At 37.4% G+C, this 288,358-nt stretch overlaps 6 protein-coding genes across 15 annotated transcripts in view; 1 reads left to right on the top strand and 5 right to left on the bottom strand.

Annotated features, from left to right (window-relative positions):
• The window catches only part of LOC127428831 (CREB3 regulatory factor-like), a 21,622-nt gene extending 14,860 nt beyond the window's left edge, over nucleotides 1–6,762 (bottom strand). The window contains exon 1 of one of the 3 annotated variants that reach the window (XM_051677457.1): nucleotides 6,641–6,762. The gene's annotated coding sequence lies outside the window, so the exon portion shown is untranslated. The remainder of the gene's footprint in view (nucleotides 1–6,640) is intronic. The other 2 variants (XM_051677455.1, XM_051677456.1) reach the window with 2 other exon arrangements.
• Nucleotides 6,763–7,270: 508 nt separating this feature from the next.
• Nucleotides 7,271–22,382, bottom strand: LOC127428843 (V-type proton ATPase subunit e 1-like). The gene is made up of 3 exons (XM_051677481.1): nucleotides 21,887–22,382; nucleotides 19,480–19,527; nucleotides 7,271–10,201 (listed from the first exon to the last, which is right to left on the bottom strand). The coding sequence occupies exons 1-3, from the start codon at nucleotides 21,988–21,990 to the stop codon at nucleotides 10,108–10,110; spliced, it is 246 nt and encodes an 81-aa protein (XP_051533441.1). The 5' UTR covers nucleotides 21,991–22,382; the 3' UTR covers nucleotides 7,271–10,107.
• A 7,716-nt stretch (nucleotides 22,383–30,098) lies between these two features.
• LOC127428837 (prenylcysteine oxidase-like) lies at nucleotides 30,099–44,757 on the bottom strand. 2 transcript variants are annotated; one of them, XM_051677470.1, is made up of 6 exons: nucleotides 44,317–44,745; nucleotides 43,780–43,986; nucleotides 43,438–43,612; nucleotides 37,310–37,521; nucleotides 31,423–31,563; nucleotides 30,104–31,005 (listed from the first exon to the last, which is right to left on the bottom strand). In XM_051677470.1, exons 1-6 carry the CDS (start codon nucleotides 44,408–44,410, stop codon nucleotides 30,344–30,346), a joined length of 1,491 nt encoding a protein of 496 aa, XP_051533430.1. In that variant the 5' UTR covers nucleotides 44,411–44,745; the 3' UTR covers nucleotides 30,104–30,343. The 2 variants fall into 2 exon arrangements, with proteins under 2 accessions (XP_051533431.1, XP_051533430.1); XM_051677471.1 differs by lacking the exon at nucleotides 31,423–31,563 and having other exon boundaries at nucleotides 30,099–31,005; nucleotides 44,317–44,757.
• Nucleotides 44,758–55,687: 10,930 nt separating this feature from the next.
• Nucleotides 55,688–188,436, top strand: LOC127428838 (serine/threonine-protein phosphatase 2A 55 kDa regulatory subunit B beta isoform-like). 4 transcript variants are annotated; one of them, XM_051677473.1, is made up of 9 exons: nucleotides 55,688–55,972; nucleotides 155,844–155,941; nucleotides 159,094–159,259; nucleotides 162,257–162,369; nucleotides 175,996–176,173; nucleotides 183,677–183,841; nucleotides 184,672–184,841; nucleotides 186,829–186,920; nucleotides 187,028–188,436. In XM_051677473.1, exons 1-9 carry the CDS (start codon nucleotides 55,894–55,896, stop codon nucleotides 187,305–187,307), a joined length of 1,341 nt encoding a protein of 446 aa, XP_051533433.1. In that variant the 5' UTR covers nucleotides 55,688–55,893; the 3' UTR covers nucleotides 187,308–188,436. The 4 variants fall into 4 exon arrangements, with proteins under 4 accessions (XP_051533433.1, XP_051533434.1, XP_051533432.1 ...); XM_051677474.1 differs by lacking the exon at nucleotides 55,688–55,972 and adding an exon at nucleotides 101,635–102,123 and having other exon boundaries at nucleotides 187,028–188,435; XM_051677472.1 differs by lacking the exon at nucleotides 55,688–55,972 and adding an exon at nucleotides 103,671–103,900.
• A 44-nt stretch (nucleotides 188,437–188,480) lies between these two features.
• On the bottom strand, nucleotides 188,481–220,998 carry LOC127428827 (transcription elongation regulator 1-like). Of its 3 annotated transcripts, none has more exons than XM_051677444.1 (21): nucleotides 220,864–220,998; nucleotides 219,485–219,713; nucleotides 219,173–219,325; nucleotides 212,103–212,379; nucleotides 211,478–211,729; nucleotides 205,718–205,918; nucleotides 203,843–203,946; nucleotides 202,935–203,000; nucleotides 202,605–202,693; nucleotides 202,350–202,510; nucleotides 201,533–201,608; nucleotides 199,925–200,060; nucleotides 197,330–197,419; nucleotides 197,089–197,207; nucleotides 196,841–196,991; nucleotides 195,947–196,111; nucleotides 194,432–194,614; nucleotides 193,728–193,907; nucleotides 190,750–190,833; nucleotides 190,568–190,668; nucleotides 188,481–189,369 (listed from the first exon to the last, which is right to left on the bottom strand). In XM_051677444.1, exons 1-21 carry the CDS (start codon nucleotides 220,908–220,910, stop codon nucleotides 189,168–189,170), a joined length of 3,066 nt encoding a protein of 1,021 aa, XP_051533404.1. In that variant the 5' UTR covers nucleotides 220,911–220,998; the 3' UTR covers nucleotides 188,481–189,167. The 3 variants fall into 3 exon arrangements, with proteins under 3 accessions (XP_051533404.1, XP_051533405.1, XP_051533406.1); XM_051677445.1 differs by lacking the exon at nucleotides 220,864–220,998 and adding an exon at nucleotides 219,825–220,765; XM_051677446.1 differs by lacking the exon at nucleotides 202,935–203,000.
• A 6,640-nt stretch (nucleotides 220,999–227,638) lies between these two features.
• clint1b (clathrin interactor 1b) lies at nucleotides 227,639–280,237 on the bottom strand. Of its 2 annotated transcripts, XM_051677463.1 has the most exons (12): nucleotides 280,047–280,237; nucleotides 263,102–263,206; nucleotides 261,984–262,080; nucleotides 257,799–257,907; nucleotides 255,949–256,122; nucleotides 250,801–250,981; nucleotides 250,116–250,356; nucleotides 248,860–248,941; nucleotides 243,221–243,298; nucleotides 232,730–232,989; nucleotides 231,331–231,505; nucleotides 227,639–229,573 (listed from the first exon to the last, which is right to left on the bottom strand). In XM_051677463.1, the coding sequence occupies exons 1-12, from the start codon at nucleotides 280,085–280,087 to the stop codon at nucleotides 229,224–229,226; spliced, it is 1,893 nt and encodes a 630-aa protein (XP_051533423.1). In that variant the 5' UTR covers nucleotides 280,088–280,237; the 3' UTR covers nucleotides 227,639–229,223. The 2 variants fall into 2 exon arrangements, with proteins under 2 accessions (XP_051533423.1, XP_051533424.1); XM_051677464.1 differs by lacking the exon at nucleotides 243,221–243,298.
• Between the last annotated feature and the right edge of the window lie 8,121 nt (nucleotides 280,238–288,358).

Below are 288,358 nucleotides of genomic sequence, written 5' to 3'. Positions count from 1 at the left end.
GCTGATTAGATAATTGCATGGATGATTGTTGGTGTCAGATGGGCTGGTTTCAGTATTTATGTAACTGCTGATCTCCTGGGATTTTCACGCACAAGTTTCTAGAATTTACTCCGAATGGTGCAAAAAACAAAAAAACATCCAGTGAGCTGCAATTCTGTGGATGGAAATGCCTTGTTGATGAGAGAGGTCAACAGATAATGGCCAGACTTGTTCGAACTGACAAAGTCTACAGTAACTCCGATCTGTACAATTGTGGTGAGAAGAACAGAATCTCAGAATGCTATTCCGAGATGTGGGTCTGCGCTGTTTTGGCGAAACAAGGGGGACCTACACTATATTAGGCAGGTGGTTTTAATGATGTGGCTGATCGGTGTAAATATCATGTATAGTCTACATGTGATGCGCGCTTCACAATGGATTGGTGCTGTACTTTGTCATCTCATACAACAAAAATAAAAATTCGTATTGTCTGTGGAGTTTCCAGTGTGAGTATGTGCGGTCGGCTTCACACATTCACTTTAAAGCATGCAGCTCATGCATACTAAGATTGCAGCTTTTCGTGGTTTAATAATCATCCTAGGACACGTGAAATGCTCACGTCAAATTTGAATGTGAGCATTTGGATGCAATTGTGTGTTAGTCAGACAACGTGCTGTATCTAATTGAGTCAGTGCTTGGTACTACCAGTACTGCATAAAAATGGTATTGTTTTAATTTATTTTTCAAATCATATCAAATCCCTTTATTGTCACTCAACTATATACACAAGTGCAACAGTGGGAGAAAGTCTTGGGTGCAGTTCCGAACAACACAGCAGTCATGACAGTGATGAGACATACACCAATTTACAATAAACATCAGATTTACACAACACAATTTACAAATAATAATATACAAATGTACATTATACAATACACACAATACAGAACACACATACACAAAAAGAGAATAGTATATATACACAATAAAAATAGTATATATATAAAATATACAGTAGGTTGTATTGTGCTGTGTTGACATTCAGGCTGTCGGTTGATAGTCAGTTGCCAGTGTGTTTTTAAGAGAGAATATTATTTATGACAGTCCAGTGTAAGATTAATAAAGTGCAGTGCTGATGTATTTTGATCGTGAGAGATCAAGAGTTCAAAACTCTGATTGCTTGGAGGAATAAGCTGTTATGGAGTCGGCCAGTGCGGGTCCTGATGCTGCGATACCGCCTGCCTGATGGTAGCAGTGACAGCAGCCCATGGCTCGGGTGGCTGGAGTCTCTGATGATCCTCCGAGCTTTTTTCACACATCGCCTGGTGTATATGTCCTGGAGGGAGGGAAGCTCACCTCCGATGATGTCTGGCAGTTCGCACCACCCTTTGCAGGGCTTTGCGGTTGAGGGCAGTGCTGTTGCCGTACAAGGCAGTGATGCAGCCAGTCAGGATGCTCTCTACAGTGCTGGTGTAGAACCGTGTGAGGATGTGGTGGTTCATTCCAAACTTCCTCAGCCATCTCAGGAAGAAGAGGCGCTGGTGAGCCTTCTTCACAACGGCCTCAGTGTGGATGGACCATGTGAGTTCCTCAGTGATGTGGACACCGAGGAACTTGAAGCTGCTGACTCTCTCCACCAGTGCTCCATTGATGGTGATGGGGCTGTGTTCTCTGTCTTTTCTCCTGAAGTCCACCACAAGCTCCTTGGTCTTGCTAATGTTGAGGGAGAGGTTGTGCTCCTGACACCAGCGTGTCAGAGTGTGCACCTCCTCTCTGTAGGCTGTTTCTTCATTGTCAGTGATCAGACCTACCACCGTCGTATCATCAGCAAACTTAATGATGGCATTGGAGCTATGTGTTGCCACACAGTCATGTGTGTACAGGGAATACAGGAGTGGGCTGAGAACACAGCCCTGTGGGGCTCCAGTGTTGAGGGTCAGTGATGAGGACATGTTGCTGCCCATTCTAACCACCTGGCGTCTGCTTGACAGGAAGTCCAGGATCCAGCTGCACAGTGAGCTGTTTAAGCCCAGAGCCTGGAGGTCACTATGGTGTTGAATGCTGAGAGGGCACTATGGTGTTGAATGCTGAGCTGTAGTCTACAAACAGCATTCTCACATGTGTTCCTTTTTTCCAGGTGGGAGAGATCAGTGTGTAGTGTAGGTGCAATGGCATCATCAGTGGAGCGATTGATGTGATATGCAAACTGCATTGGGTCCAGTGAGGTGGGCAGCACAGAGCAGATGTAATCTCTGATTAGTCTCTCAAAGCATTTGCTGATGATGGGGGTCAGAGCAACAGGACGCCAGTCATTTAAGCAAGTGATTTTGGATTGCTTTGGTACAGGCACAATGGTGGACGTTTTAAAGCATGTGGGGACTACAGACAAAGAGAGGGAAAGGTTGAAAATGTCCATAAAAACACCAGCCAGTTGGTTCGCACACGCTCTGGTGACGCAGCCCAGAATGCCGTCTGGACCCGCGGCTTTACGGATATTCACCCGTCAGAAGGATCGGGTTACATCCGCTACAGAGATGGAGAGTGAACTAACCTCTGTAGCTTCGGCCGCAAGAGCTCTCTCCGCGAGGGCGGTGTTATTTCCCTCAAAATGAGCATAAAAAAGTATTAAGCTCATCCGGGAGAGAGGCAGCGGTGTTCACGGCAGAGTTTTTATTCCCTTTAAAGTCTGTGATGATATTAATTCTCTGCCACATGCTTCTAGAGTCGGTGGTGTTGAACTGTCCTTCAGTCTTGTCCCTGTATTAGCATTTGGCTGCTCTGATAGTTTTGCGGAGGGCATAACTGGCTTGTTTATGCTCCTCCGCATTCCCAGAGTTAAAAGTGGAGGTCTGTGCATTAAGTGCCGCACAAACATCGCTATTAATCCATGGTTTCTGGTTAGGGTAGATCCGTATTGTTTTGATCGGTACAACATCCTCTATGCACTTGCTGATGCAACACGTTATGCTATCAGCGTATACCTCGATGTCGTCATCAGAGGCGGACCGGAACATCTCCCAGTCCACGTGATCAAAACAGTCTCGTAGCATAGAATCTGATTGGTCCGACCAGCACTGGATCGTTCTGAGGGCGGGTGCTTCCTGTTTCAGTTTCTGCCTGTAAGCGGGCAGAAGCAGAACGGAAGAGTGGTCCGATTTGCCAAATGGTGGGCAGGGGAAGGATTTGTAGCCATCCCGGAAGGGAGAGTAGCAATGGTCCAAAAACCGGTCCCGTCGTGTGTTGAAACTGATGTGTTGGTAGTATTTTGGTGCTATTGACTTGAAATTGGCTTTGTTAAAGTCCGCAATCTCAGCTCGCAAAGCTCGTTGTCCAGAGACTGAACATTTGCCAGTAGAATACTGGGTAGCGGGGGTCGATTTGCACAACGTTTTAGTCTGATGAGAACACCGGCTCCCCTTCCCCTTTTCCAGCTGCATTTCCGCGGCCGGGCTGCCCAGACAAAGGGCTCCGCTGTCGTGTTTGTAAACAGCGGGTCGGCATTGAGGTATTTAAAGTCCGGTTTTCGGTGTGCTATTGCAGAACCAATGTCCAAAAGTGTTTGTCTATCATAGACAATAAGGCAGACAACATCCAAGACAAAAAACATAAGAATTGTAGACAAAACAAACAAAAAAACTGCAACACTGAGTCGGAGCTCGCAATGCAGCAGCCATACTCAGCACCATCTTGAGCCTTTTTTTTACCGGTACCTTTGACATCCCTATTTGTAGCATAATGTAGATTACCACAAAAAATTATTATGACTCCCTCATTTATTAAAAAATAAATAAATAAATAAATAAAAAATAAAAAAAAATGGGGCCAGTCCATAAATGCTAAAATACACATAGTTTCAAAAATATAGCCACTAGATGTAAACATTATACATTTTAACACAACTTTAGTGTGATAAAATTGCTTACTAACCTTAGCTGTGTAAAGTTATATCCAACAGGGTTACCTTGTTTTCATGTCAACAAATATGCACTGGATATACCCTTACACAGATAAGGTTAGTAAACAATGTGTGATGAGGAGGAAGGTGTGGACGCTTGGCACTGAATCATCCCAATCAGCCGGGAGAGGGATAAAGAGGAGCCAGAGACGCCAGTTCGAGAGTGAGAGATGCCCGAAGCTGTGTGTGTGTGCGCACGTCAGTGTTTATGTTGTGTTTTATTAAAAGTCTTTTTGACTGTTCATCCATTTCCCGACCTCCTTACTGTAAAACAAAAGACCTTTCTGTTACACTGGTGCCAAAACCCTGGAAGGAGGAAGGACAGCAGCGGGGACCAGGTGAACAATCCACATCAGACATTTAATTAACACTTTTCAGTGTTTAAAAAAAGCTTGCTTTTCAGCAGACACATTCAACATAAAGACACCCACACCAACACAAACACAGGTTTGTGCATCTCCCTCTCTCTCTCGTGCTTACTGGCGTCTCCGTCTCCTCTTTATCCCTCTCCCGGCTGATTGGGATGATTCAGTGCCGGGCGTCCAACCTTACGGCCGGCCACGCCCTCCTCTTCATCACACAATGTTATCACACTAAACTCAAGTTAATACATATAATGTTTACATCTTGTGGCTATACTTTTAAAACAGCCCCATTCGCTTCCATTGTAAGAACCTAGCTTATATATATATATATATATATATATATATATATAAATGATGTACTAGTCTAAATACATTTTGTGGAAAACTAAATTATGCCACATATGCTTTTAATTGATCTTAACTTGTATTGAACCTGCAATATTCCTTTAAATTTGCTACATCACATAATTGTAAACTTATTCAAACTAGGGTAAGATTAGCTAGCTACTTATTATAATGCAAATAATTCAGGAAGTGCATGTCTTCTGTTAATCCTTGAACTTTTCTTAGACAAATATCAGATAGAGTTTATAGCAAGGACAGTCAAATCCACTGCATCCACTATCAGTACAGGCCTATTCAAGTTCCCATTCAAGGCTCCTGTCATAATATTGTTTTCTACATTCATTGTGCTTTCACTGATCGTGTGTGCAGCAAGCAACATGTGCATTCATAATAATCCCGAATGTATAACAAGCTCAAAGCCCTAAAGCTACCAGGTGTAATATGTTCTGCTTCCTGTAGGTGACCACCCCCGCAATGTTTACATGAAGACAGAATGACCTACTAAACATCACGTATCGACTGCTTAAATAGGCACACTTCTGAAGCTTCTCGGATTAACTATATCAGCAGAAAATATATTATATAAATACAATGAATGCTACTTTAAATATTACAGTAACGTGTGAAAAATGGGCGAGACCATATCTGACCTACTAACAGTTTACAACACTCGAACTCAACATGGCCCCCTTCGAAAACAAATCGAGTCAACCAAACATGCTGCGACTTTGCGCCAACGCCCACGCTTTTCCGTTCTGTGATTGACTGTATGCAAATTAATAGCCCGCCTCCGCGTAGAAATGATTGCTCACGCTTGTTGTCAATCAAGCACAATTCTCGCATGAACTAACCGCGTTCGGTTGAAGCGACAAGCAACAAACAACATCGAAGGCCTCCCCACGTTACGTAAACAGATGGAATGCAAAACATTATTCCCTCGTAAACTTTTATATTACTGACAAACACTCAATTATTTACTATTTATGTTGCGACGTGCAAACGGACAATATCTTACGGTAAACTGACTCGATCAAACGGCTCAGAGATTAATTTAAAAAAAAAACACGAAAATCTCATTTTAAAGGTTAAAGTTCCTTTTGCTGCATAATTGAAACACGCTTATTACGAACACTTCGGATGGTTGTTGATGTACCATAAGCATAATGGAAACAGTAGAAACTACCATGTTTGTATCCCACTTCGCATCGTGGTAATGGGGGGCGTGTATCCTTCTAGAATTGATGGGGTTAATTCTAGTCAGACACCGTTAAGTCATTATATATCAGTAAAGATTTTTACAATAAGGCCTTAAATCACTTGACCACTTCGACTGATATATCAATAACACCTTTACTCGTTTGTGTTTATGATAAACGGGTGAATACAACTTTCAATCAGCAGTCCAAGTGCACCATCTGTGCATTTCTGTGACATATGCCTAATTTATTGCTGATAATATCACTTCATACTTTAAATGCATGGTTATGCTGCTTCAAACTGTCTTTTACGAACGCCTTAACTTCCTTTAAAATGAATTTTCCAAGTTCAACCAATGGATTTTGTAGCAGTTCGATAAAGCTCCTGCCTAAAACGTTATGTCCAGTAAATTAATCATTGTTTCAACAGCAAGTAAGCATTCTTCTGTTAGTGTTTTGGTAGGTAATTGAAAGCTAGCGACCAGCATCTGCTCCACTTACTCAGCAACAGTGACTGGCCAGCTAAGCAACAACAGGAAAACATATTAATCTGCTAAAACAAGTGGGCACCTAAAGCATAGGGACCCCAAAATCGCGCAGTCTGTGTAAGAAATAGCTTAGAATAGGTTAGTGCTGAAAGAGGAACTAAAGAGCTGTTTTCACACTATGGCCTCCGCCCCCTCCCCTCTTCTAGCGAAACGTAGCCCGAGAGCTAACTAGAAGAGACAATGTTTTTATCATCCTTAAACAAATATCTTTACACACTTCACAGCGCTGGCATAGTTAAAAAGACAACTCACCTTTAAGTCAGCCATATACTAGTTAAAAAAAAAAAAAGATAGTGACTGCGAGTTTATTCGTCTTTAGGAAAACTTCATGTCATTTCTTCTCTATCCACGCCGTCTTCCTCTCTCTCTGGTTTGTTTTGTTTATCTTCTTCCTGACGGGTTCCTGGAAAGCGCGTGACTCCCCAGTCACATGCTTTTCCGCGGGCCAATCAGGGCGAGCGCTGCGTTCTGACCCAAAACAAGGCCGAACTACAGTATGTTGATTTATAATTTTAATGTTTATCTTAATATTTATGTATTTAAAATGACTAATATGGACACAACAAATATAAGGTACATATATTTTTTAATTCTCATTAACCCTATAAGACACGCATTTTTGATAAGAAAATCAATAACAAGATCAATTTTAATAAAATCAATAACAAGATATAGGTTTTTGAGGAAAAAATAAATAATAATTATAATAAATGTGAAAACACTGTACCAAAATATTAATATTAAATTAATATTTTATAACTAAACTGCAAAACTATTACTCAAACCAATGTGTAGGTTCTTGCTACAGTGTCAAGTAAAAGTATGTGAACCCTTTGGAATTAGCTGGTTTTCTGCATTAATCTGCTCATAAAATGTGATCTCATCTTCATCAAAGTCACAAGGATTGACAAACACAATGTGCTTAAGCTAACAACACACAAACAATTATAATCTTTCATGTCTTTATTAAACACATCCCATTAAACAAAAGTAAGTGAACTGATGGATTTAATAACTGATCGAACCTCCTTTGGCAGCAGTAACCTCAACCAATTGTTTCCAGTAGCTGCGGATTAGACCTGCACAATGTTCAGAAGGAATTTTGGACCATTCTTCCTTACAGAACAGTTTCATCTCAGCCATATTCTTAGGATGTATGGTGAGAACGGCTCTCTTGAGGTCATTCCACAGCATCTCTATTGGGTTAAGGTCTGAGCTTGTTGACATCTTGATAAACTTGGGAATTAATTTTTCCCTCGATGATGGCAAGTGGTCCAGGCCTCGAAACAGCAAAGAAGACCCAAATCATGATGCTCCCTCCACCGTTGGGATGATGTTTTCATGTTGGTATGTGGTGCCCTTTTTACTCCATACCTAGTGCTGCGTGTTCTTTCCAAACAATTTAACCTCAGTTTCATCAGTCCACAAAACATTTTCCCAGTAGCGTTGTGGAGTAACAAGGTGATCTTTGGCAAACTTCAGGCACGCAGCAATGTTTTTGTTGGAAAGCAGCGGCTTCTTTCGTGGTGTCCTGCCATTGACACCATGGCTGTTTACTGTTTTCCGCAGAGCAGACTCATGAACAGAGATGTTAACCAGTTCCAATGATTCCTTCAAGTCTTTAGCTGTCACTCTAGAGTACCTTTTTACCTCACTGACCATTCTGAGGTGTGCCCTTTGAGTCATCTTGGCTGGATGGCCACTTCTAGGGAGAGTAGCCATAGAACTAAATCATCTCCATTTATAGATAATTTGTCTAAGTTTGGACAGATGAATATCTAAGCTCTTCGAGATAACTTTGTAACACTTTCCAGCTTTATGCAGTGCAACAACTCTTGATCGTAGGTCTTCTGAGATCTACTGGTCTTTTTTAATGAAGCATGGTCCACGACAGAAGATGCTTCTTGAGAATAGCATTCATAATAGCTCTTTACATGACTAAAACCTTTTAGATGATCTCAAACTTTTTATAACACTTGATAAAACGGAGAGAGGTTGATGTGCACAGCATGCAAAAAAACAAAGAAAACATTCAATATCCGCTTGGTGCAATTTATGTTAGTATAAACTTAGCTGAAATCCTAATACAAATAATAATTGTATTTAAATATATGTTAATACATAGTATATAATATAATAATATATATTATAACAATGCAAAATGTTAATACAACAAACACAATGCACATCATTCTTTAATATTATCTTTAAGGGCTAATGTGATTGAAAGACTTCCACTGAAGATTATTTTAAAACTAAAATGCAATATTTCTTGTCAAACCAAGCTTTATTTGTTTTTATTATTATGTATTTGTTTCTGGCATTACGGGATGTTATTTTGATGCCATATATTTTACGGTTCATTAACGTTTATATTATTAATTATATAAATGTGGTATACTAACCTTCTGGAACTATACAAATCTGCTTTTTATTTTAAAATGTTTTGTTAATCAATGTAGTAAATACAAAAGGCCACATGATGACTTAAAAGTTCATTAAGAGTGTCCCTTTCCAGAAGCAATAATAAATACACATGTAGAAAGTGCACAGTGTCACTCATACAAACACGAAACACCATCATGACACTAAAATAATGCAATTAACATTAACTAAACATTATAAAATATAACACAAAACACCCTAATGTACATAACTGATATTAAAAATAAGAAGAAACATGATGTGACTGGTCACGCAGGGACTTCTGGGAACTCCTGATTATTGTTTTTCACTGAAATTTTAACAATAGTTTACTGTAAAAAGTACATGTATTCTCTTGTTAAACATTATATAAATTTTTATCGTTAATAATACAGTAAAATTATACTTTTTACATCTAAAAATAATTATTGTACAATATTTTACCATAAATTACATGTATTGTCTTGTTAAATAAATGATAATTTGTTACAGTATATATTAAAGTATAAACTACCCGTTAACCAATTAACTTTTTTAACTGTTGCATTTTTACATTCTCTTACTGATAAATTACTGACATTTTTTTTTTCAGTGTATATACAGGCTGTAACATGGCAAAAAAAAGCAAACAAACTGTGATAGCTTTTTATATGACATCTCAAGCTTTTGCAAACATTGGCAGAGGTTGTTTAGTACAGCTCGCAAAGAAATAATACATACGTTAAATGTCAATATTTGCATGGTAAAATCTTTGCTCTATTTAACATAAACTAGACATATGAATTCATATGAAAATACCTAAAACAAATAAAAAAATAAAAAAAATGTAGTTTGAGAAAATGTCCCAGTGTTCAAAGATAAACATGTACAGGATTCCATGAGAGGGCAGGGCCTGTTTACTTGTTTAGGGCCATGTGCAGGGCCTTGGGTCCGTCAGCAGGAATCTGTATGATGCACTGCTTGTTGGATCTTCCCAAGGTCTGGGCTGCTCGCCAAGCCTTTTAGTAAATAATAGCATCTATTACTCCCAAGAAGGAAACAAAAGTAAAACTTACAAGAAGATGAAAGAAGCTTTGTTTAGCTTGAGCTATTGCTGTTAGTGTGACCTACCGCTCTGGAAGCACAGGACATGCTATGTGGTATATACTACAGTATATACAATATTTCTGATACAAGTCTAAGAATCAGTTCACTTTGATGTGTCCTCTAAATGTTTCTTGCTCTGTTATTATCATAGTCTTCCTTTCTTTTTAATGTAGTTTTGTCATTGTCCTTATCATGGAATGAGCTATCTGTTATGGCCAGTGCTGCTGCAGGTACCAAATGGTGTCGTTGCTCAGTGCTGGTCCGAATAAGGGGTTCAGCTGGGCCAGGATGGCTATTAACCAGCTGTTAGGGAACAAGAACAATGATGTCAGAATAAATCCAAAAAACTCTTCCTCACTTTCTTGCCAAACTCTGCTTTCTTTGGGATTCCAAAAGAGTGAATGGTCCACTTCATCATGGCAACACATTTTACAAAAACAAAAATGAAAGGACAAAATGTACAATGTGACTAGTATGAAGTGTCAATGAGCAAAAAAAAAACAAAAAGCACTCCTTCAGGGCATTCTGGTCAGTCACAAAATAAAAGGAGGCACATCCAAAAAGTATTTGGTCTTTATATGTTACAAATTATATAATGTTATAATTTTTTCATTATATAAATTCTAACCTAACCATGTGCCATTTTTTTTTTTTAATATTATACAGGGATGCAAACTAATGAGAGATGCAAAAGTTGAGAAAGTCATAGCAGGTGTTCCAGGGGTATATTTTCAGTGGTTTGTATGATGTATTTAATGATTGTTTAAGTGTTTAAACTACCAAATGTTATAGGGGGCACTATATCACAAAAAAAGTTTACACTTAAAACTAGGGGTGTGACAATACACTTAGCTCACGAGGCGAGACGATACACGATACTGGGTTCACAAGAACGAGACGAGATGATATTTGAACACTATATACACTACCGGTCAAAAGTTTTGAAACACTTACTCATTCTTTATTAACTATAAATTTTTTTCACATTTTAGAATAATAGTAAAGTCATTAAAACTATGGAATAACATAAATGGAACTATGGGAATTATGTTGTGACTAAACAAAATCCAAAATAAATCAAAACTGTGTTATATTTTAGCATCTTCAAAGTAGTCACCCTTTGCCTAGAATTTGCAGACATGTACTCTTGACATTTTCTCAACCAACTTCTTGAGGTATCACCCTGGGATGCTTTTTAAACAGTATTGAAGGAGTTCCCATATATGTTGGGCACTTATTGGCTGCTTTTCTTTATTATTTGGTCCAAGTCATCAATTTCAAAAACTTTTTTTTTAATCATTACATTTTAGTTTTATAATGAAATAAATGAATATGGTGGCACAATTATATTTTTGTCTACAAAACTAATTTCAAACATTTAAGCATACACCTTCAGATCAAAAGATTTTTAAGATCATGAGAAACATTTCAGTCAAGAGTTTCAAAACTTTTGACCGGTAGTGTATATGACTGGAAAAATAGTCTTTTATTCGACTGAAAGTCACAAAATGCAAAACAATGCAGATGCATTTAGAAATGTTTTAACTAATCATCTTGTAATGAATGTCACTTCAGTTCTACTTTCTGAGTATGAATTGTCATATGCAGTAAAAGACAGAACAATATGCAAGCACTGTAAAAGGTTTTGCCACAAACTCATCTGACTGGCTTCTCTCCTGTATGATTTCACATGAGTCTCTTCAGACCTGGTTGATTTTAGTTGAGAGCTGCGGTGGTTCTGTAGGTGTCTTTGCATAGTGCTTGTGTTAGCCGCGGTGTACGGCACTATTTTCTTACAGTTCTTATATATTGGCTGTGTCTCGTTTGGAAGAATGCGTCCTCTGGAGGTCGCATTTGTCGGCCGCATACATCATCGAGGCTGTCTCGCTATTTTTATTTTTTTTTGAGAATGCAAAAAAGGTTAACAACTGTATAAATGTAAGTGCATATACATAAAAGGCATTGACAATAGATAAAAAATAAGAAAAAGAAAGACAAAAAAAATAAAAATAAAAAAATTAAACAAGACAGCCTCGATGACGTATGTGGCCGGCAAATGCGACCTCCAGAGGACGCAGCCTTCCAAATGAGACACAGCCTTTTTTCATGTCTTGTCTATCACTCTGTCGCCGTTTACTGATTCCACCGGGTACCTAAAATGCTGCCACACAAATGATTTAAAAGTGGCAGGGGCATCTTCTATGCTAATTTCACCCTCACACTCCGTCATGCTGATATCGTGAGACAGCTTTTCACCTCAACGAGAAATATCGTCATGCTTTAATATCTTGTCACACCCCTACTTAAAACGTTAAAGTCTTTGTATATAAAAGACAGGCATATGAGGTATAATTTGAAAGTTTAGAATCTGAACTTTTCAGAGATAACAATCACTTATGTATTTATGTACTTAAAATAACAAAATAAGGCCTAAAAACATTCAAGTTGAAAATTAGTGCCTCCTAGATGTAATGGTTAGAAATATTCATATGAAAATAAAAGTCCTTAACATAGCACATAAATGGACAATTCACATATCAAATAAAAGCTCTCATTTTCAGGAATGTGACCACAGTTTGAAATAATTTCAAAAGAATCACAAAGTGAAATATGATTTCTGTAAGTCATCAAATAAAAATGTCTATTTTATGCTCCAATAACTGCTGCTGTAAACCCCAAATAGCTACTTGTCTGAAGCTTGCTTGGCTAAATAATCCAATGTTATACCTTAGATGTCCAGAACAAATATGCAGTCCAGCAGGAAAAGCATGCTAAACAAATCACCAGAAATATATGTTATCGACTATTGATTAGAATGTTATATATATCACAGCTTTCTAATGATAGTTAGATTGAGCTTCTAGTCCACTCTGAGGCCGAGATATTAGATGAAATAATGAGGATGATGCATGAACTGAAAATTAGACTGAATGTCTATGGATGAGCACATCTTTGACGGCTGAAATGCGTTTGAGCGCCACCTACATTTCAGATCTGTATATTGTGATGGAATGTGATAGAGAAAAAAAAATTTCTAGTGCTTGCTGCCATCTAGAAAATGTAGACCAATTTTTTGCAATTAATCCACAGTATGTGTGAATGGAGAGTTTAAGGGGTTTTAAAGTACCCATTTCAACAAGCGAGTGTAAAAGTTACCATCTTATTTCCCTGATCCAGCCCGATTAAGTTATAACATCTCTTATACATATAGATCAGGTGGGGTTTATTCGGGGCCGCAGCTTTTCTGATAACATTAGACGTTTCATCAATATTATGTGATCAGTCTCCGGTCGCTGCCATCTCACTTGATGCCGAAAAGGTGTTTGATATGGTAGAATGGGATTATCTTTTTAAGATTTTGGAAATATATGGGTTCGGAAATACTTTTATTGGATGGATTAAGTTACTTTATAGACACTCTGTAGCGGAGGAACAAACAAATGGATTAATTTCAGATTATTTTACTCTGGATAGGGGCACCCGGCAGGGTTGCCCTCTTTCCCCATTATTGTTCTGTCTTGCCCTGGAACCATTACCAGCCGCGATAAGGAGGATGATTTTCCAGGGGTGGTGGCGGGAGGTATGGCGCATAAGCTTTTACTTTACACAGATGATATTTTGTTATTCGTTTCTGACCCCACTAGATCTATGTCTAGTCTCCACAGAATTATCAATTCCTTTTCTAAATTTTCGGGATACAGAGTTAATTGGTCTAAATCCGAAGCTTTGGCTCTGACTGCGTACTGCCCAGTAACGGCTTTTCAACCGGGTTCATTTCAATGGCCCAAACAGGGCATTAAGTATTTGGGTATTTTATTCCCAGCAAATTTATGTGATTTAGTTAGAGTTAATTTTGACCCTTTAATAAAAAGTTTTTTGAGCGATGTGGGCAGGTGGGCTTCATTACATTTATCTATGATTGGGAAGGTTAATGTTATTAAAATGATTTGTATTCCAAAATTCAACTACCTACTACAATCTCTCCCTGTAGATGTCCCCCTCTCTTACTTCAAGCAATTTGATACCATAGCGAAGTCCTTCATTTGGAATGCAAAGCGTCCCTGATTACATTTCAGTAAGTTGCATAGGCCGATTGACAAAGGTGGGCTAGGCCTACCTAAGATTTTGTTTTATTATTATGCATTCGGTCTTAGACATTTGGCTCATTGGTCACTTCCACCTGAGAGAGCCCCTCCCTGGTTTTGTACTGAAAAGGAAGTTCTTGATCCTATCTCACCACTGCAAAGCCTTTCTATCAAACTAACTGGAGAAGTTAGTCACACCCCGTTATCTCGCATTTACACTCGATATGGACAAAGGTGTCCAGAGTGTTTAACTCGGATATTTATTTAATGTTGCTTCGAGCATATGGCTGAACCCTAAACTATGTATTAATAAGTCCCCTTTCTGTTGGTCAGATTGGATTGTGAGGGGGGTTACTACACTCGGTGACCTGTATAAGAGTGGTGTGTTGAGATCTTTTGAAAATTTGATTCAGCATTTTGGGATTCCCAGATCTCAATTTTATAACTATTTACAGCTGCGCCACCTGCTCTGCACTGTTTTTGGGAGTAGCACACACCCCCCTAGAGCGGCAGATACTCTGGGAGTGGTGACTGCTGCTTTTGGGAAGGGTCATGAGGCATCAGTGTATTACTCCCTGCTAATTCAGAGTCTGGGGGACAGAGCTTTAAATTCTCTCAAAAGATTGTGGGAGGAAGATTTATATTTGTAATTGGAGGAGGGAGTGTGGGCTAGGATTCTGAAAAACATCAAGTCTGCATCTAGAGATGCAAGGGTTCGCCTTATGCAATTTAAGATTTTACATAGATTTTATTGGACCCCCTCTAGATTGTATAGGCTTGGTCTTAAGGACACACCCATCTGCTGGCGATGCCATTCTGAAGATGGAGACACCACCCATGTTTTTTGGGAGTGTCGTAAGATCCAAGAATATTGGCTGAAGGTGCAAAGTTTTGTGTGTGGTATGCTGGGCACTCAGTTCTCGTTCTACCCCAGACTCTGTATTTTGGGAGATTGGGAGGTCATGGATTTGGAGGATAAGCACGTGAAGGACTGGGTTTTGACCAGTGTGATGATTGGTAGGCAGGTTATTTTGAGGAGTTGGAAGTCGGATGGAGCACCGTCATTCCCGGAGTGGTGTGCGGAGATGGGGAGGGTGGCTGCCTTCGAGAGGGGTCGAGCAGAAGGATGGGAGTTAGGGATTTTTACAATAAGAAATGAGCCAATTACTTAACATTTTTGGGGGAATCTCGAGGAGGGGCAGTGGAGGGAGTAATTTAGAGTTTTTTTAATTATTTTTTTTTAATATATTTTTTTTAATTATTATTATTATACTTGATTATTGTATTTTCTTTTTTTTGTTGTTGTTGTTTTAGTTTTTGTGTGTGTGTGTGTGTGTGTGTGTGTGTGTGTGTGTGTGTGTCTATATTCTATTGACCACAGGGGTGTTCGTGGGGGGGTCAGGGTGGGGTGGGAGTTTGGTAGGGGGAGGGGATATAGTGGGGGTTTAATGTATAAAGTGATTGATTCAATATATATATGTTGTTTTTTTCTTTGTGTTAATTTATGAATCAATAAAAATGTTAATAACAAAAAAAAAAAAGTACCCATTTCAAGTGATTTTAATAAGTAGGTAAAAGTTAGTAAAAATTAAACATTTTACCAAACAATTTGGACAGTTGTGTAATGTTAGTGCAACATTCACGGTTACAGTAAGGCACTTACAATGGAAGTGGGGCTAGTACATAAATATTTAAATACACACTGTTTCAAAAGTGTAGCCAAAAGACATAAACATTATACATGTTAACATAACTCTAGTGTGATAAATTCTCTGTTCTACATTATTTTAGTGATAAATTCGCTTGTAGATTTTACCGGTGTTCCGTCGTCATGGCAACGAAGTTGTAAAATTGAATATAACTTTACACAGATTTTAGCACACTAAAATTATGTTAGCACGTATAATGTTTACATTGGCTTTATTCCATTTAAGCTCAATCCAGGGGCGGATAGAGTTATGTTAACATATTCCATTAAATTCAATCCAGGGGTGGATTTAGTGATTTGGGGGCCCTAGGCAAAGTACAGGAATGGGGCCCTCTTCAATGACACACATTTACATCAGTTTTCTCTTAAAGGTGCTGTAAGCCTTTTTATTATTATTATTATTATTATTATTATTATTATTATTATTATTATTTAGAATGGTATGGAGAAAATATTCCTACGTCCTGAAAGATATCACTGAAATACAGTAAGTGTCCTGAGATACCTCATCGGCCTCTGTGACAGCACTAGACTGTGCAAACAGCAAGCAAAAATGTGTCCGCGGTTGTGTCTTTCCTCCCTGGTTGTGCCAACTTTCTAAAAAGGAGTGAATAATAATGTCTGACAACACATTATAAAAAAAAAAAACACAATCTGGCTACTATGAACTACAATACATACCACTACAGTACCCTTTTTCTTTCTCAATCTCTCTCTTTGCATGTTTCCAGAAGGCTTTGATCAAATTTTAAATGTGAAAACATAAAAAAGTTTGCTAGATTTACGCTGCTAAATAAGGCTCAAACACGTCAACAGTCTGAGAATTTTTTTATTTTTGTTCTTTACAAGTGTCAATGGCCAGATCATAATCATCATCAACACTGTGTATTGGTGACTATAATGAGTGCTCTGCTCATGGAAGCGGTGGCATTGCTGGCTGTGCAGCAATCTGATCTGTTTGGAAAGACAGTGTAACCTTAGGAAGTCTGGATTCCATTTACATTTTTTCTCTCTGCAAATTCAAACCAAACTGAACTAGCAACAATGTAGCTTATCTTGCAACAGAGTATACAGTGATATCACACGAAACTGTCTGAGTGGTTTGACTCACTTTCACCTGTTTACGAACTCATGTAGATGCATAAAAGCCTTGGAATATTCCATTACAGCCTGATCTGAGGGGGAAGGGGGTTGCTTGCATTGATGGTGCTGAAGATAACAGCAACATCAATCATATCAGTGTTGTAATAGTGATATTTAAAATTTCAGCACACGTTATTTAGCATTAATGACAAAGCATATTATTTGTATATTTAGGGGGCCCTTGGATTCTGCTAGGCGGATGCCTACTTTTGCCTAGTGCTAACTCCACCCCTGGGTCAGTCAGCAGCATTTGTCACATAATGCTGATTACCACAAAAAATTATTTCGACTCATCCGTTTGTTTTTCTTTAAAAACAAAACAAAAATGGGAGTTACAATGAAGTACTTACAATGGAAGTGAATGGGGCCAATTTTTGGAGGGTTTAAAAGGCAGAAATGTGAAGCTTATAATTTTATAAAAGCACACATTAATTCCTTTGTTAAAACATCATCATGTGTTACTTGAGCTGTAAAGTTGTTTAAATCGTAATTTTTACAGTTATTTAAGAGGTTTAGGGTTTACAGTACATCGCCATGGCAACTAAGTTGTAAAATTGGCCATAACTTTACACAGAAAGTTAGTTAGTGATTTTATCACACTAAAATCATGTTAACATACATATTCTTTACGACTTTTGGCTATACTTTTGAAACAGTGAGTATTTTAACATTTACAGATTGGCCCCACTGACTTCCATTTGCCTCACTGTAGCTTCGACTTTTTGCTTTTTTTTTTCCACCCAATTTGGAATGCCCAATTCCCAATGCGCTTTTAAGTCCTTGTGGTCACGTAGTGATTCACCTCAGTCTGGGTGGCGGAAGACGAATCCGCGTGTGGAGACATAGTGCGTGTGGAGGCTTCATGCCATCCACTGTGGCATCCATGCTCAACTCACAACGCACCCCACTGAGAACAAACCACATTATAGCGACCACAAGGAGGTTACCCCATGTGACTCTACCCTCCCTAGCAACCAGCCAATTTGGTTGCTTAGGAGACCTGGCTGGAGTCACTCAGCACACCCTGGGATTCGAACTAGCGAACTCCAGGGGTAGTAGCCAGCGTCTTTTACCACTGAGCTACCCAGGCCCGACTTTTGGCTTTTTTTAAAGAAAAGGGGACTAGTCAAAATAATCTTTTTTGGTTATCAATATTATACCACAAATGCTGTCGATTGAGCTTAACTTGTATTAAACAGTGTCTAAATACTTTTTTGGGCCACTGCTTTTCAAAATGATATATCATGAAGGTAAAGATTCAGGTGTAAATTGGCAAGAAAATGAAATAACTTTACATGCTTTGGAAAAGTGCCAAAGAGTTTTCTAGAATGACTGCCTTCCCCTGCACCCAGTATGGCTGCACACTGAACATCTGTTAGAAATCTTCTATTCCTACACCTCTGCTTGCTTTATAAAATAGATGAGGAGATACACGCCTTTCAAACATCAAGTGTGACATATCATTTGGAAAGCCAATTTAACCTGTGCCTATTTATAGAACACATTTACCAAACTTGTTCCTGCATAAAGGATATCTATCTTTTCATGTCTGGACTGACCAAGGAATTTGTGAACACAGTGGCACAATGACAATCAGATATGGTTCTGAAATGGGCTCAATATTTATAAACACGTTGCTATGTAAATAGATTCTGCGCACTACTGAATAGGGAAAAGGGTCCGCTGTGTGTTCATGCCGTTTCCTGGATCTGCTTGTGCAAGATAGACTGTTCTTTAATCAGTTCAGCTGTCAGGGCTGGCAGGATATCTGCTTGCATTTGAAGTTTGATGCATGGGTATCTATCTACCTCAACGCATGCAGAATATCAGCACATGGACAGGACAGAAAATAAAAGAGCAGTGCAGTACAGAAACTGCATGGAACATACTAGAAAACAACAGCATACTGTATTTGGAAATAGTAGAATATTAAATATATTAAATATATACATATTATAATTTCTTATTCAACATACAGAAGCCCATTATGTATCATAGAAAGCATATATTGTTATTATTTTTCCAGTTTAAAAAATAAATAAAAAAGAGAGCACTGTGTGGCATCCTCTGAGTAAAAACACAAGATTTGGTGTATTGTTCACTGTATTCATCTGAAAACTGCTATATCTGTAGACAGAGGTCAAATAGTTCATTCTCCTAAGAAACACCGTAGTTTCTAATAGCGTTTTAACACAAAAGGCCTTTTTGTTTTTCACAAGCTTAGGAAACTAAGTATAGAGAAATCTTTACATTTTAAAACAGCACCCTCTTCTGTTCTTTGTGATATCAAGGAGAGAAAAAAAGAAAGATACAATGGAAATGGAAATGAAAATGAGTTATGTAAGTATCTTATATAAGCAATTTTCATGTACCTAGTGGTCATTCATTTATTTATTTTTTTTACCCTTTAAAGTGTCCAAATTAGAAATATAATCCCTCAAAGTATGAACAGAACCTACTGTAGGTACTATAATTTGGATTGAAGCAGTTGTGAATAAAATAGATCATTTAATGTTGAAAATCTTCAACTTTGATATTAGTGCATTGATAAAACTTTATTCTCTTAAGCAGTTGGACGCAATATCTGGCTTCCTCTATATGCAATATTTGAATTATTTCTGTGAGGAGAAAGACTTCATACTTACAACAAGTAGCAGCAAACTGCTGTAAACACAAGCATGGTTACGATGACACTGTGGGAGACAAACATATTCAGATTATTTTTTTACTCTTTAGAGAGTTCTTGCACATTAATAAATTCATCTATATAATTGTGGTGGACAAAGTATGAATATGAATATATATATATATACACCATGGTCTGTTCAAATATTTGATTCTTATTGGCTGGAATGCATGCTGTTCAACCCGCTGAATTCACAGGTAGTTCCGGTCAGTTTTTTTAATCACCGTTCAATATTAATGCGCTCTTTATAACCCTAACAACATAACTTTACAGAGCAAGCAGAGTGAACTATAGCAATAGAAAACATTTCCTAACCACTTTCATCAGCATAGATAATATAGTGGAATTCAGCTTGTTCTGCACAGAGGGTGAGAGAAGGAAATCAGGACCTATTAAATGCCTCTTTCGCTGTCCGGCAAGGTGATGCAAAATGATTTATACTGTAATGTGTTGTGTATGTTATGTGCTGAAGTGCTGCCTATAGCCACTAGAGCCCCAATGTGCCTTGATTCATGTGTCCTTCACAAAGATGAATCTGCCTGATTCCAGCCTTGCTGAAGCACCCCCAGATCATCACTGATCCTCTGATCCTTAAAACATTATCAGAATCAGCTTTATTGCCAAGTATGCTTGCATTAGTATTGTGTTGTTTAAAAATTAATATGAACTTGTTTTCTTTGCATTATTCAAGGTCTGAAAACACTGCATCTTTTTTGTTATTTTGACCAGTTGTCATTTTCTACAAATAAATGCTCTAAATGACAATATTTTTATTTGGAATTTGGGAGAAATGTTGTCAGTACTTTATAGAATAAAACAAATGTTCATGTTACTCAAACACATACCTATAAACAGTAAATCCAGAGAAACTGATAATTTTGCAGTGGTCTCTTAATTTTCCAGAGCTCTGTGTGTGTGTGTGTGTGTAAATACATTTAAAAAATGAAAAAAGTGTACATTGAAATAAATATATACGTTTTTAATTGTGACATATATGGTTATATTTACACTTTTATTTCCTTATTTATGCATTTATACATTCATTTTCCACATGCATTTATTTCCTTGTGTATTTATTTATACGTTTAGTATTTAAACGTTTATATATACATGTATATATTTTCACATTTATTTATTTACACATTTACAGGTATATTATAATTTCTAAATGCACGTCCATGCCCATCTGTGACTATATTTCAAGTCTGTAGACTCAAAAAGATGTCACTGTTGCCTTTAAGCTTCACTCTGGAGCACTCTGAGCTGGATAGCTATGCCTGAAGTAGAAAACACGCCTCCTCATTACCTTATGGACAACAAATAAATGTGGGAATCAATAAATGTAGAAATAAATAAATGTGGCAATAAATACATTTGAAAATATAGACTTGTATAAATAAATGAGGAAACAAATATACAAATATAAAATAAATGTGAAAATATATAAATGTATAAATACATAAATAAGGAAACAAAAGTATATAACTATTTGTCACATTAAAAAAATATATATATATTTATTTCTATGTACACTTTTGTCATTGTTTACATTGATTTGCAATTACATTTATTCATTTATTTTTAATTTTGTCATATTTGATCCTCTATATCCAGAACATACAACAATGCATGCTGCAATTGACCAATTCTTATACACGTACACAACAGACAATGTATCATTTGCAAATATCACCTATGATGTAGTTTTTATATATTTACTTACATTTACTAAGTAATTTAATATAATTATACATATCTATTAAATAAATTCAGATTTCATACATTAATAATCATTTATATTATAATAATTTGTTATATTATAAATGTTAAATCTGAACCCAAGTCAATTTTCACTAAATATGTATCTCTTTTGTATAGGCGTAGATTCGGCATGTTATTATTTGCATTCAGTATTTCATATTGATCCTCCTTGATATCACAAACAGGAATGTTTATGGAATTTTATGTGATGTCACAGTGACTTTACAATGCCTCAGCCTCAGTTGAAAGTCTGCTTCAAGTCTGAAATCGTCATTACACATCTTTCCTTGGACGTAAACATGATACTACGTTGATATGGACAGGAAATTCAAACTATAGAGTTCGAGTGACTTTATTTTTCCCGGATAACTGTCAATTATCAAATGTGATACAGTAATAGGCTATACTGAATTCCTAATGAATACCATAAAAACAAGATTTCGGGAAATACTTTGTTTGTTACAAACTTTCCTGTTCCTCATCATCTTTCAAAACACTATCACAATTTCAGTAATAATTGTATTGCGTTTAATGCACAGAAAACAAAATAGAGACCACTTTAAAGTGAACAAAACAACTTTCACTTGACATTTAACAACGCATACCCTCTGTTTGGCCCTTTCGGAATAAACCACGGGACAAGTCCACCAACAAATCCCCAAAACAAAGTGACAACAGCCATTGTGATTCCGAAATTATGCTGGTCCATGTCCAGTTGTTCAGTGTTTGCGTAATTTAGAACTTGAGGTATTGTTTCGCGTATATCCGTGAGCTGTGATAATTACAGAAGTATCTCATCAGGAAGAGAGCGTTCATACGCGCCTTTGTGACGTCACCATTAAGTCTGTTCAAACATGTTCAAATAAAATCTTCCTAAACTTGGATTTCCCAATAAAGGTACTCATCATACTAAGACCTTTTGGAGTTTGTCTCGGTCCATGTTTTTCTGTCCAAAATAAAGTATGTTCCCCCTTCTGACACCAATATGAAAATATATGTAATAAAGAGTGACTCTTCCTATTTTCTCAGACTTCATGGAAAACTATGCAAAAACTGTTCTTGCTCCCTTAAAGATATTAATGAAACAAGTTTGTGAGATATATCACCGGTCTCTGTGACAGCTGTACACTTTGTAAACAGCAAACAGAAGTGTGTCGGGGACAGTGACGCTTTTCACCTGTCAATCATTTTGTTCGTTCTCATTTGAAGCGGATCATTGAGGCCATGATTCATAATGTTTGTCAGTTGAGGGCGCTATTGTGCCACTGTTCAATTTGACAACCACAGGAACGAACAATGCTGCTGTTTTGCTCAGTTTGTCTCAAAATTATACTTGGAGGGCGGGGTTTTGTGATTAGGGGCGTGGCTAATTCAACGGCTCAGTCACGTGAGAGCTTCAGAACGCTGAATTCGCTTACAGCACCTTTAAGTTACCTTATGCGCCAGAGAACCTTGCGCGCAGCCATCTTGGAAATTTTGTCTCGGAACTTCTGTTCTAGCGGTTCTATATAGATATTTATGGTGTTGATGTCAAAGTGTAATTAGCTAGTGAAGTGGATTTACAGGATATAGAGTTGTCAAATGTTGAGTATTTTAAAGTGTTCAGGGGATGTCATAAAAACTGGAAGCAGAGTGGGGAGATTTTAAAACATGAGTACTTCATTCATAAACACACAAGATCTTACATTCACTCTGTGGATGTACTGATGTGCCTCTGTGCTCATGAAACTCCAAGAGACAACACAAAGTCATTAAGAATATCTCTGTAAGAAACCTCTGGCCATATTTTCGTGTCATTCACCCATCGTGTTATTGGCTGTCTCGTTTGGAAGGCTGAGTCCTTCGGCGGTCGCGTTTGTCGGCCGCATACGTCATCGAGGCTGTCTTGTTTCAGAAAAGCGAGTAGGACACTTAAAATGCGATCTTCTTTCACGGGAATTCGGAGGACGCATGAGGTGTATCCTTCGTGGGCACTCACAACCCACAATTCTTTGCGTCAACGGAAATGTCTAAAAAAAAAATGTTATATGTAAATATGATGTTCAAACGCAAATAATGTTAATTCCCAAGTTGAAGTACCTCAGTAGATGGGTGCAGACTATATAATATATATATAATTATATTAATATATATTTAAAATAAAGTATTAGACTAAAAGTACACCTGTAAAATCTATTTTCTTTTCTATCTACATCATTATAACTCTCCTAAAATGTACCTCATACATTCCCTTCTAAAGGGACTTTGTTCCCTTCTCATTCAAAGCGCTCGTGCTTGTTAAAGAGTGGCGTGCTGTCATAGCAACCATGTTACGTTCTGTTTCCGTTCGTCCTACGAAGTCCGCCTGGTTTAAACGAGACTTGTTTAAAGGAGGACATCCGGTATACTGCAGCCTTCAAAGGACGCATCCTTCCAAACGAGACAGCCATTGTTAAGGTGGGCAGATTTTTTTTTTTTTTTGTTGTTAAACCAGGACCGAGGAAGGGTGCAACTATATTTATACGCACATATACATATGAAAGTGTATGTTTATTTCATATGCATCAACAACATTTAATCACATTTAAGCCTCTAAAAATGTAGGGTGACAAATTAATTTTAAAAAGTACAATTGTAATTTTGTTTAATGTTATTAACTTGCATGTGTAATAATACGAGCTGTCACTGTTTGAAATTTAATGTCAACTAATATTTTATCACAAATTATTAACAAGTTGAAAACTAAAAAATTAAACAGTTACACGTATAACAATGAAACGCTTATGAAAAAGTGCAGTGTGTCATACCTGTCTGAATGTGATCTGCAGGTCCAATTTACCTTCGTGAGTGTTGTAAAACAAACTTGTACAGTGACAGAAAACTCACGAGCATTTTCAAGTAGTAAAGGGGTGCTGTAGACTCATAACATCAACTCTTGATGAAAAATACTTTCTGTGCTCCCACACATAATCCATTTTGGTCAATACAAACAGGAAGTTAGATGACAAAATTCGGAAGAGTGGAAAGGGGGCGGGCTTAATAAGTTATTAACACAATAATCTGGAAATTACATTTGAGTGGTAACAGACTTAAGATTTGTTGCAGCTTCAACCTACATACCTGTATGAACATGAAATCTCACTCTGAGTGGATAAAGGGTACTAAGAATTGTACTATTTCATAAGTCTGTGTAAGTCTTTGAAAGAATACCATCTAAAACATTCCTAAGTGCTCTTTTAACTGAAGTGCAGACCAATTAATTTGCTTTCAGTTTCTAATTCTTAATTTAACAAAAAGGCACATATTCAGATATCGTTTTTCAATTCATTTCTATAATTGTTTCAGTCGTTTGAATTACTGGAAAAATTAAAAAATGATTTTACAGAGATCGCACTCACGAAGAGCCAATGACATTTTACAGAAAAGCATAACTAAAAAAAAAATAAATAAATAAATAAAAAAATCTATTCACTATAGAGAAATTCCCAAAACTTTTTCTTGACTTTCTAAGATATAACTCATTTTCATGACTTTTTCCCCTGTATTTTATATTTTAATCTCAATTTATGTTCTCTATTCCACTTTCTGCTTCTAATTTAATGCATTCAGTGCACCCGATTATTACGTCATGTCAGAAAAATCGGATGACTTTTGTAGTGCTTTTCTTCCCAAATAATAACAGGCTGTTAAAAGGCACTATTATAAGAACAGAATAATTATTCTACGTTATGTTCATTTTAAGCAAAGGAACTGTAATTACAAAAGACAAGAAATCAGCTGAGATGACCATGAGCCATGATTTATTGAAATGAGACAGTTAAGCAAGCTATCATAATAAATAAATACTTCATTTTAAGAATAATAGTCCAGTGTTGCAAAACACAGAGTTTGATTTGGTGTATAGAGTTTTTTTTTAAAACCAATGACATTAAGAAAATAGCAGGTAAATAATAATAATAATAATAATGTGTGGAATTTTGAAATTAAGACTTTACAGAAAGCATAAGAAAGCCACATTATCCAGTGTAAAAAAGTAATGGAGAATAACTTTCACATCTCTCCACAAGAGTGTTCCCTTCACCTCTCTATGATTTATTTTGTTCTTCATGAGTAGCGAGCTTGCTCAGAGGCATCGAGTCGGTCAATCATGAAGAACAGTCAGGGGCAGGTTTACGACTTATGAGGCTCCAAGCAACCAACCAACCCGGGGCCCCATTTTGAAAAATGTTGCTAAAAAAAATGACAACATTTATTTTAAATCATAATTCTTACTATCAGACGTTGTAGCCAAGTACATTCAAAATGTTTAATGAAATAAAAATCTAGTTAAAGATAATTAATGGATGTTTTCCAGTTTTTCCACAATACAGTGATAAAAAAAAGCTATATTTACCTACGTAAATGTTTACAAAACACTTTGTGTGTGTGTGTGTGTGTGTGTGTGTGTGTGTGTGTGTGTGTGTGTGAGAACAGGGTGTGCAAAACCTATTACTTCACCCAGTAACATTTTGAAATTCAGTTGTTATATTAATATTATCAATATATTAATATTATAACCTAACAATTATTTATTATTGTCCAGACTGTCATTATAATATGATACAGTATTATTATTACTTTGAGGATTTGTTGTATACAATAGAAATGTATTTTATGTAGGCTAAGCATCGTAGACAACATTCGTTACATTATTGTAACAGTGAACATACAAGCCACGGCGGACCCTCAGCACACTAGAGCATAAGAAAAAACAAAACAAAAACATTGCCATTTATCAAGCGCTGAAACTTTGCTTGGTGCAGAATAATGTTAAAAATTGTAACAGTCACCTCTTTGCAGCCTGAACTTGTTCAGAACGTCAAATCTTTGTGACACCTGTGCTAAAAACAGTCTAGATGCAGCGCAATGAATGAAACAGAATGCAGGTGTCTCAACATGCGTTTTTGAAACCTGAAGTTCTTTTTAACTTGACACAGTGTCTAAAAATGAACCTGTCCTGCGTGAGACACTGAAGAAACAGCGAGATGCGGTACAGCAGTCAAGGACGTTCATCTAGCACGTGTTTACATAGAAAAACAATGGAAAAACAGAGGCACGCAAAAACACAATCAGTGTGAACAGCCCCTCATCCGTTTGCGCGTATCTGTGTGAGTGAGCATGTGTGGGTGAAATAAGTTTGGAAGGCCATTTTTTTCATAAATTACAAACCCAAACTCAAAGTCTTACTGACCCAAAACCGGCGGCTTCGTGAACCGCGCGTGTACCCAGAAAACATGTCACCCCCTCAAGCGGTTTTTGCAGAGCTTTCTTACTCAGGCCGGGGGGCCCCCGACGTCCGGGGCCCCACGCAATTGCGTGGTGGTTAAAACAGCTACTGAGAACAGTCCACACAGTACTGCTGCCTGATAGCACATTACCATTTTCCCCACAAACACTTCAACGCTCCAAACATTTAGGTAAACAAGCAGGCATGCAACCTTTTTTTGCAAGAAGGCAATGTCATCACACTGCAAAAAATATTCTTAATGAGTATTCTTACTGGAGAACAAGACAAACATATATAAACATCCTTAAAACCAAATAAATTCACCTTTCAAGCAAAACTGTGTTAGCTATTAAGACTTGTTTTCCAAGAATCTATATGGAAAATAGCCGAGTTGTATTTTGCCTTGTTGCACTGGGAGATTTTTTTCACTTGTTTTAAGAACATAGAAGTGAAAATCAAGTGTGTCAGTGCCACAAGACCAAATACACTTATATTTAAGATACAAAGTTTATTTATTTGGTTTTAAGTATTAGATATCTTACTGGAAAACAAGACTATTTTTAAAGTTTTAAAAAATTAATATTTTTAATGCAAAACCCCAGTGCAAACTGAGGCAAACATTATTTGCACCCCTAATTAAATACTAACATACAGTGTAGGGGCATCCCTGCAGTGTTTGTGTTTATTTAATCCCACAGACACACTACACCAAACCCTACCCTTACTTTATAAAAAATTAACCATGGTTTTTACTGCAGCAACCATAGTATCACCATGGTATTTTGAAGTAGAATCATTGTAACTACAAAATTAAACATGGTTATAATATTTACACCATATTACTTGTAATATGTATACTTGTAACCAGAGGTGGGTAGAGTAGCCAAAAACTGTACTCAAGTAAAAGTACAATTACTTAAAAAATGATTGATGGTGATCATGCATGTGACTTTTCAATTAAATTGGAAATTCAGTGACAATTGCCTGACAACTAAACACACGCGTGTCAAAGAGGGAGCTTATTTTTAATTTTGAGACTGATTACATTGTGATTTTGAGGGGTACATTGATTGTCAGGGACGTCTCATAGCAACCAAACTGATATACGATGCTGCAATGCTATCATTACGATAATCAAAAGAGAGTGAAATTAACTGTTTTGAACATTTGTCTCTGCAAAACATTTGCTAAACATGTTTTATTATCATTTAATGTAAGCACTTTGACTCGTTAATGGATATTATTTAAAATAAGTGAATGTTTGCCACTGACTGTAAACCTCCCTGTCCTGGGTGCCGACATGATTGCATGACGTAACACACCTGCATCTCGACGAAATGGGAGTTGAAGATTTCCGCTAGAGTTTCCAAGTTAGAAGTCCGACATAAGGTGTCATTCCGTTGCACTTTCCCAGATGAAAGGTGGAAATTCCAACTCTCCGAGTTGAATGGAACACTTCATGAATCATCACAGAAACAATGCAGAGCATCGCAGCTTTCCCCACAGGAGCAAACACTTGGACACACACACCTGGTGTGTGGCAGTGGGCTCAATGCGCTGAAGCAGCACATATACAGCAGGCGAGTGTTTCAAACAGCTAGACAGAGCGCAGCTAATTGGAACAGAATGCAGCGACTGAACTTCAAATTAACACACATATTAACACGATGGTTATGGTGTCTAATGTTAAGCCAACTGCAATTTGAAAATGTTTCTCTATATTGTGAAAGTGAATGGTGACTGAGACTGTCAGTCCCTAACATTCTGTCTAACATATTTCGTGTTCCACAGAATACAGAAGGGTCACATGGGTTTGGAACAAAATGAGGGTAGAGAAATGACAGAATATTAAATTATGGCTGAGCTATCACTTTAAAGGGATAGTTCACCCAAAAATGAAAATTCTCTCATCATTTACTCACCCTCATGCCATCCCAGATGTGTATGACTTTCTTTCTTGTGCAAAACACAAATTATGATTTTGAGAAGAATATTTCACCTCTGTAGGTCAGTACAATGCAAATGAATGGGTGCCAAAATGTTGATGCTTCAAAAAGCACATAAAGGAATCATAAAAATAATCCATACAACTCCAATAGTTAAATCCATATCTTCAGAAGTAATATGATAGGTGTGGGAGAGAAACAGATCAATATTTAAGTCATTTTTTGCTAGACTTTTTGTGAATCACCAAAAACACAAGAAAAGTGTAAAAGTGATCTGTTTCTCATCCACACTTATCACAACGCTTCTGAAGATATTGATTTAACCAATGGTGTCTTATGGATTACTTTTATGCTGACTTATGTGATTTTATTTAGCTTTAAAATGTTGGAACCCATTCACTTGCATTATATGGACCAAAAGAGCTGAGAAATTCTTCTAAAAATCTTCATTTGAGTTCAGCAGAATAAAGTCATACACATCTGGCATAAGGGTGAGTAAATGATGAGAGAATTAGCATTTTTGGGTGAACTATCCCTTTAAGGGCTCTTGTCAGATCTGGATGAATTTGTCAATAAGAAGAGAGGTTTGGAAACATTTCTAGTAATTATTACGGTGAAAGTGTGAATAATTGAATGATGTCCCTGTGGGACATTGTACATAATGCTGAAATATAAACCAAAGCAAGATCATGCTTTATTAATGCCTACTTTCACCATTTCATCGTTTTTAGTTGTTAGTTCAGTGTAGATACAGTTTTCAGTGTTGAAAGAATTTAGATCATTAGTTCTGTACAGAAGTACCGCCGCTCCCTAATCGCAGAGTACGCAGCCTGCGTAGGGCACCACACACAGAAATGCTGTCTGTTCGTGCTCCAGTTGTCAATTATACATTCGGCAGAGCAAAAGGCATTTACACTTAACGTGGATGTTTACATGGATTTATACAGTTAATCCGCCCGAAGTAGCTGCAATAGTTTCCAGTACCCCCGCGAGGGTGCGGGGTAAATGCATAAATACTGCTCACGACATGCGCGACAAAGCGCACTGCTATACTGCTGCACTGATTTAAAAATGTACACTTAAAACTGATGTTATAAGAGCCCATATTTACAGAATCACCCTGAAAATGACCATTACCATGTCACAGAAAAGTCAGCGTTATCATTAGAGCCACAACTTACCTCAGCGTGCTGCCTAAAGTTGGAGCTGCAATTTTAATCTGGAAATATCCGTCTTGGTGTAAAATGGTGTTGCATGACGGAACTATTCTTTTTTCACTGTGTAGAGTGAAGAAAGTGTTTCACTTAGTTAGAAGAGTTTGATGCTGCAGCAGTGATGGACTCATCATGAGTGAGTCTGTGACAGCGTGCGCAGCTGTGTGAACTTCCGCTGTCGTAAAAATTCCATTCAATAATCTCTCAATAAATTAAGCATTAATAAAAATTAATGAGTCCATAGCAAGAAAAAAAAACTATGTTCGCATGTGTGAAAAGAAAAATATAGATAGTTAATTTCTCTTACCCCATTGGCAAATAGCTTTTAATATCCTTTTGCTTCAAGTAAATGTGTCATGTATTATGAATGTTTAGAACTTTTTACTGGAAAACAAGACAACAATACTTAAATCAGAAAATTATTTTTGCAGTGTACCAAGTATTTATGTGGAGTGGAATCACAGATGGAGACATGTTTTTGTTTCAAATGGTTTTACTCAATGGACCTAGTGTAGATTGAGAGGTATGTCTGAAGTAACCAGTGGTTGATTAGGTCTCTTTACAATTTGCTACTGTCAGACAGATCCAGAATCAGGCCAGAACATTACATAGATTTGACAATATGTCATGTCCCTATATCATTGTAGAATGGGTCTGTCACAGTTCTGCCTTCACTTTGTGCATGAGATCTTTTTGGTCAATCATTTCCAATTGTCTATTCCAGCGGTGGTAGGCCAACAGCGCTATGTTCTTAGCAGCCACAGAGCTCATCTCCATAGCACTCCCAGCCCATTCAATGCCATTAAGGTAGTACAAGCTTTCATGCAGTACCACTGGTGGCAAACCTTGGGTGCTTCCGTAGTGAGGGTACGCCAACCAGTCTGTGACCTGCACTGAATAGTAGGACTTAAAAAGGGTTTTCAGCTCATTCTTCTCTAGAGGTTTTGGAGAAAAGACCTTGTATACTCCAGCTTCCTGAGGCTGTTTGCGGCGAAAACCAGAGGTTATATTGACCGGACAAACACTAGCAGCACTGTTGAAGAAGAGTCCAGGAGTGTCTGTGGTAAGTATGCTGGCAAATGGAAAAAGCTTAGGGTCGGGGAAGCCAAAGTAAGTGCAATTCAGGTAGCCATGGACGATGGAGGCAACAGTTTGGTGGTAGGAGCCCACCATTTCTGGTAGCTGAGGCTCAAAGCCCTGGAATGAGATGCCCGAATTCACATTATGCTGGAGAGGCGTCGCTACTACTACGATGTCGTAGAGCTCTGATGTCCTTTCATTTTGAGAGGTGTAGGTGAGCTCATATTGGTGGTAATCTCCTGATTAAAAAAAAAAAAAAAAAATTCACATTTACCTATGGTTTCATGCTATTCAATAAGCTTACCACACCTCTTTTAGATTTTAAATGGGTGTTCCCACTGGCAGCGATTTGCAGCAATAAAGCAACTGAACATCATTCATTTTAAATTAAAATCAGCGACATAGGTGGCAATTAATTTATGTAAATGAGCAGTGACATGATGTGGTGACAGCCAATGGGAGTGAAGACAGTGAAGCTCACGTGATCTGCTTTCTGATGCAGTTTGATACTGCAGTCGAGTAGGAATGACTACTTGCAAACTACTTGCTCAACTCCAGTGAGGCTCCATTGGCTTTAGCTCCAAATTATTATTTTTAACAGTGGTTTGAGTAGTTTTCTGAGTATTTGAAATGATAAAATTGGTTATGTGAAATACCTATTGACTGGAGGGCAATGGTTGTAACCTGACTCTGGATGAGATTTGCCTTTGCTAGTTTAAGCAGACCTGAACAAACCAACTTGTTCCCTCCCTCCACAGCCCAAAGATTGGCCTGTGCACCAGCCAGAGACACAGCACCTGTCAAAGGCAAGTACATCAGTACAGACATGAAACCAGATGGTTAGAAGACGACTACCTGGTTAACTGGTTAGTATTTCTTGATTGACTGAATCTGACCACTACACTGTTTTATTGAACAAAATAAAAAGATAATTCAGAATTCTTTCTTCTCTGGTAGCCATCTGACAAGATACAGTGACCCCAAAAAGTATTTAATCACCTTTGGACACTTTAAAGTCTGAATATCATTGCATTAAATACAAAATATGAAAAAAAGATGCCAGACCTTTTCTCAGAACTAACTTACCTTTTTTGAACAATTTTTCAATTACTTTAAACCAACTGGTCTCAACTGGATAAACGAAGTCAGTGACTACAGGTTCAGTTCATCACATTAACTATGGGGCTATTAATGTTAACTATATACAGAGGTTAAATTGGGGCAGAACAGGGGTTTTAGGGTTCCCCCTTCTCAAAAATCCCAATTTAACCCCTCATTATACATGTTCTACCAATTGTTGACAACCAGAAAGTGTCCAAATAAGAACAATATTATCTATCGTTTTATAATTTGAAACCTAATAAACTTCTTTTTGTGCAGTGTTTTGCTTGTGTGCTATATTTCTTTAAAATAATGCCATTGTTTTTAAGCAATGTTTAAAAAAGTTTTCAAATACTTTTTGGGGCACTGCATTGAAGGGGTAATATCATGAAAAATACAATTCTCCTTGATATTTTGAAATAAAATAGTATGAACTTTAATTTTTAGAACTCTAACACTTACCAAGTCAAAAAGTCTATTGATACTAAAGTGGGGTGCACACAGTACGATTTTTACGGTCCTTTACGGTTGCTGTTTGTCAGACTGTACGATATGATACCAGGAAGATCTTGGGTACAAGCCATGGCACACAGCACAGGATTTACATCCTAGCCAAGACTTTGGTCCCAATTGAACCGATTGATAGCGCTGACTGGAAGTTTTATCTGGCCATTGTAGGAGCAGTCACACTGCACGACTGCAACGCAAAGTTTTTGACACTGCCAGAAATTCGTTGGAGGCTAGGACACAAAGGCAGTTAATCAGACATCGGTGAACATGTCACATTAAGAAATGAAAGAAGTCCGATTCTGCCCTACAACAAGAGAAATCTTTTACGATTCCCTTTTGTCTCAGAAGGCAAAATTTGGGCCAAAATCGTACAGTGTGAACCCGGCTTAAGCTGCAAAAATGGCTTGTTCTGAAATCTGTGATTCTGTGACATCACATGGATGGCTACATTAACACATGACCACATATACACAACAACACTTATTTGTGTGTTCAGACACTTTGCTCAACCAGTCACAGTGAAGTAATAAGGAGGTAGTAGGATAGATAAAATTATTCCTAAACACCAGCAGCTCACAAATAGGACGTTACTATGGTTTTATTCTACACAAGAGCAATAAAGCAGACAAAATATTTTACAGTAGAGCATAACTAAAAAAAATGAATATTCAGTACAGAAAGAAAATTTATATTTACTATATGGATTTCCCTCAGTGTAAATGTACACTCACTGAGCACTTTATTAACACTATACTAATACTGGGTATGGCTTCCCCTTGCTCTTGAAACAGCCTCAATTCTTCGTGGCATGGATTCCACCAGATGTTGGAAACATTCCTTTGAGTTTCTGCTCCATGCTGACATGACTGCATCACACAATTCCTGCAAATTTGTCAGCTGCGCATTCAGGCTACGATTCTCCCATTCTACCACATCTCAAAGGTGTTCTATTGGATTCAGAGCCGGTGACTGGGAAGACCACTGAAGAACAGTAGACTCATTGTCATGTTTATGAAACCATTTGAGATGGCTTTTGCTTTTGACATGGTGGCATTATCATGCTGGAAGTTGCCATTAGAAGATGGGTAAATTGTGGCAATGAAGGGATGCACATGGTCAGCAAAAATCCTCAAATAGGCTTTGGCATTCAAGCGATGATTGATTGGTATTAACCGGCACACAGTGTGCCAAGAAAACATTCCCCACACATTACACCACCACCAACAGCCTGGACTGTTGACAAGGCAGTTTGGGACCATGAATTTATGCTGTCGGCACCAAATTCTGACCCCACCATCTGTGTGCAGCAGAAATCCAGATTCATCAGACCAGGCTACATTTTTCCAGTCTTCAACTGTCAAGTTTTGGTGAGCCTGTGCCCACTGCAGCCTCAGCTTTCTGTTCTTGGCTGACAGAAGTGGAACCTGACGTGGTCTTCTGCTGTTGTTGCCCATCTGCCTCAAGGTTCGACATGTTGTGCTCATCTATCTATTGTTTACTTTGCAGCCATTTGCGCATCGTTGGTTGCTTGGTAACAGACATAAAAGTTGATTACCAAACTCGATGGAGCGGTTTAGGATTTCCTAACTAGCGAGAAGATATGATTTTGTAAGACATAAGAATCCTAAATCAAGACAGGAAGTTTTCTGTAATATGCCCCGACCTGTATCTGCATGATTTTAAGTTTGTTTGTTTCTTTCATTTTTTACGCCATGCCAGCTTATATGGCTATATTCATGGCGGGAACCAGGTTTAGTTATTTAAAAATAAGAGTTAAATAAGGTGTTTAAGATTCATTTTTCCTAAAAACCTTAAAACAAAATTTGGATTCACTTGATTAAAAACCTTTTCAAAAGAATCAACTGAATAATACAGGTTCATCAGATGTGTAGAGGTATGACAGTCCAGTAAAATATGTTTAATGGATAGTGGGTTCTGACAAGATGAGCACTTTGGTGAATTTTCTCCTGATAGTAAAAATTGGTGTGCGAGTCTTGTATGTCCTATTCGGCATCGTGTATAAATGAATTGATCCCAGCGATTATTAAAAGGGAACACATATCTTGCTCCAACAACAAGATTTATTTCTTGTAATTTGTTGTTTAAACATTGATCCCTCTCCGACTGCCATTTGTTTTTGATATATACAGGTGCATCTCAATAAATTAGAATGTCGTGGAAAAGTTCATTTATTACAGTAATTCAACTCAAATTGTGAAACTCGTGTATTAAATAAATTCAATGCACACAGACTGAAGTAGTTTAAGTCTTTGGTTCTTTTAATTGTGATGATTTTGGCTCACCAATTCACTATCTCAACAAATTAGAATATGGTGACATGCCAACCAGCTAATCAACTCAAAACACCTGCAAAGGTTTCCTGAGCCTTCAAAATGGTCTCTCAGTTTGGTTCACTAGACTACACAATCATGGGGAAGACTGCTGATCTGACAGTTGTCCAGAAGACAATCATTGACACCCTTCACAAGGACGGTAAACCACAAACATTCATTGCCAAAGAAGCTGGCTGTTCACAGACTGCTGTATCCAAGCATGTTAAAAGAAAGTTGAGTGGAAGGAAAAAGTGTGGAAGAAAAAGATGCACAACCAACCGAGAGAACCGCAGCCTTATGAGGATTGTCAAGCAAAATCGATTCAAGAATTTGGGTGAACTTCACAAGGAATGGACTGAGGCTGGGGTCAAGGCATCAAGAGCCACCACACACAGACGTGTCAAGGAATTTGGCTACAGTTGTCGTATTCCTCTTGTTAAGCCACTCCTGAACCACAGACAACGTCAGAGGCGTCTTACCTGGGCTAAGGAGAAGAAGAACTGGACTGTTGCCCAGTGGTCCAAAGTCCTCTTTTCAGATGAAAGCAAGTTTTGTATTTCATTTGGAAACCAAGGTCCTAGAGTCTGGAGGAAGGGTGGAGAAGCTCATAGCCCAAGTTGCTTGAAGTCCAGTGTTAAGTTTCCACAGTCTGTGATGATTTGGGGTGCAATGTCATCTGCTGGTGTTGGTCCATTGTGTTTTTTGAAAACCAAAGTCACTGAACCCGTTTACCAAGAACTTTTGGAGCACTTCATGCTTCCTTCTGCTGACCAGCTTTTTAAAGGTGCTGATTTCATTTTCCAGCAGGATTTGGCACCTGCCCACACTGCCAAAAGCACCAAAAGTTGGTTAAATGACCATGGTGTTGGTGTGCTTGACTGGCCAGCAAACTCACCAGACCTGAACCCCATAGAGAATCTATGGGGTATTGTCAAGAGGAAAATGAGAAACAAGAGACCAAAAAATTCAGACGAGCTGAAGGCCACTGTCAAAGAAACCTGGGCTTCCATACCACCTCAGCAGTGCCACAAACTGATCACCTCCATGCCACGCCGAATTGAGGCTGTAATTAAAGCAAAAGGAGCCCCTACCAAGTATTGGGTACATATACAGTAAATGAACATACTTTCCAGAAGGCCAACAATTCACTAAAAATGTTTTTTTTATTGGTCTTATGTATTCTAATTTGTTGAGATAGTAAATTGGTGGGTTTTTGTTAAATGTGAGCCAAAATCATCACAATTAAAAGAACCAAAGACTTAAACTACTTCAGTCTGTGTGCACTGAATTTAATACGCGAGTTTCACTATTTGAGTTGAATTACTGAAATAAATGAACTTTTCCACGACATTCTAATTTATTGAGATGCACCTGTACATTCAGAGTTGGTTTCAGATCTAATGGAAGGTATAGGGCATTTTACTGGTTCAGTAGATAGTGCTTCTCTGGCAGCTCTGTCTGCTTGTTCAGTACCAGAGATTCCTGAGTGTCCAGGTACCCAGCAGAAAATAATATTAAAACTCTTTGCTTGAAGAGATGACAGTTTGATTAAAATCTACACGATTGTTGGGTGATCAGTTTTAGTAGCTTCCAATGCTTCAAGACATGATTTTGAATCAGTTATTATTAAGAAAATATTTTGTGGAGCAGTCTCAAACTTCAGCTGCCAGTAGTAGAGCGTTTGCCTCTGCAGTGAAAACTGAACTTTGGTCAGGGATGCGGATACTCTGACACCGTTGGTTTGTTGCAAAAGCTGCTGCCACTTTATTTCCAGATTTAGATCCATCTGTGTATATTGGGATATGTTGTGGGTATACTGCTCTTATGTCCAGAAATTGTTGATGGAAATCATTCGGATGCTTTTTGGATTTTTGGTTCCTTGTTAAATCCAGATGGATTTTAGGCTTTTTGAGATCTTTGGAGGAATTTTGCAGAAATGTGTCTGTTCCAAACTGTTTAGATCCACTTTCAGATTATCCAGATGGGTTTTTATAGGTAGGCCAAATGGACAAATTTTTTTCATATACTGTTTAATGCTGAAGTGGGAAAACTGCTGAATAGGCTGGGTTTTCTTTATTTGTTTTAAGTTTGGTTGCATATTGTAAGGCCAACTTTAGGCATCTGATTTCCAAGGAAGGTTCATTGGCTTCTGCATAGAGACTTTGGATTGCATGATTTTAAGTACTGCACTGCTACCACACGATTGGCTAATTAGATAATCGCATGAATAGGTAGGTGTACAGGTGTTCCTAATAAAGTGCTCAGTGAGTGTACATTCACTTTAGAAATTTCCATGACTTTCAGATTTCATTATTTACTTGAATTTTACAGTCCTGAAAAACACAATTCACGGGTTCACTGGTTCATATAGTCCCGGAGTGTATGAAGGTAAACGGATTTGGTGTGTTGTCCATAACAGAAGGGATTAAGCATGGGACTGTTCTTAAGCTCCAAGATGCTTCCCCGGACAATTTGATAAAAGCAAAGATTAAATAATTTTAAAATACTAATTGATATAGGTGTAAATTTTAAAATTCCCTGATATTTCCAGGTTTTCCATGACATTCTATAGCATATATAAAGAACGCATTGTGCATACCTACAAATGCTGGGATGCTGATGTTCTGGCCATAGTTGACCCTCATGATTGGGGCTATGACTTCATCTATAAAGCGCTGGGAAACGCCCAGTTCTAACAAAGACTCAGAAAGAGAGCGTCGGGTCATGTTGATAAATCCTGAACCCCCCAGAGAGTGCAGCAGCTCCTCTACTGAACTGAAGGCATAGCCATGGGCCTGGTATTTATAGATTCTGGAAAGAAAAGGAGATCAAATGCATTAAAGTGAGAGAGCAAAGAAAGAGAGAGAGAGAGAGAGAGAGAGAGAGAGAGAGAGAGAAAGAGGATGATGGTGAGATACTGATATCTGGGATATCAGATGATAATAAAAGAATAAGATCAAATAAGCATCCTTATATTAAAGGAATAGTTCACCCAAAAAGGAAATTACTTCTGTGGAACACAAAAAAGGAAACACTTAAAAGAATGTACTGGTCCCTTTTTTGCATAAGACCATTTCTAAAACTTTAAAAAGGATGTGTATCATATTCCTAGTCTTCTGAAGTCATACTTTAATGTGGCACTGGTGTAGTGGGTCTCACTCACTAATAAATGTGCACAAATTGCATTTGTGCGCAGAAAAAATTCTCACGTAAAATTCTCTCGCCTGAGAGCACATGCAGCAAAATCTTTGAGTAAAGCCAAGTGCGCCGTTCTCAAAGCCAGTTTAAATGCAAAAACACCTTTCGCAAATTTGTGAGGCAAAACTGAGCAATCTGATGGCAAAGTTGTTGTGGGGACTCGTGTGCGTTCATGGACCTTTTGAGTTTAGAGGAATTGTCACCGGTTGACGCTTTCGTGCGCGGGGTTAATGCACACGTTTTTCTTTTTTCTGTTCAGGGTTTGATTGTTTCACTCATGGGGAATGTGGTCTGTATAATTTTGTTTTTGACACACAATTTAGTTTTTCTACTATATCAAAATGTAAAATGTTAATGAGTGTACTATCTCTCTCCACATAGAATGTAAATGGGTTGGGGCACCCCATAAAAGGAAGGAAGGTTATTACTTTTCTTAAACGTAAGAAATATGATACAGTGTTTCTTCAAGAAACACATCTCTCCCTGCAGGAAGCTGAAAAATTTGGGAAGATATGGGGTGGACATGTTTTCTTTAATTCTGGCACAAGTAAGAGCAAGGGAGTCATTATATTGATTAATAAACATCTACAATTCAAATGTCTCAAACAGACTAAAGATAAATTGGGAAGAGTCATTATTGTTTTAGCTGAAATTCAGGGGCAAAGGTTGATTTTGGCTAATATTTACGCACCTAACGCTGATGATCAGGGCTTTTTTATAGATCTTGAAGGGATGTTGCATGCCGCTGGCACCCCTCATGATATAATATTGGGAGGAGACTTTAATCTTTTGATGGATTCTGTCATTGATCATAGTGAAGCAAAAGGGTGTAAGCCCCCTAGAGCAACAGTGACACTTCACAGGATGTGTAAATATCTTGGTCTTGCAGATATCTGCCGACTTTTGAACCCATCTGGTAGGGACTATACATTTTTTTCGTCAGTTCATAAGATTTATTCTAGAATAGATTTTTTTAATTATATCTAAGTCCCTCATTTCATCTGTTGTTGATTGCTCAATTGGAAATATCTTAGTCTCAGATCATGCCCTGGTGAGTTTAGAGATTTTGCCACATACAGAGAAAAATAAACCGCTTGGCGCTTTAATGTATCCCTTTTGCAAAATTCTGATTTCCAACAAATGTTAAAGACTGAAATACAGATATAATACTATTTTGTTGTGGAAAGTGGAGTTTTGGTTGTTCAGGGCAAGACAGTCATACTTTGAGTCGGGGGACAAAGCAGGGAAGCTTTTGGCTAGATATATAAAACAGAGAGAGTCTTTTTCTACTATTCCTTCAGTGAAATCTGCTGGTGTTGAAATATTTACCTCGGCCATTGAACCAAAACAATGCTTAAAGAATTCTATCTTGATCTCTATAGTTCCACGTCTTCGTCTACTGATGAAGACATTAGAAACTTTGTGGAACCTTTAGAACTCCCTAAATTGACGACTGAGCAAAAAAATGATCTTGATTCTGAGATAACCTTGGAGGAGCTTGATGAGGTAATTAAGGCCTTGCCTACAGGCAAGGCTCCAGGGCCAGACGATTTTGCCGCTGAATTTTTTAGATCTTATGCTACAGAATTGGATCCACTTTTGTTAGAAGTTTATAGTGAATCATTAAAGAATGGAAAACTTCCGCCAACCATTTCACAAGCCCGGATCAGTCTGATCCTTAAAAAGGACAAAGATCCAAGTGAGTGTAAGAGTTACCGTCCAATTTCCCTGATCCAAAACTTTATCAAATATTTTGGCTAACCGATTAAGTTATGACATCTCATATACATATAGATCAGGTGGGGTTTATTCGGGGCCGCAGCTCTTCTGATAACATTAGGCGTCTCATCAATATCATGTGGTCAGTGGTGAATGATCAGACTCCGGTCGCTGCCATCTCACTTGATGCCAAAAAGGCATTTGATATGGTAGAATGGGATTATCTTTAAGGTTTTGGAAATATACGGGTTCGGGAGTACATTTATTGGATGGATTAAGTTACTTTATAGACACCCAGTAGCAGCGGTACAAACAAATGGATTAACTGGCAGGGTTGCCCTCTTTCCCCATTACTGTTCTGTCTTGCCCTGGAACAATTAGCAGCTGCGATAAGAAAGGAGGATGATTTTCCAGGGGTGGTGGCGGGAGGTATGGCGCAAAAACTCTTGCTTTACGTAGATTATATTTTATTATTTGTCTCTGATCCCAGCAGATCTATGCCTTGCCTCCACAGAATTACTAAATCCTTTTCTAAGTTTTCATGATATAGAGTCAATATTATAGCTTCATTACATTTATCTATGATTGGGAAGGTTAATGTTATTAAAATTAATTGTATTCCAAAATTCAATTACTTGCTGCAGTCTCTCCCTGTAGATGTCCCCCTCTCTTATTTCAAGCAATTTGATAGCATAGCGAAGTCCTTCATTTGGAATGGTAAGCGTCCCAAATTACATTTCAATAAGTTACATAGGCCGATTGACAAAGGTGGGCTAGGCCTACCCGAGATTTTATTTTATCAGTATGCATTCGGTCTCAGACATTTGGCTCACTGGTCGCTTCCACCTGAGAGAGCCCCTCCCTGGTTCTGTATAGAACAGGAAGTTCTTGCCCCTATTTCGGCACTGCAGAGCCTTTCTATCAAATTAAACGGAGAAGCTAAGTTACATCCCGTTATCTCGCACTTGAACTCGGTATGGACAAAAGTGTCCAGACTGTTTAATTTGGACATTTTTTTAAATGTTGCCTCGAGCATATGGCATAACCCCAAATTATGCATCAACAAGTCCCCTTTTTGCTGGTCAGAATGGATTGGGAGGGGGGTTACTACACTCAGTGACCTATATGAGAATTGAGTGTTGAGATCCTTGGTTAAACTTTTTGGGATTCCTAGATCTCAGTTCTATAAGTATTTACAGCTGTGCCACCTGCTCTGTACTGTTTTTGGGAGTGGTTTACACCCTCCTAAAGCGGCAGATACTCTGGGAGTGGTGATTACTGCTTTTGGAAAAGGTCAGGAAGTTTAACTCCCTACTAATTCAGAGTCTGGGGGACAGAACTTCAACTTCTCTTAAGAGATTGTGGGAAAAAGATCTAAATTTGGTATTGGTGCAGGGAGAGTGGGCTGGGATTCTAAAAAACATCAAATCTGCATCTAGAGAGGCAAGGGTTCGCCTCATGGAATTTAAGATTTTATATACAGTCTATTGGACCCCCTCTAGATTGCATAGGCTTGGTCTTAAAGACACACCCACCTGCTGGCGATGTCAATCAGAAGATGGAGACACAACCCATGTCTTTTGGGGATGTGTTAAGATGCAAGAATTTTGGATGAGGATTCAGAGTTTTATGTGCAAGGTTTTGGCCTCTCAAATTTTATTTTGCCCCAGACTCTGTATCTTAGGAGATGGGGCAGTCATTAATTTGGAGAATAAGCACGTGAAAAACTGGGTCCTAACTAGTATTATGATCGCCAGACAGATCAATTTGAGGAGTTGGAAGTCGGCTGGAGCGCCCCCATTTCAGGAGTGGTGTTCAGAGTTGGCCAGAGTGGCAGCTCTTGAGGAGGGGGTATCCAGAAGATTAGGGAGTTTAGACATGTTTGTGAAGAAGTGGGGCAGATATCTGTCTTTTTTGGAGGGCTCTCGGGGAGGGACAGTGGAGAAAGAGGTGTAGGGGTTTTATATGTGTGATTAGTTTTATTTATTTATTTTATTGTATTTAATTATTTATTTTTGTTGTGTGTCTATGGTTGTGTGACCACTGGAGTGTTGTTGGGGGTCAGGTGGGGGTTGGATATTGATTCTGTATATGTGTGTTCTGCTATCAATAAAAAAATGTTAATCGCAAAAAAAAAAAAAAGTAAATGAATGTGAAATGTCAGAATAATAGTAGAGAGAATTATATATTTCATCTTTTATTTCTTTCATCACATTCCCAGTGGGTCAGAAGTTTACATACACTTTGTTAATATTTGGTAGCATTGCCTTTAAATTGTTAAACTTGGGTCAAATGTTTTAGGCAGCCTTCCACAAGCTTCTCATAATAAGTTGCTGGAATTTTGTCCCATTCCTCCAGACAGAACTGGTGTAACGAAGTCAGGTTTGCAGGCCTCCTTGCTCGCACATGCTTTTTCAGTTCTGCACACACATTTTCTATTGGATTGAGGTCAGGGCTTTGTGATGGCCACTCCAATACCTTGACTTTGTTGTCCTTAAGCCATTTTGCCACAACTTTGGAGGTATGCTTGGGGTCATTGTCCATTTGGAAGACCCATTTGCGACAAGCTTTAACTTCCTGGCTAATGTCTTGAGATGTTGCTTCAATATATCCACATAATTTTCCTTCCTCATGATGCCATCTATTTTGTGAAGCGCACCAGTCCCTCCTGCAGCAAAGTACCCTCACATCATGATGCTGCCACCCCCATGCTTAACAGTTGGGATGGTGTTCTTCGGCTTGCAAGCCTCACCCTTTTTCCTTCAAACATAATGATGGTCATTATTGCCAAACAGTTACATTTTTGTTTCATCATACCATAGGACATTTCTCCAAAAAGTACGATCTTTGTCCTCATGTGCACTTGCAAACTGTAGTCTGGCTTTTTTATGGCAGTTTTGGAGCAGTGGCTTCTTCCTTGCTGAGCAGCCTTTCAGGTTATGTCGATATAAGACTCATTTAGTGTGAATATAGATACTTGTCTACCTGTTTCCTCCAGCATCTTCACAAGGTCCTTTGCTGTTGTTCTGGGATTGATTTGCACTTTTTGCACCAAACTACACTCCGCTCTAGGAGACAGAATGCGTCTCATTCCTGAGCGGTATGATGGCTGCGTGGTCCCATGGTGTGAATACTTGCATACTATTTTGTACAGATGTACGCGGTACCTTCAAGCGTTGGTAAACTTCTGACCCACTGGAATTGTGATATGGTTATAACATTTTTGTTTTATTCTATAAAGTACTGACAACATTTCTCCCAAATTCAAACTAAAAATATTGTCATTTAAAGCATTTATTTGCAGAAAATGACAACTGGTCAAAATAACAAAAAAGATTCAGTGTTTTTAGACCTCGAATAGTGCAAAGAAAACTAGTTTATATTCATTTTTAAATAACACAATACCAAGAGAAGAATTCAGAAATCAATATTTGGTTGAATAACTCTGATTTTCAATCACAGCTTGCAGGTGTCTTGGCATGGTCTCTACCAGTCTTTCACATTGCTGTTGGGTGACTTTATGCCACTCCTGGCACAAACATTCAAGCAGCTCGGCTTTGTTTGATGGCTTGTGGCCATCTATCTTCCTCTTGATCTCATTCCAGCGGTTTTCAATGGGGTTCAGGTCTGGAGATTGGGCTGGCCATGACAGGGTCTGGATCCAGTGGTCCTCCATCCACTCCTTGATTAATAATATTGATTTCTGAACTCTTCCTAAGTTAAAACATTAGTATTGTACTGTTTAAAAATGAATATGAACTTGTTTTCTTTGCATTATTCAAGGTTACACCCGATGTTTCTCCCCCATACCTCATGAACTTCTCCATGATCTCCTCCACCCACATCTGCAGGCGGATGAAGCTAATCCCATAGCGCCACCACAAGTGAAACAGATCCAGCAGATACCAGTCCGTTTCCTCCAGAACGAACTCCTCTCCACCAAATACTGCCGTTTTCCCAGCCACGCTCTTACGGTATTTCAGACCTGTGAACGGATGTGGGATGTGTTACACCCTTAAGTTTTAGAATTAGGGTCAGGGGTTTGTTCAAATCCTTAACCCTAAGCATGAGCAATAGTAATCATAATAGTGATGCTTGCCTTGGCAATCACCTTTAAAGTCTGAATGATACATGTTTATGCATCCAACTAACCCAGTTGTTGGACAAAGTCCTGCATGTGCAAGTTGAGGGAATGAATGATTGATCCACCGGACTCATAGTCTTGGTGGTTTACAGTGACAGTAGCCAAACGACCACCAACTGACCCCTTCTCAAACACATCAATTCTCACTTCTGGACCAAAATGCTGCCTCAGGAAATGAGCTGTAGCAGTTCCTCCAATTCCAGCCCCCACAACAGCTGAGAACATTGGTATGATGAATACAAAACTTGAGCATACAGTATTAAAGACACAACATGAGTAATCATACTATATTATCATAAACAACATGAGTGATCAACATTATAAATACACAACATGAGTTAGAATACTGTGTCAAGAATACAATACATAAGTGAACATGGACACAGCATGCATGATCACTACACACGACATAAGTGGTCATATCAATGCATAATTCATAGCAATCATATCAATGCAAGTATTTAACGCAATGACAACCTTGCACTCATTGATGCTACACAAAAAATAACAAAGATACTGATTAATATCATGATCATCAGGCCTACCTATTTTAGAAGGAGGGGCACCATCATGTTTTGCAAAATCCGAATCCGCCAATACGTGCACAAAAGCAAGAACAACGTGTAGATACTTATGCATGTTTATAACACCCGAAAGGACATTAAAAAGTAAACACGAGGGTCATTCGATGTGAAAAAAATCACAGATGTTACATGTGCGTTCACGCCAAATGAACGCTTGCTAAGTCTCTACGAATCTCATCTCTTGAAGATTATAAATCACAAATAAAAAATACATCGATAAACATGAATTGGGATGATTTGGAATAATTTTACTGCTGTAAAAGCTTTGCGTATTCATGCTCTCGTGAAGACGGCCACAGTTTGGCAACAAGAGTGCGTGATCATGCACGTGAACGCCGTTGACCAATCAGAGTAAGAGAAACGCTCCTCTAACCAATCAGACTCATAGAAACGCTCTTCTGGCCAATCAGACACAGACATCCATCTTCTAACCAATCAGACTCATATAAACGCATTTCTGACCAATCAAACTCATAGCAACGCTATTCTGACCAGACTCATAAAAAAAAAAAAAACGCTCTTCTGACCAATCAGATTTAGATAAACTTGATGCGAAGTGTGAGCTCATGGATGGAATGGGTGAATGGAAACAAACCGGGGATGTTTAGTGATTGAGGGTTAATTTATGTATTTATGATCACTGTTGTGTTGACTGGAGGTAAAAGGAAAATGTTCGGCCTATAACTGACTCTTCAAAAAAACTGATAATCTCTCATAAATTGTGCACCCACAGAATCAGCATTGCCATAAACAATATTTTACTTCCACTCTCCACAAGTGCCAAAGAGAACAATATTTTAAAATGAAAAAAGAGAGAGGACAAATGAAATATAGATTTGGTAATGAAAGACAAATCAAAAGATCTTTTTAATTTGATTAGACATTTTAAAGACTGTTTTTGAAGTGCAGGGATGCAAACTAGGTGATTTCGAGGCTAATTTGATCAAACTGTTTGGAAAGATTTTCTATATTTTAATTGTTAAAATCACATAAAAGGGGTACTTTAAGGGATATTTCACCCAAAAATGAAAATTCTCTCATAATTTACTCACCCTCATGCCATCCCAGATGTGAATGACTTTCTTTCTTCTGCTGAACACAAATGAAGATTTTTAGAAGAGTATCTCAGTTCTGTAGGTCCGTACAATACAAGTGAATGGTGACCAGAACTTTGAAGGTCTAAAAGCACATAAAGGCAGCATAAAAGTAATCAATGACTCTAGTGGTTTAATCCACATCTTCATAAGCGATATGATAGGTGTGGAAGAGAAACAGATAAATATTTAAATCATTTTTTACATTAAATCTCCACTTTTACTTTCACTTCCACATTTTTCTTCTTTTGTTTTTTGGCTATCTGTATTCTTTGTGCATATCACCACCTACTGGGCAGTGAGGAGAATTTATAGTAAAAAAAAAGGACTTAAATATTGATCTTTTTCTTGTCCACACGTATAATATTGCTTCTGCTGCGGTTATGTGCTTTCTGGACCTTCAAAGAACCATTCAATGGCCATAATTTTCTTGCATTATATGAACCTACTGAGATATTTTTCTAAAAATCTTAATTTGTGTTCAGCAGAAGAAAGAAAGTCATACACATCTGGGTTGGCATAAGGGTGAGTAAATGGTGAGAGAATTTTCATTTTTGGGTGAACTATTCCTTTAAACTTAAACACTTATAAAAGCTTTAAATACAATGAACAAATCAGCAGAAAATATACCCATGTGACACTCTCATGTGTTTGCATCCCTGAAAGTGGTATGTCATGCCAGTGCAATGTAGGTTAAATAGAGTGTTACAAAACTGATCTGGCATTGTGAGTCAGGGGTCCGGGTCAGGCAGAAATTTCCCTTAAGCCACCTGTTTGTGTGGAGGCTATGCATCTTTTTTTGCTTGGTTGATTGTCCAAACACAGATTGTGTCCAAGATTAAAAGGGATTTTCATAGAAAATTACAATTGCCAGTGCCAGGAACAGGCTTGATAAGTGTTAGGGAAACTTATGATGTAGCCATACCCACAAGGGTTTTCAAAGATTTCAAAAAACTAAAGAGGCACTTGAAAGTTTCTTTCTAGGCCTATTTTATAGTTTTAGTGCAGACTCAGAATGAACAGGTAAAACACTAATAACTGTAGGTAGTTACATTTTAAACCCATTTTGATTTTTTTGTACAACTTGTGGCATTTAATAGCTTTAATTATAACACAAAAAATAAAGGGGAAATTGTGTGTGGAAAAATAATGAATACTCATTCCAGTCATTAACTTTTTTAATTTGATGGATAGGGAATAAACACAAAAAATTCCACCTTTTTTCTTTTTAACAACATGCAAGGTTTATGTGGTTATAATAAGTATCACTTTTTTGTACTATTGTTATATTTAAAACACAGTGCCTTAATTGAATGTCAGCATAATTTTTTTTCTGTTGTTTTTGGAATATTAAACTTTAACTTGTGCTTTTGTAAATTCTAAAATATGCAAAAAATCGTACTTATGTTTATGTATGCACTTTTAAAGGCCAATGTTTATTCATAAAAAATGTTCTTGTCATAAGTGGCCTGTGACTTCAGGTCATCTGTTGCCTGTGAGAATCTGACTCACTTCCTCTGTCATGTGAGGAGAGAGAAGACTCTGTGGTGCAAGATAGGGCCACTGACATACACTAAAAAAACAACTTTTTGCCTATTTTTAAGATTTACGCATTTCAATTTCATAACAAAATTCCATCAAATTGAATTGGGTAATGTTTAACTAAATTTAATTAATACAACTTAAAATATTTTGGTTTTTTATGTTATATTATTAAAGATTACTTTACTACAATTTTTTTATGAAATGAAAATGTGTAAATCTTAAAATATATATATTTTTAAGTGTAAGATGTGTGTGAATATTAGGATTGTGCATATATACAGTCAGACACACACAAATCTCATGACGGCCACTGTAAAAATGCAAATTAAACTCATTGCAACTACATTAAAAAAAAAAAAAAAACTCAGTAGTGTTTGACTATCAATGTCTTTTTTATATATATATATATATATATATATATTGCAGTTAAAAGTGCAATGAAGAAAATGTTTTTGAAATTAATAAATTACTGCAAGTAAATTAATTATACAATGCATATGGCTTTCTCACTCTCTTTAAGGTACAAGGGCCTTCACTGGGGTGGTATCCTCATGTGGACATTTTTTGTACATTTTTTGTACCTTCAGTTAAAATGTATAGTTTATTTTGGGTATATAATTGGACCCTAAGGACCTATTGTGTACCTTTAAAGCTACATTTATATGTTTTGTTCCTCTGGGACCCAAAAAGGGTACCACCCCAGTGATAGAATTGTAACTTAAACTGTATTTTTCTGTAGGGTACAACAGAGCTAAAGGCACACCTTATGGAATTTATTTATTTATTTATTTTGTATTTTGTATTTTTTTTCTGGTCACAAAATGTATCAAATTAAAAAAAAAAATAAATACATTTCTTTTTATTGAATAATGATAGAGCAACATAGTTTAAAAAAAATAATAATGAAAGGTTGTTTTGGATTAAAATATCTTTTTTAAAGGTGGCGAGGGGTAAAAGGCCCACACATTGGGGCAAAAGGCTCACAGGGGGGTTATAGTGATAGGGCTTTTAGCCCCTGCAACAGGGGGGCTTTTTACCCCAAATACTATCCTTTCACTCATTAGACAGTTATTAAAAAACTTTTGATTGAATCACCTTGAACAAAACTGAAAATGACAAATAAATATTTTTTTCTAAAAATAAATATGATAATTTCAGGGATTTTCAGTAGCTAGATATATTTGCATAATTGTAAAAATTATTAAATATTAGATCATATTACCTCAAAATCAAACTTTAGACAATGCACAAAATGATCTCATGGATCAGGAATATTTTGCAGTGTATAATGACAAACAGGTGTTTAGGAAAGTACTGTGGTGGTTTTTGTTGCTGTTTAGTGTGTGGGAGAAAAAAAATCAAAAGTGTCATTTACCCCAGGGGTCCTTATGCCATTAGGCTTGGACATAATAAATAATATTATGGAAAATGAATAAATAATGAAAAGGAGGAAAATGAAAAAAATGACATGATTACATATAATAATCACATGTGTCAGGATGCACGCCATGAAAGCCTCAAAACCTTCATTGATCTCCATATATTAGCTAAAACCAGTTGATTGCTCGTGTCTGATCATTTGCACTGTTCTGCAGCTGTAATAGCACTCTTGGAAACTCAAAGCATGAACAAATAAATCTCTCATAAATAAGGAAAATGAAAAGTTTGTCTAATAAAAGCCACATGAGAGTTAGCGAGGACGAGATCTCCCGCTCTTGATTGGCAAACCGAATAGGGTTAGGATTTCCCCGTCTCAACCCACGGACTTTACAGAGCGGAAATGGTGCATCAAATACTTAACCAACATTTCCTCCTCCTCTCGCAGTTGGGGTTTTCTCAACACCAACGTTGCCTACATGTAGTCTAGTCTGCAATAACAGGCTATTAATGGAAAAACAATGTTATTCTATCAATCTTGGTCCATTAAACACGACTGCAACACCGTTTGCTGTTGTTAGTGTGACGTGGGTTCATTATCATGGGTTGTTTGTGTTGTGCAATTAGGTCTATCTTTGCGCTTCGAGCAAAATGGACAGCAGTGGGACTTTCCCATGACTATATGTGTGTAGTGTGGAATGAACGGCCATGCAAATGAGTGCTAATCAATCGGTTTATATAGGGATGCTGCAGTGAGCGAGTAGGCGGCAGTTGTTCTGCATATGTCTTATCATTCACTGCAGGTGCATAAGAGGCATGATTCAGCATTCCTCATCTGGTACTGGTACCGAAATGACTCAGCAGCAACAGATGATATGGACCTGTGGAAGAAAAAAAAAGGACTGGGGGAATAAAGGTAGGTTTAAAGAGGTAAGTGATAAAAAGCAGATAGATTACTGAGAGATGTGCACGTGGGTTGATAGACACAAAGATGTAGAAAAGTGTAATGAATAATTTGGAAGATGCAAGAGCATTTAACTTTTGAGAGCTTTTTCAGCACTAAAGATAATAGTTTTCCAAATTCGGATTTTTTTTAAAATATTATGCGACTTGTAGGCCTTATAATAAAGTTATTTCAAGTTGTATTTAGATCGTAGTTGTAATCAATTAATGTTGACATACATACATAAAATAGCCACATTCTATACAAAGGAAACATTTTATATCACCATCTTTTTTCCTGAGAGCCTACGTATTTTCTTGAACATTGTAAGATATATATTTAAAAGTGAATGTATACCTACAAAATTGTAATTTGAAGTGTGCCATTAATAATAATAGTTAACAACAACAAAGGAATTTATATTACAATTCTTATTTGAATTTTTGTTGTTGTACGTAGTGAGTTTGATGATTTCGTTGTGAAGTTTTAATGAATTTGCTAAATACATGGGTAATAAAAAAGTAAAGTTAAACTTTTAAGTAAAGTAACAATACTTCAGTAAAATAAATAAATAAATAAATAATAATAATAAAACAAAACACCTTAATAAAAATTGTTGTGTTTTATTTTGTTTCATTGTAAAGAAGTTAAATGAACTTGATAAATAATAGGTGGACACACTTGAGTATGCTGTACTTTAAAGAAAACATTACTGGAAGTATAAATTACCTGAATGAGGAACAAGGAAATGAAGACAAAATTCCAACTACCCAGAAAGACAAAGAAGTCTTGTAACTAGTTTTACTAACCAAATTACAGGAATCGCATCACATGAGGGTTCCTTGAGAAAATATAAAATTATCCGATTTTTCATTTTTATTGGCTGATAGAAAATACTCTCTGTTTACTACATTTCCCCAATTTCCATGTCATTTTTTCTTTAATAAGTCATACAGAATCTACCTGATTACTTGATGGATGTACATACGGATTTGAAACTGAGGTCTTGGCTTTGAGAACTGAATTCCAAGGGTATATGCTTAATATTCAGCCCACGGAGTTCAGTTCTTAAGTTTGGATGCTCACGACATCTGCTCTTACCTACGACCTGAACCAAAAATGCCTGCTACAGAATGTTGGCTTACACAGTTGACCCATGAAGAAGGTTGATGCAATTCATTACAATTCTTGACCCAGTTCCCTTCTAATTTTTTTGTGGTTGGAGAAGAGGCAGTCAGATCTCTTTTTCTTTAGGTACTATACAACTGGAGTAGTAGTTGGTACCAACAAACGTAGATATTTTGAATTATTAATGGAATCACTGCACCACCTTTGTGTTAAACATGCGTTGATTTTGTCATGATGTTTTTTATCTGTATGTCTCTACTGCATTTTCCTGTTAAGCGCCCTAAAGTGCTAAAAGTGTGATTATTTATGCCATTAAAAAAGAGAAGTTAGAGAAGTAGTAGTTACACTGCTGGATCACCAAAACTTTGAAGCTGAATTTCTAGCCAGCAATAAGTATCAGTGTTTTCATGACACTATATTTTCTTTCCCTTTTCTTACATTTGATTGCTAAATTGTGCCCAGAGCTGAACATGTATATACATGTTTATACCGGTTCATAATCAACAATGATATTTGGCACATTTATCAGCTTTAAGTATATTATGTAAAGGGACAATTGCTTGGACCAGCACCCCTACGATAAACCCAACAACGTTTTTTGATGTCCAAGATCTTAACACATACAATATACATGACTGAAAATGTATGTATGCAGTATTAAATAAAATAGCAGTGTATAGAGACAGATATTTTATTTGTTGCCATTTAAAAGTATAAAATAACTAAAAATCTACAGCGTATGAGCTACATATTTAACTGGGGCAGACAGCCTCAGTTACCATTCACCTTAATCTTTTTTCCATGAAAGTGAATGATGGCTAAAGGGGCGGTCACACTACCCTTACAAAAATCAAGTGTTTTGGCAAACTTGACGCAAATTCGTCAATTATTTTTTTTCACATGTAAATGAGCATTGTCGCCAAAGGTTCGCCATTTTTTTTGTAAGGGTACATTTTGCGCATCTGAACGAAGAAATTTTGCATTCAGATGTGGACGAAAGTTAATGTTTGGCGAATTCTGACCTATGAATCCATATGACAAGAAGATGAGTGACCAATAGAAGATCGAAACGTCACATGCTGAATCTTGGCTCAATACAAAGTATACATATTTCAAAGTTGTCTGTTTTATTATTGCAGGAAAGTGAGTTGACAATATACAGTATTTTCACATTTTGAAAATAATATTATTTGTTTTTTTGTGATGTATTTTTTACTTACTCCAGAAGCCCTCCTGCCCTCCTATCCTGGTCCGTGTTGTTTTTTTTGTTTTTTTTGTACCACAAGAAAGAAAGTCAAATGGGTTTAGAACAACAACAAGGTGAGTAAATGTTGACAGAATGTATTTTTTAGGTGAACTGTTTCTTCAAGATATTTCTTTCTTCCTCTCTCTCTCTCTCTCTCTCTCTCTCTCTCTCTCTCTCTCTCTCACACACACACACACACACACACACAAATGCTTGGTGGGTGTCCTGTGGAAAAATCAATGTGTGTGTTTTGCTCATTATGTTGTGGTGGCACCAATGGGAGGAACTGGCACTATGAGTATTAGCCATTTCATATGCTGATCCATGAGAGGCACAGATTGCCCCTTTTTCCTCGTACCCAGGGACCCACTACTGATTAAGTTCCTGCTCTAAAAAAGACATAGACAGTCCCAAAGACAGTGAAGGAAACCAGAATGAAGGCTTAGCTATATGCTATCCTTTAAATGCTTCTATCAGTTAACATCATTCAAGATGTGAGTTTTCTGTTTGCTTTTTTATGCTTGCATGGTGAGGTCCCAGACGCCCACATTACATTCTGTCACAAAGAGGAAAAAAGACAAGTGTGAATGGCTGCTTCCTGGCAGTGACCTCATCAAAGGTCATGTTTACATTATTCTTGTGTGCAAGACAAAACTGGTTTGCTGCATAGGGAAGTATATGTCAGAATACATACGGATAAACAGCATGACTTGCTGCCATCTAATCCTTTCAACTTGCTGCACTTTTTGCAAAATGAGCAACAAGAACCTCTCAAGAACCTTTTCTGCCTCAGTTAGGGCTTTCTTGAGTATGCCATCTTATAAATGTATAGATTATTTAGAGACTATGGGCAGTTTAATAATTTATTGTACTGGTAACCTACACATGACATTATATGATATTTTATTTTAGTTATGCTATACATCAGTGTCTACTTTTCAATGGTATTATTACACTTACTGATAGCAATGAACATGTATATAATAGAGAATTATTTTGTGCTTGCTTGCTTGTTCTTTTTGGTAGTATGATAAATTAAATTAACATTTTAATATGTGCAACATGTGGGACACTGTAATAAAAAGTGTTAATTAATATTATATAGAAATGGATACAATAAACCTCCATCATAGTTGCATTTCCAAAAACACTGTAAACTACTGTGTTGATGATTTAATGTTTTTTTCATGTGCATCCATCCACCCTAACCCGAGACACATAAAGACATAGTTCATCCAAATATACATTTTCTGTTCTCATTTTCTCACCCTCATGTCAGTCCAAACCTGTAAAACTTTTTTTCTTCTGTGGAACACAAAAGAAGATATTTCACAGAATGTTCTGGCTACCCTTTTTCATACAAGTCATACTGTCATTTTCTCTTTAACATAATATATATATATATATATATATATATATAAAAGCCCACACTTATATACTGTATGTATGAATCAAAGGGAGGGGATGGGGGCTTTTGAACTCCAAAAAGCAAAATAAAAGTAGTCCGTGCCGACTGCGTACATTCAGTTATGGTGCATCAAGATAAGCCATATTTACGCACCATATATATTTAAACGTAAGTGCAAATAAGATATCAGAGCTCTGATAGATGGAAAACTTTTCATACAATAATGTTTACATTTTGGCCTGTTCCTCACACAAAGCTATTCATGGCTTTACAAGACTTAGGCTACAATAGAGCGCAACAGTGTCCGCCCACTTTTTCAGCTGTCTTGGTTCCGGAATGATTTTTCTCATTAATTATTTCCATAGGGATTTCATAAACTACTTCATAAAAGAGATTTATGCCATGAACCAAACCAACCAGCTCCAAGGTCATCATAACATTACAAATTTTAATTGGAAGCAAAAAAGACAAAAAGAAAAAATGTGTCCCAAATCACACACTTCAGCACTATTTTACACCATTTTGTACTGTAAGTAGTGCGAGTAGCTCATGTTTACACTGAAAATCCAACAAAAAGAAGTGTACTACAAGTACTCCGATGATGTACTTCTCCAATCGAAAAAACAAAAGCCGTTGTCCAAATGACGCACTATACACTATGCACTTACAATATACACAATGCACTCAGCCGTGTAGTGTATGAAAAGTCATCACAAATGGAACACTTAAAGGTGCACTCAGTAATTTTTTCCTCATTAAAAAAAGTTTAATTCTTAAAGAAATTAATAGTAATTTTGAAACATAGGTATAAAATCATGAGCAATCACATGAGATGAAGACTTCAGTCATATCAGTAACCTTATAAAATCTGTTTTATTCTACATAAAGAGGGTCTCCTCCTGGGGGCTGCCATGTTAGAGTCACATGACCAGCCAAATACTACTGGCTTAAACTCAGTAACTGCCTTGATATTGAACACTTTCACTCTTGAATTAAATTAATCATGGCTGACTGGGTATAGTGAATTTCAACAATGGCATCTGTAACTAAAAACTATTGATTTTGAATTATGCTGCATCCACGTTGCTAGGTATCCAAGATGACACAAATACAAAAGTTACTGAGTACACCTTTAACATTTTTTTTTTTTTTTTTTTTACTATATGGAAGCATGCGCTGTTTTTCAGCTGATGGAAGTGACGTTTAAAAGGCATCCAATGTGTTGCCTCCAGCTTTAGCGCATTAGCCAACCTCAGTTGTATTTCAAACAACCTACATATTCACACAGCTTTGAGTGATGGTAAGCATTCAACTTACATTTGTAAAGTGCTATCTTCACTTAAAGTGTCGATGGTTGCTACATTCTCCATTAGTTACAATAGTTTTGCCAGACCAGCAAAGCAGCCAGTAAACTCCGCCCCTTCCGCTACGAACGGCAAGCCGCGAGCGCTGAGTGCAAGAGTCCAACATTCCACACTCTTTTTTGATGGTTGAAAATGCATCATCCAGGTACACATAGTACACTATCTCATAGTGCATTTTCAGTGTTAACACTTGCACTACAAAATGACGTTGAATAGTGCTGAAGTGTGTGGTTTGGGACGCACCTATTGCGTGGCATTCATGTCCTCGCTGCTTGCTCTACATAGCGGAAGGGGCAGATTTACCTGGTCGCGATGCAGCCTGATAAAACAATTGTTAATAATAGTCAATGTGGCAGCTAGCGAAACAACTGTGAAGATAGCACCTTGCAAATCATCACCCCATGCTTTGTGAATACAGTACATTATTTGAGATATGAGTGTTAAAGCGAGTTTGGCTAACATGCTAAAGCTAGCGGCAACACATGTCATGCCTCTGAAATGTCACTTGTCAGCTGATAAATAGCGAATGCTTCCATGTTGTAAAAAATAATTAGCGTTCCATTTGGGACAGCACTACACTTTGAAAGTTTATACACTAGATGGCTTAGTGCATAGTGTATATTGTGTCATTTGGGACACAGCTAAATGTAAAAGACTGTGTACTTACTGTTGATGGAATAAACTACAATCTGATTAATGACAAAAAGTATTGACAGCCTGCACATTTTATTAATTGCTTTCTAAGTACAAATTCGGTGAAGCCTCAGGAACATGACAAAATGCTTGGTATATAAGATATAAACAAGATATTCTTTTATAAGTACTAGATAATATAGCGTATGGGTGGTAATCACTACTTTTATGGTAATTTTGTTTCATTTTTGTCACTTTTTGAGCTTCACATCTCTCATCCCCATTCAGTTTTGTAGAATTTAATAAGTTTGCAAAGAGTGTAAATGATGACAGAAGTTTCATTTTGGATGAAATTCTTTTAACCTCAGGTTAGTCCAGTGGGACTGTGCCTGCAATAAGTGGACTGTAAATCAGTCAGGATAAAAGCATCAGCTAAATTAGACACATTAGAACTGTTTTCTTCAGGTCGTCCTAAAAGTTTACACCATGTGATACGGTAAATTCGAAGCCGGCCAGTAGGCGGACAGATTCGCGGCAGGTGCTCCATTTATACGAACACCCCTCCCGCCAGATTAAGCCAAAACAAGCCATCCGCGCGTCCTCCAGCAGCCAGGCGACGAAGTATGGTTGGTCAACCCGAGCTCCACAACACGGATCTCTCCGATGATGAACGGATATACATGCTTCCGTGAGACAAGACTTTAGTGATGCTGTGAGATCTTATATTATCCACATTCATGTCTCCGTGAGCTGCACTGAGGACCTTAGGAAGGGATGCGCAGACTAAATCCAGTCAAAAGATGAAATGCTTCTCCCGGTACCTGCCTCACATCTTCAGACCTCCGAGTACCATCCTCTCATCCAGCTGTCACACTGAAGGTAAGAGTGCTCAGTTACGAGTTGAAGTATACGAGTGATGATGATGATGATGATGGTGGTGGTGGATCAATATTTTTTATTTATTGAATTTTTTTGAAACACCGGTTGCGGTTCTGTTTGATAATATAGTGAGCTGCCTACCAAGAGAGCATTTTTAGGGATCATATGCGTGCGCTGAGCTCACAAAAACACATCTTAGATGCTCAAAGATGCTCAAATAATGTTAAAGGGTAATTAAATATATATATATTACAGTATATATTAATATATAACTATGATATAAGCATTATATTAATATATAAGTATTATATACTTTTATTTTAAAGTATTTTAAAGATTCAGGTATAGCAAATTAAGTGTAAAATTTTGCAAAATTAGCTGCAGAAATAAAGGACATCTTGTGGACCACTTGCTTCTGTTTGACACATGACAATAAAAGACTGAGCACAAGCTGGTCCTTGAATAAATTATTTAATCAATTACTATAATGGCACCTGTGCATGTGCACAATTTTATTTTTTACTCTGTGCTTGTACATTGTGGGATTTAAATTTATCCAAGTGACTGGAGTGTTTTGACTACATTCAGATCCATTTAATGATTTAGTGACCATTTCTGGTGATGCCACCTGGTGATGTCTTGTGTGAAATGAGTTCCTCACTGAATCAACGATCAAAAGAAAATTTTAATCCTTTAAAATATGTATGTCTACAGACCTACAAAGAGACTTTAGTAGAGGTTTTATGCATTAAAAGAACAAAGTAAATCTATCATTTCCCTACAGTTTGTGAGCTGCTGAGCATGACTTTTATCAAAAGACAACAATAATAGTCTTTTAATAATTATTATGAGTTTCAATAACGTCCGTATGTTTTCAGGTATAAAAAAGCGTGTCTACATACAATTGACATCAGAAGTTTCCATACACGTAGGTTGAAGTCATTAAAACTAATTTTTTAACAACTCCACAGATTTAATATTAGCAAACTATAGTTTTGGCAAGTTGTTTAGGACATCTACTTTGTGCATGACACAAATAATTTTTCCAACAATTGTTTACAGACAGATTGTTTCACTTTTAATTGACTATATCACAATTCCAGTGGGTCAGAAGTTTACATACACTAAGTTAACTGTGCCTTTAAGCAGCTTGGAAAATTCCAGCAAATGATGTCAAGACTTTAGGCAATTAGCCAATTAACTTCTGATAGGAGGTGTACTGAATTGGAGGTGTGCCTGTAGATGTATTTTAAGGCCTACCTTCAAACTTGGTGCCTCTTTGCTTGATATCATAGGAAAATCAATATAAATCAGCCAAGACCTCAGAAAAAAAATTGTGGACCACCACAAGACTGGTTCATCCTTTGGAGCAATTTCCAAACACCTGAAGGTACCACATTCATTTGTACAAACAATAGTATGCAAGTATATACACTATGGGACCACGCAGCAATCATACTGCTCAGGAAGGAGACACATTCTGTCTCCTAGAGATGAACGTAGCTTGGTGCGAAAAGTGCAAATCAATCCCAGAACAACAGCAAAGGACCTTGTGAAGATGCTGGAGGAAACAGGTAGACAAGGATCTATATCCACAGTAAAATGAGTCCTATATCGACATAACCTGAAAGACTGCTCAGCAAGGAAGAAGCCAGTGTTCAAAAACCACCATAAAAATGCCAGACTACAGTTTGCAAATGCACATGGGGATAAAGATCTTACTTTTTGGAGAAATGTCCTCTGGTCTGATGAAACAAAAATTGAACTGTTTGGCCATAATGACCATTGTTATGTTTGGAGGAAAAAGGGTGAGACTTGCAAGCCGAAGAACACCATCCCAACCGTGAAGCATGGGGGTGGCAGCATCATGTTGTGGGGTGCTTTGCTGCAGGAGGGACTGGTGCACTTCACAAAATAGATGGCATCATGTGGAAGGAAAATTATGTGGATATATTGAAGCAAAATCTCAAGATATCATCCAGGAAATTAAAGCTCGGTCTGAAATGAGTCTTCCAAAAAGACAGTGACCCCAAGCATACTTCCAAAGTTGTGGCAAAATGGCTTAAGGACAACAAAGTCAAGGTACTGGAGTGGCCATCACAAAGCCCTGACCTCAAACCAATAGAAAATTTGTGGGCAGAACTGAAAAAGCGTGTGTGAGCAAGGAGGCCTACAAACCTGACTCAGTTACACCAGTTCTGTCTGGAGGAATGGGCCACAATTCCAGCAACTTATTGTGAGAAGCTTGTATGTAAACTTCTGACTTTAACTGTATCTATTGACTTTAGTAAAATGTCTAAGTGTTCTAAGAACACAGCAGATCTGTCTTTTTTCTTTCAGATTGTTGACTGAACACCAACATAGTTGGAGCTGATATTAAAAATAGCTTTACATATTTAACACTATACAAACTAATTATAAAATATAAATATAAACTCCACTTACAACAGAACTGTAGGTGGTGCTCTAATATATTTTAGCTTGATGTGCACCACCCCCATTGTTTCATTGTATATCTCGGCCACTGAGTGGACTAGAAGCTCAATTTAGGTGTCATCAGAAAGCCGAGATCATCCCCTTTGCAATTTATATAAAACATTTTATCACCTATAGTCAATAATATATTTTTCAGATGATTTGTTTAGCATGCTTGTCCTGCTGGAATGCATATTTTGTTCTGGACATCTAAGATATAAGCTCACAGCTCACAGACAAGTAACAAATGGCAATTTTTTTTAGAAAACTGGCTAAGGTAAGAGCAGATAAAGTTTGTGGCTACTTGGGGCTTACAGCAGCAGTGATCTTCGCATAAAATATACGTTTGTATTTGATGTCTTACAGAAATCATATTTCACTTTGTGATTCTTTTGAAAATCAGTAAAACTGTGGTATTAGGGAAACAAAATAAGCTGTACAGTCACATTACTGAGAATGCGAGCTTTCATTTGATATGATTTGTCAATTTGCAGGCACATGCCGTGGGCTTTGAGACTGGGCAAGCATCAACGATTTTAAATGCTGTGCCCAAAACACATTATACGGGTGAGTGTAATGTCGCGGAAATGTTTTAGATGTAAATTGTTGCCTATAACCTACCAGTCTATGGAAACAAATATGTCACAGTGGCAAACTTCATGACAAATTTTTTTTAAATTCAGGACAGTAATATTGCTCATATCACACAAATTAAATATTATCATATATTGAGCCGAGCATTATTATGTCCATAAATCATACAATAAACCATAGTGCCAGAAGAGCTTGTTCTGACATACAACATAAAGAAAAAGAAAATATTGCCAGTTACTAGTTTCAACATTAGGCCTCACACATCACTCCCACAGTTCAGAACCACTGGAATGAACAGCAGCAATTAACTCATCTGACCACCAATGACACCAATCTTAACATGAATGCACAAGGCAAATATAATGTAGACATGGCAGTCTACATTCCTTAATATTTTTTATCAAACAGACACTGTGCCCTAACGTTAGAACTATAAAACAGACAAAACACAAGAAGGACATGATGCCCAGATCACCACTTCATAACCTCAGACAAACCAGAAACAATGACCTAGTATCTATGACCTAGTATCAATAACACAGAATTTTAATAAATATATTAACTTACCTTTACTTGAACACAAAATCCATGCATCTCTCCTTGCGAATGAACATCTCCGTCACTTTGTTGTAAAAGTTTCGATAGCCTCTCTTTCACGATTTTTAATTGAAATTAACTTTGCCAAATCCATGTAGGTCGTCGATGCCTACACTGCAGATATCCATTTTAGCGCTTAATGCATTAGTTACATGAACTTGAATGCATTTACACAAAACTAAAATCTAGCCTATCAGATAGTGTGACTGAAGGAAGGAGCATTCTGATTGGCTTACTCATATGGGTAAGCATGTTTACCTTGGCCATTTGTAGTAGCGGGCATGACTTTGAATGAACGTACAGTGTTGAATGAAAGGGCAGTAAACAATGCTTTGAATGAGAGAAAGCATAACGTAAAGTGCTTATACCTGAGAGTGGCACCAAAGGGAATAAATTAATAACTGTCTGTGCTGCTCAACTGAGATGAAAGATGATGAATTTGAACGAAAATAGTACTTTATATTAACAATTATATATAAATATTTCAAAGTGTCATTTTTCTTTTCACCATTCTGTTAGGTAAGCACAGCTCACCTTGCTTATATGGACAGAATGTCCCTGGTCCATTTAAGTGCTATGTGAAAGACCTTTATATTCATATTAATATTTCTACCACATGACCTCTAGGTGGCGCTTTTATGCGACACGGATGTTTTCACCCCTTATTTTGATATTTTATGTAACATAAATGCAAAAGTGATGGTTTTCTATGAAAAGTTCAGATTCTAATCTTTCAGATGAGACTACACATGCCTGACTTATGTATCCGGAGACTTAAACATTTTAAGCTTAAACTTAGTTTGCGATATAGTTCCCCCCTTGTATTGCCTACAAAAATGCAAATTTCCACCATTGTTGCCCAGGAAAAAAAGATACAGTAAATTTAATACATGTTTACTGTTATGACGTAACCCAATAGGTTGTCATGTTGTCACACTATATGGGTTAAGTTGTCACACTGAAACCTGCCATCAAATAGCCTATAATAGGCTTTTTAGCAAAATGTTAACAGAAAAACAATAATGAAACACAAAACACAAGTAAATAATAAATTGTATAAATCTATAACTTGCACAACACATTTGACAATTTGCCCCAATAAAAATGTGATGTCTTGCTCCAATCTGAGATTTACGAAAAATACACTTCTCTTAAGAACACATTTAAACCTTTCGGTAAAAATCTGCCTCCATAATAGTTGACACTTGCTTGAATGTACATTTGTGTGGTTTTATTATGTTCACTTGCTTACCCCATATCTATAGTTAAAATATGATGATATTTGAATAATTATTCTAATTTAAGAATGTCTTTAACTAGGTGTTTGAAACCAACATTCAAAACCACTGCTAAAGAAAACACCTTTAAGTGTGATTGGACTTTAGACTGAAGTTGTTGTAGTGAATCTGATGCTAAGCTAGGGCAGATCTTCAGTGATGTTTCCTGGGGTCACTGGGTGTTTCGGGTCTTTTGTACATCAGACATCCTCACCCAGGCAACCCAGCTGAGGTTTATCAGGCCTCAGCTTTTGCACTAGCAGCGATTTTCCAAGAATCAGCCCTCTTAATCCATAGCCACCTCGAGGCTGTCTCTTCTGCCTCTGTGCTGTTTCTGATGGCTCTCCTCTCCTGTGATGCCAAGTACAGTATAGGCTCTACAGTGCAAAACCTCTGCACCCAACCTCTACTGGGAAGCACCTTGCCCTCCAACCTTGTCTATGGCAATCACTGACTAGGCTCTCATACTCTTCTCAATATTCTCCTCCCAAGGCACAATGAGCTCCAGCATAACCGTGTTCTTGGTTCCCTCTGACACCAGCACAATGTCAGGCCTGAGAGTGGTTTTGACAACATGCTGTGGGAACTTAAGTTGCCTTCCGAGGTCCACCATCAGCTGCCAGTCCTGAGCTGTGTATGAAAGCCCTGCTGCCGCTTTAGATGTTTTACTCGGCTTCTCTCCATCCTTGATGAAGCTGATTGCTGGTTTTGCTAGATTCTCTTTCCAGCTGCTGGTAATGGCACTGCAGATGGTCTCTGCTATGGTCTTGAGCACCTGGTCATGCCACCACCGATACCTTCCTTCACTGAGTGCCCTTGGGCAACAGCTCAGGATGTGCTCAAGGGTCCCCTTCCTTGGGCAAAGAGGGCACTGCGGTGAATCCATCAGGTTCCACTGGTGCAGATTTGATGGACTTGGGAGGACATCGTAGACTGGCTGGACCAGGAACTTGACACGGTGTGGTTCGGTCCTCCAGATGTCAGACCACATGATCTTTCTCTCCACAACTTCTTCCCATCTCGTCCAGGCGCCTTGCTGTCTCATTCCCACTGCTCTGCTGGACCTCTCCTCTTCAACTGCTGCTCTCACCTCATCCTGGATGAAATTTCGTCTTTCCTTTCCCTGCTTTTTGTCATAATGGGGAGTTACAAAAGTTCCCAGCCCAGCTCTTCCCCTGGTCACTGCCCCCACCAGTAGTCCATGGCATAGTCATGACTCTGCCTGATCGTTATCTCTGCTCTCCACTTCCTGCTGGTCTTGACTGCTATCCCCGCACCAGAGATCTTTGGGTCGGCTGACTCGCTGTATTGCAGCACCTCCCTCATTCGCAAAACCTTGAACTCCTCCTCATTGGACTTCAAGGGGAGTCTAAATTTGCAGGTGTTTCCATACAGGGCAATGCTGCTTAGGCTTCTCAGCAGCCCCAACCATCTCCTTAGGTAGTGGCTGATCCTCCTCTCTAGCTCAGTGATGGTGGAGATTGAAAACTCATATGAGCAGTGGCCACAGGATGCTTGGCAAAATCCCATGCTGGTAAATCCATGCCTTAAATCTTCCTGGGAGGCCTGTCTTGTCCACTTCCCTCAGCCACCCATCCAACTCCTCACATGTGCTCTTGACTGATGTTGCATCTTTAAGGCTAATGTTTTTGATATTGAATAATTATTCTAATTTAAGAATGTCTTTAACTAATGTGTTTGAAACCAACATTCAAAACCACTGCTAAAGAAAACACATTTAAGTGTGATTGGACTTTAGACTGAAAATCTTATAGTTACTGAGATGCAGCTTTTGTGACAACTTCCATGTGACAAGTAGCTCCGGTGACAATCTGAGCTATTTTGATCAGTAAACCTCTGCTAACATGTTATTGCGGTGGGATTAAAATAGGTGTCAAATAAGGGTTAAGATGGTGTAGCGCATGAAAGGTACCGCATAGGCTCTACCTTTCTAATAAATATGTCATTGTCATATGTTGAGTTGGTGTTATCTTACCTTTCTGAACTGATGTTTGTGTATCACATCATTATTAGAGTGTTTCACTGCATACATGCATTATTTAATTTATTTCAAATTGATATCTGGCACATGTATATCGGCTTGAAACCTAGTGCTGCAAACTAGGAGTTTGTAAAAAAATTGCAACCCATTCCAAACAGTAGCTTAATATGTTTTGCTATAGAAGTACTAAATTACAATTGCAAAGATGCAACACTTATAGCTACTGTATATGTTCAATTATCTCATTCTTGTTCTTTCACTTCTTCTTATTTCTTTTCTTTTGATCTAACCTTTTTCCAGAGGATGTAAAAAAGCTAGTTATCATTACATTCTTCACTGCGATTTCTGCCTCTGGTCTGGTGTGGTGAAATATTTCAGTCCGTTGTCTGTCTATGCTACATACATTATTCTGTGTTTCTCTCTTGCTGCTTCCATCTGTGTCTGCTGCCCAGGCTGCATCAATCGGATCTTGAAAGGTTACAGTTCCCTTGCTGCCGACGATACATTCTGATATTACGCAAGCCTATTACCAGTTTATGTTTGTTTTAGGGCCATCTTTGTGCCAGTGAGTTGTCTCCTATGATGTCAATTTACAGTAGTGAAAAATGCGTTTGCATGATAAAACTCATTTGAAAAATGTCTGAGAAGAGTTGAAGCAGAAAATAATGCGACCCAGTTTGTACAAAGCACGGGTGAACTATGTATTCAAAGAAGATCATAAGCATATATTTTAATACGGGGCAGTTACTGAGTAAGGAGCGTTGACAGTGCTTGTGCTGTTTAATGCGCTTGAGAGTAGAGGTAGACCGATATATCGATTTACCGATTAATTGGTGCCGATAGTTGCTATCGGTTATCTGCAAAAATCTATGTCGACAGTTGCCGATAGTTTTTTCATCATTTTGTCATTTTAAAATAAGAGAGAGTAAGAGAGAAAATAAGTGTGTTTCGGCTTTTTTATACTTAAAAGTCCCGCATTATGCATCAAATCTTCATTTTTTTTTATCATTATTATTGAGATTTTGGTTGAACAAACTTTTTGTTCTCTTTGTCTTTGCCTTCCATAGTAAAGAAAGAATAAATTATTTTTTTGACATTCTATAAATAGATAAAAAAAAAACAATTGACCGATTAATCGGTTATTGGACTTTGCCACCACCTTAGTTATCGGTATCGGCAAAATCCACTATCGGTCGACCTCTACTTGAGAGTTGCTTCTCTCCAACACTTAACTTAGACTCACTGATATAAAGTTGTAAGTAAGTTCTTGGAAAGGAGGATGCTGGGGCCGGCTTGACAAACACGTAGACATTTATTGTTGCACTTTTCATTCGCACACAACAAGGCCACTTTTCAGCAGTACACAAAAGGTTTGCTTTTCAGCTTCACTACACACAAACTCTGTTGGCTTTTCAGCTCAACACTACTCATAAACATCTGTTGGCTTTCCAGCACAACACACGAACAGCTTCGATAAGTCTCTCTCTCTCTCCCTGTGTATCTTCCCGACTGCATCTCTCGCCCGTTAACGCTGTAATCAGCCACAGCTGGGCGAGATAATCCACTGCAGGTGTCCAACCCGGTCTCGCTCCGCACAGTCGCCGCTCAGCCCGCCCCGCCCCGCTCTCCACAAATGTATTTTATAAATTAGGGCTGGGAAATTTAACACGTTCATTTCTGTGATTAATAGTTGACTGTTTAACGTGAATAATTGCGTAAATAATTTTATGCAGTATCCCTTTTTTTCACTTCCTGAAACTTTACTAATGTTTCCCCCCCCACTTCCTGTAGCAAAAATTGGCATTAATACATTTCCAAAAGTTACATGCTCGACTTGACTGCACATCTTAGCACAAAAACTGATTGTGTGGAGCAGTGCGCGCTTATTCATTACCGCAATGCATGTCCCAGCATAGTTAACACAGGAGTGGATTTACTGTATGGAGAACGGAGACTTCACTCGCAAGTGGTAAGCCGGGTTTGGGAGAGATACGAGCAACCTGTCGTATCTCTTCGCATTGCCCGACAACTCTAACGCACTGTCATCTGAACAATCTGAAAAGCGAAACCGTGCAAGAGAAATCCAGCATGTGCGTGATAGAGACTTAACGGCAGCCAGAGAAAATAATAGTTTTGAGATTTTAAACTTCAGCAAATTAAACTTCATCATTCAATTTGTTTTATATCTGTATGTATAGTGCCTAATAATGCATTGGTAATGTACACTTAAGTTTATCTTGCTAAAAGTTTGATATGAATTGCATCAGCCTATTTGATCCTATTGCTAAAGAAGTCCACTGGAAAACGGCAAGAGATTTTGCCCAGCTTTTAACTGCAGCATGTCACCTAATTTTATGGCGGTATCAATCAAAGATTTATTCCTGTAAAATGTGTCTAATTAACTTTATCTGTAAAAAACTGAACATTTTAACTTGTTTATTTTTAAATAATTAAACTAAATGAAGACTAACCAATTTCTTGCAAGTATATTTCTCGATGTCGTTCTCAATAAAGCTCATTTGGCATCTTTGAAGTGCAGGGTTTTGGAAAAAGGGGGGCGTGGCTAATCCAATGGCTCAACTTGTGGAAATTCTAGAACAGCCAATATCGCTTACAGCACATTTAATTTGAGTTTTAATGTACCACAAACCACGATTAATCACAAAAAACTGTGCGATGAATTAGTTTAAAAATGTTTAATCGATTCACAGCCTTAGTATAAATGTTATGAATTAAATTTTACACGCATATCTCAATTTTTAAAGGTGATTTTCCACCATCAATTGATTCTGAGCATGTTAAGTAATGGTTCCAGAAGCATTTCAACTTCAGTATTTTTCAATTGCAAACCGTTCGAGGCCCGGATTTCTCAGTATTTGCTCAACCGTGGTGGTGGAACGGCTTTTATGACGTGATGACTCATGATTTCTCAGTTGCCCAGTGTATGAGAGCACACGAGCTTGCACGCATTTGCATCAATCAAGCCAAGCGCAACAGAGAAAGGGAGCACAATCATTTTGATTGAACTATGCAGTTTGATTTGACCATCAAATTTATGTAAAAATATTTTTATCAAATTAATTACATGATATGCCGATTAATTAATAGAATTAATCGCAATTAATCATATATATAAATATTTGTTGAGAAAGGCCCTTAAAATAACATTAATTCAATATATGATGATTAAATATAGTTATATTTAAAGAATTATAAACATAATATATCATAAATATAAGAATTCAGATAATTAAAATGCATTACATTATTGTGGCAGACGAGTAAATCATTGATAAGACAATACAAATATAGGCTTTAGAAGGCAATATATAGTTTATTGCCATATTATTGACCGTAATCCTATTATTGGCCAACAGTTCATAGTAATCCATTTTGCAATTGAATTCGTCAATCTGTCCGAGATAAACTTGTCATAAGAGCTCTTCTATAGACTCGTCAATGTACACAAGCATCAGACGGACGCTTTTGTAGCGCCTTGTCTCACTTTGGTTGCGTGGCGTCATAAAAACAGTGTTTTTAGGTTACCTTGTCAAGTTAAAAATAGTTTGAAACTTGGAAAAACACATCTCGAGATCCCTACATTCGGAATTGCGCTCCGTCCAGCTGTGAATGCAAAAACGTGTTCTCATCTTATGCTGTCACTAGTGTCAAGCAAGGCTAAAGGCCTTTGCACACCAAACACAAATTTTTGGTGCAATTTCTCGCCGCCATTAAAATTTTGAATAGAAACAATGGATTGCTATGGAGCCATTCACACCTAGAACATTCGTGCACCGACAAAGCCAGGTTTTTTTTTTATGTTGAGTGCGTCGATTTTTTTCTTCTTTGCCTGGCGATGAAATGCCCTGACTTATAAAATATGAGCTTTGGGTCAAGTCTCAGGAGCCGCCGCAGTTACCAAAACCAGCGTAAACTGGTGGTGGTAAAGCACAGAAAGCTGTTTTGACCACCGACATTAAACGCTGAAGTAACTTGAGAAAGAAACCCTGAACCAGCAGTGAGGATGTGTATTTAATTAGCATCAAATGCCTTACAAAAACATATAGGTTCTCTTAAAATGTAAATTATATTGTTGTGTCCCCTTTAAAAATAAATACAAAATCTCTGATCTTAAATGGATAATTTTTTATAATTTATTCCATATTGCTGCATTTTTTGCCTTTGCAATTAATTTTATGTGAGTTCTCCTGTATCCTATAACTCCTATGACTTTACGGATCTTAAGTGTTTTTCTTTGGCAAACATAACAATTAATAGTATTGCTGTGACTTGCAGTGCACTCTGTATATATGTCTTTTTAACAAAGTGCCTTTTGTATGCCAAAATCATGGTGATGTTGGCTGGGATTTGTGTTTTATTGTGTGCATTATATACACTCTTGTAGGTAGCATTTAGATGTCGTCACGTTTAATTCGTAACTTGCAGGGTTTTGAACAAATGTATAATACAAAGTAGATGTACTTGGCAATAAGATACAATCAGTATTGTTCCAATGACAACATTTGTTTTAACAGTCTCTTCAAAGAACTCGCTTGCTTGTCTTTCGTTTTATGATTTCTTGGTAGTTATTTTTCTCATCCATGATGGGCGAAGGGCAGACCAGCTGAAAGGTGCTTTGCGACACCTACCGTACCGTAAAATTGCTTGTCGATTAGCGTCAACTATTGTAAAGGCTGAATGTGTGATGTTTCGCATTATCGATTCACCTCTGGTGTGCAAAGGCCTTCGCTGCATCCGAATATCCATACTTCTCTACTATATAGTATGCCAATGGATTTGTATGTCCGAATCCACAGTAGTCATGAAGCAGTAAGCAAGAAATACCCGGATGACCTACTATTTCAAGAAATGACCTAGAGGGGGCCTGGGTAGCTCAGCACGTATTGACGCTGACTACCACCCCTGGAGTCGCAAGTTCGAATCCAGGGCATGCTGAGTGACTCCAGCCAGGTCTCCTAAGCAACCAAATTGGCCAGGTTGGGAGGGTAGAGTCACATGGGGTAACCTCCTCGTGATCGCGATTAGGGGTTCTCGCTCTCAATGGGGTGCGTGGTAATTTGTGTGTGGATCTCGGAGAGTAGCATGAGCCTCCACATGCTGGGAGTCTCCGCAGTGTCATGCACAGTGAGTCATGTGATAAGATGCATGGATTGACGGTCTCAGAAGCGGAGGCATCTGAGACTTGTCCTCCGCCGCCCGGATTGAGGTGAGTAAATGCACCATCACGAGGACCTACTAAGTAATGGAAATTGGGCATTCCAAATTGGGGAGGAAAAAGAAAATGACCTAGATTTTTGAAGTGCGGATCGACTGGACAATTAGTGATCCCATATTCCCTCGGGAGCTGGGGCGACGTCACCTTGAAAACACTGGATTTAAAGGAACAGTGGTGAATCGTGAGGCAGATGCCTCTTCTCAACTGTAAGTGCTATATATACCAGTATAACTGTTCCTTGTGCTTGAATGGTGCTTGTTTAACAAATCCAAAGCAGATTGTTTTCGTGGTTGTTGTTATTACGTCATATATTCGGGTCACGAGACAATGCCAGTGTCCCTGGATGAGGTATGTCCTAAAAGAACGTACTGTTTTGCCAGCAGAGAAGTGTGTCCTTCATCAAATACAATACATACAGTGACAGTATGCAGTTTTGGATGCAGCACTTGAGTGTGGTTTTCTGTATAGCTGCGCATTGTCTATACAGCTGGAGTTTCGCTTACTGCCCCCCACTGAAAACAGGTGGTACTTCAAGCTTGCATTGCTCCAATGGTAAGAATATTCCTTATTGCGGTCTGGGGACGTGATTAATTGCGTAAAAAAATTTTTATGCATTATTTTTTATATAATTAATCACACTGAATTAACACGTTAAATCGACAGCCCTTAAATGTACTTTAAAGTAATTAAAATCCTACATATAATGCAAAAAGTTAGAGTCTCTTATATTTATAGAATAAAGACATTAGGCTTCAAGAAAATGTTTGTGTTCCTGCAGAACATTTTACCTAATACCTGTCAAAAGTGTTTACCTTCTCCTGTGGCGCTAAGATACACGGGTTCTGGTCCAGCGGAAACCAGGAAATCATTACGTTCACATAATCAATGACAAGTGTAATTCGTAATTCGTTTCAATTTCCCTCTATGATTGTATTTTTACTCTACACTGACAGTTAGATTAAGGGTTGGGGTTTGAGTTAGGGGTAAGGTTAATAATATATGCATTGGTGTTGACAGTATTACTCCATTTAAAACTAAAAAACACTCTCTTTATAACTCGCTTTTTGCACCACTATGTGGACATTTCACACTGAAACTAGAGCTCATTCAAATATGTGCCCTTACATTCAACAACACTTCCGGCTTTGGCCATTGGGGGCAGTGATTCTAATTTTGATAAGCCCTGACCGATTTCAGCTGAAGAACTTTCGACCTACTATCCCTGAATTCACGGAGATCAGTTACATTATCGGTCTACTATACCCATTACCCCAGGTTACTCCAGAATGATTGTCTGATATAAGCGTACTGGAAGTTGCTTTGGATAAAAGCTAAATGGCTACTAAATGGCTACTTACTGGTAATGGATGACATCAGATAGTGGTTATCACAAAGTATGTTACAAGTCATGAGTAGAAGCAGAAGAAAGGTTAATAGACACTCTCTCTCATGATTCACTGAAGCGGCTCTGACCACACTGAAATCCTGAAATAGCTCCATAGAAATACATTGTTTTGATTTAAAGACTTGTTCACACCAAATTTTCACTCTTGCTGTAAACAGGCCTTGAGAAGAACAAAAAAGTTTGAAGGTGGAGAATAAAAATGAAGGATGAAGGGGAAGTAATTGCTAAAGAGGAAACAGGCCTTTATTGACAGATTCAGGTAGATAAGCTATAGGGCAAAAAAAAAAAAAAAGACTCTAACAGAGTATCCCCCAGTGTGTGTTGAGAGAACAAATCTGAGAGACAGAGAGAGCAGTGGATATTCATTGACCTGTAGAGTCTGGTACAAGTAGAAAAAAATGTTTAGTTTGTTTAATTGGATAACAAGCATCACAGGAATCTCAGCGCTGGTGTGGTATAGTGGTTCAGCTCAGAGCTGGTAACTGGAAGGCTGCTCATTTGATGGTGACCTGTGACCTATCCAAATTGTACCCTTGTTCAAGGTTCTTAAAGGAATAGATCTCATTTGTGTCTGTGTTACATGGTTGTGAAATGCATAGAAACTTGTGATACGTGAGAAGGGGAAGAAAAGTCATTGTGTGTTCATTTCAGCAGGAAACTGCCCACTTAAAATCATTTCAAATAAATCACAGACTGTTTCAATTGGAGCATGTTAACACTTTCCTGTCTGTGAAAAGTGGATGTAACTGGAGTACAGGGATGTAAGGGAGAACAGGTAAGGAAATCAGATAGGACAAGCAGAACCATCTCTGGGTCTGGGACATGCTTCGGCAGTGTCAGCAACTGTGAGGGAAATCAAGGCAGAGAACAGAAAGAGTTTTTTGGACATTTCCTGTATCACAAATCATTGATTTGTAGGCTGAAGAACATTGATACAACTTTTTTTTTTTTTTTAAGCTATTGAGCTTGAGTTGTCAAATCCAGTTGCTATTTCTCCTACGTATCATACGTCCTGACACATCTTTTTTTTTTTTTTTTTTTTTTTTTGTCCCATCCACCTATTTTACCTCAAGTGCTGAGTTTATTTTCACAGAACATTCTGGAGTATTAGAATCAATCACACACAGATGCACTCCTGGGATCTGTCACATAAATAATTTGTGTGTGTGAGTTTATGTGTTCATTCTTTGACAGTGTTACTGTTTGACAGCCATTCCCTACCATGCTGTGCAGAAGTCAATTTTGGAATCTTTGCAGTTGTAGAGATGAAGTTAGAAATGCTTGATGAAATGTCAGTCATATGATGGAGCTTTCATGATAGTTACCAATGAGTTGTTTTTCTTACTCTCATCTAGGAAAATCTAAAAGTCTATTTCCTACATTAACAGCCTGATGCCATACAGTCACCTTTTTAAGTGTCTCAACAAGGTTTATATTCAGTGGTTCTTGAGAAAACCATTTATACACTGGTGCTTCAAAGAACCCAGAACTAATAAACTGATCTTAAGATCCTAATGCAACACCAAGAACTGTTTAATCTTCAGTGAAACATGTTGTCAACTCAGAAGAGGGTTCTTTGCAAACCCCTAAGAGCTGCAACGAACCATTGAAGAATTGAGTGCATGAATGGCTTCTCAAAACATTACCTCCTGTACTTTGACAAACCTAAAGTAATATCCTACATAAAACCCCAAAACCATAAAATTTAAAATCTTGCTGTGAACAGAATCATAACACAGTTGATCAATATTCTCATAATGAATGGATTTCAAATTCAATTAAATTGGTTTTACTTTCTGTTAGGGCTGCACAGTTAATTGAAATTGTGATATGGGAATTTAGGTGGTATTTACACTTGGTTACTTCATGCATTTTTACTGATTTGATTGCTATCCAATTGAATAAGCAAAAAATCAAATCACTTTTATTGTCACACAACCATATCCACAAGTGCAATAGTGTGTGAAATTCTTGGGTGCGGTTCCGAGCAACATAGCAGTCGTGACAGTGATAAAGCACGTTCCATTTACACTTGGCCACATCAATGTGTCTCCGCCAAAGAGAAATAAATCTGATCTTCAATTCCCGTGCTGTATACAAATAACATTTTCACTTCCATGATTATGCTAATGCAGGGCAGCGAATTTAAAAAAGGTGATTTATTGTTTGATTCAGAGTGACTCTGCCCACTGCGCGTGTGTTTGTGTGCGCACGCTGTGTATTTTTCCCTTTGGGCTTGTCGTAGGTAAGAATCGTCCATGCACATCAGCTGCACTTAATGTCAGTGTTTAGTTTCAGTTTCTTTAGCGATCTGCATCAAATAATTAAAAAGTTCTGTCTCTCCTACAACGTGCATCCGTTTCTTTGCTGTTATTTGTTGGCAGACGCAAGCTGTTGTTTTGCATTTTGAAGTAAAGTTTACATAGGTAGCTTGAACAGCCAGATGCATTTACACTTAACCGAGTTTTGTCTGGAATGTGCCTCAAACTACCACTAATACCTAGTGTTGTTGGCTCATAACCTTAAACATATTTCATAAAAAGTAAAGATAAAACTAATTGAATTAAAAATTCTGGAACTTTTGAGGTCAGCTTCCCTTTACACCAAAAAAAGCTTAGTCAATAAGGGGTGTGTTCACACTTGTAGTTCGGTTCTCTTGGTCCTCTTGGTCCAAACCAAAAAAGAAAATGATACAGTTAGTCCTGGTTCGCTTAGTGTTCACACTGGCATTTTTAACACCGAACCTAAAGATATAAAACAAAAGGCGTCAGGAAAAAAATCACAACCTGATTGGACAGCTTTTATGACGTATTTTTGCGACGGAACTTTCCGAACATCCAAAACAATGCTGGCTGCTGGGTTAAATGTGCTCATTGGATTTATGTATGTATGTATAAAATCATATATATATATATATATATATATATATATATATATATATATATATATATATATATATATATGGTGGTATTTTTACCAGCTGAGAACAAACGAAGAGCTAATAAAATGTGTAAAGGAGTCAAAACAGCGGCAGGAATTTCTCTGTTGCACACACAAACGAAGATATGCTGCAAGGACGGCTGACGGCGGTTCCGACGCCTGTACCGAACTATAATGGGCAACATAGCTCCTATGATGAGAAGAACCAGGTATGCTTGAGGTCAGTATTAGGCAAATTACTTCCTGTTTTTGGTCTGTTTAGATGTCTTTGGTCCATGTTGCGTTCATATATCAATCGAACCACACCAGAGTTCGTTTGGAAGCGGACCGAGACCACCTGAATAGTCCGCTTGTTTGGTGAGCACCAAGGTTCGGATGGCAGCGTTCACACTTGTTCAAATGAACTGCACTAACAGAGCAATCGCACCAGAGTTCGTTTTAATCGAACCAAACCTGCCAAATGTGAACACACCCTAAGAAATCAAAGAATTTAACTCATTACCAGTGACCTTCTGAAAGTAAATTGGTGCAACTATTTGACTGGGAAAAAAATACAGTGACTTGCCTGAGAGAAGTTGCTTTGGGCCATTGGAGAATACTTGCTCTAGATTTAAACAAACTGGTTATGGTATCTTTTTGCACCCTTTCGTGTACAGTTCTAGGATGGGAAAATCCATGGTAGTACTACCACCTAGAGAGGAGTCTCTGTTCAAATTTAAAGCCTGCCCTATTTAGTCCAATACAGTTCATTTATATAGTTTTGACACTTTTTGCTGATAAAGGCAACATATGCTTATGAAGTTATGTAAATTGGTATTGAAGCAGCATCATTAATGATCTAGAATGAAGAACAGATGGGGCCCTGAGTTCACGATAGGCTTGGTGATTAACTCATTATACTTTATAGAACGGAGTATAATCTTTATCACACAGTGGCATACCCATAAGTGGTCTGTTTTGCAAAACTTCATTAAATCCTAATCCTGAATGTGTATATCATTTGACACCAATGTTAAAAAACAAGAACAAAACTAATTTAAATTGGGCAGAACCCTTAGACTTCCTGAGCAGAAACCACACTTGTGCAGCATTAACTTTAACAAGCTTCGGAACAGTTTTTTTTTTTTTTTTTTACCAGGCTATTTATCACATTTTGGTAGACCTCCTCTTTTTGAGGAGAAACTGAAATAAAAATGAAAAAATTGAGAGAGGAAAACCTAAGATAACTTGTTTTGTCGAGTTTAAAAGAAAAATAAAGTCTATAAATGATAATTAGGGCTATTCATTTATCATGTTAGTTTTAAAATTAACACATTCAATCAAGCCCCCCGTCCCATATGTAAATTCCCTAATAAAGGACTTTCCCACCTCATGAGCAATTCAAGCTTCAAGTACCAAACATCAGCGAAGCATGTTTTTGTTGTTCACACAGGACACATTAATGCATTCAAAAACGACTAGATGGAGTGCAGCAGAATCGGACAGAATACATTGATCTTGAGATGTGTTTTTAACAGTAACACACAGTTTATAGGGAACATTGTTCTACACTATACTGTAGAGCACAATAGAAGCCGTCCACTTTTTCAGCGGCCTTGGTTCCGAAAGTATTTTTCATATTAATTTTCTCCATACGGCTTTCAGAAAATTCTTCATAAGAGTTCTTGAACCAAACTAACCAGCTCCAAAATAAGTCACAACATTACATTTGAACATAAACAGTGATCAAATATCGAAGCTGAAAACAAAGACCTTTCAAATATAGGGCCCTATTTTAAGAGTGCTAGCGCTAAGCACAGCGATATGCCGTAAGACATACTCATGAAGTCAGCGGGCATGGCCATGAAGTTTTGTTATTTTCGTGCAAGCATGCGCTAAATCTAGGCGCAAGTGGGTTTGGCAAAATTGTGCATGCAGTGCGCTAATGGGCTGGGTCAAGTGCAATTTAATTCAGAGGTTCTTCTCCGGCACCACTTGCATCCTATTATATAGTCCATTCTCTGTCAAGCACCAGTGATGTAAACAAAGACCTTATATTCATAAGAAGTTGGTTGTATTAATGGACTGTATGCACTAAATTAGAAAAATAGAAATATGGACTTTCTTTTGTGCATTAACTGCATCCTTGTTGAATGTCCGACATATTTCTGACTGTGACAAGCTCTTTTTATACGCATGGAAAATGGTTCACATCAGGATTTGAATTTATGCTCTGTTAAATTATAGAGAATATAAATATTATTAATCATTTACATCTACTGACACACAAATCATGGCTAGTATTAACAGTGACTGTATCGGAGCGCACCACTTCTACTGGTCAATTTTTATTTAGAAAAATGTAATTCATTGATTGAAACACAGAAAAAAAAAATGTAAACAAATTATTTCCAAATTCAAATTACACTTCAAATGAAACAAAAATATAATCAAAATAACGAAGTGGTCAAAAAAATCATACCAAATCCAAACATTTTACTCTCTCCAACTTCCTCCACCGACCCCTTTTGCAGTGACATAAAAATTACTCTGACAACATGTGGAAAAATACCTGTACGAATTAGATCATGAATACAATTGTAAATATAATCATAATAATAAGAATTGAAAAATAAGTCATGAGCTAAAGATAATTTAACACAAATCTCATAAATATTTGTTTCATATAATGGCAACAACAGTGATCTCATGGACATTATTTGATGTTCCACTATATTTTAAGAGTTTGGACATGAACTTTATTACCACCTGCTGGTTGGATCTCCAAACTGCAAATGCAGGAACTATATTTGGACTTTGCGCTGAGTTAAGAGGTGGTATTGAAATATCTTAGCGCAGTGACATATTTCTCAGCAAAATAGCAAATTGCACTTTGCATCACTTCATTTGCATACAGTACATCCACAGTTTGCTCACATAAACCCACAGATAGCGGAAACACTCCCACCCACGCCCACATGCGCTTTGCGCTGGCAAGAAAATTGAGCTTAGAATTAGCGCTCTCATGAAAATTGGATAAGACATTGTGCACTGTCGTAGTGTGTAATGCACACTCATGAAAATAGAGCCCATAGTTTAGTACATTATATAGGAAATATAAACATATGTAAACAAAGTGATGCATTGCCCGTGGGCAGTTAAACATCATTTTTTGAAAATGTTTAAATCACACACACTTCTGTCTTCTACAGAGGCATATATAATTTCTAAATCTCAGAGCTCATAGTAGGTCTTTGTTGAAAGATTTATAATAATAATTATTATTATTATTTCTCTACGTAGAAAATGAATGGGATTTTTACTTCCGGAACCCCACTGTTGCAATCTATTGGACACCTTTTCCTCAATATATAGCTTGATTTGTTTTTGTTTCTTGGAAAAAAAAATATATTTTAGCGACCACAATATCTAGCCAGTGATACTCAGTAGTTACTTTTTGTTTGCTGAGAGCTGCTAGTATGTGACCCAGTGTGAATGATTCAAGCCACAGGTCAGCAAAAAGTTGGTCATTATGTAAGCTGTTGATTCAGCTGAGCTGCAATGGAACAGCTGGGTTATTTAATACAGAGTGGCATTTCCCTTAGCTGGTGTATGAGGCACATTTAACCTCCACAAGCCAAGGATCTCCTTTATTACTTTATAAAGCCTTTTGTGCCAGTGCTGGCTTTCACAAAGTCAATGCACTCAAGGCAAAAATTTGTCTTCTATACTTTATATGGAAATAGAAAGAGTCAGAGGTTGTAAGAAGTGAAAAAAGCAGACAATGAATTTCAATAAATAAGTCAGATTTCATAATGGAATATGTGTACTTTCATAAGCTGATACCCAAAGGTGAACTGCTGTCTAAAAATGAAATTTTAATGAAACTAAAGTCACATTATGCACACGGTGCTTGTCAAGCATGAAGGAGCAAAGTCATAATCGTACTGTTTGCTGGAGTCAGAGTTGGCACCATGCAATTATTAGAATAAATTCAAGCAGCATGCAGTTGTAATAAACTCAGCAAAAAAAGAAACGTCCCTTTTTCAGGACACTGTATTTTAAAGATAATTTTGTAAAAATCCAAATAACTTTACAGATTTTTATTGTGAAGGGTTTAAACAATGTTTTCCGTGCTTGTTCAATGAACCATAAACAATTAATGAACATGCACCTGTGGAGCAGTCGTTAAGACACTAACAGCTTACAGACGGTAGGCAAATAAGGTCACAGTTATAAAAACTTAAAACACTAAAGAGAACTTTCTACTGACTCTGAAAAACACCAAAAGAAAGATGCCCAGGGTCCCTGCTCATCTGCGTGAACGTGCCTTAGGCATGCTGCATGGAGGCATGAGGACTGCAGACGTGGCCAGGGCAATAAATTGCAATGTCCGTACTGTGAGATGCCTAAGACAGCACTACAGGGAGACAGGAAGGACAGCTGATCATCCTCGCAGTGGCAGACCATGTGTAACAACACCTGCACAGGATCAGTACATCCGAATAATCACACAACTTGCCTAGCTTAGCAAGTGTTCAGATTTATATATACATATATATTTATACAGTTGCAATCAAAATTATTCAACCCCCCCAAGACAGTAAGGATTTACAAAGGTAAGCTTTTCTGATGACCCAGACTTTTTAAACTTTACATATATATCAGTTGAGTGACACATTCAAAGTCATAGTGTGAATATATAACCTAATATTTCTAAATATGTCATAATTATTCAACCCCTATTGCATGTAGCTGTTTCTTAAATATGTAAGACTACACAAGTAATTGTTTTAAAACAAAATTAAGTCATCAATCTGCAATGGCACTTATTTAAGTTTTAAAATTTAAGTTTAGTATCATAAGCAAAAATGTATTTCTATGCAAAAAATGCAATTAAAAATAAGCTGTCACAAAAGCTAATAGAGGAGATTGTTTCATTACACAAGAAAGGTCATGGCTAAAAGTACATTTCCAAGGCACTTCAATTTCCAATAGACAAAGTTGGCAGCACCATTCATACATTTTTTAAATATGGTACAGCAGCAACCTTCTTGGGGTGTGGAAGAAAGCAAAACTTCACCAAGGGAAATGTTGACTTGAATATTCAAGAAGTAATTAGGAAAGACCTGTGGAGTCCTGGAAGAAGGTTTTAACAGACATATGACACTAAACTGAAAATGAGTTTTAGACCCATGGGTCAGCAGTACATCTGGAGTAAGATGACAAGGTGATGACAAGAACGACACCATCACCACAGCCAAGCATGGAGGTGGGTCAGTCCTGTTATGGGGGTGTTTTGTGGCTGCAGGAAACAGCTATCCTGACTATGTGACTGACACCATGGATTCTTTCAGGTATCAGGCCATTTTGGCATGAAAAATTTGATGACTTCAGTGTGTAAACTGAAGCTTGGTGATCACTGGACTTTCTAGCAAGACAATAACACCAAGGATACATCCAAGTTGTCCAATGTCTGGTTCAGGGACAGGTCGTGGAATGTCCTTAAATGGCCCTTTCAGTCCATCATTAAAATCCCATTGCAAACCTTTGTTGGGATTTCAAGGAAGCAGTGGCAGCACAGAAACCAAAGAATGTCAATGAGCTGGAAGCTTTTGCTCATGAGAAATGTGTAAAACTTCTAATAGAGAGGTGTCCGAAGCCTGAGAACACTTACCTGAAACATTTATTTGCTGTTATTAAGGATAAAGGATGCTCCACAAATGACTGACTTTGGGGGTTGAATATGTTTGACATGACATTTGTGGAGAGAATTTGTTATTTTTTTTATTTAAACATTTGGGTAAACTGAACTCAAATCACTCACTCAATAAAACTCACTCAAATGTGTATTAAAATCTTATTTTAACTGTTTACTGAGGTTTAGTTATTTTAATTCACATCACCAGAATATATATATATATATATAAGCAATATCACATGAGCAAGAGTGTGATATGGCCCTACATCAGCACTGCTTTGATTCGGCCGTAGGTAATCACAGCAGTGTTGATTTAGGGCCATATAGCACGATTATATATATTCACTAAACCCCTCATCTGGTGAATCTATAGGCTATAAAATTTGGTAAATAGCCTACTTAATATAGATCATTGAGCCAAGTCTCAGTCATTTTAAAATAAGAGTCCCCAGTTTGTTTGTCCTGCTTTATGCACCATATCTTCATTTTTTTTCCTCTCAGTTTTTATTTGGATTTTTGGTTGAACAGTAAACTGCATCTTTTTTTTCTTTCACTTTGGACTTTTGTAGCCTCTATGTCTGTGCTCGTTATAGTAAGGAAAGACTACAAGTTTTTTTACATTTCTATAAGTCGATTTTAAAAACAAATAGCCATTTAATCTGTTATAAACCTTTTTCACCACCTTAGTTATCTGTATCGGCAAAATCCACTGTCTGTCGACCTCTAGTTAGATAAAATTAATTCTTGTTGTTCAGGCATATTTGAAAGTTGCCCAACATCTTATCTTGTGTAGTTAGACTATTAACTAAATTGGGCATAAATTCTGGTCCACTTTGTAGCTTATTCTAGCCAAGAACCGCCCATGGAAGACGCAGTATGACTGACATGTTAAGTGACCAACCACAGTTTTTTTTATGTTACATAGGGGTGGGTTCTTCCTCAGTAGTGCTCATTGTTTCAACTCAGTTTGATGTGTGATATTTTTTCCTGCAAATAATTGCTAAAATGTTCGGAACAGAATACTGCAGATGCTTACGTGACGTTTATGATTGAGAACAAATGTGAATCTGCTGTTTTATTTAAAAATGTCAATTGAAGTGCTTTCAAGAATATGAAGCTGGATTTCATCAGGCAAGGTGCTTTTGTAAAATTTGAAATCTTTTAGAACTTCTTGGCCTAATGGAGCTTCTAGTGGTATAGTAAAAGCAGAACTGTCTAGACAGTCCTATTGGCTTCTAATGTTTCTGCATGCTCTTAATGGTTTGGCTTCAGTTGTTACTGATGGTTCGTGACAGTCAGCACTGATTGTCTGGTTCTGGTCTCTAAAGGATGCTATTGATGCTGGCTCATACTTCAAACTGGAGTTTCATTTACACAGAGACCTGAAGTCACATTTAGAGTGAGAAGTTTTGCAGTGGAGTTGTGGAGGTGCTAAAGGTCTGCAACCCGGCCCAGGCCTGAGAACCCGATGGGTTTCGGGCTGGTTCAGGTCAGTTTTTCAAGTAGGACTTGGGGTTCGGGTTTGTAATTAATGAAAAAATAAACAGGCTACCTGAACTTGTTTCTCACACGCACTCTCACTCACAGACACGTGCGAACAGACGAGTTAGAGGCCATTCACACTGAACATGTTTTACCATTGTTTAAACACATGCTGGACGAATGTCTTTGACATTTGCACCGCATATTGCTTTTTCTTCAGTGTCTCACGCAGAACCGACATATTTTAAACACCATGTCAAGTTAAAAAGAACTTCACATTTTCAGAAACACATTTTGAGATACCTGCGCTCTGTTTCATTCTTTGCACTGCATCTAGATTGTTTTTAGCACAGTTATCACAAAGATTCAACATTCTAAACAAGTTCAGGCTACACAGAGGGGACTGTTGCATTGTTTCATATTATTCCAGATTGTTCTGCACCAAGAGGGGACTGTTGCATTGTTTCATATTATCCCAGATTGTTATGCACCAAGTGAAGTTTCAGCGCATAAATGGTAAGGCAATGCTTTTCCCCCCTTCTGCTCTAGTGTACTAACGGGCTGCTGTGCCTTGTTTAAACTGTGTAAGTTTACAGTTTCAGTACTGTTACTAATGTTGCCTATATGCTTACATAAAATATAGCCTACTGCAAAAGTACTTGCTAGGAGATAGTAAGCGATTTCAGATCGGGTTCGGGTTTAAAATCTGACGGTATCATTCGGGCCGGGTAGGGTTGGGCCACATGGTCTCAGGTACGGTCGGGTTCGGGTTGCGCAGCTGCGTGGTCTGACACTGTTGTGCCATTGCATCAGTTCTAGTGTGTTTGGATCAGCGGTTATGAATCCCTGGATTTATGTAAAAGCTAACAAGTATGACAGTGAAGCAGTGCAAACCCTTGATAAAACAGTGAGATCAGGATTGGGATGTAAATGTGGGTCAAGAGGAGTGGGCAGGGGCAAACCAATGGATTTGGCCTGCATAAAGATGCACATCTGGCTGGCATTATATATGCATGAGGAAGTGGCAACCAATTATAGGCAGACATGTTAAAAACGACTGCAGTCCTACATCAGGCAGAGGTCTATAACAGTAGTTCTCAACTAGTGGATTGCAACCAGCAAAAATGGATAGCAGGGCTTTTCTGTAGGGTTGCGGACAGCAGAGAAAAAACAATATAATTGTGCATATAGTTATCTGTACAATAGCAAACTAAAATGGCTTTTGAACATTTTAAAGGAATATTCTGGGTTCAGTACATGTTAAGCTGAATCGACAGCATGTGTGGCATAATGTTGATTACCACAAGTCACTTTGACTTGTCCTTTTCTTTAAAAAAAGCACAAATCTGGCTTACAGTGAGGCACTTACAATGGAAGTAAATGGGGCCAATCCGTAAACATTAAAATACTCACTGTTTCAAAAGTATAGCCACAAGACATAAACAATATGCATGTTTTCATGATTTTAGTGTGATAAAATCACTTACTAACCTTTTCTGTGTAAGATGATATCCAATTTTAGAACTTTGTTGCCATGACGACGTAACGCTGTAAACCTTAAAATGACCGTAAAATTATAATTGAAACAACTTACACCGGAGAATTAATGTAAGTGCTTTTATAACATTTTTAGCTTCACATTTCTGCCTTTTAAACCTTCTAAATATTGGCTCCATTCACTTCCATTGTAAGTGCCTGTAGCTTAGATTTTTACTTATTTTCAAAGAAAAGGACGGACGAGTTGAAATAATTTTTTGTAATAATCAACATTATGCCACAAATACTGTCGATTGATCTTAACTTGTATTGATTGAATATTCCTTTAAAGGGATCACCCCAAAATAAAAATTGTCATAATTTACTCACAATATTGTGGTTCCAAGCCTGTATGACTTTTTTTCTAAAACAGCAGCAGAGCCCAAAAGTTGATGTTTTAATTAATATTCTTGTCCATCTTTTCAATAAAATTGGCAGGTGATAGTGACTTTTAAAATCCCAAACGTATCATAAAAATAGTCCATACAATTTGTGCATCATTTTCCAAGTGTTCTGAAGGCATACAATAGGTTTTAATGGGAAACAACCCAATCTAGATGTTTGTTGCATGTTCATGAGTGCACTAGAGAAGCTCATTCATAATGGCACTGAAAAATGACATGATTTGTGCCAACCGCAATGTTGGGTCACTACTTGATGCCCAATGTTAAATCTGGGTCCTGAAGCAAAATCAGTTAACTGTATCCCATGCTGTTTTCAGATTCTTTGTTGTAACTGGTGCATTGGTCTTGGATAGTTTTGATAAGTGTTGGCAAGCTAGTTATGAAGCCTTTCTTGGCAGTTCCTACTCCCAACTTACCAGTCGGGATGTCGTAAATACAATATGATGGGCATTCAAGTGATTTTTGGCAGAAACAAATAACACATTAAGCAATTTCATATTTCTTTCTCTCATTTTCACTTACTGATTAAAAACAGGAATCTTTCCATCCAGCCATCCATCCATCCATCCATCAATCCCCGTTTAGATCTGTGCAACATTTGAATGTGGTCCAAAATAATGAATGTAGGGTTTATGCATATTTCTAACAAACAACGGTGAAAGTAAACAAACTTAAAGTCAAATTATTCAAAAGGAATGTCTACTGGAATCACATTGGAATTTCTTAAGTAGTTTGGAATTCTAAAGGGTCCTAATAGAAATGTTCTTATAGGATTCCAAGATGACACCAAATAAAAACAAGATATTTTAGAACACTGCTCCAAAAAATACTATTATGATTATAGATTGGATACAACACCCCAGATCATCTAAAATAATTGAATGGATTATTTTAGGATTTTAAACTCCTAAAGTTTCCCATGTGATATTTTTGTAAAGACATTATTTAAATACAAGTATAGTTCTGATAAAGACGACGCAATATCCAATAGGACTCCAAGAATCCAAAAAGAATAATAAAAAAAAAAAAGCCCAGTTTTAGTTTATCCAGTAGGATCTTATTTGATTCTTGTAGAGGATTCTTATTTGATTCATTTAGGATCATTGTATTGGATGGGAATCCTGTTCAAATTCTTTTAAGAAAACTACATACAGATTAATAAATAGTTCCATTCCTCATCTGTCTTCATAACTGAAATGTTTACAGTGGAAATCTATAAATTATGCTTTTTACACTGTTTTGCATTGTGAGTCATTAAACCTCTTGTTTCCATGTCAGTGGAGTCAGTGCAAACTCTACATCATATTGAGATATATAAAGGCATTCTTTTCTGACAATAGTCAGCTGATCAGTTTCACTGAGCCCAGGCACATCCATCCATCCATCAGTCCAAAGTTTGTTAAAGTTACTGATGCTATAAAGAACTGTCTATTGAAATGTACACTACAAGCTTTTGTTGCTTGAGTAAACGTCAGATTGCTGTTGTAATTGGGTTGTAATTCTACTGCAGTTACTATCCACTGAGATCAGGCAAGGTCTGTTAGTAACTGAACCTCACAGCAGTAGGCCGTCTGACTCGCCTTTGTTCATTTCAAATGCTCATTTCCTATTCGGCTCTGACATGAAAACCACATCTGCGAGTGAGGCATTTACAGTATGCTAATTAAGTGTGCACACATTGAAGTATTCCTGATTCTGTTTGTCTTTGAGATGGTAAGTGTGGATCAAAATGTTTTCTTTTGTGCTAAGTAAGGTTAAGAGTTTAACCAAATAGTTTCTCCTTGGTACATGCACATTGTAGTTATTGGGTGTCATTATTCCAACAGGGTTTTCAGTTAAATACAATTTTTTGTATCTTCCTTCATTTTTTCACTGAGTCAAGCATGTTTATGAATGCACTGTGAAAAATAACATGAATAGGGTAGGGTACGGTTGGACAGGGTTTTGTCACGGATCCTTGTCTGATGGGTCGAGATCTTTTCTGTCATGAGTACAAATTACCAATTAGAAGGACAGAACTGTACATTTGCAATGTTTGGAGCAACAGTGACCTCTATTGTTGATTCGTGTTAATATCTCCAGGTTTATGTAAACAACTGTAAGTAAGAGACCGCATTTCTCTGAGGTTAATTATTAGCTGTTCAATCACAATAATCAGTCAGTAATAATAATAATAATAATAAATTGTATTTATAAGTGCCTTTCAAGACTCTCAAGGACACTTTACATACATAATCAAGTTTACAAGAAGAACATAAAAGATTCAAATCTAAAATCACAAATAAAAATATGCATAATCATAAAAATGAATACATTCATAAATAAAGGTTATTTGAAGTAAGCCAATTTAAAAAGGTGGGTTTTGAGGAGAGACCTGAAAGTGGAAAGACAATCACAATTATGGATATCTGGCGGTAAAGAGTTCCGGAGTCGTGGAGCAGCACTGCTAAAAATCTGGACCCCATAGAAGTCAGACGAACTGAAGGTATCATGAGAGAGAGAGAGAGGAGCAGGATCTAAGAGTATGTGTAGGAGAATATATATGAAGAAGATCTAGAAGATAGGAAGGTGCTAGGGTATGAAGAGCCTTAAAAGTCAGTAACAGAATCTTGTATTCGATACGAAATTTAACAAGAAGCCAGTGAAGTTGTTGAAGAATAGGAGTTATATGGACAGAGTTAGGGGTTTGTGAAATAATCTGTGCAGCTGAGTTTTGTACCAGCTGTAATTTATACTGAAGTTTTTGTAGCAGACCAAATAGAAGGGAATTACAATAATCCAAACAGGACGTGACCAGAGCATGTACGAGAGTGACAGTGCTGTGAGTTGAAAGAGATGAACGAAGATGATTTATGGTGCGCAAGTGGAAATAAGCAGTCCGGGTAATATTATTTACATGTGCTTCAAAGAAAGAGTGCTATCCAGAATGGCACCCAGACTCTTAACTTTCAAACAAGGAAGGACAGCGGAATTGTCAATGGACATAGCAAAACTTTGAATTGACAAGATTATGCTTAGTACCTACAAGAAGTACCTCAGTTTTATTACTATTGAGTTTGAGGAAATTACAAGAAAACCATGATTGTATTTCAAGTAAACAGTTATGAAGGGAAAACGGTGGAAAAGAAGAATCAGTGCGATGAATCGTTCTTTTTGGACAAGGACTCTTTACATAGTGTTATATGTGCTAGCTCCATGCATTACAGTCAAGGGGGTAGATTTGGCTTGAACATTGAGGGGGTTGCAGCATGAAGCATTTACTTGTTTCCATTAATCATGATATAAATATTTGGGGGGGGGGGGGGTGTATTTGTTTTACTTGTTTCGATTATATATATATTTATATTAATTCTAATGCTAAAGTCAACCTTATTGTGAAGTGATACTGAACATTGACTTTTTCTCTAAATATTGTTTTAGTGAATTTGAATATTGTTTTAAATAACTGGGCATTTCAGCAATTTTGTGTATGTCTCATTTGGTATGTATATTCGAATTATATAGGCCATTGGTTGTCCTGTTCTCTGAATAGTGGCATTGGTAGCAGCCATTAAAAATCCCATATCGGGTGATATTTTGACTTCTATAGCCACATTTTGTATTGTCTAAATGCTATACTTTTATCTGCTGCCACAATATATGTATATGATGCAATATATTTAAATTATTTGAATTACAATATTTACTGTATTATATATTACAGTATATTCATAATTATTTGAATTATTATATAGGATACTAAATACTTTTATTTGGGGCCTTTCATTGTAAATATTAATATGTGCGATTATTTGCAATTCATTCAGTTAATTAATTGGTACATCATATAATTCGATCATTTTTAAAAATAGATTTTTATATGAAAATAAATGATGGAAAAAGGGGGTAGTAAAACACTAAAACTTCAACAGCTAGCCAAATGACTCAAGACCTGTCAACTTCCCTATGACCCTTAAATGTAAAAATGATAGGCAGGAGTAATACATTTACTATGTGCATCACTACTATAATATGCTCTAAGAGTAATACATACTACGACCAATCATTTATCCAAATGACAGAAGACGCTAGTCAATATATAACATGCATTAGTGTACCTTAAACAAATAGTGTAATGTCTAAAGCTGCTCAGTAGGGGGCACTAGATGTAAAGTGTTATAATTGTTGAGGAGGCTGGCAGTGGAGCACACAGTATTGATTGACAGCAGTAGGTGAAACCAGGTGGTCTTGTTTCCGCATCACTGCCTCTGTCCTTTACTCCCATCATTTTAGACTGCCAGATCTGTGACAATGAGACTGTACGTGTGTCTGTGTGTGCCCTACTCGCTTTCAAACAGGCTTAGCGTCACTTACTGCATATCAGACAGCACATATGGCCATTGTTGTTCTATCTAAATGACAAAAGCACAAGCTTTTGTTCTTAGCTCAGACCAAAACACTGCTATCAGCTAAACTGTTCTCTGTGATTTGTAGAGACGCATTCATTTGAACCCATAGGAGGAAGACCCAACATCGTTGGGTTGATGCTTCTCACTCTAGAACACATCTAAACCTGACTCTGAAGATTGTGAAGGTCACCTTATTAATATTTAAGCACCATTAGTGCCTTGTTAAATGGATAGTTCACCCATTTATTCACCTTCATGTTGTTCCAAACACATATTACTTCTCTGGAGCACAAAATAGTCTCAGTCACCATTCACTTTCATTGCTTCTTTTATCTATACAATGAAAGTGAATAGTAACTGAGGCTTACATACTGTTAAGCATCTCCTTTTGTGTTCCATGGAAGGATAGGCACATTGGCTTGGAACAACATGAGTCAGAAATTGGAAATTATTTTTATCTAAGGATTATAAACCTAATGTTTTGGACAAATAGAGGAATATTAAGGATATTGTGCTCTGTAATGAATGGTTAAACTGGCTCAGACGCAGTGAGACCAGTGGGGGAGCAGAGTTTCCCGCTAGGAGCCGTCTGCCTGATTTACAGAAAAGCTTTCTCCACATGTAGCGTTACTGCTGTTAAGGACAACAGGTCAGTGTTTAGGAGCAGTGGCTCTGTGGAGAGAAGGCCATATGGTGCTGCTGGTTGGCAGAAAGGCCGTCTGATTCAGTCTAACTGAAAAGACCTGTTCCTGTAGTTTAATTGGTAGTGCAATGCCGAGGTCATGGGTTTGATTCCCAGGGAATACACATCTTAATAAAATGTATCATAAGCAGGGGCTTAATTTTAATTAAGTAGAAAGCAGCAAAAAATAAAATTTTGAATGCGTGGCATCATTGAGGTTTCTACTTGCATTACATTCAGCTTCCTTCCTGGAGGTGAGGGCTGAAGTTTTAAAGGAGACCGCTAAAGTTAAAAAAACATGCTCCACTAATAGGACATAGGATCCCAAATTTCACCCTCATCCTCTTGGATTCCACACTTTGGTGGTGTACTGTTGCATAGAGGTCTGCATCATTGCACACTTGCCAAGGGTTCATCGAGGGTGCAGAGTGGCCAAAAAAGGGGTGCTCCTGAACACCCTTTTGAATCATAAAATGACAAATGGGACACCCTACGGTTTAGTGGACACATGCAAATGAAGCTCTACAGGACCACAAGCTAGGGCTGCTCGATTATGGCAAAAATCATAATCACGATTATTTTGGTCAATATTGAAATCACAATTATTTAACATGATTACTCATTGACTTTGGAAACATCATGCATTTATTGAACTTTAAAAAAAAAACCTTGTCTTTTTAACAGTGGATTTCCTTGAATTTGAAATGTAAACTGCACTGGGTAGAGGATGAGGCTATTGTCATGATAATTATTTTATGTTACGTATGGTTATATTGTAGTCAAATAAAGGAAAGCCTCCATCGCCACCATTAACAGCAGGGGTGCTCACACTTCTATGGAATGAGATCTACTTTTTCATCATGTTATTGCAGCAAGATGTACCATGTACAATAAAGGCTATACATTATAACAATACCAAAATTTCAGTAGTCGGTAGTGAAATTTGACAATTCACAAAACCAGCTTCAAAACCACAACAAATAATAACACTAACTAAACATTCAGAATAAAATTTAACATAAAACTACAACTGGTCTTCACTGTATGATTATAATACATTAATACTTTTTAAAGCTACTGAAGTTGCCCTGTTTTTTCTCGTTTTCTTGTTATGGTTGTTTGATTATTATAATGACACTCTAAACAGCAGCAGGTCTATTAGCTTACATTTATACTTACAAGTCAGACATTTTTAATACAAATCTGCTTTTTTCTCCACTGTTTATGTTCACTTTAAACACTCTCTGTGTTTACATGAATACCTCACCAAGAATTTTGAAATGTATTTGACCGTTCAGGTGCGCATTAGCGCAAGCATTTTTGGAACACACACTTGTTTAATATATGATATATTGTATGTACTTTTTGTTTTTTGTTTTTTAGCTTTTCTGTAACTTGTATTGTCCTTTTTTACATTTTTTTTTTTATTGTATTGTATTATTTTTGTAACATCATCCTGCCCAGGGACTGCAGATGCAAATTAGTTTTTATAGCTAACTCTGGCACAACAATTGTGTTGTGCATGGTCCCTGTTAAATAAACTAAATAATAAAAAAATAAAAAAATAAAAATAAATTAGTTTTTTTTAAAATGTTCAGCACACACATATACACCGCCTGTCAATCAAACAGGGTGCAGCTGTTACTAGATCACTAGCGAATTATAAAATGACATGCTCTTGATTACATTCAATGGCAGAATAAGAATATGAACTTTCTAATAAATGACACAGGCCAAGGCTATCACAAATATAGCTGGTTATTTTTTTGTTATCGATGTTTTAATCAGTCTGCTTGTCCGGTCAGGCAAGTAAAATTCTCTTTCACTTGCCCCTTCAAAAAAATGCACTTGTCCTGGACAAGCTTTAATGTCGAGCCCTGATTAAATGTTGTATTCAACATTCTCTGATAACAATTTTTTCTTCTGCAGTATAGCTTCTAAAGTAAATGTATGTTGTTTTAAAGGAGTTTTAGATGGGGGAAAAAAGACTAATCAAAAACATATTTTGTTCCAGTGTATAATGGTCTAAAACTACACTCTCTCACCTTTATGTTCACTTCGATCCATCTTTAACAAACTTTCTCTTCTTAATAGAGCTGCGTATCGCTGATTTTCTTCATGATAAGATACACACAGTGAACGTGACACATATATTATGATTCACTATGTCGCGAGCCATCACGTTATAATCTAGCTACAGCAAATGCGCCCGAGTGATGAGCATCCCCGGGAGAAGATTCAATCTCTTACCCGGTCACTTCATGCAACTCATAGATGCGGTGCTGAACTGCACAGAGAAATACCAGTTTCGAAGTTTATTTTCATTACCCGCTTCCTTATTATTTGAATTTTAATAAAGGATGCTTTAAAGAAATACCTATGGGGTGTTTCACTGCGAAATGGAATGCGGTACAATAATCGTTTTATCTCGATTATCTTGTTTTCATAATCAATGGAAGCCAAAATCATAATTGAAATAAAATTTGATTTATCGCCGAGCCCCACCACAGGCTTACATCAAGTGTATCATTTTGGACAGTGCCCTTTTTCAGAATGTAGATTAACATCAACACCAACTTGGGCCAGGTGGACAATCAGCAGGGGATCTAAAACAAAACCAACTAGGGCATCCACTTAGACCAAGACCAGTCACTGGAAAAATGTTTGGCATCGGGACCAGGCGTGATGTTTTCCACAGCTCCAGGCAGAGATTCAACACAAGCAGTCAAGATCACTCAGGATAGACATACACTTGCGACCAAAAGTTTGGAATAATGTACAGATTTTGCTGTTTCGGAAGGAAATTGGTACTTTAATTCACCAAAGTGGCATTCAACTGATCACAAAGTATAGTCAGGACATTACTGATGTAAAAAACAGCACCATCACTATTTGAAAAAAGTAATTTTTGATCAAATCTAGACAGGCCCCATTTCCAGCAGCCATCACTCCAACACCTTATCCTTGAGTAATCATGATAAATTGCTAATTTGGTACTAGAAAATCACTTGCCATTATATCAAACACTGCTGAAAGCTATTTGGTTTGTTAAATTAATCTTAACATTGTCTTTGTATTTGTTTATGCAATAGACTGGTATGTCTTAAGGTCAGTATTAGGTCAAAAATGGCAAAAAAAGAAACAGCTTTCTTTAGAAACTCATCAGTCAATCATTGTTTTGAGGAATGACGCCTATACAATGCTTGAAATTGCCAAAAAACTGAAGAGTTCATACAAAGGTGCACATTACAGTCTTCAAAGACAAAAGGACAACAGGCTCTTACAAGGACAGAAAGAGATGTGGAAGGCCCAGATACAACTAAACAAGAGGATAAGTACATCAGAGTCACTAGTTTGAGAAACTGACACCTCACATGTCCTCAGCTGACAGCTTCATTGAATTCTACCCGCTCAACACCAGTTTCATGTACAACAGTAAAGAGAAGACTCAGGGGTGCAGGCCTTATGGGAAGAATTGCAAAGAAAAAGCCACTTTTGAAACAGAAAAACAAAAAGAAAAGGTGGGCAAAGAAACACAGGCATTGGACAACAGATAATTGGAAAAGAGTGTTATGGATCTTAAACCCATTGAGCTTTTGTGGGATCAGCTAGACTGTAAGGTGCGTGAGAAGTGCCCGACAAGACAGTCACATCTATGGCAAGTGCTACAGGAAGTATATGGACAAACTGACAGCTAGAATGCCAAGGATATGCAATGCTGTCATTGCTGCACATGGAGGATTTTTTTGATGAGAACTCTTTGAAGTAGTTTAAGAAGTTTAGTTTTTTTTTTCAAATTGTAATAGTAACTTTTTAACGTTACTAATATCCTGACTATACATTGTGATCAGTTGAATGGCACTTTGGTGAATAAAAGTACCAATTTATTTCCATAAGAGCAAAATCTGTACATTATTCCAAACTTTTAGCTGCCAGTGTAGATGTACTCCAGCAGTTCCATCCTGATAGAACCTTTTTAGCTCCTCCTTCACCTGGTCAGCTGTGTTATTTTAGTTTAGCCAGGGAGATGTCAACACTGCTGGTGCTAATGGGGGAGGTATTACTGAGGAAATGAGTAGTCACTAGGGGCTGTAGCGGCTGGCAGCCAGGGTTGTCAGGAGTTGGAGGTAAAGTAGAATATGCTACTGCTGTTTTCCAGTACTGTAACTGTGTGGCGCTATCCATGGTTCTGAATTAGCAAGCTCAAGGGGCCTGCACACTTCATACGAAATCGAAGAATGAACATGTGTGATGTCATTTAGAACAAAATCTGGCCAAAAAGGAGGTGTTTTTGAGTTTGTTTCGATGGTACGTAACAGCTCGCCACCGCAAACTTTCAGCAAAACTTCTCACCGGCTGCTAAACACTTTCTTACTGCCATTGGTCCATTGGTAGGTGTGACTTGGAGCTCCAGCTACTTTGAGGCCACTAACTAATCCTGTTTATGTTGTTCAGACAGTCAAAATCAGTCAACATGTACACAGCGGCATGCAGAGTTATTAACAAGCAGGTGCAAATTTACCTACATCTGTACGATTGTTCACGTAGAGACATTTTCCAAGACCTTGTCATGCGCTTTTAATTAATTTATTTATTTTTAATTAGTCTACAAAAGGAATCAAATCTACTCAAATACTCTCAAGTGCCCATTCACTCATGTGCCTTCTGCAGTGAAAGCCATTCACACATCTGCCTAAAGTAAGATATGTCTACCGTCATTCTTTTGTCAGTATTCTTCCCATTAACACTCCTATATACACCCATCTTTGCAGTAGTATCAGTGTCATCATAAATTACAATAACAGAGTGTAATCGGCGCTTATTATGGCCATGTATAGCATGTTAGCGCATTAGCGCCATGAATGCAGGGTGTAAACATGACAAATTACTCATTTTCTACTGCGTATATATTACTTAAAATCATCATCAAGTGGTTAAAACAGCTTTTACTGTTCTCGTGTGAATTCTACTAATAGAATGAGGCATAAAGTCATTGATAACACATTTTAATGTCATATTAGCTGATGTTTTACAGTCTTGAGCATCCTCATATTGAAATGTACTTCTAAACGCCTCCCACAGCAGCGAGGCTGATTGTCTGAATGTTCACAAACAGTATGCCATTGCTTACGTGTTTCGAGCTTCTTTTTTGCTCTGAGCAAAGAACATCTACATTTTTGCATTCAGTTCTAGGATCCTTAGTCCTGCAGATCCTTTCTTGTTCTCATCATCTATTTTAGTCCCATTGATTTAGCAGTATTCATTATCTCTTTGTAATGTCTCCCTACATCTTAGGTGTCCTGTATTTTTATAGCACTCTGCTATTTTCTGAGTCCCATCCCTCATTATACCCCCCTAAATACATGAGTTGGCTCACTTCCTAATAGAGTTTTGTGGAGCGTAAGTTGTCAAGGGAGAATTGAAGATGGTTAAGCTAAATCTGGCAAGATCTGGACATGCAGTGCACCATGGTGTAGCTCACTCTGACTACCTCACCCTGCTCTCACCAGTCAATCCCAGCGGATATCATTTGTGCTGTAGTAAAGGCTGCTATGAAGGTCAGCTCAATAGTGCTGCTTGGAGCATATGGTGAGGTGACAGACTCGCATACAGTTCACACCAGTCATGTTTATAGGTACTGAATGTGTGTTACATGCCATGAGGAAAATACATAAATATAAAAGATAAATGTAACTGCTATTATGCTTTTCAATTGCACAGTAATGATAAGTGAACATTTATGCAGTTTTTAAAGGAATAGTTCAGCCATAAATGAAAATTCACCTCCTCAAGTTATTTCAAATTTGTATCCATTCTCTGTGGAACACAAAAGGGTCGATGATGTGAAACACATTTTTTTTCTGGATCTTTTAATTTATTCAGAAATACATTAGAATGCAATTCACACAAAACAATAACTATTCAATGATGAACATGTTTTCATTTTCTGAGTTTGTCATTTTGTTTGTTTTTTCTGGGGCTTAATGTAAAAAAATTTCATGTGGTGTAATCGTACAGTAAAAAAACAAACAAACAAAACAAAAACAAAATCTAAGTTGAAATTCTCAAAAATTAAAATAGTGCAGAATAATCTTTAAAAAATCTTAAAAATATGAATATTTTAAAAACATTTGTCCACCAAAAAGTCAGGTGGTGTTACCAACTTGTAGGTTGCCATTTTGTTGTCATGTGCAAGGAAAGTATTTTAATACCTTTTACTTGATGGTTACCCCACATTACATTTTGCTAAGTCTTTTTTTTAATTATTATTATTTTTTTATTAGCAGAAAATGCTATAAACGTTTTACATAAATGTATTAAAGGGATAGTTCACCCAAAAACTGAATATTTAAGTCATTTTTTACAATAAATTCTCTTCCCTGTCCAGTAGGTGGCAATATGCACAAAGAATGTGAATCACTAAAAACAAAAGAAGTAGAATGTGGAAGTGAAAGTAGAGATTTATCATAAATAAGGACACAAAATATTGATGTGTTTCTCACCCAGATCCATTATATCACTTCTGAAGATATGGATTAAACCACTGGAGTTTTATGGATTACTTTTATGCTGCCTTTATGTGCTTTTTGGACTTTTAAAGTTCTGGCCACCATTCACTTGCATTGTATGGACCTACAGAGCTGAGATATTCTTCTAGAAATCTTCATTCAGCAGTTCAGCAGAGGAAAGAAAGTCATACACATCTGGGATTGCATGAGAGTGAGTAAATGATGAGATAATTCATTTTTGGGTGAACTATCCCTTTAAACCAAATTGGACACCAAGATAACATTCCTATGAATTTGACACATTTATAAGATTTCTAATTGTTTTCACCTCGAACAACCTTATTTATCAGTGACCCAAAAGGAAATGTTTAGCACAATGTTCAGGATGTTTTTTTTTTTTCCATACAGTTAATGTGAACTCCAAAAATGACAAAATAATAAAAAGTAAACAGAAGACTTTTAACTAAAGGTGAACTATTCTTTTAACTATTTCATTATTGAATACTCAAGAAGACTATTGATGCCATTTTAAAAAAGTAGAATTTAACAGATTTATGTGCCCATAAATGATACTGTCGACAGAATGCTCTTCATCTCTCTCTGTCTCTCTCTCCATCTCTTATTTTAATCTCTCCCCACACATGCAGACACACAGAGTCATGATAAAGCTGGCAGACTGCTGCTGGTCTAGCTGTGTGCCCTGAATAGAGGAGTGTTAATTAAAGCAGGAACACTATTGATCTGACCCTCCACCCACCCCCAGTATGAATGTGTGTGCCTGTACGAGAGTGTGACGAGAGAGAAAAAAGGACTGGTATGCAGTGTTTGGGCTATTGCATTGTACACAGATCCAGCAATGTACATTTCCTTAGTAAGTGCACTATGGCAATTATTATTATTTTTTTTTCAATTTGTTTTTACAAACTGAGGGTTGAGTCAAAACTATTTTCTGTGGTAATCGACAGCAGGCCACAAATGCTCTCGAAAAGCTTAAAGTCAGCATATCAAAATTGACACTGTTTACTTTCGTAATAAATGTTCCTGGTCTTATTGTGCATGATTCATCGGTAGATGTTGTTCTCAAGAAAAAAAAAGTAGAAACTTGTTCACCTCTGAAACGTCTTTTCATTTCAGCTGACATCATCAGAATTGTTACCATTGGGTCATGTCGAAATTATTTTCAGGGTGACCCTGTTGAAAAGACCAGCTTAAACAGCATGCAATTCCCATGCTGGTCTAGGCTGCTTATTCTGGTTAGGGCTGGTTTGGTGCAGGTCTAGCTGGTGGACCAGCATAGCCATGCATTTCGCCAGCTAAACCTTGTTGACCAAGATGGTCTTTCTGATGAAGCTGGTAAAGCTAATTTAAAAGCCTGGTGTGGACACCAGCACACCAACATTCCATGCTAGGGAACAAGCACCCAAAACACAACATAAGCTGGTGACCAGCAATGCTGGTCTTTTTAGCAGGGGAAGCTAACCTACAGCCTCCATGTCCTGATCAAAAAGCCTCTTCAAAAGTGGGTAACAACAGTGTTTCAGTGGGAAAGTAGTCATCCACAATTGACTGCAAACGCTCATTCAGGTCAGATTCCAATGTAGTATGGAACGGCCACTTTTCATGATCCAGTTAATTCCAAATGGATAAAATCAAGTCCAACCCTATATTATTTCTCACTAAGTTGTAAAACGGTTTTATTAGGGGGACAATAAAGTATAACGGAGGGGCGTCGACCATGTGTGGGGGAGGGGATGTTTGCGTGTTTGTATTCCGATGGGGGTGGGGGGTGATTGGGGATTGCTTGTGTCTTCAGTTCCAGCGCATTTCGTTAGGGATAGCACCATGATGATAAAATTCAACCTTTTGCTTCACTGGTGCTTGGGATTTGGGGAGAGGGGTGGATAAATGTAAACACCTTTACCAGTGTTCTGACCAGCTTACCCAATGTGCGCAAGTATAAAGGCGGTTTTCTTGCATTGTCAGGTTTTTTGAATAAGCTGATTTTTGGTAGGAGCCTGGGTAGATCAGCATGCAATGACGCTGACTACTACCCCCTGATTTGTGAGTTTGAATCCAAGTTGTGCTGAGTGAATCCAGCCAGACTTCCTAAGCAACCAATTGGCCCGATTGCTATAGGGAGGGAAGTGTCATGTGGATTACCTTCCTCGTGGTTGCAATATGGCGGTTCTCACTGTCAGTGGGGCAAGTGGTGTGTTTTGCGTGAATGCCAGGGTAAATAGCGTGATCCACACATGCAGGTAATGCGATCAGCAAGCCACATGATAAGATGCGTGGGCTTACTGTCTTGGAAGCAGAGGCAACTGAGATTCGTCCTTCACCACCCGAATTGAGGCGAGGAACTGTGTCACTACAGAAATTGGAGAGTATTGGGAATTCGGCATTACAAATTTGGGAGAAAAAGGGGAAAAAATTAGATATACACTCACGATGGTCCTAATAAAGTGCCCAATGTGGTCTTCTGCTGTTGTAGCTCATCCGCCTTAAGGTTCGATGTGTTGTGCATTCTGAGATGCTATTCTGCTCACTACAGTTGGACAGAGTGGTTATCTGAGTTACCGTAGCCTTTCTGTCAGCTTGAACCAGTCTGACCATTCTCTGTTGACCTCTTTAATCATCAAGGAGCTTCCGTCAACAGAATTGCTGCTCACTGGATGTTTTTTGTTTTTGCCACCATTCAGAGTAAACTCTAGAGACTATTGTGTGTGAAAATCCCAGGAGATCAGCAGTTACAGAAATACTCAAACCAGCCCATCTGGCACCAACAATCATGCCACAGTTCAAATCACTGAGATCACATTTTTTCCTATTCTGATGATTGATGTGAACATTAACTGAAGCTCCTGACCCGTATCTGAATGATTTTATGCACTGCACTGCTGCCACATGATTGGCTGATTAATCGCATGAATAAGAAGGTGCACAGATTAGGGCTGGGCGATAGGACGATGCAGTCGGATATCGACGATGCCTTACAAAGATCCCGATGCTGATTGTGAACAGACGACGATTGACAATATCGGGAAATGGCAAAACCATGGATCTGGGAAGTTGCCAAATATATTAAACTGTGGCCAGGGTGTGAAACTAGCACCCACCACCCGCAAAATGGGACGAGGCTGAAGCTCCTTGTCCAAATGCGGGTATTTCATGTGCGGGTAATTTTGCTCATCTACCCGCAACAGTCAGGTGACCTGTAAGACTCTCGGAGTGACACATGACAAGAAATGCTGTTAGTCACAAAGACGTGCTTGAAGAAACACACTTTATTATATTTTTTAAAAACAGACAAAAGAAAAGCCATAAGTGCTCATGTCTGATTTGTGCAGCGCAAGCCTGTCTCATGGAACAAGCACATGTAAAGAGTTTTCACTCTTTTTTTGTTTTTGTTTCATTTATCTGAAAAATGTTTGCAAGAATAATGTCGTCTGTGAAAATGCTGCAAATGATCTCTGATCATCTCAGGAGGTGCTGTGAGTTTAGTTCGCTTTATTTCCACACGGTTAGCATGCATTGTGAACGCAACTCTGTAGGTTCAGTATATCTTTACATTAAAGAAACAAAGACGAAAGTGATTAAATCAAAGTAATACAAGACACATTCACCTTGAACCTAAAATTGAGTTTTCTTTTCTTTAGGCAGCATTAAGTGTATTACCAAAATGCAACACAAACATAAATTCGATAAGAACACACATTTGGCAGCATTATTTTGGGAACACAAGGGAATTTATTAGGCTTATTTATTTAGATTATTATTGTCTTTATATTTATAATTGTCTTTAGTTCTTAATCTGTAGGCTAGTAGTAATTTTCCACCTGTTGTCCTTGATGGATACTTGCGTGATGGCAAATGGAGCCGTTGGAGACGGTAAATGTTTGGATTTGGGGAGGTGGTTAAATAAAAAAAATTTGATCACTTCATTATTTTATTGCTTTTTTTTTTTGTTTAGTTTAAAGTGCAATTTTAATTTAGAGATGTCTTTTGTTCATATTTTTCATGTTTCAATAAATGAATAAAATTTGAAGCAAAATCAATAAAGCAAAAAAATGTCACCGACCCTCGGCAGGGGGGTTGACGATGTAATCGGATATCGCAATATTTTTTTAAGGCTATTATCTTTAAAATATTTTTTACATATCGCCCAACCCTAGTACAGATGTTCCTAATAAATTGTATGTGTGTATATATATATATATATATATATACACACACACACAGGTGCATCTCAATAAATTAGAATGTTGTGGAAAAGTTCACTTATTTCAGTAGTTCAACTCAAATTGTGAAACTCATGTATTAAATAAATTCAATGCACACAGACTGAAGTAGTTTAAGTCTTTGGTTCTTTTAATTGTGATGATTTTGGCTCACATTTAACAAAAACCCACCAATTCACTATCTCAACAAATTAGAATACATCATAAGACCAATAAAAAAAAAAACATTTTTTTTCTTTGACAGTGGCCTTCAGCTCATCTGCATTTTTTGGTCTCTTGTTTCTCATTTTCCTCTTGACAATACCTCATAGATTCTCTATGGGTTTCAGGTCTGGTGAGTTTGCTGGCCAGTCAAGCACACCAACACCATGGTCATTTAACCAACTTTTGGTGCTTTTGGCAGTGTGGGCAGGGGCCAAATCCTGCTGGAAAATGAAATCAGCATCTTTAAAGAGCTGGTCAGCATAAGGAAGCATGAAGTGCTCCAAAATTTCTTGGTAAACGGGTGCAGTGACTTTGGTTTTCAAAAAACACAATGGACCAACACCAGCAGATGACATTGCACCCCAAATCATCACAGACTGTGGAAACTTAACACTGGACTTCAAGCAACTTGGGCTATGAGCTTCTCCACCCTTCCTCCAGACTCTAGGACCTTGGTTTCCAAATGAAATACAAAACTTGCTCTCATCTGAAAAGAGGACTTTGGACCACTGGGCAACAGTCCAGTTCTTCTTCTCCTTAGCCCAGGTAAGACGCCTCTGACGTTGTCTGTGGTTCAGGAGTGGCTTAACAAGAGGAATACAACAACTGTAGCCAAATTCCTTGACACGTCTGTGTGTGGTGGCTCTTGATGCCTTGACCCCAGCCTCAGTCCATTCCTTGTGAAGTTCACCCAAATTCTTGAATCGATTTTGCTTGACAATCATAAGGCTGCGGTTCTCTTGGTTGGTTGTGCATCTTTTTCTTCCACACTTTTTCCTTCCACTCAACTTTCTGTTAACATGCTTGGATACAGCACTCTGTGAACAGCCAGCTTCTTTGGCAATGAATGTTTGTGGCTTACCCTCCTTGTGAAGGGTGTCAATGGTTGTCTTCTGGACAACTGTCAGATCAGCAGTCTTCCCCATGATTGTGTAGGCTAGTGAACCAAACTGAGAGACCATTTTGAAGGCTCAGGAAACCTTTGCAGGTGTTTTGAGTTGATTAGCTGATTGGCATGTCACCATATTCTAATTTGTTGAGATAGTGAATTGGTGGGTTTTTGTTAAATGTGAGCCAAAATCATCACAATTAAAAGAACCAAAGACTTAAACTACTTCAGTCTGTGTGCATTGAATTTATTTAATACACGAGTTTCACAATTTGAGTTGAATTACTGAAATAAATGAACTTTTCCACAACATTCTAATTTATTGAGATGCACCTGTGTGTATATATATATATATATATATATATATATATATATATATACACACACTCACTGAGATTTTTATTAGGAACATTCGCAAGCTGGTTTTTGGTTGTTATTTGCAAATTGGTGTGCATGTACACACACTCAGTGAATATTTGGTTTTACTAAAGAAATATATCACATACCATAGTAAAACGACTTGCAAATGCTGTTTCATGTAGACTTTTAGTTGTATTCAACCCACAATATTTCTTTAATGTTCAATCCTTATCCTCAGGTTTCTTCCCAAAGATTTATGAGTTAAAGCCTCCATTAACTGAGCAGAGAAAAATCTACTGTAATTCCACCAGAGCTGGTATCAAGATTACTTCAGGGGTTTTCCGTGCCCTGTTATCTTCTAATTAAAGGGATTTGAGGCAGAGAGGATTTCATTTGACACATAGTGACACACAATAGGATTTGGGATATGGAGTTCTTGAAGTGGTCAATGGTAAGACAAGAAAGTGCATGCTTCAGAAATCTGTATTATAGAGGAAAAGAGATAATGCATTTGATTCATTTCATGTGCGGTTCAAGGGCAGTGATGCGTCAAATAACCTGTGCAGTCGTTACATTTTTAACATGGAGAAGAGAACAAGACACAGTCAAACAGAAGAATATCTGAGCCATTGTTGTCTGCTTAAAGGAGTATTCCAGGTTCAATACAAGTTCAGCTCAATCGAAAGCATTTGTGGCATAATGTTGATTATCATAACAAATAATAATAAAAAAATAAATAAAAATAGATATTTTGGACATGTACTACCATGATAGTACCTTGGTATTTTTAGAAGTAGATTATAGCCACATATACCAAATGTAATAATATGAGAATCGACTATCGAAAAACCCATAATGGTCGACTACTAATTGACCATTGGAGGGGATTTGTCCCGGCTGTCCCCCTCATTGTCGATGGTTGTCGACCTGTCTTAGGCTATGTTCACACCGCAGCTGAATTTGTACCAAATGCAAATGCAAGCCAGTCAAATCTGTAATAATTACAGATAACAACTATTCTTTCCTTCAATTTTATAATGTTTCGCTTGTAATTAATATTATATTCTTGAGCTCTATGTTAATTAAATTCCAAAGAAAGAAATAGAAATGATAAATAAAATCATTATTTATTAAGATGGTCTTTCTACATCACTTGCTGATATAGGCTATGGTATTATTAGATAAATAGGCATTAAAGGGATAGTTCACCCAAAAATGACAATTCTCTCATCATTTACTCACCCTCATGCCATCCCAGATGTGTATGACTTTCTTTCCTCTGCAGAACACAAATTATGATTTTTAGAAGAATATTTCAGCTCTGTAGGTCCTTACAATGCAAGTGAATGGGTGCCAAAATTTTTATGCTCCAAAAAGCACATAAACGCTGCATAAAAGTAATCCATACGACTTCAGTGGTTAAATCTATATCTTCAGAAATGATATGATAGGTGTGGGTGAGAAACAGCTCAATATTTAAGTCCTTTTTTATTATAAGTCTCCATATTCACTTTCATTTTCTTCTTTTGTTTTTGGCGATTTGCATTCTTTGTGCATATCACCACTTACTGGGAAGGGAGAATTTATAGTAAAAAAGGACTTAAATACTTAAACTGTTTCTCACCCACATCTATCATATCGCTTCTGAAGACATAGATTAAACCACTGGAATCTTATGGATTACTTTTATACTGCATTTATGTGCTTTTCTTAGCTTCACATTTTTGGTACCCATTAACTTATATTGTATGGACCTACAGAGCTGAAATATTCTTCTAAAAATCTTCATTTGTATTCTGCAGAAGAAAAAAAGTCATACACATCTGGGATGGCATGAGGGTGAGTAAATTAGAGTTTTTTTCCTTTTTGGGTGAACTATCCCTTTAAGTGTCTTATCTGTGTAAAAACAAATAACAAATATGGCAAATTACAATTTGAATTATAATTAAATTATATATATATATTATAATTATGAGCATGGCAAGGTTTGTTAAACACATGTTCAGGTAGTGTTTTATGCATGCGAGTCAGTTTAGGAGCGTCAGCTGTTCAGACCAGTATCTGATATGGGCTACATTTAAAATGTCATTTGAATAACTATATATAAAATCAGATTTGAACAGAAAATCAGATTTCGGTCACATTCAGCTGAAGTATAAACATAGCCTTAGTGTACCATGATAAATGGCATGGATGTACAACTGAAAAACATGAATATAGTAATCATTCAGTAGCATGATATACTGTATAGGTAGCTGAGATGTCAAGTAACGACAGCAATGTGAGATACTGTACTGTATCTACAACTGTTGGGAAAAAAAAAAAAATTTGTTGCATAGTTATTTTAAATGTAGTTCTTAAGACCTCATATTAATTGAGAGACAGTATGGAATATTATAATTTTTAACTATTAATCATAATTATAACTATTTTGTCACATTTCAAGAGGACTATCATTGGACTGGAAAAAAAACATTAAAAAATTAATCAGATTTATTAAATAAATGATTAAATGATTAATTTAAATTAATTACAAATAAATAAGCTTTCATTGTTTTTTGTCAATACCCATATATCACTGTACCATGGGATCGCCATGGTACTTTTTTGTAAAAATAAGATGAGCATAATTCAAGTCCTGATAGACCATCACACATCACACCACGAGCCAGAGAGAAGACATCGTAACAAGTGGTCTGACGCAGGCGGACAGAGGCGAGCAGTCGGGGAGGAGTCACATTCACGTCACGCGCCTAGCGAATCGAGCTGCTGTAGCGCATAACCGATGCGGCGTTTTGACAGGAGCGTCCGCGTCAGCACTTTACTGAGCGACAGAGCGGAAAGCGAGCTCTGTATGCCGGTAGTCTGAGGCAGCATCGCCGGTCACATCTGAAACTCCTCAGTCACTGCATGACAGTTGAATGTATGGATATGGACGTGGCTTTTTGTTGTATTTCTGGATGACGTTCGTTCGACTTTAAATGACTGTAGCTTTCTCCCGGGTTTCAGTCATATTATTATTCATTTATTCGAGGATTTAGTGCGACTGCTGTTTCATATCCGTTTACACCATGACGGTGCGCGCGAGTCTCGCGCGGCGGACTCTGAGCTGAACGCACGAGCGCGGATCATGGATTGCGCTTTCTCTTTCTGCGTTTCTCACTGTAATCAGCGACTTTCTCAATGGACGAAGAAATAGACACCCGCAAGATCAACAACAGCTTCCTCCGAGACCACAACTATGCAACTGAAGGTATATGAACATCATATTAAGATGTCATTAAGTCATTAAGATCAGGTGCACATATAGTCAAAAATCCTAAATGATGTGTATGACTCTTGAATGATTTCTTTAATAATTTGGAACCAATTCTGTAGGATAAACTAGAATATTTAATAAAGGACCAACATCACATTTTCAGTTTGACTATAGGGATCCACAGATTTGTGTTCCCTGGTTATAAGCAGGCAAGTGATGCTGGCATCTTGTATCTTTAACACAAAGATGGTCTGATGCGGAATACAGATTGTAGTGTTTCATTGGGGCCAAAAATAGCCGAGCAGTCTGACTAACACCTTAAGAAGCTTTTCTACTGGTGGTTTAGTCTGCCCGGCTCCATCAGTATAAGACCTGACAGTTTAGATCCATCCATCCATCCAGAATCAGAAACAGAATAAGCTTTATTGCCAAATGTACTCACGTACACAAGGACGTTTTTTTTTTTTTTTTTTTTTTTTTGGGTGATAGGAGAAACAAGTGCACACAGAACATTACAATGAGACACAGACTATAAAACAAGGTAAGAGTATAAATAGACATATACAAAAAAATATCACATATAATATAGATTGGCGTATGTACATGTGCAAGTGGTAATATATGTGCAAGGTAGGGGTACGTACAGTTATTGAATTAAATATGTGAATTTACATATGTACATGAGATATGTATTTACATTATTGCACTATGGGGGAGTCCTGAGGCAGTTTAATTGTTCATGTGGAAAATGGCCTGAGGGTAAAAACTGTTCATGTGCCTGGATGTCCTGTTGCTCAGTGCTCTGTAGTGCCGGCCAGAGGGCAACAGTTCAAAGAGGGAGTGGGCAGGGTGTGTTGGGTCCAGAGTGATTCTACCTTTCCTCACTCTGGAGACGTACAGGTCTTGGAGGGTGGGCAGGAGGGCACCAGTAGTCGTCTTGGCAGTCCTAACTGTCCGTTGTAGTTTCCTTCTGTCTGATTTGGTGGCTGAACCAACCAAGGAAGTCCACCCACTATCATCTCCACTATTTTGAGCATGTTCAGCTCAAGGTTGTTGTGACCGCACCAGACAGCTGTCCAACCTCCCATCTGTATGCAGACTCATCACCATCGTTGATGAGGCCAATAACCATGTTGTCATCTGCAAACTTCAGGAGCTTGACAGAGGGGTCCTTTGCAGTGCAGTCATTCATGTACAGGGAGAAGAGCAGTGGAGAGAGAACGCATCCCTGAGGAGCACCAGTGCTAATAGTGATGGTCCCGGATGTGATTTTCCCCAGTCTCACTAGCTGCTGCCTATCTGTCAGAAAGCTCTTGATCCACCAACAGATTGTGGTTGGCATGGAGAGCTGGGTCAGTTTGGTTGAGAGAAGATCATGCATGATGGTGTTGAAGGCTGAACTGAAGTCCACAAATAGGATCCTTGCATAAGTCCCAGGTCTGTCGAGGTGTTGCAGGATATAATGCAATCCCATGTTGACAGCATCATCCACAGACCTGTTTGCTCGGTAAGCAAACTGAAGGGGGTCTAGCAGGGGTCCAGTGATGGCCTTCAGGTAGGCCAAAACCAGTCTGTCAAATGACTTCATAACCACAGACGTGAGAGCGACAGGTCTGTAGTCATTAAGTCCTGTGATTTTGGTTTTTTTTGGGGACCTGAATGATGGTGGAGTGTTTGAAGCAGCAGGGAACTTCACATTGCTCCAGTGATCTATTGAAGGTCTGTGTGAAGATGGGGGCCAGTTGGTCAGCGCAGACTTTCAGACAGGCAGGTGAGACACCTTCTGGGCCTGAAGAATTATCCATCCACCACCCATGCATACATACATCCATATGTACATCCACCCACACATCCATACTTATGTACATCCATCCATCCATGTGTACATCCATCCATCCGTACATCCATCCATCCATCCATACGTACAATACAGTACATCCACCAATCGATACGTACATACATCCACCCATCCGTCTGTCCGTCCATCCATCCATCCCCGTTTAGATCTGTGCAACATTTGAATGTGGTCCAATATAATGAATGTAGGGTTTCTGCACATTTCTAACAAACAACGGTGAAAGGCTGGAATCACATTGTAATTAAGTAGTTTGGAATTCTAAAGGGTTCTAATAGACGTTCTTATAGGATTCCAAGATAACACCAAATAAAAACAAGATATTTTAGAACACTGCTCCAAAAAAATACTATTATGATTATAGATTGGATACAACACCCCAGATCATCTAAAATAATTGAATGGATTTTTTTTTAAGATTTTAAAATCCTAAAGTTTCCCATGTGATATTTTTGTAAAGACATTATTTAAATACAAGTATAGTTCTGATAAAGACGACGCAATATCCAATAGGACTCCAAGAATCCAAAAAGAATAATAAAAAAAAAAAAGCCCAGTTTTAGTTTATCCAGTAGGATCTTATTTGATTCTTGTAGAGGATTCTTATTTGATTCATTTAGGATCATTGTATTGGATGGGAATCCTGTTCACATTCTTTTAAGAAAACTACATACAGATTAATAAATAGTTCCATTCCTCATCTGTCTTCATAACTGAAATGTTTACGGTGGAAATCTATAAATTATGCTTTTTACACTGTTTTGCATTGTGAGTCATTAAACAGTTCCCTCTTGTTTCCATGTCAGTGGAGTCAGTGCAAACTCTACATCATATTGAGATATATAAAGGCATTCTTCTTCTCTGACAATAGTCAGCTGATGAGTTTCACTGAGCCCAGGCACAGACAAGAAACCTTCAACAGGACTGGTGCAATGCATTTGTTATTGAGAGGGGGAGGGGGGATTGGAGATGGAGAGAGAGAAAGGGAGGGAGGGAGAGACAGACAGAGGGAAGGGAATAAATCATAGATTAAAGGCAGAGAACACATATTGACAGATGTGATGTAATTCCAGCTGCAAAAATCCACATTTCAGGCCTTTTCCCACTTCCAGACTCTGCTCAAATCCAGCCCAAGAGAGCGTGCAAAGATGCAAATTATATTTCATCAAAAGTGGTGGAGTTAGGATGGGTTTGGAACCATACAGAAGTTCACATTTTTGGTAAAAAAAAAAAAAAAAAGTGCTTTTACACCTCCCATACAAACCAAACTACGGTGAACACACTTTTATTTTACACCATTCCTTATTGTTGGCACTAAAATGGTAAAATTGTGGCAATTTTATGTTGAAACTTAAATTGCACTACACGGGTTGACATCAATTCAAAACCACTTTGGCAATGTTCTTCCATTTTAGAGCATTCAAAGTGTTTATTTAATCGGTGTGTACTTCACCCACTGACCTGATATGTGCTGCTATCATCTAGAGAATACAATCTATTACACAGCACTTCTCATTTTCCCCGTTAATTCTCTGTGAATTATACAATCACTGCAATTGCTTATCCATCACTACAGGAAACTGCGATCCCTGTAGATCACACTTTGTGTGTGTGCTGGCCTCGCTTATCCTTATCCTTACATAGAAGACAAATAGTTAAATGGAGTATTCAGTGTTTCCAACAGGATTTTATGAGACAGTTGTGGGTGGACCTTGGATCCTCTAGGGGCTTCCCTGTGAGAAAAAATTGTAAATTTTAAAGTTAAATGCATCAATCTGGTGCACTTTGAGAGCAAAATTAAGAGGCTAGATCAATGAAGAACGTTGTGTTCTTTTAAACAATTTTGTGCTCTAGTAGTAATTTTATCATAAACACATTGGTTATATAGATATGAATGGTGATGACACGGCAAAAAAGTCACACCCACAAAGCATAAATGAGACAGCATTTAATGCAGTTCACAAATGGTCAAAACACAAAATCGACTAGAGAATACATTTGACCCAGGGCTTGATATTAAGCATTGTCATGTGCTTGTCCTCCGGACAAGTAAATTGGTCATTCACTGAGTAAAAAAGTTACTTGTCCGGAGAGAAAAAAAGGACATTTAAGTAACATTTCAAAGTTTATGTTGTATATTTTTATAAAATTATGACTGATGCCCAACCTAATAGTGTACCTATGCAATCAACTCAATTCTCTGTGACAGAAATGTAAACTGCACTGGGTAGGGGAGGAGGCTATTGTCATATGATAATTATATGTATGGTACATATGGTAGTCAAATAAAGGAAAGCCTCCATCGCCACCATTAACAGCAGGGGTGCTCACACTTCTATGGAATGAGATCTACTTTTTCATCATGTTATTGCAGCAAGATGTACCATGTACAATAAAGGCTATACATTATCACAATACCAAAATTTCAGTAGTCGGTAGTGAAATTTGACAATTCGGAACTGTTTATGTTCACTTTAGACATCACTCTCTGTGTAAGTATTAACAAATTTAAACTTTCAGACATGCTGTTATCCAGATGAATAAGCAGGTTGGTTTGAAAAAATGTGTAAGAATTACACGTGTATAAATATTAAGTTACCCATTTTCTAGAGTCATTACGGTAGTAATTCTGACTTGCTGCACTGTGAGCACGGATAGGATAAAGAGACTGCAAATGGACATAAAACTAATTAAATGACAAATAAGCATGCACATACGTGATTAACGTGAGTTGTGACAATCAGACGTTGTGTTGAGATATAGAGACTGAGCGATCATGAGCACTTTCAGCTTCACTCCCTTCAATATGCTGACTCACATTGTCAATCAAACATGCGCGTTCTCCAGGTGCCCTCAATAACTCATCAGTCACTCATCTCAGCGCTATTCTGTGAGGATCCCAATTTAAATCAGATTAATATTGGTCACATTACCACTAATCATAGCAATTATATTTTAACCATATCGGCACAGCATCTTCACGCGTTTGCTTAATAATTATTGATTTGTGCAACAGCAAAACACCAAAGACAGTAAACAAATCCTAGATATTAATGATTTCTCACTGGAGCAGTTTTAGAGCTTGTAATGGATATATTTTTCTTATTTTTGAACATATCTCTGCTGTGTGTGATGCTCTCGTGGTTTTTACTGCTTACCAGTATGTCACAATGACCTTTTAAATATTGACAACAGAACTATTCATAACTGTTTCAAAACAAATAAATGTTAGCAATTCACAATTAATGTAATTTTTATGTAATTTTGGTAACTTTATAAAAAGTTTCCATTTGTTAACATTAGTTAATGCTAATTAGTTGTTCATTGTTAGTTCATTAAGTAATGTTAACTAATACAACTTTTGATTTTTTTTAAATGTAATAGTATATGTTGTAACTAACATTAGGCTCATTAGTTCATGTTAACTACAGTAATGTTGTTAAATAATGTTAACAAATGGAACCTTTTTATAAAGTGTTATTGGAATTTAACTATGTGGTGCATAAACATATAACTGCAAAATATAACTTGCAAAAGTGTGGCAAAGGGCACTTTAAAAAAAAAGATCAGTATTGGCCTGAAATTTCCTTGGGACACCACTAATTTTAGCGGCTTATTTTTTAGAGGTTTTTGGCCCAATAATTAGCACCTCTGTTTTGTCGGAATTGAGTAGAAGGAAATTTCTGGCCATCCAATCTTTGATTTCATTGATACAATCTGCTAATTTGGAGAATTGTGAAATTTCATCAGGTTTCAAAGAACTCTAATTGGGTATCGTCGACATAACAATGGAAACTTATTCCACGATTCCTGATAATATCTCCCAGGGGAAGCATAAGGAGAAAAGCAGAGGCCCTAAAACTGATCCCCATGGCACTCCATACTTTTGTTTGATTTGACAATTCTTGTTTACACAGACAAAGTGGTAGCAGTCTGCTAAATAGGACCTAAACCATGCTAATGCAGGTCCACAAATGCCAACATAATTCTCAAGCCTATTCAAGAGAATGTCGTGATGTATGGTGCCATAGGCAGCACTAAGATCTAAAAACACTAGAAGAGAAATGCAGCCACGATCAGATGATAAGAGGAAGTCATTTGTAACTCTGATAAGTGCAGTCTCTGTACTGTGATGGGGCCTAAATCCTGACTGAAATTGTTCATATATACTCTTTCTCTGTAGAAATTAACATAGTTGGGAGGACACTACTTTTTCTAGTATTTTCAACATAAATGGGAGATTTGAAATCAGTCTATAATTAGCCAATTCTCCAGGATCAAGTTGTGGCTTCTTAATAAGTGGTTTGATAACTGCCATTTTAAAGTTTCTTGGGACATGTCCTAAGGATAGCAAGGAGTTAATAATGTTAAGAAGTGGTTCTGGGATTACAGAAAATACCTCTTTTAAGAGTTTTGTTGGTATTGGAGCTAACATACATGTTGTGGCTTTTGATGTTTCGATAAGTTTTGTTAGATCTTCATGACCTATGGCAGCGAATGATTGAAGTTGCTCGTGAGGAAAATTATGAGACACAGTTTTCTGAGGTACTGTGACAGATGATTGCATAATTCCAATTTATTTTTGCTGATTTAAATTTTATCAGTAAAGTCATTACTATTGTTCTGCGATGGAATATCTGGTTCAGTCGAGGCTTTATTCCTAACCAATTTAGCCACAGTACTGAATAAACACCTGGGATCGTTGTAGTTATTTTCTATGAGTTTGCTAAAATATGGTGACCTGGCAGCTTTTAGTGCCTGTCTGAAGCTACAGAAATACCTCTTTTGTTTTCTTCCACTTGTGCTCCATTTTCCGAGCTGCTCTCTTGAGAACATGAGTGTGAACATAGTACCATGGTGCGGGGCTTTTTTCTTGAATTTTCTTTAAACGAAGTGGGGTGACACTATCAAGAGTGTTAGAGAAGTAATAAAATAATAATAATAATAATGAATAAAAAAAATATATATAATAAAAAAAAAAATATATATATATATATATATATATATATATATATATATATATATATATATATATATATATATATATATATATACACACACACATACATACACACCCATACACATATATATGTATATACGCATATACACATACACATATATATACATACACATATAATAAACATACAACTCTAAACTATATTCCTCTCTCCACAGACCTAGAGAGCCCCCCCAAAAACATAAACTATTTACCCCATTACCCATTAAAAGAATCCCATATCCCCAGCCTTCTACACATTAGGAGTGGTGGTGGCGCAGTGGGCTAAAGTACATAACTGGTAATCAGACGGTTGCTGGTTTGATCCCCACAGCCACCACCATTGTGTTCTTGAGCAAGGCACTTAACTCCAGGTGGCTGTAAGTCGCTTTGGATAAAAGCATCTGCCAAATGCATAAATGTAAATGTAAATTACCTCTTCAAAGGCTGCCACCCTTCCAATCTCCTCGCACCACTCCCGAATTGAGGGTGCTCCCACCATCTTCCAACCCCTTAAAACAATCTGCCTGCCTATCATCACACTGGTGAGGACCCAATCTTTTATGTATTTATTGCATACATTGATGACCGCCCCATCACCCAAGACACAGAGTCTGGGGCAAAACGAAATCCGAATGCCCAACACGTCACATACAAAACTCTGTACCTTCAACCAAAATTCCTGAATATCAGCGCACCACCAAAAAACATGCGCCATGTCTCCATCCTCTGATTGGCAATGCCAGCAGGTGGGTGTGTCTTTAAGACCAAGCCTATACAGTCTAGAGGGGGTCCAACAGAATCTATGTAGAATCTTGAATTGTATAAGATGCACCCATGTGTCTCTAGATGCAGTCTTGACATTTTTTAGAATCCCAGCCCACACTCCATCCTCCAATACCAAATTAAAATCTTTCTCCCATAATCTCTTGATAGAGGTTGAAGCTCCGTCCCCCAGACACTGAACTAGCAGGGAGTAATACATTGATGCCTGATGACCTTTTCTAAAAGCAGTAATCACCTCTCCCAAAGTATCTGCCGCTTTAGGGGGTGTATGCTACTCCCAAAAATAGAACAGAGCAGGTGGCGCAACTGTAAATACCTAAAAAACTGAGATCTTGGAATCCCAAAACGTTGAGCCAAATTACCAAAGGATCTCAACACTCCACTCTCATATAGGTCACCGAGTGTATTAACCCCCCTTGCAATCCACTCTGACCAGCAGAAGGGGGAATTATCAATACGTAATTTTGGGTTCAGCCATATGCTCGAGGCATCATTCAGATAAATGTCTGAATTAAACACTCTGGACACTTTTGTCCATACTGAATGCAAATGTGAAATAACAGGGTGCAAATTAGCTTCTATGGTTAGTTTGATAGAAAGGTTTTGTAATGGCAAAATAGGGACAAGGACTTCTTGTTCAATACAAAACAAGGGAGGGGCTCTCTCAGGTGGAAGTGACCAATGAGCCAAATGCCTGAGACTGAACGCATAATAATAAAACAAAATCTTGGGCAGGCCTAGCCCACCTTTGTCAATTGGCCTGGGCCAATTACTGAAATGTAACCTGGGATGCTTTCCATTCCAAATGAAGGACTTCGCTATGCTATCAGATTGCTTGAAATAAGAGAGGGGGACATCTACAGGGAGAGACTGTAGCAGGTAGTTGAATTTTGGAATACAATTCATTTTAATAACATTAACCTTCCCAATCATCGATAAATGTAATGAAGCCCACCTGTCCACATTGCTCAAATCTTTTTATTATAGGGTCAAAATTAACTCCAACTAAATCAGACAAATTTGTTGGGAATAAAATACCCAAATATTTGATGCCCTGTTTGGGCCACTGAATGCGCTTGGCTGGAAGGGCACTACTGGACAGTACGTTGTCAGAGCCTAAGATTCGGATTTAGCCCAACTGACTTTGTATCCTGAGACTTTGGAAAAGGAATGAATAATTCTGTGGAGGCAAGGCATAGATCTAGTAGGGTCAGAGACAAATAATAAAATATCATCTGCGTAAAGCAGAAGCTTACGTGCCATATCTCCCACAATCACCCCTGGAAAATCATCCTCCTTTCTTATCGCGGCTGCTAATGGTTCCAGGGCAAGACAGAACAATAATGGGGAAAGAGGGCAACCCTGCCGAGTGCCTCTATTCAGAGTAAAATAATCTGAAATTAACCCATTTGTTTGTACCGCTGCTACAGGGTGTCTATAAAGTAACCTAATCCAGCCAATAAATGTACTCCCGAACCCGTATATTTCCAAAATCTTAAAAAGAGTATCCCATTCTACCATATCAAATGCCTTTTCGGCATCAAGTGAGATGGCAGTGACCGGAGCACTAACCACATAATATTGATGAAACGACTAATGTTATCAGAAGAGCTGCGGCCCCGAATAAACCCCACCTGATCTATATGTATAAGAGATGTCATAACTTTGTTTTGGCTAACCGATTAAGTAATCTTGCTGGATCAGGGAAATTGGATGGTAACTTTTACACTCGCTTGGATCTTTGTCCTTTTTAAGAATCAGACTGATCTGGGCTTGTGTCATGGTTGGAGGAAGCTTTCCATTCTTCAATGATTCTGTATAAACTTCTAACAAAAGTGGAGCCAATTCTGTAGCATAAGATCTAAAAAATTCAACAGCAAAACCATCTGGCCCCGGAGAGTTGCCTGTAGGCAAGGCCTTATTTACCTCGTCAAACTCCTCCAAGGTTATCTCAGAATCAAGATAATTTTTTTGCTCAGTCGTCAGTTTAGGAAGTTCTAATGGTTCCACAAAGTTTCTAATGTCTTCATCAGTAGACGAAGACGTGGAACTATAAAAATCAGGATAGAATTCTTTAAAGGCATTATTAATAATAGTGGCCGAGATAAAGATTTCACCATCAGCAGATTTCACTGAGCGAATGGTAGAAAAAGACTCTCTCTGTTTTATATATCTTGCCAAAAGCTTCCCTGCTTTGTCCCCCGACTCAAAGTATGACTGTCTTGCCCTGAATAGCCAAAACTCCACTTTCAGCGATAAAATAGTATTATATCTATATTTCAGTCGGGTCAATTCTCTGAGACCATCAGACGACATTCTGCGCTTCAGCTCTGCCTCTGCACTTTTAATATTCCCTTCCAACTCCACGAGTTCTCGTGCTTTGGATTTTTTGGTGAATGAGGCATACTGTATAATCCGACCCCAAAGAACCGCCTTAAGTGCCTCCCAAGCCACGCCCACAGAGGATACTGATGACCAGTTGGTCTCCATATACAGTGCATCCGGAAAGTATTCACAGCGCTTCACTTTTTCCACATTTTGTTATGTTACAACCTTATTCCAAAATGGATTAAATTCATTATTTTCCTCAAAATTCTACAAACAATACCCCATAATGACAATGTGAAAGAAGTTTGTTTGAAATCTTTGCAAATTTATAAAAAATAAAAAAACGAAAAAAATCACATGTACATGAGTATTCACAGCCTTTGCTCAATACTTTGTTGAAGCACCTTTGGCACCAATTACAGCCTCAAGTCTTTGAGTATGATGCTACAAGCTTGGCACACCTATTTTTGGGCAGTTTCTCCCATTCTTCTTTGCAGGACCTCTCAAGCTTCATCAGGTTGGATGGGGAGCGTCGGTGCACAGCCATTTTCAGATCTCTCCAGAGATGTTCAATCGGGTTCAAGTCTGGGCTCTGGCTGGGCCACTCAAGGACATTCACAGAGTTGTCCCGTAGCCACTCCTTTGTTATCTTGGCTGTGTGCTTAGGGTCGTTGTCCTGTTGGAAGATGAACCTTCGCCCAGTCTGAGGTCCAGAGCGCTCTGGAGCAGGTTTTCATCAAGGATGTCTCTGTACATTGCTACATTCACCTGACTAGTCTCCCAGTTCCTGCCACTGAAAAACATCCCCACAGCATGATGCTGCCACCACCATGCTTCACTGTAGGGATGGTATTGGCCAGGTGATGAGCGGTGCCTGGTTTCCTCCAGACATGACGCTTGCCATTCAGGCCAAAGTGTTCAATCTTTGTTTCTCATGGTCTGAGAGTCCTTCAGGTGCCTTTTGGCAAACTCCAGGCAGGCTGTCATGTGCCTTTTACTGAGGAGTGGCTTCCGTCTGGCCACTCTACCATACAGGCCTGATTGGTGGAGTGCTGCAGAGATGGTTGTTCTTCTGGAAGGTTCTCCTCTCTCCACAGAGAAATGCTGGAGCTCTGTCAGAGTGACCATCGGGTTCTTGGTCACTTCCCTGACTAAGGCCCTTCTCCCCCGATCACTCAGTTTGGCTGGGCGGCCAGCTCTAGGAAGAGTCCTGGTGGTTCCAAACATCTTCCATTTACGGATGATGGAGGCCACTGTGCTCATTGGGACCTTCAATGCTGCAGAAATTGTTCTGTACCCTTCCCCAGATCTGTGCCTCGATACAATCCTGTCTCGGAGGTCTACAGACAATTCCTTGGACTTCATGGCTTGGTTTGTGCTCTGACATGCACTGTTAACTGTGGGACCTTATATAGACAGGTGTATGCCTTTCCAAATCATGTCCAATCAACTGAATTTACCACAGGTGGACTCCAATCAGGTTGTAGAAACATCTCAAGGATGATCAGTGGAAACAGGATGCACCTGAGCTCAATTTTGAGTGTCATGGCAAAGGCTGTGAATACTTATGTACATGTGATTTTTGTTTGTTTTTTATTTTTAATAAATTTGCAAAGATTTCAAACAAACTTCTTTCACGTTGTCATTATGGGGTATTGTTTGTAGAATTTTGAGGAAAATAATGAATTTAATCCATTTTGGAATAAGGTTGTAACATAAAATGTGGAAAAAGTGAAGCGCTGTGAATACTTTCCAGATGCACTGTAAACATTTATTTCAGTCTTTAACATTTGTTGGAAATCAGGATTTTGCAAAAGGGATACATTAAAACGGCAACTATATGATTTCTTTTTCTCTATATGTGGCAACACTCAGTGTGATCTGAGACTAAAATGTTTCCAATTGAGCAATCAAGAACAGATGAAATGAGGGACTTAGATATAAAAAAAAAAAAAATCTATTCTAGAATAAATCTTATGGACTTTTTTTCATCAAAGTATAATCCCTACCAGATGGGTTCATAAGTCTCCAAATATCTGTAAGACCAAGATTTTTACACATCCTGTGAAGTGTCACCATTGCTCTAGGGGACTTACACACTTTTGCTTCACGATCATCAAGGACAGAATCCATCAAAAGATTAAAGTCTCCTCCCAATATTATATCATGAGGGGTACCAGCTGCTTGCAACATCCCTTCAAGGTCTATAAAAAGCCCTGATCATCAGCATTAGGTGTGTAAATATTAGCCAAAATCAACCTTTGTCCCTGAATTTCTCCTAAAACAATAATGACTCATCCTAATTTATCTTTAATCTTTTTGAGAAATTGAATTGTAGATGTTTATTTATCAGTATAATGACTCCCCTGCTCTTACTTGAGCCAGTACTAAAGAAAACATGTCCACCCCATATCTTCCCAAATTTTTCAGCTTCCTGCGAGGATAGATGCGTTTCTTGAAGAAAGACTATATCATATTTCTTACGTTTAAGAAAAGAAATAACCTTCTTTCTTTTTATGGGGTGCCCCAACCCATTCACATTCCATGTGGAGAGAGATAACCTACTCATAATAACATTTGACATTTTGATATAATAGAAAAAATAAACTGTGTGTCAAAAATAAGATTATACAGACCACATTTCCCATTAGTACAACAATAAAACCCTGAACTTTCCCCAAACAAAATAAACAGAAAAAAGAAAAACGTGTGCATTAACCCCGTGCATGACAGCGCCAACTGAATCCCTCTAAACTCAAAAGGTCCATGTACGCATACGAGAGCCCCCACGACAACTTTGCCATCGGATTGCTCAAGTCCGGTGCTTCTGCACAAATTTTGTGAGGCAAAATTACATAACAGAAAATACTTTGTATAACAGACCCAGCCAACAGGCAGAATAAACAGAAAGAACATGTAGATTCATTCACAGAACTTAAAGGTGTGTTCCTCCACAAAACAAATTCCAGTTGATATAAAGCCATTCAGTTTCCTCGGACAGACAAACAATTGTTCAGTGAGCCAGCTGTTATGAGTGCAGCAGATAACGAAATCATTCTAATGTCCCTTAAAAATACTCCACAAAAACAAACTCCAGCCAACAGGAGGTGCAAGCACAAAGAACGAACAGAATCATCCACAACACTGTCCCGAAGCAGTGTAATTCCCCAAAACAAACTCCAGCCACTAGGCGGAGCCAGCACTTTAAGAAACAAAACAGGCATCCTGGTTCCTTGGATGATCAAGTGTGTATTGAGCGAGTTAAATTCACTCGGAGGCCGCGTAAAAAAAAAAAAATACACCATGACTTACTCAGTCCATCAACTTTATAAAGGACGTCCTTTATGTGAGCTTGTAGATATATTGTGGTCATCCATAGTGACCATTCTCAATCTGTCCGGGAAGTTCAGTGTAAAAGTGATCTTCCGTCAATGCAAAAGTTTCTTGAAGGAGTCATGCCACAAAACAAACTCCAACCACTAGGCGGAGCCAACTCAAAAAGAAACAAAAATGGCGCCCAGCTTCCTTAGACAGTCGAGTCACTGAACAGCGAGTCAGTCCACTCACATAAGAAACGCCCAATGGTTTTACTCGCCCATAGTTTCTATGTAGGCCAGTGCCTTTTTGGGGCATAAAAATACTTTGCTGCCATCCTTGGTGTCTGTACTCAGTTTGGCCGGAAACATCAGTGCAAAAGCAATCTTCCATGAGTAAGAGTTTCTTACATTCCTTGAACCGATCGCATTTCTCTGTTGTCCAATTCGCAAGAATTCGCTCCTTTGCTCCTCGCCTGGCACAACACGAGATCTTTATCAGATGATCTCAAAAATTTGGCCAGAATTGATCGGGGCCTGTCTCCCTCAGCAGATCTGCGAGCCGGGACTCTGTGAGCTCGCTCAATTTCCAGTTTATGGCCTGTTATGTCGAGCAGACTCGGGATGGAATTTCACCATATCTCTACCCTCTTCATGCTCAGGAATTCCAACAATTCGTATGTTATTCCTTTGGTTCATATTTTCGAGATATTCCAGTTTTTCCAAAATGTGTTGCAAGTCTATTTTGGATGCGGGCGAATTAGCGGATAATTCCTTCTCTGATGATTCCAAATAATCGATTCGTTTTTCAACATCTGTCACTCTTGTGACCAACTCAGAGAATTTTTTTTCCATCGCCTTAATCGATCAACGTATTACAGCGAGATCCTCCAAATCAGCAACAACCTTCATCAGCATCACCGAGATGTTGGACAGTTGACGCTGAATTTCTTCTCCCGAAGTGCCGTCCAAATTGAGTTCCCGGCTCGGAGGCCCATCAGAGGTTTCAGCTAGAGCACGTAAGTGTTTTTTAATGTCTCCAGAGTCTGAGGATTTTGACTTCTTTGCCATGTTTACCTCAAAGAGCAAATATGTAACTGGGTGTATCGAATCTCACCGGATTATAACATGAAATTAATAAAAAAACTAGCAAAGTGCGCAGAGCTAGTTGCTCACATGTCTGCATCTCGCATGGCGTTATGTGACCTCGAGAAGACTGTATTTATATTTTTGTTATTACATCAAGTTCTTCTAGACTTTTTGGCTTACTGAGTATACGAGATAAATCTGGAAGATTACTAGTGAAGCTATCTTTAGTGGTTGAAAGAATAGTTCTACCTGAATGATAGCATGGTGTTAATTAAGTAGCATAAGCTGATCGCAACACACCAGAGACGAGGTAATGATCTGAAATGTCATCGCTCTGCAGCAGAATTTCTATAGGATCAACATCAACTCCATATGACAGAATTAAATCTAGTGTCTGATTATGGTGATAGTAAAATACTATCACTATTAAGACTATGAGCCAAATTACTTGTCTACATTCGCATTTCGCGGTCGAAATGCGAGATGTAGACAAGCAGAAAAAAGAAAAAAGAAAAGAAAATGGGTGCGCTGAGTAATATACATGCAGTTGAAACCGTAAAAGAGCGGAAAAAACTGAAGCACGCGGTAAAATGGCAAAGGATAAAACGATGAATGTACAGGAATAAGCAATGCTAAGCAGGCTAGCAAGCTACAAACAAACACAGACTCGTGCAGCGTGAGATATTCCATAGAGCTGAGATATTCTTCGGCCTCATAGTCTGTAGAGCTCTAGGTCACATCTACCGAAGACGTAGACCAATGGCAGTAAAGAAGGTGTTTAGCAAAAGGTAATCTGTTCCGAACTACTGAAACTAACTCAAAAACACCTTAGTTTTGGCCAGATTTTGTTCTAGATGACATCACACCTGTTTGGTGTTTGATTTCGTCTGATGTGTGCCAGTGCCTTAAGTCTTGCTTGATGATGAGAGAGAAAACACTGCTTTGAATCCCGAAGAGATGTTTTGCAAGGTATTGAATTGTGAATCTGATTCAGAATCTTTGAGCAGTTATCTTACTGATGCCACTGTGGTTTTGACAATCAGATAAATAAATTATGACTTATAAATTTTTAAAGCAGTTTTAATGCACCCATGTTTACTCTTGCTATTAGGGCTGTAACTAACGATTATTTTGATAACTGACTAATCTAACGATTATTAGAATGATTATTCTGGCGATTATTGCAGTGATTAATCATTAGCTCTTAACCGACTATTCAGCCTGTGCCTTGACTTAAATGGTTGTATTAAACATGCTTACTAGCAATAAAGAGGACAAAATCATCTTTTAAAAATATCTCTAAATGACATTCACTGAAGTACATGGAAAACAAATACTTGGATATTTGTTTAATTAAAAAAATTACTGCAAAAAATCCTATTGTTATCAAGTGTTTTTGTCTTGTTTTTCATTTAAAATTATCTAAAAATCCTTAACCTTGAATCGTATCTTGAATATAAGTGTATTTTTTCATTTGTTCATACTTTTGCCAGTGCAGTAAAGACAAAATATACTTATTCAAGATACATTCACTGAAAGGAAGTCTAAATATATTATATGTTGCTTCTCAGGTAAATGTTTCTTGTTTTAAGGATTTTTAGATTTTTTTAAATATTTAAATATTGAATATTATATTCAACATTCACTAATAAAAATGTTTTTTTTTTCTGCAGTATAGCTCCTAAAGTAAATGTACGTAAGGAGTTTTAGATATTTATAATGGAAAAAACCCATTTTTTGGCATTGTATATTGGGCTAAAACTTCACTCTCACCCTTTTGGTCACTTCGATTCATTTTTAACTCACAAAAAAACAAACTATCTTCTTAACAGAGCTTGAATCGATGATTTTCTTCATGATAAGGTACACACCGTGACACACACATTATGATTCACTATGTCGTGAGGCATCACATTATAATCTACCTGCAGCAAATGCGCGCGAGGGATGAGCATCTCCGTGCGAGACAGTATATCAACCGGGAGACGTTTGAAACTCTCTCGCGCTGTTTTTCATGCAACTCATATAAGCGGTTCTGACCGCACAGATAAATGCCAGTTTCTGAGTGTGTGCTTATTAATACAACCTGCTTCCTTATTATTTGAACTTTAAGAAAGGATGCATTAAAGATATAACCCCGGGGTGTTTCCTTTTTAGATGCTCTGACAGGCAAGTTTTGCTCAAGCGGAACGTCAGGTACAGCTCAGTTTTATTTCACGACGACAGTGCTTCTGTATTACTAATTTTGTATTTTTGTATTATGATTCCCTCATACTTTGCGATCTACATCATCTTAATCTGTATGTAAAGTTTGGAGTGTGTCTGGACTGTGAGCTGTTTTCTTCCTCTCCTCAATCAAGCGCGAGCTGAAGTGCTGCTCTCCCGCGTCACCATTAGCGTTTCAAGTAATCTCATGTTGCGTTAAATGAGATCAAACGACTATTTGACAACGGGAATTTTTGTCGACAATATTTTGTCAACATTATCGATAACGTCGACTAATCGTTTCAGCCCTACCTGCTATGCTCTGTTCGCCAACTTTCTGTCAGCATCTTTTTGAAGAGTAGACAACGACAGTATATCAAAAACACACGCACACCAGAAAGATGTTTGAAAAGTGCTGAGTCTAAACAATGTCTAAAATCCAAAAAAGAGAGCTTGCACACTTACTGCTCCAAAAAAATATTTTTATTAATAACCATGTGGTTAACATTTCAACCCACACAAGAGTCTTCTTCAGAACTATGTTTCTTGAGGTTCTGAAGAAGACTCTTGTGTGGGTCAAAAAGTGTGCGAGCTTTTTTGGATTTTAGACAACAACAGACCATATATAAACTATGAAATCAAAACCATCACAAAGAGATAATGGTAAAATTTAAGCACAAGCTGAAAGGTTGACAAACACTTGTTCTTTAACACCTTTTGACCTCAGCACGATGGCAGTCACATAGAAAAATCAAAGGTAATGTTTTCTAAATCATAGCTGAGCAGACAAAACAGCCTGTGAATGTTTTGTCTGTGGTAAAAGCAACCTGGGCTCATAGAATCACTTTGGTATACCAAAATTTTTGCAAAATGATTTTTACATAGATAATTGTATGTATCGTGGCATTGTCCTGGTGAAATGAAAACTAGAGGTGCTACAGCAGCGACTTCTTTCCTTTTACACAAATCACGATTACAATGGCAGATTATCAGTTTAGAAACACTTTTTGACCTGTTCCTCACACAGTGCTATCTTATGACATCTAAACACTGTTACTATAGTGCATGACTTATAAGGCAATGCATTTGAAAATTTGCAGAACATGACCAACTACATTTAAAAGCTAGTATGAATGTGTTTAAATTGATCGGCAGCTCAACTGGGTACGAGTCCTAAAGAGCACACAAGATGAAACTTGAGGTGATAAGCATTAGAGCCTGACCGATATGGGATTTTTGAGATGATACCGATTTTAGAGAGGGAAAATTCACCAATTACAGATGTGGTGGCCGATATATTTAATTTTTGAGCTAGAATGAAAACAGACCTTTTCTATGTGGATTTTTCACCGATTTTGCACCGATATGACTATGCAAAGGTACTCAGAAGGCTGATTCCTTAAATATTTTTATCAAAGAATATTTGACATTATTATTATACATTGTCAACTAATTCTAGAAATGAACACTGAGAAAATAAAGAATAAATAAAAATACAATAAATAGCTTAACATACAGTACTGATGTTTATTTAGTATCAGTCAATTGCTGACCATTAAAGTAAAGAATAAATAAAAATAAAATAAATAGCTAAATAAACATAAGTACTGTTTAGTATGTCAAATGCTGACCATTAAAATAAAGAATAACTAAAATAAATGGCTAAATAAACATCAGTACTGTTTAGTATCAGTCAATGGCTGACCATTAAAATAAAGAATACATAAAATAAATAGCTAAATAAACATCAGTATTACTGTTTAATATCAGTCAAATGCTGACCATTAAAATAAAGAATAAATAAAAATAAAATAAATAGCTAAATAAACATCAGTACTGTTTAGTATCAGTCAAATGCTGACCATTAAAATAAAAAATATATAAAAATAAAATAAATAGCTAAATAAACATAAGTACTGTTTAGTATGTCAAATGCTGACCATTAAAATAAAGAATAACTAAAATAAATAGCTAAATAAACATCAGTACTGTTTAGAATCAGTCAATGGCTGACCATTAAAATAAAGAATAAATAAAAATAAAATAAATAGCTAAATAAACATCAGTACTGTTTAGTATCAGTCAATGGCTGACCATTAAAATAAAGAATACATAAAATAAATAGCTAAATAAACATCAGTATTACTGTTTAATATCAGTCAAATGCTGACCATTAAAATAAAGAATAAATAAAAATAAAATAAATAGCTAAATAAACATCAGTACTGTTTAGAATCAGTCAATGGCTGACCATTAAAATAAAGAATAAATAAAAATAAAATAAATAGCTAAATAAACATCAGTACTGTTTAGTATCAGTCAATGGCTGACCATTAAAATAAAGAATACATAAAATAAATAGCTAAATAAACATCAGTATTACTGTTTAATATCAGTCAAATGCTGACCATTAAAATAAAGAATAAATAAAAATAAAATAAATAGCTAAATAAACATCAGTACTGTTTAGTATCAGTCAAATGCTGACTACATTAATACCGCCGAGACGAGATAAACCACAGCAGCGGTGTTACACAGTACTCTGCTATACAAGTTCAGGGGAACTTTCAACAGTGGAAAACCAGACTTCTAAATATTACATTTTATTAATGCAATGACTGGAATTGTTTGGTTGAAGGGGGTACCAAACTGTGAATCCTGAACAAAACAGTTTGTTGAATACATGTTTACACATTAGCTTCCACTCAGCTGACAACAATGAAAGTAGCTACGTGCTTAGCTAGTTAGCTTTAAGCTCGTTGTCATGGAGAGTAAAAGACGGATGTTGTTTATTTTACTTTCCAGCATTGTGTCTCACCAACTAGGTAACAACATAGCATGAAATCAGCTCTCATCAGACACAATCCACCACCACACCGTTGTCTGCTGAGCTGCAAAAAGATGCTCTGATGTTTACCTTTCAATCTGCTACATTACTGACTGCACTGATAAACTACAGCTGGCTAACAGCAAACAGACATGAGTGACATGGTTGTCAGGGACAAGGTTAATGTTATTTTAGTTATATTGAAAAGGGAAAATGATGGGCTTATTGTTAAGTTTCCAATATGTATTTCACAAACTAGTTAATTCACGAGACACAGCTCAACTCCGCCCTGTCTGCAGAGCCACCATCAGCTCAGAGTCAGCTCTGTAAACAATGGAGTCGGAGCGCGCTCTGAACAAACTACGTAATGACACCAATTCTAAAGCATTGTTTTCTGCATTATATGTTCTGAAAAAAAAAAAAAAAAAAAAAAAAAGTTTACATATCGGCAAAATATACGCCGATACATTGATGAAAGGCTAAGACCGATATATCGGTCGGGCACTAATAAGCATAAGCACCAGAAAATTATGTGTTTGTTATCTCACATTTTCTTTTATGACACTATTGGTTAGGTTTAAGGTAGGGAGGTCGGTTTTGTTGATTTAAAACTCAAAAGAGCATTAACCTCATCTGTTTAGGAGAACATTTACAGGTGCATCTCATTAAATTAGAATGTCGTGGAAAAGTTCATTTATTTCAGTAATTCAACTCAAATTGTGAAACTCGTGTATTAAATAAATTCAGTGCACACAGACTGAAGTAGTTTAAGTCTTTGGTTCTTTTAATTGTGATGATTTTGGCTCACATTTAACAAAAACCCACCAATTCACTATCTCAACAAATTAGAATACATCATAAGACCAATAAAAAAAAAACATTTTTAGTGAATTGTTGGCCTTCTGGAGAGTATGTTCATTTACTGTATATGTACTCAATACTTGGTAGGGGCTCCTATTGCTTTAATTACTGCCTCAATTCGGCGTGGCATGGAGGTGATCCGTTTGTGGCACTGCTGAGGTGGTATGGAAGCCCAGGTTTCTTTGACAGTGGCCTTCAGCTCATCTGCATTTTTTGGTCTCTTGTTTCTCATTTTCCTCTTGACAATACCCCATAGATTCTCTATGGGGTTCAGGTCTGGTGAGTTTGCTGGCCAGTCAAGCACACCAACACCATGGTCATTTAACCAACTTTTGGTGCTTTTGGTGCTCTTGCAGTCCAGTTCTTCTCCTTAGCCCAGGTAAGACACCTCTGACGTTGTCTGTGGTTGAGGAGTGGCTTAACAAGAGGAATACGACAACTGTAGCCAAATTCCTTGACACGTCTGTGTGTGGTGGCCTTGACCCCAGCCTCAGTCCATTCCTTGTGAAGTTCACCCAAATTCTTGAATCGATTTTGCTTGACAATCCTCATAAGGCTGCGGTTCTCTCGGTTGGTTGTGCATCTTTTTCTTCCACACTTTTTCCTTCCACTCACTTTCTGTTAACATGCTTGGATACAGCACTCTGTGAACAGCCAGCTTCTTTGGCAATGAATGTTTGTGGCTTACCTTCCTTGTGAAGGGTGTCAATGATTGTCATCTGGACAACTGTCAGATCAGCAGTCTTCCCCATGATTGTGTAGCCTAGTGAACCAAACTGAGAGACCATTTTGAAGGCTTAGGAAACCTTTGCAGGTGTTTTGAGTTGATTAGCTGATTGGCATGTCACCATATTCTAATTTGTTGAGATAGTGAATTGGTGGGTTTTTGTTAAATGTGAGCCACAATCATCACAATTAAAAGAACCAAAGACTTAAACTACTTCAGTCTGTGTGCATTGAATTTATTTAATACACGAGTTTCACAATTTGAGTTGAATTACTGAAATAAATGAACTTTTCCACGACATTATAATTTATTGAGATGCACCTGTATATTGCCTTTAGCTCCACACAGTGGACATCTCACATTTGGACATTTCACCTAGAAACTGCCGCAATACGTGTCTTGAGCCCCATAATTATTTTTGGGCAAAAAGATTGCCACTGTCATATAATTTCCAGGCTGTATAGAAGAACCCTGCACCCTTCAAAGGGCCTATTTACTGTACGTTTATTCACTTCATGGATCTTCATTGAACAAATTACTATCCAATTGGGTATACATATTATGTTTATACTTGGCCACATAAATGTGTCGCAGCAAAACAGAAATAAATCTGATCTACTATTCCCATGCTATATGCAAATATAACTTCCATATATTTACTTCCGCTATGCTGCTAATGCCAGGCAGTGAAATTTTGTTGTTGAAAGTTTGGAGAGAGTTTCTGTTGAATGATCTTTTTAGCCTATATGGCAATTCACAAGTTTGGCAATCCATGCAGCCTGTTGTGAGTGTAGTGGCATTAAAGGGGCTGAAAAGCATCTTGGTTGTTATTTACTTCAAAACACCATTTACCCAAAGAGACTGGCTCAGAGGTCAGGTATTTTTATTAAAAAAAAATATAATTAAAAGAAGTCAGTGAAAATCTGTAGTATCATGTGGTAATCTGCAGTGAATACAGGTCTAAGTGAAAACTCCAGGAAAATCAGCGGGTGGAAATAAGGCTTGGGCAGGTGCACTCAACATTTGGGTGATTGGGAAAGGCAGGGTCACTTCTCTAATCTGATCTGGGAGTCTTATCTGGCTCATCTCATTCTCTCCAGATGCTTCCTGTCAATTCTCTGGCAAGCCGTGAACTCTAAGATTGTCTCTAGGGCAGGATATTCAGGACAACAAGAGAAAAGTTTTATTAAATGCCCAAGTGATTCTGTGATTTTTGCCAGTCATACGTTTTTATAATATTTAAATGTGTTGCTTTTTGCTGTTTTGTGTTTATTATAATTTTTAAGTAAGATAACTAATAAAGGTCATTTAAATAATAATTAAAATAATTATAAATAGAATAAATAATAAATAATATAATTCAAATATATTACATCATATTGTGGCAGCAGACAAGTAAAGCAATTAGACAATACAATTCTTTAAAAGTCAAAATATTGTTTGTTTTGTTTCCATATCATTGAACATAACCCTGTTATTGGCCTACTTCCCTATGCTCTATTTTTAATTGTTGATCTATATATTTGTGTGTCCGAAGGACACTTTTGGAGTATCTCACTTTGATTGCATCGTGTCTCACTAGTTTTCAGCATCTCTAGTCATAAGTGCAGTTTTAATTTTTAGGATGCTGTGTCAAGTTAAAAGTAGTTTGAAAATAAATGCATCTCAAAATCTTGGTCCAGCTGACTTTGACTGCGTCCGAAAACTGGGAATTGATGCCTTCGGAGACTGAATATGGAGGTAGGAAGGGATCAAGGCACGTCCGAATCCAATGTTCACATCACATCCTGACTACTTTATCTCAATCATGGCCTCCTAATAATCACCATCCATTAATTGGCTCTATAACTCTACTCTCTCCTCTCCACCAATAGCTGGTGTGTGGTGAGTGTACTGGCGCACTATGGCTGCCGTCACATCATCCAGGTGGATGCTGCACACTGGTGGTGGTTGAGGAGAGTCCCCTGTTCACTGTGTAAAGCGCTTTGAATGTAGTGTCAGAAAAGCACTATATAAATGTAACATACATTCATTCATTCATACTGAGATACCTTCATCTGATATATTTCAAAGGCAGCATAGATGTATCCTTAGCTGCCTATGAAATCCCACAATCCTATGCCAAAACTCTCTTGATTTTGTTCTAAATTATTAGACCTCTGTGGTTCGGTTGGACTGAATGAATGCTGGTATCCTAGCAATGATGTGACGTAGTGCTGCCTCGGAAGCCAGTCTGAAACCAGTTTCCAGAGGTACCATCATACGCAAACGCTGTCTGTTAAGCCATTGACTGATAGGTCAGCAAGGCAACAAAGCAGCTACCTTAGGATTCGGATGCAGCCTTTAAGTGCAAAAGTGCTCCTGTCTGTGGAAGGCTAGGCTGCCTGTTGCTCTCATTGGTTTGTTGAGGCATGTTGCCTGTACAGCTGAAGCGCTGAGCTTGTTGCCCTAACGCATCAAGGTGGTACATAAAGTTTGATTTTGTTGCAACATTCCTTATTATGGAATTTGTGTACTGGTTGATTAATTAATTAAAAAACATTATTATTCATATAATTAATTGCACTAAATAAACACATTAAATCGACAGCCCTAATTATGAAATATGAAAAGACATAATTTTTTGGTGCTACTATAACACTTTCAGCTCACATATTGACTCACATGCTCCTTAGGACTCGTACCCTGGTTCTTTACATTGCAAGTGCAACGCTCAATCAGTTGAACTACAGCACAACTTGATTGCACTCAAATAAGCTTGTAAATGTAGTTGATTATGTAATGCAAACGTTAAAATGTATCACTTCACAAGTCATGCACTAGTTCGTTTAGGCATATATGAACATGGCAATCACACTTGGATCCGGACCAATACAATCGGTCCGAGACCTCCTGATCAAGGTTAATGGATAAAAATAACCATGACGTAAACTCATGTCCATCCGAGTGACGGATAATGTGTATTTGCTGCACAACCTCACATTCAGTACCATGCGGTGATGTTTTGCATAAGTGTGACATAAACAATACTCAAACATTTTTAGATGTTGACACATTTTTATCATTTTAACTGGGATATCGATGTATGAGCTAAATCCTGGAACTGCGCACAAACATTCTGACCAATGAGGGGACAGTTTGCTCACATGTGAATTTTATTGACACAGTTTTGGTCTGTTTTAAAATATTAGATAAGAAAGAAAGAACCTAAAGTTCAGAATATGTGAAGATATTTTATAAAGACTGCAGTATACTCCTGCAGCTTCATCAGAGGCCTAAATTAGAGCTGCTTCCTTTGGGACAACACCAGAGTTCAAAGGGAAAAGAGAGATGCTGAAAAACAGAAGGGGTTGTTTGCTACGGAGGGTAAATAAAGTATACGGAGATGTGTTATTAACTGTGGACGTGGCTGGCCTAGAAATTACAGTTGTGCTCAAAAGTTTGCATACTCTTGGAGAATTGGTAATATATGTACCATGAGCAGGCAAAACACATTTCTTTTATTTCTTATGGGATTCATATTCAACTGTAGGTTATAACAGAATGGCACAATCATAAAACAAAACATGGCAACAAAGAAAAAAATGAAATGACCCCTGTTCAAAAGTCTGCAAACCCTTAGTTCTTAATACTGTATATTGCCCCCTTAAACATCAATGACAGTGTGCAGTCTTTTGTAATAGTTGTCTATGAGGCCCCAAAATCTTGCAGGTGGTATAGCTGCCCATTCGTCTTGGCAAAATGCCTCCAGGTCATGCAAAGTCTTTGGTCTTCTTGCATGAACCGCACGATTGAGATCTCCCCAGAGTGGCTCTATGATATTAGGTCAGGAGACTGTGATGGCCACTCCATAACTTTCACCTTTTTCTGCTGTAACCACTGGAGGGCCAACTTGGCCTTGTGCTTAGGGTCATTGTCATGCTGGAAATTCTAAGAGCGTCCCATGCGCAGCTTTCATGCAGAAGAATGCAAATTGTCTGCCTGGATTTTCTGATAACATGCTGCATTCATCTAGCCATCAATTTCACAAGATTCCCCGTGCCTTTAGAGCTCACACACCTCCAAAACATCAGTGAGCCACCACCATGCTTCACAGTGGAGATAGTATTCTTTTCACAATAGGCCTTGTTGACCCCTCTCCAAACATAGCACTTATGGTTGTGACCATAAAGTTCTATTTTGGGCTCGTCACTCCAAATTACAGTGTGCCAGAAGCTGTGAGGCGTGTCAAGGTCGGGTATATTGTAACCGGGCTTTTTTGTGGCATTGGTGCAGTAAAGTCTTCTTTCTGGCAACTCGACCATGCAGCTCAATTTTGTTCAAGTATTGTCGTATTGTGCTCCTTGAAACAACCACACCATCTTTTACCAGGGCAGCCTGTATTTCTCCTGAGGTTACCTGTGGGTTTTTCTTTGTATCCCGAACAATTCTTCTGGCAGTTGTGGCTGAAATCTTTCTTGGTCTACCTGACCTTGGCTTGGTATCAAGGGATCCCTGAATTTTCCACTTCTTAATAAGCGATTGAACAGTACTGACTGGCATTTTCAAGGCTTTGGATATCTTTTTATTTCCTTTTCCATCTTTAAAAAGTTCCATTACCTTGTTATGCAGGTCTTTTGACAGTTCTTTTCTGCTCCTCATGGCTCAGTATCTAGCCTGCTCAGTGCATCCACGTGAGAGCTAACAAACTCATTGACTCTTTATACACAGACACTAATTGCAATTTAAAAAGCCACAGGTGTGGGAAATTAACCTTTAATTGCCATTTAAACCTGTGTGTGTCACCTTGTGTGTCTGTAACAAGGCCAAACATTCAAGGGTATGTAAACTTTTGATCAGGGCCATTTGGGTGATTTCTGTTATCATTATGATTTAAAAAGGAGCCAAACAACTATGTGATTATAAATGGCTTCAAATGATCACTATTCTTAAATAAAAGACTAAATAATAATCACTATTTTTTTTTTTTTTGCATGATCAGTCATATTTTCAAAATCAATGCCAAAATTTCACAATTTCTGCCAGGGTATGCAAACTTTTAAGCACAACTGTAAATGACTGAATTGCCATTTTGGGGTGAACTATCGCTTTAAGAGTGTATGTATGTGTTTGATTGATATAATTAACCCTGCACTTGATGATATGTGTGATGTTGGGCTTTGATTAGCACTAGAATTTCTTAATTGTGCTGTGAATATTTATGTCTTAGGTTATTACGAGTGTATGTACACAGTCTTAGAGCATATGTTTGAGTGTCTGTCTGTCTGTGGCCCCAAGAAACCCCAGCTGAATTAATCTGTGTTAACAAGAAGCTGCAGGCATGTGTGTGCATAGGCGTGGTACTAATTGGATCTTGTGTGTGTCAAGGTGTGTGGATTTTGCGCACGTATGTTGCTGTGCACTAGGTTCCCATCTCAAATCCTCCTTGTAGCCGTCAATTTGCATGTTCCATCTGTCTATCAAGTGGCACCACTGACTTTTTATTTACTTTATGGCTGATACATCCTATAATCCCATTGGCTCATACTGCTGTCCATTTTGGCATCTGCGTCCATGCGATCAATCTGAGGATATTACACACCCCAGGAAACCGCTAATTCTGCAATCAGTGCTTTAGTTTGGCACGCACACAAACCTTGATATTCCAGTCTTTTGATGTAATAAAATTAGGGCTGCCAACTGATTAAATCGATTACATTTTTAATCAAATTACTGACATGATATTTCGATTCATTAATCAAATCAATCACATATGTAAATATTTGCTGAGAAAGGCTATCAAATAACAATAATTCAATATATAATGATTAAATAATTATAAATAGTTTTATCTAAATTATTATAAATATATATAGAATATATTAATTCAGATAATTAAAATGCATTACATTATTTTGGAAGATGAGTAAAGCATTGATAAGACAAAACAAAAAGTGGCTTTAGAAGGCAATATATTGTTTATTTCCATATTATTGAAAATAAGTCTTTCCATTGCATATAGCCTACAGTCAATCTGTCTAAGATAGATTTATGATAAGGGCTTTTCTAAGGATGTCAAATGTATATCTGCCTCAGGCGGACGCTTTTGGAGCATCTCACTTTGGTTGCGTCGTGTCATAAACACCGTTTTTAAGTAGCTATGTGAAGATAAACATAGTTTGAAATCCCTGCATTTGGAATTGCGCTCCATCCATTCATGCCATGATGGAATTACTGTAATTACGAGTTTTTGACTTGTAAATATTGTTTACATCACTCGTAGCACAAGTTGTGAACTTAAATGAAAGCTCTCTGAGGACTATATGGAAGAGTTCTCTTGCTTCTGTGAAGTCCTTGAAAATGAAAAATTGGTGCTGGAAAAAGTACTTTGAAGTCCTTGATTTTCATTTATGATGCCTGTATGAACCCTGAGTTATGTTTGACTATATAAAAAAAGTGCGTTGGTAACACTACAGGACACAAATCTGTCTCATACAGAAATGTGTCTCATACAGCTAGTACCGGTGCCACAGTAGTATCACCTGGACCCTCCTGTTATCAACATCCTTGTTGGTCCTGAAACAACATTCCTGTCAAACAAACACAGTCAATCCCCAACCCTAAGCATAACCATTAACTACCCATAAAATCTTAAGGGAAATGATTGGTTGATAACTACTGTGACGGGGTGAGCAAGAGACAGACACAGTGGGTGTGGCATCAGGCTTTGGAGAGAAATAATAATCAACATAAAATGTTCAAAAAGGGGTAAAATAATGTGTCCATGAGGAAAGTGTCCAAACAAAAGGGGAATCTGATGTCGGGGAAACGGGGCTCTGTGAAGGTAGGGGGAGTGTCGAAAGGATTGGTCCAGGACGTAGACAGGGTCAGGCTTTGTACGGGCTCCCCACAGGCAGCGGCTTCTGTGGTAGCCTGTTTTCCCAGGGGCCATGGCGCGTGAGGGGACGTGCCCGGCATCCTAGCCTGTCGGCCACGATGCATGCTGTAATCCCCGGTGACACATCTCCCCGCTCTGCTCCTGGACTTGCGAGGATGCCAGTGTGCGCACACAAGGTGATAGAAGCTGGTTCTCCAAGGAGAGGTGCACTCTAGTTTTAATGGTAGCGGTGATATGTAAGGTTTTGTTGAGGAAATGGCAGGACTCAAACACAGAGTAGCATAATGGGCTTTTATTGATCTAAAAATATAACAAAAATAAATAAAATCTAACCCGAAGGGGGGGGGAAACAGTCCTGGGTGACAAACAAGTTGACGGACTGTGCTGGAACCAAATGGCAGACACCTAACAGGGAACAAATCCACAACAAACTGGCACAAGTTTAAATAGGAAAGAAAACAAGGAGATAACGAGGAAAAACAGGTGGGAACAATCAACTAATAATCAGAAAGCTAACAAGGCAAACGAGAAGGCATGGTTATCACTGAAGACAGACATGAATGCACAAGGGAATGTGAAAACACAAACCCAAGTGCATTCACACAGCATGAGACAAAACACAAGTGCCTGGACTCAGCCACAGAGTAAATAAACAATTTTTCACTCTTTACCGCATGTCCCGCAGCATTGTAGCACCAGCTACTGAATTTGCTCACATTGTTAACTGCTGTACACTGCAAAAGATCATTTTTCCTTTGTTTTCCAGTAAAAAAAAAAAAAAAAAAAAATCACTAAAACAAGACACATTTACTTGACAAGCTTTCTTTGAGAAATCAAACATTTATTGAGGTTTATGCTTAAAACAGGAAGACATTTTTTTTTTTTTTTTTTGGCAATTGGCTAAGAAAAATAAACATGTTTTCTACTTGAATTAAGTTCATTATTTCTTACCCCTTTGACAAGTTGTTTTCTTGTTTTAGCATAAACCTCATGAAATTTGGTTAGATTTCTCTGAAAACAAGACCTAATGTAATTCAGTTCTGTCATTATTTACTTGCACTATAATGGAAATGAATAGTTACCCTGGTCTGTCAAGCTCAAAAATTACAAAAGGTCACCAAATTTCAAAAACAGTAATCGATACGACTCGTGCACTATATACAGTATCTGCCATTCAGTCATTTTGTTTGACGAACATAATGAAATTTAAGCCGTTACTCTCAAATCACATCAAACCAAATCATTAATAAACTCTGTAAATTAATATGGCGGCTATGTTGACAACATCAAACCTTATTAGTTCTTGTGACCTGACATCATGATGTTTGGTCACGAGACATGATGAGAATCAGTGAGGTTTGACATCACTGACATTTACAAAGTTTATTATTGATTTGATTTGAGAGTGAATAACGTGCTTTTTTGAATATGGTGTTTTCTGCCCTTTTTCAAGCTTACGTCACTATTCACTGTCATTATATGGCAAATAAACCCTGTGAAGACTTTTTAAAAATACATCTTTTGTGTTCTACAGAAGAAAGAAAGCCAGTTGACATTAAGGTGAGTAAATAATGACAGAATTTTACTTTTTGTGTGGACTATTCCTTTAGTATCTTACATCATTTTGCGTTTGAAGTAAATGAATCTTATTTTAAGGATATTTAGATATTTTGACCAGAAAAAAAAGACAATTTTGTTTCACTGTTGTCTCGATTTTCTCTGTCTCTCCTTGTCACCTCCCTCTATGTTTACCCCATTTGCAAGAGGAAAAACCTGTTTCTCCTTTTCCTTTCCTAAGTAACATGCTTTTCTATTTTCATGCTGGGTGAACGACAAGAGGGGTTTCCCAGTACATATTGACAACCAATTAACTGGATCAGTTAGATAACTGATATTTCCAGCACTATATTGGATTGGTAGTCATATCTGTGGAACAGCCGCTGTGTTATTGACAACAAAGTTCTCAAGAAAATTGCTTGGATACCTGTATGGAAATAGGTCAAATTACTGTAGACGCTTCTTCATTTAGTGTCCACAACAAAGCAATCTTCTGCAATGTGATGCAATGGTAATGGGTATTAGAGGTCAACAAGACTGAATTTTCCCCTCAGGATTAAATTGAGAGTGGCTTTAGCCAGGAAAGGTGTAAAATAAAGTGAAAAATATTCAAGGGCTGCTAACAGCTTGTATCTTACCTAGTGCCTTATGGAAAGTATTATACATCAGTAGCATAACATTCCTCAACATAGTGAATAGAGAACAAATGCAGAAAGGAACACTTATTTGTTTCAGATAACAATTGCAAATTGTGATCTTTGAAATTAACAGATATGCACTGGTATCTCAAAAATATTTTCATGTAGCTAGCTAGACTCTCATGCTGTCTCTCCAAGGTTTTTGAGAATTTTCCAGGTAATCTGACACCCTGTCTACACCGGGTGTGAGCAGCGCATCACATCAAAAGCAAAATAATCTCGTTCCGTTTTGTGCTGCACTCGCTTCCAGTTTCCAGTGTAGACAACCTCAAGCCGTTGCGTCACATACCTCAAAGGGCGCACCTGGTGCAGACAGGGTGTTAGGGGTCGTTTACATTGGATTGCAAAAGAACTGAACATACTGTAGATGCATATTAACTCCCATTCACAAAATATAATTGCTCAACATGCTTGTCCATATGTAAATATATGCATATCCCGCTCCCAGATTCATCAAATTGGTCCATTATTTTAAAACATTGATCCACTGTGTGTCAAAATGTAAACTATTTTAAACTTGACACTGCATCTTAAAAACATGGAGCTCATGGCACAAGACACAGAAAAACAGTGAGGTGCACCGTAACGGGAAAATGTCGGCCATATTGTTGGTTTATGTAAATATGCATGTAATATACTTCGGAAACATGTAAAGCTTGTATGACTGTTATTTTCTTAATTTATTTAAAGGGATAGTTCACCCAAAAAATTTTAGGTGCAGTATTCCTTTAACACTTTTTTTAATCCACATACTCAATTTTTGTAATGCAGGTCTTTTCATAATTGTCAAAAGTTAAACAGTAATATTTCTTAACTGTAGTAAGCTACACCAGGTTGTTGCTTATACAAAATCATAGAGATGTGGCAGAGCATTTAAGAATGTAAAGTATTTCTAATGTGACAAGCTCATTTTGTAATTAGAGGTGTGATGAAGTCTTTCAATTCCATGATGACTTTGCCAGCTGTTCTGCTCTGTCGATGTAGTGAAGCAATCGTTCTCTCAGCCAGAGGGGTTAACTTATTCAATTTTACTTGCTAATATCCCCAGTCAAAGATGGCACATTAGCATTTGTGTTCACAGTCGAGACACTAGAGACCAATACATTAAAAACGAGAGAACCCTGTCAGAATACACGTGTATGTATATTTAGCACGAACATTGAAACAATTCCTTTAAGAAAATTGGTTAAAATTGCAAATCAATGTAAATTCTTTCATCATTTACCCTCATGTAACTCCCATAATCGTTTTCTCTTAGGAGTTATTTAACAGAATGTCCAGGCTGCTATGGCAAGCTGAATTTACACTTTTTTTTTTCTCTCCCTTTTCTCCCCAATTTGGAATTCCGAATTGCTCTAAGTCCTTGTGGTGGTGTAGTGACTCACCGGGTGACGGATGACAAATCTCAGTTGCATCCGAGACCGCCAATCCACGCATCTTATGGCTTGTGATGCGTGGCTTGTTGAGCGCGTTACCACGAGACATAGCGTGTGTGGAGGCCCACGCTATTCTCCGCGGCATCCATGCACAACTCACCACGTGCCCCACTGAGAGCGAGAACCACACATTATAGCGAGCACGATGTGACTCTACCCTTCCTAGCAACCGGGCCAATTTGGTTGCTTAGGAGACCTGCTGGAGTCACTCAACACACCCTGGATTCGAACTCGTGACTCCAAGGGTGGTAGTCAGCGTCTAATCGCTAAGCTACACAGGCCCCCACCGAATTGACACTTAATCATGTGCAGGATATTAATTTATGATACCTTTAATTACATTTTCACGAGTTAAAATGCTTATTCTTGACATAAGCAATGGAATTATTACTAATGAAAATCTCATTTTTGAAATCAATAATTAGGTTTTCATTAGTAAAAGCTATAATTAATTTCTTACTAATTGAAATTCCAATTTCACATATCAGCAATGCACTTCTTACTATTATTTTTTTTATTATGTTAATAATTACATTGTTGCCAGTACATAGATCCATTCCTGATGTCAGCGATTGAATTACAACTAGTGAAAATGCAAATACATTTTTTATATCTGTAAATGTATTGCAACATGTTAGATTTTTTATTTCAGATATCTGGAAATGGATCTCAGATATCAGTAAATTGAAGAGTAAATAAATATATCTGAAAAGTTTTTTTTTTTTTTTTTACTTGTTACAATAACATTATAGATATATGAAATTAGCATTGCACTAGTGAAAACCAAATTACCAATATCAAAAATGATAATTTTTACTAGATGTAATTCAGTTGTTGATATCAGGAATGGACATTTACACTAGTGGAAATATAATGCTATAATTGTGGTATCAAAAATGGCAATTTTTACTCGAGTATAGTAATATGATTTGTGTATTTAGAATTTCAAATATTGAAAAAATAATGATAGATGTCTGTTATTGCATTATGAACTTGAGTGAATGACAGATAATTGTGTAATTCTACTAGTGAAAATGCAGTTACAGGTATTAAGAATTATGTTTTGTTTTACAGAATGGGAATTTTCACAAGAATTGATGTCATTTTTTTATATTAAGAATTAACGTTTTTACTAGTGCACACCTAATTTAAAAAATGAGCACTTTTATTAGTAGTAATTCCATTCCTGATATTAAGAATAAGCATTTTATAGTAAACAATTTAACTGAATTGTTGATATCTATAATTAATATCCCCCACATGATTAAAAGTTAATTCGGCTCGCCATGCCAGTCGTTATTAACTAAAAATCTTGCCTTCCGCACTAGGTCTCAAATATTTTTCACACTTCAACATGTATGGCACTTTCACAATATATGTCAAAGCCAGTTAAGTTTGTATGCACTTTCTTCACATTCCTCTTTACTGTTTTGATGTTATGTCTGCTGCTCTATTGGCTGATGCAAACATGATGGTTACATCATGAATGCTCTAGATTTCAATAGGCAGAAGACAAGATTTTCAGTAAAGAACAACTTTCAATTTCAGTCTGTTCCTCACACAAAGCTATTTTATGGCATTAGAAGAGTTGGATTGTAGTACAAAATTTGCAAAAACTACTTTCATGATACCTTTTCTCCCTCCCTGCTGAAAAACACAACTTAAACTAGCCTTAGCTGCTTTGTTGGTATTAGCTGGTCTCCCAGTCTTGTATAACTTGTCTGTTGGCTTGTTTTAAAGGGGATTTGGGCACTTTTTAACAGTTTATGCTGGGTGACCAACTGACCGCCTAACTAAAGCAGCTGAAAACGGGAGACCAGCTTAAACCAGCTACGGTCATCTTAAACATGGTCAAAAAAAGCTTAGCCAGTTTTTGAAGCATGACAGCCACTGGCCACTGTCTAGTTTCGTTGTATGGAAAAGAGCAGACTGGACATTCTGAGATGTTGGCGAGATGTGCAGCATAGCTCAGAAACCTTGGCAATGGAAAAAGAGGGAATTTGTCACACTGATGTGTGTGAGAAATCTGTTTCGCACATTAACAGTTTATATTCGTCTCCGTTTACAGTGTATGAGCACAATAAACCTGTATTAGAGATGCATACGGTTGCAGATGTTGCCAATGTGCAGGGTACCACTGAATGGTGATGTTAAAGCATTTATAAGCAACTGCAGTAGCGATAACAGCCAGACCCATTAATGTGGACCAGATGTCACATTCACAGATGTGCTCTCTCGCTATGGACTGCTTAGTCACACTCAGAGCTGCAGTATGCATATAACTGTAAACCCAAGTCAAGTTAAATTATTTTTAAAGGGATAGTTCACCCAAAAATGACAATTCTGTCATCATTTACTCATCCATAAGTTATTTCAAACCCGCATGAATTTGTTTCTTCTAGGGATGGGCATTTTAAAAAAAAATGTAGTCAAGTACTCTAACCCACAAAAAACTAATATTCGATTAATCGTCAATTAAGTGTATGTAAGTGACACGTACATGAAATTTATATTTTGTTTAATTCACAAACGTTACCAAGAACGGATTCAAAATAAGATAAGAAAACACTGCTTTTCTATTGGGGGAAAAAAATGAAATAAACAATATGCATTAATAAAAAAGAAGAAAAAAAAGTGAAAAAGAAAGAAAAGAACATTTGCACTCACCCAACGCTTAGAAATGTAGATACCAATGCTGACAGCATTAGGGTAATGCACATACAGTATATAAACTCTGAGTCTACATAAAGGCCATCACATTTTTATAATTTCACATTATTATTCATAAAAACAAGTGGTGAAAGTTGGCATTTTATAAAATGCGCTCTGCCCATGTTATTTAATGCACATACCTGTCTGATAAGCTTCCGAGCTTCTCGTACCGCTTCGCAGTTTCTTTCCACCATAAAAGCAGATCCTCGTCTGTTGGTTTGCATGACTCCAACAAAAACCGAATATCAATAGAGTAAAATTAAAAAAGAATAAAAATATTACAAGTATTGCTAGTGTGCAACACTAGGCTTTGCTTTCAAAAGCATATACGGCATCATGTAGGATCTTCTCTCATCCAACACCTTGACGACACACATCCACAGCGCCCCCGAATAGATTCAATTGTAACTGCGAGATTTGGTGAGAGATTCAGAGAGAAAGTATAGGATAAATTAGCACTGTTTATGGCAGGAAAATACGAAAAAACAAAAAACAAAAACAAAAATCAATTTGCGAAATTCAAATTGTGTTTTTAAGAATCGAAAAGTTGATGCAGAACAAGTACTCAATTAGTCCATTACTCGTGCATATCCCTAGTTTCTTCCATGGAACACAAAAGGAGATGTTAGGGCAGAATGCAAAGCACTGACAGCCTCAGTCATGATTCACTTTCATTGTTTGGAAAAAAGATGCAAAGAAAGAGAATGGTGAATGAGGAGAAAATGAAGACAGAATTCTCATTTTTGGGTGAACTGTCCTGTTAACCTAAATAATTTCTGCATTTTGCTTGGCTCTCTGAATCTTTAAGTGCTGGTACACAGTCATAAATCAGGATTGATTTATTTCCTCCAAGCCTGTACATACCTGAGGGGTTATTTATGGATCCTTATGGAGTGGGCCTTATTCCACCTCCGCAGTGGAAGGGTACTGCTGCTTCAGTACCTGAGCTCAGCAAAATGCCTCTTTATTTTTACTGCAATACTCCCAGTCAGCATCAAGCCACCCAATACAAAAGCTTCCTACTGGCCATAGCAGGCAACAATGGAAGGCCAACACTGCAGGGAATTAAAGTCCATATGGGTAAAAGCCTTTAACTGCTGTATAGGGGACCAGGAGAGGCAGTTTATCTGTATATCTGTGCATTTAAAAGGATAGTTCACTAAAAATGAAAAAGGTACTGACTTTATCTCCTCAACCTCATGTTGTTCAAAATTTTCAGAAATGTAAAAATATTCCATTTTCTGAACTCATCCAAATTCATCCACTTTTTTCCATGGAACACAATTGTGATTGACTATGAAAATCATGTGATTAATCGCAATTAAATATTTTAATCGACTGACAGCACTAATGATTAGTAACATAACTGGGCCGATCGAGCTCCAAAAAGTACCATAAAAATAGCCCTTTCAATGCCTTGTCTTCTGCCATAGTTCTCAAAGTTTCTTAAGACTTCTGCACATTTAAACCTGGCACATTCACAATTCATGTGAGAACCAACTAGGTTTGTGTAGTTTCTTCTGCTCCTTATTATTTTTTTGGAGAGTGTTACACCTCTGTTTGAATGAAAACAAAGTTCTTTCATGCATAATGAACACACTTGAACTGGCAGAATGCCAGGTTTGTGGTGAAAACATCTCACACAAAACTATTGTATGTCTTCAAAAGACTTGGAATATAGCACCATACTGTATGTGTAAGTCATATGGACTATTTTCATGTTACTTTTATAGTGCTTTTTTGTCATTTTGGGAGCTTGATCAGCCCGGTTATTTTTCAATTTCATTCATAAAAAAATAAATAAAAAATAAATCCCAAACACTACCATACCTTGCAAAAACAATCTAAATTATATTGTGTGAGGGATGTCTACATGAAAAAGAGCAGCGTGGACATTCTGTTAAATAATGTGTGGTATGGACTGCTTTTCTGATACTTTTTGTAAATTGACGGCCCCAGTTAGGCTACTATTCACTTTCATTGTATTGAAAAGAGCAGCTTGGACAAATATTCAAGAATTATAAATCTCATATATAGCTAATTTTGTGTTGCATAAAAAAAAAAAAAAAAAGGTTTAGAACAACATAAGGGTGAGTAAATGATAACTTTCATGAATTTTCATTTTTGTGTGAACTTTAAATAAAAGTACATGCAGTAGTACTTTTCATAGAGATGAACACTTTGTGAACCCAAAGTATGATTTGACATACAAACATTAGCTTTAAGTACAGGCATAGCTAAACTGTATAATGCAAATTTAAATGAAGTAGACTGCACGCTGCATTTTCATTTTCACATTTAATTTTCACTGGATCAATGGAAAAAAAAAAATTGACACCTATTTATTTATATATGTATGTATATGTATATGTATGTATGTGTGTGTGTGTGTAAGGATAGATCCTGTCAGTATCAAAAACTCCTGTTGATAATTATAATGTATAATAGGCTATGGTTTCAGAGATCTATCAGTTCCATTAATGACGGATGATCCATTTTTTTAAAAAGAATAAAATGATTTGACGTGGCAAGTCTAGCATTTCTTTTCACTAAACATCAGCCAGCAACACAAATATTGAATTTCTATTTATAGTTACTCCATATTTTTGACCTGAACCCTACTGTACTGTACATACAAGTTCCCTTAGGCCTTTGGCCTCTGTCAGAGAGTTGCACTGTGGGTAAGCAGAAAGCAAACTCCAGCGGTCTACTGCTCTATCACAGTTTGCATGCAGTCTCTCTGGATCATTAGATTCAAAGCGGTACCCGTTTGTTATTGACTGGTTCTCTGTAAGTGGTGCTGCCAAGCCAAACACCCCCCGGCAACTCCATTCAATTTATTCATGAAAAGAAATATTTTAGCTTCAGCCCCCAGGGGTACATTCATTATTACCAAAGAAAATCTTCCCATTCAGAAAGTATTCAGACCCCTTCATTTTTTTCACATTTTGTCATGTTGCAGGCCTTATGCTAAAATGCTCTTTTTCTCATATCAATCTACACTCCATACCCCATAATGATAAAGCAAAAAACATATTTTTGATAACTTCTAAATAACAAATTTATTAAAAAGAAAAACTGAAATATCACATTGACATAGATAGTCAGACCCTTAACTCAGCACTTAGTTGAAGCACCTTTGGCAGCGATTACAGCCTCAAGTCTTTTTGGGTATGATGCTACAAGCTTTGCACACCTGGATTTGGGGATTTTCTGCCATTCTTCTCTGCAGATCCTCTCAAGCTCCATCAGGTTGGATGGGGATCATCGGTGGACAGCCATTTACAGGTCTCTCCAGAGATGTTCAATTGGGTTCAAGTCCGGGCTCTGGCTGGGCCACTCAAAGACATTCACAGAGTTGTCCCTAAGCCACTCTTGCGTTGTCTTGGCTGTGTGCTTAGGGTCATTGTCCTGTTGGAAGGTGAACCTTCAGCCCAGTCTGAGGTCCTGAGCACTCTTTACCAGGTTTTCATTAAGGATATCTCTGTATTTTGCTGCGTTCATCTTTCCTTCAACCCTGACCAGTCCCCCAGTCCCTGCCGCTGAAAAACACCCCCACAGCATGATGCTACCACCATCATGCTTCACCATTGGGATGGTACTGTGTGTTAAACACACAGCGGCTTCAAAATTCACGTTTGAGGTATGAAAGTGTGTAATTTATGTTGTAGAACAAAACGCCCACGTATCATCAAGTAATGTTTACCACAGACCTTATTTAACTCATAAGTTCAAAAACCCCATTATAAAAACCCATAGGAAAATCCAGAGGGAACCCTTGGCGAATTAGACTTCTGGGTTCGCCTACAAATTGCTGTCACGGCTGAACAGCTCTATTAAAAGCATTCATTAAATATTACATATTATTGCGGAGTGCAAAATGAGGAGACGTTTGGAAGATGCGCTTTAGGGATATTCACAAATAAAGTGGTGGTCTGCTCTTTACTCCCAAAAGTGATAACGGTGACAGCAATGCAGAATGTGTGAGAGAGCCTTTGGGTGTCAGAGAGGAAGAGGAGATGAGGATAAAGCGTCTGCCAAATAAATGTAGGATGATGATATGGATGATTTTCATGCACGGAAGCAAGTTAATGACTTTTTTTCTTCTCTTTCTATTATTAATTTATACTGTTGTCTGCATCAATCATGCCACCACTTTGTTACCAACTTGTCCAACTAGTCCACAAATAATTTTATTTGTTTATTAATTAATCTATTCATCTATTTAGACTATCTATTTTATGCATTTAATTATTATTATTATAATTGCATATTTGTGATTTATATGTTGCTTCTATCAAAGTACTTTTGAATGGCCATCAATGAAGTAAGACATTTTTTACCCCATACAATAGTAAATAACACCAGCATGGGATAACTGGATCATGCTAACCATCCGAACCCTGACCCCTTGGTTTACACCTGCACATCTGAAATGAAGTGTTAACTGTTCTGTTGATATGCTGACTGGCCTGGCTAATTGAATTCAGGTTTAGATCAGACTGTCCCGACCAATACGTGCCTAAGGTGATCTGTGACATGGCCGCCGGCTAGCGTGGATCATTATTTACAACCCCAGAGAGAATTTTGGATGACCCTGTTTGTTGTTCATTAAAAAAAGATTAGCAACAGTTACCTAAGCCACTTAGTGCAGCAGGTCTAATCAACAGGAAACAATGATAGTCATCTAAACTAATGGTGTTATGGTCCTGTTGACATCTGTTGAGGCAATGAGTGCAAATGACTTATGAGTCTATTAGCATATATTTCCAGAGGTGTATATTAGACAAGAGTTCATTGCCTTTAGCTTGTGGTTTTGAAACGGGGTCAGGGTGCAACCGGTACGATTATCTAGTCAATCCCTGTGACGCACGTAATTTATATACCTCAGAACACTAATCTATCTTCATGCAGTTGTTTAGCATTAAACTCTACATGCTGTCATCCCTATGTCTTTTCTTAACTGTAGTACCTGGAAATCAACTTATGCAATCAGCTTTTGCCTGAATTATAGCATGTTTTTTGAGTAAAAGCATGATACTGTGTTACAGTATGTTACCAGTATGTTATCAGTAAGGATAAAGGAAATAAAATCTATTCAGATTAATTGTAATTCTTTTTCAAACGATTCTGGATCAATCCACAAGAATTTTAGATCATAATTTTAAATGAATTATTATAATACTTCTGTTTAATGCAGCGCAGAGGTGGTATAAGTGTATTTACACAAGAATCACAATCACAGGACACAATGTATAACAAGCTTGAAAGTTGATAATTGTCATCCACAGCTATAGAAAACAAGAGGAAATGTTTAACAATGACAACGTTTAAATGGATAGTCGAACTCCAAAATGATGATGAAAGTTTCATAAAAGTATTCCATACTACTCATGTGTTACATTTTCAAGTCTTCTGAAGTCTTCTGAGGAATAGACAACATTTTTTCACAGGACAAATGCTGCAGAGCCACCTCTGATGGTTTCTTTTTACCTGCTTATATTTCTATTGGCAGGTCAGAGAAGACTTTTATGCAGTATGCTTAGACAGAAGCATGCTTTTAGCCACCTTAGCTTAAGATTTGTGCTTGTATACTGTGGCTGAAAAATTAAGACGCAAAATCGTGAATCTTTTGGTAATTGGATTGTGTTTCCTGAATAAAAATCTGATGCCTGAAGATTTCCACCCCTAGTTACTAGTAGGTAATGCCTGTATGAAATGTATTTCTTTATTCCTACCAGCTCTTATAAGACTCCTTCTCTTCTAAGTTTTATCTAATGACCATATAAACATTTACCATATAAACACATCACTAACAAACATTATCAAACATAATTACCCTAAACCTAACCCTTTAAATATTGTAGTTGAGGCATTTCTCCTAATGCTAGGATAGGGCTTTGCCCCTCCACCAGATCTTATTATATTTTCAGTACCACCAAAAATGATATGGATGCTAACAAATCTAAGCTGGAGAAATGAAGGCATGCCAGCTGTACCTATGTGTCTTTTAAAAAAAAATGATTGTCTGAAACTTGGTGGTTTTGAAGCAGCTTGGAATAAATTCACTCCCTTTTTCATAATGAAACCTCCGTCTCGCCTTTCTACTTTTGTCCTGCTCACCCTCTGCACTTCAATTTCAGCACAGCCTCGAATCCAGCACTATCTGCATCCTCTCTATGCTAATTTTAGCCTTTCATCTTCTGCTGAGACCATCAGCACAGAAAACACCAATGGATCCAATCTCGCCACAATCAGGGAGTCAAAGAACTTGCTTGCTTTATTGCAACCCTGGAGTCATCTGTATGTTATAACGAAAAAGGTTTTCAATTGGGGACAGTCTGGTTTCACACATTATGGTGAACTTTAACCCAGCTGCGTTTGCGCGCTCAACTGGCTTTTTGATTTATTTTCTCACTCCAGATCCACCAGGCAATATAAAGTTGGTAGGTGAATTGATAGATATGTACTTCCATTAGAAAACAAAATGAAATCTCTCTGCAACATATGGCAAAGAATATATTTTTGCATTGGGGGCAGTCCAATCTCAGAGATGACCAAGCACCAAAGGGATAGTTCCCCCAAAATTTTAAATCCTATCATTATTTACTCACCCTCAAGTTGTTTCAAACCTAATTTCTCTTACTTTTGAAACAGACATCGCATCTGGAGCACACCTAGGGTGCCTAAAAATGATGCTTACGTATGTAGCTTACTAGGTTTTGAAACAATGCCAGGGAGACAACATTTCAACATTAAACAAATTGTAATTCACACATATAGAAGATATAGGCCTACAATTTCATGTATTTATTGAAAAGCGAGAAAAAAACATTGAAAAGCCTCTTTGTTACAATAAATATTCTTTACTAATGAATTGACAGCAGTCATTGATAGAGCTTGGGCATAATCACAGGAACAAATCCCTTAGCTCGCACACTCATCTGAGTTGCTCCATTAATTAGCTCTTCTATTCAGTTCCTCGCATTCCTAATGTGTTAATAATGGGTAGATCCAGCTTTCAATAACACTTTGGCTGCCAAGTTACCAGCTAACACACATCAGCTCTCTGTGATTCTGTCCAAACAGCCCTTCCCAAATCTCCACAACTATTATTACACACACTATTACTGTCTATCTCACATCATCTATCTGCTGAATCTGATAACTCTTCCTTACAAAAACACACATTTAACACAACTGGAAATTTGTAGAATAAATACAGAAGAGGAATCAGTTATGTCTCAGCTAATTTTAAACTCAGACAGCATGTCTACAGACTGCCTACATTGTTTTAAAAGGTACTGTGTTGATTTCATTTTGAGGATGAAATAATTACTGGATTTGCCAAGTTTGCCTTTTCAGTGCCATTACATCTTGGAAAGATATTCAGAGTTTTCTGAGCAAAATGGCAAGTAAATTAGATATCCATGAGTTACATTTTTCTTTGTTTTCTTCAATATGTCTGTGAAATAGGCTGTACTTATTTTCTGTACTGTACTCCTAGTATCTACACATTTTACACTTTTCTGTGTGTTTCCTGTGCAATCATTTAAGAAATGATAAATTCTTGGCCAGAATAACCTGCAATGAAGACCAGACTTTGCAAGACTAGTTATGAGCTAATATTAAACTATTTTTAATCACCATTTTATACCAACCTGGTCAGTCTTACTGTGAGTCATGTTACTACTGTATCCTGTATCTACATTTTTGCAAAATTATTTTTCTCCCCAATTTGGAATGCCCAATTCCCAATGCACTCAGTCCTTGTGGTGGCGTAGTGACTCGCCTCAATCCGGGAGGCAGAGGACAAATCTCAGTTGCCTCCATGTCTGAGACGGTCAGTCCGCTCATCTTATCACGTGGCTTGTTGAGCTCGTTACCGCGGAGACCTAGCACATGTGGAGGCTTCACGCTATTCTCTGCGGCATCCATGCACAACGCACTATGTGCCCCACCAAGAGGGTGAACCACATCATAGCGACCACGAGGAGGTTAACCCAATGTGACCCTACCCATCCTAGCAACCGCGCCAATTGGTTGCTTAGGAAGCCTGACTGGAGTCACTCAGCACTCCCTGGATTCGAACTTGCGACTCAAGGTGTGGTAGTCAGCGTCTTCACTTGCTGAGCTACCCAGGCCCTGCAAAATGATTTTTATGTGGATTGTTGTACATATTGCGGCAGTTTCCTGGTGAAATGAACACTAGAGGCGCTACAACAACAATGACTTTTATTCACTTTCACACAAATTACGAGTAAAACGACAGATTATCAGTTCATAAAATTATTTCACCCTGTTCCTCACAAAATGCTATCTTATGACATCTAAACATTTTTACTGTAATGCATGACTTGTAAGGTGATACATTTTAATGTTTGCATTACAAATCCAACTACATTTGCAAGCTTGTTCAAGTTTGATAAAATTGCACAGTATCTCAACTGATAGAGCACTTGTGATGCAAAGAACCGAGGTACAAGTCAGAAGAGCACACGAGTTGATACGTGTGCCGAAAGTGTCATAGAAGCACCACAAAATGGCGTGGTTGCTTTAGCAATTGCGTTTTTTATGTCACGTTTGCTTTTTATGACACTATCGATTACACTATGTAACAGTTTTTGTTCCTGGGTAGTAAGTGTTATTTCCTAATTGCTTATGCCTCAAAAGTATAGAAAATGGCTATTATTCATCACAAACTTTGCTTTTGTGACCAGGACAGTGATATTTTGAAATTTACCTATTTCCAATGAGAAAACGGGTGAATTTGTGTATTTACGTTCACACAAAGTCAGAAAAAAACAACATATGAATCCAAATTAACATGTATTTATACTAAAGTAATACAAAAATGAATAGTTTTTCGAGATTTACGATTATACTGTAAATCACTTCATGAATCAGCCCCCAAATGTAGTCTCCCATCATGTTCTCATTATACTGTGTTCAAAGTCCAGTATATCCTGGTGGAAGCGCTCGCCTTGCTCCTCCGAGTACGCTCCCATGTTCTGCTTGAATTTATCAAGATGAGCATCAAGGATATGGACTCTGAGGGACATCCTACAGCCCATTGTGCCGTAGTTCTTCACCAGAGTCTCAACCAGCTCCATATAATTTTCGGCCTTGTGATTGCCCAGGAAGCCCCGAACCACTGTGACAAAGCTGTTCCAAGCCGCTTTCTCCTTACTAGTGAGCTTCTTGGGGAATTCAATGCACTCCAGGATCTTCTTTATCTGTGGTCCAACGAAGACACAGGCTTTGACCTTTGCCTCAGACAGCTTAGGGAAGAAGTCTTGAAGGTACTTGAAGGCTGCCAACTCCTTATTTAGAGTTCTGACAAATTGTTTCATAAGGCCCAATTTGATGTGCAGTGGTGGCATCAGCACCTTCCGGGGGTCCAACAGTGGCTCCCACTTGACGTTGTTCCTCCCCACAGAGAACTCGGTCCGCTGTGGCCAGTCCCACCTGTGGTAGTGTGCCTTGGTGTCCCTGCTGTCCCAAAGACAAAGATAGCAGGGAAACTTGGTAAAACCGCCTTGGAGACCCATCAGGAATGCCACCATTTTGAAGTCTCCTGTGACCTCCCAGCCTCATCATACTTCAAGGCATCCAGCAAAGGCTATTGCACATGTATCCACTTAGGCAGCTGGAACTAAACTTAACTGGTGGGCTTAAGGCCTCTGTATTTATACTATTTATATTACTGGAAAGTTCTAGAAGTTACTCCAAGTTTACTCAGCACTGAATCTATCTGGAATGTTCTGGAAAATAGGTAAATTTCAAAATATCACTGTCCTGGCCACAAAAGCAAAGTTTGTGGGGAATAATAGCCATTTTCACATAAGCAATTAGGAAATAACACTTACTACCCAGAAACCAAAAAAAATAAAAAAAATAAAAATAATAATAATAATTTGTAACACGGTGTTAGGTTTAAGGTTTAGGGTAGGGAGGTACATTTTGTTGATTTAACACCTATAGAGCATTAACCTTAAAAACCTCTTCGGTTTTAGGTTTAAGTTTTAAGCTAGGGAGGTACATTTTGTTGATTTAACACTCGATAGAGCATTAACATTAAAATCCTCTTCGGTTTTTCATCTCACATTTGCTTTTATGACACTATCGATTAGGTTGAGGTTTAGGGTATGGAGGTAGGTTTTGTTGATTTGTCACACGATAGAGCATTAACCTTAAAAACCTCTTCGGTTTTTCATCTCACATTTGCTTTTATGACACTATCGGTTAGTTTCAGGTTTAAGGTTTTGGGTAGGGAGGTACGTTTTGTTGATTTAGCACTCGATAGAGCATTGTTTTTGGGGGGGGAGGGGGGGATTTTCTCCCCAATTTGGCATGCCCAATTCCCAATGCGCTGGCATAGTGACTCGCCTCAATCCGGGTGGCAGAGGACAAATCTCAGTTGCCTCTGCATCTGAGACAGTCAATCTGCACTTCTCGTCACGTGGCTTGTTGAGCGCGTTACTGCGGAGACCTAGCGCGTGTGCAGGCTCACGCTATTCTCCACAGTGTCCACGCACAGCTCACCACGTGCCCCACCGAGAGCGAGAACCACATTATAACGACCATGAGGAGGTTAACCCAAAGTGACTCTACCCACCCTATCAACCGGGCCAATTGGTTGCTTAGGAAGCCTGACTGGAGTCACTCAGCATGCCCTGGATTCAAACTTGCGACTCCAGGTGTGGAAGTCAGAGTATTTACTTGCTGAGCTACCAGGCCCCCCTTGATAGAGCATTATTCTTAAAAACCTCTTTGGTTTTTCATCTCGCATTCGCTTTTATAACACTATTGGTTAGGTTAGGTTTAAGGTTTTGGTTAGGGAGGTAGGATTTGTTGATTTAGAAACTCGATAGAGCATTAACCTTAAAAATCTCACATGTTTGGGAGAACATTTATCTCTCTTTTAGCGCCACGCAGTAAACCACATAATTTTTGCCAAAAATTTGCCACAGTCATGTAATTTGCATGAGAGCAGGCTGGTTTATACTGTAATTTAATAATATAATGTATCATAGATCCAAACACAATAATGTTTTTACAAATATGATATCAATATGGCCTTCTTTCCATCTTTACCTACCTAGATGTTCAGTTGTTTTCGGGTTTTCTTTGTCGCCAACATTTTCTTGCCAAATTCTCTGCCAAAAAGAATACAGAAATACAGACATAAGTATTGGGTACTCCAGGGGTCTAATTAGGTCAGGGTGTTTTTCATCTCTGAGAAATCATTTGGAATTCTGCTTCTTCAAGGAATCTTAATATAGTTTCTATGTAATTATTTTGTCCCCCAACCCTCACTGCCCCCTATTCACTTTAGCCCTTGATCCTGTGTGCGCTCTTATATGGTTGTTTAACGTATTGTTTTTAAAATGTGGGTGAGTGTGGTTGTCTGGCCTATATTTGTATTTGATGTGTAGAATTAAAAAGTGTTCTAATGAAAGTTCTGTGGCACATCTGTACAAGTAGGTCACAAACACGGTCAAAAATTAACCATGCCACCAAAATTGAAAATTTGGGAACGAAAAATGCCCCCAAACATTCCTTTTTGTTTTGTTTTGTTATAATATCTGTTGTATTTCGTATAATTCTAATCAAGACTGTAAGTGCTGTAAGCAGAGAGCTAGTTTTAACTGGTTTAAGATGGTCTGGTTGGTCTCCCAGCCTGGTCAAGGTAGCATTCAACTGGTTTAAGCTGGTCTGGCTGTTCTCTGAGCCTGGCCAAGATGGTATTCAACTGGTTTGCTGATCTCAGCTGGTTTAAACTGGTCTAGTTGGACTCCTAACCTGGCCAAGCTGTCATTCAACTGGTTTGTTGGTCTTAGCTGGTCTAGTTGGTCTCTCAGCTTGGCCAAGGTAGTATTTAGCTTGTCTTCTGCTCTTCCAACCTAGCTAAACATGGTGTTTAGCTGGTTTAGCTGGACGGCCAAACTGCTCTGCCAGCCTGACCAGATGATAAGTGCCCAAAACCACTTACAGAGTTTTTATTAGGACCAAGACTGAAGGCTCATGAGTGCTGGCTTAAATGTCCATTGACAATCTAAAAAAAAAAAAAAGCCCATTAACTCACTGCACGATGACTCTCATTTTTTCACAGTGGCCGAGTGTTTGCCAAGCTTTTCCACTGTTAGTGCAGCAGCATAAATTTTTTCTTTTATGCAAACAAGTTGTCCTATTTTCAGTGCAACTCACTAAGGAGTGACCACTCTTTATTCTAACTAACTGATGTTGCTGACATGTTGTACAGAACAGGCCAACAGCTTAACTACCTAAGAGCTTTCCCTTTTCTCTGATTAATCCTATTGGATTCAATACAACTAATTTATACGAGCAGTTAAATAAGGTCTGTGGACAAATAGAGAAGCCATCGAGAACATTGTTTTAGCAGTAGATTTTCAGCAAGGTCAAGGACCATATATATGCAAGCACTTTTGCTATTATTTATAGAGCATATTAATGTTTGATCTGTGTACAGACAATCTGGCCATAAGATAATAGCTTGTTAAAATCAAGCAGGGCGTGACTAGGGGAATCTCACGAAAATATGTCCAGGTCACATTTAAATAAAAAGAATAAGAAAAAAAAAAATATAAATTACATTTTGCATAAAGAAAATGAAGCCTATTCCAGGACCATTTAGATTTTTGTTTTGTAATATTATTTTTGTGATAGTTAAGCACTTTTTCCCAACCATATTCTCATTACCGTAATGCACCCAGGTGATTTACTTTTGAGTTTGGTGTAATTCTCATTATTCTCAGTCTCACTAGATTCAGATTAATGTAATTTTACTTTTAGTTTCATTACTTTTGCTTTATTTACTTCAGATATTTTTTTTATTAAAACCAGCATGAAGGCTGTACAATAAATTATACCATGATGTGAAAATAATTTTCAAGTGAAATAATATTATATATTTTCAGCATTTTTTATTTTTATTATATATATATATTTATTTTTGCATTACTGTAATGGGATTTGGGGAGGGGGTTATGCTTAATCGTAAAAAAAATCTTAATGGGTGATTCTCACAAAACCTGTCAAGAAAATGTTCTGGTCATATTTCACCTGAAATCAATACAAAAAAATATGAAATAAATATATATATGTATATATATATATATATATATATATATATATATATATATATATATATATATATATTTCACAAAGATTATTTTCAGGACACTTAAGTCCATTTATTCCCCCAATTCTCATTACCACAACACAATCAGATATTTTAATTTTACTATTTCCATTGTTTCCAATTAGGGCTGCAACTAACGATTATTTTGATTATCAATTAATGTAATGATTATTAGAACGATTATTCGACTATTCGGGCGATTATTGCAATGATTAATCATTAGCTCTTAACCGATTATTCAGCTTGTGCCCCGACATAAAAGGTTGTATTAAACATGCTTACTAATAATTAAGAGGACAAAATCATCTTTTAAAAATACCTCTAAATGACATTCACTGAATTAAAGGAAAAAAATACTTTTTATTAAGTTTAATTCAGTAAAATAAATTGCTGCAAAAAATCATATTGTTATCAAGTGTTTTTGTCTTGTTTTCTATTTAAAATTATCTAAAAATCCTTAAATCAAGATACATTTATCTGAGAAGCAACATATAAGATATTTAGACTTGCTTTAAGAGCATGCATCTTAAATATAAGTGTATTTTGTATATAAGTGTATTTGTTCACTTGGTTATACTTCTGCAAGTGCAGTAAAGACAAAATATACTTATATTCAAGATCTATTCTCTAAAAGCATGTCTAAATATATTATATGCTGCTTCAGGTAAATGTATCTTGTTTTAAGGATTTTTAGATATTTTAAAATATTTAAATATTTAATATTATATTCAACATTCTCAGATAACAATTTTTTCTTCTGCAGTATAGCTCCTTAAGTAAATGTACTTTATTTTAAAGGAGTTTTAGATATTTATATTGGAAAACAAGCCAAAACAAAAACAAATCAAAAACGTATTTTGTTGCAGTGTATAATGGGGCGAAGAGTACCTCTCTCACATTTCTGTTCACTTCAGTCCATCTTTAACTCACAAAAAACAAACTCTCTTCTTAATAGAGCTGCATATCAGCAAATTTTCTTCACGATAAGATACACACCGCAACACATATGTATTATGATTCACTTCGTGGCGAGCCATCACGTTATAATCTAACTGGAGCAAGCATGCGCGAGGGATGAGCGTGCCCATGCCAGAGTGTACATCAGCCGGGTGCAGTTTCAATCTCTCCCCCTTACATCGGGTCACATCACGTGACTCATAGAAGCAGCGCTAACCGCACAGAGAAATGCCGGTTTCGGAGTTTGTACTTATTTACATGGCCTGCTTCCTTATTGAACTTTAATAAAGGATGCATTAAAGATATAACTGCGGGGTGTTTCCTTTAAAGATGCTCTGACATGCAAGTTTTGCTTTAATAGAGCGGCAGCTCCTGCTCCTTTGTATTTCACAACGAGAGTGCTTCTGTATTTAGTTATTTTTTATTTTTGTATAATTTCCTCGTACTTTGCGATCTACATCATCTGAAGCTGTTTGGAAAGTTTTGAGTGCGTCTGGACTGTGAGCTGTGTTTTCTCTCCTGCAGTGCTCCTCTCGCGCGACATCATTTGTTTCATATCTGATCTCATGTTACGTTAAATTAGATCAAACGACTATTCGACAAAGACAATTTTTGTCGACAATTTTTATTGTCGACAACATCGACCAGTCGTTTCAGCCCTATTGTCAATGATGATTCTCATTTCTCTGAAAAGTTTTTTTTTTTTACTGTATTACAATGTTTTTTAAAAATTAAAACAAGCAAAAATAAAAGGCAGTACCAAGAGAATACTAAAATTATGTATAAATACTTGAAAATGTGTGTGTATATATATATATATATATATATATATATATATATATATTGTTTTTTTTTATGTTGTGTTAATGAGAAATTGGATAAAATGTGTGTAATTGACATGAAAATAATTTCACAGTTTAAAAAATCTTAAAGCGAAATTGTATTCTTAAAGAAATAATTTTTTTTCTCTGACCCAGACATGTTCTAGACAAGTTCTGTGAGATTCATACAAGCACTTTTGCTATATTATTTGTAAGGCATATTGGATGTTTGGTCTAGTACAGACAACCTGACTGTACGATAATAACTAGTTAAAACTGAGCTGAGCAGGGCTAAATTCACTCAGTGCGCTGCCAGTTCACACCACAAGAACAAAGTCTTTACAAGACTCGCACACAGCACTTGTTTTAATCCAAAGAAGGGTTGTCATGGAAACGCTGCACTTAAATTCTCCGAGCAGTCGATATAAAATCCCACGGAGGTGTATTGAGGTGAAAAAACAACCCTTTTCAATCCCTGTATCTTTTCTTAGACTCTCTCTCTCTCTCACTTTGTCCCCTCTCTCTCTTTGAATGGATAAAGCTAATATTTAGAAGTCATATCATCTTTATTTGTTTGGGATTTATGCAAATGATTCCAAGCCGACCATTTCGGGGGCTCTGCTGGACTCATTTTAAGATTGTGAGGCGAAAGTGGGCGAAATGTCAGACAATACAGTATCACCAAATAGAGTTACCTGCTCTATTGAGCGAGAGAGAGAGAGAGAGAGAGTGAAAATTGCAGTTAGTGCAGCAGAAACAACCCTTTCTTTTGGCATCAAGGATCGCATAGCAACAGTACATCTCAAAGCCAGAGAAACAGATGCATATCCTTGAAGAAGACCAAGGAAGATGTGTCAAAGGTAGGAATCGATCTGTACTTTACAGATGAGGGAGTTAGTGCATTGTTTGCTAATGCACTTTAACTGTAATGCCTTTTGTCATTCATCCATATCTGAGACTGCATTGATGTGGCAGCCAGAGAGTGTGCATAAGGTGTTAATACTGTTGTTGTGTGCTAGCTGTATCATATAGGGCTCAGATTTGCAGTTTATTTTGTGACTTTGGCATTTATAAGCTGCGGGTAAGGTGAGGAAACCTAGAAATATCCAGAAAATGAACAAAGATACATAGATATCTTGTTCACCTACAAAGAGAGGATGTTAACAATGCAAAACCACTGTTTTTTATTTTTTATTTATTAGCTGAAATTTTTGGATCTTGGATTATGGATGGTTATTATATTTCCCATGGACATATCAAAGTATGAATATCTACAAAATGTTTAACATTTATAGGGTAAGTTCACCCAAAAATGAATATTTTGTCATAATATCAAAAAAGCGGAATGTCATATGAGTTTGAAACAACATTAGGGTAAATCATGACTTTTTGGGTGAACTATCCCTTGAAGTCTTCTGTTGGCACAACAAAGTATTTTTTAGACACAACGCAGACACGTCAAACAAACGCGTAAATGTTTGAGCTTCCAGAGACAATGCTGACAATCCGAAAGGAACCCAATGTGCTCCTTCTCGTGCTTCTCTGTTGTTAGAGGGGCTGTTTTAATTAACCATCCCACCACCGTGGTGGCGGGTTTCCGATTAGACACAGTAACATGTCACAATGGGAACCATCCAGCTATGAAGCTGTTTGAAGTGCCAACCGGCTTTGTAGGTTTGGAAGTGGGTCACATACATTTCAGATCATGTTAGGTATTTAGAAGGGCACTGTATGTTCTATAGCACAGGAAAGGCCCAGGAAGACAGGCTTAACTATCCAGATAGGTTGAAAATTTGTACATTGCTTTTTTAATGTGCTGTAAACAGGATCTTCAATTAGAAAATGAAGGTGGGACTTAATTTTAAAAACTCTAACCCTGACCATAACCCTGCCCCTACCCCTAAACATACCTGTTCCTCAACCTCAGTACCAACAAATGTGAATGTTGTGAGAATTTTTCAGAACAATATGTTGTTACACAGTAAATTTTTTTGGTGCTTTATTTAGTGCATATCTTGCAGTATAATTTTTTTCTCATAATTTTCGCCAACAGTATGTTTTAAATAAAATTGTTTAATCATCATGTTTCGTCTTTTTCATTTCATCTTCATTAGCAATGACAAATCAAAAAGCCCTAGCCAACGAAAATTTTTATCACTAACTTCATTGACGAGAGTAACACTGCCTGAAAGACCGCTGGTACCTTTTGAGGAAGCCGAAAGCATCTCAACACATCCCACCTTTTTTCTTTTAAATCCATTGTTATTTTCTATGATTGCCATAACCTTTATTAGATTGAATAACACCATTGACTCTCAGCAAGATTTTAGAAAGACTGCGTTACCTACAATGATAGACTGAGGCCGTTTTCTATTCCGTTTTCATTTAAAAACTCCATTTTCAGTTTCCTAACACCATCGTTTTCCAAAGTATACGGTAATGGAGAGCGTTTTCTAAGCATTCCATTTTCGGTGGAGGACAGTGCTGTTCAAGTGTGAATGAGAGGCATAAACATAGCGAAATCAATGCGTCTCAAACGAAAACGTATTAGTGTGGACATGGCTTAAAACAATAATAGCTATTTGGATATCAGTAAACATTATCCGATAACCCACACGTCAGCCGAGGAGTAAAGTCATTTCGGGGGAAGAGCAAGTTATTACATTCTGATGAAAGATTACGGAGATATTTGTAGCAAATAATGTCAATATCCATACTTTGAGACTGCCATTAAGCAAGATTGCCATAAAGCAGTCTTTCCTGTTATAATTAATTTAACTATCGAATTCGTTCTGTACTCATGTCCTCATGTGCCTTTGCAGTGTTGGCTGGCTCTTGAAATCTAAATATAATATATTCTGTCTGAAAGCAATTAATCCACCGCATGCTGCCATGATCTTATCTGTGTATGCAGACAGGCGCAAGAGTTCATGTCTTTGTGTGTCTGATCTTTCATCTTTAATAATGTCCTTCATGAGCACAAGGGATTTTTTCACAAGTGGATCACGGATTGCTGATGATGTTACACCCTAAAATCTCTCTGTGCATCTGATGTCATGCATTCATCCCTCGGAGAATGCGGCATACTGTATGTGTGCTATCTGCTACTTGTCCAGTACAATCTCTTTGTCAACCTAGAATCTCTTGTTTCTCACCCAGTGTGACATTTCAAAGGTCTGGTTAGCATCTTCTTGGCTTTTGAAGATGATATTTGTTGGCATAATGGTAGTGGATGATATTTAGTGGGATTTACATATTGGTGATGGATGGGGGGGGTGAGGAGGTGAGGCAGACTTCTTTATGGGGGGTGGGGTTTGCTCTTGGCATCAACCTGGATAAGCATGTCATCATATCTGACGTGATATGGTTGGGACTGGTCTCAGAACAGCTGTGAACTGTTCAGTTTAGTTATATTGTCTCAAAGTGTCCAAAAACCTCTCTAAACAAATAAAACATTGTGATTGTACATAAAAACTAATTACACATGCAAACACAATGACTAAAGGTTTGCATAACATGCAGACATGATTTTAGTTATGAGATTGCACAGAATGAGTTTCATTTGAGGAATCATTGAGTCTGTTCCAAGTACTTGGCGACATCTCCTTGTGGCCATATGTAATTAGAATGATTGATCACATGATTCTCTGCCCAAATATGTAGGACTATCACCACTGGTTGGAGCAATCTGAACCCAGTCCGATTTGTAACGCTACAGCATTTCCAATGACATCATCTGCTCCAGTAAAGCTAATGTGTTTGTAGCCAAATAGCAGGATACCAGATAGCCAGATACTGTGTGCACATTGTGCTTCGTGTGGGTTATCAAATGATCTATGCATCCGATTACTTTGTGTGTGAGCTTGTTTTAAAGATAATCACCTCCTCTAAGTAATGGTATTTGATATTTTATGTTCTGTTTATTTTTCGTGTAATTAAAAGTGAAAATGCGGCAAATGAGCAACATCTGTTCACATGAAACATGTATGTTAAAGACAAACTTAGCTATTACTAACTATATTTTTTCTGAGTAAAACAAATAGGCTGGTTGTACTCTACTCTTTGAGCATTTTCCAAGAACATATGACGCATGGCAATTTCATGAGTTTGTTTTTACCAATTACAATAATATATACAGTGCAAAAATTGTAATAAATTATCAGAATGGAACTTCTGATTTGTCTGCAAATTTCAAAGCACTTGTTCAGTGTTGGTCATAATGCATACATGCATTGTAAAGTATTGTCTAAGCTTTAAAAAGATGCCTATTTTGTATTGGTCAAGACTGTAGTTATTAATATTTTGTTATTATATATTTTTTTATAATATAATTTTTTTTCTTGCGGTCCAGCTGGCTTAAAGGGTTAAAGATTGAAAAATGTCCCCTGCATTATTACTTGTTAGCATTTTATTTACTTACTGTAAATCTCAGATTTTCTCAATGTAGAGTATGAAATGTAAATATTTGTCGCTCTTACATATCATCTATTTCTCCTCTTACAGCTGACATCATATCCACGGTTGAGTTCAACTCTACAGGAGAGCTCTTGGCCACTGGGGACAAAGGCGGACGAGTGGTGGTCTTCCAGAGGGAACAGGAGGTAATTTTGCCTCAACAATATATTCTTTATAATCTCAAGAAGCTTCTGAAATCTGATTGGATGAGCCATGTTCAGAGGTGTTGTTAAATAACCAATGGACTCACACCTGTGACCTCACATCGTTTGAATTCTGTTAATGCGGCATTGCTTTAGTGTTGCATGTCTCCTGTCAACAAGGAAGTTTTCCGTGACCCCAACCTCAAAATTGGCAAGATTGTTATGTCTGAAACTACATAAAATAATAAACAATACCATATAAGGAATGCATCTTTTAGATGTGTGGTTTGCCTGAGTCAAACACATGGTTGTTGAACAAACTAGTCTGAAGTCAAATTAATTTGCCTTGATTTGGTGGTAGAGCCTCATGATGACATTAAATAAAACATGTAGCATGATATTGATTGTAGCTCGGCTTCAGTCAACATGTATACACATTAATCAGACCACAGTTGCTGACGTCCTTCTTTCAAATATTCGAATATGCACGTGTCATGTGTACTTGGGATAAAAAGATAAAAACTGTAGCTTTACTACGCAAAAGCCTGCTGGAGATCGATTATAACTGCGCATGTCAACATGCCTCGCTTGGCCCATTGCTCTGTAAGACTTTTACTGAGTCCTTTATGTTTTTATAGATCCTAAAATGATAGTTTATCTTTATTCAACTGTCTTTTATTAACTGAAATGGCTTTTTTTGTGTCGGTAGTGAACCATCTATGATGTTGTGTCTGAAAACTGTTTCAGATCTAAAACCCCCCTCAATTTTTTGTCTAGCAGCACAACGGTGTGAAACCCCGCCGTCTACCCCGCCTCCTCGCATCATCTTTAAAGAGATTTCATGGTGTCTGTTAATCCACACCATGATTCATGCCCCACTCTGTTCCAGACCCCCATTTAACCCCCTCCCTCCCACAGAGGGGAAATCTGTTTCCATTAATACCCCCATCTTCTCTCAGCCTGTCTGAATTCTGCTTATTGATTTAGATGCTTCCCAAGGTGAGAACTGACCCTGAAGGTTTGCATGGTCTGATCGGTATTGAGATATTCCTCTAATCCCAGATCACCTTTGTGCCATGAGATCATAACCTGCCTCACATTTCACGGCCTTCAGGAACAAAGAAAATGGAAGAATTCAACACTTGTTGTAGATTCTGTTTTTGGCCGTAAAAGAGCTACAGTACGACAGTGGGATAATGCTTACACAGAGGGACATAATATGAGCCAGTGTTGAGGCTGAAATTTCCAATTAACATTTGTTTGCGCTGCCGCTGATTGTCCTATATGCATAATTAACTTCAAGCATTTCCATGCGGAGCACTATTTGAATTGTAAATGTAGTCCTCTGATGATGTGGGATACATTTGTAATGCATAATAACATACTGTAAACAAAGGAAATGCACAAAACATCCAATTTAGGCACAACAAACTTTTTAGGGTGGGAAATCGAGAAGCAATTCTTTGAGATTAAAATTTTTTCACAATTGTTTATACAATACAATTGATTTCTGAATTGTTATTGGGTGTTCTTCAAGTTCGGGCAGTTTCATGTCCCATGGGTTGATTTTATCAAAATAAACAGATTTCAACTTTTTAATTTTTGTTAAATGAAGGTCACAATAAAAACTGATTTGGAAACTTTTTACCAGGACTTCATCCTTTATTTTTGGTACACTTCAAATGCCTTTTATGTTCAGATTTTATTGTTTTAGCCTTGTCCCAGACCCAGATTTTCTATATTAAACTATACAAATCCTTTATAAAAATACAAATTATTACATGTTTAAAATGTATTATCTAAACACAGCATGAAATAAACAATTTCAATATTTAAAGTGTACAAATATTATTTAATTGTGTGTATTTAGGATACATAAAATTAAGACATTAGCATTGGCAAGACAGAGGATGACCATTTTATTTTCAAATCATTAAAAATGTCATTTGTTCGTTCAGCGTCATTTCCAGCACAGGAATCTACTAAGGCCGAAACATACTCTGAACGCAGACACATCTTGCAATGCAAGCTCGCTTTCACATGTCGTTGTGTTCTGAAATGTGTCAGACCGCAATTCATAACGCAACTACGCGTTGCATTCTCAGTGTTGCCTCAAGGGGCACTATTGTGAGATTAGTGTGAACTGTCCACTTCTACAGTGAGTTTTCTCTTTCAAGTAAACTACTGTCATGGCATAACAAAAGTTTTAAGAGAGTGTTGCTGAGCAAGTAAGTTAAAGTCAGTAAATTTATAGCAACTTACCAGAATAATAACATTCAGTTTAATGACACAGACGATTGAAAACAACTCTATCGCCCCCTTGAGCACTAAGATTTGTTCCTGCCATGGTAACGGACCATGTGTTGGCAATGCGGTGGCCAAGTGCTTGTGTCTGCATTCACATACTTGCGTAGACTGTGTTTTTAGCCTTTAAACACAATACAGAATTTGAGATGTACTGGAAATGACACTGTGGTGGGAAATTTCATGACTTTCAGAAACAAATTACATAAATCTTCTTGGGTGCATGTACATACACTGTTGGGCATTGTTAGTAAACAATAATAATAATAATAATAAATAGTGAGAGTGTGAAAAATGTTTTAATAAGACTTTACTTAAAATCCACAGTGCTAAAAGTGCCAGAAGTTGAAGAAACACATTATTGTTATCATTTGACAACAGGCTGCAGAGGGCAGTGAATGCAACAATAATAATTTTTCCAAATATTGTCAATTTTTTCTTCCTTCAAATTGTTAAATGAATAGTTAATGGAATCGTTAAGTAGAAACGGGATCAGCTCCCTTGAAATTCTTTATATTAATCCATTGACCATTAACACTCAAAAATGTCAATTCTGATGTAATGTATCACTCAAATGATTTCCTTTCTCCATGGAACACAAAAGGAGATGTTAGGCTGAATGTTAGGGATTAAAAGCTTTTACTTTAATTGAATGAAACAAGATGCAACAAAAGTTAATGGTGGTCATTCTTCCTAACATCTTTGGTGTTCCATAGAAGAAAGAAAGTCATACGTGTTTGGAACAACATGAGAGTGGTTAATTGATGAGGGAATTTTAATTTTGTGTGAACTAAATTTTGTGTATACCATTTTTTATCTTGTTTTAACCATAAATACTTACTCCATTGCAGAGTAAGAACCAGCCTCACCGTCGGGGGGAGTATAATGTTTACAGCACCTTTCAGAGCCATGAGCCTGAGTTCGACTACTTGAAAAGCCTGGAGATTGAGGAGAAGATCAACAAGATCCGCTGGCTGCCTCAACAAAATGCCGCCTATTTCCTCCTCTCCACCAATGGTGAGCCAATCATCCTCGTATGATTTATCTGGAAGCTTTCACTTCCCTGCTGAAAAACAAACAAACAAAAAACCAGCATGTTTTAGATGCTGATCTCCAGCACGGGATGTTGGTGTGCTGGTGTCCCTGTTAGGCATTTTAACCAACCTATCCAGACCACTTCATGGGTCAGCCAGCTTTAAGCAACGTTTTGTGGTCAACAGCATGGATTTGCTGGTTCATCAGCTAGACCAGCACTAATCAGCATAAACCAGCATTGGAAATTTGGGACGTAATGGTTCAAATTTCTTTAGGTTTGGTTTGTATCATGGTTGTGGTCACAGTTTTGGTTTGGTTTGGTCAATCCTTCGTACGTCACTATTAGTGGTGCACTGATTAGGAAACGAGGCTGATACAGATTACTGATATTTTAACTGATCTTCCAATTTTGATCCAAATGCCGACATTTATTTTACATTTATATGAACCCCTTTTCACCCCACTTTTACTTGCATTCATCAATTACACTGCAGTTTTTTCCCCCTCTGAAAGTACAGATTCTGTGAAAGAGAAAAATGACCATAATTAATGTTGGGTAATTCAGTGAAACCGGTGCCTTTTCCATTTCAAAAAGGTGATTTTTACAGTAAATTTCTAAAGATTTTTAACATTTTATCAGACAAAGAATGTCTTTAAGTGTTTATAAATTATCAATTGTTTTTTGTACAAAATCATGGTAACCAGGGATGGCAATTTAAGATTGTCTCTTATGGGCAAACATTACAAAATATATGATAAAGTGATTAAAAAAGAGGAGACACTTGTATTTGTAGAGTTCACATCCTAAGAGGATGATGATGTCATTATGATTTTTATTTTTTTATTTTTTTCATTTTATTTATAGAATTGTACATTATTTGTAGGGATGTCCCAATACCGATACTTGTAATCTTTGTAGCTCGAGGCACATACAGACTACATATATATTTAATAAATAGCAGCCTTTTGGGGTTTAATAATCACATTGGTTCATGTAGCGACCTACTTTTCCAGAGGTGAGAAGCTACTGTCAAAAACACAGAAACGGAAAGGGTTTGACTCCAAAATAAAAGCTCAATTTAAATAGAAAAAACTACGACATAAATATATCACTACTGTATAGTAATATTCACTGTTATACTACTACTACTACTAATAATAATAATAAATCAATTGTATTATATTTAAGCAATATCTCACATCTGTGATGCTCTGATGCACTTTATTTGACAAAAATAACTCCAATGTTGTATTTTGGATTGTGCGGTGAGGCTCTGTATAAAAGCAATTTATTTATTATATATTAATATAATACAATATTATGATGCAAAGTAATTGTTCATTAAAGTTTTAATTCATTCATTTAGACAAAATTTTGATGATAAAATTAACAAAAACTGTTGATATGGAAAAAAAACACACAAAAAAAACAGGTACAGTGAGTACAAAAAGAAAATATCTGTACTCGTTCTAAAAAAGTGCCATCAGAACATCAACAATTATTTGAATAAAGAGTTATGATGCTAACAGGGTTGACACAACTTTGAGTCTTAAAAAAAAATATTATGTCCACTACAACATACACACACACACACACACATATATATATATATATATATAGAGAGAGAGAGAGAGAGAGAGAGAGAGAGAGAGAGAATAAATGTGAATACTAGCTTTTATTTCAATTTTTTTTTTTTTTTTTTTTTTTTATCAAAATGTGCATATTTGCTAATACCCAAAGAGAAGTTGGGGTTTAGGGACCAAAGGGCTGGGGGACATGCAAAAAGTCATTCTCATAAAGAAAGATTATAAAAAAAACTTAAAAATAAAATACAGGTACTGGATTTTTTTTGTTAGGGAAATTGCCTATACGTCGTAAAAGTTGGCATTAGCTATTTATTGTTAAAGTCATCGTTTACACATATAGGGACACTAAATGCACCAATTTTGCAGAATGAACCTGCTGAAAATGTACATCCTACAATTCATACACATCTAATATTTATATTTTCAGAGGCTTAAATATGACATGAACCACAATAGAAACATGTTCTATCAGGAAGACGTGCAGACTTGAGTGAAATTTAAGATTACATTTATTTGATGAATATAAAACAGAAAATGTAATGTCTCTCTTTGGCGTAAGCCCCGTCTTGCGGTCCGAAGAACTTGTACTCGGAACTGTCATATCCTGCCGGAGATAGGAGGCAGGGGCGAGGAGCCTACCCCCGTAAAGGACAGGACTCAACTGGTGGCGGTGGGGTGGTGGAGGTTGCCGTGTTAGCACACTGAAACAGCAGTGTGATAGATTGTGAGCAGATTTATAAAGCAATGGCTTACGTGTAATTGGCTAGGAGTTACCTAGCTAATGGTGCGATGACGTACAGCTGCTAGTCTTCCTGCTAGAACTACGCTGCGCTTACATTTCCGTACCATATACTTTTTTTCACCCCGAATGGAAATTCATGCTAGACTAAGCTAGCCTTTTCAGCAGAGTTAGCAATTTTTATTTCAAAATACATGTCTGCAAGTGATGATAGAAATCTCAGATTAATTAAAATGTAACTTTCTTTTTAATTTGCTGTGCCTATTGTAGTTGATGTTAAATGGCTTAAGATGATGTGTTTTTGCAAAGTGGCTGGGAAGTAAACGTATCAAACTCTATATACAAACTCACATACAGTATGTCAGTCTTCTAAAATGGATGGTGTGCATGCAAGTGTAGTCCTGTTTTTGGACACATCAGAGATGTTAGGGATACAGGCAACAGCAAAGTTTAATCAGGAGATATATCAAATAAGATCAATATCTCCCAAGTAACCTGTCTATTTGTGTCGTGCCAGCTAAGTTCACTCCCTTTGCTGGCTCTTTGGCTTCCTGTGGATCATTAGATTGAATTTCTCTCTTCTCCTAACATCACAAACACTGCTCCCTCCTTCCCTTTTTGTTAGTCATGTTTTACATGATCTCTCCTCCCAGATAAAACTGTGAAGCTATGGAAAATCAGTGAGAGAGATAAGCGACCAGAGGGCTACAATCTGAAGGATGAAGATGGAAGGATACGGGACCCCACCACCATCACAGCTCTGAGGGTAAGTCATGTTACCTACGACTGCCATAATAGTATTCTCTGCCTTAGATGGCACGCCCAATGATCGCCAACAGTCCGTTCACTGACCGTTAGGGCTAGGCAATATATATAACATTTCACAATATGATTTGGCTGGCGATACGAAATTAAGCAATATCGTAAATATGCAGATGATTTAATGTATTTTTTAAGTAGACAATGTTTCCTAAACAGCGCATAATTAGATGAATTTCAAGATTCTTCAGGGTTCATAATGCACTGTTTTCAGCATTCTCAGAGCGGTTCACGTCTTTTTGAATGCAAAGTGCTGCAGGTTCACCCATTCGCGCAATTCCAAACATTTGAAACCGCTTAAAGTTATTTTACAAATCTAAAAACTTGACAGTTTTTCAGAAATAGAGGACAGCATTTCACCAGATTTTGTAATTGGAACATTGTAAACTGTCCATATACACTGACTCAATATACAGTTTGACTCTAAAGTGGACTTTCAGTGTTCTGCCAAAAAAAAAAAAAAAAAACTCCAGGTGAAGAAAATACGACAGAAATGTATTACTATTGTATAAAACAAATGGTAATAATAATAATTCAGTATCATTCAATCAATTCAGTATTCATATTATAATTATAAACTTGACTGGACATTTATAAGTCATATTCAGCTTGGTTCCCAAATATAAGTGAGTGAAGTGACGCACTGTTCATGCACAAAGTTTTTTGGGAAAAATATATGTAGGTAAAAAAAACATTTAATTACTGTATTGTTGTATTATTGCATAAACCTTTTTCTTTTATTATATTCTAAATTAAATACCATTCTTTCTTGCATTTATGTAGTTAAAAACTGTAAAAACATGCCTTCATTATCTTGTCATTATCAAAATGTATTACTAGATTTTTATACATTTTGAATCTACTTGGCCACAATGGAATTAAAAATTCTGATTTAAAATCACTTATGTCATTTCTGAGCAAATACACAATTATAAAGAAATATTTTGAATATCATCAATAGGTGAAAAATATCGAGATTTATTACACAGGTCTCTGAAATATTCTGTTCTGATTGGTCAATGGAGCCATCTAGCGGTCTGATATTTCTGGGTAATAACCTTAAAAAGACATATCAGACCGGTCATCCGGGTATTGCAAGTAATTTTTCCTACTCGGATCACTGTGTGATCTCAACAAGTAAGCTCATAAAATAATTTCAACTCAAATCAATGTTTCATGTCCATTTATTTATTTATTTGGCAATTTGTCTTGTAATAAGCTGGATAATGAGCAGTCGGATGGTAATTATTTACTAAATAAACGCAAACAGAACTCCGACGCAAACCGGAGGTGCAAATCAGCTGTTCGGCAATTTATTTCTTCTCACATAATAAAATAATTACCACACAGATCAATATTTCATGTCCATTTATTTATTTGTTTGGTTAGTAGCCATGTAATAAGCAGGATAATGTACAGTCAGCAGGTTATTATCGCAAAATAAACCCCTTTAGGGTGATCACACTGTTGGGGTTTATTTTGACTGTACATTATCCCTTACATAATTTATCGCCCAGACCTATTGACAATCTGATGTGTATTGCACACAAAACGCGAGTGGTGGCTGAAATCGCCAGCTTAGATCTGATTGAGTCAGGACGCACAGTCTGCCTGGAAACAACATCGTGTTTACAAGGCACCAGGCAACAAGCGCTTTTGAGGATTAAATAATCACTGGATTTGCCATATTGTCCAGGTTATTCGCATCAAATCTTTTAAAGATATTCAGAGTTTTGTTTGAAGTGCTTAACAGCTAGATATCCTCAAGCCGGATTTTATATTTAGCAAATTATGACTGTCAAATAATACGTCCTTATTATTTTTGAATGGCCAGAATTTCTGATCACAAAGTCTGTACACATTTTCCACAACCGTTCAAAGAGACGATCGTGACATAATTTGAATTTAGTTATCTATCTCAAAGCTGGTCTGTAAGGCTTTGTTCACACTGCAGGAAAAATCTGATTTATTCTAAAACTTGAAGACTTAAGACTGACTGTTCAGACTGCAGGTTATATGTGGAGAGATCTGATTTTGATATACTTTTGTTAGCACGTCCACGTTAGTTGTCATAGTAAGGATGAAAACTTGCATATTCACTATGTGTGAGAGTTTTGCAATTGATGTTTTCTTGAGGGCATTATCAAATATTACATTCTTCAGAAACAATGGCTTAAAAAACGAGAGCCTGTTGTCCTTTATTTTAATGGGTAGTGAAGCATCCCATATTCACATGTGTCATTCAATACCTTATCACGCTGTGGTGGCTCGTAGCCGGTGTGTGTTACCACACCTTAGCGCATCTCTTTTGGTGAGTAAAGTCAATATATGTATTATTTTAGAGGTTTGCATGCTTTGGCTGCCCTGTAACATATACATGACACATGGGTGCCTTCCACTGAGAAGTGATCATCCCAATGCGCTATTCCCCTCATAGACTTTACCTTTCACTGTCGGAGCTGAAAGGTGTAATAAAACAGTCATTCTGAACACCCTTTTTGATTCATTTTTAATTGAAAATATTATTGTAAAGATCCTACAGCAGTGAGAGTCCCCCAGCCACTGGGGGTTGCATCAGGAAGGGCATCCGGCGTAAAACCTGTGCCAAGTCAAATATGCGGATCACAAATGGTCTGCTGTGGCGACCCATGATGGGAGCAGCCGAAAGAAGAAGAAGAAGACTGTAAAGACAGTGTGGTCATCATTATTGGTTTCCCTTTGAAGTGCCTTGTGAAAGCATCATTTAAGCCATTTGGAATGCAGGACATGTCTTCGCGACAAAACAACCTGTCACGCACAATGAATGAGTAAAATAAAAATGATCTGACTGTTCAGACTGAGACGCAGTAAGACAAATCTGATTTTTATCGGATTCCAAACCACCTATGAATGTGGTTTGGATCAGGCTTGTAAAAATCTGATTTTTTTTTTTGTTTTTGTCCTGTTCAGAGACTAGAGTTCTAGAGACTGTTATGTGTGAAAATCCAAGGAGATCAGCAGTTACAGAAATACTCAAACCAGCCTATCTGGCACCAACAATCATGCCACGGTTCAAATAACTGAGTTCACATTTATTCCTCATTCTGATGGTTGATGTGAACATTAACTGAAGCTCCTGACCTGTATCTGCATGATTTTATGCATTGCACTGCTGCCACACGATTGGCTGATTAGATAATCACATGGAGGATTGTTGGTGCCAGACGGGCTGGTTTGAGTATTTCTGTAACTGCTGATCTCCTGGGATTTTCACACACAACAGTCTCTATAATTTACTCTGAATGGTGCCAAAAACAAAAAACATCCTGTGAGTGGCAGTTCTGTGGACGGAAACGCCTTGTTGATGAGAGAGGTCAACAGAGAATGGCCAGACTGGTTCGAATTGACAAAGTCTACGGTTACTCAAAAAACCACTCTACAATTGTAGTGAGAAGTATATCATCTCAGAATGTTATTCTGAGATGCGGGTTGGTGCTGTTTTGGTGGCACGAGGGGGACCTACACAATATCAGGCAGGTGGTTTTAATGTTGTGACTGATCGGTGTAAATGCTGTGTTGATACTCTGGTCTTTTCTCCATGGAATCATTAGATTGATGCCAATCAAGAATTTTTTTGTCATTTCTCCCTCTATTATTCTTCTCCCTCAATATACACACTGTAACTTTTTTCTCTTGTAATTTTTAAGGAATGAGAATGTATAAATACTACAGGAAAAAAACTGGTTAACAGGGTTTGTCCAGCAAAAATAGTGCAAGAAGTAGTTCACCCAAAATTAAAATTATTTTATCATTCACTCACCCTCATGCTGTTCCAAACCTGTATGGATTTCTTTTTTCCATAGAACACTGAAGATGATGTTAGGCAGAATGTTAGAGACCGACAGCCTCAGTCACCATTCACTTTCATTGCATCTTTTTTCCATGAAATGAAAGAGAATGGGGACTGAGGCTAACATTCTGCCTAATTTTCAGTTGTTGATGAACTATCCCTTAAAATGTAAGGCCAAAAGAAGCCAAAGCCCACCCACCCATGTTGCAGAGCTAATGGCTTCCCTCAGTTCAAGAAATTTTACTGTTGTAATATGATATTGATTTATGCCGGCAGTCATCCACTCAGAAATGTATCAATATTTCAACCCCAGTATTACTTTAATCATGTCATTTAACAATGATGTCAAATTTTCTTCACTGAGTTTGGATTGATCCCTTATGTAATAGGTGACTTAGTAGATCGATTTAAAATAAATTATGTGAGTGGGAGATGGACTTCTCAGACTTTACTGAAACTTAATAGATTGTCCAAAGCTTGCAGACACTGTTGAAGCCCTTCTGGTTCTCATATCATTACTGCCAGTATAAGTGATATCCACACTTAGAAAACAGCTCAAATTAAGCGGAAAGCTATTGTACTTAAAGTATTAAAGGAATACTTTTATGGTGCTTTGTTGTTGTTTTCTGGAGCTTTTTTTTGGGGGGGGGGGTCCCCATTGGCTTTCATTGTATAGAATAGAGCAGCCAGAACATGCTTAACATCTTTTGTGTTCCATGAAAGAATGTAAGTCAGTCAGTAAGTCAGTCAGTCAGTAAGTCAGTCAGTAAGACAGTCAGTAAGTCAGTCAGTAAGTCAGTAAGTAGGGCTGGGCTCCTATTGATATAGGCCCAGTACCACAATCATAGGCAGGAAGACCTGCTTCCTCCAATGTCTCCTTTTGCAGTCCCTTACTACCACCCAGTCTTTTACCTGCCTATGAATATCACAAAGCACAGCAGAGAGGTTTGCACAATAACGCAACACTTCATCCTCACACTGGTCAGTATCAGGCAACTGTCTTTTTTTGTGGTCCAATTCCCATGTTAAGAGGCCTGCCAAACAAAATTTCAAATGGGCTCAAACCATTTCTTTTCCTGAGCCTTGCCCGCATCTGCATTAACACCAATGTTGTCCAGTTTCAACCGAACATTTGACCAATTTGTTTTTTTAGTGTGCCATTTTCTCTTTCCACTGCTCCCCCACTCTTAGGGTGGTAGGCGCAGTGTGTTGTCATATAAATTCTCAAATACTGACCGGTGTGACTTAGGGATTGAGTCACAAAGTTGGTTCCATTGTCACTGCTAATTTTCCCTGGAATGCCCCATCTGGGTATTATTTCTAGCGTTAGCACATATTACACATATTTGACAACACTTTTGGGCATAAATGGAAAACTCCTTTGTGAACCAGTACCTATTTATTTCACTGTCATACGGGTTTGGAACGAAATAAGGGTAACGGAAGTATCGTTTGAATTAGAAAAATCGTACATATAAATATTTGGGTTGCCAAATCTTGGACAGATCCAGGTATCTAGACCCGCATCCATAATTCATTCCGCATGAATTCATCCCTCACGGTTTCTCTTGATAATACAGTAGTGGCTCTGGATAGAGTAACACTGTAGTCCACTGGAGACCAGAGCTGGAAGCAATGAAATACAGTACACTACACTCCCACAAGTGTGTGTGTGTGTGTGTGTGTGTGTGTGTGTGTGTGCAGAAGTAGGACATTTATCACTTTGTGCAGGCTGAGCCGATTAGAAAAGGAGATAAAGGGGGAGGTGAGGTTGGATACCTCACAGGGAGTCCACTGGGTACATTTGAAGTCAGAAGTTTACATACACCTTAGCCAAATACATTTAAACTCAGTTTTTCACAATTCCTTACATTTAATTATAGAAAACATTCCCTGTCTTAGGTCAGTTAGGATCACTATTTTAAGAATGAGAAATGTCAGAATAATAGTAGAGAGAATTATTTATTTTAGCTTTTATTTCTTTCATCACATTCCCAGTGGGTCAGAAGTTTACATACACTTTGTTAGTATTTGGTAGCATTGCCTTTAAATTGTTTAACTTGGGTCAAATGTTTTGGGTAGCCTTCCACAAGCTTCTTAGAATAAGTTGCTGGAATTTTGGCCCATTCCTCCTGACAGAACTGGTGTAACTGAGTCAAGTTTGTAGGCCTCCTTGCTCGCACACACTTTTTCAGTTCTGCCCAGATATTTTCTATCGGTTTGAGGTCAGGGCTTTGTGATGGCCACTCCAATACCTTGACTTTGTTGTCCTTAAGCCATTTTCATCAAGTCATTGTCCATTTGGAAAACCCATTTGTGATCGAGCTTTAACTTCCTGGCTGATGTCTTGATGTTTCTTCAATATATCCACATAATTTTCCTTCTTCATAATGCTATCTATTTTGTGAAGTGCATTAGTCCCTCCTGCAGCAAAGCACCCCACAACATGATGCTGCCACTCCCATGCTTCACGGTTGGGATGGTGTTCTTCGGCTTGCAAGCCTCACCCTTTTTCCTCCAAACATAACAATGGTCATTATGGCCAAACAGTTCAACTTTTGTTTCATTAGACCAGAGGACATTTCTCCAAAAGGTAAGATCTTTGTCCCCATGTGCACTTGCAAACTGTATTCTGTTTTTTTTTTTTTTTTTGACGATTTTGGAGCAGAGGCTTCCTTGCTGAGCAACCTTTCAGGTAATGTTGATATAGGACTCATTTTACTGTGGATATAGATCCTTGTCTACCTGTTTCCTCCAGCATCTTCACAAGGTCCTTTGCTGTTGTTCTGGGATTGATTTGCACTTTTCGCACCAAACTACGTTCATCTCTAGGAGACAGAATGCATCTCTTTCCTGAGCGGTATGATGGCTGCATGGTCCCATGGTGTTTATGCTTGCGTACTAATGTTTGTACAGATGAATGTGGTACCTTCAGGCATTTGGAAATTGCTCCCAAGGATGAACCAGACTTGTGGAGGTCCACAAATTTTTTTTTCTGAGGTCTTTGCTGATTTCATTTGATTTTCCCATGATGTCAAGCAAAGAGGCACTGAGTTTGAAGGTAGGCCTTAAAATACATCCACAAGTACACTTCCAATTGACTCCAATTAGCCTATCAGAAGCTAATTGTCTAAATGTCTAAAGGCTTGACATCATTTTCTGAAATTTTAGATGTCCTAAACGACTTGCCAAAACTATAATTTGCTAATATTAAATCTGTGGAGTGGTTAAAAAATGAGTTTTAATGACTTCTACCAAAAGTGTATGTAAACTGTATTTGTGCCCCCACCTGCAGACTGTTACCCATCATGATGAGTGGGCTAGCCCGTGGTTACTGCCTTCATCTGCGACTGCACCTTCAACACCAGGGGATTCACCCTGCAAAATTGTTTCTGCGGGGCAGGGGGAGGGAAGGAAGGAGGTTGTCATTGCCAATAAAATAGTCAATCTTAGACATCTTTAGGATGGTGGAAGATGGGTGCTTTTGTGGTTGACTGGAAAACAAAAGAAGTTGGTGGGATACATCAGGGAATCTCATGAAAAAATGTGCAGTTCATATTTCTCCACAAAATAAAACGAAGTTAGAAATTATTGCATAAAGAAATTGAAGCCTGTTTTAGGACCATTAAGATTTTTTGCATTGTGACATTTAAGCACATTTCCTCCCTAGTTCTTGTTACCATAATGTATCCAGACATTTCACTTTTGAGGCTTTTGTAATTCTTAGAATTCTCAGTGGTGATTTTCATAGATTCTCAATACAGTACTACACTACTTTTTATTTATTTTTTACAGGCAATACAAAAAATACCACCATGACATAAATACTTTAAATTTGAATATTATTATTATTTTCGCCTTATATAAATGAGAATACGATTTTTCTGTATTTCAGTATGGAGAATTGTGAGAGACATTTACTTAATTTGGATGAAAGTAATGTCTTAATGCAAAACATCTTGTTGAATTTCACGAATAAGTGTGCAGGTCTTATTTCTCCCCAAAAACATATGTAAAAAAAAACAAGAAACGGTTAGTTAAAAGAAATTATATTTTGCATAAAACACATGAAGCCTATTTGTAGGACCATTAGGATTTTTTTCAATTGTGACATTATTTTCATGACAAATAAGCACATTTCCCACCAAACTCTCATCGTAATATGTCCGAACATTCTACTTTTGGGTTTTTTGTCATTCTTATTATTCTCAGTGGTGATTTTCATTAGATTATGATTTACAATAATATAATATATAGGCCTAAAATGTTGCCAGCAGTACAACAAATACTATTTTTTGCCAAAAATGCAAACATTTCCATAGACTGTGTCTGGGTCTGTTGACATGTAAAATATTGATTAAAAAAACCACCCACATATTCTCTCAGAATCCAGATGAATTATGATTATGTGGAAGATTTAAAAGCTTTTCTACACTAATATAAAATCTGCAATGCTAGATATATGAATAATGTATAATGTGTGAATAAAGTTTACCCACATATCTATCCCCTCTTATCATTAGTGGCTGAACATCCCAGCAGTCAAACTTAAGGCTTGATTGAGAGATGTAGCAGCCAATAATATAATAACTACCATTAATGTAATAACTGCCAATAATGTAATAATGTTTTTAATAATTTTTTTATTAACCCAGCCAATAATGTAATAGCCAGCCAATAATGTAAGAACTTATTACATTATTGGCTAAACGTTATTACGTTATTGGTTCAGAAATGTTATTACATTATTGGTAAGTTATTACATTACTGACCTTTATTACATTAAGAATGGAAAATGTATTAAGTTATTGGCAGTTATAACTTTAACGGTAGTTATTATATTATTGGCTTCTACAAGAGATAATAGCTTCAATCAATCTTGATTGCTCCTGTCTACTGAATTCATGAGGCTATGCCCAATGGGCTAATTTAATTATTGAAAGCACATGTATTGTCTAGTAGTAATTTGCAAAAAAATAAAATAATAATAATAACAAAAGAAATAATGTTGTTTAAATCATTGTTTTAAAGGTCGTTTTAGGGTTTACAGCAGTACATGTTCATGGTAATAAAGTTTTTAAATGGATTAGACTTAATGAAAAATGTTAATGTCTTATTTTATATTATTTTATTCTAATTTTGGGGTAAAGTATGACCTGAATATTTTTTCACCTTATTCACCCTACTAGTCTTTGATTATAAACTAGCCTAAATGTTTCCACCAACAATGTATTTCTGTCACATTTCAATGAAATAATTGAGGCTAGATGTAATATTTAAGTGTAGAAAGAAATCATGGTACAGGCAGTAGAAAATATATGCAATTACAAATGTATACATCAACAATAGGGCATCCCTCGCCCCACCCCCACCCGCTAATGAAAAAAAGACTGAGTTCCCATGTGTGAGGTGATAATGACCTGCCATGTCAGTGTGTGCTCCTCCTCCACCCCCAACTGCTGGGTGATGAGCGTTCCTCTTCTCTGTACTGATGTCTTCTGTGCTGGATCTGTCATTAGTGAAGGGACGGGCCCATAAAACACGTCATCGGGGAGTCAGACGCTGACTGTGATAGACTACATTTACATTTATGCATTTGGCAGACGCTTATATCCAAAGCGACTTACAGTGCACTTATTACAGGGACAATCCCCCTGGAGCAACCTGGAGTTAAGTGCCTTGCTCAAGGACACATTTGTGGTGGCTGTGGGGATTGAACCAGCAAACTTCTGATTACCAGTTATGTGCTTGCATAGTGCCAGCAAATTTGATGCATGCTTATTGAAACAAAGATAAACATAATATTATGCGACTAAACGTTGCTTTATGGAGAGCTTACAACATACTAAATCTTGCATTAAGAACTGGTGGAGTGACAAAATTAAGCAGCCAGCTTGCATAGTGTACATGACATAAAAGCAGTGCCCTGATAAATGAGGATTTATTTCGGAATCCCCTCTCGGGAGATAATTCCGAAGAGTGCCTCCGCAACACTACGTGCGGAGATGTTGCGCTGAGGCACTTCTTCTGAATATTGCATTGCGTAATCCACCAGGATTAACGGAAAGCGATGCCCGTGTGCTGTCCGTTCTAATCCAGTGAGGTCTATGCCAATTCGTTCGAAGGGGACCTTGATCAGCGGAAGAGGGTGCAATGGCGCTTTTGGAGTTGCCGGCGGATTCACCAGCTGACAGTCACGGCATGCTGCACACCACCGGCAAACATCCCCGTGAATGCCCGGCCAATAGACACGGGCCATGAAACAGCTTAGTGTTTTCCCCTGTCCCAAGTGACCTGCCATCGGATTATAATGAGCCGCCTGGAATAACATTTCCCGATGACTCTTTGGCACTAACAACTGGGTTGTATTTTCGTTTGTCTTAGTGTCCTGCATCACTCTATACAACTGCTCTTTTTTAATTGAAAAATATGGATATGCAAGGGTGATGCCCGGCTGAAGACATTGGCCATCGATCACTATCACTTGGTCAAATGTGTGGTTTAGGGTTTCATCTCGCGACTGCTCTAAGGGAAATCCTCCATCGGAAATTCCCTAAGGGCGGGGAAGGATGACACCTCCCCCGGTGTCAGTCTGATGCGGAACAGATGCAGACGGCCCAGGCCAAGCCTCCCCAGCCAGCACTTCGCCCATCTCACATCGACATGCTTTCTTACAGGACCCATCCACACACAACCCCTTCAATAATAATCGAAAAGCCGGCCAATTATTTCCCAAAGTTAGTGGATGGGTGAGTCAAAGACTAATCACCACCTCGTCATTATGCTTTTGTCCCCGGAACATTATTGTGACAGTCACTATGGTACAATCCTGAATATCCCCGTGCACACAACTCACCCGATTATTTGCATTCAATGCCCCGTTTTGAACCAAGCATTGATGAATGGAGGTTTGATTACAACCTGAATCCACCAAGGCATGGTATGTACCCCCATTGAGGTTATCTGGTACGTCCCTGCTCGATCGGGGGTGGTCTGTGGAGTGTCAGGGACCTGGATCAAGGCTCCCACCTCCATTACCGGGCACAGATCTTGGACATGACACGGCTCCCCGCAACTCCAGCAGACCGGCCCAAGCCTCCCACCCACACCTGTGGCAGCAGGTTCCCTCACCTGGGATGAAAAGAGGGGAGAGGGGGGTTTGGTGGTACAGGGAACCCCCAAGACCGGGGAGCCGGTTTCGGGGGAATGTTCCCCCGTTTCCAGGGGAATGGAACTGGCCGAAAGGGGGGGTGCTTGGATGAGACAACGGGGGGGAAAGGGCATGGGGCGCGCCGGAACACGGATATACCGTCAGATGGTCTTCTTCCAGCTGGACCACTTCGTCCAGCGATGCCGGACGGTGGCACTGGACACACTCCCATTTCGGCAGCCAGGAGACGAACTGCTCCAGCACCACCAAGTTGATAACATCATCGGCATCACTGTTTTCCCTAGCCAGCACCCACCGCCGGCAGGCGTCATGGAACTGCTGAGCAAAGGTAAATGGGTGGCCGACCTCACTTAGCGTCAAAGAGCGGAAGCACTGGCAGTGTTCTTCTGGGCTGCGGCCAACCCATTGCAGGATGGACTTTTTCAATAACTCCTAGTCCAGGAGGTCGGCAACCGGAAGTTGTTGTGCCTCAATCTGGGCTTCCCAGGTGAGCAGCGGCAGAAGATGTACCACCCATTGCTCCTGCAGGCCATCTTAGGACTTTGGCGTGTGCTCAAAGAGCTCGAGGTAGGCCTCCAGATCATCTTGAGGGCCCATCTTTGTAAGGGCAGCGGCCGCTCCCTCCTGGGGTACAAGGCTCTGCAGCACCCGCTGGTCATCCTTCTGGGCCCGCAGCAGTACCTCGAAACGATGCTGCTGCTCTGTGCGTAGGTCCATGAGGGCCTGGTGTTGGGCCTGGTGGATGCTGGCCAGGATCCTGAAGACACTCTCCAGCAGCGACAACTCTGGCAGCGTATCCTCTTCCTCGTTTTCCTAGCTTTTGGCACCATTGTAACAAGTTCAAAGGAATGAGAGAGTGGGAGACGGCGATTCCAACTCAGGAATGTCACTTTTATTTACAAAATAATGCGTTCGTTTCAATGCATAATGCTAAAGCTTCATAAACAAAATGGCATCGGCCAATACACACAAACAGCTTGTCAGCTGGGCTCTCTCTCTCACACACTCTGAGGACTGGCCCTTTTATTTCCCCATCTTTCACTGTGAACACAGAAACAAGCAATTACCAGCAGTTAATCTCAGGTGAGAACCTTTACCACTTACTCTCTTTCCAGAAGAATGCTCGACCATGCCTTCGCCTCCACACCACCTAGTAAACTCTAGAGACTGTTGTACGTGAAAATCCCAGGAGATCAGCAGTTACAGAAATACTCAAACCAGCCCGTCTGGCACCAACAATCATGCCACGGTCAAAATCACTGTGATCAAATTTTTTCCCCATTCTGACAGTTGATGTGAACATTAACTGAAGCTCCTGATCTGTATCTGCATGATTTTATGCATTACACTGCTGCCACATGATTGGCTGTTAGATAATAGCATGAATAAATAGGTGTACAGGTGTTCCTAATAAAGTGCTCAGTGAGTGTAATACAGATTTATAAAATAGATAGTTCTGATTACGCAAAACCCAGGGGTCGGATGCACCAGGCATGCGTAAGTTACAACTTAGACTAGTTATACTGTAAATGGACACTAAGTTACTATTCACGCACGTCTAAATATTTGAATTGAACCTCTATTAAACTTAGGCAAAACGTAACCCTACGTGTAAACTAAATATTTATGGAGGCCTCCGACCAGGAATATACAAAAGGAAACTGATTAAATTATATCAATATCTCATGTTTTGCATGACAGATTTGAATCCATTTACAACTGTACATATTTACAAGGGAGAATGTTGTCTTAACTTATTAGCGGCTCTTAAGCATGAAACTGATCTAAATGGTGCACTTTCCATGGCGTCCATTTTTCCAGTCTGTTGTATTATAATTATTTATTGTAACTTATTAATTTTACGTACAGTTCCTGAGTATTATTATTTACATATTTGCATGTACTATTTATTATATTTACTTATTTTTTATGTATCGTATTTCAATGGAAATGTAATTTATTACCACTGACAGTTGCACGAGTCAAAAAAAGGTTTGATCATCAAACAAACAAGATAAAAATGAAATGTGTGGCTTTTCAACACTTCTGTTTACAAATTTGATGCATGCTTATTGAAACAAAGATAAACGTCATATTATGCCACTAAACGTTGCTTTATGGAGAGCTTACAACATACTAAATCTTGCATTAAGAACTGGTGGAGTGACAAAATTAAGCACTGACTTATAGTTACCAAGCTATTTGTTTGAACTTTACAGGCCAACTTTAGTGAGACCTTATGCACAACTTTCCCCCATTCACCAAACTACTGTGTATATCCATTGTTGTCAGGGACTATATATTTTTGTGGAAAGATGGTGCTTAATAAATTTGCTTAATAAAATTACATTTTAATTAAAAAATTGTGTGATTAATAATAATAATAATATATATATATATATATATATATATATATATATATATATATATATATATATATATATACACTGTAGTAACTGTTACAGCATGAATACTCTCACTTATGAAAATAGTCATGGCTAATGGGTATTGCTGAGCACAAGGCTTGCATTTTTGTTATTTAAATAATGTATAAAAAAACTTTTCCCTCTCAGGTGCCTGTGTTACGGCCCATGGATCTGATGGTGGAGGCAACACCTCGCCGCATTTTTTCTAATGCACACACCTATCACATCAACTCTATCTCGGTCAACAGCGACAACGAGACATACATGTCGACAGATGACCTGAGAATAAACTTGTGGAACCTGGAAATCATGAACCGAAGCTTCAGTATCCTTTCACAATTACCCTCTCTTAAATATGAATGGTTTCATGTCAGAAAAATTTGGGGTCTGTATTTTTTTTGTCGTTGTATGATATATTAATTTAGCACAACACAGTCTTGTACCTCTTTTAGAAGTAACGATTCAGTTATTATAAAAGGGAAGGTTACGGCACTAAAATTGTATTGGGTGCATCATGTTTACTGGTGTTCACACATCTGAAAACAAATGTCAACAAAATTTTGTATTAATGTGTCAAGTCAGTTGAATTTTGTATTAATGTGCCAAATCTATACATTTACAAGTCCATATTATCTGTTTAGGCTAATGAACTTCAGGTCTTTTAATTGGTGGATACATTTATTAATTTAATTATTCATTATTAAAATGTTGTGTCTTTATCATACTGCTGTAGCTGATGAATTATACATTCAATTAGAAATGGGTCAAAATGGTCCAAGTTTATCTAGCTTTTCTTTTAGCTTTAATATATTTTTTGTGGTGGTATTTTAACCTCTTGAGAACCGAGCGTGACTGCTGTGTGCATTTTCCATTTCCCTTTTTGATTTGTAAAAATAAATAAATAAAATAATTCTTGACCAAATAGTTTTCCTAAAAATGTATGTCCACATATGTGGACAGTGGGACTAAGTTGTAAAATTAAAATAATACCAAGCTATAGAAATATATATATATATTTATTTTAATCAAATTGTTTATAGTGTTTCCAATAGTGTTGGTTATTCATGTTCATGAAAGCTATAGGATGCACCCTTGCTCTCTATTTAGCGAATGACTTAACCTCCAGTGTGATGTCTGTCTGCACTGGTATCAAAACAGTTCAAAATGCACCTTATTTTCATCCTAACTCCATATAAAGCCTCTGAAAGCAACATTTTCCAGCTTTTGAATGAACCCATTGATTCAAAATGTGATAAGTCACAGTAACTATAGTATTTCTAAATAAAATATGCACTAAAGTACACATTAATGTACATTGTGTTTATCAGCGTGGCATTTCATGATAAATCGCTCAAATTTAAAAAATGCCATATTGGATGAAACAAGAGACTCTCTTTTGACTAACAAGTTTCAATGTAAAAACTTAATGAGGTTTCTTACCAGATGTAGTTTTGTTGGCATTTCTCCCAAAGACAAGCTCGGCGGCATGTTTTTTTGTCACATGAAAGTTTGACCACTTACTGACAGCACAGAGTCTTCTTAAATGAGATCAGTTGGTTTAAATGAATTTAAATTATTGTGTATAGTGAAGCCAAAATACAACGTCCACGCATGTGTATGCGGGGTCGTACGAGGTTAAAGGGAATCAAATTTAGAGACACAAATTGGAAAGACAGCGTGTTGTTTTTTAACACTATAACCCTTTCTGAGAATTTGTGTCTCTAAATTAATTCCCTATGAAAGCACAGATTTCGTCAAAACAGCACTGTTTTAACAAATCCACTGCATTTAGTTTCAAGACAATAAAGCTGTTCACACAGGCAGAAAAAAATCCCCCAAAAATGTATCTGACTCAAATCCGTTTAAGATCACCAAATCAGTGCAAACCTCTTTTAAAATAATTCAGATATTAGCTTTAACCACCCATACCACAACGCAATAAGGTTGAATGTCTCACACGAATATGGGACACTTAAGCATTTTGAGCGCTTTAATACAGGACGGGGTCCTCTTCGGTATCCGACCCTTTTATGCTTCAATACGGGATGTTTCGCTACCCGTATGGGATAAAATATGGGACATCCGGCTAGAAAGGGACAGTTGTAAATCCTAGCAGCAATAAGCACTGCATATGCCACGTCTCCCGTTTTTTAAGCTGTTGTCTATGACAAATGTATTAATATTTGGATATTTCCCTCATGAAAAGCATCCATTGCTAAACACTCAAGCATGGTGAACATATACACATGTTTGCATCGTTACTATGACAACTAATGTGGACGTGCTAGCAAAAGCTACTGCAGTCTAAACAGAAAAAAAAAAATCAGATCTGTCTACATATAACCTGCAGTTTAAATAGTCAGTCTAAAAAATCAGATTTAAGAAAAAAAATTGGATTTTTCCTGCAGTGTTAACAAAGCCTAACTGTCAGACTCAAATGTGTCTGGTTGTTAAAATTGTTGGTGTATGTGCACATGCACATACACTTTCTTACTGTTTTTCAGTGTCTTGTGCCATGAGCATTGTGTTTTTAAGTCGATGCATCGAGTTAAAATAGTTAAAAATCTTTTAGTCTAATTGCTGGGTTTTTGAAATTATGTAGATTTGCACATTCCTAAAAGCAATAAGCCGTTTTGGGTCATGCCTAACAACACCCCTTAACAATGAACTGAACACTGAAATGCATGGCCACCTACAGCTTGTTGCTTTGTCATAAGTTACTTTGCACTCAGACACAATAAATACTGACATGCTTCTGTTACTAAGCTAAGAACAAAAGGATTCTCCTAAACCAGCGATCAAACAAAACCAATAAACCACCAGCAGACTGTCTTAGCTGACACTTAATTCTGACAGATAACACCTTTTGTGTTGTACATTACGCCCTTTATCAAGTATCCGCCACTAATCTTGACCCTTGCCTAGCTCTCCCGAAGGTAAATAGTGTCTGGCTTACTCAGGCACGCGTCCCTATCGATCATTACTGATTTCTGTTTGCAAGGACCCTGCAGAGATGAGATGAGAATCTCTGTGGACAACCAGTATGGATGGTTAGTGGCTAGTGCCGCTCAGGGGACATGGAGAGAAGACAAAGATTGTTATTAACCAAAACTCACATTGTAAACATATGATCCTCACTATGTCGTGATGAATAACTTGTCACTGCCCAATACCAACAAATTTATATGATGCTATTTTTATTGCTTCTTGAGCTCTTTTATAAGGTTTTTCTGATATGAGCAGGTAGTGCAGTGTAGTGTAGTGTAGCAAAATATCAAATACTCCTGGGAGAAATTTTCTCAGTTACGGTTTCTCAGTTGCGGATTTACCTTTTTGTAAGCCGGTTTTATGTGGTCTTTTGGGAAATGTAGAAGACATTCCTTTTGCTTTATCCACTATATAGTCTCACATAGCCAGGCTTTTGACTATCAGCATAATGTCTGGTTCACTATGCAGCCATTTCTGGCCACTAAAGGCCACGGTATACTTCCATTTTTCTGCTTGCTGATAAGTCTCGTGCAGTGTGGGTGACGCAAATTTTGTCATCAGAACAGTCCGCACAGACTGTCTGCGTGCAGCCCTGCTTTTTTTAACAACCCTCATCTGTGTTGTTTGTATATATACTTGCAGTTGACTACTAAAGAGTATCACAAAGCAGTTGTAGAATGTGTGTAGACTTTGTAGTCTCAGTCTGTCTCAGTCTAATTCAGTCTGTCCAAAAGTAATAAGTACTGATTAGTATATCATATAAGCTGAATATACAGTTCTGCTTGTGGATATCCAGTTTACTTGCTTCTAAGTGCCTCAAAGAAACAAGATATTTATTAAAAGGGATTTGAAGGTTTATGAATATTCTTGGAATTCATTGTTCATTTCAGTGTTAATTTTCACAATTTTTTATTTTTATTAAATGTAGTTTAAATTTAGTAGAGCTGTCAATCTTAATGCATGTGATTAATTTACAACGTTTTAACACTTATTTTTTTTCTTAATCGTGATTAACGCATTTACCGTTATTAAACCATAAACCAGCATATACACTGGTTGGAGCAGGGCAGAACATTTGCAATGTGTCTGCCCTGAGTCATTACACTGACGCAAACACCACAACACACACATAACAGCCGTGTCAGTGATCAAATGACGGGGAAAGGGCCTCTTAATGCTATTTATTGTACAAAACAAGCCCAGATGGGACTTGTTATAGAAATCGAGTACACTGGTGAGCAAAAACATTATGACCACCTGCCTAATATGCTTTAAGTACTCCGCGTACTGCCAAAACACAACCGTCCCGACAAGGCATGGACTCTACAAGACCCCTGAAGGTGTCCTGTTGTATCTGTCACCAAGACATCAGCAGCAGATCATTGCTGTAAATTGCAAAGTGGAGCAGCCATGTATCAGACTTGTTGGTCCAGCACATCCCACAGATGTTCAATTGGATTGAGATCTGGGGAATTTGGAGGCCAGGGCAACACCTTGAACTCTTTATTATGATCCTCAAACCATTCCTGAACAATATGTGCAGTGTGTCAGGGTGCATTATCCTACTGCCACTGCCATCAGGGAATACCACTGCCATGAAGGGGTGTACCTGGTCTCCAACAATGTTTAGGTAGGTGGTACGTCAAATTGACATCCACATGAATGGCCAGACCCAGGGTTTCCCAGCAGAACATTGCCCAGAGCACAGGGATTAAAGTTCTCCGTCGCTACGATGGATTTCTGTCAATAGAGGGTATGAACTGACATCACTTTCCCACCGGAACACGCCCCCTCAGTCGGACTGAGTGGCAAAACATCCTGCAACATTGCTGCCTTTAGTATGGGAAACTGCGAAAACAGGAGTAAAACAAACAATGATCTGCTTAAATTAAAGGCAGTTGGACTCAACAGTGATCCTTACAACTTACCAAAGAACCAGTGGTCCATGGACATTAACATGTGGCCAGGAATCGGGTTTCCTGACATTTATATGTACCTGATATGGTTTCACCGCCAAAAAGCAGAAAAAGTGAAAAGCACTCTAGAGACTTTTGCACAAGAATTGCTCTTTTTGTTCTTTAATGGTGGTGCTGTTAGATTTGTTTGTTTTTTTTTTCTGTCAAGTGTTAAGAGGTTCACCATCATTTAAATTTTCTGTGACTTGTGCCACAGTAGACCTTCTGTCGGTTCGGATCAGACGGGATAGCCTTCGTTGCCCTCGTGCATCGATTAGCTTAACACCCTGTCGCCAGTTTGTGGTTTGTCCCTCCTCGGACCACTGTCGGTAGGTACTCACCACTGCTGACCGGGAGCACCCCACAAGCCTTGCATTTCAGAGATGCTCTGACCAAGTTGTCTGGCCATAACAATTTGTCCCTTGACAAAGTCGCCCAGGTCTTTACTCCTGCCCATTTCTCCTGCATTCAACACGTTGACTACGAGAACTGATTGTTCGCTTATCATCTAATCTACCCAGACATAGACATGTGGCCTTGTTAGGAGACTGCACTGCTCCTGTGAGTGGTCATAATATTTTGGCTCATCAGTGTACTTTGCAGCCTCTGTAAGGTGCAATTTAATCACAGAAGCATGTCAAGTCTAAACTATCACCAAAATGCAGAATGAGACGTTGTTTGCAAGTGCTTTTCATGTGGAGTTCAAAGTGGTGCTTGACGCTAGTGTTGATGCCCTGACACAAATCATGAATGCAGCTTCACGATTGCTGTAGTGATTACAATGAATATGCAACCTAAGGTTGCAACCTAACCTAACAATCCAATCTTTAACCAAGTATTCAAATATTTTGAAAAATGTATAAACTGCTTACAATTATTTAAATTAAATAAAAATGTGCTGGTTGGATTACAATGTGCAAGACAAAGAAGAACATTGTGACTAAGACAAAGAATGCCGTGACCATTGAACAACAATGTATAATGGTCTATTCACGTGAGGAGCTCCTTCAGTGCCAGAGTCAAGCGGTTGCATGTCCGAGGGAGATTCCGGTGGAGTTAAGAATACGGAGAAGAGAAACTCGTTCCGGCGCGTTGGTGAGGAAAAGGAAGATGGATAGGAGGTGGAGATACAAGCCGTGTCTTCCTGTACAGTTTGCCTATCAGGCTGATATTGTTGTGGAGGATGCTATTATTTACATGATTCACAGGGCTTACACACATCTGGAGAGGCTACAAAGTATTGTGAGGATAATGTTTTTTGACTTCTCAAGTGCTTTTAACACAGTCCAGCCACTCCGGTTGACTGAGAAGCTCTCTGCGATGCAGGTAGATCAGGACATTGTGGCATGGATTATAGACTACTTTCCCAACAGGCCGCAGTATGTCAGGTTGAAAGGCTGCTTGTCAGATGTGGTGACGTGCAATACTGGTGTATCGCAGGGAACTGTATTGTCACCATTCTTATTCACTCTCTACACCGCTGATTTCAGTTTTGTTTCGGGAAAGTGTCACTTACAGAAGTTCACAGATGACTCCTCCATTGTCTGCTGTATTACAGATAAGGATGAGGAGTATAGAGATCTGATTGAGACCTTTATTGGATGGTGCGAAAGTAATCATCTTCAGCTCAACATTGGGAAAACCAGGGAGCTGGTGGTGGACTTTCGACATAGTAAGAGGCCCCTCATTCCTGTTGCCATAAGAGGGAGTGGAGATAGTGGATTCAAGGTGAGGAAGGCAAGCTCTGTGGTGGGGATAGAACTGGACAGTGTAGAGGAGGTGATTGAAAAGAGGATGAGAAGAAAGCTAGAAGCTGTTGTGGCCAATCCATCACATCCTCTTTATGCTGAGCTTAGGCAGATCAAGAGCAAGTTTTGTCACAGATTTATCCAGCCACATGCTTCAAAATGCTTGGGGTGGTCTTTTGTGCCATCAGCTATAAGACTCTATAATGCCACAGTACCCAGTATCTCCTCTCACTCCACTGATTTGAGTTGCAGTACCACACACCACTATTCATAGAAATTGTTATTCTAAAGGATATGTATGTAATTTAGTAATTGGAAGTAGCGGAGTGTATAAAATATTGAGTACTTGCACAGGTATATATTCTTATTATTGTTCTTTTATTGTTATAGTTTTATATTATTTATCTCATATTTTGATTTTACATTTGTATAGGTATTTATGGAAATGTTTTATCCATTCTGTTATCTGCTCATACTTATGCTGCTGCTGTGTCAAACAAAATTTCTCCTATGGGGGATCAATAGAGATACATACATACAAACATGTATCAAACATATTAAAGTTGAATATGTAAAATTAAACAATATGAGAAAACTCCAGAAAACCCGATCTCCTGAAATAATAGCATATAATGAATATACTGAAGTAGTAGCTACTTTGTAGAAGTTACACCATTGTAATTCCTTGTTTTTAGACAGTTTAAGATATTGGTTTACGGAGTGTGTTTTTACGGAAACAACGTATTCACAATTTAAGTTACTAATTCTGACTAGTGTGTCAGTTCATTTGTTCATTCACTTTATTGTCTGTGCAGATGTAAATTGTAGTATTACGTTTATGTTGTAGAAATAGCTGATGCGTTTGAGTGAGGTAATTATCCCTTTTGTAAAGTAAATTGGTCATGTGTTTAGCTCTTTTACCTCACGAAGCTCAAACAAAGACATTTTTGAACCATTACATGTTTTAATTAAAACCGTGTAACTATCATCATCATTGATTTTGTCAATGAACATTTTTGACAGTAATTTCGTTTATGAGATTAACACTGGTTCATCTGTCTTAATTTTACTTAATTTGCCATGTTAAGTATGTGAAATGTTGGACTGTGTTGTGGTTCCTTCACCATGCTTACTCAGATATTGTGGACATTAAGCCTACCAATATGGAAGAACTGACTGAGGTGATCACGGCAGCCGAGTTTCACCCCAACCAGTGCAACACTTTTGTCTATAGTAGCAGTAAGGGCTCCATAAGATTGTGCGACATGAGAGCCTACGCACTCTGTGACAACCACTCGAAATGTGAGTTCAACTTAAGCTCTAACTCTTTTGGTGGATTTTTGATTAATATCTGCTGTACATTTAGTTTGTCAACAGACAAGCTGTGCGAGTGATTGCAAATATTACATATATTTCTCAAACAGAGTTCTCGTTCTAAACAGATGAACTCTCAAGACCCAGACAATACCAGACTCTCTAAAACCTCTTAGATCACTTGTCCCCAACCCTGTTCCTGGAGGCCCCCTAACATTTTGTATACCTCCCTAATCAAACACACCTGATTCAACTCATCAGCTCGGTAGTGGAGACTTCAAGACCTGAATTGGGTGTGTCAGAAAAGGGAAATATATATATTTTTTTCATAATGTGCAGTGTTGGGGGGCCACCAGAAACAGGGTTGGGAATCACTGTCATAGACCCAGAAAATACTAGGCCTTTTAAGATCTGGACCAATACTAGAAAATTCATGACCCAGATCCTAACCAAGACCTGTTGGTCCAACAACCAATCTAACTAAAATGCATTTGTTTCAACATCTGAGCTACTTTGTACAGTGGCTAAATAGCCATTAAGGGCCATGCGATTTTTGTGAAATCATCTGCAATAGTGAAGATACTATGCCGACCTGTGATTGAGATAATTATTACCTTTAGCATGCTGGAAATAGACAGTGGCCAATACCCAGATCTACACAAAGACTAAGTTTTCAAAGCCAGATTAAGACCAAGTAATGAGACCCAGTCCAAGGACAACTTTGTGTGGTCTAATGACCAATTCCACAAGATAATGAAGCCAAATCTGCTCCCAAAATATTGCTTGTATATTAATGTCTTCTTGTTTCCCTCTGTCAGTATTTGAGGAACCAGAAGACCCCAGTAATCGCTCCTTCTTCTCAGAGATCATCTCTTCCATCTCAGATGTGAGGTTCAGCCACAGCGGACGCTACTTGATGACTCGTGACTACCTCACAGTGAAGGTGTGGGATGTCAACATGGAGAACAAACCTCTTGAAACTTACCAGGTACCAAGATGCAGTTGAGATGTTGTCCTTTGAAATGTTTTTAGGTATTACCAAAAAACCTTCATTGCAGATCTACAAACATTTGGCTCACTATATGACAGCACTTAGCTAAAAGCCACAAGGTGAACCATATTGACCATTAAGCATTGTGATGATCCAACAAAACTGCCACTCCATACATTTTGCAGTCATTACTGCAAAATATGTCTTTAGTTTCGAAGACATATTTTGTGTTTGATAGAATTCAGTGATGGAAATGACCGCTGATGGTAATGACATTTTTACAATTTATGAAATAACATTGGACTGCTTTGTCTTGCTAAAGGCTAATTTCATAGCTATCATTTTATATTATACACACAATTAAACAATATTTTCACACTTTTTGCATAATTTGGAAAAAATAACATTTTGATTGGAAATGGTGCCTAAAAACAATATTCTGCCTGCAGGTGCAGTTTACCTGGATTTTTTTGTTTTTTTCAAACATCATTATCTCATATTTCATCTCAAGCATGCTCTTCACTCACAATTGTCCTCTTGGTTGATAAGTATTAGGGATGCACCGTTGAATCGCCTACAGATATTTATCAGCCAGTTAATGACCAAATTAAAACCATCGGCATATCCGTTATGAGCATGAAAACACTGATATGAAAAACCAATGGTTTATTTATAATTAATTAGTAACACATCTAATTTAAACTGTTTGAAATGCACAATCCAGAAATAATAATAGCCACAATATGTAGAAGGGTTAGCACACCTAAGAACATGTAATATTAAATTTGTATTCTCTTGTTTTCATGTTAATGTGGAAAATCTGACAAGACAGTTGTTAAAGCAGCACTTGCCTTTAAGCTACATGATGAGGGAAATCATCCAAAATGCTTTGAAACGAGCATATTTTGACTTCTGAGACTTCTGTAAAATAACCATTAATACTGCATGATTGAATTAATATTGAAATCACAATATGGCCTTGCACGATTACTACAATTTGAAAAGCTGCGTTTTAAAATATAGTCTGCATTTAGCGCTTCAGTCAGGGCTTCAGTCTGCACTGTGTGAGTAGGCGGCGCCCTCTAGCGGTCCAGGCGGCATTATCTTTTATCCATTATACCACTATAATACAGAATTGAAAAGGTGGTTTTGTTCCTTTAGTTAGAACTTTTTTTTTTGGCCATAGAATTGCCCAAGAACAGAAAGCTGAGGCTGCAAAGGGCACAAGCTCACCAAAACTGGACAGTTAAAGACTGGAAAAACATAGCCTGGTCTGATGAATCTTGATTTCTGCTGAGGTACACAGATAGGCTTACTGCAGCCTCAGCTTTCTTTTCTTGGCTGACAGAAGTGAAAGCCGACGTGGTCTTCTGCGGTTGTAGCCCATTCGCCTCAAGATTCAATGTGTTGTGCATTCTGAGATGCTATTCTGCTCACTACAATTGTACAGAGTGGCTATCTGAGTTACCGTTGCCTTTCTGTCAGCTCAAACCAGTCTGGCCATTCTCCGTTGACCCCACTCATCAACAAGGCATTTCCGTCCACAGAACTGCCGCTCACGGAAGGATTTTTTGTTTTTGGCACCATTCTGAGTCAACTCTAGAGACTGTTGTGTGTGAAAATCCCAGGAGATCAGCAGTTACAGAAATACTCAAACCAGCCCATCTGGCACCAACAATCATGCCACGGTCCAAATCACTGAGATCACATTTTTTCCCCAATCTCATGGTTGGTGTGAACATTAACTGAAGCTCCTGACCCGTATCTGCATGATTTTATGCAATGCACTGCTGCCACACGATTGGCTGAATAGATAATTGCATGAATAAGTGGTGTACAGGTGTACCTAATAAAGTGGTCGGAAGTGTAGATCCACACAAGTAGGTTTTATTGTCATTGTCAAATAATGCACAGGACTCGGATTAGTGAGTGTATTGTGAACTTGGAGTTATTGAACCTCTGTGCCTGTTTCTGTCTTTTACAGGTCCATGACTACCTTAGAAGTAAACTCTGCTCTCTGTACGAGAACGACTGCATCTTCGACAAATTTGAATGTGTCTGGAATGGGATGGACAGGTCTGTGAAAATCATTCGATCACCAGATTTTGCAATATTTTGAGACTGACTACCAGTTCTTATTTTATAGCTTCTTGCAACTAATTGTCGTATTCTTTTCCCATTAGTGTCCTAATGACAGGCTCTTACAACAATTTCTTTCGTATGTTCGATCGAAACACTAAACGGGATGTGACGTTGGAGGCCTCGCGGGAGAACAGCAAACCCAGAGCCATCCTCAAACCACGCAAGGTTTGCATTGGCGGCAAACGGCGCAAAGACGAGATCAGTGTGGACAGCCTGGACTTCAGCAAGAAGATCCTTCACACGGCTTGGCACCCCAATGAGAACATTATCGCCGTTGCTGCCACTAACAACCTCTATATATTTCAGGACAAGGTCAACTAGCATGTAGCATGGAAGTCTCAAGTAATCACAATGACAAAAAGGGAATGACTGTGTGTTGGTTAGACTCACTAGTAGTGGAGACTTGGGCTTCAAGAGAGGAACATCTAGATGAGCTTCGCCTTTTACTGCAGACTGTTGGTACTGTACTAACAAAACGTAAAACTTGAAAGTTTACTGCAAACCACGGACAATGACACTAGCTTTTGGACTGCTTCAGTTTTTGATCTAATTTTCTCCCTTGCTGTAGATTTTGTTGGGGATGTACAGCAATAAAGGGAGGATTGTTTTACCTTCTATTTTACTAAAGGCCCTTTCGCATGACTCGTGTCAGGGTGATGCGTCACTTTGACCTCTACATGTATATTGTTTCAGAAAGCGCCACAGAAGTGTGTTGCTTGGCAACACAAATGCGTGAAGCATTAACAGTGAAAGCAGTGGAGATGTATTTGAGCTTAGAACTAAAAACATCTGCCAATTACGTCAAAACATCGCTGAAAGAAAAAAGTACATTTTTTCTCTGAATTTCATAATATGCATTTGACGGTGTATCTAGATACCCACAGGAACTTGTTTTGATTTTTGCAGCTATGTAATATGCAAATTGTTTTGTAATCATTTGATGCACTTCAAAACATCAGTGTTCAAGTTGAAATAGTTTTGAGTCGTTACAACATTTGACCAATGCACAATGTGAGTCATGTGAAAGGGTCTAAAAGGGATAGTTCACCCAAAATGGAAAATTCTGTCATCATTAACTCATTTAAGGGCGAGTAAATGACAATTTTCATTTTGGGGTTTAACTATCTATCCCTTTAAGGTAGTGTGAGGATATGTTTCTACTGAAATGGTTTTCAGCTTATGTCCTCTTGATTTGAGTCTTGGCAGGATTGAGGATGCCAATGGCTTATAGAATTTGTTCCATCAACCTTTCAGCTTCATTTCAGTTCTCATTTTACTTCATGATGGTGCATGCATCATTTCAAAACCCAACTATGGTTGATTGATGCAACAAACAAAAGGGATGTTGTAAAACTGAAGTCAAACAATGTAGCAACGTCCTGTTTTTGTTCTAATTTTATAAAGAAATGGAGAAAAAAGTAATAAAAATCAAGAGGAACAAATTGTGTATTCTTTTCATTTCATTGACAGAAAACTACAAGAACAGACAATTGCTAAAAAACAAAAAAGGTTGCATTTATTTCCAGTAAACACACATACAGAAATATAGCAACATGTCCAAATCAAACCACTTTAAGAAACATTTCATATACACGTACTGGATGGTACACGACTTGATTGACTCTTACCTGCATTGTCCTGTTGTATTAGCAGCCTACTTTAATTGATACTTCAAATAATTTCCACAAGAGGCTGCAGTACCAAGCATGACAGATGTACAAATGCATTTAATTAAACCTGTAAATTCAAAGATTGATTTCAAAGGAATAGTTCACTCCAAAATGAAACCCTCATATTGCTCCAAACCCGTATGACTTTCTTTGCGGAACACAAATGCAGAATGACAGCATTGGTCACCATTCACTTTCACTGTATGGAAAAAAACTGCAATGAAAGTGAATGGTGACAGAGGTTGTCAGCCCCTAACATTCTCCTTCTGTGTTCTATGGAGGAAAGAACATAATACAGGGTTGGAATTAATTTAGTTTACAATGTTTTGGTGAACTATTCCTTTAACAATTTGCCTAGTGCTAGCCTACAACTAGAGGGCATACAGGCCATCTTCTCACACAGTTTGAGTAGATAACACAGACGTTTCGAAGTTACATGATGTCTTTAACACTGTGCTATGATGAATGCAGAGCCGACTCATGCTAAAGTCCTTTGATGTGCAGTAGTACCTCACTTCGTGGAGCGGCGGGTGGGTTCTGAGGCCGTTGGGGGCGGTGGGGGTCCCCGGCGGTCCAGGTCCTCAATATAGAACATAATGAGTTTGCGGCGTTCCTCGGGAACACACTCGAGGACCAAATAACGTTTATCATTCTGTAGGATTTTCTCAATATCCTTCAGGTGTTGGTCTGACTCCTGCATGAACTTCCGTGATCTATAGAGAGATTGAGAAAAATAAACCAACAATTGTTAACTAACCAACAGGTTAATCTTGAGATACTAAAGGGATAGATCATCATTTACTCAACCTCATGTTGTTCCATTCCTGTATGACTTTAGTTTGTCCATGGAACACAAAAGGAGATGCAAGGCAGAAGGTTAGCCTCGTTCACCATTCACTTTGTATGGAAAAAAGGGAATGGTGACTGAGGCTAACATTCTGCTTTTTGTGTTCCACTGAAGAAAGACGTAGATGTTTGGAAAAACATGAGAGAATAAAAGGGGACCATTTTAATTTTTGGTTGAACAGTTGCCTTAACCCTTTAAGCTCTAAAGGTGTTTTTAAAGATTTTCTGTTTCAGTAAAATGTTTTTTTTTTTTTAAAAAAAAACAAACAAAAAAAAAAAACACAAGGAGGGTCAAGTGTTTGTATCATTGTAAAGAAAACTTTAAAAAAAATTTTTTATTGATATAGATTAGGATAAATTCTGAGACTCTGACATAATTACACATGCAAACACAACAATGACTGCATAGCATGCAGACATGATTTTAGTAATCAGATTGCAGAGAATGAGTTTCATTATGTGCCATTGGAGTCATCACTGAGTCTGTGTCATGTACTTGGCGCCATATCCTGGTGGCCATATGTACATGTCTCTTTGCCTAAATATGAATGATTTTTGCACCAATCTGAACCCAATCTGATTGGTTTAGCATTCCATCCATGACGCCAAAGCATGGCATGTTTTCAGCCAGATTGTGCTTCATTTCAGTTACCTAATGATCTATGCATAAATGTTGAAGACATATAATTAGCTATTACTCACTATATTTTTGTCTGTGAGTAAAACAAATAGGCTGGTTGTATTCTACTCTTTGAGAGCTTTCCAACAACATATGATACATGGCTATTTGATCAGTTTGATATTTTACCTATTACAATAATATTTACATTGGAATTTTTCATAAATTATCAAATAGAACATCTGATTTGTCTGCAAATTTCAAAGCACTTGTTTAGTTTTGGTCATAATGCCTACATGCATTGTAAAGTGTAGTTTGTGTTGGTCAAGACAGTAGTTATTAATATTTTGACATTTTTTTCCCCACAAGAAAAATATTAATTTTAGTAGACCCATCCGAGCTTAAAGGGTTAAGAACATCATGTAAAACATAAGTAACGTGAATACCTGTATGTGATGAATTTTGTTTCTTTCAGTAGAGTTCTAAAGTCAGCTTTGGCTGTAATGTATTTGTCCTTTATGTAATCTTCAAATTCCCGTTGTTTTTTCTAGAAGGTGAGAGAAAAACAGAAGTCAAATACAGCCACAATATGCATAAACAAATTGAGAATCCAAACAACTCCACTCACTCTATCGCTGCCAGAGAACTTGATGCAGCGTGGGTCTTCTTTGATAATCTTCTTCACCTCTTTCCACGTGGTGGTCAGAGTGATCTACCGTTAAACAGTGACATCATGAGAACATGGTCAATTCATATACAACTAATATTACAGCTGACATTTAATGCATAACTGAGATTTGACATTTGTATTCCTGTGCAGAGTTCAAAATTAACACTTACAAGGAGAGTAAAAATTGACAAATAAAATGCTTACTAAAAGGTACGGTCACATTTACCTTTGCAAAACTAATTTCCGCAGGCAAAATACAGTGATCTCAATGTGAATCTGCACGATCATGAATTTTGCACAATGGACTTCCATTGGCAAATAACTTCTTGCAGTTCAAGTTTGGTTAACTGACAGGTGAATTTGCCATGCTGACACATAGGAAGTTCCTTGGTTTGACAGTGACCTCTGTGTGGGTGGCACTTCGTACACAGCTTCACTGAATATTCACAATGGACAAGGATATCATTTTAGCAGCAGGTTTCTTTTCAACGTCACTAAGGATGTGCCAGGGTAGTCGACTAATCGACTAACAACTGAACAGTTGATTAGTGGGGTCGACTACTAACATTAATATTTTAGTGGTGGTGGTTTTAATGGGAGACTCAATTCTCAAATTAACTGCGAGACGCAACTTCTTGGGTAGCAATTTTCTGTAATTGCTTTCTGTGCTTAATAGTGAATAACAGTCAGCTGTCATTTGTGAGGTGTTGTGGCTGCTTAAATAAATAGTTACAATAAAAAAAAAGGTTTATACTGCTTGATGTCATGAACTAGATGGGTAGCTGCAATATTATCTTTCAGTTATGCGCTTTTGAATGTGCAGCGAGGATCGACCTGAAGCACTCCGGTTACACTGAAGCATGTCATTCAGGATACACAAGCAGTTTTGTGCTGCTCTGTTTTGGAGCCTTTCTTGTGTCTTTTTTTTCTTTTATAGTTTTTTGCAATAAGATGCTATAGTTATTTAGCCTATTTATTCATTGATTATACATTAATTACCATGTTGAAGTGCTGCACTTTGCATCCATATGACCCTCAAAAAGGAGCCTGATTGGAGTAACATTAACGTAACGGAGCCTATTTATACATTATCCTTTACACTGACAAGTCGTTCAAACAACTGACTGACTAGTCAGTTATGAAAATTAGCAGTTTTGCACATATCTAAACATCTCTGTCCTAGAGTTTAAAGTGCAGCATTGAAAAGAGGCTGCTTGGCTATTCGTTTTTTGCTGGTTTCTCATACGCTCAACATCCGCCCACGTCTTCTTCGCTGGCGGAATTTCGCAATGTAAATGCACCTTAAAATGTGATCCAATCAAAAGACAAATGGTTTACCTAAAAAAAATAACAGTGATTGCTATGCACAATCTAACAACTTTTACATGGAAAAATGCTTAATTGTCATGAGGGCAATTAAAAAAAAAAATAATATTGGTGAAATATAAACCATTCAGCCACAATATTAAAACCACCTGTCTAATATTGTGTAGGTCCCCCTCGTGCCGCCAAAATAGCACCAACCCGCATCTCAGAATAGCATTCAGAGATGATATTCTTCTCACCACAATTGTACAGAGTGGTTATCTGAGTTACCGTAGACTTTGTCAGTTCGAACCAGTCTGGCCATTCTCTGTTGACCTCTCTCATCAACCAGGTGTTTCTGTCCACAGAACTGCCCCTCACTGGATGTTTTTTATTTTTGGCACCATTCGGAGTAAATTCTAGAGACTGTTGTGTGTGAAATGATTTTATGCAATGCACTGCTGCCACACGATTGGCTGATTAGATAATCACATGGATGATTGTTTGAGGGCTGGATTGAGTATTTCTGTAACTGCTGATCTCCTGGGATTTTCACACACAACAGTCTCTAGAATTTACTCAGAATGGAGCCAAAAACAAAAAACATCCAGTGAGCTTCAGTTCTGTGGACAGAAATGCCTTGTTGATGAGAGACGTCAACAGAGAATAGCCAGACTGGTTCAAACTGACAAAGTCTACAGTAACTCAGATAACCACTCTGTACAATTGTGGTGAGAAAACCAGAATCTCAGAATGCTATTCTGAGATGCAGGTTGGCACTGTTTTGGCGGCACGAAGGGGACCTACACAATATTAGGCAGGTGGTTTTAATGTTGTGGCTGATCGGTGTAAAACGTCAATGGGCAATAATTTTTTTTTCTCAATTCACTGGCCGTATTGGAGAGGTAAAGCCACAATTGAACTAAATTCTTTGTGTCCTTTAGTGCATATATTCCATTTTTTTTTTTTTTTAAGGCTCTTATTGGGCATAATAAGAAACACTGAGACATACTAAATTATTCAAATTCAGGGATGCAAACTCATGAGGTGAAAAAGTGGAGAAAGTCATAGCAGGTGTTCCAAGGGTGTATTTTCAGTTAATTTTTTGAATTTAAAGATTTTAAGTGTTTAACTTAAAGCTGAAGTATGTAATTGTTTAAGTGTTAAAATACTTTCTTCTGTCCCAGCTAATTATGCAAAGACAACTATAAGTAAGCCATTTATAGGTCAATTTTCTTGAAAACGGTAAACACTGTTGCTGTGACACTATTAAAATTCCTGTTTGTTTTGAACGGCCCACTTAGACCTGCCCCAACAACATTATTCAACCAATGGCATGCGTTGGAGGCGGGACTATCTGACCGTGAACTACAGCAGTTGAGGTGTGTATTCGGAAAGCTGTTTTGAAAATATTGTTTATTTTTTGTAATTCCATTCAGTGGCACTAATGTCCCAGAAATTACATACATTAGTTTTAAAGTACTAATTTAAGCAATTTTATAAGTAAAATGCAAATTAGCTTAAAAAAGGGGACTTTAGCCAAAAGGTGAGTAGTTTGCATTCCTGCAAATTGCAATTACACAATATAACCCATGTTAATATTTTTGGGCTGTAATGCAGCCCTGTCTCACCATAGAGGTCTCATCTAATAGCTGCCTGAAATGTTCTTTCTTTCTCTTGGTAAGAGCCTCCACATGCTCCTCAAATAATTTCTCCTTCTCATGTCGCTCCAGCAGAGAGGACGACTCCCACCGGTGGTCTTTACGCAGATTGCGCCTTGTTTCAGACCAGGAAGCATCGGTTGACCTTACCTACGTGCAAACAGACACAACATTAATGGACAAAAAACAGAACAGAACAGGTGTAGAAAGTATAGAGAAATTATACACCAGTGATATTATTATAATAAGTACTGTGCCAAAATGTTTCTCAAGTCAAAGTATCTAGCCAAAAACATACTTGTAAGTTAGAAGTATTTAAGTGTTTGAAATTGACAAATGTATTAAAGTGTAACAAACCATTTTTTTAATCAACTATCTGAGATGCCTCATCACAAAAACAAATGATCATAGATAAGGCCAATTAAACTGGATTTAATTGAAAGTGCTAAGACAAAAGATTTAACCCAAGATGACCAGTGAAATATGTACTGTGTATAGAGTAAAAAATATGATTTTTATGTACAAGTACTATTCAGTTTTAAAGGTGCTCAAATACAACCCCCCCCCCAAATTAAATGTACTAATGAAATAACCCCTAGAAAAAAAATGTCAGCTTTGTTCACAACATGAAGCAGAAACCTTTGCCCCAGTCAAAAGGAGTGAGCAACACTGACCATATCAGACATGAGAGCTCTGAAGTGCTGTATGGCCTCCTCTCGTTTGTGCTGCTCTCTCTCTCTGTCGATCTCTTTGGTCTGTTCAGATCGTGCTCTCTGAACCTCCCGCTCTCTCTCCCTCAAACTGGCCTCGATACGAGCCTGTCTCTCCAGCTCCTTCTCCTTCTCAGAGTCCACACTCTAAACAACACAGACATGTTTGATAATGATAACTGAACATTGTACAAGACAACATTAAACGTCCACAATGTGACATACTTTATCCTTTTAGGACTACGATTGCATCATGGATGTTAAGCTATTTTTATTAATATTATTTTCCCCACCCATGCAGCCTTGGTTACATCAGCAGAAAAGTAATTACACTTTGATAAAAGATTAAGATTGTTTTCTTTAGAATACATTATTCATTAAATGCAGGGGAAATTATGAAGTTAATAAAATCAATTTTGTGTCTTTAAAGTGATAGTTCAGCCAAAAATGAAAATTCTCTCATTTTCTCACCCTCAAGCCATCCCAGATGTGTATGACTTTCATTCTTCTGCAGAACACAAAGATTTTTAGAAGAATATCTCAGCTCTGTAGGTCCATACAATGCAATTAAATGGTGACCAGAACTTTGAAGCTACAAGAAGCATATAAAGGTAGCATAAAACTTATCCATACGACTTCAGTGGTTAAATCTACAGTACTGTGCAAAAGTCTTAGGCACATAAGATGTTTCACAAAAGCATTTGTCTTAAGATGGTTATTTATATCTTCAGCTATAGTGTGTCAACAGGAAATATAAATTTTAGACTCCCAAACATGACATTTGCAAATAGAAAAGATTAGAAGAACAGGGAGCCCTGCAACAGATGTCATGGCCCCCACCAAGCCCCCCACTGAACATCGTGTCAGTCTGGGATTACACGAAGAGACAGAAGTAATTGAGACAGCCTACATAGACAGAAGAACTGTGGGGAATTCTCCAAGAAGCTTGGAACATCCTATCTGCCAACAACCAAGAAAAACTGTGTCCAGGTGTACCTAGGAGAATTGGTGCTGTTTTAAAGGCAAAGGTGGTCACACCAAATATTGATTTAGATTTTTTATGTTTAATGGACTTTGTATGACATTAAGTGATAAATGAAAACTATTTATGGTATTATTTTTCACAAGTGCCTAAAACTTTTGCACAGTACTCTATGTCTTCAGAAGCAATATGGTAGGTGTGGGTGAGATTAACAGATAAATATTGAAGTCCTTTTTTACTATAAATCTCCACTGAAGTCGTATGGATAATTTTTATGCTACCTTTATATACTTCTTGTAGCTTCAAAGTTCTGGTCACCATTTACTTGCATTGTATGGACCTACAGAGCTGAGATATTCTTCTAAAAATCTTTGTGTTCAGTAGAAGAAAGAAATTCATACACATCTGGGATGGCATGAGGGTGAGAAAATGAGAGAATTTGTATTTTTGGGTGAACTATCCCAACAGCACACAGAATAACTAAACATCCTTCTTACCTTTGACTGCTTCTCCACATATTGTTTGTACAGTTCTTCTCTAGCAGTTGAGCTCTCCACGGCTTTGTAGCGCTGGTCTGTCTCCAGCTTGTCCTTCACTTTGCTCCAGCGCTGAGAAATGTCCACATGGTGGTCTGACAGTAAATCAAAGAAGTCCTGTTTCACCTGCGGCCAGAAATAGGGATTTTGAGGGAATTTAAATCAAGTTGTCAGAGCTTAATAAATGGTGCCAGGCCATTTCCATCAAGTGAAACCTACATATAAGAGTTAGGAAGCTAAACCAGGTAGAAATGCATCATTCGGTGATGTGCATTGTCTTGGACAATGTTTTGATTATGTGCTTCTGGCAGATTTTAGAAATCATTGAGGCTTTATAAAGTTCAACAACATCTTAGACAGGTCTAGTATCATGTTGAGTGACACTGTAAGCAAGGGCATTTCAAGAGTGCTGATGTATTATAAGCCTTCAGTCTGTGCACTGCTCTGTGGCAAACAACAGCTGATCCTGCTTTGGCCTCTTTTGGAACTATCTACATAAACAGACAAAATAGCTGCCCATTTTGTGTCTAAAATTTACAGTTACTCGATATTAACTTGCTATTAGCGAGCTATTAACGTGTTGTTGTACTGAGTATCAGCATAGCTGTGATTGCAATCGTCGTGTGATAGTCAAATATCAATTCCACTTTTCATGTGTTTGGTATTTTGTGCCTCATGATGAGTCAATATGCTGTATGCCTTTTTTTTTTTTTTTTTTTTTCAACTTTAGGATAAACACTTCTGGATTAGAAACACCACAATCCAGCACCAATCACCAGACTTTTTTTTTTTTTTTTACCAGAAAAAATACACAAACGGTCATTTCTGTGTGGTTGTGGGAGGCTGGTAACAGACCTTATCTACTTTGTTCTTAGAGTCTTCTTTGTCCTTCTTTCTCCAAGCAATCATAAACTCTGTGAACATAGCCTCTCTGTCTTTCATCTTCTCAATGGCCTTGAATCGAGGATCCTTAGCGTGTTTTGCTGCAAACTCACTGAACGTAGTCCTACAAGTTGAAAGGAAAGTTAAATATGCGTAAACTTGTAATATCTATCTGCCTAGACAATCTAAATCCAGTTTACAATACAAGTCTTACTACAGACCTAATGTTGAGTTTGGCATCTTCCATCATCTTCCTAAAGTCATCTTTAGCCTGCATGAGTTTATTCTTCTTCTCCTTCCTCTCCTCTTCAGCACGAGTCTTCACATACTGATCAAACACCTGCTCAGACGAATGGAGACAAGTTAACATAGCTGTCCACTTCCAACCATGAATTGTAGGCTATAAAAAAAAAATCTCTTATTCAAAGCTTCTACAAACCACCAAGACCCAAGTACTTGTACCTGTTTCCTCTCTTTGGGGTTGAGCAGCAGGTATCGAGGGTCAAACACAATCTTGTGGAGCTCCTTGTCCCAGGTGGAGAAAGCTGAAACCTGCAGGTATGAAGTGTACAGAGGGATGATTTACCAGGGAACAGTTTATTCTATAAAAGTTAAAACACCTTTAACAGCATACAATTAATTCAACGCTTCATTTATCTTTTAATACAAACTTAAGGCTCCAATTTGCAGGAATAAAATGAGAAACAATTGAAATCTCTATCACGTCATGCAGGATATTTAAGGTTTAAGAAAATCCCATAACCCATTGAAATTATGAAAGAAATTACTATCAACTAGTAATACACTAACGGGTCATTCCGTGTCAACTCAACCAGATGTCCCAGGCTCAAAATTTTTACTGGTGAAAGAAATACATAAATGGATTTTGAAATCCAAAATGTAACTGCGTAATCCATTATTCTGAAGAGAGGGTCAAAATGACAATTTTCGCCTATAATTTTAGCAAAACTACAGGGTAAAAACATAACCTCAGAAAGGTGGCAGTGTCGTTATTTTATTTTTACAGAGATAGGCAGGTCTATTACTGAAATCAGTTGACTTCAGCATCCCTTCTTGCATTATATGCCAATGGCAAGAGTCCAAAAATAATTTTTTGTGATGTTTTTCCAAGGTTTTCCAGAAGTATTACAGATATCTTAATATCCTTTTAGATTGTGGTTCAGAACAAACTTTCCATTTTGTATCTTCAGTTTTAAGGCCCTACATGGTTAAGTCTCAGACATATTGGGCTCTCAGTGTGGCTTCTTACTTAAATTGTTACATTAACCAATTCCAATGGTCGAAAACCTAATGTGGGTCACAATATATGAAGCTATTATTTCTTGTCCAACAAAACAAAGATCTGAAGTTCAACTAATGTTGAAACTAGAAAAGTATCTTTTTAATTCGCATACAAACGATAGTGTTAACATTTCCGAGACTCCAAAATTACACTATTATAAAGAATAAGTGACACATGACTTTTACATTAGTCCAATTCCTCTATCTAGTTTTCATATTTCAGAAATATCTCTGGGATTGAACAATAAATGCTAGGTCTTTAAAAATGACAGAAAAAGTAAAGTTTGTCTTGAACCAGAAAATTAAAAATATATGAAGATATCTATTCAACTTCTGGAGTTATAGGCACTCCAACTTTGGAAAAAGGTTTTTTTCCCATTGATTCTCACCATTGGCATATAATTCTACATGGGGTGCTGAATTAAACTTAATTTAGTAATAGATCTACCTACCTTGGTGCAAAAATAAAATAATGATGCTGCCACCTTTCTAAAGTTGTTTTTTTGAGCTGTAGTTCTGGCTCCAAAATCATAGGTGAAAATGTTCATTTTGACACCCCCTCTACAAAATAATGGATTAGTCAGTAAATATCGATCCATGGCATTTAAGATTTTGGTTCTCATTATCATTTGTTTATCTTTCTTCAGGAAAAAAATAAATAAATAAATAAAAAAAGAATATTATATATATATATGTGTGTAAAGAAAAAAAATATTCATAAATTTGGTTCATTTGACATGGAATAACCTAAATGCAAACTCTCCATAGTCTGAAGGAATAAATCAATAATAATAATAAAAACGCATTTAAACGTATCAGTTTCCACAATACAGAGAAAAAAGAAGTGTCAACAACTGATATAAGCTAAGTTTTTTTGTGAGAAATAATTTAACTCTATTCATTACCAAGTACCGTCACCTTTGGTATTCCAATTGTAAAAAACACTAAATTAGGCATTTCATGCAACAATAAGACCAGAGTTTTAATTCAAAAATTTAAACAGCTTTAGACATTCTATTATGCACAGTTACAAGGGAGGGCACGGACACTACTGTCAAGCACAAATAATCTGACACTTCACTCAAGCCCCTTTTCCACCGACAGGTTGCCAGTTGCCCAGTCTAGAACCGTTCCGCACATTTCCACCACAGATAAGGCCAAAAAACTTCTGGGCCAGAAACATTAGCTCAGCATCAGACCCTAAAACTTGCTGGTCTTGTACCAGGAACCATCAGAGGCCACATGCTGTGAAATGTCCAAGTTATTAAAACAACACCAGTCTGGCAAGACTGACGAAAAACAAAACATTTCAACTAAGCTTTCTACATTTTCAATTGACTAAATTACTGTTTGTTGAAACTTCTGAGCACTGCATCAAAATGGCTCGTAAACAAAGACCGTGATGCGACATCTTTGTTTGTGGGCAGGATATGCAGTAACATAAGTTATGTCATCGTTTGGCTCTCAAGTCAGTGAAAACATGGACATTCTGAGAGAGGTTTGTAGACCACCCAGATGACCACCAGCTTTGGTAACCAGCACCAGTTTGGTGGAAAAGGGGTATAAGAACACTGCAGAAAAGACAGATAACTGTACGACAGAGAGAGTAGAGAGGAATTTAAGATTCTAATAATAATAATAAATGATAGTAATGAGAATGAACTTAAGATTGTACCTTTGTGGGCTTCCATTCAGATTTATGTGTCTAACATTACAGAGCTGGTTAGAGTATTGCGTTGCATTGAAGTGTTTTACCCCTCTCTCAAGCAGCATGTCCCTGAACTGGTTCATGCGGGCCTCCAGGGGCACCAGTGCCCGATCACGAGCAGCCTTCAGCTCGGCCTCCACGGCCGCATCTTTCTCTGCCTCCATCTCCTTCGTATCATCCTTCCTGTAAGGGAGAAGAGGACAGTGTAAGGAAGAATGCTCTGGAATGACGTTTCACTCTTTGTTTCGCTTGTTAATTGTTTGAGAAGAACTCAACTTGAGATTTTCTTTTCCCCTTTCATTGTTGCGAGTGCGTTTACATGCACAAAAACAAACTGATAACTATAAAGGTGTTTACATGACCTAACACACTGTGCGGTTCCCATAGGGTTCCCATCCTTTTTGACCAATACAAATTCCATGACTTTTCAAGGCGTTTGTGATGACTGGATACTGAATTTTAAAAATCATTTCAATTCAGCCCAATTCGCTAATGACTCATTCAGACTGATGTGTGAGCCGTTTTTACCCATCACTGACCTAATAGAAAGATTCTCTCACAAATCTGACATCACTATGACTGGTGAGCAAGTAGTTTGTTCACACCGTACGTTTTTCCATTTATTTTTCTATGTAAACGTAAGCTAGATGACATCTATGACCACTGCTCTGTTATATTTGTTGTGCTGCATCTAGCTTTTTCTTAACGGAAGAAAGCATTTGGTCTGAAAAGTGATATCTAGCTGTTAAGATATTTTTAGAGGAAAACTATTCACTATAGAAATTTCCATGACTTTTATAGGCCTGAAAAACACACTTTTAAAATCCCCTGATATTTCCAGGTTTTCCATGACTGTGGGAACCTTGTATTAGGCATAATCGGTGTAGGATTGTGCATGTAAACGTACTCAATGTGAACTACAATCTAACTGAAACATATCTTTTAACAAATGTATTTGAATTTAACTGGGTGTGATCAAAGGCTTAAATTCTGGAGTCTACTTTTAAAGACCTTGCATTAACCAACCATTTTGCATTTTAAAAGATGAAATAGACTGATAATGCTATTTTGCCTTCGGTTTTTCAAACCAAATCCCAAAACTAGCATTACATCAAATATCACATCATTGAAGGGTTGAAGTTTTTGATTGTTTCACTGGGGTTTGCTTACTGGAGGCTAGAGAGAGGTCAAGCAAGGTTGGTTACCTTGGAGGCCCATGTTGGCATCGCCAGAGCTTAGAAGCGTTCCCTGAAAAATAGTCCCCAGTGCAACAGGACCACTGTTTGGGGTCAGGGGAGGCAGGCTTGAAGGGCACTGATGGAAAACAGTGACTTATTTGATTTGGTAAACGTTGGACAATATGGAGTCACCACTTTTCACAGACCCAAACTAAAGATTACCACAGCTAAGACAAGTTAGCACTGGGCGCAAATGCTGCCGAAGATTTTTTAAATTGTGTCATAAATGGTCCAATCAACATTTGCTCAGGGCGTATGCTGAAACAGCCCCCGTTCCTTTTCTATTCACATGACTAGAAATACAGATTACGTTTTCGTGATGCTTGTAGTTGCTTCCATAGAATACTACAGTGTTGGTGTACTGCAGGGGTCAGTGTTTGGCCCCATATGGTTTGTGTTGAGGGCTGTGGTACTTACTTCCTCTTCTTAGCCTCAGAAGGCTCATCTTCCAGGGTTTCTTCTGTAAATGGGTCAGTCTCCTCTTTGATGATGCCTGCAGTCAGAAAAAACAACAATTGTCAAAATACTTACAGAAAATTGCTAGGTGTCAATTTTCAAGTCAGTACAGAAATAAAAAAATAAATGAAACAATCAGATCTTGCACGCTTTGCAATAGTTCTGACAGAATTCGAAAGCTACCCTGGAGAGGCAAAGTTTCAGGAAACACCAACTTTTCAGATTAACATTTTTACTGGCTGCTCCTCAAGCATGACACATAACACAACAAAACATTCATGTACAGAGTCAACCATTATCCCCCTTAAACTCCATTAAGCAATACCAAATTAAAATTTTGGCTTGCTGCTCACACAATGATATCGTATAATTTCAGAGGATGTGAAATATAGTGCACAAGTCATTTGGACTACCTTTATGGTGCTATCTTTGTCATTTTTGGAGCTTGACAGTGTCTGTTCCATACACTTTTAATGTGTGGGAAAAAATCAGCGTGAACATTCTGCAATCTTTTTTGTATTCTACAGAAGTCAGTCAGTCATACAGGTTTGGAATGACATGAGGGTGAGTAAATTAATGTACATTTTTAGGTGAATGCCTTTACATTTCGCTAGTAATGGTGTCAACAATTAAAACTTCAGTATTGTGACAATCCTTGTTCTACAATTACTTTTTTCTTCATAATGCTGTTTATCCATAACCAAATTTGTAATTTTCCAAGACAACTCATTAAAATCACACCATGCTATACAAGTCAGAGTGTCAAAGAGGCTTTCACCTGTTTTCTTGATGTCATCTTGCCCTCTTTTGTGGGAGGGCTCTTGAATGTATTTGTCCACATCAGCACGGCCCACCAGCTCCTCAGGTCTGTCCCACATGGAGAGTCGTGTGGTTGGGTTGTAGTAAAATACACGTTCATCTCCAGTCCAGACCACACACCTAAAACACATACATTTTAGTGTTAAAAATGTTCCTTTTAAAGAGGCTGAAAATGGCAACATTAATCACTGAATACTTAGAGAGAGAGGCTCACCAGGGAGTACCAGGAATAGGGTTTGTGGCTACAGGTTTGGCCTTCTGTGCTGCTTTTTCCTCCTCTGTCATCTCTTCCTCTCTGGGCAACTGAAACATGACAAAAAGAAAATCACCCATAATATTGTCTAATAGGGCTGTGTAAAATATATTTTCAAATGAATCACAATCTTCATTTGAACGATTGATTCTTAAAATCCCATGATAAATCTTTCACTCTATGCGAAATCCTCTACAATGCAAGTTAATCACTTATGGAAAAATGTAAGGAAAACAAGTAACAAGCAACTTACTTTGATGTTCGCAAGAAATATGTCTGTTTGTATCTTACCTCAGTTTCTGTGAACTTGTTTACATTCAGTTGATCTGTTCGCCACCGATGTTTGTTAGAGGCATACTATTTGATATAGATATACATAACTCGCTCAAGCTTTCAAGAAACAGGAACAATTCCTGACTTTAAATAAATAAATAATTACACGTGCAGGATGTTTGCATTGTAAGGATGTACAGGCAGATTTCAGACATAAAACCGGTGACTGAATGACTGTTTACTCACTGAAATTAAAATAGAATATTTGGGCATAGCAATATGGCGTTGCAGTGGCTTCAATGTTATGACTTCATTAGCAATCCAGTTCTATATTATAGCTCAGTGGCTCTGACTTAATTTTTATTTTTATTTTAGTGATGCAAATAAGAAAAGTCAGACACTGACTGACTAAATTTATTAATAAATGAGTGAACACAATTACGTGAACGACAATATTCCGGTTAGAGTCAGAATGTGGTCGTATTTAGATTATGTATTCGTAATGTAAATGCTTTATTTTGGAAATCCACTGTAACAGAATATGTAGACTATGCATATTTATTTATATATAAAAGAGCATGTACAACTTTTTGCAATTAAGCTTTAGCAAGAATATGGACAGTGGTTGAAGAATGGTGTGGATTTACAGTAAATGCTGTCAATGAATGGATTAATGATAATGAAAATGAATAACTGAGAAGTTGTTAAACAGACAGCATTATATGGACAGAAACCAGTAGCTGGAACTGCCCTGCAATGAATGACTGAATAACTTGCACATGCATTTTAATTGTATTCTGTATTCTTCACCATACTAGGATATTTGTGGCTGATCACATGCGCATGAATTTAAGATGAATTGCAATTTATACAAAATCACTTACAGCACAGCTTTAAGTTTAAATTGTTGTGATTCGCTCACTTACCATTTTTGACATGCCAAAGGGGTCAACCTTGGCTTCCATGTCTATATCCTTGGAATTTGAATCATCATCAGTTTGACCATCTTTAGCTTTATCACTCTTCTTATCTGTTCAGACAAAAACAGTAATATTTTTGAAAGTAACTCTGACTCATTGGCCATATACACAATACAGATACATACAGTTGACACTTCTCTGAATGCGGAATCCCTTTCCGTTCACACATAGTTCAGTTTAATTTATGGGAATGAGAAACATTGCATTCTACAACTGAAAAACTCAAGTAGTTACAACCAGATTTGCATTTAATCTGCATAGTGTGCACAGAGCCCAACTGAACAACCAGTTGTTAATGCAGTGACGTCGCCTTTTACATTTTCTCAGTTCCAAAGGTAACGTGTGCACGCTAGGGCTGTAACTAATGATTATTTTGATAATCGACTAATCTAACAATTATTAGAACGATTATTCGACTATTCGGGCGATTACTGCAACGATTAATCATTAGCTTTTAACCAACTATTCAGCCTGTGCCTTAAAAGGTTGTAATAAACATGTTTACTAACAATAAAGAGGACAAAATCATTTTTTTTTTTATATCTCTAAATGACATTTACTGAATTACAAGGAAAACAAATACTTGGATTTTTGTTTAATTCATTAAAAAAAAAAAGATACTGCAAAAAATCCTATTGTTATCAAGTGTTTGTCTTGTTTAAAATCTAAACATCCTTAAAACCTTGAATCGTATCTTGAATATAAGTGTATTTTTTCACTTGTTCATACTTTTGCCAGTGCAGTAAAGACAAAATATACTTATTCAAGATATATTCTCTGAAAGGAAGTCTAAATACATTATATGTTGCTTCTCAGGTAAATGTTTCTTGTTTTAAGGATTTTTAGATTTTTTTAAATATTTAAATATTGAATATTATATTCAACATTCACTAATAAAAATGTTTTTTTTTTTCTGCAGTATAGCTCCTAAAGTAAATGTACGGAAGGAGTTTTAGATATTTATAATGGAAAACAAACCAAAAAAGACAACTCTAAAACCAATTTTTTGGCATTGTATATTGGGCTAAGACTTCACTCACCCTTTTGGTCACTTCGATTCATTTTTAACTCACAAAAAAACAAACTCTATCTTCTTAACAGAGCTTGAATCGATGATTTTCTTCGTGATAAGGTGCACACCGTGACACACACATTATGATTCACTATGTCGTGAGGCATCACATTATAATCTAGCTGCAGCAAATGCGCGCGAGGGATGAGCATCTCCGTGCGAGACAGTATATCAACCGGGAGAAATTTGAAAATCTCTCGCACTGTTTTTCACGCAACTCACATAAGCGGCTCTGACCACACAGAGAAATGCCAGTTTCAGAGTTTGTGCTTATTAATACAACCTGCTTCCTTATTATTTGAACTTTAAGAAAGGATGCATTAAAGATATAACCCCGGGGTGTTTCCTTTTTAGATGCTCTGACAGGCAAGTTTTGCTCAAGCGGAACGTCAGGTACAGCTCAGTTTTATTTCACGACGACAGTGCTTCTGTATTACTAATTTTGTATTTTTGTATTATGATACTTTGCGATCTACATCATCTTAATCTGTATGTAAAGTTTGGAGTGTGTCTGGACTGTGAGCTGTTTTCTTCCTCTCCTCAATCAAGCGCGAGCTGAAGTGCTGCTCTCCAGCGTCACCATTAGCGTTTCAAGTAATCTCATGTTGCGTTAAATGAGATCAAACAACTATTTGACAACGGGAATTTTTGTCAACAATTTTTTGTTGACGTTGTTGATAACGTTGACTAATTGTTTCAGCCAAAGTGCACGCATTGACATAAACGGCTAAAAATCAGGGCTAGTATACCTCTCTCTTTCAGCACCGCAGGTTTGTCCCAGGTGGACTCCAGTGTGCGATTGTTGTAATAGTAGATCTTCCCGTCGCCCGTCTTGTACTCCGTCCATTCAGGAAGAGGAAAAGCTCTAGCCAGGGATGCAGGAGCTGCAGTTATAGTCAGCTGTGGGTGCATCATGGGTACTAGAGGAGGGCCCATGCCTGGCAGCACACCTTAAAAAACAAATTAGAAATAATTCACAAATACGGACTTTCAGTCAAATATCATCTCATGAGAATACTGCCCTGCAAAGGTAAATACATATTCAGTCAAATTAAGTTCTAATCAAAATAGGGTCTCATAAGCCTTATTCGGACGGGATTTGTTTAATATGAGGATGTGGGGTAATGAGCTTCTCCTGAGCAAATCGGTCATGTCAGTAATTTGTCCGGACTTTTGCCTTCTATAAAACGCCCGGTAAAAATAATGGCAGGTTATACTAATTCAGTGCGAACTGACATGCTGGTAAAAAGCCAGTGAATCTGCACTGTCCAGCCTGTGAAAAAATCTAAATAAACTACAGTAACTTTTCTTGTTCCCGCGCTGGCGCTTGCCATTCAGAAGTGATGATCCCTATGCCCTATTTCCTTCCAAGACAATTACCCTCTACTGTGAGAGCTTCAGATGGCTTAAAAGTGATAACAGTCAGTTAGAACTCACTTTTTAAGCGATTCTTATTGGAAAATCTGTTTGGAACGACCCGGAAGCATAGATTGTGCTCCCTTCGAAGTGCCCTGCGAAGGCGTGATCAGTGCCAGTTAGAACACAGGCAGACATGCTGAACAGTTGTAGCGGGAGGGTGTGTTCTGGTTCTAGAAAGCATTTGATTGGACAAGGTTTCCTAACCTCTATGTGATGACATAGATGTTCCCGAGTCATTTTAGCCTGAAGAGAGAGACTGCAGATTTTAAATACTTATTTCCCCTGAACATGTTTTTTGTTGTTGTTGTTTTTTTACATTTAGAAGAACACTAGCATATAGATGACCTTAAAGCTAATAGATCAAAAAGCAGCAAAACTTTAATTCTGATTTCAGGGGTCTTTAAGATAACTCTGGCTGTTGCGTATGGACTAGGGTTGGGTACTGAGAACCAGTTCTTGTCCAGAAAATACCGTAACCGTATGATTTTTCACAATTTTCGATTGCGTTAACGGATCCTGCACGTGCAATTTCCACCAATGCGGACCAAACGCTGTACTAAAATATTGCGGCACAATTTAATGCCAGCGCTGCCCTCCACTGAATTTACAGTGTAAAACACACAGCACTACCAGTGTATTTTGATTCCCAAACGAATGACTCTTATGAGCCGGCTCTTTTGAATCTATACAGCGTGAAACATACGGCACATCCGGTATAATCCGATTCCCGAACAAATGACTCTAATGATCCGGTTCTTTTCAATCTACAGCGCAGAACATATGGTGCTTCCAGTATAGTTCGATTCCCAAACAAATGACGCTTATGAACCGGTTCTTTATAGTAAATCAAAAACACTTATGAATCAGTTGGAGCGGTTATTGAATTATTCTTATACTAATGCACAAGTTATGAATGTCCAACTCGAAATAAAATAAGAACTGTGGAAGACTCACAAGCCTGAAGTACAACATTAGACTACATAACACAAATGTCTCTGAAACAGTCACTGTTATGCCATGTTGTACTTGAGACCTGTGTATCTGACTGCTTGTTTATGACAATGTGTAGTTAAAAGTACACAAGTTTTGTTGTAATAAATGAAATTTACAAAGAATAAATGCATGAATGAAATATGCTATCAAATTTCTTGTTTGTTTACAATTTTTATTTATTATTTAGTTAGGAACAATTATTGTATTGCATTTATGCCTCTAAAAAGTCTGCAAACGTACCTTTTTACAAGAATTGTTTTAAATGTATCTCTAATTTGTTATATTTGCTCTGTAGATATCTTAAAGGATCTCATCATCTGGCAGTAAATGCAATAAGAATGGCATGTCTCATTTCTAGGGCTGTCAATTGTCGATTCAAACAATTAACACAATTAATAAAATCCCCGGACCGTAATAAGGAAGATTCCTAAGCAATTCAAGCTTGAAGTACCACCTGTTTTCTCCAGGGGACATTAAGTGAAACTTCAGCTGTCTGAATATTGTTTATATATATATATATCACTATTTATAATTATCATCATCAATGTATATAGAATTACTGTTATTTGAGGGTCTTTTCTCAGCAAATATTTATATATGCGATTAATTAATCGGCACAACATGTAATTAATTTGATTAAAAATCAATCAATTAATAACGATTTCCATCCCTAGTGTGGACAGATTCATATTTTTCTCAAGCATTTTATGCAGTTGAGTGTTTTTTTTTTTTTTATCCATGTAAAAGAGAATTGAAACTAGTGTGTTCTCTTTTATTTAGGAAAATTAAAAAAAATTACCCAAGCACGTAATTTTGTGATTTGAGCAGTGTGACTGAAGGGAATTGTGTTGAAGCTTGTATGTTGTTCAGACACTGCAGCCCTGAATTCCAAAAGGAAAAAAAAAAAAATGACAATGTGAACGGATTGTCAATGTTTTTAATTCAAGAGTGTAATATAAGATTACAGGCTCGCTAATGTCATCAGTTCGAATGAATTTTGCCAGACATCGCTTATCCTGTGCGAATCGACTTTAAACATTACAGCCATACGTCCCAAAAACCGATCCCATCTGTATAGGGCTTTTGACTATGACGGTGACAGATACGCTTAGCTCAACTATGCCCAGATATGCTCAGAGAATCAGCTGTGAGACTATTTTAAAATCCACATTTGGCTGGACAATCAAAAAAAACTTGAGTCATTTTTCTGTTTCAGTGTTTGTGTAGTTTCTGCGTTTTGGCTTAGTTGGGCATAATAGTATTTTTTGCCCCATGTATACATGGTGCATGTGAGTGTACATAGTAAGTTGGTGCCATCTAGTGGCATTTGAGTTATTCATGTCCTCTAGAGCAGTACGGCTACATTTCTGATCTAACGTGACTATCGCTGCTTCCATCCAAGTTGTCAACTTGTGCGAAAAATTTTAATATTGCAAAATCAGTTTGCGAATAAAGCGGCATTTCCATCCCATGTGTTCAAGAGAACAAAATTGACACTTCTGGGGAAACTGGTGCAAAAAATAAAATAAAAATGGAAACACATTTACCGAATACCGAATTAAAAAAATATTGGTGCACCTCAAGTGAGCGTATACATTTTTTTATGCACATTTTGGAAACTTTATTCGCATCTTGGTGTTTCCAGCCAGCCTTTTTTTATGAAGTATCCCCAAAAATGTGCATACAAATGTGGATGGAAACCCAGCTTATAACTATTATGATTGCACCTCCTCAACACTACCTGCAGATCCACAATGAACTGCACTAAAAAACATTCGGCTGATAGTTCTTAAAATTGATGTATTAAATGTGTTAAAAATGTTCTTAGCATTTTCTTACTGTTATGGGCACAGACACAGGGGCAACAAAAAAACAATAATAACCAGAAAAACAAATGAAGATTTGGTGCATAACGCAGGAATTTTAACTATAAAGAAGTCGAAAATACACCGGGGACTCTTATTTTGAAATGTCTGTACTCCCAGTTGCTCACACAAATAGATAAGGGACAATATGCATAAAATATGCACTCTTACAATCATTTATGACTTATTACTATATACACGCTGTAAAATAGACATTAACCTAGTTTCCATCCACTTTTCGCACTGTTTAATTATCAATAAAGTGAAAATGTGTAAAAAAATGTTTGCGAAATTTGCCGTCTTCTGCTTGTTTCCATTCAAATGGCCTTTTATTGATAAAAATGGTGTGCGTGATGACATCATTCTTAAAAAAAAACACTCTGTCGTATAAGTTTTGGTTTATCATAAAATAAATCTGCCCTTAAGCTGTTTCCATACAGAAATGTGTGTATATCGCTAATTGTGTAGATTTCGCCTCCCAGATGTCCCTAATTATTTTCCCCCAAATCTTTGTAAAATGGGGAGAGTATTGAGACAATTCATTGAAATTAGCCATCTTACTGTCATTTTAATTTCACAAATAAATGCAATCAGAAGAGGAGGAATTGCAATAAAATGGGAACAGATGCTCTTCTGATAGGACTGTAATATTGGTCCTGATGTTGCGCCTATCACAGGTTGCCACCGGTTCCGACCCGAAAGCGAATCATCATAGCCCTGCTCAAGCTGCCACCCTGCACCAAGTAGTGGGGGAACTTTTGGTCTTAGTACAAGGACCATCCATCCATGTGTATATGATGTGTGCACAGCTACTAAAGAAAAATTGATGCGGTATAATATCAGTGTTAACATATGATGCATTCCTGATATTCAATAGGCTATTTTGAACCATCATCTAAAGCATTGCCGTAACAACTGCATTATGTCCCACACATTGGTACAGCAACTTTAAACGACCAACTGAACTTCACTGTCATCTAAAATTAATTTTAGCGTCATAATGCAATTTACATTTTCTGAAGAAGCTCAGCAAATGCAGTCCGAGGTAAAGAGGGTTAGATTTAAAATATTTTAAAGTTTTAAAATGTTCAAAAGCTAGTTTTCTGAAAATGAACTTAGCATTGGTCAAATAGTTCTGATAGGTTATAGTCTTGAGAAAAGTGTAGAACATTCTGAAAATGTCAATCAGCCAACTTTTTTTTGTCTACAGAACAGGGTAAGGCTAATTTAAGTTTGTGTAAAGAAAAGGCAAGTATATAAGGCTAACAATATAATTTTTTTCATTTGGCAATTTTTTTATTTTTATTTAATGCTTTTTTGTTTGGTAATTAATTTAATACAGGGGATTTTGCCGGCATTTTTTAGAAAGTAAGCTGAACAATAATTTTATAGAATTGGGCTGTATATTAATGTTCCAAAAAAAAAAAAAGAAAAAGCACACTGAAGCTTTTCTCCTAGTATTTTGAAAGCCAATTTATTGTATACAAGGATGAATACCTTGTCATCATGATTAACATTGAAATTCTGTCATGTGACTATATTTTTGCATTAATTCCAATTTTCTCAACAAAAAGCCACATTTGAAGTATCAACATAGAGTTTATGCGCTTGAGTTAAACGGAAAAATATTATGTGGACACTTGTGAAATTTTTGCGATAATTTGCATTTCCATCAGCTATATTGGTAAACTTTTTGATGCGCTACACCTTTTGTCGCAAAAAAAACCCTTGGATGGAAATGTAGTTATTGTCATAAACAAAAATAAGCAGTAATTAACTGATTTTTAATTGCTCTGAAACCGCTGGAATCACAGTATCATGAGCTCCCTGAGAGCTTGGAGAATGTGCAACAGTGCCACGTCTTCACTTTGAAACATGGAGCACATACAGACTGTACATTTAATTAAATCACAACCTTCTGCAGTTTAATAATTACATTTGGCCATATCGTGATTCCTGTTTTTCTGTCCCTAAATTTAAGACCACTTTAAATGATAATTAAGACATTTGTTATATCATTTAAGACTTATGGAAACTGAATTTAAGACATTTTAAGAGTTTTTAAGGACCCACGGGAACCCTGTATAGGATACAGCATTTGGATCGGTGTATTTCTTAATGCAGACCAAGCAGAATAGCCTTTTTTAAGTGGTTCCCTCTAGTCTCTACGCTTGCTGGTCTGTTAGTCTAAACAACTTAGGAAAACTTAGGATGAAATCAATCTTTACGTACCCGGCAGTGGGATGTGCATTCCAGGCAGAGGCACTCTGAATGGAGGTACCATGACTGGTGGGAATGATGGGATTCCAGGAGGTGGCTGGGCCACAGGCAGGCCTGGAGGGAGACTTTGAGGTAACAGTGGCATCGTCTGCACTGCAGTGACTGTAGCTGTTACTGTAGGAACACTGACCACAGTAACATGGGTCACAGCCACACTGGCCGGAGGGGTGGAGGCCACTGGAGGCATTTCAGTAACACCAGAAGCTACAGAAGGGAAAAGCAAAGACAGGGATGGAATTTATCTGATTGAAGCAGCAGATGACTAGGGGTGCAAACAATCCTGTCCATCCTGTCATCTTGCTTTTTCACACATTATATCCTCTATCAGGTGAAAATCAAAGGTTCAAATTGCTAAGAAAACTAACAGCACACCTCTGTTCAACAAGCTGCATGATTTGAGGTCTCATTTATGTTCATGGGATGAGTTATGCACCAAAATCAATACTAGCTTTCAAGCAATACCAATAGTTAGCCTTAGCAAGCACCACTAATATAATTTCTTGACCTTTGTCAGTATGCTAGACTTTTCAACTCAAGCTACATGATCCATACTTCCATCTCTGTGCATAATACTCACTGGTGGAGGATTGGGAGGTGGCAGGGGTCGGGCTGGTGCTGGGGTCTGGGCTGGTGCTAAGGGTGTGGGTGGGGGACAAGCTCTGGGTGGAGACTGGGGAAGGCACAGCTGTGGCAGTGCTGCTAACTGCAGTGGAGATAGAGCTGTTTGGAGCCACTGTAGCACCACCAGATTGAGCTGCTGCCATCAGAGGATTGAGTTCTGACTGCTGGATGATCTTCACACCCTCTGGTTTGTTCCAGGCAGACTCTCGTGTCCGGGAATTGTAGTAATATAACTGCAAAAGTGTTGGGAATTTAAAGTTGATGATTCAAGATATGATTTCATTTATCTTAGTGTCTGTCAACATGCTAAAACTCACTTCAAGAAGTTGTCTCTCTACATTCATTCCCTTTAAAGCACCACTAACCACCTTCAAAAAATTCCAAGGCAGTTATTTTCATACTTCAAATTGCCTACTGTAAGCAATGTTCCTATCAAAATACAAATCTTTATTAGGGATGTGCACAAATAATGGACTAATTGAGTAATCGTTCTGCACCAGCTTGTCGACTATAAAAAACACTACTTGAATATCACAAATTGATTTTCCTTTGTGCATTTGCCAGATGTTAGCAATGCTGAATTATCCTGTACTTTCCCTCTAAATCACTCCCCAAATCTCGCAGTTACAATTGAGTCCACTGGGGGGCGTTGTGGATGTGTCATTGAGGTGTTGGATGAGAGTAGGAGAAATGATGGGGTCTTTGGCTGCATCAGAAAGCTTAGGCAGCTGACTTGCGGCCTTATCAGTTGATTACAGTTGATCAGTTGAAAACTGACAGTGCTTTTTAATAAATGGATTTCTTAAGAAAACTGGTCTCAGAACAATTCTAAAGGCACCTTATTTTCATCCTAAGTCCTTATGCAGCTTCTGAAGGCAGCATTTTCCAGCATTCAGATGCAGGATTTGTGTGCTTTCAAGTGAAGCCAAGTGTGGCAATACTTTGATTCTTCTTGAATTCTATGGACGGAGATCTGATTTTATGGTGGAAAGAAACTGCAAAGCCGTACAAGAAACTCGGAAGCTTATCAGACAGGTATGTGCGTTAACTATCAGAACACGGGCAGAGCACATTTTATAAAATAAAAAATAAAACACTTTTACAACTTATTTTTCTGAATAATAACATGTGAATGGATAAAAATGTGATGCCTTTATGCCTTTATATATGTGCATTACCCTAATGCCGTCAGTATTGCTTTCTATATAAGCTCTTGGAGAGTGCAAACGTTTTTTACTGTTATTTTTACATCTTTAAAAAATATAATTATTAATGCATATTGTTCATTTTATTTTTTTCCCCAAAAGAAAAGCATAGATTGTTGACGTTAAAGCAGGGGTGCTCATTACATCGATTGCGATCGACTAGTCAATCACAAGACAACCACTAGTCGATCTCATTAAACAGGTCAAAGGGGAAAGGGATATAAATTACACAAATAACGATAATCTTAAAAGATCACGTATATTCTTTTTCGGCTCCCCCGCGCACAGATTTCCGAAACGCAGGATGGCAGGGGAAGACTCATTCATATTTTTGAGGAAAACAATACCTGACTGGATAGCGTTAGGTTTATGGTAGGGTTAGGGTTGGGTTATATTTTCTTTGACCAATCAGCTATCGCTTTCCTCATGAATATAAAGGACCCATCCCCTTGCATCCTACATTTCGGAAATTCGCCCCTGCGTACTGTCTGACTGACAGATGCCTTCTTTCTCTGTGCGTGCTAATGTGTGTATGTGGGCGGCAAGAGCGCTCACAGCGGATATGTGCCAGTGTGACTGTACAATGTAAAATGCCTGTCTTGGCACAAGGTATTAATTAAAACACATTCAGTTATGTCTAAAATAAACGTACAAGCCTGATAGACCTGCCCGTATTTGCCTTTAATATTAACTAAACAACCATAACAAGAAATCGAGAGTATTTATTGCTCTTGGCTGGATAACTTTAGTAGCTTTAAAAATATTAATGTATTATAATCATGCACTGAAAACCTGTGATCTAAGTGTTATGGTAAATTCGATTTTTTTCTTCAATTTCTGAACGTTTACTTGAATACATATTGATACTGCTGTTAGAAAATGTAAGCACTGTTTTCTTAATTTGTTTCTTTGTTCTTATTTAGGGTCCAAGCAGTGAAAGTGTGGAGGCCCTATTGTTCTTCTAAGGATTATTATTATTATTATTATTAGGGCCCAAGCACTGAAAGTGCGGAGGACCTATTGTTCTTCTAAGGATTATCATTGTTTTTTTTTAAGGTTTTCGGTATTTTGGGGTACTTAACATCTGACTGGCACCAAATTTGTACAACATCATGCCAAGACATTGTAGATGCTAAATTGCAAATTGATTTTAGATATTTTGAATGGTGCCGTCATGGTGAAGCAATAAATTTATGGCGAAAAATGGAAAACAGGAAGTGCCTTATATCTTCTGTGAGCATTGTGTGATTTTTATGACAATTCAGCTGTATGTTTGGTAATGTGGGCTGATCACATGGATGCAGCTATTATGGGTCACGGTCACTGCACCACCAACTGGCAGCAGGAGTATGGCACTTTTAACAGACTTTGAAATAACTTTATGTTTACATGAATTGCTTCAAAATGCTTTAGAATAATGTCAAGACACTGCTGATGTCAAATTGTCAAGGGATATTTTATATCTTAAATAGTGTTGCCATGGCAACACAATAATTGTTATTATTCCTTTCTTCCTATATTTGGATGTTTTTGAGGCTCTTGGCATGATTAAAACTCCATGCAATTTTGCACACACATCAGAGTCGTTGGCCATGAGGGCTGGGCAAAAGTTCACGCATGGGCGGCCTCTGTAGCACCACCATTTTCACCTACAGTCACCAAAATTGGTACATACATAGTTCTCATCTAGCCAGATAACTTTCATAATTATAGTTATTAACTCACCCCAACAGGATTTTTTTAATATTGCAGTCTCTGAACTTTTCAATACTCCTAGGGGATTCATGAGACTGTCACCACATTTAGACAACATTATACCAAGACACCGAAGATGCTAAACTGTGAACAGATTTTGATATATAGAACGGTGTTGCCATGGCGAGGCATTCAATTAAAGGCGAAAAATGGGAAACAGGAAGTGTGTCTTATCTTCTGTGTGCAATGTGTGATTTAGATCAAAATTGAGATGCAGGGGCTAATCCCATGAATTTGACTATTTCTGGGTCACGGTCATAGCACCACCACCTGGCAGCAGGTAGTGTGGCTCTTACAACAGACTTTAAAATAGTCCTTTTTATTTACCCAAATTGCTTCAAAATTGTTTAAAATAATGTCTAATGTCAAATGCCAAATGCGTGTGTCCACCTTACATTGTTTTCCAAAAGCCACCGGGTGGAAATGGACCAGCTGTGCTTGGGCCCATCATTGCTGCTTGCAGCTATATTTTATTACTGTTGTTTCCTTGTCCTGAATAATTACTTCAGAACTTAAAACAATGTTTACTAATTAACAAATTAGTTAGTTTTGGTATAGAGAATTGTCAAATTTCACTGGTACACAGGTACCGACAACTGAAATTGGTATCGTTACAACACAATGCCTACAATGGTAGATCTTACTATAATGGCACTAGGAAAAAGTAGATCTCATGCCATAGAAATGTGAGCACCCCTGAGTTAGAGTATTTTGAAACCATTCTTGGTAACGTTTGTGAATAAAACAAAATATAAATTTCATGTACATGTCATTAGCATTGGGGTACTCGAGCTTGGGGATGAGGGGTGAGTAAACAATGACTGAATTATCATTTTTGGGTGAACTTATCCTTTTAGAATCAAAGGAATGTAAACTTTAGAACAGGATCATTTGTTTAAATTCAGTTACCATTTATTCTTGTGGAATATACAGTATGTGAGTATCTGTTGTCAAATAGCTTCAAGGTAGTACTAAATACATTTTTATGATGCCTCATTTTTTTTTATAACGATAACACACGGACACATCAGGGTTTTAGGTGCACAAGCAGGGCTTAGAAATGTCCCACGTTTTCCGTGAATTAACAATCATGTCCGTGTTAAATGGCCCTAATATTAGCAGTGGGCTTTACCAGTGTTTTCGGATGTAACATTTGTAGTCAAGTTGTGAGATGTAACTTCTCAGCGAGTGCTAATTTCTACATTGTTGACTCATTATTTTCCCAAATCAGTCGGCAGACAGAGACAAAAAAGGAATCTCAGTAAATATTATTTCTTTAGATAGGGATCATTTTATATGAAAGTAAACTAAATTGAAAGGACAAATTGAAAATGAAGCAGAAATAAAAAACTAAATTAAAATTCAAAACAATAACAACACTGGCTTGAATCCGACTCGGCCCCAATTGTTTAAAGACTCGGACTTGACTCGGACTCGACTAAGGTGGACTCGAACCCAACACTACATATCATACTTGTTATTTTTAGCTTACATTTTAATTCAAGAGTAATCGATTACTCATTTTTGTGGGTTAGAGTACTCGACAACAAAATTACTTGAAAATGCCCATCCCTAATCTGTACATCTCAGTTTTTGTTTTGAAAGGACAATAAAAGTTTTGTAAAATGAAAGGTTTCAATTATTTGCCCTATTTATTTGTTGAAGCTGGCCCGAAGCCATTGTGAGAGAGTTTTGGGCTAGTTAACAGAACAGTCATGGTCTCTATCGGGCCAGTGATGCGTTGTCACTACAACTTTTATTCACAGATCTTGTTACCTTGCAAACTTAAACATTTTTTTGTAAATTCTGTTCATTTAAACTTTTCATCAAGGAAAAAATGATCAAGCTGATTGAAACAGAGGTTTTGTCCAAATTGTGAGAATGACTTATGATAGTCTTAGAAGCATCAGTAAGAATGGGTTGAATATTACAAACCAATAAGTAAGGTTTTGCATATTTTCCCATAATTTTCTATTGAAACCAATTTAAATTATTGCAAAGAAAACCTAACATTTCATGAAACATAACTACTAAATAGTTATTTAGACAGCCCACTGAATATTAACTTATATACACCGATCACCACAACATTAAAACCACCTGCCTAATATTGTGTAGGTCCCCCTCGTGCCACCAAAACTGTGCCAACCCGCATCTTAGAATAGCATTCTGAGATGATATTCTTCTCACCACAATTGTACAGAGCGGTTATCTGAGTTACTGTAGACTTCGTCAGTTTGAACCAGCCTGGCCATTCTCTGTTGACCTCTCTCATCAACAAGGCGTTTCTGTACACAGAACTGCCGCTCACTGGATGTTTTTTTGTTTTTGGCACCATTCTGAGTAAATTCTAGAGACTGTGGTTTTATACACACACACACACACACACACACACACACAGTTGCAATCGAAATTATTCAACCCCCCCAAGACAGTAAGGATTTACAAAGGTAAGCTTTTCTGATGGCCCAGAATTTTTAAACTTTACATCAGTACTATATCAGTTGAGTGGCACATTCAAAGTCATAGTGTGAATATATAACCTAATATTTCTAAATAGCAGGATTTTTTAAAAATACAGCCATGTCATAATTATTCAACCCCTATTGCATGTAGCTGTTTCTTAAATATGTAAGACTACACAAGTAATTGTTTTAAAACAAAATTAAGTCATCAATCTGCAATGGCACTTATTTAAGTTTTTAAAATGTAAGTTTAGCATTGTAAGCAAAAATGTATTTCTATGCAAAAAATGCAATTAAAAATAAGCTGTCACAAAAGCTAATAGAGGAGATTATTTCATTACACAAGAAAGGTCATGGCTAAAAGTACATTTCCATGGCACTTCAATTTCCAATAGACAAAGTTGGCAGCACCATTCATACATTTTTTTAAATATGGTACAACAGCAACCTTCTTGGGGTGTGGAAGAAAGCAAAACTTGTAGAAATGTTGACTTGAATATTCAAGAAGTAATTAGGAAAGACCTGTGGAGTCCTGGATGAAGGTTTTATAGACGTATGACACTAAACTGAAAATGAGTTTTAGACCCATGGGTCAGCAGTACATCTGGAGTAAGATGACAAGGTGATGACAAGAACAACACCATCCCCACAGTCAAGCATGGAGGTGGGTCAGTCCTGTTATGGGGGTGTTTTGCGGCTGCAGGAAATGGCTATCCTGACTATGTGACTGACACCATGGATTCTTTCAGGTATCAGGCCATTTTGGCATGAAAAATTTGATGCCTTCAGTGTGTAAACTGAAGCTTGGTGATCACTGGACTTTCGAGCAAGACAGTAACACCAAGGATACATCCAAGTTGTCCAATGTCTGGTTCAGGGACAGGTCGTGGAATGTCCTTAAATGGCCCTTTCAGTCCATCATTAAAATCCCATTGCAAACCTTTGTTGGGATTTCAAGGAAGCAGTGGCAGCACAGAAACCAAAGAATGTCAATGAGCGGGAAGCTTTTGCTCATGAGAAATGTGTAAAAATTCTAATAGAGAGGTGTCCGAAGCCTGAGAACACTTACCTGAAACATTTATTTGCTGTTATTAAGGATAAAGGATGCTCCACAAATGACTGACTTTGGGGGTTGAATATGTTTGACATGACATTTGTGGAGAGAATTAGTTATTTTTTATTTTAAAATTTGGGTAAACTGAACTCTTTGTTCTCAAAATCATTCAAATGTGTATTAAAAACTTACTTTGACTGTTTACTGAGGTTTTAGTTGATGTGTTTTAATTCACATCACCAGAATGTATTGCTGGTCGGGGGGCTGAATAATTTTGATTGCAACTGTATGTGTGATATATATATATATATATATATATATATATATATATATATTACAAATCCCTAGTGCACGCATGTCTCAAAAGTTAAGACTGCTTGGCTCAGAAGAATATATTTTGAAAAGAGATTTCTTTAAAAAGAAATAGATCTCAGAACTAATAAATTGCAGTATGTATCTTCCTATTTGATTGGTAATTAACCAAAACAAAAATAAAAAGATGTCGAAAATTACAAAATCTCTTTTGATTTACAAAACAATTCAGTACCTTTCCCTCTGGCGTGGTGTTCTCTACCCAGATATCATCACTGGGAACACTTGAAGCTCCTCCAGTTGCTGGTGATGGAGGCATTCCAGGTGGAAAGATCATACCAGGAGGAGGCGGCATGTTTCCGATGTGTGGAGGCATGAATGGTGGCCTCTGGGGAAAAAGGAAATAGGATTTTTGAAAGTGAGACATAAACTTATTTAAATTTCTTTTCATTATATGAAAGTAACATTAAATCACACATGTACTTACTAAAGGCACTTTGTATTGTCAGAGAATGACTATGTCATTATCCTAACTCATAGTCTCTACCTGTAGGTGTGGGGGTCCTATGGGTGGGGGCAGAGCTCCAGGCGGAGGTATAGGTGGCATACTGGTGTCAAATGGTGGCCGTCCAAAAGGGGGTCTGGGTGGTGGTGGGGGTCCTCTCATTATGCCGAAGGGCGGAGGTGGCGGTCGTAGTAATGGAGGAGGTCCTCGCAGTACTGTGTTTGGTGGTGGAGCAGGGCCACAAAAACGTAAGGCCTGCTGTAGCGCCATTCTGAGGAGAAATAAATACATGACAATAACACTTTGCAAGATCTACACTTGGTTCAAACAGAAGAGTAAAATGTAACTGACAAATTGTCCAAATAAAATCGATGCAACCCACCTGTAAGGAAATTATGAAATCATAACATATGGTTTGATTGATGCGATTACCTTGTAGAATCACTGCAGTTTTCACACACACACACACACACACACACACACACACACACACACAAGTACTGTGGCAATAAAGTATTATGGCACAGTGATGGCATCGGATGGTAACAGCATGGTACTTATATACATCATGGTACTGATTGGTTACCACATTCATGTATCATGGTAAAAACATGGTAATAGCATGGCATTTTCGTTAAATTGTTTGCATACAATCATATAATTTAAAATAACCATATAACCTTAAATGTGACCACTGGGTTGAGAACTCAGTGGGCATCACACTGCTGAAATCATATGGTGGATTATGATAAATATTGAACTGAATGTCATCTGGTTTTTATATTGAGTGCGAAGCTAAACTGATTTAAACCCAAATTAGAAGTCAAACCTCAAATACGCATAATAAACATTACTCTCTAAATTCATGTTTATTTTCTTACTCAGTTTTAACCATAAACAGATGTATTGTAGTCACTGTGGTCTGAAGTTAGCTAGCAAAGCAAACATGTCCAACACGTCAGCTAATAATGAGTTTGCTATATTAGCAGAATATTACTTATTTCGCTATGTAGTCGAAATACATTAGTTCTGTTTTTGCTTTCTATGTGTTTTGGCCAACTGAGCATTATTTAAACAGATAAACAAGAACAGAGTGAATGTTTATAGTGACTGAGCAAATCTGCTCAGCTGGCAAACAAGCTAACTGTGCTAACCCTGTGCCAGTGGCAGCTTTCACACTAGAGCACAGGTTAACATAGTTACCTCAGTCCATAATAATTAGTCTTGTGTAAACACTGAAAGCGCTTTACAAAACTAAAGGGCTCCGGTTATAATTCCCGAAGATGTTTACACTGCAAGCGCGCGATTCGATTCTGGTTGTTGTTTTGTCACGCGCTTGCTGTGTAGACCTGTTCGAGGTCCATTTCTTTGTTATTCTACATACAACAGTCATAATGTGACTTTTAGTGCATTTATCTGACCTGTTCTCCACGAGACCAGCGCTCTCTCCATCTATGTTTTCCGCCATCACTCCAAAAACTAAACACACATCAGCTAAACTTCCTGCTAGTGAACCATTTCCTCCATAATTTCCTCACACTTCCCTTTCACGTTATTGGCTGGATTAACTTTTAAAATGTCTATTAAAATATAAAAGCTCAATCAAAAGGTCTCTCTTAAAAAATAAATAAATACATAATTTAATGTTTAACCCTTGTGCGTCAATAAAAATAAAAAAAAAGTTACTCAGAGGTCCTTTTAGGACAAAAATATCCGCGTCAAAAACTGCCATAAAAATACAACACAACTACCAAATATTCATTCATTTTCAGGATGTTAACCCTTTAAATGCCAGTTTGTTTACATAATGTCACTGTTGTTTTTTATACACACACACACACTTCTCAATAAACACATACAAAACACACTCTGACATCCATACCAACACAATTTTATCTGCATCATTTATTCTATTGGCCTGCAGTGCTCTATAATACAGCAAACAGAAAATAGGAAAAAAGCTTGTATTTGCTCCATAGGCTAAACATGAGAAAAATGGCACCATCTGGTGGAAAATATAAAATATTAACATTTTGTAGCCAGTGCTCCAGAATGAAAGCATAATCTCATAGAATTCATGATTTTATTCATTAATGGCACTGGGATCAAATATTTCAGTGTTAATGGGTTTCAATGGGGACATTTTTGTCGTTAAGGTCCTGAGTGTAACTATTTTGTGTACACAGTGTATTATAGATGTATTATAGGAACTGAGGTTGAAATATCAAAATTCCCCCCAAAATATACACATCTGGCAAAAATGTATGCCGTTGGCATTAACACAGCCAAAGTGATCGAAAAAACAAAAATGAAAAAGAGAAAAATGTCCCGGAGGTCGCACAAGGGTTAAGATTATTTTTTATCAGAATAATATCTGCATTTATAATAATCAGAACAAACAATTATTCCGCCAAGAAATATGTCCAGTGGTTCTCCCCATATTTAAGCATATGTGCATATTCAAATTCCACCAGTATTTGGAAAAATATGTGTTACATACACTATATTGCCAAAAGTATTCGCTCAACTGCCTTTAGACGCATATGAACTTAAGTGACATCCCATTCTTAATCCATAGGGTTTAATATGACGTCGGCCCACCCTTTGCAGCTATAACAGCTTCAACTCTTCTGGGAAGGCTTTCCACAAGGTTTAGGAGTATGTTTATGGGAATTTTTGACCATTCTTCCAGAAGCGCATTTGTGAGGTCAGACACTGATGTTGGACGAGAAGGCCTGGCTCGTAGTCTTCGCTCTAATTCATCCCAAAGGTGCTCTGTCGGGTTGAGGTCAGGTCTCTGTGCAGGCCAGTCAAGTTCTTCCACACCAAACTCGCTCATCCATGTCTTTATGGACCTTGCTTTGTGCACTGGTGCGCAGTCATGTTGGAACAGGAAGGGGCCATCCCCAAACTGTTCCCACAAAGTTGGGAGCATGGAGTTGTCCAAAATCTCTTGGTATGCTGAAGCATTCAAAGTTCCTTTCACTGGAACTAAGGGGCCAAGCCCAGCTCCTGAAAAACAACCCCACACCATAATCCCCCTCCACCAAACTTCACAGTTGGCACAATGCAGTCAGACAAGTACCGTTCTCCTGGCAACCGCCAAACCCAGACTCGTCCATCAGATTGCCAGATGGAGAAGCGTGATTCGTCACTCCAGAGAACGCGTCTCCACTGCTCTAGAGTCCAGTGGCGGCGTGCTTTACACCACTGCATCCGACGCTTTGCATTGCACTTGGTGATGTATGGCTTGGATGCAGCTGCTCAGCCATGGAAACCCATTCCATGAAGCTCTCTACGCACTGTTCTTGAGCTAATCTGAAGGCCACATGAACTTTGGAGGTCTGTAGCGATTGACTCTGCAGAAAGTTGGCGACCTCTGCGCACTATGCGCCTCAGCATCCGCTGACCCCGCTCTGTCATTTTACGTGGCCTACCACTTTGTGGCTGAGTTGCTGTCATTCCCAATCGCTTCCACTTTGTTATAATACCACTGACAGTTGACTGTGGAATATTTAGTAGCGAGGAAATTTCACAACTGGACTTGTTGCACAGGTGGCATCCTATCACAGTACCACGCTGGAATTCACTGAGCTCCTGAGAGCGGCCCATTCTTTCACAAATGTTTGTAGAAGCAGTCTGCATGCCTAGGTGCTTCATTTTATACACCTGTGGCCATGGAAGTGATTGGAACACCTGAATTCAATTATTTGGATGGGTGAGCAAATACTTTTGGCAATATAGTGTATATGAAAATGGACATTGAAATATATGTTGCATATACAGTGCATTCAGAAAGTATTCATACTCCTTTATTTTTTCACTTTGTTATGTTGCATCCTTAAATGCTAAAATGCTTTAAATTATTTATTTTTTTCACATCAGTCTACACTCCATAACCCATAATGACAAAGCAAAAACAAGATTTTTGATAACTTTGCAAATTTATTACAACCCTAATTCCCAAAAAGTTGGACCAGTATGAAAAATGCTAATAAAAACAAAAAGTAGTGATTTGTAAATTATATTCACCCTTTGCTGTATTGAAAGCACCACAACTACACATTACATAATGTTTTACCTTGTGAATTTCATAGTTTTTTTGAAAACGTACAGTAATTTCAAATCAGATGATTGCAACTCGCTCCAAAAAAGTTGGGACAGGGGCAATTTAAGACTAATAACTATTTGATGAGTTAAGATAACAAGGCGATGTTAAACAGGAGATGTGAAACAGGTGAGGCAATCGTGTTATAGTATATAGGGAGCCTCCAAAAACAGCCTAGTCTTTCAAGAGCAAGGATCATTTGAGACTTGTCAATTTGCCAACAGATGCTTCAGCAAATAATCCAGCACTTTGAGAACAATGTTCCCCAAAGACAAATTGGAAGGATTTTGGGCATTTTACCCTCTACAGTGCACAATATAGTTAAAAGATTCAAGGAATCTGGTCAAATCTCAGTGCGTAAAGGACAAGACGAATCTCTGATCCCTCAGACAGAACAGTGGAACTGTGTTTTTTGGTCCGACGAGTCCACATTTCAAATAGTTTTGAAAAACACAGTCGTCATGTTCTCAGGACCAAAGAGGAAAAGGATCATCCATGCTATTATCAGCGTCAGGTCCAAAAGCCAGTGTCTGTATGGGCCAGGGGTGTGTCAGTGCCCATGGCATGGATGACCCACTTAACTGTGAGAACACCATGAATGCAGATAGATATGTACAAATTTTGGAGCAGCATATACTGCCATCCAGCACCATCTTTTCCAGGGACTTCCCTGCATTTTCCAGCAGGACAACTTCAAACCACATACTGGCCGAATAAGCGGAGATTGCGGGTGCTAGATTGGCCTGCCTGCAGCCCTGACCATCTCCAATTGAGAATGTGTGGTGCATTATGAAGCACATTAGATGGCAATGAAGACCCTGTACAATTGTGCAGCTAAAGACCTACATAATGGTTGATTGGGGGAAAATTCCACTTTTTAAACTTAACAAACTTATGTCTTCAGTGCCTAAATGCTTAATAAGTGTTATTAGAAGAAATAGTGATGTTTCATAGTGGTAAACACTCGACTGTCCCAACTTTTTTGGAGTGTGTTGTAGTCATCTGATTTGAAATGACTGTACATTTACAAAAAACAATGAAATTCACAGGTTAAAACATCATATAGTGTGTAGTTGTAGTGCTTTCAATATAGCAAAGGGGGAATATAATTTACAAATCACTCCTTTTTATATTTATTAGCATTTTTCATACTGTCCCAACTTTTTTGGAATTGGGGTTGTAAAAAGAAAAAACTGAATTATAACACTGAAGTGTTCAGACACTTTGCTATGACACTTCAAATTTAGCTCAGGTGCATCCCATTTCATCTTTGAGATGTTTCTACACTTTGATTGGAGTCCAACTGTGGTAAATTAAATTGACTGGACATGATTTGGAAAGGCACACACCTGTCTATATAAGGTCATACAGCTGAAAATGCATATCAGAGCAAAAACCAAGCCATGAGGTCAAAGGAACTGCCTGCAGAGCTCAGAGACAGGATTGTGTCGAGGCACAGATCTGGGGAAGGCTACAAAAAAATTTAGGCTGCATTGAAGGTTCCCAATACCACAGTGGCCTCCATAATTCTTAAATGGAAGAAGTTTGGAACAACCAGGACTCTTCCTAGAGCTGGCTGCCTGGCAAAACTGAGCAATCGGGGGAGAAGGGTCTTGGTAAGAGAGGTGACCAAGAACACGATGGTCATTCTGGTTGAGCTCCAGAGATCATGTGCTGAAATGGGAGAAACTTGCTGAAGCACAACCAGCACTGCAACACTCCACCGATCTGGACTTTATTGCAAAGTGGCCAGATGGAAGACTCTCCTCAGTGCAAGACACATAAAAAGCACTCTCAGGACTCTCAGACTGTGAGAAACAAGATTCTCTGGTCTGATGAACAAAGATTGAACTGTTTGGCCTCAGTTCCAAGCATCATGTCTGGAGAAAACTAGGTACTGCTCATCACCTGTGCAATACCATCCCAACAGTGAAGCATGGTGGTGGTAGCATCATACTCTGGGGGTGTTTTTCAGTGGCAGGGACTGGGGGACTGGTCAGGGATGAAGGAAAGCTGAACACAGCAAAAATACAGAGATATCCTTAATGAAAACCTGGTCCAGATCACTCAGGACCTCAGACTGGGCCGAAGATTCACCTCCCAACAGGGCAATGACCCTAAGCACACATCCAATACAACGCAAGAGTGGCTTAGAGACAACTCTGTGAATGTCCTTGAGTGGCCCAGCCAGAGCCTGTACCTGAACACAATCGAACATCTCTGGAGAGACCTGAAAATGGCTATCCACCGACGGTCCCCATCCAACCTGACAGAGCTTGAGAGGATCTGCAGAGAAGAATGGCAGAAAATCCCCAAATCCAGGTGTGCAAAGCTTGTCGCATCATACCCAAAAAGACTAATAATACTAATAATAGTAATACAAATAATAATAATAGTAATAAAAACAATAATTCAATTGCAAAGTACTTATGTATCATGGTAGAATTGTTGTAAGAAATTTAACTTATGCTGATTTTAATGAAGACAAACCATCGTGTCCAGACAGGATGATTTTCATTACTGTATTACAGTCATTAGTGAATCATCAATGAGAATAATGACATTACAAACTCAAATGAGATTGATTGTTACCCAGGATCTGAGATTTACCTAAATACCCACTAGAGTGAGCCACAGTACCTTTTAAGAGTAGATAACTGTAACAAATGGGGGTCATCATGGGTCCTATAAGTAGCGATGCATTCCACATTTGTTTGGCTTTAGTAAAAGCACTATCAAAAACTTGTCTTTGAGTTATAGTAATACTATAAGAACAAATATTATATTATTCCATAAATTAAATGGTCAACTCTTCCTCAATAGAGTCCAACTCCTGTGTGTGTGCAGGGCTGTTTCTAGCTTCGGTATAAGGGGCCGTTAAGGGCCCCAGGCCACCAGGGGGCCCCGCATAGCAAGGTTGTTTTTTTGTTTTTTTTGGTATATAGTCATATATTGTTATTTATAATCATTTATTGTTAATTTGCAGTTATTTATTAGTAACATCATATATATATATATATATATATATATATATATATATATTTAACATATTCCAATTTTAAAATAATATATTCAAATTTGTTGACGACTGTATTGTGGTGTCATTCTTGGATTGGCCTGAATCTAGGAGTAGGAATTTGCTTAGAACCCCCATGTGCTCAGATACAGCCCTGGTGTGTTGTTTGTGTGTAACCTGGTAATTTCTAGGTATGTTCATCTATGAAATATTCCATTGGCTACAGAATACAGTATGGTGACAAACATGTCCCATGACTTTTTAGTCATGAATGATATCATATAGTCAAGAAATCCATTTAAAAGGCATCTTTCTATAACCTAACCTTTTATTAAATAACATGAAATTGATCAAATATGTATGTATGTTATCATGTCATAGGCGTTATCAATGTTAAAAACTTGTATTTTGAAAATACAAAAAAAAAAAAAAAAACATTTGTGGAAGAGAATTTCAGAGGTCAAAGTTCAGAGGAAGAAGAGGCTGCTCAAATGTGCATATAGTGATTTACCCATCATGTTGAAAAAGTTATTAATTTACATTTTAACTAATTGTTTTCACATGGTTAATTGAAATATGTCATTGGTGTTATATTGTTTAATGTTAATGTAAAAGATTCTTATTGAAAAACAATATTTAATGGTATGATTTATTGAATTAATCTGATCAGTGTGTATGTTTTGTGATGCTACTGACATCTTAGAAAATCCTTTATGACTAAAAATAATGTCAAGATGTTAAATAATGTTTACCCTCAGCTTTTATGGACAAGAACTGAAATGTTCAAAGTCGAAAAGTCAAATTGTTTGAGAATGACCCAATCATAAACAAGTCATGGAAATTAGTGATAAAATGTACATATAAATAATACCTAATCATTGGCACTTGGCAAATGGCCAGTGCCATTTGTTTAGGTCAAGCACGTCATGTAAAATGTGGCAACAGAATGTGCATCAGGTCTCTGGTGGCAATAGAAGACTGTCCATGATGGTCCTCAAACATACCTATCCACTACTAAGAGTGAAGTCCTCTTGTCCACTAATTAATGCTTAAAAGTGACACTAAAATACAGTTAGATTTTTGATGAAATTGTTTAATGTTAAACAAAGTTTTTGAGTACAATAAAATCATAAAAAGATTTATGAAAAGAAACTAGAATGAAAGAGGCGCTTGATCTCATGTTCTCTTTACATTTGCAGAAACTAATAAGTGTTTATGCAATAATTTGTCCATGTCTAAAACAATGTTTATAAGCAGAGGATCTCTCTGTATAATGTTAAGTATTAAAATAAGAAACTAAACCACTATGGAATAAATCTAAATAGTAATAAAATAAAGATTTGGTCATTTTGAACATAATGTCTTAGTGCCTGATGAAGCCCCCCCCCTCGTTTGTGTAAAGCAGCATACGGGAAAATGGACAAAACCAAAACAACAAAATCAAAAATCAAAGTGACCATACTATTCACAATGCCTTCAGTTATTCTGTAGCAATCTTGTGACAGACATTTCATAAAAGTAACACTGACCCGGAACAATGCTTGAGACTATAAACTTGAGACACTACATTCATGCAAGAAAGCACTAACAGATATGATGTTTATTATGAGGCATCATAAACACCAATTCAAGTAGTTGCTGGAAATGTGTAACAGCTCTTGCTACCACCGACAAATGCATTTGTGTGGCTTAAGTCGAGAAATATTAGAATCAGACCTCTGTTCTCACCCAAGTTACTCACAGTAATCTTCACATTAAGATTCTCTATCCCCTGCCCTATTGCCCAAACTGTAATGGCTTACGCTTTTTATGTAACACACCTTTTCTCTTCAGTAGTAACAGTTTTGGAGTGACATCTCATGATTGTTGCAAGATAGCAATTCATCAAGTATTGTTTACAAGCTTTACGTAGATCACTTCCATATAAAAAGGCACCCAATGCACCTTCAGTCACACTTCGATTTATGGTCAGGCAGCTTGCTACACAAAAGTCTTGAAAGTATACCTAGTACAGATATAGTCTGTAAAAATGCTGACCATATTTCCTGACTTCTGTACAAGCCAGAGGTTGCAATTGCAGATTGTTGGAGTGATAATGGAATCAAGGACTGTGTATCTGTAATAATTCGAACTGAAAATAAAAACAGCAACCAAATATTAAAGGACCTGTTTGGCCCATCTTATACCATCTGAGAACTGAATATACTAATTTTTTTTGCACACTGATATATTTACACGGTCAAGCCTTCACAGTCTCAATCACAACATGAATAATGTAAATTATTAGGTAATTTCTGAACTCAATCGTACTTAAAATGGTGAAAGGGGGCATGACGAAATACATAATGTGTATGAGGTTTCTGGATTTTAAAACAGTGGAAAATGTACCAAACTGCACAGGACACAGCCATCTGTTTTCCTTTAAAAGTACATAATATGCTTTGTTTGCACCATTTACAAAAACATTCCACCCTTCGATCACCTACCCCGCACAAAAGAAAAGCAGATTTATGTTTTCTGTTAAATGTATCAGGACAGATGATTGAATTGTCATGACACTGGCTAGTTTTGTCAGTTTTGTCCATTTTACTGGATGCAGCTCCTTCTTTCTCGAAGGTTTATTTGGAACCGAGAACCCCCTCGGAGCGAAACGCCTTTCATTTCCCAAAGTTGCCAAAGTTTGCAAAGGCATCTTGTTTAGGTTGCACCATGGCGGGATTTATACCATGGCCAATGCCCATGCTAGGCATGCCAAGGGCACCTTGAAGGGGTATGCCAGTGGGTGCCATGTTCATGCCTATTAGTCCTTGACTGACGGGAATTCCTCCAATACCCATAGAACCTATTCCCATGGTGCCCGTTGCCACAGCAGGAGGCATTCCCATGCCCGAGGTCCCTCCGGCTATCATGGGGTTCATTCCTGCTCTGGCAGGAAGCGCTGAGGGTTGAGCGTTGAGTGTCATTCCAACAAAATTCTGCGTGACCATGTTCAAGGGCGGCTGGACACCTAAATAAGAAACACAAAAATCCAACAGATTTTTGTTGCATGTAAAATTCTGCCATTATAGGAATATATCTAGATAACCACTCTTGACATTATCACATAATATGCGATACTGCTTATGATTGAGATTCAATGATAAGATAGTCTCATGGCAAGAAGTTTTGATTGTCTAACAATGACTATCCATGTAGAGCTTTATAAAAAAAAAATATAGCTGCAAGCATCAGTTATTGGGATTCAAGCGGCATAGGGCCTTTAAATGCATGTGCTACAAGATATAAAGCATTATTCAGATAGCCAATAAAAACAAAGCAATATAATTTTCAGCAGTATCAGGTAAATAACCATAGAGATTTAGTGTTTTTAACATTTCTGACAGTTATAGCACCACCTACTGTCCAATCACCACCAAATGTTGCATGCTTCTTCGGAACCATGTGTTGCACATGCATACTAAATTAGATAAAAATCAAAGATTTCCTTTAAGAGTTATAGGCTTTTGGGTGAACAAGGCCACATCCATATTTATAAATTACCCAGCAATAGCCAAGCAAAATAAAAAGTTACATTTTTTTGTGATAATTATAGATCTAGGCTGTCCACAGATTCTTCCTGTACAGGTATTGTTGAAGTCAAATGAAAAACCTATGGCTAGTTTGCAAAAGTAGGTTTTTTAAATGATCTCAAATATTTAACGAACGATTTGATTGACACCAATGGTTCTTGAGGCAAGGTTGTTCAGAATGAGGAACTATCATGTGATATGAATAATGTGTGGCTGTCAGAAAAACAGCGGTATTTACATGTATGTAAAACGCAATATCGGCTCCCAGTGGTCAATTTCTTTCTTTTTTGCAGACCTCTTGGACCAAGAGACAAATAGGCCCACCAAGTTTCGTTCTGATCGGCCTATTTTAACCTTTTTAAAAAGCTGCTGAAAGTTGATTGGTCGATGGTGGCCATGTTTTTGAAGATATGCAACTATCCTCATACACCTTGATGGCACCTTGGACAAAGACACTGCATGCGAAATTTCAAGTCAATCGGACCAATGGTTCCATAGTTACAGTTATTTTCAGGTTTTTCATTGTTATAGCACCACCAAATTGACAAGGCAGGCAATTGTTTTCACGTGTCCTCAGAATGACCCCGTACATAAGTTTCTCAAGTTTGGTGAAAACATCTCATTCCTTTCAAGAGTTATAACCATTTCCATAAAAGTGGAAAAACCCACAACTACGTTTTAATACGCATTCGTGAAATTTAATCGAAAGTAAATTTTTTTGTGTGTGTGATAATTATTGATATTGGGACTCCAGAGAATCTTTCTGCTTTGGTTTGGTTCTGATCAGTCAAATGGCCTAGGACTAGGTCGCAAAAGCAGGTTTTACCCAAAAAAATCTGAAATTGAAAAAAAATTAAATAAAATTCATGATGGAAATTAAATAGGCATTTTGTTCGACTTGAGCCAAGGATTCCAATTATACAAGTCTGTGACATACAGTTCAGGAGTTATGGCCCAAAATGTACGTTCTTGTTTTGTTCACTGTAGCATTCCCCCTTGGCCGAGTCCATGCGTATGTGTAGCCAGCCGGGGTACTACCATTCCCCACAGTTTCATGTTTCTAGACCTTATGGTTTGGTCTGCATGATCAGTTTTAGGGCATATTAATAATAATAAAAATCCTAACAAAAACAACAGGGTTTCAGAACTTCATGCTTGAACCCCTAAATAGTTTATACAGAAGACGTTCTTTAACCTTGCTGCATCATGGTATTGAGTGTGGGCTGTGTAGGCTTGGGAGGGTTCAGGCCTGCAGACAGGAAATCCAGGTTGATGTTCACGCTTGGGTCTGACCAGGTGGCAGGCATTGATAGCTTCCCCCCTGACTTCTGTAGCCCCATCTGCTGGGCTAGTAATGGACCCCCTAAAGTCTGGAACAAGAAGAGTAATTAAATTACTGTAATTCACAAATTAAAAAAAAAAAAAAAAAAGAAAAAAGTTATATATATTCCTTATATATATTAAGGAAGTTTTTGCCAATAAAAGACATTGTTGGCACTATAAAATGTAAAAGGGCTGCATATTGACACAGATTTCCTGATTTGATTTGAGTTCGATTAACAAGCTCTCAATTCGATTCCGATTAATTTGGGTATATTTAAATTATGTTAATTTTGCTTACATATATGGAAGAAATTCTAATTATATGTGGACCTTCTAACTTGGTACATAACAAATGATTAATCTTACATATCTTATTGGCTTTTTATAATTTTGGTCACATGTTAGCTTTTTAAAAATGTGCAATTCCTTGCCATAATAACTCCCTCCTCTCCGGATTTTTGTAACCGCTGTTGCGTTTATCAAATAATTCCTAGTGCTCAGATACAGAAATCAAGAGCAGCCCCACATCTAACTTCAATGCCGGTTCCTAGTTATTCTTCATTAGGTTTTTAATGTCAGTATGCTGAGTAACTTTGGTGCATTGGTGCCACTAATAGGCTGGAATTTGTAGCTGCAGCAGCTCGGGACACATGATTAAAAGCACTTATCTCATTGGTCTGTCAATTTTCTTCACAAAAATCAGACTGCGCTCCTACACTAGGATTGTCATGGACGATTTGTCAGACCCGGTGTGAATACCTCCATAGGAATCCATTGTTCCAATTCAAAAGCTCATTCGCAATGAACATTTGCAATTTGGGCTTGGTGTGAATAGGCCTTGATGTTAAGAAATTATGCGTCATCAGTAGAGGTTCACTTAAATGATTGAATAGACTGTGTTCATATCAACTGTGCACTGTACTGGAGTCCACATGTGGAGAACCCCAGACCACAGTTTCAAGTGGACTTGGGTGTGGTTCGCTGGTGTGCACCTGAGTTCTGAAAACAGCTTCCACACCAACCAAATGAACTGAACTCTGTCAAAAAACTGACTTAAGTGAGCACCAAAATCATTAATATAAAAGCACCTTAAACCTTAAAAGATGCATTAATATTCGATCTACTTATAATTCCCATGAAGTTCCCTGAGGCACAGAACTGGACACTCATCCAGTCAGCTCAAGCCATGGTCTGAACTCCAAACTGATTCAACGCCTTTTATTCTGGTGCAGGAAATCAATTCAGAACTGTGACTTCAGGTATCTGTTTACCTGTGATCTGGACATTGGCATGGCTGCAGTCTGTGGGCACATGCTGAAGGTCATGCTTTGGGATGCGCTGAGGCTGCTGTTGTTGGGGCCCATCAGGTCAAAGAGGTCAGCGGAAGGTGGTTGGGTGGATGTGGGTGCGGTTGGAGTGGACACGTCACTGAACAGGTCTGAGATGGCAGATGGAGCAGCAGAGGATGGAGGACTGGTGGAGGCAAAGGCGTTCCAGTCACCAAACTCACCATTACCAGTGGCCAGTGAACCTGAAGAGACAGAGAACCCGAACAGAGCAAAACCTTACATTTGAAGTGCACTTTATACTGTAAAACAGATAATGCTACAGACAAGGTTACTGCACTGTTGCTGTATGACTGTTCATAAGCACTATAACTGGATCCACACACACGCACACACACACACACACTGCTCTTAAGAGTGTGTCTCTGTCAGGGGAGATGGGGCTTAAATGATGGGAGCCGACACGTGTCTGTCCTCATAACACTCAGCAGGTAGTTGCTCCATCTGGACCCCTCAGTCATTCATCAATATTTCACTGTGCTGTGTGCTCTGCTACTCCAATCACATTTCAGACAAGCCAACAACACTGTCATTCTACTGCACACCAGTAAAGTCCTGCATGCTCTGCATTCAGCTGAGGCCTAGAGAGGCAAGAGGATGATGGGAAGGGTCAACCCTAGCCCACCTATTTCAACCTATAAATTCTGCCCTAGTTATCATTATTATTCTAATTGGCAAATAAGAGAAATGTACGGATGAAGGGTTCAAAATTGACACTTGTTTCAGTAATGAATGCAAAAATTGTCATTTGGTCGGCATTTACAAGGATTAAATGGTAATGGAAGTATATTCTGGACTATTTTCAAAACAAACTGTATTTGCAATTGTGTTTTCTATTTGTGGACGCATAAATTGTGACATAATCCAAACACAACTGCAAATCGCGTATTACCGTTTGCATTTCGTTTACACGAACGTACAAAGTATGCCAAATATGCCAATTGCATTTACCATGTCTTCATGGTTATGACCCTGTCATATTGAAATAGCAAAAGCAATTACCTCGTTTGCTATTTCACTTCTTCTGCGTCGTGTATGGAGCCTGCCAAAACTCAGATAGAATCGCAATTCCCTTATCCCTTTGCACTTGCATTGATCACCTGTCAATCAGTGTTGGGGGTGGGAGTTTATACTGTGGCCGTGTTATTAGTTAGTGACGACAGTCACAATCGACAGCATTTTAGAGCGCCTTGCTATCTTCTACCTCTTACCAGTTAACATGTATTTTGTTCTTTTAATATAACTGAAAGAACAAAATTCTTTATTTGAACTATTTCACTGTTTTCGAACAGTTTTATCTTCACTTTATATTGCAACACTTATTTATTTTTAGTTTTTTTTCACAATGCTCTACTACTATATGTTATGAAATTTGTTACATAACATGATATAGTAGAACATATGGCAAGATGTGAAACATCTGATAAGTTGACTAATCATTGATTAATAGTTGACTAAGTTAAAATCTACAGATAATTGATAATTTATCAATTATTATTGGTTCAATTATTCTTGATGTACAAGCTTTTATAATTGTTTCTCTGACTTCTTTTTGTTTCATTGTTCTTTTTCATTGTCTCTTCAATTTCTGTAATACACTGTGTAGGATGTTCTTGGCATGAACAATAATAATTAATATGCATATATCAATTCAAGGATACCGAAACAGTGTACTAAAGAAAAAGCTCAGTGGCTGTCAGTGTTAGACGTAATACATTTAACACATAAGTAATTAGTTACTGTAATCTAATTACTTTTTTACTCAAAACAGTAGTGTAAACATTACATTTAAAATTATTGTAATTAGATTACAGTTACTGACTTTTACTTTCAATGTAAGTATATTTCTAGGGTTACACAGATTTCTAAAATAATTATATTATTATTTATATTATTTGTTGAATTCATATTAAACATGAATTATGTTCATATGTATTTCTGTTTGCATTTCTGACAGCTGAAGGGTATATGTGCCTCCTAATAAGTCATTGTAAGGGAAAAATGAGTGGTGCCGAGTGTATGATTCGTGTGCAACAAAAAACAGAAGGAAATATAGACTTTATTTCAAATTTGTTGAGCGGAAAAGTGTTTTAGAAAATAACTTGAAAGGTAATTAGTAATGTGATTTCTCTTCAGTGAAGCAATCAGTAAAGTAAATGGTAATTTTTAGTGGATTACTTTTATTCAGGGGTGTAAAAAGTATGGATACTAAGTGAAACTTTTACTTAATTAAAAGTCTAGCAAAAAACACACACAAAGTGAAAGTAAAAAAAAAAAAAAAATTGCATTACATTGTACCATAGGCGTTGCTCGACCCTATTTAGGAGGGCTTCAACCCCACTAAATTTCATCTCATCTAAAAATATGTGATTTTACGGTCCGCACGCAAATGTGTAATCTTCCATTGTGTGCTCTTTAAACAGTGGCAGCACTGCACTAGTTTGGTGGCTTTTCTTGTCTAAAAAGACTGACTTTAGCACAAGCCAATGCAGGCTGTGAAGGAACATCACATTGGTTTGACCTACTGAACGGTCCTTCAATGTACCAGTCACTCTGAGTTTCAATCTAGGAGCTTGTGAACAAGCAAGGATCAACATCTGTTGACCAACTGAATGAGAGGTAGAAAATCGTTTGTTTAGTTCAGTAATCTGGTTTAAAAAGGAGAGAAAGGGGCTGGATGAATGAGTAAAAGTGACTGATGAAATTATAATGACATCAGGGTGTAATTGAAACTTTTTAGGCTAATATTGTTGTCTTTTTGTATAGCTTGATAGGCATGCACAGCAGTTCACAAAATTACATGTATGCTTTGTTGTCATTTGTAGGGAAATGCATATACTCTACTGAAGACTCTTAGCAGATTTGTGGACACATTTGAATCATAATTAGACTCATTTAGATCATGAATGACTCGGTGCTTAATCAATGGTTTAATGACTCACTCAAACACAGAAAAGACGTTCATTTGCTGCAACCTACTGGGTGTGATTTACAAAAATGGTCACTTAATGAATTGGTGAACAAATTTGAACTAATCTTTTGAATGGATTCAAAAGACTCGAATCACGATCTAATGACAGACAGAGAAACATCATCCGGTGTTAATTCACTCTACCTAAACAATGACCAAGCTAAATGTAACATTTATTGTAATAATAGATTTTTGTGGAGTTTAATATAACTTTAAACTGTAGAAGTTGTGAAATTATTGGTTCATATTCTATAATTTTTTTTAATAAATGAAGAACAAAACAGAAATAATTAGAACAGATTTGTGTTGCCAAAAAAAAAAAAAAAAAAAAAAATAATTATAAAAATATAAGGCTTGTCTATGTATATGGTTCTTCAAGCAGCCTCGGTTATATTTATAACTTTATAAGAGTTTTTTTTAAATATTTTTTATAGAAAATGACTATTCTGATTGAATATTTGCTGGCTAGCTTGATGTAAACACTTAAAAAATAAATAATAAAAAAAACACTATCTATGCCACTGAGCGGAATACATCAAATGTGCACATATTATAGTGTCATTAAGGGCTGAGCCCCCCCAAGATTGAAATCCTAGAATTGCCCCAGCATTGTACTTAAGTATTAAAGTTAAAAGTAACTTTTATTTCTAGCTAGAATCAAATCAAGAGTGAGGAGAATGTGAGAGAGAGAGGATGTTGTGGCCGATTATGTTATATGTTAAATGGATTTCATTGGTGGAATAAAAAAAAAAAAAATTAAATTCTAGTTTCATATTTCTAACCTTAGTGGCAGTCGTGACAAACTGTCCATTTGCTCGCAATGGATTGTACTTGTTGCATTGGAAAAGGCATTCGCTAAATGCGATGGCAGAGCACTCAGTCATTTGAGTAGGGATGGGACAAAGTATCGAATTTCGAAATATTGAAAAACAAAATGAATAATAATAATAATTCCTTACATTTATATAGCGCTTTTCTAGGCACTCAAAGCGCTTTACATAGTATAGGGGGAATCTCCTCAATTTCCTTAATGCCGAACCATATCGAGGCAAAGTCATTTTTTTCTACCCTATTTACAGAGTTCACACATAAAGTGCGATAAAGTGCTTGAATTTAGCTTTTAGAAATGTAAGTACTGGAATACCTGCAAAATTGCCTTGTTTTGTTAAAACAAATTGCTTGAAATGAAAATTGATCTTTTAATATCCTTTCTGTTCTTTACAGTCAGTCGTTGATCAAAAAATAACAAGAAACGTTCATTTTTATCACAGATCAGCACAGATGTGGTTAAGAACCGTGCGACTCCTCTCTTTAATGTGCGCTGAACTGAAACACTGTGAGACGCTCATTGAACTTCGGCAACTCTTAAAGAGACAATAATGATTATAATAATAATAATGCTGTAATTTAATTAACAGGGTTGCTGCGGAGTTTTTAAAATCAAATTTAAGACTTAAGACCTTTTTCAAGACCTGAACAAATAAAATTAATACCGTATCTCCATACCAAAACAAACCCACACAATCTCAAAATAAATTATGTATCACAGACACTTATTTAAACAGGCAAGGGCACACATTCAACATGGCCTTAACAATGCTTATCAGTAAAACAGGGTAGGATGTATGCAAGTTTAAAATACTCAAGACATGTTTTCCACATATATATCACATTAAAATTGGTACCACTATATAAATAAATACAAATTAGAGATCGACTGATATTGGATTGTGCCGATTCCATAATGTGTTGAAAGGCAATTCATCTGCCAATGGTTTTTAAAATTGGTAACCTATATTAAATGTTCTTAGTCTTTCATTCCTGTGATGGGGCGGGCCAGACAGAGGCTACACGTCCAAATTTAATTAAATTCCAGATGCACTTTTTTTTTATAATTTGCACCTGATTAATGATACTGATAAACTTTAATAAAAACTGACCTTTACACCATCATTTACTCCCACTCATCGTTCAAAATCAGAATGACTTTTTTATCTGTGAAACACAAGATTGAGGGAAGAGAGGATCGTATTTGTTGCTGTCCAAGCTCCATAACACTCGTGCCTTAGATTTCAATTCTTCTGAAGCCATATTTTCATTTACATTTATGCATTTGGCAGACACTTTTATCCAAAGCGACTTACAGTGTACTTATTACAAATTTATGTAATCATTTATTACATAAATTTCTGATATGTCCTAATGATTGTGAACTGCTCTGCAACAGCAGGAAACATTCAAAAGCCCCCGTGTGCATGAAGAAAATACAACAGTGCCACGTTTTCACTCTGGGGATGCAGCTCATACATTTATTTAATTAAATCGTATTCTTTTGAAGTTTGGTAATCACATTAGGTCATATCACGATTCCCATCTTTCTGCCCCCAAATTTAAGACCTCTTTAAATAAAATTAAGACTTATGTTGTATCATTTAAGATATTTAAGACTTTTTATGACCTTACATTTTGGAAAACTGAATTTAAGACAATTGAAGACTTTAAGGATCCGCAGGAACCCTGATTAAATAAATACATAGTCTGTATGTGCAGCACACTTCAGAGTGCTCTGCTCTCTGTCTTCTACTACACACACAAACTAAGCATGCACGATGATGATGATGATATGATGATGAGGTGTTTTCAGTGTATGAGAGGCCAGCTTCACACAATAATTTTGTAGTGTGCAGCACATGCAGATAATATATTTATTTTATTAAATCACAGACTTTCCAGTTTAATTATAACACTATGACATATTGCAATTTTAATTTGATTAATTGTGCATTCAAATATTCATTTTCGTCCAAATATTTGGGGCTCTATTTTCATGAGTGTGCATAGCGCAGCGCAACGTGCTCTGACTGTACGCAACATCTAATCCAATTTTCGTGAGAGTGCTAATTCTAAGCGCAATTTTTGTGCCAGTGCAAAGCGCAAATGGGCATGGGTGGGAGTGTTTGCCACTTTGTGGGTGTAGGTGTGCAAACTGTGGGTGTATTGTATGTAAATGAAGTGGCGCAAAGCGCAATTTGCTATTTTCCTAGGAATAAGACATTTCAATACCACCTCTTAACTCAGCGCAGAGTCCAAATTCAGTTCCTGCATTTGCAGTTTGGAGATCCAACCAGCAGGTGGTAATAAAGTTCATGTACAAATTCTGAAAGTACAGAACATCAAAAAATGTCCTTGATGATCGCTGTTGAAACCGTTTTTTGAATTAAAAAATTATGAGATTTGTGTTACATTTTCTAGAGGTCATGGTTTATTTTTTCAATTATTATTATTTTTATTGGTATGTTTAAGTCACTGCAAAAGGGGCCGTTGGAAGGAGAGAGTAAAATGTTTGGATTTGGTATGATGTTTTTGACCACTATGTTATTTTGATTATATTTTCATTACGTTTGAAGTTTAATTTGAATTTAGTATTTCATATTTCGAAAATGTTTTTGGTTGAATATTTTGGTTTCAATAAATGAATAAAAAATTGTAAAATCAATTTCGACCAGTAGAAGTGAAGTGCGTGCCGATTCAATCACTGTTAATACTAGCCATGATTTGTGTGTCAGTAGATGAACATTATTAATAATACTTACATTCCCTGTAATTTAACGGAGCCTACATCCATATCCTGAAACACATTTTCCATTTTTATAAAAGGAACATGTCCCATTTAACAAAGATAATTTTGTAAAAATCCAAATAACTTTACAGATCTTTATTGTGAAGGGTTTAAACAATGTTTTCCATGCTTGTTCAATGAACCATATACAATTAATGAACATGCACCTGTGGAACGGTCGTTAAGACACTAACAGCTTACAGACGGTAGGCAAATAAGGTCACAGTTATAAAAACTTAAAACACTAAAGAGAACTTTCTACTGACTCTGAAAAACACCAAAAGAAAGATGCCCAGGGTCCCTGCTCATCTGTGTGAATGTGCCTTAGACATGCTGTATAGAGGCATGAGGACTGCAGATGTGGCCAGGGCAATAAATTGCAATGTCCGTACTGTGAGATGCCTAAGACAGCACTACAGGGAGACAGGAAGGACAGCTGATCGTCCTCGCAGTGGCAAACCACGTGTTACAACATCTGCACAGGATCGGTACATCCGAATATCCCACCTGTGGGACAGGTACAGGATGGCAACAACAACTGACCGAGTTACACCAGGAATGCACAATCCCTCCATCAGTGCTCAGACTGTTCGCAATAGGCTGAGAGAGGCTGGACTGAGGGCTTGTAGGCCTGTTGTAAGGCAGGTCCTTAACAGACATCACCGGCAACAACGTCGCCTATGGGCACAAACCCAACTTCGCTGGACCAGACAGGACTGGCAAAAAGTGCTCTTCACTGATGAGTCACGGTTTTGTCTCACCAGGGGTGATGGTCGGACTCACGTTTATTGTCGAAGGAATGAGCATTACACCGAGGCCTGTACTCTGGAGCAGGATCGATTCGGAGGTGGAGGGTCCGTCATGGTCTGGGCGGTGTGTCACAGCATCATCGGACTGAGCTTGTTGTCAATGCAGGCAATCTCAACGCTGTGCGTTAACAGGAAGACATCCTCCTCCCTCATGTGGTACCCTTCCTGCAGGCTCATCCTGACATGACCCTCCAGCATGACAATGCCACCAGCCATACTGCTCATTCTGTTGCTTGATTTCCTGCAAAACAGGAATGTCAGTGTTCTGCCATGGCCAGCGTAGAGCCCGGATCTCAATCCCATTGAGCATGTCTGGGACCTGTTGGATCAGAGGGTGAGGGCTAGGGTCATTCCCCCCAGAAATGTCCGGGAACTTGCAAGTGCCTTGGTGGAAGAGTGGGGTAACAACTCACAGCAAGAACTGGCAAATCTGGTGCAGTCCATAAGGAGGAGATGCACTGCAGTACTTAATGCAGTTGGTGGCCACACCAGATACTGACTGTTACTTTTGATTTTGACCCCCCCTTTGTTCAGGGACACATTATTCCATTTCTGTTAGCCACATGTCTGTGAAACTGTGAAGACATAAACTGAAAAACTCAGTTTATGTCTTAGTTGTTGAATCTTTTTATGTTCATACAAATATTTACACGTTAATTTTGCTGAGTTTAGTTTATATCGCTGGTGCTTGACAGGGAATGGACTGTATAATAAGACGGAGACGGTGCCGGAGAAGAACCTCCATTAACCCGATTATCGCCATGCGAGGGCAATTTCGCCAAACCCACTTGCGCCTACACTTAGTGCATGCTTACATGAAAATACCAAAACTTCATGGCCGTACCCATTGACTTTGCACTTATGAGTTAAAGCATTGCACTGAACTTAGTGTGTGCTTAAAATAAGGTCCATCATATTCCGACATTCAGCATTTTATAGCTAATGCCATTTTCATGACTAGATTCCGTGATTCCGTCCTTATTTTCTGCATAATATATGTGGTAACAGTGGTATAAGCAGACTCCAATCACTGAAGTATTGAAATTTAATTCACATATCGAGGTGTGAAGGCCAAATTACCACGCTACCAACTCAGGATGTGAATTCATTTTTATTTATTTTTTTAATCTGTGGTTCAACTGTCATCGTTGTCTAAAGTTTATAACTCAAATGTATTTGAGGTTAATACAACAGCAACGTTGGAACGGAGAAATTGTATTTTGTACAATATCAATACTACAATACAAAACTATTTAGTCAAAGCAGAGATGAAAAGTGCTATACAAATAAAATTGATTGACTTGATGGAGATGACAGCAGATAAGCAGAAAAAGTATGTGACAGAGCTTCGTTCATGACAGTTAATTGTTTGCGTTGTTTCACAATGCGCAGCTGCAGAAGTGACAAAACAATACGAATTTGTGTATTTGACTCCTATTCTGACTCTGATTGTTACCATGTTTTTGTGCATGTAACAAAAACCTTGTTAGCAACACAGTCAAACAGTTCTACTATACTAAAATATTTTCTAGGGGGCCTGGGTAGCTCAGCGAGTATTGACACTGACTACCACCCCAGAAGTCACGAGTTTGAATCCAGTGCGTGCTGAGTGACTCCAGCCAGGTCTCCTAAGCAACCAAATTGGCCGGTTGCTAGGGAGGGTAGAGTCACATGGGGTAACCTCCTTGTGGTCGCTATAATGTGGTTCACTCTCGGTGGGACGTGTGGTGAGTTGTGCGTGGATTCCGCGGAGAATAGTGTGGGCCTCCACACGCTACGTCTCCGCGGTAACGCACTCAACAAGCCACGTGATAAGATGCGCGGATTGACGGTCTCAGACGCGGAGGCAACTGAGATTCGTCCTCCGCCACCCGGATTGAGGCGAGTCACTACGCCACCACGAGGACTTAGAGCGCATTGGGAATTGGGCGCATTATATATTATTATTATTATTATTTTTATTTATTTTTTATAGGAAAAATAATTCTTTCCCAGGACATTTAAGTATTTTTCCAATTTTCCATGACTGGAAAAGTACTTTTAAATAAAAAAAAAAAAAGAAGTAAAAAGTACTATTTTTCTTTGGAAATGTAATTAAGTAAAAGTACAAATAATCAGTTTAAATTGCTCTCGAATAAAGTACAAATTCCCCAAAATAATACTTATGTAATGAAGTACTTTAAACCCTTGCATTTAATGAGAAATTTACTCAACACTGGTGACTATTGTGTCAACTAACATCTTTTATTTCGCAGATATTACTATAAGAAGTTTAGCAAGGGAGCCAAAGATGTTCTAGCATCTAGAACATAATGCTAGCACTCCATGTGTCTACAATATACTCCATTTCAAAGGGAGATTGACTAGTTTCAGGGACTATAGAGCCCGAGACAGAGCACTTGTATTACAAAGAATGAAAGAAATTAGAACACCCAATATGGCAGGTGAAAAAGGAAGTCCCATCTTACAGGTAAAATAGCCAATCACCTTTCAGATACAGACAGTTACACTTAGATCACGCATACGCATTAGCTGAACCAATCTGAAAAATAGCGATCTAAGCTAAAACAGCAAAATTTATTTGAAATATGTTCTTTGAACGTAAACTTGAGCAACCAATTTGGAAATTTCTGTCTTTCCCCATTTAAATAGATAACTGTAATTTTATGCCGTTTGTATCCATAGAAAGTAGCTGCCAGGGAGCGTTCCCAAGATGGCAGCTGAGTAAACTGACCTGCCTTGAAAGGGAATTTGCTAGCTTAAGAAGTTGTTATTTAAACAACACGATGCACAATTTGGTACAGATATGCTTGGAGACAAGCAGCTACATAACTATTTGGACATAGGCAAAAAAACATTTGTAGTGTGAGTTTTATAGCACGCAAGACATTTTTATGGCCGATAATTGTTCTCAATTTACCAGTCAAAAAGTACATTTTGGACTGTATACATTTGTGTATTGTGCATGATATTCGATTGAACATGCTCTCAAAAGATGTGCAGTAGATCACACGTACCAGCAGCTGACGGAAGACTGGCAGAGGCAGCAGGTGAGGAAAAATCTGCAAAGTCACCAATGAGGTCTGAGCTTCCACCTGGAAACCACCAATATGCTTAAATGACACATCTATACTCTTCAGAAAGCAATTATCCAGTTCTGAAAATTATTCCTCAGTTGAGAAATGCACATATAAAACAGTTACTATAGACATTAAATGCATCGTTTAACCAAAAATGATTATGTTTAACCTAATGTTGATCCAAACCTGATGATATTCTTCCATGGAAAACAAAAGGAGATGATAGGCAGAATGTTAGGGACTGAATATTGGGACCATGGAAGAAGTAAGTCATACTGGTTTGGAACAACATCACCGTGAGTAAATAATGATGGAATTTTCAATTCTGGGTAACCTGTGCCTTTTATATTACTAATAGTGTGCATACACTCACATAGGGAAGTCAAAAGTACCTGTACTTCGGCCACTAAAATTGAAAAAATAAATAAATAACAATGACAGTATTGCTACAGTATCAATGATAGTTGAGTGCTGTTACTATCAAGCGTGATCAAGTCTGCTGCAACAACAATATTGCTGTCCGCCCATTATAAAGATTTAGATTTATCATAAAGTTATGATCACTTTATGGTTTTAGAATTTACACTCAGTGAGCACTTTACTAGGAACACTATGGGCCTAATAAAATGCCCGACGTGGTCTTCTGCTGTTGTAGCCCATCCGCCTCAGGTTCAGTGTGTTGTGCATTCTGAGATGCTATCTTGCTCACTACAATTGTTCAGAGTGGTTATCTGAGTTACCGTAACCTTTCTGTCAGCTTAAACCAGTCTGCCCATTCTCCGTTGACCTCTCTCATCAACAAGGTGTTTCCATCTGCAGAACTGCCGCTCACTGGATGTTTTTTGTTTTTGGCACCATTCGGAGTAAATTCTATAGACTGTTGTGTATGAAAATCCCAGGAGATCAACAATTACAGAAATACTCAAACCAGCCCATCAGGCACCAACAAACATGCCACGGTCAGAATCACTGAGATCACATTTTTCCCCATTCTGATGGTTGATGTGAACATTAACTGAAGCTCCTGACCCGTATCTACCTGATTTTACGCATTGCACTGCTGCCACTGCTGATTAGATAATCGCATGAATAAGTAGGTGTGCAGGTGTACCTAATAAAGTGGTCGGTGAGTGTAGTTGGCCGGTGAGTTTTGTTGGCAATTACATGGGCTGTAAATACAAATACAAAGAAACTTTAATTCAATTTCTGAGATATCACGCAATCGCTGAATCAGAGTTCTTTATTGAATTATGCATTGAAACGAACAGTTTGAACTAATTCATTTAAATAAATCGAATTGCCAACTCAGCACTGAAGTTGAAATCAGATGCTTTTAAAACTGCCTCCTTAAAACTGTTGCGTCATTTAGCGATTAAAACAATGAAAGTTCTGTCATAAACATGCGTGCCACTGTGAATGAGCTTCTCTCATAGCACTCAAATTCATGTAAATATATCGAATTGCAAACTCAGCATTTTTTTCCACTGCAGTTTAAATCAGATGCTATTAAAACTGCCTCCTTAACACACTTGCATTCGTTTAGTGCTAAAAACAACAAAGTTGTGATGTAAACACGCATGCCATAGTGAATGAGCTTCACTCATAGCGCTCAAAAATGCACAACGAACGTCAACCTTTTTCAATTAAATTTGACTTGCATTTTCAGGTTGTTTCTCACGAAAACATATGCCTTCAGAAGACTTGAAATATGGTGCACAAGTCACATGGACTACTTTTTTTGCTTTAAAGTTAGGCACTAATCAACTGTCATTGTATTGAAAACACAGTCTGCATAAGAAAGTCAGTCATATGGGTTTGGAACGAGGGTGAGACATTTATGACAGAATATTCATTTTGGGGTGAACTATCCCTTTAATGGCCAAATAAAAAGTGCATTAAAATCATTGCAATATTTACGATGTTGCTTAATTTTATAATGCCAGCCATCATCACAAATGAATATCCAATATATATCCCAGACCTATTGACCACTGAATCTTTGGTATCATGTCAACTCAACAACAACAACCGATTTGGATGTGTGACTAAAATCTACGCTCAAACGCACAGGCAAACATGTTTACACACATGCATCCACACCAGCGGACACAGCACAGCTGTTAGGCTGGTGACAGGATATGGACGGACAGCAGCATCTGTGCCACTATCTTCTGTACTTTCTCTCTCTCCTACACACACTCATGCCCATCTGGGGCACTCAGACTGCTCCGTCTACATCTCTGAAGAACTTTCTCCAAGAGTTCATCATCTCTGTGGCCATGGCATTAAATGTTGCATCAACTTTCAGAGAAAAGTTTCTAGGGTTGGGAACAGAGAACTGGTTCTTATTCAGAATTGTTAAAAAAAAAAAAAAAGAATTACTGTAACAATAATTTTCATGACTTATGGTTCCATTATCGTGGGCAAAACCAATAACAACACAAGCTCTCACATGAACATTTTCACTGTAAAATAAAGGAATTGTTCACCCAAAAATGAAAATTCTCTCATCATTTACTCACCCTCATGCCATCCCGGATGTGTGACTTTCTTTCTTCTGCACAACACAAACAAAGACTTTTAGAAGAATATCTCAGCTCTGTAGGTTCATACAATGCAAGTGAATGGTAATTAGAATTTTGAAGCTTCTAAAAGCATATAAAGGCAGCATAAAAGTAATCCATATGACTCCAGTGGTTAAATCTATATCTTCAAAAGCTATATGTTAAGTCCTTTTTTCCTATAAATTCTTCTCCCTGCCCAGTAGGTGGCAATATGCACAAAGAATGTGAATCGCCAAAAACAAAAGAAGAAGAAGAAAGTGAAAGTGCACATTTACGGTCAAAAAGGACTTAAATATTGAACTGTTTCTCACCCACACCCATCATATTTCTTCTGAAGACATGGATTTAACCACTGGAGTCTTATGGGTTACTTTTATGCTACCTTTATATGCTTTTTGAGCTTCAAAGGTCTGTCCACCATTCACTTGCATTGTATGGACCTACAGAGCTGAAATATTCTTCTAAAAATCTTTGTTTGTGTTAAGCAGAAGAAAAAAAAGTCACACACATCTGGGATGGCATGAGGGTGAGTATATGAAGACATAATTTTCATTTTTGGGTGAACTATCCCTTTAAATTTCAGTCAGATTCTCACCTAAACCATTCATATGCTTCCAGAAAACTTGGGATATGACACGAGTCATATGGACTACTTTTATGAAACCTTTGGGTGCATTTTAAAGGTTTAAAGTGAGTCGCTAACAACTGCTCTTGTATGAAAACAAGAGCTGTGTAACAAATTTTTTTTTTTGTATTTTTTTGTTCCTGGTAAGTGTTATTTCCTAATTGCTTATGCCTCAGAAGTATAGAAAATGGCTATTATTCCCTACAAACTTTGCTTTTGTGACCAGGACCAGTGATATTTTGAAATGTACCTATTTTCCAGAACATTCCAGATAGATTCAGTGCTGAGTAAACTTGGAGTTACTTCTAGAACTTTCTAGAACTTTCCAGTAATATAAATAGTAGTATAAATACAGGGGCCTTAGGCCCACCAGTTAAGTTTAGTTCCAGCTACCTAAGTGGATACATACTGTATCTGCATTTTTCTGAGATGGTATCAAGAGGTTGCAAGCATCCGTCAGACGCATTTTGCTATGTCTACGGCCAATTTATCAAGACAAGTGCGAAAAAGTACCCCGTGGAAGCATCTGCTAAGATGTGTGAAGCCTACAAGGCATATTTCGGCATGCCTGTCGGGGATCAAGACAAACCCTGGGCACCTCATTTCACCTGCGAGCACTGCAAAAAAAAAACTCTGGTAGGTAAGATGGACAATTGTTGCTCGGAATTTTATGTTATAAAATGTGTTAATTTTTAAAATGGTAAAAGTTTTTAATTTTAAAATGTTTTTTTGGGAAGCCTTTGGGACAGCAGGGACACCAAGGCGCTCTACCACAGGCGGGACTGGCCACAGCACACCGAGTTCTCTGTGGGGAGGAACAACGTCAAGTGGCGGCCACTGGTGGACCCCCGAAAGGTGATGCCACCACTGCACATCAAATTGGGCCTTATGAAACAATTTGTCAGAGCTCTAGATAAGGAGTCGGCAGCCTTCAAGTACCTTCAAGACTTCTTCCTTAAGCTGTCTGAGGCAAAGGTCAAAGCCGGTGCCTTCGTCGGACCACAGATAAAGAAGATCCTGGAGTGCAATGAATTCCCCAAGAAGCTCACTAGTAAGGAGAAAGCGGCTTGGAACAGCTTTGTCACAGTGGTTCGGGGCTTCCTGGGCAATCACAAGGCCGAAAACTATGTGGAGCTGGTTGAGACTCTGGTGAAGAACTACGGCACAATGGGCTGTAGGATGTCCCTCAGAGTCCATATCCTTGATGCTCATCTCGATAAATTCAAGGAGAACATGGGAACGTACTCGGAGGAGCAAGGCGAGAGCTTCCACCAGGATATACTGGACTTTGAACACAGTATAATGAGAACATGATGGGAGACTACATTTGGGGGCTGATTCATGAAGTGATTGTAAATCTCGAAAAACTATTCACTTCTAAATCTTTTGTAGTCATTTTTGTATTACTTTAGTATAAATACATGTTAATTTGGATTCGTATGTTGTTTTTTTCTGACTTTATGTGAACGAAAAGACACAAATTCGCCCGTTTTCTCATTGGAAATATGTAAATTTCTAAATATCACTGTCCTGGTCACAAAAGCAAAGTTTGTGAGGAATAATAGCCATTTTCTATACTTTTGAGGCATAAGCAATTAGGAAATAACACTTACTACCCAGGGACAAAAATTGTGTTACATAGTGAAATCAGTAATAGCAATATTCTTTAAAATAATGCCTTTTTCTCATTTCCAAATATTTTTACCTTTAAGGTACTAAAAGAAATGTTAATGGACATGCTAGGGAACCAGAATCATTAAGAGAAATTGGAATCAGTATCTTTGAAAACTAGATCTCTGTCAGCTGTCAGTGCTGTGTCCTAGCAGTAAGCGAACATGACATTGACCGAACACTGACCTAACCCTAACCTATCCGGATGACTCTGGTTCAGTGCAGTTCCAATTGTGTTCCCCTCGCTCCCAAATAATTTCTTGACCACTCTCTACTGTAAAAATACCAAACAATTTTCAATTTTATGAAGAAAATAAGTGAGTGGTGCTTGACTGTGCAAATCTCATCGACACAGTTAATGGTGTTTTGGGTGGATGTCAAGATATTACTATGCGGTTGCTGGGGTGTTCAGGGGGTTTCTTACTGGCCCAAGTCAAAAGTGCCCACCACTATCTAGACATGGCTTAGGTCCCTCTTTCAGTCTAAGCCTATGCTATTTTTTCACCTGTTTTATCGTCTGCCAAGCAAAAGTCTGATCACGATTTGAGGTAACTTTCAAGTCTATGAAATGGTCTGGGACAGGTTATGCGCCAAAGTATAGTATTTATGCTCAGGGGTTTAATCCCTAATGATGAGCAATCGTAATAGTGATGCTTGCCTTAAAAAAAGCACAAATTAGCAGTTATATGTGGAGAATGCAGCAAGGGAGATCTTACCTGAAGACACGGGTTGACTTGAGCCAGAGTCCACCATCAACAGATCGGTCAGCCCTGTGTTAGATGATTGACTGACTAATGTCTGAAATGAGACAGGAAGAATGTCACACCTCACTTCTACCACATGGTGGAAGCAAAGTCTAACATTTGCAACCAGAATCACTTCATAAAGACTTTACAATCAAATCACACTATATGAATAAGATTCACATAAGCAATGGCTAGAAGAGAAGCTGTGTCGTGTATAGTAATACATTTAGAGTACTGCCCATTTAAAGACTTTAAAGTAAAAAAAAAAAAGTTGTGTAATGTAATAAAGCAATAAGCTACGATAAGATGCTCTGCGTTGCTTTTTTCAATGTGAAGGGCTGTTGTTTGTCACAATGCGAAGCAATATTGGAAACAGCAATATGATGAAAGACACAATGTTCAAAAAATTACATTTATTATTAATAAAAATTCCATAATCCACCAAGTAACATAACTATCGTTAATTGGCCTGTCACTACACACTCAAAAAAAGGATTTTTGCTGCATGTTCAATTTACTTAATTAAAAGGAACTAAAGCAACGCAATCCTAGAACATTTGGTCATAACTTGATTTTACTGCGTTCTATCCATTTACATTTGTAAAATGGAAGTTTACTTAATTTATTTGAGTTGGGACTACATGAATACTTTTTGTGGCGTTAATGTAGCATTGATGAAACTAGGCAGGGGATTTCCATTTCCCAGCATGCTTTGCATGGGACTGGATAGGGAGAACAAATGTTAAAATTAAGCGTTATTCTACCATAATAACTATTCATGTACTCCCAACTCAAATGAATTAAGTAAACTTCCATTTTACAAATGTAAATGGATAGAATGCAATGAAATCAAGCTGGGACAAAATGTTCTAGAATTGTGTTGCTTTAGCTTATTTGAATTACATAATGTGAACAAGCAGCAAAAATCCTTTTGTGTGTGTGTGTGTGTGTGTGTGTGTGTGTGTATCTTATGGGCTATGGTCCATTAAATAATGATGTGATGTTATTAGCTACTTTTATTAGCAGTAGCACAATATGGTTACTTCCTAAAACTACGGTTCCAACACTGGTTACAGGTTTCTGTATATCTAATATTTTACTACTGTTTCAAGTATGGCTCATCCAAGCACATTTTAGTCCTTGATTTTAGTCTATTTAGTCTAGATTTTTTATCTGCTTTACATTTATGATGAAGTGCAGCATGAAATAAGAGGGCTGTATTCTACCAATGTGTTGTCAGAATCTGGACTGCTTTTGCCACCAGTGTAATGAGCAGCCGCGCCCAGGTCAACCGTTTTGGATGGGACACCGCCACGTTTGCGTGTGGAGGTGGTGGTGGTGGTGGTGGAGGTGATGCTGTCTGTGGTCTGTGTGATCTGGATGCTCTTGGTTGTTACAGTCTCTTCATCATTGAACTCTGACTTCGCAGGTCGACCGTTCCGTGAAACTTTCTCCTCCTCGTTGTCACTGCAGGAAAAGGTAACAGTAAGTCAAAACCCTCATGTTGTTTTAACTCATATTAATTTCTTTCTTCTGTGGAACACAAACGGAGATGTTAGACGGCTGTGTTTGTCTCAGTGAACATTCACTTTCATTGCATCTTTTGTCCACACAGTGAAAGTGAAAGGTGAGTGAGATTGCATGTTTTTTTTTTGTATTCCACAGTAGAAAGTTTAGAACAACATGATGTCTTAAATTATTTTTGAGTGAACCATCCTTTTAAGTGGCTAAAATGTGCTGGTTTCTGAAAAGAAAGAGATAAAAACAGCACAGCAACAAACCTTAAGCATTTACACCAGTTTCATGAAATAGATTTCAATGCATTACTTCAGTTCAGGTCATTCCACAGGAAAAAGAAAGCCTAATAAAAAGACACCTATTTCATGGAAGAAGAAGAAAAAAAGATGTTACCTGATATGGTCTGGCGAGTCCTCCCTCTCCTTCTTGCGAAATTTATTGATAGTGTCATCAATGGTGCTGCCAATTTTGTCGCTAATCTCACCGAGTTTTTCACTGAAGGGGAAGCTGCTCTTGTTTTTGTCCCAGTCCTCCTCCCATTTGCTTTTGGATTCCGAGTCAAACCGTTCTCCCGCTGAGGATGTGAATTTGAGTTAAACACTATTTATTTTATGAATTCAACATTTCATTCATTTTTGTTTCATTTATAAGATGCACTTGCAAATATAAAAACATGGTCGATAGGGCTGGGCGATAGGACGATGTAATTGGATATTGAAGATATCTGACCATATCCTGATGCTGATTGCGACAGCAATCATTGACAGACTATGACCGACAAAATATTGAGAAATAGAAAAACAATGGAGCTGGGAAGTTGCCAAATACAGTATATTTAATCGTAGCCCAATAGTTATCATGCACTTCTGATTTTAGATACTAATCAAAATATTACAGCATTACAAGCATTACGGATTACACGTTCTCTGAATAACATGAAACATTTTCCAGTTACAAACTACTCTCTAGACTAAGACATGGTTTGTAACAAATACGCTATGGTTTAGCAACTAGATAAAAAAAAATACATATATTAGAAATTTCATTATTAAGGAAATAAAGCCTGTCAGGTAAAGACATTATTATTAAATTTAATTAAAGCAAAAAAAAAAAAAAAAAGGCGAAACTTTGCAGTCTTTATGAAATCTTTTATTTAAAAGATATTCAAACACGTGACATCAGTTTGTATTTATTATCTACTCCATAATGATTTTTTTTTTTAAATTTGCAGGCATGAAATTAAACTAAAGTTGTTGTTGTTGTTGTTTTTTTTAAATAAAATTATTGTGTGCATAATCTATCCAATTTACCCCATTTAAGAACCTTACGAGTTGCTTAGGGAAAGAGCCATTTATTAAAAAAAAAAAAAAAATTTCCCCTTTTTCTCCCCAATTTGGAATGCCCAATTCCCACTACTTAGTAGGTCTTCATGGTGGTGCGGTTACTCACCTCAGTCCGGGTGGCTGAGGACAAGTCTCAGTTGCCTCTGCTTCTGAGACAGTCAATCTGTGCATCTTATCACGTGGCACGTTGTGCATGACACCGCGGAGACTCACAGCATGTGGAGGCTCATGCTATTCTCCGCGATCAATGCACAACTTACCACGCACCCCATTGAGAGCGAGAACCCCTAATCGTGACCATGAGGAGGTTACCCCATGTGACTCTACCCTCCCTAGCAACCGGGCCAATTTGGTTGCATAGGAGACCTGGCTGAAGTCACTCCAGCGGTGGTAGTCAGTGTCAATACTCGCTGAGCTACCCAGGCCCCAGGGAAATTGCCATTTAAGAAAACTTTTAAGTGTTTTCTTTTTAAGCACAGACTAAGTGAAGAAACAAACTGTTAGCTGTTTTATGAAAGTAGAAATTATGTGTGTTGAACTTTACAGAGGTAATGGTTTATTTATTTCAGTTATTATTAGGGCTGTCGATTTAATGTGTTAATTTAGTGTGATTAATTATATAAAAAAAGAATGCGTTGAACTGACTTGTACATAAATTCCGTAATAAAAGTACGGATTTTCTTACAATTCAAGACGCAAGTGGGCAGAGAGATCATCCAATGTTCATTACCTACGTAAAGCAGTTATAGTGGCGATGTCAGCAAAATCACTGAGTTTTTCAAGCTTGAAATACATCTGTTTTTACAAGCCACATCAATAGGTGGCAGTGTACCTCAACAAATCTCACAAGCAGTGCAGCCAAAGAAGGAGATTCGCTCACTCTGAGGAAGCAGAAGCACAAAAGGTGAGCGAAACACAACAGAATACAGGAATCTTGAGACGTGATTTTCAAAGTTTCCACTACTTTTAACTAGACAGAGCATCCTGAAAATGCGGCAGTTATTACGATGAATACCAGTGAGATGGTCCAAACGCGTCCGTCTGAGGCACGCACATGTAAATAGAGCGACAATTAAAAATAGCGCAGATGGAATGCAAGAACGCGCACTTTGAGAACTGGACACATTGATGAACTCAATGCAAAACAGATTGCTGTTAACTGTAGGCTTCTTCAATGATATGACAATAAAACAAACAATATATTGAGTTCTTAAGCCACTTTTTGTATTGTCTAATCAATGCTTTATAATCTGCCACAATAATGCAATTTATTTCAAAATTAATTTCAATCCATATTATATATTTAATATAGATATTATACGTATTATATTTATTATGCATTATTTATATGAATTATCTTTATTTGTGGGCCATTCTCAGCAAAATATTATGTATGCATTTAATAGCGATTCATTTGATTAATCAGTATGTCATGTAATTAATTGTATAAAAATGTTTAACTAGTTATTATTATTATTGTTATCATTATTATGTTTATATAATAAGTGTATTTAGATCTTAATTTGTATTGGTAATTTTCCACCTGTTGTCGTAGAAGGATTATTGTGTGATGGCAAATTGGGGCCGGTGGAAAAATTTCGAGATGGTAAATGTTTGGATTTGAAGAGGTGGTTATAAACGATTTTTTTCTTTGGTTAGTTTTAAATGCAATTTGAGTTTAGAAATATCTTTGGTTTAAGTTTTCGTGTTTCAATAAATCAAACACATTTTTCAAGCAAAATCAACTGGTGGAAGTGAAATGTGTGTAAAATATTCATCGATCCTTCAGCAGTGGGGGCAGAGGTTTTGACTATGTAACCGGATATCGCAATATATATATTTTTTTAAATATCGTGAAAATATTTCTTGCATATCAACCAGCCCTAATGGTCAACCAATATTGTTTTTTCTGTATTGTGGCTGATATAATGTTGATATATACAGTACATAATACAAATTAATGATGGTAAATTACAATTGTTTTAAACAATATTTACTCAAAATTCAACAAAAAGAGATATTCAAATAGAAATATATATATTAACCTAGGACAAAGTCATCACTACTGTTAATCGGCCAAGTGAGCATACTAGTTATTGACCAAAGCCGACAATCTCAAAATGGCCAGATATCGGCCTGGCCGATATATCAGTCTATTACAATTAATGTGGGGTGAGGATATGCTTTGGTAAACTTCAAAAACTGTGGAAAATAAACCTGACAAAAAACTAAAAATATAACTTTCTAAAATAAGAGCTCTCTACCCCCTCTGACCATGTGGTCTTTTGAACTTTTGCAGCTAGAACAAATCCATCGCAGCATGTCATCAGTAATTGGCAATTTAAAACTAGTACAGCTAATAAAGTGAGAAATCAGAGTGCCAAATCAAAGGTGACTAAAATCAAAGTGCAATCTCTTGACTTGCCACACACGTCGAGGAACAACACTAATGACATGACAAGGGACATGGCATCCGAACTTGATTAGACACATCTAAGAGAAAACATGTTCTATTACAAAAAGCAGAGATCTGATTATTTCTGCATGAACCTGATCATAAATATCACCAAATGATGCAGTGAACAAGGTTGAAAAAGCGACAGCCCTGAAATCAAAACAGCTCTACTCAAAAGATCAGTCGTGGGAAGAAGGGAGTCGAGAGGGAATTGGTTGGATCGCTGAGCACTACGTGAAACATTTTCAGAGGGCCTAAGACAAATCCCTGCGGGACACCAACAGTGCTGAGAAAAGCAGCGATCTTTTTAGGTGAATCACAGTTTCTACAGACACAAAAGGGCCCCAAAAACTGACCTGAGCCAAAGAGAATCTCATGCTTCATAACACAGTAAAGTATAGATTAACCCAATGAACTAAACAATTAAACTAGGGCTGGGTGGTTTTTCAGATTTTTCCGATTAATTTGAATTTTATTCATTTTTTTACCAAAAAGAATATTGCAAACGCTATAGTTAGATACGTTGTAAATCCACAAAAGGCTGAATAAGGAAGAGAAAAAGAATTTATAGCACTTGTCTTAATGCCGATCCCAATCTGATCTGCTGCACGTGTGTGGCACGCTCCAAATGAACATGGCAGGTTAACACCACGGAGACTGATATAAAAGACAGCAGTAATATTCCCAGTACGATTGTACACAGTGTGATTGTAGCTCAGCTTTGTCCATCATGCAGGTATACACCAGCTTAAGACCATAACTGGCCTCGGCGTGCGCATATTGATGAACGGTCTCCTTTTCTTTTTACCCATAAAAAAGCGACAATTATGGGAGCTTCATTTCAAATCATGGAGAGGCTATATATGGGACAATCAAACATCCGCCACTCCTTTTACCATGATGATTCAGATAGATCGCTAATTATTGCTTTGTTCTGTGATGTGTTTCAAGTGTACTGCATCTATAGCCAACATTTGGCAAGCGATCATTTTGACAAACTTTGTTAGTTGAATTGTAATGATAAATTATTTCATATTGCTGCACTGCTCAGCGCGAACCGCTAGAGGGTGCGTCTTTATCTGCAGGGGTTTATGAAAAATACACACATTGTTGTTTGATATACAATGAGTACTTTCTAGATAAACTTGATAATTTATAGATATTGATTTCTAGATAACGTTCTCGATAGACTTGGTTTAGATAAAATGAATACCTAAACTGGCTAAGAATTATTTTGCAGTTTTCTTATTCTATTATTTCTGAACATCTGGGTTTATTAGATTTGAATTTATTTTACATTTACACTCTGCTGACATCTTCCCCCTGTGGTGCAATGTACATTTTCTTGCACATCTATGTTTCCTATAATGAAAAGAACTTGGATTTCTCTAACCAGGTTGCCTTGCATTCTAATAAAGAACACAATTTGAATCATGTTGGAATACATTTAAAAGTTGAAAAAAAAAAAAAACGAATCGTGAATCGTCCATAAGTTTGATCAAAATCGAGATTTTATTTTTTTGCCATATCGCCCTGCCCTAACCTCAACATCGATACATTTAAAGATAAATGAATAAAACAAAACAAAACAAAAAAATGGTGCCTGAAATAACAATACTCTGCACTGTTGTCCATGCCCAGTCAGGTTTGCACTTTACTTTCACACAACAGAGCCCAAAGGCAAAGAAATGGAAAACTTCAAATTTTGCAATACTTTATAATTTGCTGCACTGTATCACTTACAGTTACTTTGTTTGAAGCCTCCTCCCATGCTGTCTGAAGACACTCCGATGTATTTGTCCTTGTTCTTCTTGGCTTTCTTCCTCTCCTCACGTAACCGGTCATCATCCTGGACAAACTCTACCATTTCTTTGACCTTTTGCCGTACATTAATGCCCTGGTCTTTCCCATTTTCATCTAGGAAAAAAAAAAAAAAATAGAGCATATCAGGTCAAATGGGACTGCTTGACCCATTTATTCTGGTTTCTGCAAACCTCCATTAGATGCAAGACACTGTTCTGCAGAGTTAGGTCAACACCACAAGAAAGAAATTGTTGGTAATAAAAATCTGTCAAAATGCAACCCCAAACACAAATATTTCAGTAGTTTTACAGCACGGATCTCCTACAGAAGTTTTGGTTGGGCTACAAAATGTTGTTGCTTGCCACATTACATACGCACTGAATAAGAATTCTAAAACATAATGGTGTTAAAGGCAAACTTTTGGCTTGCATACCGAAGAAAGACCAAAGCCACTTATGTGCTAATGTTTATGGATCATCTTGGTTGACAAGAACATTGATGTGTGGGGAGAAAAAAAAATAAAAATCAATTTTGAAAGGTAGCGGACTGTTTGAAACAAATTTAGAACAAGGCACAAAGCTTTAAATAGCTATACAAATTTTTTTTAAAAAGCAGACAGTAACACTTCAAGCACGACTATGAAGGCAGGGTTCTCACACCATTTGACCAATGAGTTTCCATGACATTTTCCCAGTAATTTGAGATTACTGTATAAGGATTATTAAAGAGTATGTTGTAGATATTGCGCTCAAAGAGCAATTTCTAGCTAATAAAATAGTTTATAGCTTTAAAAATTAGAGGTATAAATATACACAGTATTTTCTATTTATTTCCAGATTTTCCATGATCATGGGAACCATGTACAGGGACTGTAATTGGGCTATTGATGCAAATCATAAACATAAGTAGAAACAAGAAAAACAACACAAATATAGCTTGATAAAGAATGTACAGTGCCTTCAGAAAGAATGCACCTTGATTTTTTTTATGTATGCTTCAAATGTAAAATCTCTTCATGTCTGCAGGAGCATATACAAATTTTTGTCCAATCAAATTCTATCTAGAGTGAGAATGTCCCTCCACCTAATACCACATGCGTATACTGAAGGCTTCAGGTCATTTATAAAAGGGATAAAGCCTTTAATTTTACATTTTTGTGCAATATTTCTTGTAAAACCAAGCATTTGAACACTTAATAATTAAGTCCAGCACCCAGAATATGTTGGTCAAATAATTATCAGATTTACATTTCCAACATGATTCTGAACCTGAAGACATGAAAATATTTAATTTTTTTAAATAATAGAGAATTCTTTCAGTGAATTACTACTGTAAAACTTCCTGTATGGCAATCATGCAGAGTCCCCCAAAAAGTAAAAAGAATTGTCAAGAATGTCTCAATTGTTACATTTTTTTTAATGGAATTAGCTAGATTTTAAAACATTGTGATGCCATCTGACAAGCACCGCAGGCTATAACAGACTATACAGATGTTTAACATCCTGCAAACTGACTCTGCAGCAAAATGACAAATATATCTCACATTTACAAAAACAGCAAGTCTTTAAAAGCAAAGATCTACATTTGCATTTTCAATTATCCTTTATGCAAAAGTGACGAACACCACGTAAACCCACCCACTGTCAAAGTATTAAAACACAACTTTTTTTTTTTTTTGTATTACAACCTCCTTTTGCTCATTTGTGCCCAATGAATAATACAGAATGAATTTCATGTAGTTTTTTTTATTATTTTTAGACCTGTTAATCTTGCCATCAATTTAAACTTACCAACAAAATGATAATTTTCCAAAGAGCGCAGGTCATAGATATGTTCCCTGGTGCTGGTGACCACACGCTCTGACCCGTTTCTGATGAGGTACGCTAATAGTAATAAGGCCTGGACACATGGAAGGGGCAGTTATTAGATCAGATCAAGCAAAAATAAAAAGATAGAAGGATATAGTGATACAAGAGACATAAAAACAGCTATGTTGGAAATCAGTTGCCTGGGACAACAGTTAATTATACAATATCTGATTGCAGTAATTGACAAATCAGAATCAGCATTCAAGAAAGCCATAAAATAAAATAAAATATGTTTAGCATAAAGAAAATTAAGCCTATTTTCAGGGTCATTTAGATTTTTTGCATTGTGATATTTTCATATTTGCCCATGATTACTATATTACACTGATGATTATGCAGTAAGGCAATGAGTTGAATTGATACAAATGTTGATATTGCACGAGTTTCACATTGAAAGGAAGACTGGCTCATGTAATGTGAGAAGCAGATCAGTATTTAAGTCCTTTTTTACTATAAATTATCTTCCTTGCCCAGTAGGTGACGATATGCACGAAGAATGTGAATCACCAAAAGCAAAAAGAAGAATGTAAAAGTGAAAGTGGAGATTTAGATTAAACCACTGGGGTCGTATGGATGACTTTTATGCTGCCTTTGTGCTTTTTGGCCGCCATTCACTTGCATTGTATGGACCTACAGAGCTGAAACAGTCTTTTAAAAATCTTCATTTGTGTTCAGCAGAAGAAAGTCATGCACATACAGTATGGCACGAGGGTGAGTAAATGATGAGGGATTTTTCATTTTTAGAAAAAAATGTAAAGTAAGTAATCCCATAATAATTTTACAGTGAAGCGGTAGTTAGGCACAAATTTTGCTATGAATATGAACTGGCTAAATATTTTGACTTTATAATTTTTTGCATTTTTGTTAACAGCCAAATATGTTTTTTTTAAAAGAAACAACAGCTATAACTAGGGATGTGCAAGACTAGTCGACTAAACGGTTCTGATGTTGTTAGTGCCCCCATGTCAGTAGACCTGGCCCCCCTAAATTGGAGTGGTAGAACGGTAAGAGTGTTCTCATTTTCCATCCCACTGAGAGTTCAGTGACCCCACATCATAAAACATAGACCAAACAAATAATATTTATACAAAACATCAATTCATTATGACTGCATAATAATATTTAGCGGGGTAAAGTTTAATTTAAGTTCAACATTTATACAATTTTCACTTATGGTTCTTAAGAGATCGTCTGAAAAGTCCACACACTGTGCTAAAACGTCATTGGTGTCTAAGTGTTCAATGCAACTACCCTGCAAGTTCTGTCTTAAACACTTATATTTACACATTCTAAAAATTGTAAATTGTATGCATAACTTACACTTTAATTGAATTAATTAATTAATGAATACTTAGACACCTCCGACATTTTAGTGCTGTGGGTAGTATTTTCAGACGGTCCCTTATAAGCACTAGTTAAAGATAGCCCAATTGAGCATTTTTAGGCATAATTCTCCAGCTACAATAAGCGTTCACCGTTTGAGTTCAATGTTTTATGCCTGTATTATATATTCAGATATTCTTTAACCTAATTGTGCTAATGAATTGTCGGCTCCAGAGAGCGCAGGTAGGAGAAACCGAATGTCAAAAGAATAACGAGCCAACAACTTCCAGAGATACGGTAGAAATTCAGCGTTAGTTTTGTGTCTTTGGACATGCCAGCTCCAGTTTCAGTTCTACTTAATGTGGATTATACGTGCTGGAGAAAATGTAAGTGTAAGTTAAGTTACTTTTATAGCGCAATTTCCCAATTTAATATCACGAAACCCGATCTGGATCTGATTTTCAGCCTTACTGAATGCACCTGAGCCCAGCCCATTAGAGATAGCGCTTATTTGGCAAGCATTCATTATAACATATTTTTCTGTGTGTATCTGTCGCGTTTTCATTTCTGGAACAACATACGGTACACACTAATTTTACTTATAATGAAGTATTTTTTTCCACTGTCTTTAATTTTATGTTTTGCACTGAACAATGCAGAAACAGGACAAATGTAGTGCAATAAGTTTGGCAAAACAAACAATGAAAGACTCTGATGAAACAGCACGCTGGAACAGATGTGAAGAAACAGGTAAGAAGAAACAGCCAGTGTTATACAGGGCCACACAGCACCTGCAATGGCAAATTAATTATGAATAAATACACTTAAAAACATCCAAATCGGAAACCTTATAAACCACCCCACTAAAGCCCAAATAAATGCCTTACCTTCAGTGAGAAAAGCTCTTATACTCTAAGTTCAAAACATCAACGCACTTCAACCTAATAATATAATATATACAGATTAATATTGGTACTGATGGGTACAGGCGCAAGAATAAAAAGCAAACACGCAACTCACCGGGAGAGAGAGAACAAAACTTTAGAGTTGATCCTGCTACTTCTCTTGTAAACAAAATGCAAAAGAAGCACTAAATAGTTTACAGGAAAGATAACAAACACAATGTCCTCTTTATGAACACCATTTATCAACCAAATACTTAACGCATGGTGCACCAATCACAAGGGAGAGGCACACATGTGCCCGATAACAGAGAATTGAGCTAAATATGAGAAACAGCATTCTCTCATGAGGTGCACACCATGCGCGCTCAATAAGAAATGTGCATAGACACTGACAGACATAGTGTTGAAGAAAAAGGATAACACATTAAAGCCATCTTATTGGTCACTTATAATTATGATGCTTGCAACTTTTTTTTAAATTCATAGTAGTTGAGACAGATACATGCATTTAAAAAATTCACTTGTTACACTGGACCAATTAAAATGAACAAGTGAATTTAAAAATGTGCTTACATTTTTAAAAGAATCTTAAAAGGAAATAGTGACCATTTACAAGCTGATTATAGCCTACTGATTAACTTCTAACCTAAAATCTTGATGTAGCATACCAGTCATTTTACCCCAAAATAACAGGCAACATGGTTTAAAGTTTGTAGGTAAAACCAGAATGTTAGGATATATTGACTATTGAAACATTTGTCATGAGCCTGTTTGTTTATATATTTTTAAATTAAATTTAATTTAATTTTAAAATTTTTACTCAAACTGCATGTCTATATATATTATATTAAAAAGGCAAATTATGTTTTATATGTTTACCGAGGACATTTAAGATATAACACAGTTGCCCCCCTTCAATTACACCCGGCCCTAACTTGGCCCCCCTCCAGTCAAAAATAATGATGTCTCTAATGTTGGTTTAGCACTTGCGTGTCATGTTCTACATTTAATGTACAACGATCATAATGCAAGGCAGGCACGTCGCAGATAAATGCCCCCTTTCAGTGGAATTTAGTGTTAGATTTGGCTGTTGTTGGCATAGGATAAGTATTTTAAATTGGCCGCATAATGCACAATGTTTTTTGACTGTTTTCTGAGAATTTCTTACTTTTTAGACTAGTCGATTTTCATTTAAACGTCAGTGAAATTAGTCCTTCCGCACATCCCTAGCTATAAAATGACACTGTTTGGCTTATATTGATTCATTGTGATTTAAAAATCAGATGTCTTGCGGCTTTTTTCCCCCTACCTGAAATAATGTCATTAAAATTTTAATTGTATTCCAATTTTTTGAAAATTTTTAATGTCATTTCTTAGCCCCTGTTGAAAGCCCTATTACGCAGGGGTTTTTAAACTGTGATCCAGGGACCCCCAGGGCGCCGCAAGGGGGTGCTAGAGGTCCATGGAAACTTTTAGAAAAAGAGGGTAAATAATTAATAAAAAGTAAACATTTACAGAATTTTACATTTATTACCATTTTATTCTATTTTCTAAGGACTACAATACAATAATTCATACAAAGTCAATATTTTCCAGATAATTTAATAACTTCCTTAAATGATCATATAAAATCAAATAATTTAATTTTGAAAACAACATTGTCTTTATAATATCATGCTTCCAATTTTCTCTATACATTAAAATTCTATTGCTGTCTTTTTATTTTTATTAATCATATTTGGGGTGATCCTTTGCATCAAAATATTCGAAAGCCCTTGCATTACGGACCTAAAAATAGGCTTAATTTTCTTTATGGACAATAAAAAAATATATATATTTTTGGGAATCAGAGAAATGTGACCTGAGCAGTGCATTGTACCTTGTAAACTCTCCTCCAGTTCTTCTTGTTGTCTTTAAGCATTCTGGTCCAGAGCATGTTCATCACTTCAGGGAACTGCTCGTACATAAACGTGGATCTGTGGTGTGAATAAAGCAGATACATCACACTGCTATGCTGCTAACCACCAGAGTACACATCAATGTATGAACACTAGATCCAAGAAAAGCTTGGACACTTAAAACACACTGACTGTTCAAAACCTTATATAACTTTTATCAAAAAGTTAAACGTTTAATAATTTTGGTTAAATGATCAGTAGGTTGTACAAACTAGCATGTCACAAGTATACAGTGCATTTCTTTAAATATACTCCAATAAAATACAATAAATACTTTTAGTAGATTTGCAGCAGCTTTAAATTATACCACCCTTAATTGACTTTGGAGGCATAAATCAAAGTGTTACAGGTGTAACTCTAAACTTTCAATAGCCCATTGTAACACATAAAGGACGGGCAAGGAGGAGGCAGGAACCGGCTGAACAGTAAACAAAGTTTAATGGTAAACTTAAAAACAACATAAACAAACGTGCAGCGCGGCCGCTTGCGTCTCTCTCTCTTGAACCGGCGCCTCCGGCCGCCCCTTTATCTCGCTCTCCCGCTGATCAACTGATTCAGAGCCGGCCGTGCTCCATCACGGCCCGGCCATGCCCTCCACCTCGTCACACCCATTTAATACACTAAGAAACCGGCACAAATAGCAGGTTCACATTTGTATTTTAATCAGCTATTCAAAAAATCCTTTCTGCAATGAACAGAATTAATTTAAACAGAAAACAAGCCAAGCCAAGTCAAACAATTCATCCTCTCTTATTTAATGCAGACTGCTCTTCGCTGTAATTTAATTCCAGACACTAAATTTGTATAAAACGAGATGGAGGAGGTAATTAATCAACTTTCAAAACAACATCTCAGGACTAGAGCATGATGCAATGCAGCTGAAATCATCAGCTATCAATGATGAGATCAATGTCATTTTCTGCAGTAATTGCCCTACACAAATGCCCTGGGTAATTCGGAGGAGAGTGATTGAATGCCTGAGGCCTCAGAGGAACGTGTATTGCTCCAGCCCACCCCACTCCACAGAACAAGCACTTACTTGGCGATCTCACCCATGAGCTGACCCGATGGGCCCCAGGGGTCATCATTGGTGGCTTCTCGAACCTTGGACTCTATCTCTGAATAGTTCATCACCACGTTGGTGCTGGAAAACAGAAAAAAACACAAAAAAAACAAAAAAAACAAAAACAAAACAGAACCACAAATAAACGCCAGTAATGACCTCAAAACCACACACAGACACAAGAATACAAGTCAATATATTGTACATGGAGGCCTTTATGAGCTCGACAGCAAGGAATCTTAAAATTCCTGATATTGATTCTTAAAAACACAAGATTGATCTTTTACTTTATGCCAGGGGTGTTCATTACATCAACTGCGATTCACTAGTCAATCACAAGACAACCACTGGTCATCACGAGAACAGGCCAAAAGGAAAAGAGAGTAGAACAAGAAACTACACTGGTTTCTTTGTTCTAACTTTATTACTGACTGTTTACTTGTATTGGATAATTACTTGATAACTTGTTTGAAACAATATTTCCTCAAATTAGTTTGTATTTTGTTAAAATTGGTATTGAGAATCGTCAAATTGCTTTCATATATAGCAAAACTGGACATTATAACTGAAATATACCCAAATTTATCATAATAGAATCAAATTAAAATTGGAAACAAATTAAAAGCTTGTTAATTGGAATCTAATCAAGAAATCTCTTTCCATACCCAGCCATAAAAAAGTAAGGTGAATAAATGATAGAATGTTTTGTGGATTTCATTTTTGAGTGAACTAACCCTTTGGACTGAACTTTATAGTCTGTAAAACAGTCACATAACTAACTATGGCAAAGGCATGCAAAAGGGAGAAAAGGAAATTTGGAAGAGTATAAGGGTGCAACATTAACTTGATGCTGAAGTAAATTCTGTTTTGTTTTGAACAGTTTATTGCATGGAATGAGTGTAGCACTATTACACTTGAGTCCTGGTTAATACACAGACCAAGTCAAAAAAAAAAAAAGGAAGAAGGTAATAATTAAAAATCTATTATGGCCAGTTTGGACTTCAGAAGACTGTGGGTCAATGACCCTGATTGACAATTTACCTCATGAGGGTAGCAGTTAGACATAACATTTCTTATTGTTTATCAGCGATGGAACAGGATTGTTTAAATCAGTTTAATGTCAAATCATAGTCAGAACTGACAGAGCTTCCACAGCCTCGAGAAAGGTTTGGTGAGCACACTTGAAAACAGATGTACACAAGGTCATGCCTGTATAGCTCTTTAAGCAGTTTTGAGAAGGACATATGAGGTCAACAATACTTGTTTCAGGATGGGTGAATGTCTCAAAACTTCTTTCATCACAAGTCAAAGTCAAGTTTCAGGTCTTTCAAGGCCAATCAAGTCTGAAGTCTTCCGTCACGAGTCCATGTCAAGTTTAAGACCTTTCAAGGCCAAATCTAAATCAATGCTCATCTTTTTCTTTCATCACAAGTTCAAGTCAAGTTTTTAGGTCTTTCAAGGCCAAGTCTAAAACGAGTCTTAAGCCTTAGTTTTCTGTCGAAAGTCAAAGTCAAAGTTAAGTCTGAAGTCTAAATCAAGTCTCAAGTCTTTTTTCCCCTAAGTCCAAGTCAAGTTCAGGTCTTTCAAGGCCAAATCTAAATCAAGTCTCAAACCATAGTCTTCTGTCAAGAGTCAAAGTTAAGTCTGAAGTCTAAATCAAGTTTCAAGTATTGAGATATTGTGAACAACTATTTTTCCTCAAAGACTTAAAGATTTCTGTTGTTTACAAGTCTCTAATTTGGAGTCCAAATCACGTTTTAAATCAAGTGCTTTGAGTGTTATTCAAGTCACAAATTAAATTAAAGGGATAGTTCACCTAAAAATGGAAATTCAGTCATTATTCCAAAATGACTTTCTTTTTCGGTACACAATGAAAGAAGTTTGAAAATATTTTATGCTCGCTGATGTCATACAATGGCAGCGCATAGTGACCACCTCTTCAAGTTTCAAAATGACACAAAAAAAAAAATTATTCAGAAGTCTAATAAATTATTTAAGGTGACTCGTGTCTTGTTCTGAAGGCATACGATAATGTTTGGTGAGAAACAAACCAAAATCGAATTTAATATTAGTGAAAATCTTGACCGACTGTTGCTCTCCTGAGCGCATCATGAGAGTGCATGAGAGCTGAAATTCAAGCAGCCCCCGCTCAAGAGAGAGATGGGGTATTCAAGCAAGAACCCGCTTTGTTTACAACAACAGGACCACCACAGAGATATTAACACCAGAGAACACAACACAGCTGCACACAAACCAGAGGAACCAACTTACAAAACATGTCTGAAGAGTTTGAAGTCAAAGAGGAGATGCATTTCTATGACCAGCCTTATTTGTATGAACAGGAGAACTCAGAAATCAAACTGAGAGAGAGATAATACAACAAAGACAACAAGTCTCTCTACTAATCCTGGTGTAGTTTTATTCACGAATGCCAGTGAATGACTCTTATGCGCCAGTTCCTTTTAATGAATCATTCAAAAAGACTCATGAACTCCTGAGTTACCAATTTTAATGATTCAATAACGAATTAACATTCATTCACTTACTGAACGGAAAGTCATCAGATCTTTCATTCAAGTTTGAAATAAATCAAGATTATTACCATGTTATGTGTCCTTAAGGTTCGTGAGACTTAAATCAGTATAATCACTGACTGCAGATATGATTAAAACATGTAGTTAGAGTTACAAATTCACAACAGTATTTGTTTTCAGAATAAATTATTTTTAAATAATAAAAAACTGTGAAGCCATTTGTAGTAAATTATAAAAAAAAAATTAAAAAAATTAAAAAACACATCTGTAAATCTTCCCTACCAGGGCTTGTTCTTCCACTGGCAAACATGTTGAGAGCAGCAATCGGATTTCATGAAATACATCAGGACTTATCAAATAACATCTGGATTAACCAGGTGTCTATTAATTATATCTAGTGGCCAAAAAGGTCTACAGTCAAAATATTGAGAATAATCAGAATATATATTTTTAGTAAAACAATCTAACCTAACAAATTCAAGATTTCCTAATGATTTAGTTCCTAAAGATTTACTGCTAAATCAAATCACGTACAAACATACTGAACTTGCTAGCTTGACCACAAACAAACTTGGGACAGAGGTAAATCTTTTGGCTGTGGATTAAAATAACAAGAGAGACTTTACAATAGAGGAAGTGCCAACAGCCACGGTTCACACACGTACGAGACAGTGCTACAAAGTTGGCCTAAGATTACAAGTAAAATCTCAGGCAACTGAATAATGAATGATGTCGGTTTATGCAAGAAAGCGGCCTGTACAGCAGCCACACCGACATAAATACATTCCAGACACACGTACAGCGCTGTGTATTGTGAAGTGCATATTCCACAGGAATATTCAATGTGCAGGAAAGACAAAAGGAGAAGAGGCAGGCTTTCTATCACACAAAGAGAAGGGGCACAGACAAGCGTAGGGGCGTCTTGCCGTCCTTTGCATTCGCTGCCTCTTTGTTCTATGGGCCTGCCGAGATTTACTCTCCACTTCGCTTTTTCTCTCTTCCGCTGTTTTTCACTGGCGGTGGATGGGCGTACTTACGCATTCACTGTGGAGTTATGGCCTGCAAAAAAATCCAACAACAAACTCAAGACGCTGAACATGAAAGATCTCAGAGTGGTTTCAGCTTCCCTGCTCTGCAACCTCAGAACAAAAAGACTACCTAGAGCTTCAGATGCAAGCAAAGGTCTGGATAAAGCTTTACAATGGAGATGAGGATGGTGGAGGTTTATAATAAGTATGATGGAGAGGGAACGAAAGCGCCAGCTAAGTGATGAAAGACACGATACCTGGACAAGGGATAGTTTGCCAAGGAAAGAAGTCCTTTGGGATGTGAATTATGGAGATGGGAGATTCTGAGTTGGGGCTACCACTGGGTTCTTCTCTAAAACAACAAAACAATAAATAAATATATAAGGTATTTGAAATTCAGCCCTTGTTAGGCCTGAGATTTCTGAGGTGTTCAAAGTCTAGATCACCAAAGCAAAGTGATCTGCTGTTACAAGGTCAGAAATTGACCAGGACTCGAGGCAAAAAAAAAAACACTAAGTGACAAAATGCCCCCCATATCTAAAATGTGGGGGCAAAAATACCCATGCAGAAAATTCCTGTTCCTTTATTACCTTGATTTATTTCATTATATTCTGATCTGGGCCTTCTAGCGATGGGTTTAGTGCCTCTGAAGACATTAGGGCTGGGTAAAATATAGAACGATGCATTGCAATCTTCATTTGAATGATCTCGATATCAATCTTTAAGTCCCAAGATTGATCTTTTACTCCATGTGCAACCCTCTACAATGCAAGTAAATCACTAGCATATGTGACCAAATTTGCATGCTATGCGATAAAAAATAATCTGTGATTAGCCACAGGCTGGTAAATGTTCAGATTTTTCTCACCAGTGTTTGAGTAGTATAATGGCGAAGAAGTTCAGCAAAGAGATATTTTCTCTGCGAGTTGAGAGTAAAAGTTTTGTTTGACTCGTTCTATGTAACTTGTGTCCACAGACGAGATCCTCACAATCGTTAAAGGTACACTCAGTCATTTTTTTGAATATGACATCTTGGACTTACACTGACACCTAGCTGTGTGGATGCGGCATCATTCAAACACAATAGTTTTCAGTTACCAACGGCATTACTGAAATTCACTATTCACAGTCAGCCATGATTAATTTAATCCAAGAGTGAAAGTATCCAATAACAGGGCTGTAAATGAGATTGAGTAGTATTCAGCTGGTCATGTGATCCTAAAATGGCAGCCCCCATGTGCGGACCCTCTCCATGTAGAATAAACAGCTTTTATAAGGTTACTGATATGACTGGAGTCTTTGTCTCATGTGAGTGCTCATGATTTTATACATACAGTATATTTCAAAATTACAATTAATTTCTTCAGAAGAAAAACTTTTTTAAATGAGGAAAAACAATTACTGAGTGCACCTTTAATGAATGAAAATCGATTAATCATTCCAATAAAAATAATAGTGGTGAACGCTTGCAGATGCATTTTTCTCTTCAATCAAAGCTTTATTTATACAAAGTTTAATTATTGACTGACCAGCTGTTCTAATGCAAACTTGAAAACTTCAACAATCGGAGAAAAAAAATTCCTTACTGTAGAAGGAAATTTAAAAACATGAAACAGCTACTGAGCATACTATTTAAATATAATTTAAATAAATACACTTATGCAAGGATTGGTATTTTCCTCTTAATATATTTTTAGTTCAGTGTATTTTTAATACACTGAGGCTTTGTTTAATTAATTTATATTAATTTACTGTTAAAGGAATGTTCCGGGTTCAATACAAGCTAAGCTCAGTCGGCAGCATTTGTAGCATAATATTGATTACCAAAAAAATTTATTTCGATTAATTCCTTCTTTTCTTTAAAAAAAAAGCTACAATTTAAGTTCCAGTGAGGCACTTACAATGTAAGTGAATGGGGACCAATTTTTTACGTTAAAATATTCACTATTTCAAAAGTATAGCCACAAGACATAAAGTATATGTGTGTAAACATGATTTTACTGTGATAAAATCACTTACAAACCATTTCTGTGTAAAGTTATAGACAATTTTACAACTTTGTTACCATGGCGATGTAGTCAACAAACCCCAAACCCTAAAATGACTGTCAAAAATTATGATTTAAACAACTTTACAGCTCAAATAATGCAACAGAAGAAGAGTTTTAACAGAAGAATTAATGCAAGTACTTTTACAAGATTATAAGTTTCAAATTTCTCTGTTTAAACCCTCCAAAAATTGGACACGTTCACTTTCATTGTAAGTGCCTCACTTTAACCCAGATTTCTGCTTTTTTTTAAAGAAAAAGAGGAACGAGTCTAAATACATTTTTTTTGGTAATCAACATTATGCCACAAATGCTGTTGATTTAGCTTAACTTGAATTGAACCCGGAACATTCCTTTAATTAGAGCTGGAGTACTCTAATTCGGACTCGGCCAAAGTTTGCTTCGCCGTGTTTAGTGAACACATGCACAGTCACACTCATCAGTCAACCAATACACATGAATGTTACTACGGAGACTACTGAATAACATCGAGGTGGCTGGCATGACGAAAACATAAAGACAGGTATTTAGCCAATGTACTAGAAACTAGGGATGGGCATTCTGGTCATTTTGTCTACTCGAGTACTAGGACCAAGTACTCGTTGAGTACTCAAGGGCAATGATATGTACATAACTGTATATATAATAACATGTCTGACAAATGTCTTTGGCTGCTGCATTGTGTATTGTTCCAGTGTATCGTCTATTCATTATTATAGGCTGTTATAAAATAATCTGTTACAAAATGTACAAAAGATCATATTTTGTCATTATGTGAAGATTCGCTGCCCAACTCAATGAAAGAATGTGTTAAACGTGAGTCTGTCTTTTCTTCCTTTCAGCTTACCGTAGTAATCTTAGTAAGCATGCACCAGTTTTTTTAGTGACTGTCTGAACCATCTTTTTTCAAATCGAGAGACGCCATAGCCATGCCGTTTCTAATAAGCATGTTAAGTTGAAGTTCAGTTTTGAAGACACTGCATTCTGTTCCATTTAGCTGCGCTCTGTCTAGCTGTTTGAAACACTCGCAATGCGTTGAGTCCACTGCCACACGCCTGGTGTGTGTATGTGTGTGTGTGTGTGTCCAAGTGTTCTCTTCTGTGGGGAAGGCCGCGATGTTACATATTGTTGTTGCCGTGATGATTCATGAAGCGTTCCATTCAACTCGAACCTTTCAGCTGGGGAAAGTGCAACAGAATGACACTTTATGTTGGACTACTAAATTAGAAACTCGTGCGGAAATCTTCAACTCCCATTTCGTTGAGATGCAGGTGTGTGTTACGTCACGCAAACATTTCGGCACCCAGGACAGGGAGGTTTACAGTCAGTGACAAACATTCACTTTTATTAACTAATATCCATTAACGAGTCAAAGTTCTTACATTAAATGATAATAAAACGTGTTTAGCAAACATTTTGCAGAGACAGGTGTTCAACACAGTTAATTTCACTCTCTTTTGATTATCGTAATGATAGCTTTGCAGCATCGTATATCAGTTTGGTTGCTATGAGACGTCTCTGACAATCAATGTACCCCTCAAAATCACAACGTAATCAATCTCTAAATTAAAAATAAGCTCCCTCATGACACGTTTGTGTTTAGTTGTCAGGTAATTGTCACTGAATTTCCAGTTAAGTGAAAAGTCACATCATGCATGATCACCATCGATCATCGTTTGCATGATCGATCATTGCTGCCACATCCGAGTACCCGAGTACTCGAGCCCATCCCTACTAGAATCTAAACAAGGCTGTTTTGCACGGCACCAGACCTGACAACTGGTAAAATTGCACTGGCCCTATGTGCAGCCAAGAAGATGCTCGCATCGCAGTTTCATCGTGGTTAAGAACTTCCAATGAAGAACTACAGTCAAGTCACCCACATCATGTCTCTCACAGTTTACTAAAAACAACAAATACAAATTCAGAAAAATAGAATTAATATTGGTCTATTAAATCTTTTTAGGTATAATGATCACACATGTAGGCTTCTGTGGGGGAGAAATCGCTATTGCTAAAGCAGACAGCAATTCTAAACAGATAAACAGCACCCATTTATTATTGATTTACTATTTTCAAAGCATTCACTATAAAATCTATTATTCAGTGGCAGTTTGTGTATGAAGCTACTTTATGTAACGAGATGAATTAAGTTGGTTATGACATTTTTATTTCAAAGTTTTTATTTTATTTTTACCACCAGATAACTTATGCACATATTGTTTTCAGCCTGTATCTCTGACACTTTAGAAGGACAATTCTGTTAAATTTAAGACTCATTATTATTATTCTCCATGTTTTTGCAGTTAAAGAAAAGCTCAGTGAAATGTTCTTTGGTTGGTATTTAAAGATTTCATAATGATTGTAGACTAACGCGACTGCCGCTCAAGCAAATATCAAATATGTTTTATCTTCGGCAGCAGCTGCTGTGAGATGCACACTGATGCATCATGGTTTTAGGTGCACAAACAGCGCACAGAACAGCCCCGCATTGTGCCGTTTTCCGCTAATTAACTACGTCCCTGTTAAATGACCCTAATATTAGCAGTGGGCTTTTCCAGTGTTTTTGGATGTAACATTTGCAGTCAAATCTTGAGATGAAACTTCTCAGCGAGTGATAATTACTAATGTGTTGACTCATTTGTATGTATTTTCCCAAACCAGTCAGCAGATAGAGACTCAAAAAGAAATTTCAGCATAGACGATTATTTCTTTAGATAGGGATAATTTTAGGTAAAACTAAACTAAATTGAAAGGACATATTGAAAATTAAGTAGAAATAGAAACAAAATTAAATTTCAAAACAACAATAAACCTGGTTGTAATGACTAACACAAGTTTCACTAACTTAATGTTTGTTTTTGTCAAGTTTTTGTTACATTTATATTGAAAAAAAAAAAAAAATACTTAGTTGTGAAGGTTAAAATAAGCTTTAAATACTGATGTTGAGTTTACGGTTACAATTTTCAGATTCATTTGGACTCAAATTCGACTCAGACTCTGCCTGTTATGGACTCAGTCTTGAGTCCGACTCTGCCCCTTTTGGATTCTGACTCGATAATTTAAAGACTCAGACTTGACTAAGGTGGACTCGAACCCAACACAACTGTTAATACTTTGAATAATAGCTTGCATATAAATACTGATTCGGTTAATGTAAATGCAGTCTACAACTGTGCTGGTTTTGATTATGCACACTTTGTGGTGATAAATGCTTTCAGTGGTAGTGACACTGACGAAGAAGCTCTTAGTTCCAGGTTGAAAAAAAAAAAAGCTTTGATTTTAGGGCTGAAATGATTAGTCGACGTTATTGACAATGTCGACAATAAAAAATTGCAGACAAAAATTGCAGACAAAAATTTCCGTTGTTGAATAGTTGTTTGATCTCATTTAACGTAACACGAGATCACATTAAACTCCAATGATGACGTGCGAGAGCAGCACTGCAGTTCGTACCTGACTGAGATGAGGAAGAATTACACAGCTCACAGTCCAGATACACTCTAAACTTTCCAAACAGCTTCAGGTGATGTAGATCGCAAAGTATGAGGGAATTATATGTCCCGGTCTAAGGGGGAGAGATTAAAACTGCACCCGGCTGAGGCACACTCTGTCGCGGGGACGCTCATCCCTCGAGCGCGCGCTTGCTGCAGCTAGATTATAACATGATGGCTCGCGACTTATTAAATCATAATATACAGTATCTCACAGAAGTGAGTAAACCCCTCACATTTTAGTAAATATTTTATTATAACTTTTCATGTGACAACACTGATGAAATGACACTTTGCTACAATGTAAAGTAGTGAGTGTACAGCTTGTATAACAGTGTAAATTTGCTGTCCCCTCAAAATAACTCAACACACAGCCATTAATGTCTAAACCACTGGCAACAAAAGTGAGTATACCCCTAAGTGAAAATGTCCAAATTGGGCACAATTAGCCATTTTCCCTCCCCGGTGTCATGTGATTCGTTAGTGTTACAAGGTCTCAGGTGTGAATGGGGAGCAGGTGTGTTAAATTTGGTGTTATCGCTCTCACTCTCTCATACTGGTCACTGGAAGTTCAACATGGCACCTCATGGCAAAGAACTCTGAGGATCTGAAAAAAAGAATTGTTGCTCTACATAAAGATGGCCTAGGCTATAAGAAGATTGCCAAGACCCTGAAACTGAGCTGCAGCACGGTGGCCAAGACCATACAGCGGTTTAACAGGACAGGTTCCACTCAGAACAGGCCTCGCCATGGTCGACCAAAGAAGTTGAGTGCACATGCTCAGCGTCATATCCAGAGGTTGTCTTTGGGAAATAGACGTATGAGTGCTGCCAGCATTGCTGCAGAGGTTGAAGGGGTGGGGGGGTCAGCTTATCAATGCTCAGACCATATGCCGCACACTGCATCAAATTGGTCTGCATGGCTGTCGTCCCAGAAGGAAGCCTCTTCTTAAGATGATGCACAAGAAAGCCCGCAAACAGTTTGCTGAAGACAAGAAGACTAAGGACATGGATTACTGGAACCATGTCCTATGGTCTGATGAGACCAAGATAAACTTATTTGGTTCAGATGGTGTCAAGCGTGTGTGGCGGCAACCAGGTGAGGAGCACAAAGACAAGTGTGTCTTGCCTACAGTCAAGCATGGTAGTGGGATTGTCATGGTCTGGGGCTGCATGAGTGCTGCCGGCACTGGGGAGCTACAGTTCATTAAGGGAACCATGAATGCCAACATGTACTGTGACATACTGAAGCAGAGCATGATCCCCTCCCTTCGGAGACTGGGCCGCAGGGCAGTATTCCAACATGATAACGACCCCAAACACACCTCCAAGACGACAACTGCCTTGCTAAAGAAGCTGAGGGTAAAGGTGATGGACTGGCCAAGCATGTCTCCAGACCTAAACCCTATTGAGCATCTGTGGGGCATCCTCAAACGGAAGGTGGAGGAGCGCAAGGTCTCTAACATCCACCAGCTCCGTGATGTCGTCATGGAGGAGTGGAAGAGGACTCCAGTGGCAACCTGTGAAGCTCTGGTGAACTCCATGCCCAAGAGGGTTAAGGGAGTGCTGGAAAATAATGGTGGCCACACAAAATATTGACACTTTGGGCCCAATTTGGACATTTTCACTTAGGGATGTACTCACTTTTGTTGCCAGCGGTATAGACATTAATGGCTGTGTGTTGAGTTATTTTGAAGGGACAGCAAATTTACACTGTTATACAAGCTGTACACTCACTAATCTACATTGTAGCAAAATGTCATTTCTTCAGTGTTGTCACATGAAAAGATATAATAAAATATTTACTAAAATATGAGGGGTGTACTCACTTCTGTGAGATACTGTATGTCACTGTGCATTTCTTATCATGAAGGAAATTGGCAATACGCAGCTTTATTAATAAGAGAGAGTTTGTTTTTTTGTGCGTTAAAGATGGACTGAAGTGAACAAATGTGAGAGAGGTACTCTTCACCCCATTATACACTGCAACAAAATATGTTTTTGATTTGTTTTTGTTTTGGCTTGTTTTCCAATATAAATATCTAAAACTCCTTTAAAACAATTAACATTTTCTTTAGCAGCTATTCTGCAGAAGAAAAAAATTGTTATCTGAGAATGTTGAATATAATATTAAAAATACAACATTTTAAAATATCTAAAAATCCTTTAAAAAAAAAAAAGATGCATTCACCTGAGAAGCAGCATATAAGATATTTAGACTTGCTTTTAGAGAATAGATCTTGAATATAAGTATATTTTGTCTTTACTGCACTCGCAGAAGTATAACCAAGTGAAAAAATACACTTATATACAAAATACTCTTATATTTAAGATGCATGCTCTTAAAGCAAGTCTAAATATCTTATATGTTGCTTCTCAGATAAATGTATCTTGTTTTAAGGATTTTTAGACAATTTTAAATGGAAAACAAGACAAAACACTTGATAACAATAGGATTTTTTGCAGTGAATTTCTTTACTGAATTAAACTTAAAAGTATTTTTTTCCCTTTAATTCAGTGAATGTCATTTAGAGGTATTTTTAAAAAATGATTTTGTCCTCTTTATTGTTAGTAAGCATGTTTAATACAACCTTTTAAGTCGGGGCACAAGCTGAATAATCGGTTAAGAGCTAATGATTAATCGTTGCAATAATCGCTGAATAGTCGAATAATCGTTCTAATAATTGTTAGATTAATCTAATATCAAAATGATTGTTAATTGCAGCCCTATTTTATTTACACACCACATATGTGAAAGTTACAACCAAGATGAGTTTCTTGTCAGTTAAAAAATCGTCAATTAGCATTTATGCAATCCTAACTGAATTGTACATGCACTTCTCAATTAGACAGAAATATGCAACAGGCACCCAAAAGAACAGGGAGTTCTGCTTGAGCAGTGCCAAATGAAAAGTCTCAAATAATCTCCATTCAGAAGCAAAACGGTTGCATTAGTGAACAGATTCTTCCTTTTTATTTAACAGGGGTCTTGTAGGGCTGGGCAATATAGTGAATTAAACATTGAATATTTGATATCATTTGGCGATATTAAATTAAAGGTACACTCAATAATTTCATATAAAACACTGAATTCCTAAAGAAATTAATTGTAATTTTGAAAAATATGTATAAAATCATGTGCACTCATCTAAGATGAAGACTATATCAGTAACCTTACAAAAGCTGTTTTATTCTAAATGGAGAGGGTCTCCTCATGGGGCTGCCATGTTAGAATCACATGACCAACCAAATACTACTTGCTTAATCTCAGTAACCGCCCTGTTATTGCATACTTTCACTCATGAATTAAATTAATAATGGCTGACTGTGAATAATGAATTTCGACAATAGCAATGGTAACTGAAAACTATTGTGTTTGAATGATGCTGCATCCATACCACTAGGTGTCAGTGTACACTACCAGTCAAAAGTTTTGAAACACTTGACTGAAATGTTTCTCATGATCTTAAAAATCTTTTAATCTGAAGGCGTATGCTTAAATGTTTGAAATTAATTTTGTAGACAAAAATATAATTGTGCCACCATATTCATTTATTTCATTATAAATCTAAAATTTAATAAAAATAAAAAAAGGTTTTTGAAATTGATGACTTGGACCAAATAATAAAGAAAAGCAGCCAATAAGTGCCCAACATATATGGGAACTCCTTCAATACTGTTTAAAAATCATCCCAGGGTGATACCTCAAGAAGTTGGTTGAGAAAATGTCAAGAGTACATGTCTGCAAATTCTAGGCAAAGGGTGACTACATTGAAGATGTTAAAATATAACACAGTTTTGATTTATTTTGGATTTCGTTTAGTCACAACATAATTCCCATAGTTCCATTTATGTTATTCCATAGTTTTGATGACTTAACTATTATTCTAAAATAAAAAAAATTATAATAAAGAATGAGGTGTTTCAAAACTTTTGACCGGTAGTGTATGTCCAAAACAACAAATTCAAAAAATGACTGAGTGCACATTTAACCAACATTGCAAATATCGTGATGATAAATTGTGCTTTTAATTAGGCCATAAAATTTCCTAGGAATGCGGAAGTAGGCCCGCTTCACCCGTTCCTCTGGCCTTATTCATGAAACACGAGCAAAATTAATTTGTGCAAACTATTTGTAAAATATATCGTACATTATTATCCCATTCTAATCAACATATGAATGGATTTATTTACTGTTTGCAGACATTTGTTCTGCTTGTTTCATTAATAAGGCTCCTTGTGTAACTCGAAAGTATAAGAACGTATAGACAGAAATACTTCTTTAGTACAAAATCTTTGGTAACACTTAACAATAATGTTCCATTCGTTAACATTAGTTAATGCATTAGGTATCATTAACTAACAATGAACAATACTATATTACACCATTTATTAATCTTTGTTAATGTTAGTTAATAAAAATACAATTGTTCATTGTTAGTTCATGTTAGTTAATCATGCATTAGCTTATGTTAACAAATACAACTTTTGATTTTAAAAATGTATTACGATATGTTGAAATGAATATTAACTAAGATTAATAAATGCTGTAAAATTATTGTTCATTGTTAACTAATGTTACCATAATCATCTCTGATTTTAACTTCAGTAAAAATGCTGAGAGTTGGAAAGTTTGATTAATTTATTGCTAATCATTTTTTTAATTGGTTTGACAGTTCATTTGCATTGCCATTAAAAATACATTTCATAGAATTTTACCTGCTTTGAAGTGTTTAAATGTAGGTACAAAATGCATGTAAAAATGCTCTTTATTAGCCTATGCATTTTTGTTATATTGGTGCATATAAGTACAAATTAGTAAATATTCTTTCTTTTGTTCATTTAGTGGAAAATATGCCTTGATTATTTTTTTATTTTTTTCACATTTCCAATATATTTTACTTGCAATTTGAATTTGGAAAAATGGTTATTTGATTAAAATGATATAGTCCCTGACTGAAAATAAAATCACATGTTTTTAAGTAATTTCAGAGCAAATATATAATACATAAAATCTCGTAAAAATGATGGGGAAAAAAGATTTTTTTTAGCTATATCACCCAGACCAAGTCTCATGTATTTTACAGTCAGAAAGGCAATCTATGGAGTTTCAATCACATAAAAAAAACACAAATTTTCCCTTTAAATCTATACCTTAACAATTCAAAAGTGGCCCAATCAAGTTTAACGTTTTCACTTGCATCATCCCCAAAATACTTAGAAATTCACCAGGCTTTGCAGAGTTTAATATCCTTTCAGGAATGGTTAAAAATTGAATGGTTGATTAGAAACAAATTCCAGTCAGAAATGTCCAACTGAATGGGAAAAACAATTGAAATTTAAAAACAATCAGTGTTGTAGATAACTTGTTCATTGGCACCTTTTATTAGGAAATGTGCTAACTTAAAGACTAGGTAAAATGTAATTTGTCTGGTTAGTTTTCAACAACTATTGCAAATGTACCTTTAGACTCCAGTCGACACAATTAAATCATTGTTGCTGAGCAGGTCATGGGAATGTCACTGCAAAGATTTTGAGATAGTCCTCCAGGCTAGCTTTTTCGGTAACACTTTACAATAAGATTCCATTTGTTAACATTAGTTAATGCATTATGTATCATGAATAAACAATGAACACTATATTTGTTACAGCATTTATTCATTTTTGTTAATGTTAGTTAATATAAATACAATTGTTGATTGTTAGTTCATTTTAGTTCATAGTGCTTTAACTAATGTTAACAAATACACCTTTTGCTTTAAAAATGTATTAGTATATGTTGAAATTAACATTAACTAAGATTAACAAATGCTTCATAAGTATTGTTCATTGTTAGTTCATGTTAACTAATGTTGTTAGCCAATGTTAACAAATGAAACCTTATTGTAAAGTGTTACCACTTTTTCTTTAACTCTTTTAATTGAGTTGTTTTATATCCTCACCAGCACTGTGCCATTTCATTAAAGCATAGTAGCAATCTAAAGAATTATAATTTTATGTTTTGAAGTTAAAAGCAGCCAAATAGGGGGCCTGGGTAGCTCAGCGAGTATTGACGCTGACTACCACCCCTGGAGTCGTGAGTTCGAATCCAGGACGTGCCGAGTGTCTCCAGCCAGGTCTCCTAAGCAACCAAATTGGCCCGGTTGCTAGGGAGGGTAGAGTCACATGGGGTAACCTTCTTGTGGTCACGATTAGGGGTTCTCGCTCTCAATGGGGTGTGTGGTAATTTGTGTGAGTCTCCGCGGTATCACGCACAACAAGCCACGTGATAAGATGCGCAGACTGACTGTCTCAGAAGGATTGAGGTAAGTAACCGTGCCACCACAAGGACCTACTAAGTAGTGGGAATTGGGCATTCCAAATTGTGAGAAAAAAAATGAAAAAAGGCAGCCAAATAGCTATTACTGGCTTGTGCATCATTATGCACAACCTGTTTTAATTACTAGTTTTGAGGCTGAAGAGGAATGAAAATACAATGATGCACTATGACCATGTACTGGTACACGTCTTAGCGGACACTAAAAAGAGCTTTATATTTTCAATGAACTATAAAGTACCGTATAATGGTTTAAGAAAAGAGATCAGGATGCAAACAATCTCAGGCAAAAAAAAATGCGATTTATAAATAAAAGTAATCTTAAAACAATACAATTTAAATAATAAAATTCACACTTGATGGTCATGGTGAAACGTACAAAATAGTTGCCTGTTTTTGAAACAGCTTTGGGGTTGAGTCAGTCATGTGAAATACCTAATGTTAAAACTTTGAGAAGCACTGAAAAATATTGAGAAATATAATAAATCCCATCAGAATGCTTCTGCTTTATTTTAGCAAGATCATTCAATGAACATTCAATTATTGGAGAATGTGTATAAAACCTTGTGCAGTTTTAAAATCAAACTGACATTGCTTCTGTACTTATATTTGATTTTCAAAAATGTTTTAATGTTGTGAAAACCATATTTGAGCTGTCAAATACATTGGTTAAATGGATTTAAATCAAATACACATTCACTTTTAAGGTGAAGAGCATGATGGAGCAAAACAAGGCCCACAGGTAATACCAAGGTAACTTGGAGTGGTAATTGTAGGGTTACAGCTAAATCCTCAAGACTGATATTTGTAACGTCTGTGGTGTGACTGTAAAAAGGTTGAGTGGCACCGCTATTCATCTCCAGACTATGAATATAGGATGGTGACTGAAGCGAAGCTAACAGGCTAATAAGCATCAATAACGGGCCTGTGAGCCGGTTAACTGTACAACATTTAAATACACCCCGACTGCACACTAACTAGATATAATAATAAAGAATCCAAAGAGCCTTCATGCTGCTCAGAAGCACAATGTTTTAGCGGGACAGCGCTGTTTATAACATACAGGAGTGTTTTTAAAGCTGTCTCAAAACCTTCCTATCTAGACAGAATTTTTTAGCATCAAAGGCTCATGCAGCACTTTTTCTGAGCATAATTTGTGGGAAGCGCGCCTATAATCCCTAAAATGCTACACGCTCCTATAATAACCAAATATGCTGTCTAGATAGGCAGCTGCATAGATTTTGTGACACCTCCCAACAGAAAAAAAAACCCTATAATAGTGTGTAAAGTATGTGGATTTAAAAGTAAAAGACGAATGCCTGAATTGGGGCCATGAATTGAATGTAAACAGAGAAATAATAAAGCTCGTAATGTTATATTAATCTTGTGGCGCTGATGATCAGCTGAGAGTGTGACGTCACGGGATCCGCACCTTTATAACTAACGGGCCTCTGCACCGACACACACAAGCTCTTTAGCAAGCAAAAGACCGGGCATACTCACGCTTTATCCACCAACTCCCTGACTTTCCACATATTCAACATCCTGGCGCTTTTAGCAGCGGCTCTCCGCCTCAATATCGCGTCGTCCAGTCCACACACAAACACAGATGGACTCGGATATCTGTTACCGATAATAACAGAATCACCAGCCCCTTCCGCCTCTCCAGCGCTGATCAACACAGCAACGCAGCGGATCGGCTAGTTACTACGGTGACGCGTATCGTGCGTCAAAGAGATGCCGACGTAGGCATGACGTCATACGCAGGCATCATGGGAAATGTAGTTTTTAGCGAGACACAACCAGGCAACGCAAAGGAAATAAATGCAGAGCGTGAAGTTATATACAAACGGCTATTTAAACGGCATTCTTTTTTTTTTTTTTTCTCTCCCCTTTTCTCCCCAATTTGGAATGCCCAATTTAGGGTTGCCACTTTTGAAGTTTTAAATAAGGGACGCTTGAATGGTTGGGATCATGGCCCCTAACCACATCCTCCACAGTTTGGAGTTAATATGCGTTATTAATAAAAATTGTATATCCTTTCTTATATGCTAAAATGAGAACTTTCCTGACCCATGACTTATAAAAAAAAATACATCATTTATATGTTAAAAATATATTTATTTAAATTTTTTCGATTATTTGTCTTCTTTATCTTATTTATGTATACATTTTGGATAGTTTATACATATTTTTAATTTTTTAATAATTTTTATTTCTTTTATTTCTTTTTTTTCCTTCACCTGTACTTGTCTTTATGATTGTATTCATACATTGTTTGATCTTATTGAACATTTATATAGAAAAAACTCCACAGTTTTACCACCATTTGAGGACTTTTCAGACTGTCCCTTACCACACCCTCCACAGTATTAGCACATTTTAGCACAATGTGTGGACTTTTCAGACGGTCCCTTACCCACCATAGGCAAATTTTCCAACTTATATCAATGTTAAATTAGCGACTGGAACGTTTTCACCGTGATGCCATCTGACCAGCTTCAATACGGGACGCATCATTTTATCTTTAAATACGGGATGATCCCTTATTTTACGGGATGGGTGGCAACCCTAGCCCAATTCCCAATGTGCTCCAAGTCCTCGTTGTGGCATGGTGACTCGCCTCAATCCAGGTGGCGGAGGACGAATCTCAGTTGCCTCCGTGCATTTTATCACGTGGCTTGTTGAGCGCGTTACCACGGTGACATAGCGCATGTGGAGGCTTCATGCTATTCTCCGCAGCATCCTTGCACAACTCACCACGTGCCCCACCGAGAGCAAGAACCACATTATAGCGACCACGAGGAGGTTACCCCATGTGACTCTACCCACCAGTGGCGGATTTAGGCATGGGCAACTTGGGCAGTTGCCCAGGGTGGCATCTTGTGGGGGTACCCCCCGGTCAACAACTCATTTCTCATTTACAATCACCACCCCCACCCCCCACCCCTTGGACGTGTTGTCACTCTAAACAAGCTGATATTACAGCTTTTCCTACTTACATTACAACTTGTGGACAGTTTTGCCACTTCCTTTGGTGATCGTTGTGCTGTACTGATACTGTACTGAACACCGGGACAGGTGAATGCTCTAACATCGCGATCGCGTATATCTTCTCCCTCGTAACGAATATTATACATAACAAGCTAATTAAACATTAAAAATATTTGTCACTAGAGGGCAAATGCAACTGTTGTATCCGCAGGTCGGAGCCGGTGAAACGGGGGTGTTTTCGCCTGTCAGTCATTGACGCTCCATGAGAGTTTGGGCATACTAAGATGGCCGCTCGAACACTTCCGGTGGCAGTTTACCGTTGTGTCAGTGATCCAGTTATATATATATATAAGTGATTCAAAGTCATATTTATGACATAAAAAGTCATAATTATGAGATACAATTATAAACATTTTTACTTTTAATAATATATTTTAGGCCTGTCCAGTTATTGTATGGCTTTAGTGTTCATGTAGCTGTCAGATGAGTTCAGTATTCTCTGGAGGCCAATGTTGTTGAATGTTAAATGAATATAAAGTGTTTTTTTTTTTTTTAAACACTCAAATCAGCACCAAAAACACTGAAGAAAACAATCTAACAGCGATTACATCATAAGTAGACAGTAGACATCTGTATAATCTTACTTAGACTGTCAAATTATAAGCAATTAAGCAATTAAAACCACTCTAGCAGAGCTTTTATTATGTTATGATATTTAGTGCATTATAAATGGCTATTTTTGTATTAAGTTGTTGTAACACTTACAGTAAGGTTGTACAGTATACCTTAACATAAGTTAATGCAATAGGTAGTATGAACTAACAATGAGCAATACTTTTACAGCATTTATTAATCTTGGATTATGTTAACCTCTACATATACTGTACTACTGTTTTTAACTTTAACATTTGTGTATGTTAACAATTCATTAGTTAATTTATAATTAAATAATCATTAACTAAGATGAATAAATGCTTAAAAATATATTGTTCATTAGTGAATTAAGTATCATTAACTAATAACTATAATGTTTACAAACAGAACCTTTTTGTAAAGTGTAACCAATTAATTTGTTCTGTTTAATTATTTGACATAAATAGATGAAAAATGCCCCTGAAAATCAACTCCAGGGAGGAAATATTGCCTTTTTATATAACAAAAAGTAAATTTCTGCCACTGCTGTGAACCACAAAGCACTGTGATAAAATCAGCCTTTAGACTACCATTTTAAGTTGCAGCTGTGTCTTTTAACTTTTGGCTCATAAAAAACTGGGACAATGCTCACCAATGTCTCTTTCAAAACCTAATGGACTTTTCCAGTACATCCTTCAACAAAGCCTACAACTGCAGTCAAAAACAACATCAGTGCATTCAGAAAACACAGTGATCCCTCATAGCCTAAATATAAAATGGCAGAAAGGAACCATCCTTGCAAGTCTGCTACTCTGGCAGCACTTTGGCATCTTGATTCTATCATGCTTGTCTTTGTGACGGACAGCGGACATCAGCGGAGATTAGAGCACTGGCTTCCCGATGTCATTTCCAATTCAGGGTCCATTTCTCAAGAGTCTGCGTCATATTGCCTCCATGTGTGAATTCCACTGAAATGCTGAGATTTTAAAGATCGACTCAGATGGAGATAAAAAAGGCAACCTTTCACATAAACACACGGTATAAATAAATCATTAACTTGATGACAATCAAACAAGTAAGAAACATCGATTGTCTAGAGTGACAACAGACACAAGACGGTACTTAATGTCCTCAAAGTCTAGCACTCAAGGGAGCCAAAATACCATTGTGGGCAGATTTGAAGTCTAGATGAGGACGTCGGAACACTCACGAACCATTTGATCAGTTTAACTAAGAGGAGTGGCAGAGATTGACAGCTGAGGCTGTTTTGTGGCTGCCGATAAACTATTTAGGAGTGGTGTGGCCATAGGGAGGGGGTTAAGTGGTAAACAATGTCCACGGGATGCACTTAAACATGGTCCCAATGACTGAAAGAGTGCAGTGGCATGTCGGATTGTGGTGTGATGAGGATCATCATCCCGCCTTTCCAACTTCTAGGCTCTGGGCTTTCTGTCCTAGCACATAGTATTATACTAAGGCCACATCTAACCAATCCATTCTCATTTAAAAATCTTTTCAGTTTCCTAACGTCATTGTTTTACAATATGTGGTAACGGAGAGTGTTTTTTTTTTTTTTTTTTTTAAACAGGGAATTATGGAATTCTCTGGAATGGATTTAAACTTCAAATGTAAAATGTGTTTCATGAAGCTGAGAGCACTACATCCTTAATGGTAGCTTAACACATTTTCAAAAACACAAATATGCAAGGGTGGCAGGTGTGTGTAGAACTTTATGGAGTTATATTTGTACCACAGTATTTTTGACTGCTTGCTTGCTCAACAGGGTCACAGCGTTACAATGTGCCAGAATTTCAGCCAACCAGAGATGAAGGGGTCAATTCTGATTGGCTGGCTAGATCGCCGGTCATACTGCAAATCAGAATAGGAGGAAGAGAAGAAGGGAGTAGATTGTTTTCAAGAAAGGAAATGTGTAACACAATACAACATGTAAGAAGCTCTTTAATTGATTAGATGTTCTTATTTAACCTTTATGATTTAAATTTTTGTTGTCTGTACACTGCCAATAGGCTTTCTATTAGCTAGCTAACTATCTGGCTAGCTCTATTCGTATTTGGTTCTCTTGGTTAGGTATCAGGTTACCAAGTTACCAAGTGCTTGGCCACATTTGGTACCACTTTCATCTGAAATGATATTATGGCATATAATAATAATTCTTTCATTTTTTCTTTTTTCTTATTGCAGACTAAAACAATTGAGGTTCAATTTACTGTACATTTCATATACCCCCAAACTATGACAGGTGACATAATTTGCCACTTTTCCTTTTCTACTGTTTCTCCTCATTAAATCAGTTTTGCCATAAGGGTTGTGGTAGAATGCATAAACTTTATAAAAACAGCATACTAAACATCTCAAGATACCCCACAGCTTTGAAATGCAAACATAAACAGCTTTTCTAATTAAATATCAAGAATAGTCAAAAGAGCAGTCAAAGCTATGAGCTATGAATATCATTTTGTGCACCCAAAATATCATCTTGTGCTCTCAGAATTGTGGCACAAATATAACTCCATAGAACTTTGCATGATAGGCATTCCAGTTCTGTGCATGTAGAGACCATATAACCAAATATAATTATGCCTCTTTGTATAACTTTTTAAAAACAGGGCTAGTTGTCACACTGGGGAGTTGTAACAAAGGCTATATCTTAGTAACAATTAGATTTGGAGTCAAAAGTCCAACTGCGCAAATGTGTGTTTTCTCTTTCAGAGCTTTTGAATGTTGGTTTAAAAACATAGTTCAAAACCCTCTTAAATGAGAATCACTTTGTGAATTCTACCATCCAAAGTAAATTTTTACAATTATCATAATTTTGTTAGCTCCTTGGTAAACAAGTGAACATAATCAAGCCACATTCAGGCAAGCTTCAGCAAAGTTATGAACCAGCATATTCACAGAAAGCTTTAATGTGTTCTTAGGACAAAGGTATTTTTCATGAAAGTCAGGTCAGGCATGTTATATTTTTTAAAAGTCATATTTTTATACAAATGTATTAATTAGACAAAAAAAAAATGCTTTGATATTTTCATATGTAACCTTTTCCATTTTAGTTCGATGTTCACATGAAAGCCCATGCTACTGGTTTAGTGGCTAGTGTCTAGTTCCGTTGTGACAACTTGCCCCATATAGTGTTGTCATGTTGTCACATAAGGTCAATGTTTATTTTATGAACTGTACCTTTTTCTTGGGCAAGAACAATGAAAATATTCATAGCCTTTTTGTAGCCAAGACAGAAATGGTCTTTCAAAAATAAACCTTCTCTGAGAAATATTCACTGGAGTAAAAAGTGGGACAACTACCCCAGTCTCCCCTACACAGAAACATAGCTGACTATCAGACGTACAGCACATATTCTTATTTCACAAACTAAAATGGTCATGGTACTACCATTGTTTTTTTGACAGTACTATGGTAAACCATGTTTCTTGGACATTTACTATGGTACCAACACAATATATTTTTTAAAGTGCCTTGGAGTACCATGTAAATGCCATAGTGTATGAATATGGTTTATCATTATATACAGTAAATCAAAGAACCATGGCATTACCATCTGATACCATCATAGTACCATGGTGCCACCACAGTACTTTTTTGTAAGGGGTATTTTTCTCAGAAAAAGGGTTTTCATGCGATCTATTCAACTAATTTTGGAGGTTATCCAAAGCTATGATGAATGCAAAAACATGTCAGTAAATGTGATGGTTTCACTATATTACTTTTAGATTTCAGTGTCCTAAAAATAGCAATAGTTACATTGTGATTTGGACGCATCATATGAAAGAAAATATTGTTCTTCCACTTCAGGCCTGACTCATGCTCTCATCTTACTTTCCTAATTGCTCATCTTAACCTTTCCATCTTCTAAATGTATGGTCTAAAATTGAATAGCACATATACGGTATATTTGTAGAGGAACTAAATCCAACAAATTTCAGAAGCGTAAATATTTTCCAAGTGCCATTTGTCTCCGTATGTTCTTTTTAACAGTATGCTTTAATTTTTAACAGAAGTTATTTATTTAATTGAATTCGCCTGTCAGAAAATGAGATTTGTAAACATTTTAATAGCTTAGTTTGGACCAGATAGTTTCCTGAATTCTGCTTTAAGTGATCTGAGGGGTTAAATTCCCCAACAGAGGGCACTATGACTCCTCATTATATACAATGTACAAACTCCTAGACCTCACATTCTTGTTAGGAAGTACACCCTCATTATCCAGTCAAACATAATACAAATATGACACATGATGTTTTAAGATACTATTAATCTATTGAGCTAAATATGTTACTATTTATGTAAAACCACTGTACAAACTTTATTTGAAAACCATAGTCCTGAATGATTACCATAACATGGTAATTATATGGTACTCCACAAGTACTTTCATACCATGGCAAAAACCCTTGATAGTACAGGGATACCTTGATTTCCTTTTTTATTTTACACTACAAATTCACATAAGTGATATGGTCATTTGATGCATTAGAATCCAAAATAAAAAATTAATTGCAAAGTTGTATTTGTGTAACAGCTACTGTTTTGTAATAGAGAGAAAAAAAAATGCATGCAACCGCTCATCTTTGCAAAAGTCAAATATATGTGAGTTTTGCAAAATGTATACGCTTGGGGAAAAAGACCTTAGGTCGATTTGTGGTCAGAATAGAGGCCTAGAAAAACATTCACTTCATATAAATTATTGAGAAAAGTCCATGCAAAAACAACAATCATAAACCTGCCAATGAATGGCACAATATTAACATGGCATAGTTTTAGTTTCCACAATACAAAGGTTTGTGTGTTTGCATAATTTTTTTTTTAACAGTGCATTCACACACATGCACACAAACTGTTTCACAGTATTTATTGATTCCATATGACACACATAAACAAAGAACAATGGTAAATTATGCACTGTGTTATGTTTTTTTTTTTTTTTTTTTTTTTCCAGTCAGCTTTGTTTTGTTACAACAGAGAGTGAAAGAAAATACTGCAACATGTCCGTGACCGTGCACAGCAATTTGGACCTCATCTGCCATGGGAAACTCAGCTGAGTAAACAAACCCTGTCCATTATCGTTCATAAAACCTAAAAAATAGTCCTGGACCACCATTTTGTCTCAGCTTTAGGTCTGTAACCCCTTCAACCCAGCAGTCCGAGTTACACAAATAAAATATAAAAAATAAAAATGTTGTATTTTAAAACAATTTACTGTGACCAGCCTCTTATAGCCTAGCCCTGCCCAATAACAGTAATAAAAAAATATTGCAGATTTTTAATCATTTTGCTTGAAAACTTTACTACTGAACTTTCAAGAAATCATATTTCTATACATATTCCTAAAACAATAATAATAATAGTAATAATAAACTCATCAGATTTCTCTTTTTAAAATATTTTGTGCCAGCCCTGTTCAAAACATTACAGGGTTGAAGATTGGTGCAACAAATATGGGGTTTTCAATGGCTGATTCTTAAAAATATGAACCCAATCCTAAATATCTCATTAAAGCATTGCAAAGTACTAATAGTTATTTATGTTTACTAACCCTAAGCTTTATTTACTTAGATTAGATTTAATTTACTTATAATGTGAATAGATAACTGAATAGTGGTAGTATCATGCGTTATCATTTAAACAAATAAATAAATAAATCATCAGATTTCTCTTTTTAAAATGGTTTGTGTCAGCCCTGTTCAAAATGTTGCAGGGTTGAAGATTGGTGAAAAGTCTCATAACAGTCTTAACTTGCAAATATCTTTGCACCACATTGCATTATTCAATATTTTTGCTCTGTGCCAAAACCAATATTGTTTCTGTAAAAAATTCTCTCTAAGATTTTTCCCATAACAAAGTTAATATTGACGAGGCCAATTTAAGTGTGACCACTTATTATAGTTTCCATCATAATATATTCCGTATAATATACTGCATATTAAATAACATTGATATAGTTGTTTTGTACACATTAAACAGAGTCAGATCTATTCAATAATGTGACCTAAGTTTAGTATTCAGTAATTCATATCAGTAATAAGTATACCCACAGCACACAAATTACAGTTTCCTAAGAATGATCCAGAATCTTGAGCAAAGGCTAAAGTTTCTAGATCAGCCATGCCTTTTAATACCGATCAGTAAAATTAGAAGTAAACATGGTTCTAGTT

The sequence above is a fragment of the Myxocyprinus asiaticus genome, chromosome 38, assembly GCF_019703515.2.
Source record: "Myxocyprinus asiaticus isolate MX2 ecotype Aquarium Trade chromosome 38, UBuf_Myxa_2, whole genome shotgun sequence".
NCBI classification, from domain to species: domain Eukaryota; kingdom Metazoa; phylum Chordata; class Actinopteri; order Cypriniformes; family Catostomidae; genus Myxocyprinus; species Myxocyprinus asiaticus.
This window is presented reverse-complemented; position numbering and strand designations above follow the sequence as displayed.

What these genes read in the sequence shown, in the direction of transcription:
- LOC127428843 (XM_051677481.1), bottom strand. Translation starts at nt 21,990, where the DNA reads ATGGACCAGCATAATTTCGGAATCACAATGGCTGTTGTCACTTTGTTT. An exon ending in CCGAAAGGGCCAAACAGAGG is followed by an intron (nt 19,528 to 21,886) that starts GTATGCGTTGTT and finishes TGTCTCCCACAG; the next exon opens with TGTCATCGTAACCATGCTTG. An exon ending in GCAGTTTGCTGCTACTTGTT is followed by an intron (nt 10,202 to 19,479) that starts GTAAGTATGAAG and finishes GTTCCCTAACAG; the next exon opens with CTGGTTAATAGCCATCCTGG.
- LOC127428837 (XM_051677470.1), bottom strand. Translation starts at nt 44,410, where the DNA reads ATGCATAAGTATCTACACGTTGTTCTTGCTTTTGTGCACGTATTGGCG. An exon ending in TGCCCCTCCTTCTAAAATAG is followed by an intron (nt 43,987 to 44,316) that starts GTAGGCCTGATG and finishes CAATGTTCTCAG; the next exon opens with CTGTTGTGGGGGCTGGAATT. An exon ending in CAGCATCCCAGCATTTGTAG is followed by an intron (nt 31,564 to 37,309) that starts GTATGCACAATG and finishes TGCCTTTGACAG; the next exon opens with GTGCTGTGTCTCTGGCTGGT.
- LOC127428838 (XM_051677472.1), top strand. Translation starts at nt 103,789, where the DNA reads ATGATGGTGGAGTGTTTGAAGCAGCAGGGAACTTCACATTGCTCCAGT. An exon ending in TTTCCTCCTCTCCACCAATG is followed by an intron (nt 159,260 to 162,256) that starts GTGAGCCAATCA and finishes CTCTCCTCCCAG; the next exon opens with ATAAAACTGTGAAGCTATGG. An exon ending in GTCTGGAATGGGATGGACAG is followed by an intron (nt 186,921 to 187,027) that starts GTCTGTGAAAAT and finishes TTTTCCCATTAG; the next exon opens with TGTCCTAATGACAGGCTCTT.
- LOC127428827 (XM_051677444.1), bottom strand. Translation starts at nt 220,910, where the DNA reads ATGGCGGAAAACATAGATGGAGAGAGCGCTGGTCTCGTGGAGAACAG. An exon ending in ACAAGTTCACAGAAACTGAG is followed by an intron (nt 202,694 to 202,934) that starts GTAAGATACAAA and finishes GTCATGTTTCAG; the next exon opens with TTGCCCAGAGAGGAAGAGAT. An exon ending in ATGTGGAGAAGCAGTCAAAG is followed by an intron (nt 194,615 to 195,946) that starts GTAAGAAGGATG and finishes TGTGTTGTTTAG; the next exon opens with AGTGTGGACTCTGAGAAGGA.
- clint1b (XM_051677463.1), bottom strand. Translation starts at nt 280,087, where the DNA reads ATGTTGAATATGTGGAAAGTCAGGGAGTTGGTGGATAAAGC. An exon ending in CAGATTCTGACAACACATTG is followed by an intron (nt 248,942 to 250,115) that starts GTAGAATACAGC and finishes GTCTCATTTCAG; the next exon opens with ACATTAGTCAGTCAATCATC. An exon ending in TGCCAATGTCCAGATCACAG is followed by an intron (nt 231,506 to 232,729) that starts GTAAACAGATAC and finishes TTCTTGTTCCAG; the next exon opens with ACTTTAGGGGGTCCATTACT.